We start from the raw sequence: 245,307 nt of genomic DNA on the forward strand, positions 1-245,307 counted from the left end.
AAACAGAGGTCCTGGTCTGTGTGGCCCCCGAGCCCACAAAGGCATCAGCTGGAGCCAGTCCTTTCTGGGGCCTGAGCTTCAGTCCCCAACACTGAGTCCTGACTCAGCCTCTACTCTTGATAGCACCTGCCACATCTCATTTTCACCATCTACTTTGGACATTCTAGAAATCTATGCATTTTTTCCTTTGGTTTTTAGGACACCTCACTGCATTTCTCTAAAAAACTGAAATGCACAAATATCTGATTAGGGCCTTTTTTAGTGTGTTTTAGCTCCTTTTCTATAATCGTCTCAACAGTTTCTCCCATGGCCTTGCCAAATTGCTGGGAATCTTCTCATTTTTCAATTAGGCTTAGAGAAGTTAAGTATCTTACTCAGGGAAATGCAGCAAGCAGGCTTGGACTGAACCCCTAGTCTGTCTGACTTCATAGTTCTCGCTCATTTCCCTGCACTTCTTGGTGTTCAAAGAACCTAAATGGGTCAGTCAATGAATCTATCAGCACGTATTTAGGAGAAAGCTGTTGGTTGAAAGCCAAGGTGCTATTTTATGATTCAGATTAGTTTGTTGTGCTTTTCCTAATCTCCTGGGTTGGACATTGACCTAATAAGTGATTAATATCACTTATGCTTCTCCATGACTGTTTTGTCCTGTAGGATCTCCTTTATCAGCAATAAAATATTTGTAGAACCCTTAGTCATCACGATGCCTTGCACCTGGGCTTTTCAAGCGGCATCAACTCCCTAGTACCAGTGCTTTAGAATTAGAAGATTTGCACAGAGGAAACTCCTTCCTCCCGAATCTGTTGTACTTTCATAAAAATGAGTGTGCAATATATTTCGCACACATTGAACAGAAAGGTAAGGTGATAAGGATGTCCCACATTATGCGAGAAAAGAGATCAGGAAGACAAAATAAATATGAAGCTGAGAGTTGATGACATACTTGAAAAAGAAATGCTTTGCTTTTTCATTTGCATTTGTTTTCTTTTTAATAAACCGATCTTCCCCCTTCATTTCATGTATTGTTAATGCTTTTCTTCAGTTATGATCGGCCCAGATCTCTCTACACCCGGTGAAATCTATCGGAGGCCAGTAGCTGTCCTCTGGATTGTGCCAACACCAATTGATTGGTGACAACTGCCTGAAACACAGTATCGAGAAACATTCTAAAGTTGAGTCCAAGCACAGCAGGTGAGTCCAAGCATGGCAGGAAAGAAGATCATGATCAATAGGCCAAGGGTGCCGGAAAAGAGATGTTCAGCCTGTGTTTCATCCGATATACAATATATTCTGGAGACCAAACTTGTAGTAGGATGGTGCAAAAGTAATGGCAAAAACCGTAATCACTTTTGCACCAACCTAATAGAACTGTAATAAGAATAGCTTAAATTGATTAAGGGCTGACTGTGTCCTTGGCACTATATTAAGCGTATTACATTGATTTTTTTCAGCATTTTATTAAGGATGCTTATGTATAATCACAACTTGTATACAGGATGAATTTTCAAGGTACATACACAAGTAATTTTTATTACTGGTAATATGTATGTTTACAATTATCTTCTGGTAATATTCTTTTTAAAGTTCTGGTGCTACTATAAAATTTACTTATAAATCAATTGATTCAAGTTTTAAAGACGATGCCTAAGTAAAATAACAACAGAAAGATATTTTATGAGGCAAACAAAGCTTTGTGTAAATCCCTCCCTTTAAGGGTGGTGGAGCCTGTGGCTTGATTCTAACCAACAGAATATGTCGAAGGTGATGAGATGTCACTTGGTGATTACGTGAGAATAGTCATCTGTTTTGATGAAGCAGGCGACTGTGTTGGGGAGGCTCTCGTGGCAAGAAACAGAGGGCAGCCTCTTTTTTTTTTTTTTTTTTTTTGAGACAGAGTCTGGCTCTATTACCCAGGCTGGAGTGCAGTGGCATGATCTTGGCTCACTGCAACCTCCGCCTCCCAGGTTCAAGAGATTCTCCTGCCTCAGCCTCCCAAGTAGCTGGGATTACAGGTGCTTGCCACCACACCCAGCTAATTTTTGTATTTTTAATAGAGATGGGGTTTCATTATGTTACCCAGACTGGTCTCCAACTCCTGACTTCAAATGATCTGCCCACCTTATAGAGAAACAATGTAGCTAGATCAGAAATATAGAAACAGAACAAAACAAGTATGCTTCTACTATATTCTTAATAAGATTTCCAACACTAATTCCATCTTTTTAAAAAAAAACTTAGAGCTTCCGGAAAAAGGAGCTGAGTCTGACTTTGGACAAACATTAAATCAATTTGCCAAATCTTTCCAAGGTTCACTGGCGAGTGACTTGGAAAAAAATTCATATTAAGACTTTAAGAGAGTAGAAATGCCGGAAGAGCTTAAAATAGTTAACTCATCAACTAACCTAGAATGAGTTTAGGATAAGCTATGCTAGCATACTTCTTGTTGGAAACAGAAAAAACAAAAAACTTAGAAAACAACTTCATTTGAAGAGAGAACAAGCCAACTGTAAAGGTCAATATCAAACTTCTTAAGTAATAAATGACTATGGCAGTTATTCAAATGATTTGGCAGATCCAATGAAATAACATTTCATCTCCAAATTTCTAAATGACTTTCATCAAGAGATCTTGGAATTGTTACAATGATCTAAATTGAACTGGGTAACTTGCCTTCTTTTCCTATTTTCAAAAGTTTTAGATTATCAGTACTGTAAAATTAGTTGTAAAACTCACCTATAAAAGTATACTGGTATGAACAAGACCGGCCACATCATTTGTGGGGCCAAGTACAAAATTAAAAGGAGAGTTTCTTATTAATATATACTATAATTAATTATATATACTATATTAATTAATATATACTATAATTAATTATATATACTATATGAATTAATATATACTATATTAATATTAATTGTTATCTCTTGTAATTAATATTGTTATCTCTTGTAATATATAGTATATATTAATTAATATATACTATATTAATATTAATTGTTATCTCTTGTAATTTCCACAGCAACCTTATCAATTATACTTATATACTTATCAATTATATACTTATATACTTATATACTATATATACTTATCAATTATAGTATATATTAATATATTATAGTTAATAATATATTACTCTATTTTAATAATATAATTAACATAGTTGATAATATAACATATATTATAATTTATATATGATAATATGACATGTTAACAATTTTAAGGCCAAGTGCGGTGGCTCACACTTCTAATCTCAGCGCTTTGAGAGGCCAAGGCTGGAGGATCACCTGAGCCCAGAATATTCCAGACCACCCTGGGCAACATGGCAAGAACTTATCTCTACAAAAACGTTTTTAAAAAATTAGCCAAGTGTGATGGTGCACACCTGTGGTCCCAGCTACTACAGCGACTGAGGTGGGAGGATCACTTGAGCCCAGGAGTTTGAGGCTACAGTGAGCTGTGATCTCTTACCTCAGGCACAGAGTGAGAACTTGTCTTAAAAAAAAAAAGAAAGAAAGAAAAAAGAGAGAGAGAGAGAGGGAGGGGAGAGAGAGAGAGAAAAAAAAAAGAGAAAAGGAAAAGAAGAAGAAGAAGAATTTTAAGATAGCAACAGCAAAGAATTAAACCCAGAGCAAGGTACTTCTAAGCACAGGGCCACCCTGTGACTGCCCGGCTCAGGTCCCCACCCATGGAGCCAGCTCTGGCACAGGCCTGTAGACATTTGACCACCACTTCAGTTCCTCCATGGTTACTGGTTTATTTAGATTTTCTTCTACTTTCTGTGTCAGTTTAAGTAATTTACCCTTTAGAAAATCGTCAATCTCATTTAGACTTATAAATTTATTGGCACATAGTTGCTAACTGTATTCACTTATGATTTTTAAAACATCTACTATAATTGTAGAAATTTTTGCTTTATTCTTAGGATTATTTTTATGCTCTCTGTATCTCAACAAAAGCCTGTTTTAGTTTTTTTCAAAGAACAAAAGTTTGGTTTTTCTTTTTCCATTTCATTAGTTGATGTTTTCATCTTTTTTTTTTATTTTTTTTTTTTACTTCTCTTTTTGTTTATTCTTCTTTTTAATTCTGGATTTCTATCACCTTAGAATTAAAAGTAGGGCTTGGATGACGAGTGCACCAAAATCTCACAAGTCACCATTAGTGGACTTACTCATGTAACAAAATACCACCTGTTCCCCAGAAACATATGGAAATAAAAAATAATCAATAAATAATAAATGAAAATATAAATAGGGCTTGGAATCTTTCTCTTTAAATATTACTAGTTTAAAAGACATATTTTTAGTTCCAAAATTATGGATGCAAATCATATGAATTAGGAAGAATCAAGAGCCTGGCAATGAGAAAAGATATTAACAGTTCCAACCACAGCTGTTCATAATAAGCTGTCTGCAACATGTTGCCACAGCTTCCAAATTCATACAGACCCATTCCAGGGGATAAGCGCCATTAACCTCACAATGGCTTGCACACATGAATATTGCTTAGGGGAAAAAATTTCCCTGTAAATATAAATGAAAAATAAATTTAAGAAAATAATAATCTTAAAAAGCTTGATGTGAATTATTGAATTCACAGCTGTGAGTGGTGAATGTCCAATAAAATTCAGTTACGAAAACAGGTGGCTAGCAATCGTTTGCTAATTTGATTTTTTAAATATTATATAAAAATATTTACCCTAACAGTACTGAGTTTTTTGGCAGTCTGCTAAATTTTTCACCCAGAACGAGTGCCTCGCTGGCTGTGCTGAGACACGTGAGCTGCACAGGCAGCTGGGAGTTCGCTGAGTTCCACCAAACACCACCTTGCAACTTAAATGATTCTAATCCCAACCTCAGCAAAATACCACAAGATCATAAATCACGGGCTTTGAGACTCATTCCCAAACCTTTAAATGGCAAAGATGTGAAACAGAAAAGCAGAGTGATTTGAGCTGAAAAAAAAAAAAAAAAAAAAAAAAACCTCACTCATGTAATCACAACATCTATTTCTTCAATGAACATTTGTAGAGCGTTTACCACCAGCCACTCATTGTGCTAAGCACATTACATTGTTATCTCTTGTAATTTCCACAGCAACCTTATCAAACAGGTACTCCTGTTATTCCCATGTTTTAAAAGTCAATACTTGGAGATGTTAGTTGACTAGAAAGTGGCAGATCTGGGCTTCAAAGTCAAGTCTTCCTTAGGCTATACTCTCAACAGGTACTCCATCAAATGGCTTGTGACTCTATTAACTAAGCAAGATACTTTATTCTGCAAGTCTTCATTTCTCTGCAAAATCTAAAAGCATATCCTTCACCATTCTTCTTGTACTCACTGGAATACAGGAAGAGAAAATGAAGCCATTTGGTGTAGATACAACATAAGGTACTTATATTAGTTTTCTGCTGCTACATAAGGAATTACTAATGACTTAATGACTTAAAGAATGTATCATATACAGTAGGGGTCACCAACCCCCAGGGCGCAGACCGGTACCAGTCTGTGGCCTATAAGGAACTAGCCACACAGCAGGAGATGAGCTGCAGACAAGTGAGCATCACCACCTGAGCTCCGCCTCCTGTCAGATCAGGGGCTGCATTAGATTCTCATAGAAGCGTGAACCCTATTGTGAACTTCACATGTGAGGGATCTAGGTTGTCACTCCTTATGAGAATCTAACTAATGCCTGATGATCCGAGGTGAGCAGTTGTATTCTAAAACCATCCCCCACCCCCCACCATTTGTGGAAAAATTGTCTCCCATGAAACGAGTCCCTGGTGCCAAAAAGGTTGGGGACCACTGGTCTACAACTTCTGAGGGCCAGGAATTTGGGTGTGGCTTAGCTGGCTAGTTCTGGCTGGGAATCTCTCATGAGGTTGCCATCTAGGTGTCTGCTTGAGCTGCTTTCATCTGAAAGCTCAACCGAGGCTGGAAAATGCCCTTGCAAGACGGCTCATTTAGGTGACAGACAAGTTGCTGACTGCTCTTTGGGAAGGCTTAGTTCCTCACCACGTGGACCTCTCCATGGGGCTGCTGGAGCTTACTCACAACACAGCTGACTTCCCCAGTGAGAGAGATGAAAGAAAGAGAAGCATTCCTCCAGATCAGGGTGTCTGAACCTCAGCACTAGTGTCATTTAGGGCCAGATAATATTTCATCATAGAGGAGCTGTCCTGTGCACTGTAGAATATTTCACAGAATCCCTGGACTCTACCTACCAGATTCCAATAGCGTCCTCTTTCAGATGTGACTACCGAAGATGTCACCAACCATTGTCAGATGTCCCCTGGGGGATGATGTCACCCTCAGTTAGAAACTACTATTCTATATTCTTCTCTCACTAAATTTTTTCTCTGCTGGGCTATGTTAAAGTATACTGCAAACTCCACTTACTGAAATGGGAATTTTAAAAGCATATATTCATTCCACAAATATTTATTGTCTCTTTGGAGACCTATATACACAACATAAAAAATGCCTACCCTGGCAGTCATGAACTTTCCAAGATATGTGGGAATGGGTTACTAATTGTTGGAGATTAAAATCTGCACTATGGGTTAGCAATGGAACAAAGAATTGGCTTGCTGGGCCAGATTATGAACGATGGGAGCAATTGGGTTCATTGTAACAAAAGAATGCAGTTTATAGAATGCATTCCATTTACCCAATTCAGAAGGAATTTTACCTGTCTTTGAAGCAAAGCTTAAGGAATGTATAAATTTCCATGCCAGTGTTGAAATTGCTTTGGGGATCGACTCATTACTAAAATATTTGCCTTGCAATTCAGACAGTTCCCATGGATCTCGTATCACCAGTCAGAATGGCAGTTGAGAAAAATGACTTGTGGTCATGATATTACTGCTCAGACCGTGTCGTTGGTAATTCAGTTTTAATAATGGCTTTGGGAAACACGTTTGCCTCAATAAGTTAATGTGTTTTATTTTTTATTAAACAACAAGGAATCTTTTGATTAATGGGGTGTGTGTGTTAGGGGAGAAAAAATAGGATCTTTCCTCTGCCCACCACTAGAGCAATTCATTTGAATACATTGATGGAAATTGTTCAAATTTCTAGCAGTTTCTGACAACTTAGAGAAAGTTAAAGTGTCAAGCTGCATAATAAGGGCTACACACTCATTATAGATGTTGACATACATTTTGAACACTGTGAGAGCTGGTGCTCACATGGTCTTGTTCTCAGCTACTTGGCTAGAAGTTAGCCTAACGCCCGGCACGTGGTAGATGCCCAAAAATCTTAGCTGAATAATGAATGTTCTTTAAAAGTCCATTCATCTCATTTCCTAGAAGACGCACAAGAAATGAAATTCTGGAATAGATTTTATATCCTGTTTCTTACCCTCCACCATGTTCCAAATAATCTCTTCACACCTTTTGCTATAAATACCTGAATCATCAGCTCATTCTTTGACTGTGAGAATTGATTAGATTTTTGTGCTGTGATTGAACTTCGATGCCTCTGCTGAGCTGGCCCAGCGCTTGACTCACACAGCTCATGGAAGGATGAATGGTGAGCCTGCCAAATTTTACCAAGCTCAAGGGGAATTTTTTATTACAGGTCTACGCATCTGGCATCCTAGTTATGCATGACCAGGGCTCAGCAAGACCGCCAAGTTCACTGTTCCTCCAACCTAAGCCAGTTGTATGCTTGACCTCTCAGGAGTGTTAAGAGTGTCACCAAACTTTATGAAACACTTCAAGGAGTAGCTGTGCTCTGTATTAATAATAAAAGAAGTAATAGCAAAGGGAGTCATTGATAATATATACTGAGAATTTTTTTGCTACCCATTATGGCTAAGTTTTTTATAAGCAGCATCTCACTTTCATCTTCACATTAATCAAAGCTGTGAGGTATGATTATCTCCATTTTTCAGATGAGGAGACAGAGGCTTAGAGAGGTTAAGAAACATGGCCGGACGCAGTGGCTCATGCCTGTAATCCCAGCACTTTGGGAGGCCAAGGCGGGCAGATCATGAGGTCAGGAGATTGAGACCATCCTGGCTAACACGGTGAAACCCCATCTCTACCAAAAATACAAAAAATTATCCGGGCGTGGTGGTGGGTGCCTGTAGTCCCAGCTACTCAGGAGACTGAGGCAGGAGAATGGTGTGAACCCGGGAGGCAGAGGTTGTGGTGAACCGAGATCACGCCACTGCACTCCAGCTTGGGTGACAGAGCTAGACTCCGTCTCGGGAAAAAAAAAAAAAAAAAGAAATGTGTCACAGGTCACAGAGGTAATAAGAGGCAGATCTGGTCTTTGAACCCATTATTCTTTTTGACTCTGGAGCACGGGCTTACAACTATAATGATTTATGTCCCTAAATGAGTATCTGAAAACAAACAAATAAACAAACAGCAAAATAGCAGACATCAGGTAAGTTTGAGTTCAAAGTTCAAAGGTATGGAAAAACAAGCTGTCTTGATTTACTAATACAAGCAATCCTCATTTTAAATAGTACTGCATTAACTAAAACCCCTGCATACAGGAACCACTCTCTCACTTAGCACAGCTCCATGGCGCTGTGGTCTCAGTGTTGGTGTTCCCCCAGAATTCATATGTTGGAACCTAATACCCACCTAATACCCAATATGTTGGAACCAAATTCATATGTTGGAACCTAATACCCAACCTATTGATAGTGTTAATAGATGGGACTTTCGGGAAGTGATTCAGCCATGAGTCCTAACCCCTCATGAATGGGATTAGTGCCCTTATGGAAGGAAGCTCAAGGAGGCTCCCTTGCCCCCGTCACCGTGTGAGGGCATCTTTGAAGCAGGGAACAAGCTCTCACCAGACCCTGGATTTGTTGGTGCCTTGATCTTGGACTTCCCAGAGTCCTAAGCTATAAACAATAAATCTTGGTTATTTACAAATGACCTAATCTAAGATATTTTGTTACAGCCGCACAAACGAACTAAGACGCATGGTGAAGGGGTCAGATGTCAGTCACCACACAGCTGTTCACAGTGCGTTCCCATCTGCATGGCTCTCAGGTATGCACAAAGCAAGAACCATGTATACGAAACAGGGAAAAACCCGGGTGCAGTCCACCCAGGGGTATCTTCATTATCTCACCACCGAGTGGAAGGGGTGGTATAACCAGCTAACAAAAAGTTCTCACATCTGAGATGGTTTGGCTCTCTGGAAGCTGATTCTGGTTTTGATTAGATTTCTCCTTTTAACTTCTATTATTTGCAGAAAATACCCTAAAAATAATTGTACCCAAGGATATGTCTACCTACAACCAACTCAGTGATTCATCCCATTATATTTTGTACATGGTTCTTATGTTTCCAGAGAGCCACAGTACGTCACTGCAAAATAATTGACTATTATTTTGAAGACACACACACACATACACATACATACACACTCAACTTTGTGTATTCACTTGCTGACTTATTTTTCATAGAAGTATGATTTTCCCTACTCTAATATTTGTTTTGTAACTTTGATTCCATGCACTTCCTCCCACAGTTATCTACTAGGAATATAAGGACTAGCAGCTACCAGTTTATTATAATAGTAGTCACATTACCTAAGTCAGAGGTCAAAAAACTACCAGCTCAATTTGTACTGCACCCATATTTGTTTTGACTTTCATAGTATTCCCTTTACATAAAGCACATGTCTCCAGTTTATCGCAGGCCCCTAAACTGCAGACATTTTTTTGTTACTCTGAGCCTACTTGATTGTCTTTCTTGCCCACATCTGTAGAGATTTGATTTTGCAAACAAGGCTTAATCAAGCATCATTAAGAAGTAAGTTTGTTGAACAAATCCCAAAATATTAACCAAGGAAAAACATTAAAGAGGAAGAGAATTTTAAAAAAAAGAAGAAGAAGAAGTCAAAAGTGCAGAGGAAAAGTAAGATATTTTCTTTCTTTACTCCGCAAAAGTGCAGAGGAAAAGTAAGATATTCCTTCTTTCTTTACTAAAACATTTATGAAATATTTTAGCCATGTGGCATAAATAATATACAGAAAGGCAAGCTACTTTCTGTCATAGGCATGGGTAAATTTTTGGAGCCCCTCTTTTATGTTAGCTTATTTGAAAAATCACAGTATCTTAGAAACTCAGGTTAAAACAATGCAGGGATGGATTAATCTAGTTATTCCTTTTTGCAATTAGCCCTAAAATTTCAGCTCCATTTTATTTTGAAAATTAACCACCCAAATTATGGGTGGTTCTGATCTTTATAATGATATTCATAACAATTTTAAGGATTACATTGAGTCCTCTCCTTTTTGAAGGTCTTTGAATCAATCTGTTTTTCTAATATTAATCTGAAAATGAAGCAAAAATTAAGATGGAAGTGGAATGTGAAGAAAAAGAAAGAAAAAAGTGAAAATGGATAAGAAGGAAGAGAATGAAAATGGAAGGGAAAGAAGGAAAAACACAGAGTTAACACATTAACTGACTAAGAAATATTTGCTCAGCACTTACTATGTGCTGTATACTACACTAGGAGCTAAGGAAGGGTTTATCAGTAAACAAAGTCGTGGCTCTCATGAAGTTTATACTTTAAAGGGGTAAAATAAAAAAATATATATAAAATGTTCCTAGCCATGATAAGCGTTATGAAGAAATAGAAAGTGGGTAAGGAAATAGAGAATATTGGTGGACAGGGATTGCTATTTTGGCTAGAGTGGGCAGAAAAGTCCTCTCTGACAAGGAGACATTTGGGCAGAATCCTGGATGAAATGAGGGAGCAAACCATGTGGATACCTAGAAGGGCATTCCTGATTAAAGGAACAGCGAATGCAAAGGCCATGAGGCAGAAAGCACAGTTGGCATGATAAAAAAAAAAAAAAGAGCCAGGGTGCTCGTGTGGCCGGAGTGGAGGGAATAAAGGAATAAGTGGTAGAGGATTCTGTCAGAGGTGGCCAAGAATGCACTCACGGGGAGCTTTGAAGGCCAACAAAATGAGCTGGCATTTTACGCTTATCAAGAAGGGAAGCTCTTGGTGGGTTTTGAGTTACGTGTTCTGGTTGCTGGGTCCAGAATGCACTAGAGGTGGGCAAGAATAGAGATAGGGAAACTAACTGGGGGGTGATTATAATAGTCCAGGCAAAGGTGAATCAAGGCTTGCTCCAGATTGATAATGATGAAGATGGTGATAGATGCTTGAATTTGGGATGTATTGGGGAAGTAGAGCAAAGAGGATTCATTGATACTTGTATGTGAGACATAAGAAAAAGAGACAGAAAATCAAGGATGATGCCAAGGGTTTAGCTTAAGCAACCGGGATCATGAATTTGCCATTTTCTGAGATGGGAAAGACAAGAAAAGAACTAGAATGTGCATGAAGGATCATCACGAGGTCAGTTCAGGGCATAAAATATTGAGAAGTCTAACAGGCTTTTGAGTAGAGAGGAATAATTAACATAATATACAAGCCTGGCATTAAAGAAAGAGGTCAGGAATTGTTAGTGTATGTAGATATGGATGGTATACAGCCCCAAGGCTGGGTGACATCACTCAGGGCATGAAGCATCTAGAGACGCGTTTCAGAGACTAAACCCTGAGAAGCAATGGCCAGTGAGATGGGAGATGAAGCAAAAGAGAGTGCTGTCCTCAAATTAAGTGAAGAAAAGCGTTCAAAAAGGAAGGAGTGATCTACTGTGTCAAATGACACAGTTGACAGGTCAAGTAAGACAAGACTTGAGAGCTGCCCATTGAATTTGGTAATACATAGAGTGCTTTTGGCCATAACCAAAGAGATGTTGATGGCATGGTAGGTTAAAGACTTATTGAAGTGAGCTTCCAAAAAAGCAAAGGGGAAGGAGTAGAGCCATAGAGTAAAGACAATTCTTTTGAGTCCTGTAAATAAAATAAGTGGGATCAGCAAGTTTTTTGTTTGTTTGATTGGTTGGTTAGCTTTTATGACGGGGGTTATTACAGTCTGCTTCTATATGATGGGAAAGATCAATAGAAAAGGAAAATAGATAACGCAGGGGGAAAGAGAGTACAGTTGCTGAAAGATCCATTTGGCTGGTGGAAGGGAATGGGATTCAGCATACAAATGGACAAATTAGTCTAAGGTTTTGGGTTAAATTTTGTCCCCCACCTACCCTCCCCATTACAAAAAATGTTGAGGTCTTAACCTCCATTCCCACAGAATGTGACCTGATCTAGAAATAGAGTCTTTACAGATGTAATCAAGTTAAAAGGAGGTCATTGTGGTATGTCCTAATCCAATACAATCAGTGTCCTTATAAAAGGAGAAATCTGGACACCGGGACAGACACACATAGAGGGAAGACTATGGGATGAGCACAGGGAGAAGGTGGCCATCTGCAAGACAGTTAATGCCCTAAGCCACCGAAAACCAGAAAAAAGACCTGAACAGATCCTGCCCTAGCGTGTGTAGAGGGAGTATAGCCTTGCTGACACCTTGATTTTAGACTCGTAGCCTCCAGAACTGGGATACAGTACATTTATGTGATCTAAGCCATCCAGTTTGTGGTATTTAGTTGTGGCAGCCCCATGAAAGTAATTGATATGATTTGGCTGTGTCCCCACCCAAATCTCATCTTAAATTGTAACTCCCACAATTCCTCCACGTTGTGGGAGGAAACCAGTGGGAAGTAATTGAATTATGGGGGCAGGTCTTTCTCGTGCTGTTCTTGCAATAGTGAATAAGTCTCATGAGATCTGATGGTTTTAAAAACAGGAGTTTCCCTGCAGAAGCTCTCTCTCTTTGCGTGCTGCCATCCACGTAAGATGTGACTTGCTCCTCATTGCCTTCCGCCATGATTGTGAGACCTCCCCAACCATGTGGAACTGTAACTCCATTAAACCTCTTTTTCTTCCCAGTCTCAGGTATGTCTTAATCAGCAGTGTGAAAATGGACTAATACACTAAAACACATATAGAAACAAAAGCTGACCATCTGTAGTGACAGGTGAGAAGGTAGAGTACATGGGTATAGCTGGGTGGGCAATTCATTGGTGGAAGTATGTAGAATTGTTCTTCTGATAGCTTCTATTTTATCAGAAGCAAGGACTTTGGCCACAATGAAGAATGAAACCAGATATAAAAGAGATGAAGATATGGAAAAGAATAAATTGGCTAGGGGCATGTAGAAGGAGAGTCAGACAGCACGAAGATTTCATTTGATGTTTGTGATCATGAACTTAAAATGAGTTCACTCAGCATGTTGGTATGCTTTTCAATGGGTGAGATGTTAGCGCAATGCTTTAGATTTCTCAGGGCTGAGGTTTTGCCAGATTTGAACAAAGGAGGTGATAGGGTGTGTTAGCAAGCCTCTGAGACACCCTGCCATGGTCCTTATCTTCTGGTATTCATGCCCTTGTGTGATCTTCTCCTCTCCCACACTGAGTATGGATGGCCTTTATGACTGATTAGATATTATGAAGACAATGATATATGACTTCCAAAACTAGATCCCTAAAAGACATAGTGACTTTCACCTTCCATTTTCTTGGCTCACTGTCTCTGGGCAAAGTCATCCACCATACCATGAGGACACTTAAGAAGTCCTATAGGAAGACCCACATGACAAGGAACTAAGGATCCCTGCCAACAACCAGGACTAACTCTCCAGGCATGTGAGTGAGTAAACCTGGAAGTGAACCCCCCAGCCCCAGTATGATCTTTAGATAACTATACTCCTGGCTAATGCTTCACTGCAACCTCATAAGATACCTACAGGCAGAACCACCCAACTAAGCCAGGCTGGTTTCTTGATCTACAAATGCTGTGTGAGATAACAAATTCTTATTTTAAACTGCTAAATTTTTTGTTTAATTTGTTACATAGCAATAGATAACTAATACCAAAGGACAGGATATCTTCAAGGGAATGATTTTAATGGTAAACCGTGGATAAGGAGGGAAGAGAGGAAGCATAGGGAGTGAAAAAACAGTTGGGTGGATTATGATTGAACAAGATCCCAACTTCTCGCCATGGCCCACATAACCAGCTCCCATTGCTCTCTGACATAGTCCCCTACCCTCCACCCTCTTTCTCATGGAGCAGAGCCACACAGATTCTGTTGATGTTATTGTTGTTTCTTTAATACACCAAGCCCTTCCCTGCCTGAGGACTTCTTCCAATTGTGAGTCCTTTACCCAGAACACTCTTCCTCTAGATCATTCCATTGCTGACTCCTTCTTATTCTTTAGATCTCAGGATAAAATGACATACTCAGAGAGAACCACCTCATATAATGTGGCCATCACTCAACTCCCCCAAATTATGTTACACCATCACCCATTTTTAGCCCCTTCATCCCCTTCATATCTCATAGCACTGTCTAAAATTATTTTATTAGTTTGTTCATTTGTCTACTTATCTAGCTCCTCAACAATAATAGAATAGAACAGGGACCTCATTTATTTTGCTTACTTTTGTGTTTTCAGGCATCTCAAATAGTGCCTTCATCATAGAAGGATCATCACAAACAGTGACATGTGTGAGTGGACAAATAAGAAGCAAATACAATAACTTGAATCTGCTTTACACAACAGCATACAGTACTGACAAGGAAATGCCAGTTAAACTGTAACTGAGCACAGTGAGAGAGCAGCCTCGAGTGGCTGAACAAAAGACACCTTTAACCTTGGAGGATTCCAAACTGCCATTCATGACTCAGCTCTGGGAAGGAAGACAAACACAGCTAAACCAGATCCTGGCTTCTGGATAGAAATGTCACTTTAGCCACAGTAACAAGTATTCCGATATGACAGGAAGGAGGTGGGAAGAAATCCTGGATGTGACCAACTCTCTATCCCCATACTTTATCCAATCCTATTTAGGGAGCTTCGGAAGCACCCACTTTAGTTTATTAGGACTTCTTCAGCTCTCTGCATATGGCCATAAGGTGAAGTCAGTGTTATTTGCGCAGCTATTCCTCCAGTTTTGTGAAGCTTCAAAGAAAATTCCACTGAAACATGAGTGATCTCATATTCATTCGCTGCCATGCATTGCTTTATGTTCCATCCTAATTGGGCACTCTGAATCCAACATTAACACATTATTGGCAATTAAACCCACAGCAGCCTTGCCCCAATTAGGAATGTATAAGCTTTTGACACACCGCATGAGGCATGTTTAACCGTTAAAGAAAAACCCAGGAACAGTTGGCTATTATGCTCAGCTGCATGTTGCTCCATGACTGCAATTGGGCAACTCTAGACTTCAAAGGATGTGAAACCCCACTCCATCTCTTCGTGAATCACTATCCTTTCAGAGTAGATCCCAGCACACTGCAGAACCACTAAGACACATGTTTTATGTCTCAACCAGGGAAACAAATTCCCATGTTGAAAATGAAACCATTTTCCCTCTTCCTGATGGAAGGTATGAGATCTTGTTTTGAAAACTGTTGCAGAGCAATCACAAAATCATCATCATATTTGGGAACCGGGATGATTCATAACCAGTCATTCTTAATCAGTGGCAGATTTAAGTAGCTCACAGTCAATTGTATAACAATTGGAAAGGCTTCATTTCATCCAACCTGAAACACAGCTGTCAGGATGGGTCCCAAGAGTCACTTGAGTGGTGAAAGCAACACCTAGCATTGAACACTAGGCATAAATGTGCAAATGATGGTTAAAGGAAGTGAAGAAATACACTATTTATAATGTTTATCATTTTTTTCTCTTACTGTATGTTGTAAGTAGTAAACATTTACCGAAAAGAACCCTACCAAAAATCTTGTTTTCTTTTGATAAAAGACCAGTGCTCCTATCCTGAAGAGGAAGTCCTGAGCAATTTTTCAAGTTTCAAAATTAAATCTGTCCTACCTGAATCTGACTGTTATTCACTGAAAAATAAAAAAGGACAGAAAAGAGCTCTCCATGATTCCAGTGGAAGTTTAGGGCCCTTATTAGGCTGTGAAAGGCTTCAAGAATCAGAGAGATACTGAGCAGAAGAGAAAGAAGAAGAGAGAAGACAAAGAAGAGAAAAACAGGAGACAGGAAAATGAGGAGAAGGAGAAGTGCTGAGCAGGAGAATAAAAGACAGGCCAAGCAGAAGCAAACCAAAGCCAGAGGAGTTCCTTTGCTGGCTGCGGGTGGATTCACTGACTCTGAGAGACCATGTGGCTCTGCCTGGGATCGAGGCTCTTGAGAAAGAATGCCCTAGGTGGAGGGGCCTGCCCGGGGTCACATCAGCCCGTCCATCTGTTTGTCGTCCCAACTAGATCTGTCTCTGCCCTCCTCTAGCCCCGAAAGGCTGCCTTCCACATGGGCATCACTGGGCTCCAGCTCCTTCGCCAGTGCCTACATTCAGGCTCAGCCAATGGAAGCAGCCACCAGCTGTATATCACAGGCTGGGAAGTGAGAGAGATCAGAGCACTGCTTCTATTGCCTCTCTGGCCACATGTCTCACACTGGCTTCCTTCCTCTAGGCTACAGCTCTTCCCAAAGGTCCCCCTCCACTGCCTCAGTTTCATTTAGCATCTGCAAAGATCATTTCATCTTCTTGGCCCTTCAGGCTAAGCTTTCCTTATGACTTCCCATGGTGGTTAGTCTTGGGTGTCTCATCCTCCCTTGCTAGTTTTCTTAACCTACCCATGCCTTTAGAAATAGTAACTATTAAAAAAATCTCTGGTTATCCTCAAGGATCTAGAACCAGAAATACCATTTGGCCCAGCAATCCCATTACTGGGTATATACCTAAAGGATTATAAATCATTCTAGTACAAAGACACATGCACACGTATGTTCATCGCAGCACTATTCACAATAGCAAAAACCTGGAAACAACCCAAATGCCCATCAATGATAGACTGGATAAAGGAAATGTGTTACATATACACCATGGAATACTATGCAGTCATAAAAAAGGATGAGTTCATGTCCTTTGCAGGGACATGGATGAAACTAGAAACCATCATTCTCAGCACATGAAAACAGGAACAGAAAACCAAACGCCGCATGTTCTCACTCATAAGTGGGGGTTGAACAATGAGAACACATGGACACAGAGAGGGAAACATCACACGCTGCGGCCTGTCGGCGGGGTGGGGGGCGAGGGGAGGGAGAGCATTAGGAGAAATACCTCATGTAGATGGCAGGTTGATGAGTGCTGCAACCACCATGCACGTGTATACCTATGTAACAAACCTGCATGTTCTGCACATGTATCCCAGAACTTAAAGTATAACAAAAAAAAAAAAAAAAAAACAGAAAGAAAAAAAGTCTCTGGTCAAACATCTGAATGGAATTCTGTTTTCTGCTGGGACTCTGAGCAGTACAGGAAGCAAGGGCCTACCATCTGGTGCCCTCCTGGTAGCAGCTGCTCCAACTTTGGCAGATGTGGGGAACTTGAGACTTTCCACTCACCATCACCATCATCATCATCACCCTGATCCAGATGTGGAAGGTATGTGTGGGTCTCTTCTAGGGAGGCTTGTGGGCTTGTTTATTTTTACTTGGCACGGCCTCTCCTCTTTCCAAATATCTTGGACCTCTCTGGTCTAAGAAGAAAAGGGAGAGAATTTGTTTTTCTTTTAGCACAAATAAATATACAAGAAAATGTGTATCTGGTAGACATGGTAAGTGTCTCCCAATAGCCACTGCCCACTCCCTTTTTTCTTCTTACCAGTGGAATCCTAACTTCAGGTATCAGGTTCTCATAGTAAGCACAGACCATCCGCATCCTTAGAGTTCGTGTCTTGCTTAAAGCCTTGGCCATCCCTGATAATTTTTTTTTTTTTTTTTTTTTTGAGACAGAGTCTCGCTCTGTCTCCCAGGCTGGACTGCAGTGGCCGGATCTCAGCTCACTGCAAGCTCCGCCTCCCGGGTTTATGCCATTCTCCTGCCTCAGCCTCCTGAGTAGCTGGGACTACAGGCGCCCGCCACTTCGCCCGGCTAGATTTTTTTATTTTTTAGTAGAGACGGGGTTTCACCGTGTTAGCCAGGATGGTCTCGATCTCCTGACCTCGTGATCCACCCGTCTCGGCCTCCCAACGTGCTGGGATTACAGGCTTGAGGCACCGCGCCCGGCCTAATTTTATTCCTCTTCATTCAGTTGGAGGCATATGAGTTGATTCTTGCCAATGAATTATGAGGGAAAGTGTTCTTGGGGCTCCGGGGTTCTCCTGGTTTTTAAAAAGAAGACACCAAGTGACCTTCTGGCCTCAATGATATCAAAATGGGAAAAGAGGATGGAACTTTCCTGAATCTTTAGTGATGTTGTTTTGCTGCTAAATTAACCATCCTCAGGGCCATCCTTCCTCTGCATTTCTAATTCTATAGGATGATAAATCTCCTTTTGGTGTAAGTCATTATGAGTCAATTTAGTAGTTATTATAGCTCAATTCATTCTGACACAGAGGTTCTCATTAGATGGTGCACTGAAGCCAGGTGTTACTAGTCACATCACAGTTTTCACATTAAAATAAAGATATAAACTGTGCATAATGCTGCATTTGGGTTAAAAAAGATCATAGTGGACACTGTTCTATGCTGGCAGACCCATGCTGGCAGACCCTCTGGGTTACTAAATTCTTTCAATCTCCCTGCCTTCTGTTGGCACAATGTATACAGGGCATACACTACTTACTCTTAACCTGTCATGTAAGTGGCAGTGCTCTTGCCTGTGATTGTTTTAGGAAGGAGTAGGAAACTGTATCCTACCCCAATATGATGTGTGAGGAGGACTTCTAAGGAGCAGAGAGTAAAAGGAGGTTTGCCAGGGACTACAGGGAGAGGAAAACAGGGAGCTATTATTGAGTAGGAATAAAGTTTCAGTTATGCAAGATGAGTTCCAGAGAGCTGCCACTCTTCAACATAGTATCCATAGACAACAATGTATTGTACACTTAAAAATCTGTTAAAATCTAGACTGGGTAAAGAAAATGTGGTACGTATACACCATGGAATACTATGCAGCCATGAAAAAGAGCAAGATCCTGTCTTTTGCAGACACATGGGTGGAGCTGGAGGCTATTATCCTTAGCAAACTAACACAGGAACAGAAAACCAAATACTGCATGTTTTCACTTATAAGTGGGAGCTAAATGATGAGAACTCATGGATACAAAGAGGGGAACAACAGACACTGGGGCCTACCTGAGGGTGGAGGGTGGGAGGAGAGAGAGGATCAGGAAAAATAACTAATGGGTACTAAGCTTAATACCTGGGTGACTAAATAGTCTGTGAAATTAATCCCCCATGATGTGAGTTTACCTGTATAGCAAACCTGCATATGTACCCCGAACCTAAAATAAAAGTTAAAAAAATTGTTGAAATAATAGATCTGATGTTAAATGTGCTTACTACAATAAAATCAAGATAAATTAGAGAGAGAAATACCTCAAGCAAAATTAAATAATTTAAAAATAGGTAGGAAAAATTAGGCAAAGGGAAACATTAAGATAGAGAAGAAGAACTATAAGAACAACAGTAAAGGCAGTTTCTTTTATGAAGCATAGACTATGTGCCATACACTCTTAAACAGCTGTGTGCTAACAAGGAACGCTCCGTCGGTTATCTTGGATTTTCCTGATGGTCTCCCCTGGAGGTGGGGATTGTTATCCCATCTTTCAGATAAGAAAACTGAGACTCTGAGTTGTATAACTCAAGGTTACAAAATAAATAAACATAACATATGTATAAATACTTTGAAAAATGTAATTGAAGTTCTCTTTCCTGGACTTTGAACTTGCAATTCCTTCTCTCTGGGGTGTTCTCTCCTATCAGAAATGCCTGTCTCTCCCACCCCCTCTTTACCTGTCCCTCTCCTACTTGCCCCTCCGATCTCCCCTTAGCTGTCACTCCCTCCCTGAGGCCTCCCTGAGGCTCCGTTAAGGCTGGGTAAGGCCTCCTTCTTTAGCATTTATCTTTCTGCATTTTCCTGTGTGCTCATCTGTGCCCTCACCACCACTAGACGAAGGGCTTCTGTAGAACAGCAGCCTTGTCTGTTATAATTTCTCCCATAACCCTAGTCCTTTGCACAGGTCATGTTTCAGAAAGATCTTCCAAGTAAATGAAAAAATGCATCTGCTTATGACAACCAGGGAGAATACATCCTGTCATATACTTCAACATGAACTCATTACCCTCTGGGAAAAAAAAAAAAAAAAAAGGAATGAATGCCTATTACCCATAGAGACAAATAAATGATGTCATCATTACACACTAATTCCAAGCTAGCAAGCTGGTTCCTCTTTTAAAAAAAGACAAAGCATTCGACCAGACAACAGAACTGTAAGCCTTAATGCAATCTCTACAAATGACCTCTAAGAAGAAAGAATAATTTTTATAAAACAAAAAACACTTAAAAATAAAGCAAAGCAGTCAAATAGGCCCCAAATCTAAAGGTGTGAACCCCACGAAGCCTAAGCGAAATCTCAGACCCTTTCTCTGAATCTCCTACACAAACCCACATACTAACCCATTCCTCAAGCCAAGAAAGAAGAAACCTAGAAACAGAAACCAAAAGATGGCGTTGAACTCCCCTGCTGTTTCCCGACCTGCAGGACAGTCGAACCGGCCCTGGAAGGGGGAGTGGGAATGGAGGAGACAAGAAAACACAAGAAATGGAGACAAGACAAACAGCCTGATCAAGTCTCGTGTATTGAGTGTAGGGTCATGCCTTATATAGGCTGGCAGGGGAAGAGGTTGGGCCAGGGCGGTGACGGGGGCCGGGTCTTCTCAAATTACAATCGCGCATGCGCCGTGGGTTTGTACTTTTCCCGGGCGCGGGATCGCGCCTGCGCCCTGGGCTGCATATCTTCCTGGGCGGGAAAATGTTTGCGCGCGCGCGGGAAAGGTTGGCGCGCGCGGGAACAGTTTTGGCGCGCGCGGGAGAAACTTAGGCGCGCGCGGGAAAAGCTTTGGGCGCGCGCGGGAAGGGTTTGTAAATAAAGAACCCGGGAATGTGCCCTCTTGTCTCCACTTTGCGGAGATCAAGCAACAGAGGTCGGCTAATTCCAGGCCTCATGGCTCCGGACACTGCTGAGGACTTTATTACCAAAGCACATAAACCAAAGGGCTTCAACAATACTACTGAGCTATTTTCTCCCACGCGTTTGATTTGTAGCTCAGTTGCAAACCTCCTGAAATCAATTATGGCCCAGGAATCACCATTCCCAATAAAGGTTGTGATAAAATTACTAGGGACTTTGTGTCCAGATGGGGAACAAAAGAAAGTAAGTCAAAATGAGGAAAACAATGTCCTCCTGTGAATGAGGCCAAAATTCCTTCTTAGCATTTTATCACAAGACGTATTACCTACTTTCCCATCAACCACACCCTCCACTGATACTGCATTTGAGCTCTGGGATGCACAGCATCACGCATTTGGGAATAGTTTATTTTTCCATGCTGGTAATTTTGAGGAAGACAATTAAAAAAAAAAAAATTAAAAAAAAATCCAACTGGCCGACAGTAACTGGTGGAGAAAACAGAGGAGAAATTTGATGGGAAATAAAGTAACTACTTGGATAAACAATTCCATACAAACCAAATACTATGCCTCACTGGGTAGAAGACTTTTATGTGTCAGACAGAGTACCATCAAAAGGCTTCAAAAGGTTCTGACTTGACAATAATAATATTTCTCTTGAAAAGGGCTAATAAGCTACTGCTACACACAGGAATCTTTGAGGCCGATGTCCCAAAGCTAGTATCGTCTGCAGTGACCTGAGAGATTGTTAGATAATGTCATAGTGTCTGGCGCTATTTCTTAAATGTGGATTGGGATAATTAACTACTGAATATTGTGGGGAACGTCTTGATACACCTCAAGTAAGGAACAAGCTGCGCGCACAGCCAACTCCTCCAAGGAAACCCATATAAGGGCAACATTCCTGGCCTCGAGAACATCAAAATTTCTTTGCCGTCTCCTCTCTGTCCACCTGGGCCAACTCTGTAATATTCTGTATGGGGTGAGGAGTTCATTCCTGACCTAAAGATGATCAGCTCTTGAGATGAAATGTGCCAGACGGACATCCCTGCATTACCTCATCCTCCTTATCTACCAGCTTTGCAAACCCCAAGGGATGATGTAGCCCTTGGTGAAATGCACCCCAGAGCACGACCTCCACGACCTTTCCCAGGCTGCTTTCCGTTACGGACCACTTTAAACACATGTTTTTCTTTTATTTTTTTCCCTGAGTGTTCTTCTTCAACCTTCAGACACATATTGGCAACCATTAAAACACACTCATCAATACTTTTTGGGGGCAGAGAAATCAGAAGGTGCCAGTTTAAACTCAAGTCTCTTCCTTCACGTCCTTTCCTCAATTGTTATCATCTTTCCAAAGTTCCATGCTGCTAAAGACATGACCAAGATACGGTTTCGCATTTAAAAAAATAAAATGTGGGCCAGGCATGGTGGCTCACACCTGTAATCCCAACAGTTTGGGAGGCCAAAGAGGGCAAATCACCTGAGGTCAGTAGTTCGAGACCAGCCTGACCAACATGGAGAAACCCCATCTTTACTAAAAATACAAAATTAGCCAGGCATGGTGGCGCATGCCTGTAATCCCAGCTACTTGGGAGGCTGAGGCAGGATAATTGCTTGCAGTGAGCCAAGATCGTGCCATTGCACTCCAGCCTGGGCAACAAGAGCAAAACTCCATCTCAAAGTAAATTAAAATTAAATTAAATTAAATTAAATTAAATTAAATTAAATTAAAATGTGACTTGCTTCCTCAAACTAAAGATGTGCAGGTCACAGATAGTTAAAGCCTAGCTTGACACATCTTACCAGCAATTTAAAAAAATTATACACACACACACACTCCTTTTCCTTGATCCAAATGTCTGCGCTATTTATTAAGAAGAAAATAACGGGCCGGGAGGCGGAGCTTGCAGTGAGTGGAGATCGCACCACTGCACTCCAGCCTGGGCGACACAGCAAGACTCCGTCTCAAAAAAAAAAAAAGAAGAAGAAGAAAATAACCAAAATTATTATAAATACATATATACATTTTAACTCCAAAAATATGAAGAGTGTAATGCATTACGAATAATTAGAATCATCAAGTCCACATGGATCTAAACAGTATAATATGTTCAGAAAACTGGTAAATGCATGTAAAGGAAGTGTAACCATCCACTGAAGTAGGTACTTTCATTATCCACCTTTTACAGATGAGGAAACCAAAACAGAGGCAGAAGTAACCTACCCAAAGATACACAGTAGGTAAGTGGCAGAGCTAGGGCTCAGACCCCAGCAGTTGGGCTCCGAAGCCACATGTGTAATGACTACATTATAATGCTTTACTCCAGACAAGTGGTAAATAAAAGGATTTGTTGAGCACCTACTATGTGCTGTGCACTGTGCTTGTTGTGGGGAATGTAATATGGGACAGAAAAGTAGACACAGTTCCGGCCTCAGGAGAATCCTAGTCTTCCAACATTACCCAACCAGGAGTCCTACAAAGAGCTGTCAGTGGGGTTTTTGTTCCAATTAGGAATGAAAGTCTTTGCTCTTTTTCTTTGAAACAAGATCTTGCTCTGTTGCCCAGGCTGGAGTGCAACAGCACAATTACAGCTCACTGTAGCCTCAACCTCCTGGGCTCAAGAGATCCTCCTGCCACAGCCTCCTAAGGTAGCTGGGACTACAGGTGCACTCCACCATACCCTGCTAATTTTTAAATTTTGTGTAGAGATGGGGTCTCACTATGTTGCCCATGCTGGCCTTGAACTCCTGGGCTCAAGCAATCCTCCCACCTCAGCCTCAAGTGCAGGGATTACAGGCAGGAGCTACCACACTGGCTCTTTGCTTTTTAGGGCTGCTCATACAGAGACCCATGAATGGAATGCCCTCCTTTGAGGATGACATTTTAAGGAGTATCTCATTGGCCCTAATTTGCACACTATTTGAAGTACACGCTCCTCTCAGTTCAAAATTGCTCTTTCGGGATCTCAGTGCACACATAGGACCTCCTCTCCCTTTCTCCTGCGGTGCTTAGAAAACGAAAGCTACATTTCTCCTTTCAACAGCCCCAAACGGTACAGTATCCACTTAACCAGTTACAGGATGGAACCACCTCAGCGTATCAAGTCGATACCTCAAGTAGATAAACTCTGAAAACCTTGGGAGTGATTAGCCTTAGAAGAATGTCAAGAATAAATTCATTTATTGATGAGGCCATAAAAATTATATACTCCATTAAAGGTTATTCATTTCTACAATGTTAGGACTATTTAATTCAGGATCAGAATTTCACAGGGCCTACAAAAACAGTTAAGACCTGGCTGGGTGGGGTGGCTCATGTCTGTAATCCTAGCACTTTGGGAGGCCGAGGTGGGCGGATCACTTGAGATCAGGAGTTCGAAACCAGCCTGGCCAACATGGTGAAACTCCATCTCTAATAAAAATACAAAAAAATTAGCTGAGAGGGCACCTGTAATACTAGCTACTTGGGAGACTGAGGCAGGAGAATTGCCTGACCCCAGGAGGCAGAGGTTGCTGTGAACCGAGATCGTACCACTGCACTCCAGCCTGGGCAACAGAGCGAGACTCCGTTTCAAAAAAAAAAATGGTTCAGACCTGAAAACAAAATATTTCTAATGTGTGAAAAGGAAATATCAATATCACACATAATAGATGTTTAATAAAGTATCTAAAAAGCAGAAAACTATGTCCATAATCAACTGTATACATATACATATGTGTATATGTATGTGTGTGTGTGTAAATATGATTTTATGTGGGATGTGGTTGAAATCAAATCTATTACAGTATGTAGCAGAACATTCAGATATAAGAGCAACATGAGTTTGAAGAAAAGAAATTTGTGAAGAATAGTGAGAAAGTCTAAAATTTAACTGTACCTTGGATTAGGCTTCCAAAGAGCAACCCAAAGCAATTATTTTAACTTTCCTGCTCTTGGAATTTTTAAATGTTTCTTTTAATTAATTGTCTGAAGTGAGGGGCCCATTTTGCAGAGTAGTGTTCCCTTGAATTCATGCCCCAGGTATTTACTGAGTGCCTACACTGGTGAATGATGGTCACATTCCTCGTCAAGGCTTACGCCTCATCAACATCTTCAAAGCCCTGCTGGCTCTGCTCTGGCACCAGGAGGCAGAGACAAAATCAACAGTGTCTCCTTACTTGACTGTCTTTGGCAAGAGGCAACATGACTTTGCCTTCCCCAGGGAGGAATGTTGCCTGCGCCCAAGAACGAATCCAGCCGGGTGAACCTGCTCACCTCTCAGTGCCCTCCCTCTGGTCTGAGTGATTCAGAGGGAGACCTGCCACGTTAGTGCTCCTGACTGGGTTTGGTGAGCCTGAGAAACAGGCAGCTTCCCTTTGATGTGTCCAGACACAGCGATGATTCAGAGCTCCCTCTCCGGAGTGCCCGTGAGGAGTGCTGGAACTGTCAGGAGGAAGAACCCTGCCTTCGTGAGGTCCCTGCTGAGCAAAGCAGGCCCCAGGCTGGACATCAGTCGTCTCTAGCTACTCCCTCTCTTCCCCTGAAGGAACCAGATGATGAATCACCCGCTGGAAAGATCCAGTTCTTTCCTTCCTAATAAACAAAATACAACTTTCAAGCTTCATTGAAAAAGTAACCAGGCCTAGTGCCCTCTAACAACACCTGTTTACCTATTTATTTTGCCATGGCTCAGAAAACATGCATGGTGTTCTGAGGAGGATTAAAGTGGTTTTCACACGTAACTCACCTCCCCAGGTTCCTTTAGACGTTTTCTAGAGTAGAGGACCTGAGCCTGGGGAGTAAGGGAGGCAGAGAAGGTCTATGCATCCCTGAAAGGCCGTCAAAGCATGCATGAACGTTCGTCAGGGCAGGGTTTTTAGCTGGGGATTCAAAGATCTGCTAGCTCTCCAGACTAACTGAGCTCAAAGTCTTGAATTTGTGTGCAGGGCCAGGCAATGTTCTATACATTCATTTAATCCTCCTAACCAAGTTACAAATTGACACTACTATTTCCACATCCCCGTCTTACCAACTCCACAGTAAGCTACCAATAACTGTGGCATAGCCAGGAGTCTGACCCAGGCATGCTGGCTCTAGTATTCATGCACCCAACCACTGTACTGCTTAAATAAAACACAGATAAAGTGACTTACTTATCTACATTTTAGTTGTACCTAGTCTGAGTGAGAAGTTAGGAAGAAAAAGTAGCTTCGACCAAGAAGAAATGCAGAATTACCTGGGCTGTTTGTTGATCAATCCACTAGGACATTTGGCAAATTTTCCCGTGCTTACTATCTCATGTCTTGGAGATGTGTATGTATACGTGTGTGTAGGGATGTGTGTGTGTGTGTGTGTATAATTTGTGACCCAAATTTTAATAGGTGAAAAATCAGTTAGATTCTGATCCTCGATTATTTTGTTATAATTTAGTTTCCTATTCCAAATAATTTTAAACATGATAACTGTTTTAGTAATTTTGGGGAAGACAATGTCTGTTCAAGGACTTTTTTGATTAGCATTTTAAAGTAAACATGTTTGTTCACTAAATAGGGAAACCCACTGTCCAGAGAACTGGCTTTGTCTTAAATGATAGTCTTCACCAGAAACAAGTTCTTGAGTTTGCGAGTCATCTCTGACTCGTTCTTCAGGTTTGCATTAAAATTCGGGAGAAAAGGCTTATAATCAAGCTGGGTGTTTTGCTGCTGTTTTTCTTGTTGTTTTGCATTAAAGATGCTCAAAATGAATTGAGAAATAAAATCAGCTGTGCATAAAACATGGGCTTAGCCTCCTGGTCAGTGTCATGAGCAGAGGCAGAAACGGTTCCCTAAGTCCGCCACTGGAACCATTTCTGGGAAAGGAGTAGTACTTGGGCATTCAAGACTTACCATATTGTATTTTTGCAATTCTATTTTTGGGGCTCTGCTGAGCAAAAAGAAAAAAGAAAAAAAAAAAAGAAAAAAAGTCCTGCAGCTCATGAACCTGGACTCTGAACATCCTCTCTTTAGTTTACTATAAAGAGAAAATTCTTTAATGAAAAACAGTGAACAGTGCTGGGATGAAAGTTTAAGGTCTTTTAGTTAATAGCTTTCCTGTGGTTCCTGAATTTCTGGCTGAACAAGCACAAACTGGTGAATAATGAAGGCAACCAAAGTAAAATACAGGAAACCGAAGTAAAATATTAAAATATTGACTTTACTGAAGGTCCTTCTTGAGGGTGAAGAGTTAAGAAAATGATCGCACTAAGGGTTCCTTACTTAAGTAAACACTTGACAGGAAGTGAGGTGAGAACTACTTTGTCAGAAAATGTGTGGGACGCTGGAAGATTCTTTTTTTTTTTTTTTTTTTATACTTTAAGTTCTAGGGTACATGTGCATAACGTGCAGGTTTGTTACATATGTATACTTATGCCATGTTGGTGTGCTGCACCCATCAACTCGTCTGCACCCATCAATTCATCATTTATATCATGTATAACTCCCCACTGCAATCCCTCCCTCCTCCCCCCTCCCCATGATAGGCCCCAGTGTGTGATGTTCCCCTTCCCGAGTCCAAGTGAACTCATTGTTCAGTTCCTACCTATGAGTGAGAACATGTGGTCTTTGGTTTTCTGTTCTTGTGATAGTTTGCTAAGAATGACGGTTTCCAGCTGCATCCATGTCCCTACAAAGGACGCAAACTCATCCTTTTTTATGGCTGCATAGTATTCCATGGTGTATATGTGCCACATTTTCTTAATCCAGTCTGTCACAGATGGACATTTGGGTTGATTCCAAGTCTTTGCTATTGTGAATAGTGCCGCAATAAACATACGTGTGCATGTGTCTTTGTAGTAGAATAATTTATAATCCTTTGGGTATATACCCAGTAGTGGGATGGCTGGGTCATATGGTACATTTAGCTCTAGATCCTTGAGGAATTGCCATACTGTTTTCCATAATAGATTCAATGCCATCCCCATCAAGCTACCAATGAGTTTCTTCACAGAATTGGAAAAAACTGCTTTAAAGTTCATATGGAACCAAAAAAGAGCCCGCATTGCCAAGACAATCCTAAGTCAAAAGGACAAAGCTGGAGGCGTCACGCTACCTGACTTCAAACTATACCACAAGGCTACAGTAACCAAAACAGCATGGTACTGGTACCAAAACAGAGATATAGACCAATGGAACAGAACAGAGTCCTCAGAAATAATACCACACATCTACAGCCATCTGATCTTTGACAAACCTGAGAGAAACAAGAAATGGGGAAAGGATTCCCTATTTAATAAATGGTGCTGGGAAAGTTGGCTAGCCATAAGTAGAAAGCTGAAACTGGATCCTTTCCTTACCCCTTATACGAAGATTAATTCAAGATGGATTAGAGACTTAAATGTTAGACCTAATACCATAAAAACCCTAGAAGAAAATCTAGGTAGTACCATTCAGGACATAGGCATGGGCAAGGACTTCATGTCTAAAACACCAAAAGCAACGGCAGCAAAAGCCAAAATTGACAAATGGGATCTAATTAAACTAAAGAGCTTCTGCACAGCAAAAGAAACTACCATCAGAGTGAACAGGCAACCTACAGAATGGGAGAACATTTTTGCAACCTACTCATCTGACAAAGGGCTAATATCCAGAATCTACAAAGAACTCAAACAAATATACAAGAAAAAAACAAACAACCCCATCAAAAAGTGGGGAAAGGATATGAACAGACATTTCTCAAAAGAAGACATTCATACAGCCAACAGACACATGAAAAAATGCTCATCATCACTCGCCATCAGAGAAATGCAAATCAAAACCACAATGAGATACCATCTCACACCAGTTAGAATGGCAATCATTAAGAAGTCAGGAAACAACAGGTGTTGGAGAGGATGTGGAGAAATAGGAACACTTTTACACTGTTGGTGGGATTGTAAACTAGTTCAACCATTATGGAAGATTCTTTAATGCAAGTCACAGACTGGCAGGTTCCCAGCCAAATGTGGACCTCACATGTGCTTTTTTGGCTTGCATGATGTGCTTTAAACTTTTTAATTTGTTGACAACTTTTAGAAAGTGAGGGATTGCATTCTCTAAGTTGATATTTTTCTCTTGCCTCCAAAAGTTAGATCTGTTGCCAGCCGGGTGCAGTGGCTCATACCTGTAATTCCAGCATTTTGGGAGGCCGAGGTGGGTGGATCACCTGAGGTCCGGAGTTCAAGACCAGCCTGGCTAACATGGTGAAACCCCGTCTCTACTAAAAATACAAAAATTAGCTGGGTGTGGTGGTGCACACTTGTATTCTCAGCTACTTAGGAGGCTGAGGCAGGAAAACCGTTTGAACCTACGAGATGAAGATAGAAGTAGCCAAGATAACATCAGTGTACTACAGCCTGGGCGTCAGAGTGAGACTCTATCTCAAAAAAAAAAAAAAAGGTTAGATCTGTCTATGGTGGGCCCACTTTCTGCTAAGAACAGCTGGCTACAGCTGAGTAACAAAGCCCCCCTTTAAGCAGGCCAGACCCTGGCTGGTTTGCCTGTTTCCACCATTCTGTAGAACCTCCCACCTGGTCTATCTCACTCAAGCAAAGACCTGGCTTTACTTCATACGCATTTAGAATTTTCACAAGTGCTGTGGCCATGGACCACTCATTTCTTCACTGCAGGCCTTATTTTATTTACTTCAAAAAAAATTTTTTTAAGTTGAAAACTAAAGATCTCTTTAGTTCTGTTCAGCTGTAAAATTCTCTAAGAGAAGCACTTTCCTACCCTTATGAAAAATCTCATTGGAAAAGGTGGAAAAAGAAGCTAACATTATTTTCCTCATGATTTCTGGGCCTAGAAATTTCTCTAGAGTACTATGATTTGCATGTCTGAAATTTTTGTTCTTTTATTTCATCCTCTTTTATTCTTTTCCATTAAAAAAAAAAAACAGTCTGTTCCTTGCTCCATCCCTCACACATCTTTGTCCTTCCTGGTGACATCTTCAGTTTCCAGACTGACATTGCCAGTCACAATGTCCAGGACGCAGCTGATTAAAAAATTCTTATTTTCTTATACGAGCTATATCACTAAATTAATATTCCAACCTGATCTGTAAGAACATAGCCGCTGTTGGACTGCAGATATGTCTACAGATGCCACCAGGGCACCTAAAAGACAGGAAGACACTGTCTAGACACTCGCCTTCTGTTCAGAGCAGGCCGTGAACTGGTGACCACCTGGGCCTTGTCCAGTTTACAGGCATGTATCATTCGGCCCATTTTGTATTTTCAAAATAGGAATCTATTACTAAGATTAAAAACATAAACGAGACATTTCACAAACAATCCAGATTCCTAACTACTATTTAAAATGGGAGATGTGTCTGACATGGGCCACATCCCCAGATGGCAAGAATTAGCCAAGCAGCTTCCCCTTGAGATGGGTCTGAGCTCTCCAGTCTGTCACAGGCCCCACCTGGCTCGTTTGCCCATATATACCATTTTTCTAGCTCCAGAAAGCACTGGAATCTGATCTGCAAGTTCCTGTTTGGGTTTGAAATGCCACTGTACTTAAACAATGAGATGCAAATCTAATTCACATTCAATACCCACATCCTGGTGGAAAAAGTGCATTCTAGTACTATTCCCATTTTACAGGTGATAAAATGAGATTTAGAGAAATGAAATCTGTTGCCCAAGGTACAGGCCTAGCAACTAGACCAGCCAAGACATACCTGACCCCAAAGCCCATTTCCTTTACCAAATGTGGTGCTTTGTCCTTCTTCTCCGTCTCTTCCTCCCTTTTTTGTTACTTTTTTACTTCCTTCCTGCCTGCCTGCCTCTTTCCTTCCTTCCCTCCCCCCTCTTCTCTTCTCTTCTTTTCTCCCTTCCCTTCCCTTCTCTTCCCCTCCCCTCCCCTTCCCTCCCCTCTTCTTTTTCTTTCTTTCTTTCCTTCCTTTCCTTCCTTCCTTCCCTCCCTCCCTCTTTTTCTTTCTTTCTTTCTTTCTTTCTTTCTTTCTTTCTTTCTTTCTTTCTTTCTTTCTTTCTCTCTGTCTCTCTTTCTCTTTCTTTCGTATAGTGCTTGTAGAAACCGAATTGACTGAAAAGAATGTTTAGATTTGAACTCTTGGCTTCTTCTCTAAAATTGGAACATTTGCCAGTTTGTCAATACGAAGCCCTCATTCTCTGACCTCCCTCCACTTCTTAGTAGTGGGCTGGAGCTGAACAACTGCTGTCCCCAGAGCACGGGCACAGCTTCCCAGGCTGCTGAAACTCCCATCATTTTCACACCTGACTCTCTTCAATCCCTCATGCTCCTGACAGCACCCACTGCCGCCAAGGTTGACTTCTCCATTAGGAATAGTGTTGGGCCCCAGGACACTTTTAGGGGTCCACAAAAATGTTTTTATTTCAATTTATTTTAAAATCAGAAGGAAAAAGAAATATAATAATGGTAATGAATATGTCATAATGAATCCAACCTGTATTTTTCTTTATGCCAATGCGGTCATTACATATAATTTCTTATTTGTTTTAATTGGAGGAAGTTTCAACTGATGGAGTATATCAATTACTTTTCACATCGAGGTTAAGAACACAGACCCTAGAGCCAGACTGCCTGAGTTGGAAACCAGGCTCTGCATCCCCAACCAATGTGACCTTGGATAAGTCACTTAATCTCCTCATCTATAAAATGAGGATAAAGTAATCGTCTCCTTTTAAACTTGTTCAAGGATTAGATGAGTTCATATACATGTAAAGCACTTAGAAGAGTAAACGTGACATACATGTTTAATCTTGTTAGCTACATTTTTATGGAATGAATGATTGTGTTACCACCTCCCCTACAATGTACATGTTGAAGCCCCAACCCTCAACGTGGTGGTATTTGAAGATGTGGCTGTTAGGAGGTAATTAGGGTTAGATGAAATTGTTAGGGTGAGGTCCTCATGATGACATTAGTGCCCTGGTAAGAAAGGACACTATGTTCCCTTTTGCTCGCTTGCTCTCTCTCTCCCTGCCACATAGCAAGAAGACAGTCATCTGCCAGCCAGGAAGTTATCCCTCACCAGCCCCCAACCATGCTGGTATCCTGGTCTCACATTTCCAGTTTCCAGAATGGTGATAAAAATAAATGCCAATTGTTTCAGCCGCCCAATGGGCAGTATCTTGTTATGGCAACCCTAGCTAAGACACATGTCCAAACACAAAATAAGTTTTCTTCAGCTGTTAACATTTGATGACAACTGCCTGACACCTTTCTAACTCAGGGCTTTTCAACCTTGGCACTATAATATTATGGATCAGATTTTTGCTATTGTTGTGGGAGGCTGTCCTATGCATTGTGGAGTGTTTATCAGCCTCCCTGAACCCTATCCACTAGATGACGGTAGCATTTCTCAATGTGACACCAAAAAGGTCTCCAAACACTGACACACATCTTTTGCTGGGGCTGGGGGTGGAACTGTCCTTGTGGAGAAGCACTGAGCTAATGCATGTCAGTCCTGAACCATGCAGCCTCAGCAATCAACAGAGCTCAGTGCCTCCAGCATCTACTTACCTTTCACTCGCCAGGAGTCCAAAGAGGAAATTCACTCTGTACATTAGATTGTGTTTTGGGTTCCCACCTATTGGCAACAAGCGTCTTCACTGATATATATTTGTTGCGACGTCTGTGGAGAAGCTTCCTGACTTTTTATACTGTCATTCTTCATTATTAAAAGCAAGTTTTCATTAAGGTCTTGCTTTAGAATTACACAAGGGTCAGGTTTTATGTTTTCCCCTTGAGAAGCCCCTCCGAATTCCCACAGTCAACAGAGTAACAGAACTGAGAGGATCGGGAAGATGAGTCAGAGTCCCCCGCCACCCATCCTTCCTCCCACCATCACTTGCAACACAAAGAGATCGTCCTAGTCCTTCTTTCCTTCCTTTTCCAGCTATATTGTGGTGTGATTGACAAATAGGAATATTGAAGGTGTGCCCCATGCTGTTTTAACATATGTCTGTGTCGAGAATGATTACCACAATCAATCTAATTCACACACTCATCACCTCACATAGTTACCCATGTGTCGGGGGTGGGGGGGGGGCTTTCAAATGTGTCCTAAAAGATGATACCCAATAGCAATGCAGGCACTCAAACCCCAGGCTGCCCTGTGTGTATCAAACCCTTGAGTGAGAGAAGCAGTAGTCCCAGAGGAAGTGGGCTGATCCATTCATTCAACCCTCAGGAGATACTCTTAGAAAAAATAACCTCTATAAAAATTAGCCAACCGTGGTGGTGCGCACCTGTAATCCCAGCTACTCAGGAGGCTGAGGCAGGAGAATGGCTTGAACCCAGGAGGCAGAGGTTGCAGTGAGCCGAGATCAGGCGACTGCACTCCAGCCTGGGCAACAGAGCAAGACTCTGTCTTAAAAAATAAATAAATAAATAACCTAGAGGCAGTAGGTAGAGTGGTTAGGAGCTCAGCTCCCCAGTCAGAGAGATGAACATGACACCTACTACCAATCTTCCAGTGGCTTCTCCGTAAAATGGGAATGGTGTCATCCTTACCCAGAGGAATGGTTGTATGAGTTAAAGACAATTAGGCATGCAATGCCCTTTGCTCAGATCTTTGAATTTGGTTCATTATCATGATAAGAACAGCAATATTAATAAACGATATTTACTGAGCACTTTCTATGCACTAGACTCTGCTAACTGCTTTGCCTACATGCTGGCATTTAACTGCCCCATGGTAACTGTTATTACCAGACTCATTTTATGTGGGTCAGAAACTGAGATTCAGAAATGTTAAGTCATTTTCTCCAGGTCACACAGCAATTAAGTGTTGGAGCCAGGATTTGAATCTAGTGTTTGCCATCCTAACCACTCTATTTATTTACTTAATGTTCATGAAAACTTTATCAAGTGAATACTATTAGTGGGCCCCATTTTACAGATGAGGAAACTGAGGCACAGAAAAGTTATTTAACAGGTCACCCAGGTCAAAGTCAGGCATCCGTTGTCTGCTGCGCTGGGCCCCAGATGCTGTGCCGAGTCCTTGGTGTACAGTCCTATTTGACCTTTGCAAACATGGAGACAGTGATTATCACCCACATTCTAAATCAGGACATCAAGACTTGAAGATGCACCATCAATTGCTCCTGGTTCCACAGCATAATTGAGATTCAAATCCAGCTTTGGCTGGTCACAGAGCTTGTGCCTTAGCTGTTACAAAACCCAGGGGCCTCCCCGCCCTGTTCCAGCGGTCAGGATCTCAAGCAGCCACTTCTCTCATTGTATTGTATTATTGTATTGTGTTGTGTTGTATTGTATTGTATTGTACTGTATTTTTGAGACAGAGTCTTGCTCTGTCACTCAGGCTGGAGTGTAGTGGTGCCATCTTGGCTCCCTGCAACCTCTCCCTCCCCAGTTCAAGTGATTCTCCTGCCTCAGCCTCCCGAGTAGCTGGGATTACAGGCATGTGCCACCACAAATGGCTAATTTTTGTATTTTTAGCAGAGACAGGGTTTCACCATGTTGGCTGGGCCGGTCTCCAACTTCTAGACTCAAGCAATTCTTCCCAAACTTTCATCTCCCAAAGTGCTGGGATTACAGGCTTGAGCCACCACGCCCGGCCTCTCCTTCTTTCATGTCTCCTTCCCCCATATATCCAAAAACTTAAGGTCTTTTAGGTCTAGCCTCAAACTAGGAGTAAACTTTAATCTCAGGAACTCAGTTAAAGGTCACAGCTCTCAAGCAGGGGAACTGCGTGTGTGTGGTGGGCGGGGGCGGGGTCTGCCAATGATTGCCAGGTGAATTTCATCACCTCCACGACTCACTGCAAAGTCATTTCGTACACATATTGCAAAATCGAACCCAGACATTTCTTATATCCCTCTTAGGCAAACAATTTAAACAATTAAAAAAAAAAAAAAACTTGCTTTCTTACCAAACATCTATAAAACTCGAAGAAAAAAATACCCATTTGAAAACAATTCCGTATGTTTAGGTGAGAACCACTGGTATTAGAATAGCTGAGTTGCTCAGTTATTTTGATAAACGTGCCTTTAAAATTAATATTCTTACTTACCACTTGCAATAGCAAAGCCCGAGAAGCTCCAAGGTTGAGAAATACTTAAATCCAGTCTAATCCTCAGAATTTGTTCAGGGAAGCAGAATGAGGATGAGTGAGTTTGAAGGGGTTTTTTTGAGATTAGATTGTGTATGACTGTGGGAGCCGTTCCTGAAGTCAGCAGAACCGGCTGTCGAGAAGATGGGCTTGAAGTAGGAAGGCTAAAGAACAGCATGAAACCTCTGTGATACACTGCAGCTGGGGCTTTTCTCGTGGTCTCTGATCTCAACCATGCACGTGACCTGCATGAGCAGTGGAGCCTCCTCACCACGCAGTTACACATCTGCCTGGACCAAGATTTGAAGACCGGAAGGAGTTGGTCAGCAGGGGCTTCAGGAGCCAGGAACGGAGCCACTGCCCAGCACCAAGGAGATGAGCCTGCTGACCCCCACAGCCTGCAGCAGCTGCGAACATGTTGGTTCCCTGCTGACCTCCAGAGGCTTCAAACTGCCTGCTCCTCACTTCCCTCTTTTAAGTCACGTGCACATTTCTCTTGCTGGCAACTCCCAGCAGGGGATATAGAAGAACACAAATTCCGGGAAATGTAGTCCCACTTTAGCTAAATTGGCATGGTGCAAATTCTCCCTCAGGAGATGGGTTTCCGTACTTGAACATTAATAATAATAGAAGCTAATGGATTGCATCATTCATTCAACCATCCATCCATTTATTTGTTGAGCATCCCTTATTGGGCATTGGAGAGGCACAGGTGAACAGAACAGGGTCACGGTTCCCATGGAGCTCCCTTCGTTTTTCTTCCAGATACTGGGTTTTCTGCTTTGAGATTCAAATGAGGCTTTGGCTGACCACAGAAATTGCGCCCTTCTCTGAGACAGAGCCTGCTGGCCTCTCCCTGGTGCGGTGTTCTGGATCTCAAGAGGCCACTTCTCTCCCTCTCCCAGGTCTCTTTTTCCCATACATCCCCACACTTAGGATTTGAAATGGAATTAGATGCCTGACTTTGACCTTGGACCCAATCTTTCCCACCTCATCAATTTCTCTACAAAGTGGCCAAGCTGACACTTTTAAAACATGCATGATGCCTCTCCCTGCTCTCAATGCGCAGTGGTTTCCCAAACTCCATATAAATATAAAAGCCAATGTCATTACCATTGAAAAAGGTCTGAAAAGCCTCCAGGGTCTGGCCCTGGCCCCACCTTGGTTCCCCCACTCCAACCCACTCTCCACTCCCCACTCCAACCACTCTCCACTCCTCACTCCACCCACTCCTCACTCCAGCCCACTCCCCACTCCAGCCCACTCCTCTCTCCAGCCCACTCTTCACTCCCCACTCCTGCCCACTCCTCACTCCAGCCCACTCTTCACTCCCCACTCCTGCCCACTCTTCACTCCAGCCCACTACCCACTCCCTACTCCTGCCCACTCTCCACTCCCCACTCCTGCCCACTCCCCACTCCTGCCCACTCCCCACTCCAGCCCACTCCTCACTCCAGCCCACTCTTCACTCCCCACTCCTGCCCACTCCTCACTCCAACCCACTCTCCACTCCCCACTCCTGCCCACTCCTCACTCCAGCCCACTCTCCACTCCCCACTCCTGCCCACTCCTCACTCCAGCCCACTCTCCACTCCCCACTCCTGCCCACTCCTCACTCCAGCCCACTCTCCACTCCCCACTCCTGCCCACTCCTCACTCCAGCCCACTCTCCACTCCCCACTCCTGCCCACTCCTCACTCCAGCCCACTCTCCACACCAGTCCAGCCTCTTGCTTTTCCTTCACTGCACTAAGAGCTGCTGCCCCCAACTCTGTGCCCACCAGGTGCCTCTGCCTGCAGCACTCTCCCACAAGAGTCTCACAGGGCTTATCCTTGCTTGCTTGCTTTCTCCACTCAACGGTAATTTCCTGAACGAGGTTTTCTCTGTCCCCTCTGTAGAATCTTTTAGGACATTCCTACTCAAAGCACTCAGCACTACTTGACTTGCTATATATTTGTTTGTTATCCTTGGTACCCCCTATTGCAATGGGTACCCCAGGAGGGCAAAAACTTGGTTTTATGGATGGCAACTTTTCCCTACCTAACCCTGTCAAATGCCTTTGCATTATTTCCTTCACAGCACTTATCATAATCTGGAATTGACTCACGTATTCTGATCATTTACATTTACATGTTTACTGCCTGTCTCTCCTCACTAGAACACAGGCTCTTGGAGATGGGAGAAGTTACCTGACCGATTCATCGTGTGTCCTAAGGCAGAGCTGGCAGAGACCCGCCCTCTTAGAAAGGAGTAAAGAAGGGCGTTCCCAGAGAAAGACATACTCTAAGGCAACCCTTGTACCCAAGGAAACAATCACGGCAATAAACTTATTCCTGGGACTTGCGTCTTGAAAGTTGCAAAGCCCCACCTAACCAAGCAACCAAAATACATATTGCCAATAAAGGGACTCACTGACACTGTGCACGCCAGAATATGATGCCCCAAGAACACAACACTATTCCGGTAGTTTTTCTGTCCAAATATTTAACCTGAATCTAATCAGGAGGAAGGAACCAGAAAAACAAACACAAACGGGCATCATCCTACGGAATGGCTGGCCTGCGCTCTTCAGAATTGTCAGTACCGGAAAAAACAAAAGAGGGCTAAGACACCATTCTAGAATAAAGAAGACTGAAGAGAACTAACACCATATGTGACCCTGGATCCTAGATCAGATAAGTAACTCCTTAAAATAGCATTTTGGGAGCAATTGAGCAAATTAGAATATGGACTCTACTGATGATAGCATTGTAGCAATGTTAAATGTTTTCAATGTGATCAGTGCATGTGCTTATGTAAGAGAATACCCTTGCCCTTAGAAGATACATGCTGAAGTTTTTAGGAGTAAATGGGCATAATACCTGCATTTATTCTCAAATGATTTAGCAGAAAAAATTATGTATATATTATATCATTACATATTACGTAGATTACATAATACACAGTACCTGCTATAAAGAGAGAAAGTCAATGTGGCAAAATGATAACAATTCGAAGGGGTCTAGGTGAAAAGTAAAAAGGTATTTATATTGTTATTCTGCTAACTTTCTATAGTTTGAAATTTTTAAATAAAAAGTTGAATTTTCTTTTCTCAAAGCATTATGCTATCTAGAAAACACTAAGAGCGTTTGTTTTAAAATGAGATGCATGACGCCTGAGTCCCAAGCTAGAACCAGGGCTCACCTACCAACAGGAATAGATGGGTGGGTGTGAATGAGACTGGGGGCCAGAGGAGGCACAAACCCTCACAAGCACCGCCTCAGAGAGGAGGGGCCGTCATGGGAGAAGCCCATGCAGGAATAAAGCAAACCACTGGATAAACAGTAAATCCTTTAGGTGAATTCATAATCTTGCTACTTCCCCAACTCTTATGCAGCTTTGAAAATAGACTGCAGGTAACAGGGAAACCCAGCTACACAGGAGGGTTATAATGAATTTCTAAACACAAGGGCCTGGTGCCTAAAAACATCGATTCAGTTCACTCAGTGGATTTCCATAGCCACTTGCACAAGGTCTAAATTTCTCAGTCAGGTGGCAACCTGTCCCCTTTACTTTCTGTTCCAGGTTACAGCCTACTACTTCCATCTCATAGTGTAGGCCCCCACATCACACTAAACCTCTTCCAGTCCCTCCAAAGCAGCTGTCCTCTTGTACCTCTGTCTAGAACAATACTCCCCAAACTGTCCTTGGGGAAGAACCAGCATTGGGACTTTTTGCTGTACTTAACTTCCAATACATTCTGTACATAAATGTGATCTTGATACAGGACAAGGGTGTGGTTTGTGTCACATGTGATGCCCTCATGAATTTAATATCACCCAACCAGGTCTACATCAAGTTCGACAGTATAGATGCGTCCACTGATGAATCCACTCATCACATGCTAGGGTGTCATTACAATGTCAAATTGCCACATGCAGTTTAAACACTGAAATTCTGTTTCTGAAACATTAAGAGTGTTTGTTTTAAAATGAGATGCGTGAGGCCTGAGTCCCAAGCTACAGCCAGGGCTCACCTACCAACAGGAATAGACGGGTGGGTGTGAATGAGACTTGGGGCCAGAGGAGACACAAACCCTCACAAGCACAGCAAAGCACAGCCTTAGAGAGGAAGGCTGTCCTCTGTAGACCCTGTAGAGACGAGGTTTGACCATGCTGGCCAGGCTGGTCTTGAACTTCTGACCTCAGGTGATCTGCCCACCTCAGCATCCCAAAGTGCTGGGATTACAGGTGTGAGCCACCGCAGCCGGCCCACCTTTCTTTACTTACCTTTAGTCCAGTACTTCTCAGAGTGAGGTCTACAGATCTGTGTCCCTGGAGCCTAGAGAACAGTGTTTTGCGTTCTTTTTTTTTTTTTTTTTTTTTTTTTTGATGATTGCTATCCCAACAGGTGTGAGGTGGATACCTCCTGGGTTTGATTTGAATTTCCCTGATGATTAGTGATGAATACCTTTCCACATACCTGTTGGCCATTTGCATGTCTTCTTTGGAGAAATATTTATTAGAGTATTAGCTCATCTCTTAATCAGGTAATTCTTTTTTGGTATAAAGTTGTAGAAGTTATATATTTGGAAATTAACTCTTACTGGATACGTAATTTGCAAATATTTTCTCCCATTCTGTAGGTTGCCTTTCACTCTATTATTCTTTCCTTTACTGTGCAGAAGATTTTTAGTTTGATGGAGTCCCACTTGTCTAATTTTGCTTCGTAATAAAATGCAGCAATCCCACTTATGAGTATTTATCCAAAAGAATTAAATTCAGGATCTTGAAGAGGTATGTGCGCTACTGTGTTCACAGCAACGTTATTCACAATTGCCAAGATGTGGAAACAACCTGAATATCCATCAAAGGATACATGGATAAAGTAAAGGTGATATATATATATATATATATATATATACCACTGTATGTGCTTACAGGTATAATTATATTCCATATACATACACACATACAATGGAATATAATTCAACCTTTAAAAAGAAGGAAATCCTGAAATACGTCATAACATGAATAAACCTTGAGAACATGATGTCAAGTGAAACAAGCCAGTTACAGAAGGACAAACACTGCATGTTTCCACTTATAGGATGTAGCTGAACAGTCAACCTCATAGCAATGAAGAATGAAATGGAGGTTAACAGGGTTTGGAAGGAGGAGGAAATGGGAACTGTTAACCAACAAATATAAAATGTCAGTTATGCAAGTTGAGTAAGTCCTAGAGACCCATGTACAACATTGTGCCATAGAAAACAACACTATACTGTACACTTACAAGTCTGTTAAGAGGGTAGATCTGGGCGGGGCACGGTGGCTCACGCCTGTAATCCCAGCACTTTGGGGGGCCAAGGCGGGAGGATCACACGGTCAGGAGATTGAGACCATCCTGGCTAACACGGTGAAACCCCGTCTCTACTAAAAATACAAAACAATTAGCTGGGCTTGGTGGCGGGCGCCTGTAGTCCCAGCTACTCGGGAGACTGAGGCAGGAGAATGGCGTGAACCTGGCAGGCGGAGCTTGCAGTGAACCGAGATCGTGCCACTGCACTCCAGCCTGGGCAACAGAGCAAGACTCCATCTCAAAAAAAAAACAAAAAAAAGAGGGTAGATCTCATATTACATGTTCTTATCAAAATAAAATAGAATAAAATAAAATAAACCAACCCAACATGAACCCATCTGTGAGGAAGGATTGTTTTATGTCTCCACCTGGCTTTTTGGAAATGTAAGTTCTTTAAGGAATGCAAAAGCCCTCCCTGTCAAGTCATTTCATTCTTTAATTGTCATGGTTAGACATTTCATGGTGTGCTGAGTTGAGAATTTATAAGACATTATATACAAAGTTACATACTTCAGATTTAATGCATCTATTTCATGACACGCTTTGTGTTATTCACATATACACGCACCTGCCCAGAGTCACCCTGCTGGATTTGCACCCGTTGACACTGATCTCATCTATGAACTGGATGCCTCACCCGCCCTCCTGGTCTGCCCTGGTTGAAGTCACACTTTAACCGGAAGGTCACAAACTCCCCAGTCTCTCTGAACCTTCCCTCAATAGGTCAGTCATAGCTCCGCCGGCACCGGACTTAAATTTCCTCTTTAAGTCCTATCTATGCTGTTGATTACTTGAGCAAGCAGCAGAAACACTGATAAACAGCAGGGAGGGATGCTGTTTTGTTCTCGCCAACCATCTCACCTCCTGGCCCTTCTCAACCCTCTGCGGGCCAGGGAGTGTGAATGAGTTGGCCGTCATGAGGGCTCGTGGAGTTTACACAGACCAAGTGGAAGTCTTATTAAATAATTAACTCAACTCGGGCCCCAGCTTGCACCGTTTGACCTCTCATCTGAACCCAGCAGAAAACAAGGTCTAACACTTGGAACTGGAATCCCTAAGTCCAAAACCTCTTACAGAAAGTTTGTAGCAGAAAAAATTGTTGTCACCCCAAAAGGTACACTTAGACGTAAGGTGCTAAGTGTGCTGAAACTATGAAAGGTACAGTTAGACATAAGGTGCTAAGTGTGCTGAAACTATGAAACAGGTGAAGACAAAAAGAGGAGAGAAGGCAACACAAGTCATGACATGGGATTTCTTTATAATTATGAAACATTTCAAGCATACAAAAGCAGCCACCATCCAGCTTTGTCAAATCTTGACATTGGTCATTCATGCCTCGACACTTTCAGAACAAATCACATCCCAGATGCAGTTGAATTGCACAGCCTTCTTTTCAGCAAACCCGTCTTCATTCCTCCTTATCCAGTAACAACAGCCACCCTGAATTCAAGAATCTGGTATTCATTATTTCAAGCTTGTATGATATTCTTGCAATAGATGAATATATTCGTGATCAGTTTGTGATATTGTTTGTAGATTTTACTCTGCATATATTTTCCTATAATTTCCTTTTAATTCAACATTTTACTTTTATGATATTACCTTGCCAATACTTAGAGCTGTAATTCATTTATTTTATCTAGTTGCTGAAACTTTGGTTTCTTTCCATTTTTCATTATCTCAAATCCTTCTGCCACAAACATTCCTGCCCAAGTCTCCTTGCATACATGTGTGAGTTCCTCCAGAATATTAATTACTAGGTCACAGGCATGCACAGCCTCCTCCTTATTAGATCTTGCCAAATTATTCTCTCTCCGTGGTTTTTGCAACTTTAAATGCCCACCAGTACTCTATAAGAGTTCCCGCTGCGGTACAATTCAGTATGATTTCATTCCAAATCTTTGGTTCACACGAAGTTCTTAATGAACAGCTTTATTTCACTGGGGAAAGAAAAACAGAAAAGCTATAGGTATTAACTTATGACTACATAATCTACGTACTTTAAAAAGGCATAACACAGTGAATTAATAGCTTAACATTTATACCTATCCCATATATACACAATTGCATTTATATTTTATGTGAAAAGCACTTACCTCTGAGATAGAATAACAGCTTCCTAACACACATGTCAATATAGTAATAATAACAATAATTTTAAAATAATAGCTAGCAGATTTTGAGTATTGACTCTCTGCAGGCAACACTGCATTCCATAAATATAATAGCTTGTTTAATCCTCACAACAACCTTGTTATTTAGAAACTATTATTATTATTATTCATTATTATTCCAACTTTGTAGAAGAGCTAATAAAGCTTAAAGCAAATAAGCCAGTTGGCCAGAGCCACATGGCCAGGAATGGATGAAGGCAGGATTTGGACCATCCTCCTCTAAGCTGTGTAACTTCAGAAAATCTGCTTTGTCTGCCTGTTTCCTCGCCTGGCTAATGGAGGAAATAGGACCTGTCTCACAGGGATGAAACTGAGGCTATAATGTAAGAAGAGCAGTTAGAATAGCAACAGCACATGGTAAGCACTTTAATAATTTTTCAGTTTAGTAATTCCATCATTTAAAAATAATTTAAATAAAGATAATATTAAGATGAAAAGCAAAAATTGGAGACCTTTGCTATCACAACTGTTTCATGCTAAAGGCTTCAAATATTTCTGGCTGCCATCTTGTCTCAACGTTTCCTAAACAGTGCAAGACCGTGCTTGCTTTGCGGTTGGCTTGTAACTGGCTTCACTAGTGACTCAGAACACCATGATCACTTTGCCCTTGATTCAAAATTAAATGCAATCCTTTCAAATCCAGAGACAAATGATCCAACTGAATATGTATACCCAGTTCAAAGGCAAGAGAAATAACTGAACAACTGCGTATGTCTCCAGAGGTAACAGGTAAGTAGAATTTGCCTTATCAAAAATCCTAATTCAAAACTAGTAAAATGTTGTTACTGTCCTCTAAAGAACCAGCCATTCTACATTACCTAGATATTAGAATCATAGAATTTCAGGTCAAGGGGAGCTTTCGGGATGATGGAAATAAAATGTTTCTAATGCATCTTTCAAATTAGATTGGCAAACTGTCTACCATGCCCATTCCAGGAGAGCTAGCACATACATTGGCACATTAAAGGCTCTGAGAAGTCTGAGGATAAAAACAATATTCTGTTTAATTTGTTTTGCAATTGTTTCCCTAATTGGATCACAGCATGCTTTAATTATTAATCCCCTACACCCATCGTTTGGAACCAATACCCCGCAGACCTCACCTTATCTTAAAAAGCCTAATTTTAACACATTAGCAGACTGAGGCCCAGAGGCCAGTGGGAAGATGGTGAGCAGAGTTCTTGGGTACAGAGTTTAGTACTTTCTTCATCATCCCACACATTTCCCTTTCTGGAAGATAGCAGCTACCCACCCCCACTGCTCCCCTGCCCAAAAAAATCAGGTCATATTTGTTACACAGCTCAGCATCCATGGTTAGAGTCGATTGCTTTTTCCTCTTCTCTGTTACACCAGTGAAGATATTATAGCCATGAATACCTGCTAAGCACTGTACTTAAATCATTCATTTGATTCTTACAATCTGGTGGATATTATCCCCATTTTATACATGAGCTAACTGAACACTAACATAAAAACCAGCAGAGGCCGGGCGCGGTGGCTCAAGCCTGTAATCCCAGCACTTTGGGAGGTCGAGACGGGTGGATCACGAGGTCAGGAGATGGAGACCATCCTGGCTAACACAGTGAAACCCCGTCTCTACTAAAAAATACAAAAAACTAGCCGGGTGAGGTGGCGGGTGCCTGTAGTCCCAGCTACTCGGGAGGCTGAGGCAGGAGAATGGCCTAAACCCGGGAGGCGGAGCTTGCAGTGAGCTGAGATCCAGCCACTGCACTCCAGCCCGGGCGACAGAGCGAGACTCCGTCTCAAAAAATAAATAAATAAATAAAAAATAAAAACCAGCAGAGCTGGCAACTGTCTCTTCCAAAACCAGCTCCTTCTGTGTATGGCAGCAAACTGACTTAGCCTGCTGATTAGGGAGGATCAGGACGGCTTATGATAGCGCTCTACAAAAATCAAAAAACTTTACAATTGCTTGTTAGTTATTTTGCCAAGCAAAAAGAATATCATCTCAATGTATAGGTGTGACACATGTCCAGAAACAGTAACTCAATTCCAAAGCTTGACAAAAGTTAAAGGCAAGCTTAGCTCTTGCTAAGAAATACCACTTTTCCAGCATGACAGGGACTATGTAAGCCATTTTATTACCACCTTCTGGGCCAGTTCTTAGCATTACATAATGATTTGATGTGCAACCATTATGTTCCAACTTGAGTTTGGTGTTAGTCTATATTCGTACCCTGGTACCACCATGTCCTAGCTGTGGGATGTTGGATGAGCTATAACACCTCCAAGACTCAGTTTTCTCATCTGCAAAAAGAGCACTTGGCACAATGCTTGGCACATAACTGGCCTTCATTAAATGGTAGTTGTTTCTCCTTTGATGCACCTGGTGATCCTTGCTTCATCGTATTATCCATTTGGTTTTGTTCTCAGTGCCCCTGCCAGCATTCCCCCCCAAGCAGCTGGGCAGTCACAATGAGAATGCTTTTCCATCATTATCAATCTAGACCAGTTACAGGCTGGAGCAATTCGCCTTCTATGCCCTGGTGACCACAGTGACCTGGAGAAAATGATTGCTCGAATATCCTCAGTGACCTTGCTTGGGAATGTGTCACATTCCCCACTGGAACACATGCATTATGCGGAAATCCTAGCAATGAACCTGCAGGAGGAAAACAGACTGTCAACTACTGTCCAAAGGTCGAAAGAAAGCTCAGCGGTTGTCAGGTGCTGATCCTGTTTCTTTGGGAGTCTGGCACAGAAAGATAAATCTCATTTTTCATGATCATGAATGCTCCATGTTCTCATTCATATGTGGAAGCTAAAAAAACAAAACAAAACAAAACAAAACAAAAAAAATGACTTCATAAAAACAGAGGACAATAATCTTTACCAGAGGCAGGGAACAGTGGGTAGAGTAGCGGCAGGAGGGAAAACCAAGGTGGGTAAACAGCTAGATAGGAGGCACAAGGTCTAGTGTTCTATAGCAGTATAGGGTGACTGTCATTAACAATTTACTGTATCTTTTCAAATCACTGGAAGAGTGGACTCTGAATGTTCCCAGCGCAGAGAAATAACTCCTTGAGATGATGGATATGCTATTATCCTGATTTGATCATTATAGATTGTATACATTCATCAAAATATAAAACTCTAGCCTATAAATATGTACGATTATTGCGTCATTTTAAAAAATAATAAAAAAGAGAAAGTAAACGTCACATTGTGAATGGTCTCATGAAAGCCACATGGCAAGGAACTGTGGGCGCCCCCTAGCGGTGGAAAGTGGTCCCTGGCAGACAGTGAGCCGATAAAGGAGATTCTCTGTTCTGTTGCTGCAAGGAAATGAATTCTGCCAACAACCAGTGGACTGGAAGGGACACTGAAACTCAGATCAGAGTGCAGTCCAGCCAGAGTGGATTTCAGCCTGGACACCTTGAGCAGAAAACTCAGTTAACCCATACTCAGACTCCTGACCCACAAAAACTGCGGGATTATAAATGTGTGTTGTTTTAAAGCCGCCATGTTTGTTGTAATTTGTTACACAGCAATTTACATCTAATGCAAGAGCTATTAGGTTAATTCCCTAACCAAATTCCCCTGGTTTTAAGAATACACACTTAATAAATTCATTCTGAAAAAGTTCATCCATTCCTACCCTTCACTGGCAATATTAAAAGGCCTAGGCCTTGTAAAGAATGAACAAAATCTATTTCATGATTCTCATTGCTGCTGCTCCACTCAACCGAGTGTTTTCCAAATTGCTTTCCCTGGAAAACTAGTTCTGCCAGAAAGCCACATGTCTTTTGAAAATTCTAATGCTCAACAAACATTTTTTTTAAATCAAAGGTAGGTTCAACAAAAGTAAGTCTGTTGATTCCAGGATTCCCAGGGCCTTTTATATGCTGCTATGTTCCATGTGAATTTCAAAGAGGAATAGAAAATACACAGTTTTTCACAAGCAGAGAGCAGCCAGGAAGGTACTGACCATTCTTGAAAAAGATGACACAGTTTTATGAAGCACAGTTTTGCAGGTGTGTCTGCATTCCAGCACAACCTGATTTTGTGCAAGAAACTTGATTTGCCCCACTGACATCAAGTAAAGGAACCTGCCTGTAGGTAAGACTCCATTAGGAGCTAGAATACAAAGCTGGATGCAGGGAACTCAGTCAAGGGAGAAAGACAGACATGAAGAGGCCGCTTTGACTCAGCATGGGAAATGCTACCATGTGGGGTGGGGCAAGTCCCATATGTGTGACTGCAGGGGACAGTCAAGCAAGACCTTACCTTATCTGCCCCACCCCCTTCCACCCTGCTGACCTCACCCACTGCATTTTTTTTTTCTCACCCCACTCACTGGTCATCTTGCTCTTTCTGGAACTTACCAAGCCTGCTCACTCTCAGATCTTTGCACTCTTCACTGCCTTCTCCTGGAAGATTCTTCCTCTAAATATTCATATCATTTGTTTTCTCAGTTCATCGTGACCTCCACACAAATGTCACCTCATCAAGGAGGTCTTCCCAGACCACCCCATTCAGTTCCAGATCCACACCTTCTTTCCTGCAGGGCGTTCTTACCCTGTAAGCTTCAGTATTTCCCCTGTACAATGGGGTGATTGGTATGGTTTGGGGATTAAATGATATGAGGTATGGGAATAGGGCTTGACATACAAAAGCCCCCTTTCCTCTACATATGCCTTTCCTTCACTCTGCACTTTGATCATATTCTTTCTTAAGCAAAATGACTCGATAAGCTGGGAAAGAGGAGTCCTGATTAACACCAAACCCTCTTCCTCTCCATTTCATCCTTGGCAAGTTCAATGAAAGTAACTGGTTTGAACAAGCTTTAAAAGAGGAATGAGGCCAGGCACAGTGGCTCATGCCTATAATCCCAGCACTTTGGGAAGCCAAGGCGAGAGGATCACTTAAGGTCAGGAGTTCGAGACCAGCCTGTTCAACATGGTAAAACCCCATTTCTACTAAAAATACAAAAATTAGCCGGGCATGGTGGTGCGTGCCTGTAGTCCCAGCTATTGGGGAGGCTGAGACACGAAAATTCCTTGAATCCAGGAGACAGAGTTTTCAGTGAGCCGAGATTGTGCCACTGTACTCCAGCCTGGGGGACAAAGCAAGACTCCATCTCAGGAAATAAATGAACAAACAAACAAACAAACAAAAGAGGAATGAGATCAGTGATTCAGGGCTAAAGCTTTTTTGACTTTCAGAGCCACTAACAGGGTCAGTGCTGTGCAGCTCAATCAGAATGCACGCGTTGACTCTCTGTCAGTGCCTCTGACTATTAGAGAAATAGGCGCTTGGGATTGAGAGGACAGAGGCAGATGAAGCGGAGTCATGTGCCACATACCATTTCCAAGGACAGACCACATCTACGACTGTGGTCCCATAAGATTATACTGGAATCAAAATATTCTTATTGCCTTGTGTTTACCATACCATAATTTTTATCATTATTTTAAAGTGTACTCCTTCTATCTATAAAACAAAATTTTTTTAACTGGCAAACAGCCTCAGGCAGATCCTTCAGGAGGTATCCAGAGGAAGGCATAGTTATCATGGGAGATGACAGCTCCATGCGTGGTATGGCCGCTGAAGACTTCCAGTGGGAGCAGATGTGAAAGTAGAAGACAATGCGATATTGATGGTCCTGACCCTGTGTAGGACTAGGCTAATGTGTGTGTGTGTCTTCATTTTTAATGAAAAGTCTTAAAAAGTAAAACAACAAAAATTTAATAGAAAAAAGCTTGTATGATAAATATGTAAAGAAAAAATATTTCATACAGCTAGGCAATGTGTTTGTGTTTTAAGTGTTATTGACAGTAGTTCTCTTTGCATTCCCCTTGTGACCAAATGTGGCTGCAAAGTCCAAGAAGTGCATCTTCTCAAAAGCATCCCAAGCATGTAGGAAGGAGAAGAACCTTCTTCCTATGACAGTCAGGGAAGAAAATGTTTCCAGAAGCATCCGGCAGACTTTCCCATATGTCTCATTGGCCAGATTGGGCCACCAGCTCACCCCTTGACCAATGAACAGGATGTCTTCCTTTTGCCCCCCAAATTCATATTCTGCTCTTTAATACCCTATGTAGACTGGTAAAGCCTACCTGTAAATATTTTAGGGTTCCTGTATACCTGGATGGTCTCAGCCAATGGGGGGTGCCAGCTCAAGGTCTCAGGGAGAGAAGACAGTGATGGGGAGAGGGGAAGGAGTCCCTTGACTTCCCCCTGGCTTGACCTCAGGCTGGCTGAGGACTTTGACGTAAGGTCACTGCTCCTATCAAGGACTCCCCCGACTTGACTCTCTCCTAAATTATCCTCTCTTGCTCCCTTAGGTCTAGAGTTGAAGGGATCCTTCTCACGGGGAAGGCAGCTGCTCAGCTGTTGTCTGTGGTTGCTTCACTCTTCCTTGCATTACCACACATTCACATCCCTATAAATAGCCTATTTTCAGGAAGCGTTCCTTAAATCACCTTATTTTGACTGTGCCGTCCGTTGTTTCTTGGGTCCCTGATTTGCCACTACCTATCATTGCAAAGCAGAATCGCAAGTTAGACGAATCACGAAGTAGAATCGCAATTTCATTCTCCTGGGGCAAGGGAAAGGGCCTACTGTTTCCCGGAACAGTGCTTGTTACTCACCTGAAACTTGGACCCCCATCTGAGTCTGTTACCAAGAAGAATTTGAACCCGTGGCTTGAGTAGGCAATAAACAATTTCCGCCACCATCTACAGCCATGGTTCTCTAGCTGTCATGTGTGTCAAAATCTTCTGGAAGCCTTGTTAAAGTTTCTAATGCAGAAGGTCTGGAGCGAGTCTGAGAATCTGTATTTCTAACAAGTTCCAAAGTGATGCTGCTGCTGGCGACGGACTGCACTTTGAGAACCGCTGACACATACTTTAGACTCTAAGTCATCCTGGTGAGACTGAGTTATGGGAATAAACTATCCACAGATGAAAAGAGCCAGAAGACAGGTAAGTAGAAAAAGAACAACAGACGACACGGGGAGAGGAGGATGTGGAGACAGCAAAGATCTCAACTGGATTTCTCGGTGCTGCTCAAGGCCACCCTCTGTGCGAAGTTCCCAACTCAAAGTGTCCTTCCCTGCTCTTGGCACTCAGGTGGCGGCACAGGTGTCTCACACCGTATGTTACCTGGCTGTCTCTAGTAGGCTTCAAGTAAGCTTTCTTTCTTTTTCTTTTTCTTTTTTTTTTTTTTTTAGACAGGGTCTCACTCTGTCCCAGGCTGGAGTGCAGTGGCACGATCTCCACTCACTGCAACCTCTGCCTTTCAGGCTCAAATGATCCTCCCACCTCATCCTCCTCAGTAGCTGGGACTACAGGCACATGACTCTATGCTGGGTCAATCTCTGTATTTTTTGTAGAGACAAAGTTACGCCATGTTGCCCAACCTGATCTTAAACTTCTGGGCTCAAATGATCTGCCCGCCTCTGCCTCCCAAAGTGCTGGGATTACAGGTAAGCAAATTTTCTCAGGCTGGGAAATAGAAGAGTCTTCTCTACTTTTCTACCTGAGCAGCCGGCACTGCGAGGGGTATGTACAATTGTCACTGAGAAAGTGAGCAGTGGAGATGGCAAAGGGGAAGAGAGAGGAGAATGAGAAAGGAAGAGAAGGAAAGAAAAAGAGAAAGAGATCATGCAGGAGAATCTCCAGGATTTGGTGACAATGCAAATTTCGATCCAGCCTGTTTGGGGTGCGGCCAGAGACCCTGCATTCTAGCATTCCCCCACAATGATGTGGAACCGCTGGTCCCTGGCCTGCACTGAGGTAGTGACACTCGCCAAACACCCTCTCTTTACCTGCTCACATTTGCAGACAATACTAAGACCTCTGGCACAGTGGCTCTGTAACGCAAGCGCACCAGAACCACTGGAGAGTTCTTGAAGACACAGATGACTGGGTTCATCCTTAGAGTTTCCAATTTCATCCTGGGGGTGGGACCAGATAGACTGCATTTCTGACAAGTCCCCCCAGGTGACGCAAATGATGCTGACATTTTGAGAACTGGTATACTAAACGGCAGGACCTTTTTCTTGCTATTTCTATAGCATTAAGTGACAGATACAGCCTCTATTGATTCCAGATGTTAATGGTTTTGGATGTTGATAAAAAAGAAAGCTATTTTTTTTTCCTCCCACAAAACCCCAGGCAAGAGGAACACCAGGCCCTGACCATCTAAAATATAATCCAACTTCACCACCTGCTGGTTACTTCAAGAAGTACATATAGTGGCTGAACATCCTGTTTGAAAACACCTCATTGCAAATTAATCTTGGCAAACATAGTGCGATGCTAGACACAAACCACCACTATTTTCATCTTCATTCCTCTAAAAAATAAATATGATTTGGGTAGTTACAAAATCAGTCCCCTGATTCACGGATAACTAACATTTGATAATATTTCCAATGTGCCAGACGTCAGCCCTTCAACAATTGATGTACATGAACTCTATGGGAAACTGAAGTGCAGAGAATTTAAGTAACTTGCTTAAAGCCACACAGAAGGAAGTGGTGGTGGCTGGGTGTGGTGGCTTGCGCCTGTAATCCTAGCACTTTGGGAGGCCGAAGCAGGCAGATCACGAGGTCAGGAGTTCGAGGCCAGCCTGGCCAACATGGTGAAACCCCATCTCTACTAAAAATACAAAAAAAAAAAAAAAATTACCTGGGCATGGTGGTGGGCGCTGTAATCCTAGCTACTTGGGAGGCTGAAGCAAGAGAATTGCTTGAGCCCGGGAGTCGGAGGTTGCAGTGAGCCGAGATCTGCACTCCAGTTTGGGTGACAGAGCAGGACTCTATCTCAAAAAGAAAGAAAAAAGAAAAAAGGAAAAGAAGGAAGGAAAGAAAGGAAAGGAAGGAAGGAAGGAAGGAAGGAAGGAAGGAAGGAAGGAAGGAAGGAGGAAGGAAGGAAGGGAGGGAGGGAGGGAGGGAGGGAGGGAGGGAGGGGGGAAGGGAGGGAGGGAGGGAGGGGGGAAGGGAGGGAGGGAAAGAAGTGGTGGAGACAAAAGTTAAACCAGTTATTCTTCACCCAGAGTCCTACTCTAAATCCCCAGGCTAGGCTACTCCCTCCCAAAATAGCTAGGGGGAATATCCACTTAATAATTTTTGAATTAATTAGCTCATTCCTCCCAGAAACATAGCACTGGAATATACTTTAGATGCAAACTTGTCCACAGATTTATTTTATAAAGAAAAAATCCGGGGTACAGAGAGGTGAAGTGACTTGTCCAAGGCCACACAGCAAGGTGACGACAGAACAGCAAAGTCACCCAGGCTCCTTTGAACACACCACACTTTCAGCAAAATTTCCTAAGGGTTTGCAGGGCTCCAGTACTGGGCTGTGCCCTGTGGCAAAAGGAGAACTGGGAATGTGCCCCTGCCCCTGGACAATTAGAGGTTCTGATAATATTTGGGAGACTATGACTCTGGAAACAATGAGTTCACTCATTGAAAAAATATAAAGGGTCCTTCACATTTTCTTTCTTTTTTTTTTTTTTTGAGACGGAGTCTCGCTCTGTCACCCAGGCTGGACTGCAGTGGCCGGATCTCAGCTCACTGCAAGCTCCGCCTCCCGGGTTTATGCCATTCTCCTGCCTCAGCCTCCTGAGTAGCTGGGACTACAGGCGCCCGCCACCTCGCCCGGCTAGTTTTTGCATTTTTTAGTAGAGAGCGGGGTTTCACCAGGTTAGCCAGGATGGTCTCGATCTCCTGACCTTGTGATCCGCCCATCTCGGCCTCCCAAAGTGCTGGGATTACAGGCTTGAGCCACAGCGCCCGGCTTTTTTTTTTTTTTTTTTTTTTTTTTTTTTTTAAGACAAGGTTTCACTCTTGTTGCCCAGGCTGGAGTGCAGTGGCGTAATCTCAGCTCACTGCAACCTCTACCTCCTGGATTCAAGCAATTCTCCTGCCTCAGCCTCCTGAGTAACTGAGATTACAGGTGCTCATCACCATGCCTGGCTAATTTTTTGTATTTTTATAGAGACGGGGTTTCACCATGTTGGCTAGGCTGGTCTCGAACTCCTGACCTCAGATGATCCACCCACCTCGGCCTCCCAAAGTGCTGGGGTTACAGGCGTGAGCCACCGCGCCCGGCCTTCACACTATCTATTCCACCATTTTAAAAATATTTTCTAGTAATTCGAATAAGCTATTAAGATTTTTGACATGTACTGCCTGGATTATTATTTACTCAATATTTTTTCTGTAAGCCATTCATTTTGTTTTTATTAGTTCTTGCCCTAAAGTAATAATATTTGTCCATTGAAGCGTATGACATTACTTGATACATTTGTTGTTTGATTCATTCATTTAAATACATGGAATGCATTTGTATAATGCCTAAAAGCGTCTGGTTCTCCAAAAGTGACGTCCCCCCAACTTTGGGGAAAAGTGACTAGGCCTTCAGTTGCCCTACAACCTGTCTTCCTATCCTGGCAATGATGTCTGCAGGTTATATGAAGTGAGGAAGTGATAGTAATCCCACTTTTCAGATGGCACAACTGAGCTTACTAAATTTATGCCTAGTGTTCCATTATTGGAACGCTAAGCGTGTAGAAATTATTTATATCCTGCTGCTCAAGGTCATCATCGAGGTCTGATTTTTCAAAGTTAAAAAATTGCAACCTCAGGCATAAATGGGTTAACCTCATTGAACCCCTGCTTTGCTATCTGAAAAGTGGGGTTAATATCACTTCCTATCTGATACACTTATTATTGGGATTGAACAAAATAATCCCGCATCAATATTTGCCAAGATGCAGTACGCCAGGCAAGAATCCCATGAGAGCCTGCTATTATAGTGAGCTATTAGGATAACTCCTATGAAGCATTACATTGTATCTTTTTAAAATAAAAGACCATGAAGCTCAAGGCTGGTCACAAATGTGGCACTTCATGATTTCCTTTGACAATGTCAGCCTTTCTTCAGAAGATGGGATTTTGTTACCCATTTCACAGCTAGACACACTGAGGCTTACTGGAACATCATCATAGTCCACTCCCTAAGGTGTTTGAGTAGCTCTACAGGAATGTGGCATTTTCAAATCTAATTATTGTAGGAGATTTTCATCCTAATTTATTACCTAAATATGTGGGTGAGATTTATGCTGTTATGCATGTGAATTTTTTTTCCTATATCAGGAAACAAACAAGCCATGAATTCTTAATGCTGCTTCCTAAGAAGGAAATGGACTCTACCCAATCGACGATGGCCTCCTTCATCATTCATGAAGGGCAGTCCTCTTTTCCCAAGAATAGATTGTTCATGTGGAGAAAACACTTAGAATTCAGAAATTCTTCCATTTATGCAGGAGGAGGAAATTGAATTTGACTGTATTCTTTGGCTTTTCTATACCATAGATATGAACATAAGGCAGCCCCCTGATTTCACGGAGGACTCAGTGACCCAGAGAGTTGAAATAATTATACACAAACAGAAAAACAGGAATTATTAAAGCAGATTCAGATTCAAGCTACAAAGTCGACTCAATGGGAGGATTGTTCTTCTCTCCTCGAGGGAAGGTTGAGTGAAAGTGGATGGTACCAGACAAAATCAGAAAAGTGCACTTCATTTTTTTCCTCCCCACAGCCGGTTCTGCGGCGGCATCACATACTTGGGAGCCAGCTGGGGGAAGAGGAAAACAGTGCTGCTATTGAAAGGACACTGGTTTGCACACATGCTTGCTTTAATAATATGCCTTGTGTTTCTGCTTGTACATATTATTTAATCTTCCCTGGTTATAAATGTCCCAGCAAATGAGCTAGTTTGCTTTGCAGGCTCAGCCCCCACTAAAACAGAAAGAAGTAAGCGCCTGATTAGGCTCTGCCCTATGGGGATTCTTAACCCTGGGTGCACTCTGAGATCGGATGGGTAGACTTTAAAAAATGCAAAGTACCTACCGTTCTTTTGTAACTCCTTTTCTGTTTCTATATGATTTAAAAGTTAGATTCATGAAACGATAATTATACATCATTGTTAATGGGCACACATGTACAAAGATATAATCTGTGACAATAACAACAGGGAGGGGAGTGAATAGAGATGTGTAGGAGCTGACTGTTTTTATACTATTGAAATGAAGTTGGTATTATTCACTAGGGTTTGATAAGGACAAGAAGTTAATTGCAATCCCCAAGACAACCCCTAAGACAATAAGGAAAACATATACCAAAAAGAAAATGAAAATGATATACTACAAAAAAAATCAACTAAATACAAAAATGAGGAACAAAAAGCATACAAGATATACAGAAAACAAAGAGCTAAGTGGCTGAAGTAAGTTCTTCCTTGTCAGTAATTACTTTCAATGTAAATAAATTAAAAGCATAGATTAGCAGAATGGATTTTTTAAAATAGTTCAATATGTTGAGACTCACTTTACTTTTATTGATTTATTTATTTATTTATCAAGACGGAGTCTCGCTCTGTCACCCGGACTGGAGTGCAATGGCGCGATCTCGGCTCACTGCATCCTCCACCTCCTGGGTTTAAGCAATTCTCCCGCCTCAGCCTCCCGAGTAGCTAGAATTACAGGTGCCTGTCACCACGCCTGGCTAACTTTTGTAATTTTTTTTTTTCAGTAGATACTGGGTTTCGCCGTGTTGGTTAGAATGTTCTTGAACTCCTGACCTCCAGTGATCTGCCTGCCTCAGCCTCCCAAAGTGCTGGGATTACAGGTGTGAACCACTGCGCCTGGCCGAGACTCACTTTAGATCTAAAAATATAAATAAGTTGGATAAAAAAATACAAAGTACTCCTGAGCAGGCCCCAGTCCAGGTCTATGCAATTTTCATCCTCAGGACAGTGGCTCCAATGACTCCAACATGCAGCCAGCATTGAGAACCACTGAGCTAGAGGCAGGTGGGTGGGCTTGATGGTCGTTGTAAAGTAATCGGGGAACTAGCTGGGTGTGAAGCACCCATCCTCAGAGGAGCACCGTGAGAGGCAGCAGGGCATCATGGTCAGTGCTTGGACATCAGAGAAGCTATTGGTTCGATACCAGCTCTTACTCTGACGGGCTGAGCTTCTTCACATCTGTCTGTAATCTCCTCCAACTCTTTCCTCTTCTATAAATGGGGAATAACAACAGCTCAATTGAATAGTGATTCATAAAAGCCATATTGTGGCTCACAATAAATTATGTTTTAAATGGACCAGAATAGAATACAGTAGCATAGAATTGAATAGAATGTGTCACATGGAGTAAATATAAGCAACTTTTTCAGATGTGTGTGTGTGTTTCTATAAACAGAGTTCTCAGCAAAAGTGATTGTCCTAATTGTAACTTTTCCAAAAAGTTTGAAAGCCTCTATTCTAGCCTGAAGAGTTATGGTGAGGATTCAATGAGACAATGCTATGGTGCATGTCACAGATGAAGAACTAAATAGGATGGATAGAGATAGATAGATAGATAGATAGATAGATAGATAGATAGATACAGAGACATAGATAGACAGATAGATATAGACATAGATAGACATAGATACATACAGACACAGATGATGGAAATAGATGGTAGACAGATAATCTGTAGCATAATATGTCTAATTCAGCATACAGGGGAGAGAGACATCTGGATGACACTGTGACTGCCTCAGCTATGGTACCATTAGCAGCAGAATTGAAAAGGCTGCACTCCAAAGAGAATGTGATTTTCAAAGGGACTTGGGCCTTCAATTAGTACCTTAATTTAGTGGACAGGAATCTGCTCCCCAATATTGAGACTCAAATGGCACCACATCTCTTCTTTTTTCTCTATCAAATGAGTTTAGCTCCAAGATGTTACCAACTCAATTTCTCAGAATTTCCATCTTCATCTTGGTTGTGGAGTCTCTGCTTTTTCTATAATCGTACAATATCAGAAAATACTAATATTATAATAGCTATTATTGAGTAGGTTTAGTATTTTAGGCACTGAGCTAAGCACTTTAAACATATTCTATTGTTAATCGTATCTATGAGATAGACACAGTTTTGACCCCATTTTAGTTGGTTTGTTTCTGTTTTGTTTTCTTGAGACAGGGTCTTGCTCTGTGCCCAGCCTGGAGTGCAGCAGCTCACTGCAACCCCTGCCTCCTGGGCTCAAAGGATCCTCCCACCTCAGCCTCCTGAGTAGCTGAGACAACAGGTGCGCACCATCACGCCCAGCTAAGTTTTGTATTTTTTGGTAGAGACAGAGTTTCGCCGTGTTGCCCAGGTTGGTCTTGAGCTTCTGGGCTCAAGGGATCCACCCCTCTCAGCCTCCCAAAGTGCTAGGATCACAGGTGTGAGCCACCATGCCCAACCACAGTCCCTATTTTTACAAATAAGAAAACTGAGGGTTCAGAGTCCCCAGGGAGTCACTATACGGTTACAGTCGCTGTTTCTGCCCATTATCTCCACTCCTGACTGGCTCTTGCACCGTCTGCTGAACTCTGATGCTGCAAGTTGGCTCAGAGATGCTCTTCACGGATGACCTTTCCCCTGACCGTAGAATGAGAGTCAGAGACTCATATTGCTGCCCCCAGAACCTCTGCACTCAGAAGCCAGATGTCACTACCATCCCATAGCTGCCCCCACCAGGAAGACTGAGGGCAAAGGTGGTGCTGGTACCTGGTACCCACAGAAAACAGCAATTCCCCAAAAGGAGTGTTGTCCTTTTCTTGGTACTAGGCATTGCCATTTGTCTACCAGGTTGGAGTCACTTCCCCTTTCTCAATCACCAGCCCATTTCCCTCCCTGACCCTCTATGCACCTCTGTCTCCCAAGAAAAGCCTGAATGTTGTCTTCTAAATGTTCAGAAAACGCTGTCTTTGATCTTGAGACAAAAAAGCTATGTCTCAGGGAAGGGCAAATGGTGAGCACAGATAGCTTGATGAATTTCTTGAGGTATCTCTCATGGCTTCAAAACTCCTGCATTAAAGGCGTGTATCTCAATACATGTGTTTGCCATGGTAACAAATACATTGCAGCAGACACTGCTGGTTCCCCCATTTCTTTGCAAATAGACCCTGTTTATTTTTCCAGACAGTGATGGATCCATCCCTAGGGGGATAAGCCACACTTGCTTCAAGCCCATTTGTAGCTTGCGGCAACGTGTTAAAATGTGCCAGTGATTTGTCTGCAGGTGGGCAATTAACCCAATTGGCTCAGGTGTGGCCAATGAGGAAAGGACAAGTCTATGAGAGTTTCTTAGAAACGTTTTCCTACATCAGAGAGAGCCATGCAAGGAAGAAGACCTTTCCCTTCCCGTTCTGGACCCTGCCATGCCGGGATGGGACATTTAAATTAGTGACAACCGCGAGATTATGAGCCCAGGGACAAAAGCCAGTGCTCTGAAGATAATTCAATGGAAAGACAGGAAGACGTTCTTTCCTGATGACATTATTAAACCACTGTATGACCTTTGGGCTGCTGAACTGTGGACTTCTTAAGAAATAACTAAGTGCAAGATGGCCGAATAGGAACAGCTCCAGTCTCCAACTCCCAGCGCGAGCGACACAGAAGACCGGTGATTTCTGCATTTTTGACTGAGGTACTGGGGTCATCTCACTAGGGAGTGCTGGACAATCGGTGCTGGTCAGCTGCTGCAGCCTGACCAGCGAGAGCTGAAGCAGGGCGAGGCATCGCCTCACCTGGAAGCGCAAGGGGGAAGGGGATCCGTTTTCCTAGCCAGGGGAACTGAGACACACAACACCTGGAAAATCGGGTAACTCCCACCCCAATACTGCGCTGTAAGCATACAGGCACACCAGGAGAATATACCCCACACCTGGCCGGGAGGGTCCCACGCCCACGAAGCCTCCCTCACTGCTAACACAGCAGTCTGCCGCGATCTATCGGCAAGGCAGCAGCGAGGCTGGGGGAGGGGCGCCCGCCATTGCTGAGGCTTAAGTAGGTAAACAAAGCCGCTGGGAAGCTCGAACTGGGTGGAGCTCACAGCAGCTCAAGGAAGCCTGCCTGTCTCTGTAGTCTCCACCTCTGGGGACAGCGCACAGCTGAAGACCAACAGGGGAAGTAGCGGGAACCGGTGCAGACGCCAACGACTCTGTCTGACAGCTTTGGGGAGAGCCGTGGATCTCCCAACGCGGAGGTTGAGATCTGAGAACGGACAGACTGCCTGCTCAGGTGTGTCCCTGACCCCTGAGTAGCCTAGCTGGGAGAAATCCCCCACTAGGGGCAGTCTGACACCCCACACCTCACAGGGTGGAGTACACCCCTGAGAGGAAACTTCCAAAGGAAGAATCAGACAGGTACACTCGCTGTTCAGCAATATTCTATCTTCGGCAACCTCTGCTGCTGATACCCAGGCAAACAGGGTCTGGAGTGGACCTCAAGCAATCTCCAACAGACCAACAGACAGTCCTTCTGACTGTCAGAAGGAAAACTATCAAACAGGAAGGACACCTATACCAAAACCCCATCAGTACATCACCACCATCAAAGACCAGAGACAGATAAAACCACAAAGATGGGGAAGAAGCAGGGCAGAAAAGCTGGAAATTCAAAAAATAAGAGCGCATCTCCCCCTGCAAAGGAGCGCAGCCCATCGCCAGCAATGGATCAAAGCTGGTCAGAGAATGACTTGGACGAGAGGAGAGAAGAAGGCTTCAGTCCATCAAACTTATCAGAGCTAAAGGAGGAATTACATACCCAGCGCAAAGAAACTAAAAATCTTGAAAAAAGAGTGGAAGAATTGACAGCTAGACTCATTAATGCAGAGAAGATCATAAACGAAATGACAGAGATGAAAACCATGACACGAGAAATACGTGACAAATGCACAAGCTTCAGTAACCGACTCGATCAACTGGAAGAAAGAGTATCAGCGATTGAGGATCAAATGAATGAAATGAAGCGAGAAGAGAAACCAAAAGAAAAAAGAAGAAAAAGAAATGAGCAAAGCCTGCAAGAAGTATGGGATTACGTAAAAAGACCAAATCTACGTCTGATTGGGGTTCCTGAAAGTGAGGGGGAAAATGGAACCAAGTTGGAAAACACTCTTCAGGATATCATCCAGGAGAACTTCCCCAACCTAGTAGGGCAGGCCAACATTCAAATTCAGGAAATACAGAGAACGCCACAAAGATACTCCTCCAGAAGAGCAACTCCAAGACACATAATTGCCAGATTCACCAAAGTTGAAATGAAGGAAAAAATCTTAAGGGCAGCCAGAGAGAAAGGTCGGGTTACCCACAAAGGGAAGCCCATCAGACTAACAGCAGATCTCTCGGCAGAAACTCTACAAGCCAGAAGAGAGTGGGGGCCAATATTCAACGTTCTTAAAGAAAAGAATTTTAAACCCAGAATTTCATATCCAGCCAAACTAAGTTTCATCAGTGAAGGAGAAATAAAATCCTTTACAAATAAGCAAATGCTTAGAGATTTTGTCACCACCAGGCCTGCCTTACAAGAGACCCTGAAGGAAGCCCTAAACATGGAAAGGAACAACTGGTACCAGCCATCGCAAAAACATGCCAAAATGTAAAGACCATCGAGGCTAGGAAGAAACTGCATCAACTAACGAGCAAAATAACCAGTTAATATCATAATGGCAGGATCAAGTTCACACATAACAATATTAACCTTAAATGTTAATGGACTAAATGCTCCAATTAAAAGACACAGACTGGCAAACTGGATAAAGAGTCAAGACCCATCAGTCTGCTGTATTCAGGAGACCCATCTCACATGCAGAGACATACATAGGCTCAAAATAAAGGGATGGAGGAAGATCTACCAAGCAAATGGAGAACACAAAAAAGCAGGGGTTGCAATCCTTGTCTCTGATAAAACAGACTTTAAACCATCAAAGATCAAAAGAGACAAAGAAGGCCATTACATAATGGTAAAGGGATCAATTCAACAGGAAGAGCTAACTCTCCTAAATATATATGCACCCAATACAGGAGCACCCAGATTCATAAAGCAAGTCCTTAGAGACTTACAAAGAGACTTAGACTCCCATACAATAATAATGGGAGACTTCAACACTCCGCTGTCAACATTAGACAGATCAACGAGACAGAAAGTTAACAAGGATATCCAGGAATTGAACTCATCTCTGCACCAAGCGGACCTAATAGACATCTATAGAACTCTCCACCCCAAATCAACAGAATATACATTCTTCTCAGCACCACATGGCACTTATTCCAAAATTGACCACATAATTGGAAGTAAAGCACTCCTCAGCAAATGTAAAAGAACAGAAATTATAACAAACTGTCTCTCAGACCACAGTGCAATCAAACTAGAACTCAGGACTAAGAAACTCAATCAAAACCGCTCAACTACATGGAAACTGAACAACCTGCTCCTGAATGACTACTGGGTACATAACGAAATGAAAGCGGAAATAAAGATGTTCTTTGAAACCAATGAGAACAAAGATACAACATACCAGAATCTCTGGGACACATTTAAAGCAGTGTGTAGAGGGAAATTTATAGCACTAAATGCCCACAAGAGAAAGCAGGAAAGATCTAAAATTGACACTCTAACATCACAATTAAAAGAACTAGAGAGGCAAGAGCAAACACATTCAAAAGCTAGCAGAAGGCAAGAAATAACTAAGATCAGAGCAGAACTGAAGGAGATAGAGACACAAAAAAACCTCCAAAAAATCAATGAATCCAGGAGTTGGTTTTTTGAAAAGATCAACAAAATTGACAGACCGCTAGCAAGGCTAATAAAGAAGAAAAGAGAGAGGAATCAAATAGATGCAATAAAAAATGATAAAGGGGATATCACCACTGACCCCACAGAAATACAAACTACCATCAGAGAATACTATAAACGCCTCTACGCAAACCAACTAGAAAATCTAGAAGAAATGGATAATTTCCTGGACACTTACACTCTCCCAAGGCTAAACCAGGAAGAAGTTGAATCCCTGAATAGACCAATAGCAGGCTCTGAAATTGAGGCAACAATTAATAGCCTACCCACCAAAAAAAGTCCAGGACCAGATGGATTCACAGCTGAATTCTACCAGAGGTACAAGGAGGAGCTGGTACCATTCCTTCTGAAACTATTCCAATCAATAGAAAAAGAGGGAATCCTCCCTAACTCATTTTATGAGGCCAACATCATCCTGATACCAAAGCCTGGCAGAGACACAACAAAAAAAGAGAATTTTAGACCAATATCCCTGATGAACATTGATGCAAAAATTCTCAATAAAATACTGGCAAACCGGATTCAGCAGCACATCAAAAAGCTTATCCACCATGATCAAGTGGGCTTCATCCCTGGGATGCAAGGCTGGTTCAACATTCGCAAATCAATAAACGTAATCCAGCATATAAACAGAACCAAAGACAAGAACCACATGATTGTCTCAATAGATGCAGAAAAGGCTTTTGACAAAATTCAACAGCCCTTCATGCTAAAAACGCTCAATAAATTCGGTATTGATGGAACGTACCTCAAAATCATAAGAGCTATTTATGACAAACCCACAGCTAATATCATACTGAATGGGCAAAAACTGGAAAAATTCCCTTTGAAAACTGGCACAAGACAGGGATGCCCTCTCTCACCACTCCTATTCAACATAGTGTTGGAAGTTCTGGCTAGGGCAATCAGGCAAGAGAAAGAAATCAAGGGTATCCAGTTAGGAAAAGAAGAAGTCAAATTGTCCCTGTTTGCAGATGACATGATTGTATATTTAGAAAACCCCATTGTCTCAGCCCAAAATCTCCTTAAGCTGATAAGCAACTTCAGCAAAGTCTCAGGATACAAAATTAATGTGCAAAAATCACAAGCATTCTTATACACCAGTAACAGACAAGCAGAGAGCCAAATCAGGAATGAACTTCCATTCACAATTGCTTCAAAGAGAATAAAATACCTAGGAATCCAGCTTACAAGGGATGTAAAGGACCTCTTCAAGGAGAACTACAAACCACTGCTCAGTGAAATCAAAGAGGACACAAACAAATGGAAGAACATACCATGCTCATGGATAGGAAGAATCAATATCGTGAAAATGGCCATACTCCCCAAGGTTATTTATAGATTCAATGCCATCCCCATCAAGCTACCAATGAGTTTCTTCACAGAATTGGAAAAAACGGCTTTAAAGTTCATATGGAACCAAAAAAGAGCCCGCATTGCCAAGACAATCCTAAGTCAAAAGGACAAAGCTGGAGGCGTCACGCTACCTGACTTCAAACTATACTACAAGGCTACAGTAACCAAAACAGCATGGTACTGGTACCAAAACAGAGATATAGACCAATGGAACAGAACAGAGTCCTCAGAAATAATACCGCACATCTACAGCCATCTGATCTTTGACAAACCTGAGAGAAACAAGAAATGGGGAAAGGATTCCCTATTTAATAAATGGTGCTGGGAAAATTGGCTAGCCATAAGTAGAAAGCTGAAACTGGATCCTTTCCTTACCCCTTATACGAAGATTAATTCAAGATGGATTAGAGACTTAAATGTTAGACCTAATACCATAAAAACCCTAGAAGAAAATCTAGGTAATACCATTCAGGACATAGGCATGGGCAAGGACTTCATGTCTAAAACACCAAAAGCAACGGCAGCAAAAGCCAAAATTGACAAATGGGATCTAATTAAACTAAAGAGCTTTTGCACAGCAAAAGAAACTACCATCAGAGTGAACAGGCAACCTACAGAATGGGAGAAAATTTTTGCAACCTACTCATCTGACAAAGGGCTAATATCCAGAATCTACAAAGAACTCAAACAAATATACAAGAAAAAAACAAACAACCCCATCAAAAAGTGGGGAAAGGATATGAACAGACATTTCTCAAAAGAAGATATTCATACAGCCAACAGACACATGAAAAAATGCTCATCATCACTCGCCATCAGAGAAATGCAAATCAAAACCACAATGAGATACCATCTCACACCAGTTAGAATGGCAATCATTAAGAAGTCAGGAAACAACAGGTGTTGGAGAGGATGTGGAGAAATAGGAACACTTTTACACTGTTGGTGGGATTGTAAACTAGTTCAACCATTATGGAAAACAGTATGGCAATTCCTCAAGGATCTAGAACTAGATGTACCATATGACCCAGCCATCCCACTACTGGGTATATACCCAAAGGATTATAAATTATTCTACTACAAAGACACATGCACACGTATGTTTATTGCGGCACTATTCACAATAGCAAAGACTTGGAATCAACCCAAATGTCCATCTGTGACAGACTGGATTAAGAAAATGTGGCACATATACACCATGGAATACTACGCAGCCATAAAAAAGGACGAGTTTGCGTCCTTTGTAGGGACATGGATGCAGCTGGAAACCATCATTCTTAGCAAACTATCACAAGAACAGAAAACCAAACACCGCATGTTCTCACTCATAGGTGGGAACTGAACAATGAGATCACTTGGACTCGGGAAGGGGAACATCACGCACTGGGGCCTATCATGGGGAGGGGGGAGAGGGGAGGAGGGAGGGATTGCATTGGGGAGTTATACATGATATAAATGATGAATTGATGGGTGCTGACGAGTTGATGGGTGCAGCACACCAACATGGCATAAGTATACATATGTAACAAACCTGCACGTAATGCACATGTACCCTAGAACTTAAAGTATAATAAAAAAAAAAAAAAAAAAAAAAAAAAAAAAAGAAATAACTAAGTGAACTTATGGTCTAAACCATTGTTTGTTGGGCATTCTGCTACTTGCAGCCAAAGGTATTCCCTACAGATACACAAATCTTTCAGGCAAAGAAAAGAAATAAGGATTAGAAGAAAAAAAATGGAACAAACAATGAGGCCATCGTGCGTGACCTAGCAGTGTCCTGCTCTTTTCTGCTTTCAATTATTTGCTTTATCAAATCTGATCTTCAACAAGCTTAGTCCTCTGTTACACCAAACCCCTATTGACTCCAATAGGGTTGGCTCCAGATTCAAGAGGCTGAAGAAGAGACCCAGAACCAGCAATTGAGACATGGGGTTTTACTGGGGGCTTACGTACCAGGGAGAGTTCAGTGGCAGCAGACCGGACATGAGAACCATGTGACCCAGTGGTGGTGGGCTGAGCAGAAGAACTGCAATAGCTTGCAAAAGACAAGCAGTTTGTGTAGCATTTTCATGTAGCACCTTCCCCCTAACAACCTTCACCTGGCAGTCATTCAACCCAACACTCAGGGCCTCAATCCCTTCTGTGGTCCATGTTCCATGGGATGGCCCAGGGCTCAGATGTTCTTCATAGACAAGGAACAAATCTCTAGGCTGGCCACTTCCATATCCCCTATCTCAGAACACACATTGAGGTTCATCTGCCATACAGGGTCATTCTAAAGGTATGCTTAAGTTATTGCTATCAGGTGTGTTCACCATATCCCCATCCAGACATCCTTTGGGTCTAAAGAGCTTGAATAATATGTTATTACCTATAAATGCAAAATCTTTGGATCCTTTTATGCCTCCAGCAATACTTTTCAAAAAACTTTTCAGATTATTTTACAAGCATTCGCTGTCTGCTTAGAATATTCCAGAGCAATTCCAGGACATTGAAGGGACCAAGATGCATGAGAGATGTTCCCCGTCCTCAGGGCCTTACTGTCTAGAGGAGAGGCATGCACGGAAAAAAATTGTTTCAAAGGTAACACGGCAAGTGAGAAAAATTGCACATGAGCAGAGAGGAGGGACATTCATACTCAAAGCCTTCTCAGTTTCCTCGGGGAATCTTCAGTATACCTCAGGTATAAAGCACAAATGGTCAGATGTAAAGGGCATGTCCCATTCTTGGTAATATTAAAAGGTCAATGAAGAAAGTTTCCAGGGTGTCCCTGGAGCACAAGAGGGAAAGAAGAACAAGCAAAGTCTTTGGATGAAAGGAAAGAGATGTGGAAAATTCCAGAAGATAAGCAAGGCTTGGGTTCCTCTTCTCCATTTCAGCAATTGACCACAGAGAAGAAGCTTCTGTCACCCTTGAAAAATTCCCCAAAGGGAAGACTGTTAAAAGCCTGTCTACAAGCTTGAATTGGGAGCAAGGGAATGACATAGGACTATCAACCATAGATTATAAATAGAATCGTTCTAGATTCTTATGATTCCCCCCACTGAACAATTGCCTTGCTCACAAATACTTTGCAATTCTTTTATAATGGTTGGCCTTTGCTGATTTTATTTTCCCACAGAATGTAACTGAATTTTCACAGAAGCAACAACTCTCTTTATTTTTATCCTTACAGTTTACTGAATGAGGTGTGACTTATTTCAATTGCCATTAGCAAGTACTACAGGCATAAGCAAGCATGGGATCAAACACAACTGAGTTACTAGGCCTTAAAGTCAACAGGCGGACAAAGAGGACCCAAGACCATGGAATAGGCAACTCCCATTCACTGTCAGGGCTGTGAGCATCCTCGGGATGGAGTGGAGGAAAAGTCGATCCAGTAAACCTGTAAAGTAGAGGTGAATAATACGATCTATTTTCCTTCGGTCAATCATTCCGCTCTCTGGGCTTCACAATGTATTTCCTCACAGAAGATAGTGTTTTTTAGATTGCAATACAGCATGACATGCTGCTATTTCTGAAAATTTGCCCAACTTTAACTGGTACTTTGAATTGCTAGCTCAACAGTTGATCAATCCGACTGATCTTAACAGGACTAGCTTCTCCAGTGCCTCTGAATCCACATAGCTCATTGCCCTCACCTCCCCTGCTGTGCTGCTTCTGTGTGGCCCTCCTGGTCCACTTCCCACCCATCTCTGCTCTCTGCTTCCCAAGGCCAACATGTATGGATGATGGCAACACACAATTGATGTAGTGCTGTGTCCTTGGGCTTCTGGTTGGGTTTGGCTACTGGGGATCCCAGGTAGGAAATTATAGGAAGGGAGGAGAGTGAGGTGACCTCAGATTGGCAGCATCCTTAGACAGAAAATTCCTGTTCTGTTCTTAAAGCAAATAGCGGGCCAGGCACGGTGGCTCACAACTGTAATCCCAGCACTTTGGGAGGCCATGGTGGATGGATCACGAGGTCAAGAGATCGAGACCATCCTGGCCAACATGGTGAAACCCCATCTCTACTAAAAATACAAAAATTAGCTGGGTGTGGTGGCACGCACCTGTGCTACTCGGAAGGCTGAGGCAGGAAAATGGTTTGAACCCAGGAAGCAGAGGTTGCAGTGAGCCGAGATCACGCCACTGTACTCCAGCCTGGTGACAGAGAGAGACTTCATCTCAAAAAAAAAAAAAAAAAAAAGTGGATAGCTCTATCCCTTGCTCTGTCTTTGGGGTCCACTGTTGCTACCCCTGGGTTCCAGGTTATCCTGTCCTGCTACGCCCCACTCGGAGCTTGGTAATTAATCTGTCAGGCAATGAATCTCACTAGAATTATCCTCATATTCAAGTGTGTCATCCGTATCATTTTGCCGCTTGCTGATACACTGGATGGCTCTCACGGATTTCATCTACTGACTTATAATTCCACAGTCATAGAAGCAGAAACTCATGGGGAAGGACCCAGTGCCTGAAGCACTTTCTTTTTAGTAATATATATTGTCGAGGATCCAGAGCCACCCTTCAGAAAACAAACTTGGTGGCCAGGGTGTGGGATTGTTTGAGAAGCTCCCTACAACACATGCTCTCCGAACAGCTGTTCTGTTCTTGGCTTTCAAATAGGGCAGTGTCCTTTTATGAACGTTTACACACCGTAACCCAGACAAGAAAAAAATATATGATTCCCAGGAAATCGACAGTCATAAATGTATCATCCTAGGGTGAGGTCCTAGCTTTCAAAAATCTTCTCTCTTCTTTTAGAAACCTAGAGTCGCGTTGAGAACGCGCTGATTAATAAGAGCAGTATACATTACAGCAAATTCATGCGCCAGGCATCGATGAAGCACTCATTGTGGGCCAGGCATGACGCTGAATACTTCTCATGTTCTGCCTTACATCATCTTCACCAAAGCCCTGAGAGCAGCCATTGCTGGTCGTCTCGACAGAAGAAGAATTTGGGACTGAAGGGAATGAAGTTACTCACTGTCAGTTTCACAGGCAGAAAATATCAAAGCCAGGATTCAAACCCAGGTCTGTCTGATTCCAGGGCTGCCAGGTGCATACCAAGAGTGGGGCAGGGGACAGGGGCTCAAATGTTGTCTTTGTCACGTAGTGCTTGGGTCACCTTGGGCAGGTCAGCAAACATTCAGGGCCCACGTTTATAAAATAAGGCCAATGGGACCTGTGGCCCAGGATTGTCAGGAGTAACCGAGGCCCCTTCTCCCGACCACAGGGATTCCTATCCCTGAGTGGATGCTGGAGGACATGCAGGAGAAGGGCAGGCAGCTGGGTTTCCCGGGGGACAGGGCTTCGCTTTCCTCTTGCAAATGTGATTTCATAATTCTTCATTCTGGCCAACTCAGACCTTAAGTTGAATAATAATGACATAGAAGCAAAAAACCACCATATATTTTGTGACAGCACCGTGCCAAGAGCGTGCTGTGCATTATCTCATTTAAAGCCCACACCATCCTAAGAGGAAGGAACTGTCATAGCCTCATTTTCACAGTGACTGGACTGTCAGAGAGGTTAATTAGCTTTCCCAAGGCTACACAGTGAGGAGGTGGCAGAGTTCACATCAGAACCTAAATCTACCTGGCTCCTGCACCTTTGCTCTGAACCCATTTATGCCCGAGGTTGCAATTTTTTGAAGTGAAAAATCAGACGTTGGCAATGACCTTGAGCAGTAGGATATAAATAACTCCCACATGCTTAGTGGTCCAATAATGGAACACTAGGCATAAATGGATTTCACTATTTTAGACCTCTTTCCTATTTTTAAATTCTATTTAACAAACACTTCTATGCTTACTGTATGCCAGAAACTGTTCTGAACACTTCAAACATTAACTTGTGTAAAAACTCCATGAGGTATGTATATTATTGTGCCTACTATTACAGGTGGAGAAAACTGAGGCCCAGAGACTCTAAGTAACTTGCCCAAAGTCACACAGCCTTTCCAATTCCAAGCACACCTTTTCTTAAGTTTACAAACTAACCCAATGTCAGGCACTACAGCATTTTAAGAGTGACAGGTTTGAATTGCCCACTGAATTACTATTCCAAATGATGAGTGCCAACATGCTATAAAGTTTTATCCTATGTAAAAATGCGAAGGAAACAGATATTGGTTTCCAATTTTTAGCCTCACCAGAAAAAGGCTGGGACGTACGATGACCCCATTGAGGATGCTGAGAAGATGCAAAAAGCAAACTGCACTGGTTTAACCTCAGACCTCCAAGAAAGCTTCCATAATATTTGCTGCAGGCAAAATAATTCTCCATTACAAGTCTGCCAGTAGGCAGCCTGGGCCAGGAGAAATGAACTGGAGAAAAGCCCAGTCTCTTGTTCAATAGGGGTATGGTGAATATGCTGTGTTGACGACTAAAGGTTAATTGCTCTGAGTAATACTGTGGCATTTAGGCCTTCTACCAAACAATCTGGGACAATATTGACCTAGATTCAGCCAACATCTGAATGCAAACACAAGTGAAAATCCAAGTCGTTAGGTAGGGAGAGCCCGGGCAAGCTTCTGAATTCAGGAAGCCCAATCAGGAATGAGACAATCCCTTCAGAACCCAAAATGTAGAGCTTATATATTCCAGCACTGTACCATTACAAACACTATGGATGCTCGCCCTTTGCACATGTGGCTCTCTGTGTTGAAATCAACTTTCTCCTCCCTGCCAGACCTCTGGCTTTCATCTGACCAATGCCACCTTTTTATTCAACTCTCAATTTATAAGATGTTTCTTTCAGAAAGTCTTACTCCCCGCCTTAGACTGAGATAGCATGTCTCATTCTTGGCCTCATATTCCCCCTTTATTTCCTGCTATTTGCACATTCTTTTCACTTTATACACACCTCTCTCCCTGTTAGTCTGTAGCCCAGATAGAAAATGTACTCTTTTTATCTTTGTATCCTTTTATAATCTTAGCACTTAATGCAGGGCCTGGCATGTGGTGTGTGCTTAATAAATGTTTGGAGAACAAAAAGAATGGATAGATGGATGGATGGATGGATGGATGGATGACTGGATGAATGGTAAAATAGATGGATGGATGATTGAATGGATATTGGATGCATGAATGGATAGATGAATGGATAAAATGATGGTAGGGTGGATGGATGGATGATTGGATGAATGGATAGATGGATGGGTAGATGGATGAATGGATGAAAAGATGGTAGGGTGGATGGATGGATGACTGGATGGATGGATGGATGGGTAAATGGATGGATGGGTGGATGGATGGATGGATGAATGGAGAGAGGAATGGATACTTCGAGAAAGGGATGGAAGGAGGGTGGAAAGATGGACCAGTGACTTGTTGGGTGAATGGTTAGTTTCATACCTGAATGGATGGGTTAGTAGGTAAGTGAATGAATGGCTGAGTGGATGGTGTAAGGGACAGATAGGTGAATGGCTGGATGCTTCTAGAAGGCAGCTGATAAAGGAGTGACAGGACCTTTCATCTTCTGTAATTCAAAGAAACCTAATCTTCTTCAGCTATAATTGGTCCATAAAATTCTATACATCTATCACTGGAGAAGGAGGCCCACACCACATTTTCCCTTACTCAGAATGAAAGTTGTTTTATTTCTGGACGCTTGCCCTCCTTCAAGATGGTGTAGTTACTAAGTAAATATATTTCCTCTGGATAAAAATTCAGTTCCATGTAAATCACATTTGTGATTGATTCTAAGAGTCTGGAACCATATCTCCCCTTGTTGCTAAGGAAAAAGTAGCACTTCTCTGGAGTTTTTTACTCATGTTCTCTGACAGGAGAATCATTTGTTTCTTAAGTTCTGGGAGCTTGAGCCTTGAGGGGTGAAATCAAATCAACTTTGGTGGTTGATCTGAAGGATAAATAACCTCCAGCTATTAGAAGTAACGTCCGAACTTCATTTGAATTTCAACTGTATCATTTACTAGTTGTGAAGTTTGGCTAAGTTTCTTAACTTCACTAAGTCTTATTTTCATCATCTGTAAAAGGGGAACTAGGATTTATTGAAATGTAGTATAAAAGAATGGTTCGAAAACTTGTGTCAGGATACAAGAAAAATAGCATGGTGTAGTAATTGCTCAATCAATGTGAGGCTGGTATAGTAGCTGGTTGGTGGAGTAACGCAAGTAGTAACAAAAATATTTTCAATGCAATTAATAAATGAATAACAGTACACGCAGATAGTGTTTCACAAGTTATGAAATGCTTACCAGTGGTGATAGAAAAGTTTGCACCGGGCAGGAAATGAACTTTAAACACTATTCAGTCACCAACTGAGAAGGTGAGGAAGTTATTCCCTTTGCCATTTTCTTTCAATTATCAACTAATGCTTCTGGTTGTATCAAAGAGAAAGCCTTAGTTTGATGCTAGAATTTCCTTTTGTTTTTTGTTTTGAGATGGAGTCTCGCCCCTGTCGCCCAGGCTGCAGTGCAGTGGCGCGATCTCAGCTCACCGCAACCTCCACCTCCCAGATTCAAGCGATTCTCCCGCCTCAGTCTCCCAGTTACAGGCGTGCACCACCAAGCCCGGCTAATTTTTTTGTATCTTTAGTAGAAATGAGGTTTCACCATGTTGGCCAGTCTGGTCTCGAACTCCTGACCTCGTGATCTGCCTGCCTTGGCCTCCCAAAGTGCTGGGATTACAGGCGTGAGTCACCGCGCCCAGCGATGCTAGAATTCCTTTAACATATATTTAACAGAGTGAGCTGGCCTTGGGTGTGGATCTCAGGCAGGCAACAGAGTCTAGCTAGAATGTAAGATCTTTCTTTACACTTTTTACAGGTTTATTTTTTAATGTTACATTTTATTTGGGGGACATAATACTAATTTTCCACTTACGGTAGTCATATTCAGTCTCTCTTTTAGATACTTTAAATGAAATCGTGAGTCGATTTGAAGAAAATATGTTTTCGTTTATATGGCATGAGGAATGAGAAAAAAAAGCTTCAGTGTATAACTAAAGATTGGGAAGTCCTGCAGTAGGAGAGAAGAAAACACAGACATGGCAAAATCGATCACGTTTACATCCACCTGTGAAAAACTTGTGGTTTTTTTTTTTTTTCTCAGTTTCTGTTTCAGTCCCTCAGAGCAGTGTATGTTATTGCTTCAAAGATGGCTTCTCATTTTCTCAGCTATAGTTCTCCAGAGAAGCGAGGATAACCCAGATGTCTAAACACTATGTGAAGTGAGCTGGAGAATCTCCTTCTCCCAGGGGAAAGACAAACGCTTAAGCTCAGCTTTAAACTTCTACCTCAGGCGCAACAGGAAAACCAACGGACACCACTTGGCAGCTTGGTTAGGGCTCACAAACTCAAGTGTCTGCAGGGGTCAGGAAGACTCAGGAAGTATGTTTGTTCAAAGTGGGAATTAATCATATATTTATATATATTTATGTATTTATTTAAACAGAGTCTCGCTTTGTTGCCTAGGCTGGAGTGCAATGGTGCAATCATGGCTTGCTGCAGCCTCGACCTTCTGGGTTCATGCAATCCTCCAGCCTCAGCCTCCCGAGTAGCTGGAACCACAGGCACATACCACCATGCCTGGCTAAATTTTTTTTTCAGTATCTGTAGAGATGGGGGTCTTCCTATGTTGTGCGATATATACCAGGGTATAAACTCTCCAGCTAAGAGCACAGTATGTATTGGATGAAAGAATTATACTTGTTTTCAACACAGACATACTTTGTATTTTAAGCATATGCAACTGTGTTTATATTAAATTTTAAAATTATGTTACATTAAATGCATCAAATATCTATGAAGTATATGTGACTTTTCATTTACAAGGATGCTTTTGCATTCTTATGAAGACATGGGATCTCCTATAGTGTTCTTTTTTCGTACTTTTTGTAGAAATAGTTCATGGTTCTTATAAATTTGCTTCAAGAAAAATGGCAGCACGAGGGTGAGGATAAATAGGCGATGGATGTGGGGCCAGCAGGGAGGGAGTGACGGAAACCAAGATAAACTAAGAAACAAGCGTCCCTTTGAAAAGGCTACCGATGCCTAGACCCAGCAATTGTGATGTGACAATATTGCCAAACCTTTTAATCGTTAAAGGAGAGATTCGAACTTTAAATGTATTTATTTATTTATTTATTTATTTATTTATTTAAGCTGGAGTCTCACTCTGTCGCCCAGGCTGGAGTGCAGTGGTGCAATCTCAGCTCACTGCAAGCTCCGCCTCCCGGGTTCACGCCATTCTCCTGCCTCAGCCTCCCGAGTAGCTGGGACTACAGGCGCCCACCACATCGCCCGGCTAGTTTTTTATATTTTTAGTAGAGACGGGGTTTCACCGTGTTAGCCAGGATGGTCTCGATCTCCTGACCTCGTGATCTGCCCACCTCAGCCTCCCAAAGTGCTGGGATTACAGGTGTGAGCCACTGCGCCTGGCCAGAACTTTAAATTTTTATATAAAGTTTCCTGGTTTTTAAGTGTTGGCAATTGGCTGGGTATGGTGGCTCATGCCTGTAATCCCAGCACTTCGGAAGGCATAAGTGGGAGACTCACTGGAGCCCAGGAGTTCAAGATCAGCCTGGGCAACATAGGGGGACCCCATCTCTACAAAAAAATGAAAAAAAAAAAAAAAATCCAGGTGTAGTGGTGCGCACATGCAGTCCCAGCTATCTGGAAGGCTGAAGTGGGAGGATGACTTGAGCCCAGGAGGTCCAGACTGCAGTGAGCCATGATGGTGTGGGTGACAGAGTGAGACTCTATCTTAAAAAAAAAAAAAAAGTTGGCAATTAATCCTCATTTGGAAAAAACACACTTCCCTCTAGCAACATCATAGAAGACTCATCACAAAGCTCTTGCCCCCGGCTCCTTCCTTTTATCTCTGACTTGGTGGAGTGGGGAAAACTGATCCGCAAGGAGGCTGAGTGCTAGAAGATGAAAGGAACTGGGTGTCAAGAATCAATGGCTTTGGCAGTTGACAAGAGATAAAGACATGTTCAATCAACATGAGACCACACTTTTAATGTCACAGACATGAAGGAAATGAAAATTACAACAGCAATCTTAATGAGACATCTTTCTAAAATTAAGCAAATACAAAATAATTTAACTGTTAACACCCAATTTTAACGTGGGTACAAAGAAACCATCCCTTTCGCACATTTGTTCATCCATTCATCCATCCATTCACCCATCCATGGAAGTGCCAAGTATAATTCTGAGTTATAGAGACCCAGCCTGGCCTCACAGAAGACCATCCAGTCGAACAGGAATTTGGCCATATGTATCAAATGCCTCTGAAACATGACTACCCTTTGATCCAATACTTTAACATCTGGAAAATGCTTCTAAGGGAACAGTCTAGGAAATCTGTCATGTTTATAATAGCAGAAAGTGTCAAACACTTAAATGCCCAATGTGGCCAGGGAGTTAATTCATCTAAGGTACTTAAAGCCCCCAACCCCTATTTTAAATTTATTTGTGACATCTATAATGGAAAAAAAAATTCCTGCTTTCAAGACAGTGTTTCAGAATGAGCAATATAAGTATGATATTGATATGGAAGGAAAGAAATACCAAAATAGGGTATTTCTTAGTGACGGGATTATAGATTATTATTTTAAACTTTATCCTCTGTGTGTTTTATAATAAATTTGCGATGAAAAAACAAAAAGCAGTTTTCAAATGTTTGTTCTCAGAACACTTTGCACTATTAAAATTATATAAGATCTCAAAGAATTTTTATGCGGGTGACTATTTACTACATTACAAATTAAAACAAAGAATTTTAAAAATTAGTATAATTTCATCTCAAAGAAATAAATCCCTTCCATTTTAACATAAACAACATTTTTATGAAAAATGATTTTTTTCTAAAAATTTTTCAACAGAACTATTTGTTTCGTTCCAAAACACAACAAGGCAAAAATAATGATAGTTTTACATTTTTGCAACTCTCTTTACTATCTGCCTGAATAGAAGACAGCTGGATTCTCGTATCTGCTTCTGCATTCACTCTGTTACCATATGTTGCTCTGGTTAAAGCATACAAAGCAACTCCAGCCTCTTGCACATCTGTAGCCGGAAAAGGGAGAAGTATTTGAACAGCCTTTTTGGGTAATTGCAGGCAGTTTCTACACCACCACCAAAACCTGGCAAGTGGTAGTTGCTCAAAGTTGGTTGCAGTGTGGAATCTGAAACCTACCATTGAACTTCTTTTTTGTTGTTTTGTTTTTTGGTTTTATTTTAAATGGAGTCTTGCTCAGTCACACAGGCTGGAGTGCAGTGGTGTGATCTCAACTCACTGCAACTTCCGCCTCCCAGGTTCAAGTAATTCTCCTGCCTCAGCCTCCTGAGTAGCTGAGATTACAGGCATAAGCCACCACATCTAGCTAATTTTTGTATTTTTAGTAGAAACGGGGTTTCACCATGTTGGCCAGGCTGGTCTCGAACTCCTGACCTCAGGTAATCTGCCCACCTTGGCCTCCCAAAGTGCTGGCATGGCGTGAGCCACCGCTCCTGGCCTGAACTTATTATCTGTGCCTGTGAGAGGGTGAGAGTGAAAAAGCTTAGTATTATGATGAAGACAGTTTGACCTCATAAATCCCCTGGAAGGTTCAGGGACGTTCAGGGATTCCTGGGCCACCCTTTGAGAATCACTGTCTCAAAGTATGTGTCACTCTCAGAGGCAGCCCTAGGACAACTGGAGTGATGGCTTCACTTTGCATATATTTGGATGACCTTTCAAATTGTTGACTTCATTTTTCCACTGCACATTTCAATTAAAAAAAATAAACTTTCCTGTGGCCATTGTCATAGATTGGTTGTGTGGGAAGCAGACTCTGAGATGGAGATTGGCCTATGGAGTTCATATTTCCTGCCTCCTATTCTATTTACCACGAGAAGAAAAAAACCCACAAGAAGTCACATGATACGGAAAAATTATTAGCTCTTCATAATACTATATATTCAATTCTATTTGAAGAAATATTTGCAGATGCTTCTGATTTAAAACAAGTTTCTGACGAAAGAGTTCCTGCCGTAGAATCCATGGACAACATTGTAATATCTATACAATTTCATTTTACCCTACATTTTTCATAATGATATCTTGAAACAAGGCAGAAAAATGGCAGAAAATATATTCCCTTCCTCATCCCCCTCCATGAATAGAGAGTTTACCAGGGACTCCTGTAACTCCCCCACCCCTGGCATTGGTGTTATCTCTCTGTGGATTCTGACTCAGCGTGGGGTTGGGTGAACTTCACCATGAAGCCAGTACTGGAGCCAGGCCTCACAAAATCAGATGTTAGATTAGGTAACTCTCACCCTATCTGAGCTCCAACCATTTAGTATGTCCCCAAATCTAGACTAGGACCCATGAGGTCGAGATCTCCTTCCTCTGTCATTTAGGAGCTCCTGGGGTCCCTTTCTTTCCAAACTCAGAACCGAGAGTGACTGGGATTCTATCTTCAAAAAGTGTTAGAAGCATGAAAGTGAGCCACCCCTAATAAAAAAATAAAAGTCTGGTAACAGCACTTTGGGAGGCTGAGGCGGGTGCATCACAAGATCAGGAGTTCGAGACCAGCCTGGCCAAGATGGTGAAACCCCATCTCTACTAAAAGTACAAAAATTAGCCTGGGGCAGTGGCAGGCGCCTGTAATCTCAGCTACTCGGGAGGCTGAGGCAGGAGAATTGCTTGAACCCGGGAGGTAGAGGTTGCGGTGAGCCAAGATTGCGCCACTACACTCTAGCCTGGATGACAGAGCAAGACTCCGTCTCAAACAAATTGAAAAAAAAAAAAGACCTGTTAAGACTGTTCTAAGTGTTTTGCATATATTAACTAATTTAACCCTCACAACAATGACACGTGGTAGATTCTATGGTGTTCCCCATTTTACAGAAAGATTAAGTCTGGCTACATGTTTACCTGGCTGTCCATGGTGGAAATCTCATAAACTGTTCTTCTCTCCCCTGAGCACACCTTATCAGTTCTGCTTCCAAATTATGTCTTTATCGTTTCCTCTGTTCCCCAATTCCTCTTTCTCTTACTTTCTTCTCCCCTCCTACCAGGGTCACACGTCATTGTAGTTGCCTGTTGACTTGACTGAATCCCTCTCTTTGAGGTCATGGACTGTGCCCAGTTACCTACTGAGCCCGACTAATAGTAGGTGCTCCAGGAACATCTATGGAATGAATTCACTGTAACTCAGTTGCCCATGGAGTAGACACTGTCGGTGGCCATCAGCTATTTCCCATTCCCAGTTGTCTGCTAAAAGATAAAACCCTGTTTTTCCTTCTTTGGCAATATGTTCACCCCCGGAGAGAAATCATATTTGTTTAAATTAGTGACCTTTAACCCCGACTTACACTTTAGGATTGCCTAAATTATTAAAACTACCTATCCTCCGGCTCCACCTTCAAAGATGAGGATTTAGATTTCTTAAAGCTCCCTGATTGATATTAACATACAGCCAAGTGCTGAAAACCATGAGTCTAAGCCTAAGGTAGCAAATGATGACCCATAGGCCAGATACAATTGCCACCTGTTTTTGTAAATGAAGTTTTATTGGAACATAGCTACACCCATTTGTTTATGCATGGTCTATGGATGTTATTGCTCTACAATGGCAGTGTTAAATAGTTGAAATGAAGATCGTATGTCCCACAAAACCTAAAATACTTATTATCTATTTCTACTTAAGTTTTATATATGGTGCAAGCTATTAGTCAAAGTTCTTTTTATTTTATTTTTCTTTTTTACAAATGGATGACCAGCTGCTCCACTACCTTGTGCTGAAAGACAATCCTTTCTCCATTGGGTTACCTTTGTAACGTGGTCAAAAAATAAATTGATGGTGTATGTGTAGGTCTGTTTCTCTCTATTCCAGGGACTGGCAACTATAGCTTTTGGACAAAACCTGGACCACTACCTGCTTGCTTGTTTGTGTGGGTTTTTTTTTTTAATTTAACATGTTTATTTTATTTTTAAAATAATGTTTAAACTATTTTAAAGATTACTACATATTAGAAAAAATAAAAATACAAAATTTGCATGCAAAAATTTCAAACTAGGTGAAAGAGTACACAGGAAAATTCTCCCTCCCATCCCCACCCAGTTCATCCAGTTCTCCTCCCTGTAAGCAGTCTCCTTGATGACTGTCTAAGTCGCTACAGGAATATAAGCTTTTAAAAACTTCTTATTCAACCATGATATCCACAAGCATTTTTTAAAACTGTGTGTGTTGAGAAACACATAACATTAAATTTACCATCTTAACCATTTAAATGTACAGCCCAGTAGTGTTAAGTACCTTCACATTGTTATACAACCATCACCACCATCCGTCTCTAGAATTCTTTCTTTCTTGCAAAACTGAAGCTCTATCCCCATTAAACAACTCCCCATTCTCCCCTCCCCCCAGCTCCTGGCAACCATCTTTCTACTTCCTGTCTCTATGAATCTGAATACTCGAGTTACCTCACATAAGTGGAATTATACGGTACTTGTCTTTTTGTGATTGATTGGTTTATGTCACTTAGAATAATGTTCCCAAGGTTAATCCGTGTTGTAGCATGTATCAGAATGGTCTTCCTTTTTAAGACTAAATAATATTCTGTTGTATGGAGAGGCCACATTTTGCTTCTCTCTCCATCTGTGATGAGCACTGGGTTGTTTCTACCTTTAGGCTATTGTGAATATTCCTTCTTTCAATTCTTTTGAGCGCATGCCCCGAAATGAAATTGCAAGGTCCTATGGTAATTCTAGTTTTAATTTTTGCGGGGAACCTCTATACTATTTTCCAGAGAGGCTGCACCATTTTATATGTCCCAGTAGTCCACAAGGGTTCCAGTATCTCCACATCCTCACCAACACTTTTCTGGTTGTGGTTGTGTGTGTGTTTTGGTTTTTTGCTAGTAGATAACCTTAGTGGGTAGGAGGTGATATACAGAATGTATTTTAATTACAAAAATTAAATCACGTTTACATATTTAAAACTTCAAACAACACCAAAGTTTATAAAATTGAAATAGAAAGTCCCCTCCCCGCTCTTCCCCACCTGATACACCCTCAGTCTCTCCCCAGATGGAAGCACTCTTAATAGTTAGGGATTTGGAACTTGTATTGTCATTCTTCTTCTTCTTTTTTTTTTTTTTTTTTTTTTGAGACAGAGGCTCACTCTGTTGGTCAGGCTAGAGTGCAGTGGCATTATCTCGGCTCACGGCAACCTCCGCCTCCCGGGCTCAAGCAATTCTCTTGCCTCAGCCTTCCAAGTAGCTGGGATTACAGGCGTGTGCCACCATGCCTGGCTAATTTGTATATTTTTAGTAGAGACAGGGTTTCACTATATTGGCCAGGCTGGTCTCGAACTCTTGACCTCAGGTAATCTGCCCGCCTCTGCTGGGATTACAGGTGTGAGCCACCGTGTAATACAGCCACCTGCCTGTATTGTTATTCTTGAGCTCAGAACACTCAGATTATGGTTGCACTCCTTCTACTCTTCCCTCCTTACACTCACTTCCATTGCCTACTTCCCTGACAAGAACCTTAGTAGGTAAATATTATTATCCCCATTTTGCAGCTGAAGAATTTGAGGCTCAGGGAGAAGTAGGTTACTTAAGGACACAAGGCAAAGCCAAGAATTCAAATTCAGGTGAGTGGGGCTGACTCCAAGTTCAATGTTCTTTCCACAGCTTTCTCTGCCTGGCTTCTGTCCAGACTCTTAGAGTTTAGTTGTTATGTCACCACCTGTGTTTTTTTCAATAAAGTTTTATTGAAACACAGCTGCATCCATTTAAACTTTTCCTTTGACTGCTTTCACACTACAATGGCAGAATTGTAGTGTGAAACAGAGACCATGTGGCCCACAAAGCCTAAAATATTTGCTATCTGGATCTTTCCAGAAAAAGTTTGTTGACTCCTAACCTAAGTCAATTACAGCAATCCTACTACCCTTTGCAGGGACTGGTTTGCAGATGGGAGTGGTGAGATCCAGTTCTGAAAAGTGAGGCATGAAGAGAAGTCGATTACTCTGTCTGAGGCCTTCTCAAAAGCTTTTTCTCCCAAAAGGAAAAAAAAAAAAATTCTATTTTTTCTTTCCTTTCCTTTCTTTTTTTTTTTTCAACATCATCTGGGAAGGAAAGGTCTTTTGTGTCTATCCCTGCTCCGTACAGCTGAAGTTAGGGGGAGACTGGTGTCTAGAGCTGAGGTGGTCTTCTTGATTTGATGAGATGAATACCTGAGTCTGGCAGAGGAGAAAATCAGGAAGAACCTGAGTTTCAACAACACCGTTGAGCAGCTGCACCAGCCCCGGAAGCACCTTCCTGTGGATTTCCTGTTAATGAAACTGGAAATGCTCTTTTGGTCTAAGCTGCTGTCCGTCACGTTTCCTGCTACTTGTGGCTAAATGCATCCTCTCTGGCCTGCCTGCCACCATTCCCTTCCCTCTATCCCATCCTCAGCAATGTCCCCAACTTAGGGATGCCAGATTTAGCAAATAACAAGTACAGCACACCCAGTTAAATTTGAATTTCAAGAGTATTTTGAATTTCAACAATAATGAATCATTGTTTTTGTATAAATATGTCCAGTATTGTACAGGAAACATACTTATACTATGCTTATGCGGTATTTGAGACATACTTAGAGTAAAAAAATTATTGTTGTATCCGAAATTCAAATGTAACTGGACTTCTTGTATTTTTTATTGTGATAGAATATAAGGAACATAAAATTTATCTTTTGAACTATTTTAAATATACATTTTAGTGATATTAGGCACATTCTAAATACTGTGCAACTATCACTACTACCCATTTCCAGAACTTTTTCATCTTCCCAAACTAAACTCTGTACCCATTAAACAATAAGTTCCCATTCCCCTTCTGTCAGCCCCTGACAACCAATTCTATTTTCTTTCTCTATGAATTTAACTCTTCTCATTTAAGTGGAATTATACAATATTCTTCTTTTTGTGTCTGACTCATTTCACTTAGCATAGTGTCTTCAGGGTTCATCCACGCTATAGCTGTGTCATAATTTCATTATTTTATCAAGCAACACTACTCCAAATTCCTCACAGTGTCAGTATATTTGGTGACCCTTCAGGATAAAGCCCAGACTCCTAGCATGATAACCAAGCTCTTTCCCTGGCCACATTCATAGCCTTATTCTCAATAAAAACAATGCTAAGTATTGCAATAATATCCTATAGTCCAGCCACTGGGCACCTGCTGATCCCAGAGTTTATGATGTATTTCCCTGCCTCTTTTCTCTCTCTCTGGAATTTCTGTCATCCACACTCCACGTCTCTTTTCCTTGCCAATTTTCAGCTTTCCAGAGGCAGTACACTCCCTACAAAGTGGCTACTCACCCATCCTTCTACCCCAGTGGTTCTCAACAGGGGAGGTTTTGCCCCCTAGGAGTCATTTGGCAATGTCCACAGACATCTTTTCTTATGGCAACTGGAGACGTGCTCCTGGTACCTACGGGTAGAGACCAGGGATGCTCCAAACACCCTACGATGCACAGGACAACCCCTACAGCACCGAAGATCCAGCCCCACTCGGTAGTAGTGCAGAAGTGGGGAGACCTTGCTCTGCCTCCACCACCACCCTTGGCTTCTTCCTTTCCATGTTACTTTTTTTATACTTCAATAATACTAATAGTGATGAAAAACAGCAGCTACCTTCTGCTTCTGTACATCACACGTTATGTACCAGGCTGTGTGCTAGACATTTCCCATACATTAAATGTCCCATCCCTATTTGGCAGTGAGAAAACAGTTCCCGGGAGTTTAAGGAATTTGCCCACATTCACATGTGGCATAGCTGAAGCAGAACTGAGATCTAAACCTAAGACTGATATGGCAGATACCATATTGTATTCAACATGCCATGAGCCTTTGAGGCAACATTGACGTTGTGCTGGCATTCAGGTAGGCACTTAGGCTACAAATAGAAATAAGACACAATTTTTGCAATAAAAGAAGGGTGCCCCGAGGTCAAGAGATCAGGACCATCTTGGCCAATATGGTGAAACCCCGTCTTTACGAAAAATACAAAAATTAGCTGGGTGTGGTGGTACATGCCTATAATCCCAGCTGCTAGGGAGGCTGAGGCAGGAGAATTGCTTGAACCCAGAAGGTAGAGGTCGCAGTGAGCCAAGATCACGCCACTGCACTCCAGCCTGGTGACAGAGCGAGACTCCATCTCAAAAAAAAGAGGAGTGCCCTACGTGGTGACAAAAATTAATCTCTCTGAATACATGGCTGCATCATGGTTGTACACATCTCTGTAGACTCAACGATAGCCAATTACAGTAATAACAGGTATTTCTGGTTGAACCCTTAGTGTTTGTCAGCATCTGGGCTTGGTGTTTTCATTCCTCATTCCATTTTATCTTCAAAACAATCCTCAGGAGAGATGTAATTGTGTCTATTTTAGAGTAAGGAGATTTTGCACAACTCGATTTTGCACATGCTTGATTTTGCAGAACACAGAAGTATGAGCCAGAGTTCAAACTGGGGTGTAATTCCAAGGCCCTGCTCTTAACCACTCTGCTCATCACTGGTCCACTCACAGAGGTCAGTAAACAGCATATCATGATAGAGAACATGGTTTGAATTAGGAGAAATGGCAGGTGTGGTCTTTGCTGATGACAGCAGTAAATCCCCACTCTATATCCAGGGGCAGGGATAGAGGTGAATACAAAACTGTGTTCTGTGTATTGTATGATATTCTCATACTTCAACAAGATTCGGAGGATTAGACTCTCTCCATGCACTACACAGGATGCATTCTCCATGAGAAAGCCTCCAATGTAGTTCTCAAAGTGTTGCGTAAGTTTTAAAATATGACCTAAAGAATCAGAGATTTCAAACAGAGAAACATTGCCAAGTAATCTGCATTCAATGCAGTTTGCATGCGGTTTCTAGATTATTTGTGAGTTTTGTTACGATTTTTTTATTTTCCTTTAATTATATTGATATGTTTATGCATGTGTGTGCATATATATTACATATGCATGTGTTAATTTAGTTGTTAAGAGTGCAGGTCCTGAGGTCAGATGCTATGTGTTTAAATCCCAACCCTATCCTTAGTGACTGTGTCATTTTATTAAGCATACTGTGTGTCAGGCACTGTGCTAAATATTTTCTGTGAATTATCTCATTTAATTCCCACACCAGCTCTCTAACTTGGGTGCTGCCAATAGAACCATTTTTAGATCATAAAACCAAAGCACAGAAAGCAGCAAACACCTTCCCAGGTCACACAGCGAATCAACTGGGAAACCAAAATTCCTTCTCCTTACCAGACCCTGGGTTCCTAACCAAGACTGACCCTCAGTTCAGCCTTGAGAGATCTGCCCCCGGTGTTAGCCCATGGCTTAATCTAGCATAAGACATTGGTCTTCACTGAACCTGTTTCCTCCTCAAGCAAATAGATACTTCTTATGTCATAGGATTATAGTAAGGAGCATATCAGATAAAGCACAAGAAAATGATCTGAAAAATGCCAAGTGATGGGTGGCATACAAAAAGACAAAGGTGCATGTCAGATTTCCTGTCTCAGCTGGAGCAGGGTGGGCGTCCTGACTGGCAGGAGACCAGTTGCCACTGACATGTCATGGGTGCATGACCACACTGTAATGTCTGGGTCATACCTTCCTCTGGTTCGGTGATCAAAAACCCAGCGAACATGGCTTAGCATGAGTGAGAAGCCTGTGTGGAGGACAGGATATATGCAGGGAGGCAGGGGCAGGTCTCGAAAGGGTCCTGGGGAGATTTCCGTTTTCAGTTTTCCAGTGACTCTTTTCGATTCAATAACCAGCTCCATCCTGATTTTCAGAAAAGCAGTTTGATAACAGGAGATGACAGTCATGTGTGCTTGTCAATATTTGAAGAGGGGTGGAGATCGTAAAGAGAGAAGATTAAGAGGCAAACCAAGTCAGGGGTGTGATGGTGAGCACCACCAAAAGTCTGTGTAGCAAGGAGAAACTTTACTCTTAGTGAACTCCCTACTTTGTCGACACTGGGAAGTAAATTCTTCCACCAAGAAGTTTGCACTTTTGAAGACTTGTTGCTACCTCCACCCAGGATCCAGAGCTTGGTTTATTGCTCTGTGGTTCCCATCTTGAAAATCTTAACACAGCTGACCCTTGAACATCACGGGGATTAGGGGCGTCAATCCTGTGCGGTTGAAAATACAAGTATAACTTTTGACTTTGCAGAAACTTAACTACTCATAGACTACTGTTGACCAGAATCCTTACAAATAACATAAACATGTTTTCTATGTTGTATGTGTTACATTTGCATACTGTATTCTTATAATAAAGTAAGCTAGAGAAAAGAAAATGTTATTAAGAACGTTAAATTCTAAGAAATATCATAAGGAAGAGAAAATATATTTACTACTCATTAAGTAGATATGGATCATCATAAAGGTCTTCTTCCTTGTCATCTTCACATTGCATAAGCTGAGGAAGAGGAGGAAGAAGAGGGGTTGGTCCTGTTGTCTCAGGGGTGGCAGAAGAGGGAAAAAAGATCCATGTCTAAGTGGATTCATGCAGTTCAAACCCTTGTGGTTCAAGGGTCAGTTGTAGTGTTATCTTTGAACTTGGGTAGAGTTAAGTAAAATCTGATGAGACAATGAAGCATAGTCATGAGATACAAGCAATATACAAGTCAACTGTTCATTGCCGCCTGTTCACATATAACATCCATGATGCCCATAAGCAGAGAATGCCAGTGGGTTCATGACTGTTCAGCAAGCCTCAAAGCAAGTAAAACGCATGTGTGTGTTACAGCTGCAACTGAGTGTGTGGGGGCACTGACACCCCTGAGAGTCCATGCTTTCCACGCAAATCAGAAATTCTCTTCAATACAGACAAAAAGGCAGCACGTTCTAAGAAACACAAACAACAAAAGAATCCTATCCTAGCCTTTCTTACCCAGGTTACCTCCCTGTAAGGGCCAACCATGTGTGCTGAAAATGATAACATAGCAAGACAGAAATATAGGACAGCTTAGAGTTTCTTTTTCTTTTGGTTTTTCCTTATTCATCAATAAACTGAAGATAGACAGCATTGGTAGAATGGGTGAGTATCCAGAGGCAAAGTAAAAAAGGTTGAATGATGACGTCTGTGCAGCATTTACACTGTCTTAGTGAGAACAGACTGCATAGGCCCCATAACAAACCACCAAACACAAGTTGTGTGATTTTGCTGATTCTGTCCTCACGTTCATCGCATTTCAAACCAGCATGGCGTGATCTAAAGATGGATGGCAAAACTCATGCTGATCACTTACATTTTTATTTGTTCTTTCCTTAGAGTGACTTTGAATAATAAGTAAAATACATGACAAGTAGAGAAAGAGACCAGGAAGGAGAGAAAACAGCTCTATGTTTCATACCTTTAACGGTACCTTTCTCTGCTTTTAGAACAAAAGGCTCATCGTTTCTGTTTTGCACTGGGTTCAGCAAATTATGTAGCTGGTCCAGCCTTCATCACCACTTCTGACTACACCAGCTGATGCTTGGTGATGGTCTACAGTTGGCCAGACACGCTGCTGAATGCCCCACCTGAATGATTTTTCTTAATCTCCTTAATTGCTGATATCCCTAGACCTTATGTTTTTCTTCTGTAAAACAGGAGCAAAAGATCCTAATTTCACTGTGGACATAAATGAAATGGACGGATAAACAGAAAAGGCTTTGCAAAGACTAAGATGCCATCCAAATGGCAGTTACTGCCATGTATAATTTAGAAGGAGTAAGACGACAGGGAGTGTTAGCTCACACTTATAATCCCAGCACTTTGGGAGACTGAGGTGGGCAGATCACTTGAGGTCAGGAGTTCCAGACCAGCCTGGCCAACATGGAGAAACCCCACCTCTACCAAAAATGCAAAAATTAGCCAGGCAAGGTGGTGCACACCTGTAGTCCCAGCTACTTGGGAGGCTGAGGCAAGAGAATTGCTTGAACCCAGGAGGCAGAGGTTGCAGTAAGCTGAGATAGCACCACTGCACTCCAGTCCGGGTGACAGAGCAAGACTCCATCAAAAAAAACAAAAAGAACAAGTCCAATCAGCCAGGAGTTGCAGAGTACCTACTCTGTCATGGAGGGATTCTCATCCTCGTTTTGCAGGGTGCTAGGAGTTGGAGATACAAGAATAGATGCAAAATAATCACAAAGGAGCACACAGCCGAGGGGGCTGACAGAGACTTATGGAAGCACAGTAGCTTGCTCATAATCCCACAGCAGATCAGTAAGAATCAAGATCTGAGCCCTTGTTTGTCTCAACCCAAGGCCAGAGCCCAAGCTCCTGAGCCTCCAGGCTTGAGTCAGCACTTAGTGTGTGCATGGCAGCTGCTTAATAATTGGGTTTACTATATTCCAGATTGACATGTACAGTGCTGAGCTGGAATTGACTTCACAGCCCTAATTATGGTGTGCCTGGTTGTGTATTCAGCATTTATTTAAATAGTATTTTTTTTCTTCTTAAATGTTGATTTCTGAAAGAGGCCTTCCCCAGCTTCATTTCTCCCTCTTAGCTTCCTTGGCTTTTCTTTTGTAATAAGGATCACACCCTGTAATTCTATGTTTATATTTACAGGATTCTATGTTCAATGACACTGAGCGCAAGAAGGGTAGAGACCCAGCATCTTTTACTCACCTCTCTAAACTCAGGCTTACATATAGCCTGGTGCTCGACAAGTACTCGTGATGGGGTTAAGCTGAGTATATTGTTGAAAAGAACCACAATAATTATTGCTTTGCAATTCTCTTGAATGTCTTTTCCATTCAGAGCACCAAGTAGTGTAACTTATCATATTTCCTTTCTTGCACTGGCTGTTAGGAAGCTCAAAGTCATATCTGCAAACCCTTCATAGCAAGTCTATAAATCAACATGCACATTTATTTTCAATCCTGTTCTCATTTGATGTTCCAAATTTTGTTCTTCTATTTTCTTTTGCTACATGCTATTTCATGCTGTCATAATCTATTGTATATGTCCTTGTAAGACACTCTAAACTTGAATTAAATAAATTGCATAGTCTGTCGAATTTCTGGCCTGCAAAGAAAAAGCATGCCCTTTCCAACATCATGGTATGTCTCCAGAGCAGTAAACCACCCTGAGGTTACCTAATTTCTGGTATCCAAACCCCTTTGGGAGTAAGGTTTACATGACTAGGGGTAGTTGAGTGGATGAGAAGCCATTTCCTTCCAGTTAGGTGGTTAGGTGGTGGTGGAGGTGGCGTTCTGAAGTACATGAAGGTAAAAGGCAGACAGAACTGCAAAATCTCACAGAACGTGTTTTCCCTGCTCTGACTATGACCCACAGTTACTGGGGAAGGAAACTGCCTACCCAGGTCGACCCGGCAGCCTCAGTGGGTGAGGGGCACTGGGTAGAATACTTGGGGTGCCAGGGAGGCATGAATGCCAGAGGAGTCAGGTGCTCAGTTTTTATTGGAGTTGGGAGGGCAGCCCCACATCAGGAAGAGAACCTGTTTCTGCAGGACGGTCGGTGGAGAAGGGAGGACTCCACCCAGGCTTGTGTTTGCCCTGCTCTGTGTATTCAGCCAGCAGGCTCTGCACAAGGAAGCAAAGTGCAGGGAGCCGGGCTCCAGCAAGAGCTAGGCACTGGGCAGCACGCACTGGAGACCCAGGACCCTGTGCAGGAGCAGCTCCAGGTGACACCAGGGGACTGAAGACTCAGCAGGTAACTGCTTTCAAATCCTTTAGGCATGGCTGGAGAGTTTGCTGTTAGTGGTAGACGGTGTCATAGAGACCAGGGGTCAGAGAGGGTCAAGTTTGATCCCAGCTCTGCTTTCTGTTCACTGTGTGGCCTTGGATGTGTGTAAGTCTCAGTTTTGCTATCTGTGAAATGGACCCAAAGATGGCACTCATCTCAAAGTTCTTAGCTTTACAAGGAGCAAATGACAATGTGGTCGGTGTCAGGCGCATAGCCACATAAATAGCTCCTATTTGGTGGAACCATTGAGGGTCTTTTCAAGCACAGGACTTGGGGAGAAGTCAGTGGATGGAGGGATAGGCTGTGTGATTTGGGGATCCATCAGAGCAAGAATCCCCCATCGCTGAGTGGAATCTGAGCCTTCACCTTAGGCATTGCCTAAATAAGTAGGGAGATAGGAAAAAGGACTTGTGGACTGCCTTTTGTGAATCTTACTTCACGCTCAAGACCACCCTGTGAGACAGCTGCTGATTCAAATCCCGGCTGCAGGACCTCTGCTGTTCACATCTCCCTCTGAACCAGTTTCCTGCCCGGAAGAGTCATTGCGATTAGAATGCGGGTGCGCTGGAGCCACACTGTCAGATGCCAGCCCCAGCTCCACCCTGGGCTGGCTGTGTGCCCTGGAGCAGGTCCCCTCAGCCCTCTGGGCCTCAGTTTCCTCATCTGTGAAATGAACCTAATAACAGTGCTGAGATCAAAGGGCTGAGAGGACTACTGCACGTAAATACCTATGCAGTTAGTAACTCTTAGCTGTGGTTCTTGTTTTTGCTGTTACCATCGTCTCCATTTTACAACTAGGAACATGAGGCTGGGTGAAGAGGGACCTGGACCTGGTTCCAAGGTCTCATGGAAAGGACGCTGTGAAACTGAAATCCAATCGGGCCTGGGATGAGGGTGCAGCCAGTGAGACTCTCACCTTGGGCCCAAAATTTAAGGGATGCCCAAAAACTCTGTCATGGAGATAAATGGTATGTTAACACAACTTTTTTTTTTTTTTTTTTTTTTTCTTTTTTGAGACGGAGTCTTGCTCTGTCACCCAGGCTGGAGTGCAGTGGCGCCATCTCCGCTCACTGCAAGCTCCGCCGTCTCCTGGGTTCACGTCATTCTCCTGCCTCAGCCTCCCTAGAAGCTGGGACTACAGGCGCCTGCCACCATGCCCGGCTAATTTTTTTGTGTGTTTCCAGTAGAGACGGGGTTTCACCGTGTTGGCCAGGATGGTCTCGATCTCCTGACCTCGTGATCCACCCCCCTCGGCCTCCCAAAGTGCTGGGATTACAGGCGTGAGCCACTGCACCCGGCCCACACAACATTTTTAAAAGTCAGAATTAGTGGCAAGACACCCATGACGAACAAACTATGAACATGTTAGGGAAAGATAAGATCAGGAACAGCGTTAATTTTGATTTTCATAGATTTCATGTTAAAATACTATTCATCTCCATGACTGAGCTTTTTGGCGTCCCTTACATTGCTCCCCGCAAATCCAGGGTCTGATCCACCTCAACCTTGTGGGGATCCTGAGCCGATGACAGCGGCTTCAGGTCCTGGGTGTATATACTCAGGGTCTGCAGAGGGTGCTTGCTCCTAAATAAAGACAACAGACAGGGTGGGGCGTGCTAAAGTAGCTTTTCATTTAAGCGAGGGTGGGGGAACAAACCAATGTCCCAAATCAGAGAAGATTCTTTTTTTCCAAAGAGTTCTGGAACCCAGAAGGGTTTTGATTTTAGGAAAAAGGCATGGACTTTGGGAAAAGCAATGGGCCCGTTAAAGCCCATGGGTTCTGCCTGCTTTACCATGACAAGAGATGCGGAGGGAGAGGAACTGAAAAAGGCTTCGTGTTGGGGGCGGGGGGACCTTTGCACCATGCAGGCCTATCTGTCCTGCTCGAGTATTAGATGTGAGTTGATTGTCTCTGTGTCTGCAGCTTCTCTTCAAGCCAAGTGCCCTGCCATGAAGCAGTTCAGGATTTAAGTGCCTGAGTCACATGGACCCAGGTTCAAACCCCAGGTGTGCCTCTCTGTAGCTTTCTGACTGCTACTCTTGGGCAGGTAGGACTAGTAAGGTGCCTACCCTCGTGGAGGTGACATTCGTGAGATGAGGGGATGCATTGCTCAGCCGTGGTTTCTTTGTATGTGCAATCAGGGAATAATGGGATTCTGCAAGGGAAAAGGAGACAATGTGTGTGAAGTGCCCGGCACCAGGGTCAGGGCAAGGGTGAAGCCAGTGAGCACCTGGGAGATAAAATGCAGGGAGGTGCTCACTCTCTGCTGCCGATTCTGCACCGGAGATGGTTGCCTTCCTGCATTTTGTGCCCTGCTATGCTCACCCTGGTACTGCCTGGCACATAGTAAGCCTCCAATTAACATTACCTGCGATTCTCATGCATTTTTAAATGTTTGGTGCAATAATAAGACTATGAGAGTGAGCTCTAAGATTTTTAGGATTACCACCCATTTGTGCAAACATAATTACGTACTCCAAGAGCAAAACCTCAATCACCAAGCAGCCCTAAAACACCCAAGGTGATTTTGATAAAGGCACCCCTGACCCCGGACCCACAAAGTCCCATACCAGGAATCAGGGCTTGAGCAGTACAGTGAGGACTGGATTTCAGTTGCCTGTGTCCCCTTGTGCAGGAGGCAACCTGTAGCACTGTACATGGCACTCCTGATAATAGCTACCATGTTCCTAGCACCGTGCGGGCACACACAAGGAGCTACAGGACTGTGGGGCAGGCAAAGCGGATCTGTTCTTTCCTCCTGCAAGGTCTTTACTGACCTTGGGGGCAGAAGGCTGGTTCTGCTGGGTGTGCCAGCCTCACCATGTCGGCATCACCCTCAGCTGAGCGATGAGGAGGGTCCCTGGGTTACCTACATTCCATTGCATTGATCGAAGGTGTTGCTTGTTTACTTGGTGACTAATTCTGTCACCATTCCACCCTTCAAAGCCACTCCCCCTTCCATTTAACAGTCATCTAGCTGCCTGCTGGCGATGACATTTCAGAAGTGCTTTCTCCAGGCCAGCTTTCATGGGGTTTGGCATTTGGCCTGTTTCCAGGAGGAGGGCCTATTGTTAATCTGTAACTACAAGGAGGCGACATGGAACATCTATCACTGCATAGAAGAGGAGGGATTTGAGGGCAGCTTCCGTGAGGCCAATTCACTCACGGATCAGAACACAGCGCTAACTCAATTATAACAATAATAAGATAAATTAATAACATTAGCAATAACTAACATTTACTTACCTGAGTACTGCCAAGCCCTGGTGCTATATCCTGACAGTGATTATCAATGACTCTTCAATTATTCAATCCTCACTTTGTTTTATTTATTTATTTATTGAGACAGAGTCTTGTTCTGTCGCTCAGGCTGGAATGCAGTGGTGCGATCTCAGTTCACTGCAACCTCCACCTCCCGGTTTCAAGCGATTCTCCTGCCTCAGTCTCCTGAATAGCCGGGATTACAGGCATTATGCCTCCACATCTGGCTAATTTTTGTATTTTTAGCAGAGACAGGGTTGCGCCATGTTGGCCAGGATGGTCTCGAACTCCTGACCTCAAGTGATCCACCCACCTCAGCCTCCCAAAGTGCTGGGATTACAGACATGAGCCACAGCGCCCGGCCTAATCCTCACTTTAGATTGTACCATATATATTTCTTGCCTAGTTATAATTTTCTCGTTTCAAGAATGAATATACAGGAAATATTTTATATTCCATGTTCTATTGTATTACATATAAATAGTTCATAAAATTATAACATCACTTATACAGCAGAAGAGATAGTATAAAGTATAGAAAGTAGAAAGTTAAAGAGTCTAAACTCTCGACTTGAGTTTGCGAGGTTTAAGTCCTGATTCTCCCACTTACTAGAAGATGATCTGTATTAGTCAGCTTGGGCTGCGGTAACCAAAATACCATAGACTAGGTGGCTTAAACAACAGTCATTTGTTTTCTCATAGTTCTGGAGGCTGGAAGTCCAAGATCAAGGTTCTGGCTGATGCATTCTTGGTGAGACCACTCTTCCTGGCTAGCCAACAGCTGCCTTCTTGCTGTGTCCTCACACCGTTGAGAGAGAGAGAAAGTGGTCTTTGACGTCTCTTTTTATAATGACACTAATTCTATGAGATCAAGGTCCACCCTTCTGATTTCATTTAGCCTTGGTTCCTTAGAGGCCATATTTCCAAGTGCAGTCATAGTGCACGTTAGGGCTTCAACACGAATCCAACACGAATCCATTGCATGATCTTAAGTGAGGAGCTTAAGTACCCTGCACTCAGGTTCTGCATCTGTAAAATGGGGACAATAAAAATACCTGCCTCATAGGGTTCTGATGAGGATGTAGAGAGTTAACATGGAGACGCGTTCAGAGCAATGCCTGGCATAAGGTAGGCACTACAGAAATGTTAGGTATTATTACTGCTAATGTATTGCGCATTTTATTTACTGCTTATCCTAACAGCTTATCTCTATTCCTCAACTGCTGTGCACCAGCCACCCACTTATACAACACATGGGCCACACCCTTCTAATCTTCACAGGAGCTCCATGCAAGGAATCTATTATGGTCCTTCCTCCCACGCCTCACTCCTCAGACAAGGAGCCCGGGCTTACGCACACGGCCAGTATGAGCCAGAGGGGAGCCCACGCAGAGGGCTTGCGCTATTTCACCACCACGGATGAATTTGCTCACGTGCTTTTCAGAAATGCAGATCCCTAGGTGACACCTGGCTATCAACATGAGGAGAAAATCCCCAAGTCGGGGTGCTAGACCAGGGTCTCTCAATATCAGCACAAGCGACCCTCAGCAAAGCAGGCAATTCTTCACTGGGGGAAGGGGGCAGTCCTGGGCATTGCAGGGCATGTAGCACCATCCCCAGCCTCTACCCACCCGATGCCAGTGCACACCCCCCAAAGCTGAACCGTGACAATCAAAACTGCATGCGGGCATTTCCAAATGCCCCTTGGGGGCAGAAATCGCTCCTGGCTCCAGAAGCACTGTGCTCCACTTACTGTCAGGGAGAAACAAAGAACAGTATATTTCCAAAGAGAAAGCGTTTAGCAAAGCAATGTAAGTCATCAAGGAATAGGACAAGATCCAAAATATGAAATATAGATATACAGAGTCCTGGAAAATTGGGACCAAAATAAAATACCCTAGACATTGTAAATATGATATCTATATCTATATTTATATCTATAGTGTGTGTGTGAGACAGATAAATTAGATGATAGATAGATAGATAGATAGATAGATAGATAGATAGATAGATACTTATCATAAAGTTGAAATACTGTCAGTCGAACCATGATGAGTTGAGTTTGGGACATGTATATCACTAACACCTACTAGGTACGTGCCCTGCCAGGCACTTTCCCATCACATTTACCCCTCCCCACGGTACCATGATGTATCAGGACATGCCTCAACCTCTGTGCTCCGGTTTCTCAGCAGACAACTGGGAAAATAAAAGTACCTAACCCAGAGGGTTGTTGGGAGGACCAAGAGAATCAAATATATGCAAATCAGAACTGCTCAGCACAGAGAAAACACTCCAAATGTGTTTATTATTGTCACCATTATGAATACTGTCATTTTCCACCAGAAAGATACGTTCAGAGGGGTCAAGTGCTTTGCCCAAAGCCCCACGATGGTGGGATTTTACGGAGGCCTGTCTCACTGCAGAGCTCTTGTTCTCAAGAGGAGAGAGGGGAGCCCCAGAGATGCAGGAGGGCGTGACCGCTCAACTCGGGCAGCCTCTGCGGGGCATGCGGGCTTGCTTCTGAACAACCAGCTGGAAAGCCTGCCCCGCCCGCCAGTTCTGAAGAAAGGGAAGCTGGAGGCCCAGGACAGTTCTCTTGATTTGCAAGCTGACAAAACAGTGCGCCGGCAAAGCAGTGCCCCTAGAAAGGTTGTGAGTGTATTGAGTGTATTCAGATGCCTGGGTGATGGTGGTCTGTGGATCCCGAAGCCTGAGCCATTCCTCAGTCTGAGAATCCCTGGGCTTGGTTGTCTAGGTCAGGGTAGGCAGCAGCCAGGAGAGTTCTGACCCCAGAAGACACTCATTCTCTCACCCCAGAAATATCCAAAGCAGGGGCTCTCAGCCATGGAAACCACCTAGAGATCTTGAAAGTACTTCGATGCCCGGCCCCACGCCAGAGAATCTGCTGTCCTCGGTCTGGCTGGGGCCTGGGCATGGAGATCTCAGAACTCTGCGGGAGGTTCTCACGTGCAGCCCCGTCTGGGGACTCTGGGGATGGGCCCCCAGGACACAGGCAGGAGGCAGGAAAGTGGAGGGGCTTTCTCATCTGATCCCCCACAATCAACCCCCAGTGGCAAAGTGCCAAACCCTCAAACACAAGTCTAATTTCAAAAGCAACACCCCTCCACCCACCAGAGCTTAGTATGCTTAGTGTCAAATAAGGTCATAAAGACAAAACACTCATATAATCAGTTCATGAAAGAAAGGGCATTTTAACACCCCATTCAAACTTTTTCTTTTTCAAAAATGAAAGCTAACTCTTTCACGTGTATGTTTATCATGAAAAACTCGATCTGATTTATTTTTCTCTGTTTGAGAAATGGGAGAAAACTATTACAGACAAAAACTACTCTCTGAACTGCCTTGAGCCTCAGTTTTCCCATCTATTAAACGGGGATTTTAAAAAAAAATCTCCACGTAAGTCATTCTGGTTTGCCCAGGGTTTTCCAGTTTTAACATAAAGAGTCCCGTGTCCTAGAACATCCTCATTCCTGGAAAAGCCTTGAAGATGGTTTTACCATCACAGTATTTTTCATTCTGTGAGAATCACTGAGGCATTTGCTAAAAATACAAATTCCAGGGCCCCAACTTGACTTTTTGGTGAGAGGATCACGGGAATCAGAAATGTTGCCGGATTCCTCAGTAGAGTCTCACTACCAGGCACCTGTGGGAGACACGGGCTTCAAAGAGCAAAGATCATATCGGGGAGAGTCCTATTCATGCTAACACTTGCGCAATGCTCGTTATGTGCCGGGCCCTGTTCAGGGCACTTTGCTTCTATTCACTGGTTTGATTCTCATACCAGCCCCTTGAGATAGAGGCTATCATTATCCCGATTTTTACAGATGAGGAAACTGAGGCCCAGCGAGGCTCAGTCATGCTCAGAGATTCCAAACTGCAGAGCCCACATTCCTATCCCATGTGCTACACTGGCGTCTACACAGAGCTTCAGCGCTGGGCTGGCACGCGGCAAGCTCTTCACACAAGTCATATATGGTATCATTATTGCGAGTTCCAGGACTTTTGGGGCACTGAAGGAGTTGCCATCTTCTTGCCAACTGTTAACAGAAGACTTCATTGCAAAACATCAAAATGCTTCTTTCAGTCTTCCCGGTTGCTTGGACCTAGTCCTGTAGTCTGAATAAATTCATTTCTGCTAATATTGACGTCAGCCAACAGATGGCAGTAACCTTTTGCTTTTGTCCCACCCAGATAAATCCTGTTCCTTAAAAGGTTGACGGACAGGCAGGAGCAATTTAGCAACACATGCATTATAACTGCTGGTGGAAAGTGACAATATCTGAATCCAGGTTATCACTGAAAACGACATGCCGTTAGATTTTCCTTCTTTCAGTCCCCTTCACCTTGAAGTGGCCGAGAGGCTACTTAGGATGTGCAATGATCAGAATAATGTAACCCCAACTCTGTGAGAAGAAAAAGCTTCTCTCCTACTTCCATACACCATGCATCTTCCAGCTCCAAGATTTTGCATAACCTCAAGCGTTGATTCAAGGTAGCTCTGTTAGGATTGAATTTACATTAAATAGGAAGAGCTTTAAAATAAAGCTTGTAAACCTACTGTTAAAATAATTTTAAAACTTGTTAAAAGCTGAATTTAGATAGATACTTTGTGTATATATATTCTCTCATGTGCATTTATGAACGCGTTTGTGTGTATCCTTGACCAAGACATTTAACCTGCATGCCTCAGTTTCCACACCAGCGAAATTGAAATAATAACAATACTTCCGCCTTGTTGAATTGCTGCAAAGAGCAAATTAGTTTTACTGCAAATAAAGCTCCTAGAACAGTTTCTCAACAGATGGTAAGCACTCACCAAATGTTGTTATTGTTGTTACTCTATCATTTCTACGATTTTTTAGAGTTGTCATTGTTTTTATACATAGTAGGTTCAAATCCTGGTAAACTTTCTGTAAAGAGCCAGATAGTAAATATTTTAGGTTTTGCAGGCCATAGGTCTCTGTTGCAAGTACTCAGCCCCGTCATTATAGCATGAAAGCCATCACAGACAATATATAAGTAAAAGGGCATGGCTATCTTCCAACAAAACTTTATTTATGGATGCTGAGATTTGACTTTCATATAATTTTCATGTGTCACATTCTATGATTCTTCTGATTTTTTTTCCAACCATTTATAAATTTAAAACTCGTTTTTAGCTCACTGGTCTACTAAAACAGGCAGTGAGCTGAATCTGGCCTCCGCTGTTCTTTGCCAACCCTGGTCTTGAGGATTCAATGTTATTGTCCCATTAACAGACAGAAGCGATGATCTGAGGCAAGTGTGTGAGTCATGGATTTTTATAAATAGAAAATAGTACAAAACAACAAGTGTCCTATATGTTTTAGCAGTGCTCAGCTTTATCCTGTGGTATGATCAGAAGACATACAAAATCCCCAGATTTGGTTACGTATTAAATTTCTGCAAGAGAACACATGGTGAGATCCACGACCCTTTGTCTGGCCTCCTCAATATCCAATTGCTCAATGCATCTACCACCAGGGAGTATAAACTCACACCAAAGGCGAGAGATCCACAAGAATCCTGGTGACTCATTGGCTCCTTTCAGCCAGAAATCAAAAGTCCTAATTTTTATTCCAAGAGCCACTGGAGCAGATAAGCCAGAAGCTAGGTGTTTGGAGATGGGCTACATTGGAATTCTGTGTGCAAAAGAACTTTAGGTGGCAAGACAGCAGGCCTTTGGAGTGGCTGCAAGGGTTCTTGTGTGGGGATCGGCTATATTAGGAGTCAGTTCCTCACTGGATGTTTGCCCTTGGTGAGTCTTGGAGGCTCCATTCCTCCTTTTTAAGGAAAGCTAGTAATATGCAGAACTATGCTCCGGTGGTCAGGAGCACAGCCAGACTGTGTTTGAAACTTGCTCATTAACTGGGTGACCTCTGGAAAATAATTTAACCCCCTTGAGTTTCGGCTTCCTCATATGAAGAATGAAATCATGATGCCTCTATCTCACGGGAACGCTATAGGACTACATGAGACAATACAGGTGAAGCACTCAGAAATTAGAGCTTGGAATTGAGAACATGCTAAGTAATGATTTCCTGTTATCATCATCATTATAACAAAGCTCTTCAGAGGTTTGGTGATGATGTGGTCATGTACCTAGGTCTGTGCCTCGTATGTGAGAGATGTTATCAATGGTTATTCCCTCCATTGACTAATAATAATTGAGCTCCCAATAAATGCAAACACACTGCTAAGATTAGGAGATACAAAATTGGGTGAACGTAGACACTGCCTTTGACCTCAGGGTGCTTACCATTTCTTTTGGAAGGGAGACATAAATACTCAACTTTGCCCTTCACCTATGGGACAATAACCACATTAATGGTCATTTCAGAACCATCCTACCCAGCATTGCCACAGCCTGCCATCTCCCATATGATCCCATCTCACATGATGTTATTAATTACTTTTATTCGACGGGGTGCAGTGGCTCACGCCTGTAATCCCAGCACTTTGGGAGGCCAAGGCGGGTGGATCACATGAGGCCAGGCATTCGAGACCAGCCTGGCCAACATGGTGAAACCCCGTCTCTACTAAAAATACAAAAAAAAACATAGCCGGGTGTTGTGCCACACACCTGTTATCCCAGCTACTCAGGAGGCTGAGGCAGGAGAATCTTTTAAACCCAGGAGGCGGAGGTTGCAGTGAGCTGAGATTGAACCACTGCACTCCAGCCTGGGTGACAGAGAGAGACTCCATCTCAAAAAAAAAATTACTTTTATTCACAACTTAGAACCCTATGCATTTTTGTTTAATAGGCACATATGTTTTGCTTAACATGAGCTAGACATTGTTCTAACCAGGTCACAAGCATTAACTCATTGGGTCCTTATAGCAGTCTTATGAGGCACAGAGAGGCTAATTAACTCTCCCAAGGACACACAGCCACAAGGGGCAGAGAGAGGATTCATGCCCAGGCAGTCTTGCTCTAGAGTCTGTGCCCATAACCACTGTGCCATGCTGCCTTGAACTATCAGAAATGACCTCATTTGTGGATTTATTGTTCATATGTTAACTCTCTCCCCGTGTACCATATTTCAGCTCCATGAAGTCAGAGGGCCTTGCCTGTTTAATTCACAGCTGTAACCCTAGTGCCTGGCACAGCAATAGGTGCAGAGCTGTGCTCAATAGACACAGTCATATGCTGCATAATGATAGCTTAGTCAATGATGGACCACATACACTTAGTGGTGGCATGAGATTATAATATTAAGTATTTACTGTACTTCTTCTGTTTTGATATGTTTCCGTACAAAAATACTTCCCAGTGTGTCACAGTTTCCCCAAGTGTTCAATGCAGTCACATGCTGTGCAGGTTAGTGGCCTAGGAACAATAGGCCATACCATACATCCTAGGTGTGTAGTAGGCCATACCATACAGCCTAGGTGTGTAGTAGGCCATACCATACAGCCTAGGTGTGTAGTAGGCCATACCATACAGCCTAGGTGTGTAGTAGGCCATACCATACAGCCTAGGTGTGTAGTAGGCCATACCATACAGCCTAGGTGTGTAGTAGGCCATACCATACAGCCTAGGTGTGTAGTAGGCTATACCATACAGCCTAGGTGTGTAGTAGGCTATACCATCTATGATGCTCACACAACCATGAAATCGTCTAACGACGCATATCTCAGAACATTTCCTCCCCCTTGAGTGACACATGACCATATGTGTTAAATCAATGAAAGCGTGAAGATATACCCAAGTAAGTATATAATTACAAACCCTGCTAAATGCTATGAAAAAAAAAAAGGCAGTAGTGTAAAAGCTTTTAATAGGGGAATTAATTTAGTCTGAGAATCAGAAAAAGCTAAAAATTATTATTTCAATTACCCTCATTCTAAAATCTTAATAGCTGTGACTAGCTAAGAGAGAAAAAAATGCTATCTACACTGAATACACTTTTCATAATGATAAATATTTTTCCCTATCAGTGAAATGCAACTGAAAATTATGACTGCATTTAACTTTAATTCTTTTGAATAGATGAGTACAAAATCTCATTTCTATTCCCCAAAATAAATATAAGCAATGATATAGATGAGCTGTGTCTCTACGCAATATCTTATCTTGAATTGTAATCCTCATAATCCCCACGTCAAGGGTGGGACCAGGTGGAGATCATTGGATCACTGGGGCAGTTTCCTCCATGCTGTTCTCGTGATACTGAGTGAGTCTCACGAGATCTGATGGTTTTATAAGCATCTGGCATTTCCCCAGCTCGCACTCATTCTCCTGGTACCCTGTGAAGAGGTGCCCTCTGCCATGATTGTAAGTTTCCTGAGGCCTCCCCAGCCATGCGGAACCATGAGTCAATTCAACCTCTTTTCTTTATAAATTACCCAGTCTCGGGTATTTCTTCACAGCAGTGTGAGAACGGACTAATACAAGCAATTCGTTCTGATCTCAGCTGATGATAATACAGCCATGGGCAACTTGCCAGGCCTCTGCACCTTAGTATCGCATGTAGCTTCGTTTGGTTTTGATTTCTTTCTCTCTTCCTCTCTTTCTCTCCATTATAGGAGCAATGGGTAACCAAATGAGCAGTTCCCCAAAGAGTTGAAGACCAAGAGAATGAACCAGAAGCAGAGATTTACAAGGTAGTGTAGTAACCATGAAAGGGGCATCAGCAGGAAAAAAAAAAAAAAAAAATGAACTTCCTGTATTTGACAAGTGTGTTGACTAAAAAGTCCTGGCTGCTGATTGATTGTGTCTGTGTGTGCAAGACAGTGGAATGAGGATAACCTAAAAGGTTTCAGAATCAGCATATTAAATTTGTGCTCCACCCCTGACTTGACAAGTGCCCATTTGAGCCTGGGGTCCCCTCCGTGCGAGGGGTCAGAGCTTCCTGTGAGGGTGGGATCCCCTGAGCTGAGGCACCATTGTGTGCTCTCATAATAACTGGAGTCCACTCTTGGAGTGAGTTATTTTGGTTCTCCGAGGTGTGATAGAAAGCTGGGGAGCTTCTAGAAACACAGCCTTTAAGTTTAATTTTTGTGAGACATCCTTGTATCTTCGAGGTTCTTCCTTGAGTTCTTCTGATTTTGCCCCCCAAGATTTGTGTCACAATGTCACGTGGTCTGTTTCAGGACAACGCGTCTGCTCAGAACGGGGTTCCGGTGGTGATGTCGACCCACACAGTTCAGCACTTCGAGGAAGGTCAGTGGGAAGGGCACTCTGGGAAGGGCAGCTATCCTCTCATGGGGAAAGAGGGTCTGCAGATGCTGTTTATGGTGAAAAAAAAAAAAAAATGAGAGGGTTGAAGCCGCAGGTTCACTTTGAAAACACTTGCATTTGTTCCTTGGGCTACCATGCATGGGTGGCTTAAACAACAGAAATGTATTGTCTCACAGTGCTGAAGGCCAAAAGTTCAAAATAAAGTTCTCAGCAGAAGTGGTTCCTTCTGAGGATCATCAGGGAGAACGTGTTCCATGCCACTCTTATCGGCTTGTGGATGGCCATCTTCTCCCTGCATCTTCATGCCATCTTCCCTCTATGCACGTCTACATTTCCCCTTCATCATATGAAAACAGTCATGCTGGATTCCGGCCCACTCTAATAACCTCACCTTAACTTGATCATCTGCAAAGATTCTGTTTCCAACTAAGGTCACATTCACAGGGGGTTAGGACTTCAGCAACTTTGGGGGCGATATGATTCAGCCATAACAATGGATCTCTTCTGAGTATGTGTGACAGCTGGGGGAGACTGAGGAGTTACAGCAGATAAGACAAAAGCAATAGAGTGAAAACATGAAGATTGGCAGACCTAGGTTGCAATCCCTGCCCTGCAGATTACTGGCTGTGTGACCTGGAACAAGACATCTGCTTTTCTCAGCCTCAGTTTTCTCATCTGTAAAATGAGGATAAAAGTACCTACCTCAGAGAATTGCTATGAGGATTAAAGGAGGTTGTTTATTAAACATTTAACATGGTCCCCAGCAATATTTCATATATTCCTTTCCCCAAAATGTGCACAGCCTCTGCCATTATCAGCACTTACGAATTCCTCCGAAACTGGTAAATTATACAAGACAACAGAATTTTGTCCACATGAGGGCAGTGTTAAAACTGAGGCATACATTTACCTATTTGAGTTTATCCTGGAGTATAAGACTATATATTCAATGCTTTCAGGGTGGTCAGGTTCTACTATGTGACAGATACATATAAATTATATAAGAAGAGGTAGTACAGCCCAGTAGTTGAGGGTAAGAACTCTGCAATCAGACTGCTGGCTTTGCCACCTACTAGCTGTGTGACCTTGAGCAAGTTACATAACCTCTCTGAACCTCTGGCTCCTCATCCATACAGCAGAAATAATAACAGTACCTATAGCATAAGCATCTGATATAAGAAAAGCACATACTACAGTGCCTGACAGATAATAAGTGTTTCTATCATTATCATATTATGGTTATGGGTGTTTTGATTCACATATAAGATTCTGGGCTTCAGTTTCCTTTCCTGAGTAATGAAGGAGGTATATTACAGCATTGGTTCCAAAGGTTTTAGAATTTCTTGGGGAATGTATTAAAATTTCCATGGCCTAGTCTCATCCCATAGCTGCTATTCAGAACACCCTAAGCTTGGGGACTGAGAATCTGAACTATTAGGGGCTCTGTAGAAGGTTCTTTTTTAAAAAATTTCATAGCTTTAGGGTAAAAGTGGTTTTTGGTTACATGGATGTGATTATACAGTGGCAAAGTCTGGGCTTTTAATGTACCTGTTACCCAAGTAGTGTACATTGTACCCAATAGGCAATTTTCAACCCTCATTCCACTCCCACCCTCCCGTCTTTGGAGTCTCCAATGTCCATTATACTACCCTATGACCCTGTATACACATAGCTTAGCTCCCACTTATAAGTGAGAACATGCAGCATTTTGGTTTCTGTTCTTAAGTTGCTTCACTTAGAATAATGGCCTCCAGTTCCATCCAAGTTGCTTCAAAAGACATTATTTTGTTATTTTTATGGCTGAGTAGTATTCCATGGTGTGTGTGTGTATGTATTATATATAATATATAATTATATATGTAATATATATAATTTATATATAATTTTTATATAATTATATATAATATATAATTTTTATGTAATTATGTATATTTTATATATATATATAAAATCAACACATCCCTCACCATACATAGCTACTTTTTTGTTTTTGTTGTAGGGTGTGCTGAGGACCCTTACAACATACTCTTAGCAAATTTCAAGTAAGCAAAACAGTATTATTAACTTATATTTACCATGCAACTTATTCATCTTATAAGTGAAAGTATGTACCCTTTGACCAAAATTTTCTCTGGACCTCAGCCCCTGGTAATCACCATTTTACTCTCTGCTTCTAAGAATTCAACTTTTTTAGATTCCACATGTGAGATCATATAGTATTTGCCTTTCTGTGTCTAGCTCCTTTCACTTATCATAAAGTCCTCCAGGTTCATCAATGTCGTTGCAAATGCCAATATTTCCTTCTTTTGTATGATTGAATATTCCATTGTGTGTGTGCATATTTATACACATGTATATGTGTGTGTCCATATATATATTTTATTTATCCATTCATCCACTGATGAACACATAGGTCGTTCCCATATCTTGGCTATTGTGAATAATGCTGCAATGAACTTGGGACTACAGCTACCCTGCTTTCATTTTTTTAGATATATACCCAGAGGTGGATTGCTGAATCATATGGTAGTTGATATGGTTTTGCTCTGTGTCCCCATCCAAATCTCATTTTTAATTGCACTCCCATAATTCCTATGTGTTGTGGGAGAGACCCAGTGGGAGATAATTTGAATCATGGGGGAGTTTCCCCCATACTGTTCTCATGGTAGTGAATAAATCTCATGAGATCTGATGGTTTTATCAGGGGCTTCCACTTTTGCATCTTCCTTATTTTCTCTTGCCTCTGCCATGTAAGAAGTGCCTTTTGGCCGGGCGCGGTGGCTCAAGCCTGTAATCCCAGCACTTTGGGAGGCCGAGACGGGCGGATCACGAGGTCAGGAGATCGAGACCATCCTGGCTAACACGGTGAAACTCCGTCTCTACTAAAAAAATACAAAAAAACTAGCAGGGCGATGTGGCGGGCGCCTGTAGTCCCAGTTACTCGGGAGGCTGAGGCAGGAGAATGACGTAAAGCCGGGAGGCGGAGCTTGCAGTGAGCCGAGATCGCGCGCCACTTCACTCCAGCCTGGGCGACAGAGCGAGACGCCGTCTCAAAAAAAAAAAAAAAAAAAAAAAAAAAAAAAAAAAAAAAGTGCCTTTCACCTCCCGCCATGATTCTGAGGCCTCCCCAGTCATGTGGATCTGTAAGTCCAATTCAATCTGTTTTTCTTCCCAGTTTCGGATATGTCTTTATCAGCAGTGTGAAAACAAACTAATATAGTAGTTTTATGTTTTAACTTTCTTAGGAACTTCCATACTGTTTCCCATAATGACTATGCCAGTTTACATTCTCATTTTGGCCCAATTTTTAATCTGGTTGTTTTCAATTATCCTCTTATATTTAATACGGAGTGCAAGGGCAGGGAATGAATAGGGAAATATTGTTGGGATTGAGAAAGCCTGTCTCTCTATCCTTCTCTCTATCCTCTGTCTCACTCTCTCTTTTCTTTCCTCTCTCACCTGTAATATATTATGTTTTATATATGTATATATATGCATGTGTATTAACATATATGAGATATACATATGCATAGGTATAGCTCATATATGTGTATATCTCACATATGTATGTGCACATATTTGAGATATATTATATGTATGCATATTTCATATATACGTATGTATATCACAAAGATGTTCGCGAAAGGAGGGAAACAGGCAAGAGAAACCTAGGACAAGTCTGAAATAGCAGTTGCTGTGTGAACACCTGCACATGACAAGGGAAAAGAAACACACATTTACAAGTCATGGGTTATTTGTACCTCGCCCTCATACCTGGCAGTCTTGCTTTCAACATCCTCAGCTACTACTCGAGAATTTGTAAAGAGTCCCAGTTAATCCCGAGGTAGCAATTTTGCCTGTTATTCATTTACATCTTCAACCTGTGCAACTTGCTTTAGCGTGATTACCCCTTTTAAGCTTATTGTCGTCCTCATGCTGTTTTCCTAAGATTATTAGCTAAGTTATAATTTTCAGTGCAGTTTTAAGGGGTATAAAAGTGGAATTCAGAGTGGCCTTTTTTTGTCTTTCAGAGAGAATTCTTTGACCATGTCTTTTGATGCACATTTCTATTGATCTCTGTTGGTGTATATATATGTATATAGATACAGAAAAGTCATTGGAAAAATATGTAAATAGAAATCTAGATGACTGGTTGGTTTCTTTTTATCTATACTTTTCCTATTTAAAAAAATTACAATTAAAACAGTTCATTGGTGATACAGTTTGGCTATGTCCCCACCCAAATCTCATCTTCAACTGTAGCTCCCATAATCCCCACGTGTCATGGGAGGGACCCAGTGGGAGGTAATTGAATCATAGGGGTGTGTTTTTCCCATGCTGTTCTCATGATAGTGAATAAGTCTCACGAGATTTGATGGTTTTATAAACGGGAGTTCCTCTGCATATGCTCCCTTGCCTGCTGCCATGTAAGACATCCCTTTGCTCTTCCTTTGTCATCTGCCATGATTGTGAGGTCTCCCCAGCCATGTGGAGCTGTGAGTCCATTAAACCTCTTTCCTTTATAAATTACCCAGTCTTGGGTATGTCTTTATTAATAGCATGAGAACAGACTAATACAATTGGCATCCAATAATATTTCCTATGAAGGCTTATTTAGAAGCAGCAATGGTACCGTGGCTAACCAAACAGCCAAAGAGGCTGGGATGCTACATTTGAATCATGGCTCCAATAAGTGAGCTTGGGCAGGTTTCTGAGCTTCTTTGTTCTGTCATCTGTAAAATGGGAATTATAATAATGGTAAGAGCAAGCTTCTAAGTTGTTGTATGGTTTAAATAAGTTGATACTCCTGAAACTCTCAGAACAGTGTCCGGCATGTGGTAAATACATAAGGAAAGTTATTCTGTCTTAGATTTAATGTCAATTGACTTAAAGACTGCCATTGCTGTTTGAAGTTAACTGTATTATTTCTGCTTAACATATCTTTTGGAACTTTAAAATCAAAAGTTAAAACTAGTCTTTCCTATATCCCTTGTGCTTTGTAAGTCTTTTATTTGTCTTTAGATACAATGTGAGAGATAACAGTCAGGGAAAATACCTCTTTTAAACTAAAATATGAAATTACATTCTGTATCCTCCTGGAAAGAAATGTATCATGTAGAGTGCTTTTTCTTAGTAAGAGCAAGCCATCATGGGAATTTGATATCAAATAAACATTAAGTAATACAATCCATGTGGATTAGAGATCTTTCTTGAAAGCTTGGGATTATTATTCATCTTAAGTAATGATATATTGAAAAATCAAGCCGGGCGCGGTGGCTCAAGCCTGTAATCCCAGCACTTTGGGAGGCCCAGGCGGGTGGATCACGAGGTCAGGAGATCGAGACCATCCTGGCTAACACGGTGAAACCCCGTCTCTACTAAAAAATACAAAAAAACTAGCCAGGTGAGGTGGCGGGCACCTGTAGTCCTAGCTACTCGGGAGGCTGAGGCAGGAGAATGGCGTAAACCCGGGAGGCAGAGCTTGCAGTGAGCCGAGATCTGGCCACTGCACTCCAGCCTGGGCAACAGAGTGAGACTCCGTCTCAAAAAAAAAAAAGAAAAGAAAAATCAAAATGTCTCATTTTTTGCTTATGTTCTATTTCTAGTTTAACTCACCAATTTTAGATGTTATTTGAGTGTCCCATTTTGGAGTAGGTTGCTAATGATGTTAAAGCAGCATACCATGTGATTTACCTGCAATGCCACTAAGACCAGCACATTTGCTTGCAAACTTTGGGTGAGAGGCTTATGTGCTTGTTCTGCCAAAATACAGTTGTTTAAATTAGTATCCTCAATTTGTCTCTATCCTTTTCAAATAGTTATTTTATTTGAATCCAAAAATATCTGGAGAATTATTTATATTAGAGCAAAATATCTATCATTAGAAGAACGGTTAATCCAATTAGGTTATATCCATACAATGGTCTTGTGATCTGTTTGTGCTGCTATAACAAAATACCATAGACCGGGTAATTTATAAAGAGTAGAAATTTATTTCTCTTAGTTCTAGAGGCTGGGAAGTCCAAGATCAAAGCACCAGCAGGTTCAGTGTCTGGTGAGGGCCCTGTTCTATACTTCCAATATGGCACCTTGTTGCTGTGCCCATCAGAGCGGAGGAATACTGTGTCCTCATATGGCAGAAGCGACAGAAGGGCATGAAAGGGACTAGCTAGTTCCCTCAAGTCCTTTTATAAAGTCTATAATTCCATTTATGTGGTCTTTACCCTTTAAACTTAATCACCTCCTTAAGGTCCCACCTCTTAATATGATCACATGATAATTAAGTTTCAACATACGAATTTTGGGGGACACATTCAGGCCATAGCAGATGGTATACTCCTTAGCAATAAATAAGAAGGAACTACTGATCAATGCAACAGCATGGATGAATCTCAAAATTATTATACTAAGAAAAAGAAGCCAGACACAAAAGGCAACATACTATATGATTCCGTGTATATAACATTCTAGAAAGGGCACAAATGTAGTGATAGAAAGTAGATCAGTGGTTGCCAGGGACTGGGGCTGGTTGAGGCAGTCACCGCAGAGGGACATCAGGAAACTTTGGAATGATGGAGAAGCTTTATATCTTCATCATGATGGAGGTTATATGACTGCATATTTTGTCAAAATTGTGCTATTAAAGTTGGTGGATTTTATTGTATGTAAATTATACTTCAATCAGATAAGTCTGATTTTTGTAAATGCTGTTAAGGTACAATGAAGTTTTTAAAAAATCAGCATAGTTGGCCAGGCACAGTGGCTCAGGCCTGTAATCCCAGCACTTTGGGAGGCCGAGATGGGTGGATCACCTGAGGTTGGGAGTTCGAGACCAGCCTGGTCAACATGGTGAAACCCCATCTCTACTAAAAATGCAAAAATTAGCTGGGCATGGTGACACACGTCTGTAATCCCAGATACTCAGGGGGCTGAGGAAGGAGAATCTCTCTTGAACCTGGGGAGGCGGATGTTGCAGTGAGCTGAGATCGTGCCACTACACTCCAGAGTAAAAGACAGAGAGAGAATCCATCTCAACAACAACAACAAAAAAAAAATCAGCATAGTCAAAAGCAGCTCACGGCCGGGCGCGGTGGCTCAAGCCTGTAATCCCAGAACTTTGGGAGGCCGAGAGGGGCGGATCACGAGGTCAGGAGATCGAGACCATCCTGGCTAACACGGTGAAACCCCGTCTCTACTAAAAACTACAAAAAACTAGCCGGGCGACTTGGTGGCGCCTGTAGTCCCAGCTACCCGGGAGGCTGAGACAGGAGAATGGCGTGAACCCGGGAGGTGGAGCTTGCAGTGAGCTGAGATCCGGCCACAGCACTCCAGCCTGGGTGACAGAGCGAGACTCCATCTCAAAAAAAAAAAAAAAAAAAGCAGCTCACATCAACTAAAGAAAAAAAAATAAATTCAATAAAGAATGGGGGAAAAGATCATTTGCTATGTTAAAAGGGTGTCTTCTGCTCAACCAGTTCCTTTACTTCCTCTGAATTCATCACTGCGGGCAGGAGGAGTCTGCACAAAAGAAAATAATGTGATGGGGAGATGTTTTGTGAAGAGATGACATCTCTTAGCTATTTTGTCAGCCCATTCCTCCCATATACTGCCCAGGAGAGGGAGACCTCAGGAGACTGTCACCTGGTACCTCTTGACCTCCCCCCATTATGTGTGGTATGTGAATTTATTGCATCTCATTGAATCAGACAACTTCAAGTAGGACCACACCTCGCAGTTGAGCACATCACCTTCCTGTGGCGTGCAGAGATCCCCTGTTTTGTTCACATGCAAACTTCGGTGGATTGTGAAGGAGAAGCTCAATCTCCCATGTCTCAGAGATCAGGCAGTTAGAAAGGACAGAACATTTAGTCCCACACACCACTGTCAGGCCAGACCAAATTAATCATCCTAGAAAGAGAATACTCTGTTCCATTTAGGGAAACATTACCACGGAGGTGCCACAACCCCTATTAATATGCAACAATCACTTTCCCACCAGTAAGAAAGGAGAATGACGGCTGCCCCTTACCTTTTTCACTCAAAAGCTAAAAAGAGAGGAGAAAGCCTAAGCCTAGAGATTCTGGGAAGGAAATACCTTAAAAGGCTTTTTACTGCCTGAAGAACATAGTTGTTTTCTATTTGTTTTTTTTGCAAAAGACCCCCCTGAAGAGATAGATGGCTAGTATTAGCAGAAAACCAAGCTCTGTGAGAGCACAGCTAATGCTGCTGTGATATAATTAACATTTCGTTCTTCAATAACAAAAACATAGTTTTTAAAGGCACATATGTTTTCAAGGGGGACCCCAGAGTCATCTTCTCACTCAAGCAGAGCTGAGGTGTTGGGGAGGGATGCAAGGGCAGGCAGAGTGTGGACGGCCAGGGCAAAGAAGGCAAGTGGGCAAGTGGGGATGACACGCTGGCCTCACAGGTGACATCCAGGACTTGACGAGGTAATGCATTAAGAGCTAAGTGAATCCCATTCATGAAATTGTAATATCACTGACATGTATCTGTGTATGTACTGTATCTGTGCTCTGTACATAAAAGGAATCAGTTTTGTTCATCCTCCCCCACAGAACCAATTTTCGCCCCCTCGGGATTAATACCATCCCCACTGAGACTGCATACACTAGGGAGTGCAACTTATGCGATTTCTTCATATATGAGACCACAGAGTATCATAGCTAAGAGTCCAGCACACGGCACGGTGCCCCTCCTCCCATCAAATGCTCACATCTAATCTTCAGCACCTATGAGTATGTGACCTTACATGGCAAAAGGACTTTGCAGATGTGACTAAGGAATGTGAGATGATGATATCCTGGATTATCCAGGTGGACTCAATGTGATCATAAGGGTCTTCATAAGAGGGAGGCAGAAGGGTTGGAGTAGGAAAAGGTGTGATTATGGGGGCAGATGTCACAGACAGAGACAGACTTAAAGATGCTACACTGCTGGCCTGGAAGCTGGAGGATGCAGCCACAAGCCAATATAGGTGACCTCTGGATACTAGAGAAGAAAAGGAAATAGATTCTCCCCTACAGCCTCTAGACACTGTAGAAGAGTAATATATTTGTGCTGGGGCATTTGGGGTAATTTGTTACAGCAATCAGAAATGGAACCATATCCTCTCAAGCATAGGACTCTAACAGACCCAGGCATAGGTTTTGGCTCTGCCACTCACTAGCTGTACAACCTTGGCAAGGAAGTTGTATTCTGAGTGTCATCTGTAAAATTGGAATAATAGTACAGACTTTGTAGGGGAGCTCTAAAAACAGCAGCTAGCACAAGATAAATGTGCTGAAATAAAGGATTCTGGGCAAAACCAAAAGTAGAGGCTATTGGGGTGGGTGCAGTGGTTCAAGCCTAAAATCCCAGCACTTTGGGAGGCTGAGGTGGGAGGATTGCTTGAGTCCGAGAGTTTGAATTCAGCCTGGGCAACAGAGAGACCCCATCTCTATTTTAAAAAAAAAAAAGTAGAGGCTATTCTCATACTTATTCTTTACCATTGGCTTTCCCTGATACATCATCTGACCAGATTTCCCACCTGCATGTTATTTTTGCCTAAAACTTCATAGATCTTTGAAGAAATAAAAATGCTGATTTTTGCCCTTCTTTGATTCCTTTCTAGCAAATTTGTGACATTAGTTCTCAGACCTCACTGCTGATGTATATCAGAGACTAAGACATGCCTTCTCTGCCAGGACACATCATTTTCCAGAAACAGAAGGAATGTTTGACCTGGATGAGAGGTTTCTAAAATTAGTATCTTCCTTTTTGCTCCTAGTCATTGTTCCTAAAAAGAATGGACTAATTTTGCTTTTAAAAAAAAAAAAAAAAAAAAAGATGTTAAGTGGAATCATTTTATTGGATTGAAAATTCTAACTTGAGCAAAGTGCTCCTGCCAATAACGTAATGAGTGAGAAGAGAAGCATTTGCCAATATCAATGCCTGGGCAAAGTGCAATGGGAGACCCAGTGCCAAAAAGCATAGCTCCCTGATGTAGTGAAAAACACAGGCAACAGCACTTGTCTGGAAGGGAGCAAATACATGTGTTCTCCTAGTATCCACTATTTCCCTCCAATTGGTCTTAATTTTATCTGTTTCTAAACTCAAGTAAAAGTCCCTGAGAGCAGGGCGCTTGCCGTCCTTTTTTGTTATGAGGGTCCCAGAGCTCAGCACAAGGCCTGAGATACACTAAAGACTTAGAAATGGTTGATGAATGAACAGTGCCATATTAAGGCAGTGGAAGCAGATGAACAAAATAATAAGGCCGAAGGGCAAGTTCCCAGACTCTGCTGCACTCAGCTTCAAGGAATGCAACCCTGGCTAAGTAAATATCACTTTTAATTCGAGCAAGAAGTCTGGAGGTGGCAGTTCTAAATTTGGTGCAGCAGTCTGACAGCCTCATCAAAACACCAAGTACATGAGCCAATTGTGTCACTCCTGCTCACAAGATGGCTGTCACAGAACCAAACATCACATCCCTACATCATGGGATCCAAAAGCAGGAGGGGAAAGGCCAAACTTTGCCACCATTTTTTTTTCTCCTTGTATTATGAGAGGAAGGAGGATCTTTCCGCGAAGCCTCTGCCCCCATGTAGACATCCTCTTATTGGCCAGAACTATATCACATGGCCCATACCAGCTACATGGGATGCAGGGAATCAAGCATCTCTCTGAGATGCAAGCGAATAATAATAAAAATACATGATTGGGGCTGGAGAGGATTGGCTATTGGGCAGGCCACAAGCAGTGTCTGCCAGAGGTGATTCCAAAGAATTATTAGAATTGAGCAAAGGAATGTAGTTCATATCCTTACTCTGGCCTTTCAAAAGACGTTAAGGAGATCTAACTCACGTCCTAAACACCACTTTTCTCTCTCCTCCTACCACATTGGTAGGTGTCTATCACTCAAGAGGCTCCCTATCCTCAACTCTCCACCGTGAATCTCTGCAAGACACCCCATCCTCATGAGGCAGGGGAATAGGGTCTGGAGGCAGGGAAGCTAAGCACTTCCTAGAACTACATCAAGCAGAAAACCCTCAACTTTCTATGCCCAACTATGGGCGTAACTCCACTTCAGCTGTGGCAGGAAATATCCTCTTCATTTGCGTAGTGTGTACATCAAGTAAATAACTTTGTAACTTTATTTCATCCTCTTCAATTACGTAGAGCATACACCAAGTAACCAATGGGAAACTGCTAGAGGGTATTTAAACTCCAGAAAATTCTGTAACCAGCACTCTTAAGCCACTTGCTCGAACCTGCTCCCACTCTGTGGAGTGTACTTTCATTTCTATAAATCTGTGCTTTCATTGCTTTGTTTGTGCATTTTGTCCAATTTTTTTTGTTCAAAACACCAAGAACCTGGACGACTCTCCACTGATAACACTCACAGGCGCTCTCCTTTCTTCTTTCCCTCCATTGCGCTGTTATCACCACTCAGTCTAAAGTAATAACAGAGAGTTCTGAACACCGGCTCTCCCAGATGGCCCAACAGCTCCTTGTGCCTCTGTCTTCCTTGGGAGTGAGCAAGAGCTCTGGGGAAATCTCATCCTTCCCAAACTCAGTGCTTTTTCTCACCAAAAAGCCTAGTGGAGAATTCCTGTTAGATAAAATTATCTTCCCTATTGCATTATTGTGGTTGATAGTCTCCAAAGATGCACACACACACAACCCACCACCCAATAACCCATGCTTCCTGGTATTCACACCGCTGTGTAGTTCCCTCTGGGCTGGTCCTATATAACCATCAGTATGTAGTAGAAGGGATGACACAGGACTTTCAAGAAGCCTTTTAAGAAGACTTGGAGCTTCTGCCTTGTCTCTTGCAACACTAGCTCTGGGAAAGGCTAGACACAATGTCAGAAGTTCTACCCTGAGATTGCCACGCTGTGAGATAGCCCAAGCTTGTCACATGAAGAAGCCATGAGGCAAGAGAGAGGTGCCCAGCCAGTCCCCAAATATTCCAGCCATCCCAGTCCAGGAACCAGACCTGTGGGTAAAGAAAACATCACGGGCATTTCAGCTAATAGATGCCATATGAGGAAGGACCATAGAAACCAGCCCATAGCCGAAACTAAAGTTCCAGACATATGTCCCTGTGTGAGCCATCCTAGCCATCTTCATCCTTTCAAGGCACGCCAGCTGTGGCTCCAGACATCATAGAGCAAAGATAAGCTGATTCTATCGTCTCTGCCTGAATTCTTTTTTTTTTTTTTTTCTTTTTTTTTTTGAGACAGAATCTCACTCTGTCACCCTGGCTGGAGTACAGTGGCACGATCTTGGCTTGCTGCAACCTCCATCTCCCAGATTCAAGTGATTCTCCTGCCTCAGTCTCTCGAGTAGCTGGAATTACAAGCACGTGCCACCATGCCTGGCTAATTTTTGTATTTTTAGTAGAGACAGGTTTTCACCATGTTGGCCAGGCTGCTCTGGAACTACTTAACTTCAGGTGATCTGCCCACCTCAGCCTCCCAAAGTGCTGGAATTATAGGTGTGAGCCACTGCACCTGGTGTCTGCCTGAATTCTTTTTGTTTGTTTGTTTTGTTTTGTTTTTTGTTTTTTTGAGATGGAGTCTCACACTGTCCACTGGGCTGGAGTGCAGTGGCATGATCTTGGCTCACTGCAACTTCCACCTACTGGCTTCAAGCAATTCTCCTGCCTCAGCCTCCCAAGTAGCTGGGATTACAGGCACCCGCCACCACGCCCAGCTAATTTTTTGTATTTTTAGTAGAGACAGGGTTCCACTATGTTGACCAGGCTGGTCTCAAACTCCTGACCTCGTGATCCGCCCGCCCCAGTCTCCCAAAGTGCTAGGATTACAGGCATGAGCCACCATGCCTGGCCCTGAATTCTTAATGCATGGAATCATGAGCTAATAAAATGGTGGTTAAGTCATTCATTTTGGGGATGCTTGTTACACAGCCATAGATAACTGAAATAACTATTAGTATGCATTTTAATTCTTTGTATTTTATTTTTACATGCATATATACTTACATAAATACTAATTAACATATATGAATAAATGCAATAATATTTTCTGTTATTGTTGTTTTGGTGAAACCTTTCTTTTTCTTTTCCTTATTGGCTCCTTCCTCATCTCACATCTTCCCTACCCCCTCCAAGGACACCCAAGCTAACAACCTAATATTTCTTCTTTCATATTTTTCTCTTTGTTCTATACTTTGTAAAAGACAAATCTGAGACACAATAAAATTTCAAAGAGTTTATCTGAATAGAGGCAAACTCATTAATTTGAGAAAACAAAACCAAAAGGATTTAGTGTTTTGATGACAAAGCGTCACATGCAAGAATGTAGGGAAAATGCAGAAGTATAATATAACATTTTTTTGATTTGTTACAATTACACAGTTGCCTTGTTTGATCATCTCATTGGAAAGTGCCCAGTTATATAATTTTAAATTTGTTGACTGTTTCTGATTGGTTGAGCTCAAGTTCTGTTTTTCTTTAGCATAGGCATTTACAAGAAACAGTTCGAGTTGTTTTGCTTAGGTTTGCAAATCAAGCAAGGTTTAGGTCACTTATGTGGTCTAATAGGCTTTGTCCGCTCAAGGATTCTTCAGGTCTGGTCTTTATTTTAATTTACTTTAACAATCCCCATACAGACATTTCCCAGCACGTCCATTAATAGTGTTATTTTTTCATTGTAATAATCTTCCCCATCTCACTTAACAATATGTGGAAATCCCTCCAGATTCAACTGGTATAACTTTAGTTCATTTTTTTTAAAGCTACAATGTACTTCAAGGTATAGACATACTATAATTCATTCAGCCATTATGCTAATGTTGGGCATTCAGTTTTTTTCTTATTTTTCTCTGACAATTTTTACCTGGGCGTAAATTTTTTTTGTTTTGTTTGTTTGTTTGTTTTTTGTTTTAAATGAGGTCTTGCTCTGTCACCCAGCTGGAGTGCAGTGGCACGATCATGGCTCACTGTAGCCTTGACCTCCAGGGCTCGAGGAATCCTCTTGCCTCAGCTTCCTGTGTAACTGGGATCATAGGCATACACCACCACGCCTGGTTAATTTTTTAATTTTTTTGTAAATTATTTTCTGTAAATTATTTTTTTGTTATCCAGGCTGGTCTCAAACTCCTGGGCTCAAGTGACCCTCCCTCTTTGGCCTCCCACATTGCTGGGATTAGAGGCATGAGTCACAGCACTCTGCTGGCATAAGTATTTTTAAACTCCTAATGTTTATCCAATATTGAAAGTCATTTGGAATACGCTTAGAAAATGTCTTTTTTTCTTTTTCCTTTTTTTTTTTTTTTTTTTGAGACAGAGTCTCCTTCTGCCTCCCAAGCTGGAGTGCAGTGGCGCAATCTCAGCTCACTGCAACCTCCACCTCCCGGGTTCAAGCGATTCTCATGCCTCAGCCTCCCTAGTAGCTGAGATTACAGGCGCGCACCACCGCGTCTGGCTAATTTTTGTATTTTTAGTAGAGATAGGGTTTCACTATGTTGGCCAGGCTGGTCTCAAACTCGTGACCTCAGGTCATCTGCCAACACTGGCCTCCCAAAGTGCTGGGATTATAGGCATGAGCCACCGCATAAGCCACCGCACCCAGCCGGAAAATTTCTTATTCACATTTTTCAGAAATAAAACATTGACATTTCTGTTTTAAATTTTTAAGGATTTTTTTGTACTTACCATGACTGATACTCTGGACACAATTTACTGTTTCATGGCTCATACAGTCTGATTTTATTAACTGCCATGCAACTTGCTGCTTGAGTAACACGCAACTTTCTCTTTGCCTCTTTGGACCGAGAAGAAAACTGAGGCAGCACACTTGGGCTCGAAAGGTGAAAACATTGGCAACGTTTCAGGATCACTTGTCTCTGTCTTGGAGAATAGACCAAGAGAGATAGGAGAGACCAAGAGACAACATGGAAAAAAAAAACATGAAGAGAGAAACAGCATTGGCAAATAACAGCTGCACTCAGTTCTCTTCCTCAAGGTGCATTTTAACCAGATCTTGAAATCGAATAAACACACCTACAATTCTAATCCTAGAGTGGACATTTTTTTAAAAATCTGCTTTTCGTATCTTTTTACCACACCAAAAAGAACTTACCAACAATTTTCACTTAACAAAAATAAAAATAATCAGCGAGACCAAAGAAATGGTAAGGTGCCCTCCAAGTTTCTGGAAGCTTATCAATGAAAGCACATACTGTATCAGTGGGTAGGGATCTGTTGCATGCAAAGCGTACCTCAAAGAGCAAATGTTTCTGGGAACAAGAACTGAAAAATGTAAGCAGAGCCTGCCTCCATGTGTGGGTAAAATAGCAGCACCCAATAGCAGTGATTCTCGGAGTTGTCCCTGGGCCAGCAGCATCACATCACCTGGGAACCTGCTAGATGTGCAGTTTCTGCAACTGGAGCCTAGACCTCCTAGGTCAGAAACACCCCGTCCCCTGGGGGTGGGGCCCAGCTATCTGTTCCCACAACCCCTCCCGGGTATTCTTGCGCTGGCTCAAGTCTGAGGACCATGTAAGAACTGGCTCAAGGCTCTGAGTGAAATGGAGTTTGCAGGGAACTGGAAAGTCTCCTTGTTTATGGGGCTCCATGCAGCTTCGAGGATGGCTGCCCTGGGAAACCCTTAGCCAATACTAAGATATTTCTCTGACAGCCTGATTTGAGGACTTTCAAATGAAATTTCCCAATTCAAAAAAATATAAACACTGTGTTGGCCAAACAATCAGCAGACCTCATAGTTGGCAACCTCCGATAGTGTGAAGTTTATTTTTTTCCCTACTTCAAATCCTTCATAAAAGATGGCTATAAAAAAATCATCATCATCATCATCATCATCATCATCATCAAGCTATCATAGCTTCAAGCAATGAAACATTGAAATCCTGTAACCGATTTCAGCTGTGCTTGCAGATTTCTGGGCTCACCAGTCACCCCGCCCATCACAATGTGCTTCCCATGTGTATTTTCCACAGAGAGGGACAGTGGTAGGATGTTGCCAGTGGCTGGTCCTCTTTGCAGCTTTCTGTCACGTAGTCTTAAGCCAGTAAGTTGGCTACGTGGTTAATTCATGAGTCCTCTTAAAAATTCCTTCTGAGAGTTACATCAACTCCAGGTGATGTAAAAGGAAAAGCTGGATTTTCTGAATTTGCCAAGCAGAGGCTCAGACTCTGCAATATGGAGATGTCCCCAAGGCCATGAGACTCGCTCAGCAAGCAGGGCCCACCCTGCCTATCAACCCCTCCAGTCAAAGCTGATGCTCATTAGTGAGAAGCTGCCTCGCTGCTGGGCCAGCCCCAGGCAAATCAGGAAATAGGTCAAACGTTCAGTCCGCTTTGAATCCCACTTCTCGTAGTTCCCTGCTTTCGTTTTTTCTTTTCATTATTTCTTCATTTCTTAATGGCACGGATGGGGTAGATGCATATACATAGTAAACATTCTGAGTGACATACATAATAAGATAAGGCAGAGAAAAAATCCCCGCCCTAACTCTGATGGCTCCCCAAACCCCATCCCAAATTTCCTTCCTTAGAGGTAAATACTCTACAGTTTCTTGTATCCAGAGGTATCCCAAGCATGTCTATTTATAAATTCTCTCCTCAACCTCTTGACACCATTTTTTAAAAATGGAAACATACTGTATATGCTTTTGGATACAGTTTTGTTTTTTTCTTACTAAAATTCCTTGGGGAATTTTAATGCCTGAGGAGTATTTTATTGTAGGGACATGTGATTATTTATTTTTTTTAAACTTTTATTTAGGTTCAGAGTACATGTGCAGGTTTGTTATATAGGTAAACTTGCGTCATGGGGGTTTGTTGTACAGATTATTATATCACCCAGGTACTAAGCCTAGTACCCAATAGTTATTTTTTCTGATCGACTTCCTCCTCCACCCTCAAGTAGGCTCTGTGTCGGTCGTTCCCCTCTTTGTGTCCTGTGTGTCCTCAAGGACACATGATAATTTATTGAACTGGGTTTCTACCAGTAAGTGTTTAGGTCATTTCCAGTTTTTTGCTACCACTACAGTAGTCCAGCAAATAGTTTCATACGTAAGCCTTTTTACCCCTATGCAATTATATTTCTAGGATAACATTCTAGAAGTGGAAGTTAGACTCACAGTGTTTGTGACATTTTAAGTATTAATAGATATTACTGAGCTATTCCCCAAAGAGGTAGCCAAACTACACTCCCACCGATGATCTATACGGCAGCTCTTTTTTTTTTTTTTTTTTTTTTTTTTTTTTTTTTTTTTTTTTTGAGACAGAGTCTCACTCTGTTGCCTGGGTTAGAGTGCAGTGGCGTAATCTCGGCTCACTGCAACCTCCGCCTCCCAGGTTCAAGTGATTCTCCTGCCACAGCCTCCCAAGTAGCTGGGATTACAGGCACCCACCACTACGCCCAGCTAATTTTTTGATTTTTTGTTGTTTTGCTTTTTAATAGAGACGGGGTTTCACCATGTTGGCCAGGCTGGTCTTGAACTCCTGACCTTGTGATTTGCCCCCCTCGGCCTCCCAAAATGCTGGGATTATAGGCATAAGCCACCGCACCCGGCCGCAGCTGCTCTTTTTTTGTGCTCTTTCCATTGGGGTCATCAAATGTCTCCTTTTTAACCAATTTGGCAGGGGGAAAGCCAAGTGTCATAATTTTATTGTGCTTTTATGTTACTACTTATGAAGCCAAACATCTTTTCTTCTGCTGAAAAGCTGGCTGCATGTCTTTTCCTGTGAACTCTTCACTCCTATTTGTTGTCTATTTCCTACCACCACCCCTTGGTGCCGTGTTGCTGTTTATTTATCTAATTCTTCTTTTTACAAATGGAGGTACAATTCACCTACCATAAAATTCACCTTTTAGGGTGACAATTCAGTGATTTTAAGGATATTTGCACCATGTGTGTAACCACGTCTCATTCTAGAACATCGTCATCACTCCAAAAGAAAACTCCCTATCCTTTAGAGCTTAGTTTTTTCCCTATTCCCAACCACTGGCAACCACTAATCTGTTTTCTGCCTCGATGGATTTGCCTATTCTAGACACTTTATATAAGTGGAATCATACAATGTTTTGCTTTTTGTGTCTGGCATGTTTCACTTAGCATCATGCTTCCAAGTATAAAGCATGATATAACATGGATCAGTGCTTTGTTTCTTCTTATGGCTGATTGATACTCTATTGTATGCAAATGCTAGATTTCCTTTTTCCAATTGATGGATATTTGGGTTGTTTCCACTTTTCAGCTATTATGAAAATGCTGCTATAGACATTTGTGTACAAGTTTTTGTGTGGACATATGTTTTCATTTTCTTGCTTACCTAGGAATGGAATTGCTGGGTCTTAGGGTAACTCCATGTTTAACTTTTCCAGGAACTGTTAAACTGCTTTCCAAAGCAGCTGCACCATGTCACGTTCCCGCCAGCAATGCTTGAGCGTTCCGATGTTTCCACATCTTCCCTAACGCTGGTTATTGTCCGTCTGATTATGGCCATCCTCGTGGGTGTGAAGACGGACCAGGCTGTGGCTTCGACTGCACTTCCCTAATGAGATGACGCTAGGCATCTTTTGACGAGTTCCTTGGCCATTTGTATATCTGCTCCGAAGAAAGCAGTATTGTCCTGATTTGGCTACTTTGCTGCACCCTGAGCCTCTTGTCTGTATTTCCTGTGTAATTTTTCCAGAATCTCAAAGTAATAATAGTCACCCTTTGGCAATCTTCTGTGTCCTGAACTCAACCTGCCCCTCAACCCCATCTCCACAGCTGACCCGTGGTGTCCTAACAACGGAAGCCACTGATGGAATAATAGACCACATCCCCTGGTAAGCTGCTTACCACTTAAAAGGTTATGCTAGAATTTCTTGGCAAAGACATTCTGGCTTTTTAATGTACAGATGAAAAGCACGAAATGCAATCATTCAGTGAAAGTTTCAAATCTAACATCTTCCTCCAAGCCATAAGATACCAGGGTACATGGTATCTGCCACATGTACCCTGACTTTAAGACCTTTAAAACAACAAATGCATTTGCACAACATAGAAAGCCACAGCTGTTTGAAGTGTGATTTGACTCTTGCAGCATGACCATTAAAGGGTCATTTTTGCATCAGTTTTTGAGGTTTTCATGAAGTTTTGAGTTTTCCCAAAGGCCTAACATAGTCCTTTGATATTCTAATGCAACTGTCTTTTGAAGAACTTACTGTGTTGTGTCGTCCACTTTTCCGTGTTCGGTGATCTGTTTTAACTTTGCCAGATGCTTGTCCAACCACAGTTGCATATTGATTTGTGTGTAACACTTCTACATCTGTGCCTCTATTCTATAGAAGTATAGCACCAGTTTAGGATTTTTGAACATGAAAGTTTATTCCAGCCGTAGTGGAAATGGAAAAAACGATGTGGAAACTACCAGGATATTCATTGATTAGGCAATGGTTTGAATATCTTTTGGTATATCCATACTAAGGAATATTATGCACCTGTTTTAGAAGATAAGATGGATTTGGAGCTATTGACTACGAGGACCAAGTATAATGTACAAAAGTAATCAGAAAATATGTCTAATGTGATCAATTTCTATAAAAACAACAATGACAGATACAGTCCCTGTATATGTGTATCTGGGATGCTTACACGTGCTTGCGTGAGTATAAACAAAGTTCAATATGCTACATCACATTGCAGATGTTATTTATCTGGCAATGAGGGTGGAGGATAGAGACAGGAAAAACAAAGGGTTCAGAGAGATTAATTATTTTGGTTGTAAAAACAGATTAAATGTACATTATTATCAGATTTACAAAAAAAAAAAGCAAAAGACCAAATGAAACATCTGATGTGTCTTTAAATGAAAATATTGGCTCGTGTTGGAGCAAAGGCTGGTTTTGCATTTGAATGAACTTTGCGTATTCCAGAGTTTGTAGCACAGGAATGACAGGAAACACATGACCAAAGAGAAGAGTGGAAATGGTGAGTGTCACCGTCAGTCTTGCCCCACAGTATCCCATCATCACTGCCGCTTTGAGAGGATGCTTTCTGAAGAGCACGGGGGTAGCAGTACCTTTGCCTGCATTCCACTGGAATCCAGCATTTCTATAACTAAATATCCAGGCATGTTGTATAAAGCTGATAGTTAAGAATTCTACCACGATGTTCCAAAATCCCATCCTTTTATTTATGCTAGAATTTCTTGGCAAAGACATTCTGGCTTTTTAACGTACAGATGAAAAGCACGAAATGCGATCATTCAGTGAAAGTTTCAAATCTAACATCTTCCTCCAAGCCATAAGATACCAGGGTACATGGTATCTGCCACATGTACCCTGACTTTAAGACCTTTAAAACAACAAATGCATTTGCACAACATAGAAAGCCACAGCTGTTTGAAGTGTGATTTGACTCTTGCAGCACGACCATTAAAGGGTCATTTTTGCATCAGTTTTTGAGGTTTTCATGAAGTTTTGAGTTTTCCCAAAGGCTTAACATAGTCCTTTGATATTCTAATGCAACTGTCTTTTGAAGAACTTACTGTGTTGTGTCGTCCACTTTTCCGTGTTCGGTGATCTGTTTTAACTCTGCCAGATGCTTGTCCAACCACAGTCATGTGTGTGATCTGAGCAGCTCACCAGTGTTACAAGACTCTATAAAACCCCTGCATCTTTTGCAAGATTTGCAATTTCCGTTTGCAATCAGTGTGTGTATGTCCACTTTATCCTGAATCCTGACAGATTGGGATATTGATGCATAGGATGGTGTTGCTTGCATAGGAAGAGATGATTGGGTGGTGAATAATGTTCATACATGGACACTTTGTAAATAAAATTGTAATGTCAGTTTCTGCTTTCCTCTGTAAGCTGAAGGCTTGGAGGATTTGGATAATGTATTGTCAGAAAAAATGAATTCCATCCAGCACAACATCAGTCTCTTCTCGGAGACTCAGTTTCCTGAGCTGTTCACTGGCATGCCCTACTACAGTTACAATCATGGTCCTTTGCGGAGTGTTTTCTAGGCTGTGCCTCAAGCTCTGTGCTTGCTGCTTCGCCCATGTTACCTGACTTAATCCTATTGTCTAGCACTATGGGAGACACTGGAATGCAGCTGTAAGCAGAGAAGACTAAGTCCAGGTCCACCTGGGGCTTCAGGTAGTGGAGAGGAAACAAGTGAAGAAGAAATTAATGGGATTATTTCAGAGAATGATGAATCCTCTGTGGAGTCTAGAGAATAAACGGTGTGAGCAGGAGGGGTTACTTCAGATGGAGGAGTCAGGGAAGGCCTGACATGACCTAAGCTTGAATGATAAGAAGGTAACCATAGGAAGATCTTAGTGAAAATATTTCCAGCTTGAAGGAATAACTAGTGGTGAGAGCTGCAGGTGGACATGCTGGTATGTTGAGAGGTGTGAGGAGAAACATAGCACAAGCTGGAGTTCTGGAGGGTGTGGCCTATGGTAGAGAGTTTGGATTTTGTTTTAATTTTGTGAGGCCCTTCTTTGGATGATTTTATGCAGATGAATGACATAACCTAATTTTTATTTAAAACCCAAAATATATAGATATCAATGTTTCCCAGATGTGAGAAAACAGGGTTTTTTTTCCCCCTCTTGTGCATAATTTTTTCTTGGGTATCCACTAGTTCTATTAACTAAACTTTGTCTACTTTGTTCATCTTCCCTTCCTTCTGTTTCTTCTCTCTTCTGTTCTTGCTTTGGATACCACATGTTGTTGGGAGTTTGAACTTTGGAATCAGGCAAACGTGGGTTCAAATACTAAATCCACCAGTCATTAGCTGGACAAGGTTAGAAAACTGACTTGAGTTTTCAGAGCCTCAGTTTCCCGACCTGTAAAATGGGAGTGATGATAGTACCTAACTTGTAGATTTGCTGTTATACTTAAATAAAATGTTTCTTGTTATAGACATTTATCCAAATAAATAAATAAAATGTTATACATAAATACAATGCCTCTTGTTACATACATTTATCATAATGCTGGGAAACAATCCATGAGTGTTAGCTATTGTTTTTACAGCTTGATATCATTAGGCTTGGTGTCCCATCCAAATCTCATCTTGAATTTAATCCCCATAATCCCCACGTGTCAAGGGAGAGACCAGGTAGAGGTGATAGGATCATGGGGGCAGTTTCCTCCATGCTGTTCTCATGAAAGTAAGTGAGTTCTCACAAGAGCCGATGGTTTCATAAGGAACTCCTCCCCCTTCATTTGGCACTTCTTCTTGCTGACTTGTGAAGAAAGTTCCTTGCTCCCCCTTTGACTTCCACCATGATTGTAAGTTTCCTGAGGCCTCCCCAGCCATGCTGAACTGTGAGTCAATTAAACCTCTTTCCTTTATACATTACCCAGTCTTGGGCAGTTCTTTATAGCAGGATGGAAACAGACTAATACACAGCTGTAGCAAGTGAAAGTTTTAGCTTTGGCACATGAAAAAAAAGATAATTCTTCCTCAGAAGTTTTGAATATTGTAATACAAACGTGTGTATGCATGTATGTTTAAATATATAACTAGAACTCTGATGAAGCAGCTTGTTTTGACTAGAATATTTGGTACTTTGAAAATGATAAACATTTCTGAAACTTGCTTGGCCCGGATACTTATGCTTCTTATGATAAATTGATTTATATCACTACTGTTTTTAAAAGTCTTCCTAGAAAAATCAAGTTTGTAAATTAAACTATTGGAATAATTCCTTTCCTTATGGCTTACATTTAAAAACACAAAATAGTAATTATATTAGTAATATATTAGTATAACAAAAATGACTACTGTTTACCAAAAACCTATCATCTACCAGTCCGCAGTAAGCACTGTCTGGGCAATATTTCATTTAATCCTCAGAATTACCCTCTGAAGAAGGCACTGTTATTTTCATGCCCATTTGTAAGAAAACTGAGGCACAGAGACAGGAAACAACTTTCCCGGGTTATCCATTTAAAGAGTGAGCAGTTAAGAGCCAAAGCCAGGTTCCTCTGATCCACAATCCAAGTTCTTAACAATTACATGAAGATGGCACTGGAAGTAAGTTTTTAATCACATATACAGATAAAATGACTGTCTTTAAAAAAACATGCAGCACAAAATATTTTTCTACACTTAAGAAAATCAAAAATTTCAACTCTACCTTCTAAATATTTTGGAGCTGCTATTGTCATTCTTACTTGATTTCTTTTTAATTTTCCTTAAATTCTTTGATGTTTTTAAAAATGAAAAGTAACATCTCTTTGGTATGTCATCTTTTTGCATTTTTTTAACTTTTAAGTTCAGGGGTACACGGGCAGTTTTGTTATATAGGTAAATTTGTGTCATGGGGGTTTGTTATACAGATTATTTCATCACCCAGGTATCAAGCCTGGGTGATGAAATAGGTATTATTAATACCTGGGTGATGAAATAATATCTATTAGTTATTTTTCCTGATCCTCTCCCTCCTCCCACCTGCCACCCTCTGATAGACCCCAGTGTGTGTTTTCCCCCGTGTGGCCATGTGTTCTCATCATTTAGCTCCCATTTATAAGTGAGAACATGCAGTATTTGATTTTCTTTTTCTGCATTACTTTGCTAAGGATAATGGCCTCCAGCTCCATTCATGTTCCTGCAAAGGACATGATCTTGTTCTTTTTTATGGTTGCATAGTATTCTGTGGTGTACATGTACCACATTTTCTTTATCCAGGCTACCATTGGTGGGTATTTAGGTTGATTCCATGTCTTTGCTATTGTGAATAGTGAATAGTGCTGCAATGAACATATGCATGCATGTATCTTTATAAAAGAATGATTTCTATTTTTTGGGTTTGTACCCAGTAATGGAATTGCTGGGTGGAATGCTATTTCTATCTTTAGGTCTTTGAGGAATTGCCACACTGTCTTCCACAATGGTTGAACTAATTTACATTCCCACCAACAGTGTATAAGCATTCTTTTCTTTCCACTACCTCACAAGCATCTTATTTTTTGACTTTTTAATAGTATCATTCTGACTGGTATTAGATGGTATCTCATTGTGGTTTTTGATTTGCATTTCTCTGATGATTAGTAATATTGAGCTTTTTTTCACATGCTTGTTGATTACCTGTATACCTTCTTTTAAAAAATGTCTGTTCATGTCCTTTGCCCACTTTTTTATAGGGTTGTTTAGTTTTCCCTTGTAAATTTGTTTAAGTTACTTACAGATGCTGGATATTAGACCTTTATCAGATGCCTAGTTTGTAAACATTTTCTTCCATTCTGTAGGTTGCCTGTATAGTCGGTTGATAGTTTCTTTTGCTGTGCAGAAGCTCTTTCATTTAATTGGGTCCCATTTGCCAATAATTGCTTTTGTTGCAATCGTTTTTGATGTCTTTGTCATGAAATCTTTGTCCACGCCTATGTCCTCAATGGTATTGTCCAGGTTGTCTTCCAGGGTTTTTATAGTTCTGGGTTTTACAGTCAAGTCTTTAATTCATCTTGAGTTGATTTTTGTATATGTTGTAAGAAAGGGGTCCAGTTTTAATCTTCTGTGTACGGCTAGCCAGTTATCCCAGCGCTTTTTATTGAATAGGAAATCTTTTCCCCATTGCATGTTTTTGTCAGGTTTGTTGAAGATTAGATAGTTGTAGGTGTGTGGTCTTATGTCTGGGTTCTCTTCCTCAATTTTAGGGCTCATTATTGGTCTGTTCAGGGATTCAATTTCTTCCTGGTACAGTCTTGGAAGGGTGTATATGTCCAGAAATTTATCCATTTCTTCTAGATTTTCTAGTTTATGTGCGTAGAGATAATCATGTAGTTTTTGTCTTTAGTTCTGTTTATGTGATGAATCACATTTATTGATTTGCATATGTTAAACCAACCTTGCATCCCAAGGATGAAGCCTACTTGATTATGGTGGATAAGCTTTTTGGTGTGCTGCTGGATTCAGTTTGCCAGTATTTTGTTGAGGATTTTTGCACTGAAGTTCATCAAGGATATTGGCCTGAAGCTTTTGTTTTTGTATCTCTGCCAGGTTTTGATATCAGGATGATGCTGGCCTCATCAAATGAGTTAGGAAGGTCTCCCTCCTACTCAATTTTTTGGAATAATTTCAGTACGAATTGTACCAGCTCTTCTTTGTACAACTGGTAGAATTTACCTGTGACTCCATCTGGTACTGGATTTTTTATGGTTGGTAGTCTATTCCAGACACCTGGATGTAAGGAATTTATTCTTTTTCAAAGCAACATATTGGCACTTTAAAATAAAAAAGGCTGTCCATGGAAAGTATTTTGTGTTTTTCAAAGACTTTTTCTCTGACTATAACACTCTTACTTACCACTAACTCCTTTGTTTTCCAGCCAGTGGGTAAGGAAAAGAGGAATTAAAAGGAAGGAAATAAGTTGGTGCTCTTGGCATTTTGAAAAGCCCTTCCCTGTTTTGAATCTTAGCATTTCCCTTTTTGTCAACCATTCTCTCTTCCCCTGGCATGGACCATTCCCACAATTCATTTATATTCACTCTGACACTTCAGCCTTACTTGCTAACTTTATACCCTGATGCATCCACCTATCACTTACTTCTTCTCCCTCTTTTTTTCTTCTTGATTATAGTGTTTGCCATCATTATGAATTCCTGAATCACAGAAAAAAAGGTTAAGAAGAGCTAGAAGATCAATGTGCTGGCAGGGTGATTTCCTTCAGGTTCAGGTTTACGAGAAACCCCTAACATTCATCCCTGGGCTTGCCCCAGACAATTCCTTCCCTGTCCCTCAATGCTTAATCCAGCTCACTCTTCCCCCTTTTTTGTTTGTTCTTTAGTCTAGACACTGCGAGACACTAGAGTTTGGCAAAAATAATTGCTAATGGAGGCACGTGTGTGTGTGTGTGTGTGTGTATTTCTCACTACATATTAATGAGCAATATGAATAGATCAAAGAAATCTCAATTCTTCCCTTTCTTTTTCTGTCTTCCCGCAAACAGATATTGAAAAGTGTCTGACTACAGATGTATCAAGCAAAATGCAACGTTGTCAAAGGCATGTGAGAAACCTGAAAAGATATCACAGTATCTGTCAATTACGAAGCACCTATTATGGAAAAGGCATTGTGCCAGATCCTTTGCATGACTTTTCTTCTTTAAGCATTACAACAGCCTTGCAGGAGACTATCCATATTCCCATTTTACAAATGAAGAGATTCAAAGATTTTTGGTGATTTACCCATTATCACACAGCCTATCAGTGGAGAATTTTCATCTTTAACTGGGATCCCAACATTCTTGGTGTTCTTTTTTTCCTGAATTTTACACTCATTTATAATAGGGTCCTAGAAAAGAAGGACCCTTTTATAGTTAATTTAGGTCAAGGCAGAGGTCAAAGGAGAAAGGGTGGATGTTGGAAACAGTGCCCTTCCCTGGAAGGGTTGGAGCCTATACCCACAGACACAGTCTTGGCCAGATAACCCTACACCTTTAATTCCACACTAGCCTGATGTCTAATTTGCCTTCTTGTGTAGACATCTGCTCTTCCAGCCTTTCAAAGAGAAACCTTCTGAGTACTGTATTTTTAAAATCTTCCCATATTCTTAACAGTCTATGCTAATACAAGTCCTTGGTAAGACAGAGAGAGCATGAACTTAGAAGTCAGATTTCTGCCTGAAGCCAGACTCTGCTGCTTACTAGCTTACTGGGCAGCCAGGGGAGGGTGTACTAACCTCTCTTACTGTCAGTTTTCTCACTCATGAATAATGATAATAACTAATGTTTGTGATATTTATTAAGCACTTAATATATTCCAGACGCTGTTGTACTTGCTTTAAGACTATTAACTCATGTAATCTTTGTACAAAATTACGAGGTAGATTCATTATCTGTCTCCATTTACCAGAAAGTTGAGGCACAGAAAGTTAGATAACCCGGATTCAAACAGACATTTCGGCTCAGTGCTTCTCAAATGTGATTTTGTCCTCCAGGGGACATTTAGCAATGCCTAGAGATATTTTTGGTTGTCATGATTGGGACATGGCATCTAGTGGGCAGAGGCCAGGGACGCTGCTAATCAGCCTGTGATGCACAGGACGAACCTCCATAACAAAGAATAATCTGGTTTCAAATGTGAGTAGCGGTGAGGTTGAGAAACCTTGTTCTAGCTCCAGAACCCAAGCTCCTAACTGCTGTACTGCCTCCCGGTTGACATCGTGACAATATGCTGCTCACAGAGTTCTTACAAAGATAAAAGAAGATTAATTAACATTGAATGTCACTCATTCCACACCTGGCAGCTAGTGACTTTCCATTAAGTAGCTTTCCCTCCTCACCAACCTTGCCTTCTCCTCTCCCAAGAAAAGCAGGGTCCAAGGAGATCTGGAGAGCTAATTTCTACCTTTCAGAATGACCAGCGAACAACACAGTTCCAGTTTGCAGAATGGCTTTTGTATAAAAAATGTCTGGAGTCCGTTATTAGTGCCTGAATTTCCCAGCTTGGCTGAATAACCGCTGTTTATGTTTACGTTACAGTCGACTTGGGAATAAGTGTCAAGACGGATAATGTGGCCACTTCTTCCCCCGAGACAATGGAGATAAGTGCTGTTGCGGATGCCAACGGAAAGAATCTTGGGAAAGAGGCCAAACCCGAGGCACCAGCTGCTAAATCTCGTTTTTTCTTGATGCTCTCTCGGCCTGTACCAGGACGTACCGGAGACCAAGCCACAGATTCATCCCTTGGATCAGTGAAGCTTGATGTCAGCTCCAATAAAGCTCCAGCAAACAAAGACCCAAGTGAGAGCTGGACACTTCCGGTGGCAGCTGGACCGGGGCAGGACACAGATAAAACCCCAGGGCACGCCCCGGCCCAAGACAAGGTCCTCTCTGCTGCCGGGGAACCCACACTTCTCCCACCTGAGGCAGGGGGAGCAGGAGGAGAAGCTCCCTCCAAGCCCAAGGACTCCAGCTTTTTTGACAAATTCTTCAAGCTGGACAAGGGACAGGAAAACGTGCCAGGTGACAGCCAGCAGGAAGCCAAGAGGGCAGAGCATCACGACAAGGTGGACGAGGTTCCTGGATTATCAAGGCAGTCCGATGATGTCCCTGCAGGGAAGGTAAGTGTGCCAAGGTGTATCCACTTGGTTCTGAACACATGCTGGGGGGCACTGATGGGATAAGACCACCGCACATGTGCAGTCAGTCACCCTGGGCCTAGGCAAGGTAGCAAGCTGTTGACCCCTCTAGAACAAATAGCACATTGTAGCAGAGTGTCACCCTGATGTTTCTCTGGGTAGAAACATCTGTATGAAGAACAATAACAGCTGTGGCATCTGTTTTATGTAAAAGAAAAGAGGAGGTGAGTTACATGCAGATGAATTTATCCATCCATTTTTCAAAGGCGGAAGTAGACAGGTTGCATTTACGATCAATAGATTCTGGACGGAAAGGCATTAGTGGAATAAAAATGGTTCCTAAAAGATACTACCTAGTCTCCGTAGTTCCTTGACATGCAGACTTTTGTTGGAACACGTTTCCTTTCTTACTCTTAATGGCCTGAATTGATATTAACTATCTTTTGCACTATGGTATGTGTTTGAATAAAGAGATTTTACAGCTCTGGGCAGACTCTTTACTAATTCTTTTCCAACAAAGAGGAGTATAATACCTTTGTAAAAATTAGGGGGATTTTTTGTTTGTTTGTTTTGGGGGTTTTGTTTGTTTGTTTGTTTGTTTTGGTTTTCAAAGAAGGTATCCTGAATCAGTCACTTTTTTTCCTGAGCAAACAAAGGCAAGCTCTTTTTGACACTAAAAAAGCATTTGCTTTTAACCTTGAGAGAGCTTGTTTGTATTCAAGGCAGGAAAAGAACTCCTTAAAACAAGAAGGAAGTAAAATTTGATACATTATAGGTTTAGGGCGTGCATTTCCTTGGTTAACAGACTTTTAAAATAACACTATTTTTCAAAACTTGGGAATAAAGTTAAGTGCCACTAGCAGACTTTAGAGCCAGGAAAAAATTGGATGAGCTCCAAATATATTTGTCTTAATAACAATGTAACTTTGCACTTCCCAAGTGCTAATAATTATGCTTGCTGTCATTTATTGAAAATGTTCAATGTGCCAGGCTCTACTCTAAGCACTGTATGCAAATTATTTTCCTTAATGAAAATGAGTATCATGTTAATCTGTGGTTTTAATGCATCCAGGGTGCTATGAAGAATTACATTATGAAGACTGGGCACCGCTGAACACTCTGGAGAGTTAAAATTGGGAAAAGATAGTCGGGATCATGTGTTTTAGGCTCTTACTGTCAGCATTCTTGTGGTTTCTATACATTTTGACTCAGAGCTTATTTCCAACATTTCTTTCAGAGTTTAAAAATTTTCCCTTCGAACATGCACTTTCCAGTTCGAAAAGCCAGTTGAATAGCTTGCCATATAATTTAAAGTGAGTCTCCAAATGCATCCAGGCATCTGCTCCTTACTGAGTGTGACACTGTGCCAGGCACAGGTGAGGCACAGGGACCACAGTGGAGAGCGAGACACAGAGTCTCCGCCCTGGTGGAGTTCACTGTTCAGTGAGAGAAGTGAATAAATAAACCTGCAATTGCAATGCAAGATGCCAAGTGCTGTGCTGGGGGAGCAGAGAGTGGGGGAAATGCCAGATGCCAGGAGAATTGGGCTCTGTGGCCCAGGGAACATTCCATCAAATGCATGAACCGGGACCTGAAAGTTACGTGTACGGAGGCGGTAAACCGGTCGTCAGTATTCCTGCATAAGGGAAAAACTGCTTATTACTTGTGCCTGAGTGGGGAAACCATTCTCATTATTGGTCATAGACTTCTAAAGCCATTTGAGGTTGTGATTTTTTAACAGTCATGTGTTTCTTTTGCTTGGGCATCCAAAGCCTATCCATTGGCTGAGTTAGGAGAAGATTGAGCTATTTATGGAAAGACAATGAAGGAATGTGTTTTACTCATCTTTGGACAGGTGTCCAGTGACTCATCCAAATCCGCATCTTAATTAAGCAAACCAGTTCAGCATAGGATAGCCAGCCCTCCAATGTACTCCGCCATAAAACCTCAACACACTCAATCTATTTCTAGTCTAAGAAAAGCGAGGAAAAGTTTTGGAGTTGTGATTTATTAACTCAGCTTTCTTTATTGAAAAAGAACTCTTAGGGACAGAACCTCAATTTGAGTGGAATGTGTTCCAAAATGAGATTTGAGTCAGAAAATGGGAGCTTGTGTTGGGAATATGGCAGGTATCTAATATAGCAAAGCCCTTGTGTAATATTTTCAAGTTATAATGATCTCTCAGAAGACCCAAGAATTGTAACTGTCTTCCTTTCTGAATAAGTGAATTCACTCCCTCAGATTCACCAATGAAGTCTGAATCTGATTTTGTTACATTACAAATTTCCATTTTTTTCAGTGATATTGAAATTTGAAACACTAAGTGCCCACTTTGTACTATGTACATATGAAACAGAGAAGTTATGAAATAGCCATTTCTCCCTCAGCCTGTGAACTTGTGGATATCCAGATGCATATGCCTGCAAAGATTTTTAACAACAACAACAAAACAGCCTTCTGATTGTCAAGGTTTCTTATCTGACTCCCGGCTGCATAGCTCTGTATTTAGGGGGGGAAAAAGCAATTGTTCTATAAATGTAATGAGACAATCCAACCCTCAGAAAGTAACATGAATAAAACTTCTCAATCAGTGGCTTTCTTGGTGGGAGTACCACATTGTGCATGGATGGACATCAGTGTATTGATTCAGAATTCTTAGGGTGAATTATGCCTTGGGCTCAGCCCCGTCCACTGCCCCCTCCAGGAGCCAGCCCTTCCCCCCACTTTTATGGCTTGCTTTCTGCTGGATTGGAATTCCAACCACAAACCCACAGAGCTGTGAATTAGGAGAAAGATGCCACCATTTCATCCTGGGGAAAACACACAAATCTTCTGTGTTTTCAGAATGACAATCTTATTTTTGTGCCTTATAAAACTACATTCAGGGCATAGCATAATTAAAACAAGGCAAGAATTCATGAACAAATGAAGCATTTACTACATAGGCCAAAGAAAAGATAAATTATATGCCTGAAAGGTTTCACTGAGCTGTGATTCACACAAACCAATGTGTTGGCAAGGATGAGGTTTTTTTTCCTCTCCCCACAACAACTGAACCAGGGCTGTAAGATATGCATTTAAAAGATTCATCACATACAAAAAATAATCACATAATGCAAACTTGACTTTTATTGGTTAAAAATAAAACCCACCAAATTTCTGTTATCAACACAGTACTTCCAGAGTTGTATTTGTGTTGAGTGGGGGTGTGGGGTGCATAAAGTATTGCCATGCAGAGTTTCATAAGATTGAAGAATATCTTTTTTCTTTTAAAAATGTAATTAAATCCTGCAGTCGTTACTTTAGCACCAGCCTTGTGCAAGGCATTTGAAAAATAAATCATGTTTCTAGACTTTCAAGGAGTGTATAATCTAGTAAGAGACATAATATTTTAAGAGATATTGTGATAAGTGCATCAGTCCTCAGATTGGCTCAGGCTACTAATAATAAGAACAGTATCCTGTGCTTTCACTTCTCTTCTTTTCTCTCTTGAACACACTCCATTCAGGCTCTTGTCACAGCCACCATGATGTGGCAAATTCCCCACCATCACCCTGGTTGCCAAATCCTATAGATCTCTGTCTTTGTCCTAGTAGATCTGACCTGCAAGTTGAATCTGACACAGTGAGTGGGTGGGCCACACCTTACTGCTTGAAACAACATCCTTCCACCTCCCTACCTTCTTTTCCTTCATCTCCTTTGCTGGATCTCACCCGCTAAATGTTGAACTTCTCCAGGGTTCACTTCTTGGATATCTCTAACTACGCTTATTTCCTTGAAGGTTTCCCTCAGTCCCAAGGGTTTAAATACTGCTATGGGTTGACAAGTTCCAAATTTACATCTCTAGCCTGGATCCATCCCTAAAGTCCAGACATGAGTCTCAGCTTCCCCCGCTTCCACGTGTCTGCTTGAATTTCTACATCCCCGCTTGGCTGCTCACTGAGTATCTAAACTCTAATATGTCCAAAGTGGAACTCTTCATTCATCACCTAACAACGATAAAAACAAAATGCCCACCGGTTTAATTCACAGGGTTGTCCCTCTCAGGGCATGACAACTTCATCCTGCCTCTACTGTTTAGTGGTAGAATTGGAATTAAAGAACCAAGGTCTCCAGAGTCCTTTTCTACATGGTATTTAGTGTGAATTAAACATAAGCATCATAGTCAGGTAGCCTAGGTTTCCTTCTCTACCTCTGTCACCCACTGGCTGTTTGACCTTGGGCGAGCTACTTCACCTCCTGAGCCTCAGTTTTCTCATCCGTAAAATGGGGATAATAATAGTATCTAGCACATTTTCACATTGTTCATGCTTTTAGAGATTAAATGAGATAGGCCATATAAAGTACTTAGCACAAATTGCATTTTGAAAAAAAAAAAAAAGAGTAATTAGCTATTACCAGTATTATGGGTTTTCTCCCTGTCTACTACCTCATATTTTATTTTTATATTTTGCCTTTCCCTTCCGTAGTCCTCAACCCAAAATCACAGAGATAGCACAGTTGACTCTAATTTAAGAGTTGTATAACCAAAGGCACAAGTCCTAACTTGGGTGAGAAGGGTATAAAAGTTGTAAAATTATTTTTGAAACAATAGAAATGTTAGTGTCCATGCCCATAAGCCTCAGTTTCTTTGTCTGACATTTAAGGCTCTCCACAATCTTTCCTCCGCCTATTTTCCAACTGCATTTTCCACCCTTCCCTTAAATTTCTCTAGTCAATATGGCCAACACCTGACCTGTGCAAAAGCCATTTTCTCCGCCTTTGTCTCTTTCTCTCTCTGTTTATCAAACATTGACTTGATATTCAGCGCCAGGTTCTCCATGAAGCTAACCAGATATCTCCACTCTTGGATGATTTCGGACAGCATGAATCCCTCTCACATTTTACGTCAAATTCTGTGATTAAATCATTTTGAAGAAATCAGCTCATTAAGCCATCAAACCTGACTAGGGAATTCCTGTATTTTCACCATTTTACAGACAAAGAAGTCAACAGTTCAGAGAAACCAAATCACTCCTGACGCACAGCTAAAAATTGGCACAGCCAAAATTGTTCGTCTCCAAAGCCCATAGTCTTAGATAGTCAACGTTTCTATTTTTGTCAATTATTTGAAACTTGTTCAATGAAGTTGCAACTTGAAGCAATGAAATTCAAAGATATTAGCACATGCAAAGTTGTAAATACCTTAAATCCCAAGTGAAAAATAAAAACAAAAAGAATTACCCAATTTCAACATTAGAAGGCCAAGTGAATTATTAATTGTTTTTTATTTTGTGTTGTTTCTGCCTTATGTCCACAAGGCCATGTCTTTTCAACTGGTAAACAGAACTAGTCACCCAAAAGACTTTGTCAGTGCAAAGGGAAAATCCATCTGACATTATGCAAGTTTTGGAGTAAACAAGGTCCTCAGCTATACCACTGGGATTTTGATGCATTTAGCAGTAAGAAATGCTTAATATGAGATGTTTACAGTGGCAGAGATGATGTGGAAGTGTTAGGAGCCTGGGCGACCTGGGTATGAGTCCAGACTCTACCACTTAATAGCTGTGTGGTTGCGCTAAATGACAATAATTGCCCCGTTTTTAAGTAATTCATTATTTCTAGGCTGTGTAGTAAGCATTTTGCATACATTTTCTGCTTTTATTCTTTTTTTTTTTTTTTTTTTTTTTTTTTTTTTTTTTGAGATGGAGTCTCGCTCTGTCGCCCAGGCTGGAGTGCAGTGGCGCAGTCTCGGCTCACTGCAAGCTCCGCCTCCTGGGTTCACGCCCTTCTCCTGCCTAAGCTACCCATGTAGCTGGGACTACAGGCGCCCGCCACCGCACCCAGCTAATTTTTTGTACTTTTAGTAAAGACGGGGTTTCACCGTGTTAGCCAGGATGGTCTTGATTTCCTGACCCCGTGATCTGCCTACCTTAGCCTCCCAAAGTGCTGGGATTACAGGCGTGAGCCACCGCGCCCGGCTGCTTTTATTCTTAAAACAACCCAACAAAGTAGGTATTTCTATTGCCATTGAACAGAGGAGAGAACTTGGGGAGAACTTAAACTCCCTGTGTAAGGTCACAAAGCTAATTAGTGGCAGAAGTGGAACAAAGATCCATCTGTCACCTAAGCCTGTTATCCTCAATCATTTCAAAACCTGTGTTTTCATCCACAAAAGGACGTTACTACCTGCCCTAGGGATTTTTGTAAAGTTAGAAGATAATATAGGCCATCAGTAGCAGTAATGCTAAATAAAACGGTGTATTTTCTAAATTGTTAGAAACTTAGAAATGAATAATTATGAAATAGATCAAATGGCTTTTCAGAGTGATGGAGTTTGAATAGTGTATCATTTAGGGGTTGGTAATATATCATTTTTACTTTGGCTTCAGGAAACACACACACACACAACACCCAATTAATAGTGGTTTACTTAACAAGGAGAATGTACTATTTCTTTTTTTTTTTTTTTTTTTTTTTTTTTGAGACGGAGTCTTGCTCTGTCTCCCGGGCTGGAGTGCAGTGGCCGGATCTCAGCTCACTGCAAGCTCCGCCTCCCGGGTTCACGCCATTCTCCTGCCTCAGCCTCCGGAGTAGCTGGGACTACAGGCGCCGCCACCTCGCCTGGCTAGTTTTTGTATTTTTAGTAGAGACGGGGTTTCACCGTGTTAGCCAGGATGGTCTCGATCTCCTGACCTTGTGATCCGCCCGTCTCGGCCTCCCAAAGTGCTGGGATTACAGGCGTGAGCCACCGCGCCCGGCCGAGAATGTACTATTTCTTGCATGTAGTAAGAACCCTAGAGGTGGGGGAGTTCAGGTTGCTTCAACATCTTCGCAGCCCCCACTAAACCACCTCAGTCTTGCTCTGCTGGTATCCTCCATTATTGCTTAGTCCCTAGGCTTAGTCCCTTGTGGTTTTAACATGATTCCAAGTATGCAGAAATACCACTCTTTATTGTGCTTCATAGATGCTGCATTTTTATAAATTAAAGGTTTGTGACAATCCTGCATCAAGCAAGTCTATCAGCACCATTTTTTCCAACGGCCTGTGTTCACTTTGTGTCAGCATTTTTTAGAAATAAAGTTTTTATTTTAATTTTTATTTTTCAGTTCTGGGGTACACATGCAGGACGTACAGGAGCCCCTAGGTGACCTGCATGTATACCCCAGAATTTAAAATAAATGTGTGCTGTGGTGGTTTGCTGCACCTATCAACTCACCACCTAGGAATTAAGCCCAGCATGCGTTAGCTATTTATCCTGATGCTGTCCCTCCCATAACCCCCTGACAGGCCCCAGTGTGTGTTGTTCCCTTCCTGTGTCCATCTGTTCTCATTGTTCAGCTCCTACTTATAAGTGAGAACATGTGGTGTTTGGTTTTCTGTTCCTGCGTTAGTTTGCCAAGGATAATGACTTTCAGCTCCATCCACATCCCTGCAAAGGACATGATTTTGTTCCTTTTTATGGATGCATAGTATTCCATTGCAGCATTATTCACAATAGCAAAGACATGGAATCAAGCCAAATGCCCATCAACAATAGACTGGATAAAGAAAATGTGGTACATATACACCATGAAATAAGGCATTTTTAAATTAAAGTATGTACATTGTCTTTTTTAGACATAATGCTATTGCACACTTAATAGACTCCCAGATAGTGGAGAACTTTTATGTGCACCGGGAAACTGAAAAATGTGTGTAACTCTATTGTGGTAGTCACTCTATTGCAGTGACCTGGAATTGGACCTGTAATATTTTCGATGTGTGTGTCATAATGTCCTATAAATAAGAAAGGAGCTTCCTAAAATTTATCCTTAGATCCCTTTGGTAAAATTGAGTCACGTGTCTGTGTTGAAGTGCAAATAGCTATTAGCTAGCATTTTCAGATTTTTCTGTAGAAAAGAAGGTTCTTCCAGCAAAGATAACATGCCACAGATAGAAACCAGATTGATCTTCTCTACCTAACATTGTCTGGAAATCATTAAGTGAATGGAGCAAGTAGAAGCTGCTACAGTATCCACCTATGGTAATTCATCTGAGTGTATTCATTACATTAGTTTTGTAATTTAACTGTGTCCCCATAGTAAGAACTAGACTTTACAACTTGAGCTGATATACATGCGCATACGTGAAACAGAGAATGCATGAAGTGATACTATTCCTGCAGCCAGTAACCCCTGCAGGGATTTTGTATTCTTTTCTATTCTGTTTGATTTGTTTACTGCTGGTTTTGACCCACTAAATTATTTTCAAATCGACTAATGATCACAGTCTGAAATTTGGAGAACGCTGTTCTGCTGTCTGACCGCTTTGACACATTGAGATAGTTATCTTAAGGTACATGGCCGTTTTTTATGCAACTGAGTATTCCCAATGCCTGGCATAATGACTGGCACATGTTGGCATCCAATAATGTGTGTTAAATGAACCTGACAAGAATAAGGGTGGTACACGTCATGTGTCAACTTTGCAAAGAGTGTTAGGATGTATTATTGCAATGTCATTATCTGGTCTGCCTAAACAACTTGAAATAGTCGTTTCAAAATATATACGGTGTACATGATTTCACTTCGACTTTACAATCATAGTACAATAGATTTGTACTATTTACTTGATATTTTACATTTGGTCTTTAACATATCATGGCGTTAATCAGTGGAAATATCTAGTAAATTGTTTTTTGCAATTAATATGTAAAATAAATTTTGAGTTATCATTCCCTCTGGTATCGTCCCATCCGATTCGCTCCCTCAAAAGTTATAACGGCTATAACTTATCAAGTTTACTAAGTCACGAAGAGGTCAAGTAACTTGTGCAAAATCATAGTGCTAGAAAGTGGCAGAGTGGAAATTGGTCACCATTGTCCACACACGTAACCACTGTGCCTGTAGGTCCAAAGAGATAGAACACTTTAAAACTTTTGAAACACCTTGTATCTTTCAAAATTTCTAAAACTAGTTGTATTAGTCAGGGTTCTCCAAAGGGACAGAACTAACAGGATAGAGGTATATATTAAAGGGAGTTTATTAAGGAGAATTGTCTCACATTATCACAAGGTGAAATCACACTGTAGGCTGTCTGCAAGCTGAGGAGGTAGGGAGCCAGTAGCGGCTGAAGTCCAAAAGCCTCGGAAGTAGGCAGGCGGACAGTGCAGCCGTCAGTCTGTGGCCAAAGGCCCGAGAGTCCCTGGCAAACCACTGGTGTAAGTCTAAGAGTCCAAAGGCCAAAGAACCTGGAGTCTAATGTCCAAGAGCAGGAAGCATCCAGCACAGGAGAAAGATGAAGACTGGAAGACTCAGCAGACCAGCTTAGCCCACCTTCTTCCATCTACTTTGTTCTAGCCATGCTGCCAGCCGATTGGAAGGTGCCCACCCACATCAAGGGTGGGTCTTATTCTCCCAGTCCGCTGACTCAAATGTTAATCTCCTCTGGCAACACCCTCATAGACACACCCAGAAACAATACTTTACTAGCCCTCTAGGCGTCCTTCAATCCAATCAAGTTAACACCTAATGTTAACCAGCACGCTAGTACTTCCCAAGTTGGTCTGTGGAACATTAGTCCAATAAGATGGGCCTATAAATAGGGCTCCGCTATGGAATAATTTCAGAAACTCTATTTGCTTTATAGTCTACTACCGAAGATTCACAATGGACCTCAGCCTTCTAAAGGCTCTGAGAAGTCCTGCATCCAGCATGCCTGTTTCACTTTGTTTAACCAAGTGTTTCTCAAACTTCATCATCCATGTAACTGTTGGGCCTCTAACAAGGTGGCTCAGTTTTCCAAGGAACGGTTCTTCTAGAGAATGTTGAGCTAGGCATTTAGACCAGAAGTTGTATGATGTTGGCTGTGGGTTTGAAGAAGTAAAATAAAATAAAAAACATAAATCAGAAGTTGGAAACTAGCCACCTGTAGAATGCCTCTAGCCACAGATACGTCTTACTTGGCCTACATAGTGTTTTAAATAATATTTTAATTCATTAATTATATTTTTGGATTGACAAAGTTGACGATATTTTAAAGCAATGATATGTCAATTCTATATTTCCGACTTCCCCACAATGAGTAGTTTTGCCCTATATTTGCAGACAGAATGTGAGTTGTGACTGTTCCTTAAGATGGGGCACCCACTCTCCAGTTTACCAAATGATTCCCAACAGCACAGCCATGTAGGTTGTCCTTCGTCATAACTCTTGCATTGGTATTTTTCTTGGGTACAGTTGAGAATCAAGTAAATACACCCATCATGGACCACTTTACTTCCTTCATCCTTCATAGCACTTATAATTTGAAGCTACTTAGATGACCATCTGTCATTCCAGCCTGAGAGTCAATCAGGCAGCCAGTGTTAGGCAATATATAAAAGGGGTGGATACTTTCATTTATTCATGCAACAAGTATGAGTGTTTTCTTTGTGCCAGGAATGATTTCAGGTTCCACAGCAGGTAGAACAGTGTACTTCATGGGAGCTTTCCTTCTAGTGGAGAGACCAGCAATTTTAAAAAGAAAGAAAATTAACAAGCAAACACTTCCAGAGTTTAGAAAGAACTCTGAGTGAAATAAACAGAGTTTGGAGATAGAAAGTGGCGAGAAGAGTGAAAATTACAACTGGATGAGGAACAGAAACAGAGAAGTGTTTAAATAGTCAGTGAATAGGACGTGCCTTTTTCCTTCTTTCTTTGCACAGGCCAAACAATTCTTAGAAAGTCTGCAGCCTAATTCTGGCGCATTCAAAACTGTTTTCTCGCTTTGGGGAAGTGTTTGTTAAACAGATGACGAATGTGCTCTAGGCTGTGGATTATGAGCTTTTTGTATTTCAAGGCAGGTTTTCTGGTGTGGTTTTTTGTTTGTTTGTTTTTTGTTTTTTGTTTGTTTGTTTCCATAACATTGGGTACTTTTCCTTTAGTAAATGTGAAATGCTGTTACCAGTCTGGAAGGTTGTGCGTGTTAGGAACTAATCATGGAACAGAAGAATCTTCCAGAAATCCCTTTTGCCCAATGTGGCTTACCCTGGAAATCACTCTTCACGCACTCTGCCTGCAGCAGTATTTTTCCATTTTAAATCATACATATTGTCCAGGCGTGGTGGCTCACACCTATAATCCCAGCACTTTGGGAGGCTGAGGCAGGAGGATCGCTTGAGACCAGGAATTCAAGACCAGCCTGGCCAACATAGTGAAACTCCATCTCTACTAAAAATACAAAAATTAGCCAGGCATGGTGGTACACGCCTATAATCTCAGCTACTCAGCAAGCTGAGACATGAGAATCACTTGAACCTGGGAGATGGAGGTTGCAGTGAGCCGAGATCGCACCACTGCGCTCCAGCCTGGGCAACAGAGCAAGACTCCATCTCAAAAAAATAAGAAAAAGAAATCACACATAAGTGGACTCTACCTAAGAGTGTGCCAACTCGTGTGTCCTTAGGAATATCCCCAAAGCAAAACCTACTGCCCAAAGGGAAACAAGAGAAGAACATTTTATTGCTTAATTCTCTACCCACATTTTACTTGCCATTGGAAATCATGTTGACAAATTCACTTACCCCTCAAGCAGAGGAGTTGCTGAGGGAGAAAACAGAAAATGCACACTAGCTTTATATGGGAAGCAAGTGGGTGTTGCTTTCTTAGACAGATTTCTTTCCACCCTCCACCTATATCAGCAGCAGACAATGGTTTATTTAATCTTACAAATGTAACATCTCCACATCAGTTAATAACTATGGATTAATGATGATGTACCATGCTAAGGCCCTGGGCTAGACTTCTGCTGCCGCCATGTGAGATGAGCCTTAAATATCCTGAGGTTATGTCCACAGGGTAGTAAAACAGGTAGTGATGTTCTGATTTACAGTAAAGAGTATCACACTGGATAATTGGTCCAACCTAGCTTGGTTCAATTAGTATAAGCAGCTAAAATTAACATTGCCTCTCTCTTCCCCAAAAGAGGAAGAAAAATGGCTAAGTGGAACATTTTTATATCTGTGTTATCCAGACTAAATTCCCATCTCAGAAAAGATGCCAGAGGACAATGGAAATCTAGATTTCTTGGTTTTATATTTTCATGTTATTTTATTTCCCTCTGAGGTCTTAGACAATTTCTTGATCAACTACCTGGACCACTAAGAAGCTTCTTTCCACCGTGGCACTTTGGCATATGCAATTTTAAAGTCTTCAAACACACATCAAACACACATGCTTTCTGAATGAGCAAATCTGCATTTAATAATTTATTGATTGATAGATCAGTAGGGTGACTATAGTTTATTGTACATTTCAAACTAGCTAAAATAGAATAAGTCGAATGCTTTTAGCATAAAGAGAAGACAAATATTTGAAGTGATGAATATCCCAAGTACAGTAATTTGATCTTTACAAATTATATGAATGTATTAAAGTATCACATGTACCCCAAAATTATGTACATCTATTATGCATCAATAAAAAATGTTTAAAAAAGAATGTATTGAAAACATGATCAATATTTTATTCATGGGGCTTTAAAATTTTTCCAGTATTGTCTATAAGAAAAAAAGCTGAAATGAACCAATAGGTCTTTTATATTGATTGTGGTACACCCTTACACTAGACACCATAAACAAGGGTGACATAAAAATAGAATTGGTCAGGTGAAGAAAGCCATAATATAATGTTAAATGAGAAAAGCAGATTTCAAAATAGCATACAGAAGAATCTCCTTTGGGTAAAAATGATCTCTGCCTGCTTGTGCCATAGATCTGTCATCCCCCCCCAAAGAGGAGCGTGGAATAAATAATTGCAAATTGTTGACAGCAGTTGACTTTCAGTAATAGAATAATTGATGCATTTTGTTTTACTCTTTGTTCATCTGTATTTTCTCTTTTTTGTAAAAGGAGCACTGTAGTGAACCACCAATCTAAGTAAAAGTAAGAAAATATCACTATCTAAGTGATTTCTTGATTTCTCCCCTAGGCTGCATTAAGAGGCTGAGGATTCCTGAGCTGTGTTAGTTAGAAATTGCCACAGGCTGCTAGCAACAGTTCAGCAAGAGGTTATTTTCGTCTAACAGTAATTTCCAAACTATGCCACCCAGAGCTTATGTGACAATTCGTTGTTCAGAAAGAATGACAACTTTTTACATATACTTATAGCTAATGTGTAATAATCTCCAGTAGGAAATCAGAAAGAGAAATTTTGTCCTAAGTGGGCAGATTTGAAGCCCTTTCATAACTGGATTTCCTATGGTCGTGCCGCCTGTGTTCTTTCCCTGTTTCTGCCATGGGCTTGAAAGATGTGAATGCATTATTTAAAAACTGCTCAATGAATTTTTATTAGTTGATATAAATTGGGTAGGAGTAGTGGAAAAAATAAAAGTACAGAATTACCTACATTAATATATATTTATATACAGTGTAAGTATAATGTATATACCTACATTTATATATATACACACACACACACACACACACACACACACACACACACAGTGACTTTGAGCACTGTAGTAACACAAACTTAAAAAAAAAAAAAAAAGTTTGGGCATCTTGGCTCACGCCTGTAATCCCAATACTTTGGGAGGCCAAGGTGGGTGGATCACCTGAGGTCAGGAGTTTGAGACCAGCCTGGCCAACATGGTGAAACCCCGTCTCTGCTAAAAATACAAAAATTAGCCGGGCATGGTGACACATGCTGTAATCCCAGCTACTCAGGAGGCTGAAGCAGGAGAATCACTTGAACCTGGGAGGCTGAGGTTGCGGTGAGATGAGATTGCACCATTGCACTCCAGCCTGGGCAACATCTCAAAAAAAAAAAAAAAAAATCAGTCTGCTTAGGAAATTCTGAGATTCTGCAAAATATTTTTAGTATTGGTCTTTACATTCCTTCCTGCTTGCATATTAATTTGCTTTCCTTTCTAGGCAAACTGGGGGACAAGTTCTATCTTCAAAAATTAACCAAACCCTATTTTTCTTCCTGAATCTGACAATGGCTACATGCAGGTGAGAGTGTTTCCAGAAGAAGAAAAATGACTCCATGACTGTCCAGAGACCATTGTTGCCCAGCAAATCGAACTCTCTGTGCTCGTGTGATGTTCTCTGGGGAGAGGAAGCAGAGCCTTCCCTTTTATCCCAGGCAGCATGGTGCTCAAATTGCTAACAGATGGAAAGGAGTGGAGTCATGATTTTCTGTACTGTTAAATATTTTTCAGACAAATTTTTTTGTGTTCACCTGTAATTTCGGTACTGATTTGCAGTATTAAGACTCGGAGTAAAATCAGTGCTGCCCAGTGAGGAAATCTAGATGGGGCAGAGGCATCACAAATCATTCCAGACAAGGCTTTTTAAGCCTTACCTTATATTTTCACTTTCACAGTGTGGATCTTGCTTAAAGGAGTCAGAAGTCCAGCTGACAATACACAGTTGAAAGAAAGTGTCAGAAGTTCCATATGGGCCTTATTATAGACAATCAAATTATGATAAGGCGGCATTATTCTTCAACATGACAAATTGTAATCACTTTAGTAGTGTTCCTGTCTGTTTGCTCTTTGAAGCCAACAAAAAAGAAAATATATATAAACTTCTCACACAGAGATGAAAAACAAGCTAACACCACAGACACCTGTTTGCTTAAAGACAGTTTCCAGGTATTTCCTGGAGAATGTTTCTGTTTCCATATAATGTTGTTTGCTGAGAATGATTTGGAGGCCTGATGAGAATGGAGCAGCACCTACAAATGACACGTTTAAAGCACAGGCCACACACTGGTGGCCCGAAGGCTGGACTCTCATCCCAACTGGGCTTAGTTTGGCCCTTTTGAAGTTTCTAAATTTTTTTAGTTATTCATGCATATTTTGCTTTAGTCTTCATTTTAAAATGTAACATGTTCACTCTGTTCAAAACAAAAAAATTATAAAATGCCACCCAGTAGATAATTACTGTTTGTATTTTTTAATGTATCTTTCTAGGGTTTCTTTGAGCACGTAGAAGCAATAAAAAGTGTATCTTTCTAGGGTTTCTTTGAGCATATATAAGAAATAAAACATAAATTCTTATTCTGTCTTTTTTACACAAACAGTAACATAATATGCACTCCGTTCTATGCTACTCTTGTTTTCAGTTAACAATACTTTCTGTATCTGTAGGGAGCTTCCTCACTTGTAACGCCTGCAGAGTATTCTGTCGAATGGTTGTACCATGAGTTCTTTAACCAGGACCCCATTAATGCCCTTTGGCTGGCTTCCAGACTTTCGCTATTAACCTCACTGCAATGAATAACCTTGTACATTTGCTATTTCACACGTGTGAGTTTAGGTTTATCCTCTACATCAACTCTTAGGGATGGAAATACTGGGTAAAAGAATATATTCTTTTTTACAGTTTTGGTACATAATACCACATTGCCCTCCATCAGGACTGAATTAGTTTATACTTGTAATAGCAACACATGACTGCCTTCTTAACACAAGCTTGGCCAATAAATGTTTTTGTAAACATTTGGATTTTTTACTTTTCTTTCTTTTCATGACTTCTGGATTTCTAGTCATACACACAAAAGCCTTCTCAATCCAAAATGAAAAGATGTTTTCCATGTTTCCTTGTAGTATTTTTAATCTATTTGGACTTTATTCTGGCAGAGGGTTGAGTTGTGACACCAAGTTAATTTTTTTCCAGATGGCTGCTCTGTTTTTCCTACATCTTTTATTTAAAAGTTCTTCACTTCAATAGACTTTAGGTATCATCTTTAGCATACATGAAATTCCTCTATGTATTTGGAATTTTACCACCTTGTTATCATCAGCCATACAATATATGTATGTAAGCCTGATGCTAACATATGTTGTATGGCTGATGGTTACAAAGTAGAAAAATAAACAGCAGAGAAAAGGAATAAAGTGGCAGGAACTTAAAATAGGAAAGGCCTTGGTGAGAAGACAATATTTGAGTAAACATCTGAAGGAAAGGAGCTAGAATCAGTGCAGCATGGCGCTGAAAAGCCTTTGGCCTCTGAAATCAGCTGGGCCTGGGGTCAAATCCCAACTCTACTTTATGACCTTAGGCAAGTTATTTATTCTTTCTGTGCATTAATTTATTCATCTGTATAATTGGAATTACAAATAGTGCATACTTCATGGAATCATTGTAATAATTAAACGGGATCTTTTTAACAAACTTAGCGCTTGGCCTAACACATAAAGGCTGATCATTTTTATTGTTATCATGGACACTTTTTTTCTCATTACACACTCCTTAAATAATTCATGGCTGCAAAATATTCCATCACATTGTTACAGGTGAATTTCACATGTTAAAACCACGTGCTAATTTATTTAACTGCAGATCCCAAAAGTTCAACTTTTTAAGTGGTTCTTCATTGTTACTCTTCCAGAACTATCCTATAAAGCTTTTTTTTTTTTTTTTAACTTGGAAATTATTGTGGATTCACATGTAAGAAATAGAACAGTTATCCCTTTATCCAGTATCACTGAACGGTAACATCTTCAGACCTATAGTGCACTATCACAACCAGGATATTGACAATGATGCAATCAAATAGAGAACATTTTCATCCCCACGAGGATACTGCATACTGACTGTTACAGGCGCATCCACTTCTCTCTCACCCCCATCCCTTTCTTAACTCCTGGCAACCACTAGTCTGTTCTCTATTCCTGTAGCTTTATTATTTCAAGACTCCTATCTAAATAGTATCACACAGTGGGTACCGTTTTTTAGATAGAATTTTTTCCCCTTCAGCGTAAATCCCTGGAAATTAATCCAAATCATTGTCTTGGTAGATATTGGTCCTTTTCTTCCTTTTTGACTGTCAAGTAGTATCCCCTGCTGTGGATGTACCAGTTTGATGTTTGGTTGTTCCAACTTTGAGGCTATTGTGAATAACTTTGCTATCAACATTAATGTAAGGCCGGGCGCAGTGGCTCAAGCTTGTAATCCCAGCACTTTGGGAGGCCGAGACGGGCGGATCACGAGGTCAGGAGATCGAGACCATCCTGGCTAACACGGTGAAACCCCGTCTCTACTAAAAATACAAAAAACTAGCCGGGCGAGGTGGCGGGCGCCTGTAGTCCCAGCTACTCGGGAGGCTGAGGCAGGAGAATGGCGTGAACCCGGGAGGCGGAGCTTGCAGTGAGCTGAGATCCGGCCACTGCACTCCAGCCTGGGCGACAGAGCGAAACTCCGTCTCAAAAAAAAAAAACAACAACAAAAAATTAATGTATAGGTTTTTGTGTGAATATAATTATTCATTTCTCTAGGAGAAATGACCAGAAGTGCAATCACTATAGTTGCATGTTTTATTTATTTATTTATTGAGATTGGATCTTGCTCTGTTGCCCAGGCAAGTACAGTGGTGCCATCTTGGCTCAACAACCCAGGCTCAAGTGATCCTCCCGTCTCAGCCCCCAGAGTAGCTGGGATTACAGACACTTGCCACCATGCCCTGCCTGCATGTTTAATTATTTAAGAAACTGTCAAACTGTTTTCTATTCTGCCTGTATCGCTTTACATTTCTACCAGCAATGTAAAGTGATTACATTGTAAAGTGAGTAATCGAGTTTCTTGCATCCTTCCCGGCATTTAATAGTCACTATTTTTTTTTGCTTTTATCACCTTGATGGGTGCATAGTGATATCTCATTATGGTTTTAATTTGCATTTTTCTAATAGTTAATGAGATTGAACATCTTTCATGTGCTTATTTGCCATCTGTATATCCTCTGCAATGAAATGCCCCCTCACGTCTTTTGCCCATTTTCTAATTGGATTGTTTTATTTGTTTTTAATGTTGAGTTTGAGTTTTTTTCTCTTAAATGTATTCTAAATACTAGTCTCTCATCAGATATGTGGTTTGCAAATATTTTCTTCCACTCTCTGGTTTCCTTTTTCATCTTTTTAACGTGATCTTTTACGGGGCAAAATATTTTAATTTTGATGAATTCCAATTTATTATATTTTCTTTTTATGGATTTTGCTTTTGGTCTTTGGTCTTTTATGGATTTTTTAACCACAGGTCTCAGAAATTTTGTCTTTTTTTTTTTCCTAAAAGTTTTATATTTGACATTTTATGTTTAAGTCCATGATCTATTTTGAGATAACTTTTATATAAGATCTGAGACTCAGGCCGGGCGCGGTGGCTCAAGCCTGTAATCCCAGCACTTTGGGAGGCCGAGACGGGCGGATCACGAGGTCAGGAGATCGAGACCATCCTGGCTAACACAGTGAAACCCCGTCTCTACTAAAAAATACAAAAAACTAGCCGGGCGAGGAGGCAGGCGCTTGTAGTCCCAGCTACTTGGGAGGCTGAGGCAGGAGAATGGGGTAAACCCGGGAGACGGAGCTTGCAGGAGCTGAGATCCTTGGAACTGCACTCCAAGCCTGGGCAACCGAGCCAGACTCCGTCTCAAAAAAAAAAAAAAAAGATCTGAGACTTAAATTGAGGTTCTTTTTTTTCCTCTATAGATGTCAAATTGCTCTAGCACAATTTGTTGAAAAGACTATCTTTATTGTATAGAATTGCTTTTACACCTTTGTCAAAAGTCATTTGGGCATGCTTGTGTGGGTCTTTTCTGGCTTCTGTATTCTGTTTGTTCTATATGTCTATGTCTCCACCAATACCATACCACCTTGCTTACTGTAGCTATATAACAAGGCTTGTGATCAGATAGACTGATTCATCAATTTATTTTTTTAAAATTTAGTTATTCTAATTCCTTTGTCTTTCCATATAAATGTTAGAATAACCTCGTCTGTCTCTACAAAATGTCTTGCTACAAGTGCTAGAATTTTGACAGGAATTGCGTTAAACCTGTATATCAATTTGGGGCAGATTGACATCTTTACTATGTGAGTCTTCCAATCCATGAACATTGTATGTCTCTCCATTTATTTAGGTCTCCTATGATTTCTTTCATTAGCATTATATAGCTTTCAGCATACAAGTTTTGCACCTGTATTGTTAGATGTAAATCTTAGTGTTTCATTTTTATATGATTATTATGGTATTGTATCTTTAATTTCAGTGCCCATGGGTTCATTCCTAGTATATAGAAATCTAGATCATTTTGCATGTTTATCTTGTATTCTTCAGCCTTGCTGAACTCAGTTATTAATTCTAGGTGTTATTCTGCTGATTCCTTAGGATTTTCTAATTTTGAAAATAATGAAATTGTCTAATTTTGCCATCTTCTAATGGGGACAGTTTTATTTTTTCCTTTTCAGTGTGTATTCCCTATAATTATTTTCTTGCCTTAATGTATTTCCTAGAACTTCCACTACTATGTAGAATACAAATAATGAGAGCTGACTCCTTGCCTTGCTCCTAATCTTAGGAGAAATGCATTCAGTCTTTCAGATTAAGGATAATGTTAGTTCTCAAATTTTACTTTGTTTTGTATTTATTTTTATTTTATTTTGTAGTCTTTATCAAGCTGAGGAAGCACCCTCTGTTACTGTCTTCTTTAGAGTTTTTATCATGAATGGAGGATTGAATTTTGTTGAATACTTTTTCTCCATTCACTGTTGTGATCATATGACCTTTCTTCTTTAGTCTGTCACTATTGTGGAGAACATCAATTAATTTTCAAATATTAATCAAGCTTGCAAACCTATAGGAAATCCCATTTGGTTATGATGTATACTTCTTTTCACATATTGCTGAAATCTACCTGCTAATATTTTGTTAAGAATGTTTGCATTTATACTCATGAGGTATATTGATCTGTAGGGTATTTTTCCTTTTTTTGGGTGCCGTCTTTATCATTTCTGGTATCAAGTTTTTGGTAACTAGCTTTATAAAATAAATTAGTAAGCATTACCTCTTCTGTTTTCTAGAAGAGTTCATGTAGAATTGGTGTAATTCTTCTTTAAACATTTTGTAGAATTCTCCAGTGAAATCTTCTGGGCCTGAAGACTTCTTTCCTGGAAGTTTCTAAATTATGAATTCAATTTTCTTAATAGTTATATGGAAATTTAAATCATTTATATTATGTTGGGTCAGTTATAACAGTTTGTGTTTTTTGAGCAAATGTTCCATTTTGCCTGTTATCAAATTTATATGGGTAGCATTGGTTATAGCATTCTCCTATCCAGTTTCATACCTGATGCTGGTCATTTGTATCCTGACTCTCTTGCTCTCTCTTGTTGTCTGTTGTCTCTACTAATAGAGATTTTTGCTGCTGCTTCTCTCTGTCTCTGCCATTATGCTGTTCATTTCACTCCCTGGGCTTTTTGTTTTCATTATTATACCTTTCAATTCTAAAATTTCCATTTTAGTTATTTTTATATCTTCTATTTCTTTGCTAGGGCTTTCTAGTTTTTCATTTGTTTCAAGCATTGTTACAATTGTTAATGGAAGCATTTTGTTGTGGCTACTTTAAAATCTTTGTCAGAGGCCGGGCACAGTGGCTCACACCTGTAATCCCAGCACTTTGGGAGGCCAAGGCAGGCAGATCACTTGAGTTTAGGAATTCGAGACCAGCCTGGCCAACATAGTGAAACACCCATCTCTACTAAAAACGCAAAAATTAGCTGGGCGTGCTGGTGTACACCTGTTATACCAGTTGTTCAGGAGGCTGAGGCAGGAGAGTCACTTGAATCTGGGAGGTGGAGACTGCCGTGAGCCAAGATTGTGGCACTACACTCCAGCCTGGGTGACAGAGCAAGACTCTGCCTCAAAAAAAAAAAAAAAAAAAGTATTTGTCAGATAATTTTAGCATCTCTGTCATCTCATCTCCATGTTGACATCTATTGATTGCCTTGTTTTTCTTATGTTTGAGGCCTTCTTACTTCTTGGTATGACAAGTTATCTTCAATTGAAATCTGGCCATTTTCGTATTATGGGACTGCATCTTGCTTAAACTTTCTATTTTAGCTGGCTGTCCCTGACACCATTCCAGCAATACTGGTGCTGCTACCTCATTACTGTCAGGTGGAGGCAAACATCCAGGTTCTCACCAGCCTCCATTGTGGGGGGAGGGGGTGCACTGGGTGGAGGCGGGAGTTCGTTCTGCTCACATGACCTCCACTGATACCACAGTGGAGGTCTCATTACCACTGGCTGACGCTAACTCCACTGGGTCTCTTCTCACACGACCCCAGTGTGGAGAGGGAGGAACACCTCATTACTGCTGGGTGGGTTTGGAAGTCCAGGTTCCCCATGTGGTCCCCACAGACACAATGGTAGAGAGGGCTTATTACCAACTGGTGAGGATGAGAATCCTAGCTCCCTACTTAGCCTCATAGATGCCATCTTTGCAGGGGGTATTGGGATAGCCTATTACAGTCTTGTGAAGGTGAAAGTCTAGGCTCCCCACTTGGTTTTCTCTGGCATGGGAGATGGTGAGACCTCAGAATGTCTTGTGGTATTTGGCTGGAGTAGTATGGTCATTGTCTAAAAGTTTTCTATCTTGCTAGATTGCCCTTTCCTGGTCCTTTAGTCAGAGAGAGTAGGCTTTCGGGAAGGATTTGTGTATGTGTCAGAGCCTACAGGTGCTTCCAGGTTGCTAACATCTTCAACTTCAAGTCTGGGGTACATGAGGCAAAAAGAAAACCCAAGGAATTTACCATCATGTTGTTCCTCGGGTCCTCAGCTGGTCTGCCTTCTCTTCTCCACCTTTCAGAGTCCTTTTATGTATGTTTTCTATATAATGTCCAGGGTTCTTCATTGTCCTTGGTGAGAGGAACAGAAGAAAGTGTGTGTGCCCCATCTTCCCAGAAGCAGAAGTCTTATGTTCTTTTTTAATGTCAACCTAAGAAGAAAACAAATTTCAAAGTAAGGGCTTTGAATTTCACCTGGAAAGGACATAAAACTCTTACTCAGGAAGAGGCACAGGCAAACCTTCTCCTTGCCCTGGGACAGCAGATCTTGCTCTTCCACAGCTGCTGTCTGTCCAAGGCAGGAGGCATTACTGCAGTTGGGAAATCAGGGAAGCAGAGAGGCTAAAGATGTCAATGCAGAAAGGCCGGGGACTCCTGTGTTGCTGGAGTTCTTTTGAACCGTGTCCGCTCCAGTAGGGTTCTTTCTCCATGTTACAGAAGTACTCACAGCTTTCTTCCTCATTCAGAGGGCATCCATTGTGGCAGATGCTGATGGCCACCTAGATCCATGGGAAGATCCTGATGGCCACCTAGATCCATGGGGTCCACTTGATATTTTAGTAATTCCTATTCCCTTCAGCTGACATCACTATATTCCATTTTGTTTTTGAGAAAGTTCAATAGATATTCCCTGTGTGTCTAGCCCTGGAACCACAAAAAAGAATCATTGCCTTGCAGCCCTTTAGGAAACCCAATCCAGGCAGGAGCTGGGGGCAACCTAGACATAGCCCCTTTTATTTTCTGTGATGAGCACTGGGGAGCATGTGGGCTGTGAGACCGGAGTAGCTCAGACCAGTGGACCCAGGCTGGGGGTCAGAAGAGCTGCCTCCTCGCCTCCACGCCAACTGCAGAGAACCTTGCCTACTGTCTAAGTAGCCAGCAGCCCATCACCTCACCCTCCATGGCCTTGCCTTTTTCTTTTCTCCTTAGCAGCCCTCACCACCTGAGTCATCTGTGAGATATATTAGTTTATCTGTATTTTTGTCCACTTGGTTTTTTCCCGTGTGAGAATTTCAGCTCCCCAAGGACAGAGGCTATGTCAGTCTCATTCACAGCTGTACCCTCACTGCCTCCATCAGTGGGAAGCACACAGTAGATATTTGATGAAAAACTTCTCTCCTAATCCTTCATGACACCATAGGCAGATCCCCAAACTTGCTGTGATTCAAAAGTCCTGTTTGATCCAACTTTTTTTTTTTTTTTTTGAGATGGAGTCTCACTCTGTCGCCCAGGCTGTAGTGCAGTGGTGCGATCTTGGCTCTCTGCAACCTCCAGCTCTTGGGTTCAAATGATTCTCCTATCTCAGCCTCCCAGTAGCTGGGATTACAGGCAAGCACCACCACACCTAGCTAATTTTTGTATTTTTAATAGAGGCGGAGTTTCGCCATGTTGGCCAGGCTGGTCTCAAAGCCCTGACCCCACGTGATCTGCCTGCCTTGGTCTCCCAAAGTGCTAGGATTTACAGGCATGAGCCACCATGCCCAGCCCAATCCAACTTTAAAACTTTAATCTCACATTCGTTATAACATTCATCCCATTCCTGCTAGAATCAAGCTCTGCCTTGACCCATGGCCTGAGGTCCTTGCAGTCTGGAAGAAGGGGTACTTGCTTTTTTTCCTCTCCTCTCCCCCAACTCATGTGTGTGAGTTTAGGGAGGAGGAGTTAAGGGAAAAGGGCTCTAGGTTTTTTGCATTGCAGGTGCCATTGTTCTCTCCGACTCTGACTCTCTGCATTTTCTCTGTTGTGGGCATCCACATGATGTCTCTCTTAAGGGAATAGGTGGGGACTTCTCCACTTCCAGACTTGGTGATAGAACCCTCGGCTGCTTCTGCTGCTGTTGAGCCCCTTTGCCCTGCGCCCACCCTCCTGGTGAGATGAAGTGAGGCTGCCAGAGCCCAAACACCTTCCATGGCACCTATTCCTTAAATGTCACTCAACACTTCCTCAGTCTGACTTCAAATTATTGTTATAACCATCTTGCTTTTCATAACCCCCATACCTCTGCTGAACTGGATAACCTGCCCCCAAACCCTCCCCAAACCCATCCCCACCTCATCTTTTTCCGCATTTCTCACATGCCTTCCTCCATATCCGCTTGACAGAAATTTCTCCATCACCACCCCGCATTCCTCCCTGTTTCTGCGAGTCTACTTGCAACCTATGCTCCGTGGCCTTGGGCAAATGCTGCTTCATCTTCGAGTCTCCCTCTCCCTTCTAGTTCAGTCACTCTTGACCTTGGTGCACACTGGAATCACCTGGGGAGGTCTAAAAATATTGACATCTGAGCCTCACCTCCAAAAAGACTAATGTAATTGGTTGGGGTGGAATTTGGGTATTGGCATTTGTTTAAAAAGCTGCTCAGGTGATTCTAAAATCCAGCCATGCTGAGACCCAGTGGGCTGATGAAATTAACTTGTCTTTTTTTTTCTTGAGACAGGGACTTGCTCTGTCACCCAGGCTGGAGTTCAATGGCACAATCATAGCTCACTGCAGCCTTGACCTCCCTGGCTCAAGCAATTCTCCTGCCTCAGCCTCCCAAGTAGCTAGGACCACAGGTGCATACCACCACGCCTGGCTAATTTCTGTTTTGTTTTGTTCTGTTTTGTTTTGTTTTTGTTTTGTTTCGTAGAGACAAGATCTCACTATGTTGCCCAGGCTGGTCTTGAACTCCTGTGTTCAAGCAGTCCTCCTGCATTGACCTCCCAAATTGCTAGGATTACAGATGTGAGCCACTATGCTTAGCCTCACTTGTCTTTTTATCAGAGTACTTGTCCCTATCTACTGACCTTTATCCACCAAAAGGCTCCAAGCATCTAGGAGAAAGGACAGTGTCAGATTCATTTTTGTAAATCTCACAGCTCACCACAGTGCTCAGTAATTAAATTAAACACAATAATAATAGCTAACCATTACTGGATGCTTCCTGTGTGCTGCATATTCTCCTAAGTCCTTTATATGGATTATCCCATTTACTCCCTCAACAACCCTAAAAGGCAGGTGCTACTCATCACCCCAGTTTTATAAATGAGCAAATTGTAACCTAGAGTTAGGGAAAGTGCAGTACTGCAGAGCTGAAGATGACAGAGCAGGGACTGGACCTGGGCAGCTGGCCTCTGCACAGCTTGTATGTAGTCACACTGAGGGTTAGGATTTGGGGAGACACAAATTTTCAGTCCACAATGCACAGTGAAAGAATAACTTCAGAGCCCATGCTAATGCTGTGTGGCCTCTGCACAGCTTGTATGTACTGAGTGAGGATGAATTCATGAATGGCACTCCTGGGCAACACCTTACTTAGGCCTGTGGGGAATTTCTCAGTCTAGATTTATGTCTTGTGCCACTTTCATAATGACTCATCTTCCAGACACCTGTTCAGTTATTCATGTAATAGCTTTATTTAAAGTTTTACTTTATACTGAACTTCACCTAAGCAAAAATATCCATAATATCAAAAGGTTGATGCTAGACTTATTTTTCTAGTGCACAATTCTTAGTTCAGGCCGCTATCAAAGTACTGTAGACTGGATGGCTTATAAACAACAGAAATTGATTTCTCACAGTTTTGGAGGCTATGAGTCTGAAACCAAGGTGCCAGCATGGTTGGGTTCTGGTGAGGACCCTCTTCTGGGTTGCCGACGGCCAACTTCTCATGCATCCTGGAGTGATGGAAAGAGGACTAGAACACTCACTGGGGTCTCTTTTATAAGAGCACTAATCCTATTCATGAGGGCTGCACCCCCATGACCTAGTCACCTCCCCAAGGCCCCTACCTCCTAATACCATCACATCAGAAGTTAGGATTTCAACACATGAATTTTGGGGAGACACAAACTTTCAGTCCACAATACACATTAAAAGAATAACTATGTGTGTGTGCACATACCACCTAAAAAAAATCGCTTCCCCCATACATATATCAACCCTCATCTGCTATAAACAGAATTTGCAGCCATCCTTCTAAATCAACCAGCTTAACCACTTGGATCCCAATTATACCTCGGAGTTAGTTTTTAAAAGTTCAACTCATATTAGAACCTGTTTTTTAAAAGCACATCTCTTCCAAAGCAAAACACTTTTCTCCTGGAATTAACAAAGAAAACCTAACAAGACTGTTAAGGCCATGGCTTTTATTTGCTTTTAGTTTTATGAAGCTTCAGGTGTTTATGAGGCATTTCACAGGAAGTATGCTTCCATTTAGAAAGAGTCCTGGGGCTGAATGAAGCCCTTGTAGAATACGTGTAGTATTGTTACTTTTAAAATACTCACCAAAATGTGTTTCTTGTATTTTTGTAGCCATTTCACAGAAGCCCCATTTTTAACGCAAATTATTCCAACCCGGCCTTTGGTGTTAGGCTGGTCTAAGTGCGTAATCTAAGTGCCAACTGAGTGGTGAGAACAGTGGTATAGAAATTCAGAGAAGGGGACAGATTCCATGGGTGGCATGACCCAGAAAAACGTCAGTGGGAGAAGGTAGACTTGATTCCAATCATGAAGAATGGATTTGAAGAGGGAAGACAGAAGCTGGAGTAGAGACCACAGTGTACAAAGGCATAGGGAAAAGAATTTGCTCCATATCCTTTCATCCTTTAACAAATGTTTCTCATGTATACTCTGTGTCAGGGACTTTGCAAATTGTATGGCGTTCTTATTGCTTTTTTTTTTTTTTCTTTTTTTTTTTTTTTTTTTTTGGTCTGTTTGGCTAACATTTATTGGACACTTCTATACAAGGCATTATGCTAAGGAATTTAGATGCATTATTTCTTATGGAAACTCACAACAAATTATACCAGGCAAGGTTTATTATTAATCCTGTGTTCCATGGGAAGACCGTGTCTCAGAGAGGCTAAGACCCCAGCTGGGGTTCCTCAACCTGTGAGTGGAGCTGGGAGGTGAATATGGAGTCTTTGTCAGGCACTGGGACTTTTATCAACCACTTGATCCTGTTGTGAATGAGACACACACAGTGCCTGTTCTCAGATGCCCAGTTGAGCAGGTGATACTGGCAGTTAATCAATTATGATTCAGTATGATGGGTACTGATGAGAGGGGAATTATGAAAACAAATAGCATTAAGAGATAAAGAGCTGAAATTCTTGTTTGCAAAATTACTCAGTTGAATACCAGTCTGTGGGAAAGAAAGAGAAATCACTGACATTCATTCTTCCCTTCATTTATTCATTTATAAATAATGTTCATAATCGTTATCACAAATTAATATAAAAAGATCTGCTATACCCCTAGAACAAGATTTATTATTAATTGTAGGTGACAAAGTTCATATTTCAAATACGCTTATTAATTTCAAACTTAGGGAGCTCACTTCTTTTCGGACCTGATTTGATCCTCATTGCTGTTCACATGCTAATGTAGCTCAAGATTCATGAATCACCGAAAATGACCTCACCTGTAGCCAGCTACAGGGAAGTCAACACTGTCTACTATTAAGAGAGTAGAAGCCTTCAACTAAGGGAGAGTTACAGGAACTGGCCTTGCCCTCTTGCCTAGACATGAAAACCTGGACAAAAAACACCAAACAATAATTTTTAAGACTGTTTTAAGATATCAGGCAACAAGGATAGGTGTTCTCTGAGAGACAGGACATAAGAGATGATCTCTATGTCTGCTCCTACCTGCTGCCTTGAGAGAGTTTCCAGCCCACAGCCTAGGGGGCAGGAACTGAGGCAGAGTCCAGCAGGCTGCTTGAGCACACGGTGGCCAGAGTTCCTAGACAAAGGATCAGAGGAGAGAGACAGAATGTAGAGCAAACTCCAAGGGTCTGTCAAAGGTCCTCACAGAGTATGCACAGAGTATGAGGCAGAGAGCTGACCAACATGTTCATATGAGGAAACTAGCAAAGACTGGAGGGGGGAAAAAAACCACACCAGAAAGGCATTTACACAGGGCCAGAGAGAGTGCCTTCTCTCACCAGCCAGACTGGAAAACCTCATTATTAATAAGGCACTGGGTAGAGTAGTCACAGGGTCTTTCCTCATTGGTGAGAAAAGATGAGCTTCCTAGACTAGAAACGATTCTGGTCCTGCCTAATGTAACTGCCAATGGGTTATTTTTGCCCGCTGCCCAGACAGCACCAATTTATCAAGAAAGGGAAATGGCAATAGAGAGAGTTTAATACACTTAGAGCCAACTAAATGTGAGATTAGAGTTTTACTTTTACTCAAATCAGCCTCCCCCCGGAATTCAGAGCCTAGAGTTTTTTAAAGTCAGTTTGGCGGGCAGAGAGCTAAGGCATGGAGAATGCTGATTAGTTGATTGGGGGCAGAATCACAGGACATCAGACATGTCCTGTTGTACCGAGTCAGTTCCTGGGTGGGGGCCGCAAGTCCAGATGAGCTAGACCAAAATGCAGGGTCTGAAGAATATCTCAAATACCAATCTTAGGTTAAAGCAGTAATGTTTTCCGTATGACAATTGGGGAGGTTAAGAATCTTGTGACCTCTGGCTGTATGACTCCTGAGCCATAATTTCTAATGTTGTGTCTAATTTGCTAGTTTTACGAAGGTGGACTGGTCCTCAAGAAAAAAGGGGGTTTGTTTGGGGAAGGGACTGTTATCATCTTTGTTTCAAAATTAAACTATAAGTAAATTCCTCCCAAAGTTAGTATGGCCTACCCCCAGGAATGAACAAGGGCAGCTTGGAAGTTAAAGGCAAGATGGTGTTGGTTAGGTCAGATCTCTTTCACAGTCACAATTTTTTCACTCATAATTTTTGCAAAGTCAGTTTCACGAACAAATCTTAAAAGCCAGAACTAAGAGGATCAAACTGATTTTAAGTATTTTAACTACCTCCAAAAACACAGTTCAAAAATATTTATAGGAACAAATAAATACCCAGCCACCCAAACAGGTAAGATTCACAATGTCTGACATGCAAACAAAAATTACCAGGGAAGCAGAGAAGCAGGAAAATGTAACTCATGATGTGAAGAGAAATCAATCAAAACCTACCCAGAACTGATACAGGTGTTAGAATTGGCGAAAAATAAAAAGAAATAAAAAGAATTAGCATAAATGTGTCTCATATGTTTGGAAAGTTAAGTAGAGACATAGAAGATATATTTTTTAAATCCAAATCAAATTTCTAGAGATAAAAACTACAGTGTGTGAGGTAAAAAAATACACTGGATGACATTAACAATGGATTAGACAATGCAGTAAATAAAATTTGTGAGTTTAAATACACAGCAATAGAAACTATCCAAAATGAATCATGGGGCAGCGGGTGAAAAGGAAGAGGGGCTTTTTTAAAAAGAAGAAAGAAAGGAACATCAGTGAGCTACAGGATAACCCCAAGTAGGCTAGCAGGCAAGTAATTGGAGTCCATGAAAGGAGAGAAAAAGAAGAAAAGATATTTGAAGACATATGGCTAAAAATTGATGATTGATAGTCTTACTTGGATTGAATCATTTGTTCATCCATTCATTAGTAATTATTGAGACTGTACCATGTGCACAAGTGTAGGTGCTGAGGAAACATAAGGGAGAAAAAGAACCTTCTTTGGTTTATATTCCAGTGAGGGGAGAGGAACAAAACACAAAATGAGTGAGAGTTTTAATATAATTCTCAGTCTTGCCACTGAGAGCCAGATAATTCTTTACCCTGTGCATTGCAGGAATTTTAGCAGCATGCCTGGCATCTATCCTCTAGATACCAGTAGTCGCTCACCCACCCACTACTCGTGACAATCAAAAAAAAATGTCTCCAGACATTACCAAATGTCCCTGGGGAGAAGAGGAGCCAGTAATATATTAGAAGTGAAACATACTAGGAAAAAAATAAAGCAATTAGCAGCATCAGATATGCTGGGATATATTATAGCAACTTAAAGTAGAGTGGTAAAGAAAGACCTCGATAAAAACATGGCCATTGGCCTGGGCGCCCAGCCCAATGGCCTGTAATTACATGCCTGTAATCATAGCACTTTGGGAGGGCGAGGTGGGTGGATTACCTGAGGTCAGGAGTTCGAGACCAGCCTGGCCAACATGGTGAAACCCCATCTCTACTAAAAATACAAAAATTAGACAGGCATGATGGCACACACTGTAATCCCAGCTACTCGAGAGGCAGAGGCAGGAGAATTGCTTGAGCCGGGGAGACGGAGGTTGCAGTGGGCCGAGATCGCACCACTGCACTCCAGCCTGGGTGACAGAGTGAGACTGTCTAAAAAAAAAAAAAAAAAGTGACAATTGAAAAAAACTTGAAGGAAGTAAGGTTGCATGCTCCTGGCAGGCAGAAACTCAACCCAGATGCAAAGGCCCTGAGGCAAGAGCCTACCTGACGTGTTCAAAGAAGAGTAAGCAGGTCACTGGGGTTACAAAAGAGTGACCCAGGGGGAAAATAAAACAAAAAAAAGGGCCAGAAAAGCAACGAGAATGGAATGGAAGAGGGGTACTTCTCCAGGAATAAGCAGGAGGGTCCTGTTATCACAAGGAGTAAGGAATGCTGCTTAGGCAAAAACAAGTTAATGCTTACACTTGCCAACCGTGTGGCCTTGGACATGAAGTTTAAACCTCTTTGGGCCTCAGTTTTCTCATCTGTAAGATACCTTGCACAATCTTGGCAAAGATTAGATAAGACAGATTTGTGAAGGCGCCTCATAACTGTAAAGCTATACAAGCATAAACAAGCATTGTTTAAGACATAAGGATGACATGGTTTAAACAAGTTGCAAGTGCGGTACTTTTTGGGAGAGTTAAGTTATGAAGGATTTTTATGGGTGGAATTTATGGATTTAGTCTATATTTATATACACTCCCTATGAGGATCTTCGTTCTCCACCACATGGATTTAATTTATATGATGTCACATTTTACTGCACATACTATATAAGTTTAGCAAAGTTAACACTCATAGCCAAATAATCTATAGCATTTTAAGATGTTCCTTTCTGACAGGTCTGAGTTATAATCCCCAGATTGGCCTCTCTCAAGCTGTGTGACCTTAGACAAGTAACCTAAACTCTCTGAGCCTCATTTCATGGTTTGAAACTGTTAATTGTAATATTTGTCTCAGAAGATTGTTGTAAAGATTAAGTGACATATGTTTAATACATTTATTTGTACAGTGGTTTGCATGCTGTAAATGTAAAATATTTGACATATTGACATTATATATTATTCTATAATAAATAATGATATATTAAGATTAAGTGACCTTGTTCAAATTATACTAACTTAGGAAAGAGAAAGCACTGGTGTACATGTAGTGCTTAATAAATAGTTGATGTAATTTGCACATTTGTCCCCACCTAAATCTCATGTTCAATTGCAATCCCCTATGCTGGAGGTTTGGCCTGGTAAAATACCACAGGGGTGGATCCATCATAAATGGCTTGGGCCATCTCCTTGGTGGTAAGTGAGCTCTTGCTCTGAGTTCACATGCGATCCAGTCATTTGAAAGTTTATGGCACCGCCCCCTCCACTCTTTCTCTCTTGCTCCTGCTCTGACCATGTGCTGTGCCTGCTCCCACTTCTCCTTCTGCCATGATTGTAAGCTTCCTGAGGCCTCCCAGAAGCCAAGCAGATGCCAGCCCCATGCTTTCTGTAAAGGCTGAAGAACTGTGAGCCAATTCTACCTCTTTTCTTTATAAATTACCCAGAATCTTTATGGCAATGCAAAAACGGCCTAGTACAATCATCCATTAAAATGAGTCGAATTGTATCTCAGTGGTTGAGATGGTCAACCCATATCAGTTTATACTGCTGGTCCAGACCCTGCCAACCCCAGAGGAGAAAGTATAAGTCCAGGAGTCTAAATGCGGTGCTACCACATCCCACTCTACACTACTGGGAGAAGTGGTCAAAATAGAAATATCGCGTCTTCTGTGGGCTTCTGCCAGCTCACACACTGGGAATGGTTAGAAATTGCTTTTCGGGAAACAGAAGTGTCTCCTTCCATTCTCCTGTAAGTAAAGGAACTGGCGGCATGGGGGCAGGGAGATGGTGTGGAGAAGGCGGAACCCACCGCCCTGGGATGAAAGGAAGGATTACATGGGGATGAAAGGGAGAGCGAAGAGTAAAGAGGACGCTCAACCAGCAGGTGAGAGTCAAGTCCGCCCCCTTCACTCCACCCATCTCCAGACCAAACTCCCCACTGCCAGGCCACGACCACATGCAGCGACCTGCCTGGCCTGGACACGTTTTAGGTCTCACCTGTCACCACCACCGGTGCACCAGATAGCTTCTCAGACCCACCGAGAAGTTAGTAACCCACCGAGTTACTAACTGCAGGACCTCTCTACTGAAATCTTCTTAATTTTTGCAAGAATATTAATCAAGTTTATATAATTTGCATACCTCTTGACCCAAAAATTTCACTTTTGATAATTTACCCAAAGAAAATATAGACACACATGAGTATTTAAAAATAAAAGTGTGAGATGTCTACTTTACTACTGCTTATAATACTCTAGATGTACAACTATACACACTGTGAATGTCAATCAATAAGGATATTAGACAATAAACAATGTTATAACCAAGCTATGGAATAAATGTCACCTGAGTCGTAAAGAATGATGCAGGTTTAGCTGTGTTGCAATGGGAAGTTTCACGTGAGAATTTATGCTGGTACAGATAGCGCTATTCTATGTTTGTAAAATTTTCATAAATGATGCATATTTATTGAATGCCTTCTGTGAGCCTCGCTGTCCTTGGTACTTGAGAAAAGCACTGAGTGAAGTAGATATTATCCCTGTCTTTGTCGAGTTTATAGTCTAATGGGAATATAAGAAAAAGCACAAATACTGAGAAGTAAACAGAACTGCTGATACAGCAAAGATTTTTAAAAGGGCAAGGGACTCTGGTGGAGATGATGGTGGTGGGAGGACAGCCTTAGATGAAGGTTTAGGGATGATCTCTCCAAAGAGATGACACTTATGACCTTAAGGATGGATGGAAATCACCTATGGGCAGACAGAGGAGCAGAATGTTTCAGACAGAGAGCCGGAAGTTTGGAAATAGCCTGTGGTATGTTTGAAAAACTCAAAGAAAGCGAGCCAGAAAATGGAGTGAAGGAGCACATGGCACAGAGAGAACAGAGACCAAGGCAGGGGCAGGCCATGTTAGACACTGGAGATCCTGCATCAGAGTTTGGGTTGACTCCAAGAGCTGTCAGAAGCTACTGGAGCATGGTAAGGAGTGGGAAGATGGGATCAGTTGAGTAAAGAATGTATTGGGAGGGTGAGGAGCCCAAGCAGAGACAGGGCCGGGGCTGTTGCAGTCATAAGGTGGAGAGGTGGTAGCTTCCTGTCCTAGGGCCCTGAGAGTGGAGATGGTGAAAGGAAGACAGATTCAGAACGCATCCTACCCTCCTGAGAGAGGTCGGGGAGAAAATTATTTCCCCTGTCACACCCCTCGCACCAATGAACCTCAGATCTCAAAAGCAACGGAGTTATTTCAAAACACCAGTACTTTTTCTTTTTTCTTTTTTTTTTTAAGTTGATATCACTCGCCTCTGTGGAAATTGTGGGAAACCAAGTAACACCATCTCTGGGGATAATGTACACATCATTAGATAAAGAGACTACAGAGATGGAAAATATCAATACCTTACACAACTTCTTTGCAGAATTGGAAGAAAAGGGCTTTTGTTTGAAATGCAACGTGCACTGCTGTGTTTGTTACCCTTTGGCTCCAAACAATGTCCCTCCGACCAACAGCAAATGCTGAATATGTTAGAAAGAGGGGGAGGGAAGGAAGAGTGACTCTTATAATCTCATGATTGTTCTGTACAGCCGTGGGCAGAAGAAGTATGACTGGAATTAGTGGGTAAGAGAGAAAGGGGTGTGAAGCAAAAGCATGACTTTGAGAGTTCACATTCAGCAAGTGGCAACTGTGAAAACTGTTTTGCTCCTAGGACATAGTTGACGGCAAGGAAAAAGAAGGACAAGAAGTTGGAACTGTGAATTGTTCTGTCCCTGGGGACCCAGAAGGACTGGAGACTGCAAAGGGTGACTCCCAGACAGCAGCTATAGCAGAGAATAATAATTCCATCATGAGTTTCTTTAAAACTCTGGTAAGCAGTTTTCTCCTCTTTTCCCCTCAACTCTATTGCTCAAAAGTTTTGTTAATTCTAAGAATGCACATTTGAATGTTCCTGTACTGAATGGATTATCATGGTGCAGTTGGAGCACAGGAGGGAACAGGGACAAGATGTGCTTCAGAAGGAAGCTGTGTTACATCAGGCTTTTAGCGAGAGAGCCCCTGAAATTGGGAACCATGGTATAAGCAGTGGATGCCTAAATCTTGTAACATGGGCTGTGTTGCAATGGAATTCTATTGCGATTGAATGTCTTATGGTCCTTGATCATAAAAATAATTGAAAAAATATCTCCCTGTGTTATAGACCTCTCAAAGCAGTTTTGCCACTCAAATGGCAAATAAAATACTGTAGAAATCACTCAAAAAAAAAAAATCTGAATGAATGAATGCATAGTGAAGCAGACCGTCCCAAATGTGTTTGGGCATTTCCAAATATCAAGACTAACCTCAAAAGAAAAGACAATGAATGTCAACAGAATGTGCCACAAACACCAGAGGGTTGCACATGTGTTTGGAGCAATGGTAGAATTCATGGAAAGTCTGTGGTCTTCCAGGAGACAGTTTTGAGTGTGGTCAAACTCTTGGTAAATGTATAAGATCAGATGTATCTCATTATAAGATATTAATTTTGTTAACTTTTGTATTACCCGGCAGTCCTGAGATTTCTATTGAACTAAAAGTACTTCTTATTTTGTTCTTGACCTGTATGGTGAACTGGACCACCCTAAAGAATTATTTATCTATGAAATGAAAATCACTCTAAAGAGCAATGACTTCTAATATTTGGCTTTCTCAAACTTTTAAGGTCTCACCTAACAAAGCTGAAACAAAAAAGGACCCAGAAGACACGGTAGGTGGTTTGAAGTGTGTATGTATATGTTTGAGTTTGCACATAGAACTGGATTTGAATTTGTGTCTGCTTGCTTGTTTTTTGAATATGTATGTGTGTGTGTGTGTATCATATTATATCTAAATATATAACTAGCAATTTAATAGTGCTGTTAGATTGTCTTTAAAATATTTTATTTATGTTAATGGTAGTTTAATTAAAATTTTACTGGAAAGTGTGAAAGATGTGCCAACTCTGGCTAAATAATATCACAATACCAATTTCTTATATAGCATAAGAACAGAGTATTAGTAATTATATCATCATCTTAGTCTTTTTAGTTGTGTGTAAAGGGACCCAGGGAATATAGTAAAAAACAGTCCATCTAAAGTAGAAGAAAGCTTTTCAGTAGGACATGGACTCTAAAAAAATAAAGTAGAAGAAAGTTGCTATATTTTTGTTTTTTTTTTAATATGTTATTTTTCAATGTAATTTGAAAAATAAATAAATCTTTACTGCAAAGGCAGCAGTTTGGTGAAATAAAATAGTTTCCATGGGACACTTGCCAAATGAATGGCCATGCAGAGGCATTAGGACGCACTACAGAGCCTACATTCTTCACTGTCATACAAGAAATTCAGCCAAGTCCCCTCAAAATAAATTTGGTTTGAAATAACATCTTCCTAGAGATGTTCTCCCTTTACACTTGACAAGGCCCGTTACCTCTAGTGGAATACACGGTTTAAGTTTCATGGGAACCATGAGGGAAGTTTAACTTGGTGACAGATAAGTGTCTTGGGTCCTTCTTCTGATATTGGAAAGTGCTTTGAAAAACAGTGGGATCAGATACATGGCCTGGTTTGCCCCCTACATCTGCTACCCATATGTGAAGGAGTTGGCTGTGAAAAGAGGATCCTAGATTTTGTCTCAAAAGACCTGCGTTTCAGCTCCAGTTCTGCTACTTGATAGTGGTACAGTCTTAATCTATCTGAACCCAAGTTTCCATGTCTATAAAACTGGGACAAAAAAATTCTTTCTCCTGGACCCCAGCATTGAAAGAAGGCATGGCAGTGCCTTGCAAACTATAGAGCTCTGATTAAATGTAGCGATCTATTTCCATGAGCCCAGCCAAGACCGGTTGGATGACATGACTACATTTGTATTATATTTATTGGTTCCTCGAGAATTTTCTTTTTCTATTGAAAAAAAAATATGTATCTGAAGCATCTACATGCATTTTCCTATAAAATTATTCATTTGCTATGAGGTCATAGGGTCAAGGTCAATGAATGGTTGGGGCAAAATGTATTTCTTTTGGTTCTATGTCTTGCATTGTTTGAAGCCACATAGCGTAAAAGGATCTGAACAGTGGGGTATGGGGGGAGTGTGTGTGTGGCTTCCTAAGTGACCTGATGCACTCATTCTCTTTAGCTGGTCATGCACCAAGACTCCTCCCTGACCCAGAATGTGGTCAAAGCTGAACGTACCTAGCTGATAAAATCTCACCATCCTGCCCAGGAAGCCGTGGGGTCACGTTTGTGGAGCTGGGTCTCAAAAGAGGGTTTTGTGAATGTAGGTTGTCCATGATACCCACAAACAGATGTGCTTTCTACAAACCTGGTTCTCATACCTTGCAATTTTGGTATCTTTTCTACTGAAGTTCTTAGATTCATGCTTTTGAAGTCTGTGTCATTTTCAGCCCACTACCTTCCCTATACAAAAGGCCCTGACATTTGTAACTTGAGTCAACAATCTTGAGTGGTTGTAGCTAGGCTATTTTGGTTTCAATCTCCCTCTACTTTGCCTCAGTGGATTGGTTCACAGTACACATTTTCTTTGCCTGGGGGATCTACCCAACTAGAATTGAAATTTTTGCAGGTGATATTGCTTCCATAAAGTTTCTAAAAGTGAATCAAAGGGGATCGATTTGAGACTAAAAGACGTTCCGTAGCAGTATTTGCTTTGACGCCAGGATGAAAAATAAATATTTTGTCTGCAGGTATTTTTTACTTTACCATGTAGCAATAGCATGTAGATATCTACAACTATCAAGTAGAGACTGCATTATCTTGTCCTGTTATGTGTCTTCAGCAAATGGAGATACAGAGTTTTGTTTTGTTCTGTCTTGCTTTGAGGTTATGTTCATTTGGGTCATTTAAATAGGTCAGTGTTGAAAATCATTGTGTATCTAAAATTGACTGTGAATATGGAAGTTTAAAAAAGATAAACATTTACACGGTGTTTTGTGGTTAGGAAAGGGGATGATGTACCAACAGCTAATTGTCACAGTGTATTAATGCACTTTAAAACAACAGAAAAGAAAAAGAATTTTGTTCAAAAACAAAGCTCTGAGGTTGTGACTGCTGTTGCCCCAAAGGCATCGAAAGCAGAAAGTGTCTGTGATGGACAAGCTGGTCAGAAGACATCTGAGATCCAGGCTAGAGGCGCCAAGAAAAAGCACCTGGATAGCCCCAGGCTAGGACTTGCCTTTAGAAAATTCTTTAGGCATAAGGTCTGTATCTTGTTAAAGTAGGAGGAAAAACAAGAACTCTGGTCTTCACAAGACATGTGCCATCCTAAGCCCACCCAGCTCCTCTCCAGTAAAAACAGAGCCTTGGGTGGTGAGGATCATTAAAAGAGAATTAAAGATGATATGAATTAAACTTCAGTGATTTTTAAGTAGTCAAACATTTCAAACAGATGTCTTCCTAGTGTGGACCAGGGTTCTGGAACTATTCTTCTAACCCAGTATTTCCCAAATGTCAATCACTTGTATACCACCTTCACCATTTTTGTTAGATGTACTATTATTTGATATTTTTACATTGAAATTGACCTATTTTCTATTTAAATCTATCTTTAAAAGAAACCTTATGTCATATATAGAAAATCAGAATAATTTTTCGTAAAAGGAAAGTAAGCATTAATATGGCTAATTAAAAAGACGTTACATTCTAGCTACCTCATTTGTGTTAAGCTCTGAATCTGATGCTCTTTCTAGCTTTATTAAAAGGTGATTAATTGGCCAATGTTAGAAAAATGTTAAAGACGTACCATCACCAGACTGAGACTTTCTCCAGAATGTGACTATAAGGATTAAATGAGAGTTGAAAAAAGAGAAGTATTTTCACTATTTGAATACTATTTAATATCATATTTCTGCACAATCTATAATATTCTCTGATCCACCAATGGTATGCTTCCTACATTTTGGGAAATACTCTTCTAATCTCAAGTAACAATGTTATCTTTCTGTGGTCTGTTTCATCTATTTCCAGTATTAACTAAGCTTACACTGAACCCAAATAAAAGTCCAGGCAGAAAAAAGCAATGAATGAAGTCAGAGCACGTTTTAACTCCATGTCCTTGGGAAGCTGCACAACACTGAAGTCAGTTTGGGAAGTATTACGCTTCCAGTGTCTAAGAAGATGCCAGTGTTTGTCTGAAACCATCAGTTTAAAGGATCCCTGAATTGGGTTAGCATGTGTGAAAATTTGTTTAAAATATCAGCTATTTTCCACCAAGTCGAATGCATGCATTAAAAAAAATCCCTACCTGGATGTCACACAGTCCCAGGATTGTATATGCAAATAAGCACTCCATAGAAAGTTCTCACAGCTGAATATGTATTTGCATAAGCAGACTATGTTATGAAGCCACGTTTCAATTTCCATACAGGAGAATTTTGTTCTGTAAAGAGAAAAGAATGGGGAGTGATAAATCTTGCAAGGGGGGAAGAGAGATTAAAATGTGCTCCAACATCACATGGGAAATAACTTAGTAACTGCTGGTGAAACATGTCATAGATCTCATATGAAAGAATAGTTTGACTCCCACTTGGAGCTTTTGTAAGTAACAGGCCTTGAAAGTTTAAGAAGTATATGACATTTCCCCAGATCTGCATTTCGTGATGACATTCACTTCACGCACTACAGAATTTTACATCTGCAGTCTCTCTTGCCACCCATAAAGGGACCACCCAAATTCAATGTTATCATTCCTAGGGCTTCCAAAAACCGTTGGCCTCCCGTCTTGTCACTGAGATAGACAGGGAAAAGACAGGATTCTGGAATAGTGGGAAGATGTAGGGGGAACAGCCTTCTGGGATTCTGTCACAGACACAAGGACCTCAGGGTTTTGCCTTGAGTGGCATTCAGTGTATTTTTTTATGTAAGTGTAAATCCAAGTAAGGGACACCTCCCAAATGTTCTCAATTCTTATTTTCGCAGCGGTTTGTTAGAGCTCATTGCCTTTTACCTCTGCACCTGAGACAGTTTCTTTTTCTCTTTTGATTATTTCTGTTGTCTCTAAAGATAGGAAAATAGAGCCTTTAAATAGCCAGATTCTCTCAGTGACGTTATCATGATTTTAGGCGGTGTGATACTCTCCATTTCCCCATGGGTTTGTCACCTGGAACAGAAAACGGGAAATTCAAGCAAATTAAAGGATAAAACCATTTTGCTATTAAAAAAAAAAAAATTACCAATTCTGGTTAATCCTGGGTGTTTATTTCTCTACATCTCTATGATCCTTCTTATAAAAAGAATTTTCTCAGTTCAAAAAGTGGGGAAGTCTGAAATCAGTAAATGAAATACATTTAGTGTCAGCTTTTGCTGAATTGGAACCATTTTTCTTGGCCTCATGGCATGTGACGTCTCAGAATCAAACTTTTTCATGCGGCCGCCACTGTTTGGTGACAACTTCACACACAAAACAGAGTATTGCTTTAGAATACTTTTGCCATGCCCCAAAATACTCCCCTTCCTCCTCAGGTTTTCCCCATGCCTACCCTTTCTGTAAGGCAGCTGAAGTATTAGTAAGCAGCATGCATGATTCATAAGCTCTGCCATTCATTCATTGTTTTTAGTTCTTGGTGTAGTGTTTACTAACATCTCCTCTCTCCCACACCCAATGTGAAAACAAGATGAAAATGTATTAAGAAGGTAAGGTCATTTGACATACAATCTCCAAACTGAATCCACTAGAATTTCATAGGTAGGGCCACCAGGTAAAACATAGAGGACTCAGTTAAATTCAAATTGTTGATAAACAAGGAATAACTTTTTAATTTAAATATAAGTATGTCCCAGGCAATGTTTGGGATATACTTATGCTAGAAAATTATTCTTGCTGATCTGAAATTAATATTTAATGGAGTATTTTATATTCTTATTCTCATGTGCTAAATCTGGCAACCCTACTCATGAGATTGCCTCTGAAAACACAATTAAAATTGTTGTAGTCTCCTCTGTAATGCAAACAAAGAATATCCAGTTGGTTGATGCTGGCAGAACTCCATCTGGGAGACTTCTTTGGGAAGGGAGGAGAGTGGTGGGCAGGAATGAAAAGACTAATGGTGTTCTGACTGGTACTCTACAACCCAGTGAGGAAGGGGTGGGTGGCTGGAAATATGTCATGGCAGGATCTTGTGTGGGTGTCTCTCTCTGGTCCCTGTCATAGACTGTAATTATTAATTGAATGATTGATTGTCTGTTTCGTGCCAGAAGGTAGGCCTGATGGAAATTAGGGATATAATCATGGCCAAGACTTTCTTGGTCTCGGGATATGATGATGACCAAGACTCTAGCAGAAGAGATACATATTCAACAAACAACTACACAAATAAATTAGAATTATATTATTACTATAACTATAGTACGGTCGTGCCCCTGTAATGTTTTTTCAGGGGTTTCTGGATATCCTCCCAATGCAAAGAGAAAACAAATTGGTCATTTCCCTATGAAACTGGATTAGATGTGTTTCCCAATCTTTATCTCAGTGTCATCCCCCACCGTGATGCTTTTTTAGACTATTTTTTACCCTAATCACCCTTCTCTCCACGAAATTTTTAATATAACGAATATTCTTTATACCTGTTAATGCACTGTAGTTCTTTAGGGGAGCCACAGACCATGTTAATATCTAATTTGGCATAACCCTTCTCCCAAGAAAAAAGGCAATTATTATTTTTTGTTGTATATTGCCCTTGTTGAGACTGGTGGTATAGATTTCCTTCCCTATGTAATTCGTGCATTACTGCTAGTCAGCATGAATATTATATAGTACTATAAGTGTTTTATCATCCATAGGACATACAATTACATATTTATTAACAGTTCTATCTAGGACATGCTTACAAGCAAGGACCTTACTGGAATAATCTAACTGTAATACATACTACCTAAACATCCAAATTTCATAGCACAGCCCACCAGGATACCAACTAACACGAGAGTTCCATTAGCGTACATAGTACATTATATTCTGATGGGTGGAATAGCCCAGGGAGCAGGAAACCTTGATTCACTGGAAACAGTGTAGTATGGAGTCACTATTAATGCTTGGGTTTGGGGATTAGACTCCCTGGATTCAACTGTCAGCTCTGCCCCCTCATTAGTATAACCGTGGGCAAGTTACTTAGCCACCAAGCAACTAAATTTCCCTGTCTGTGAAACTGACATAAAAATTAGTGTCTTCCTATAAGTTGTAGCATTTGATAGTACCATTAGAAAGTTATAGTTAACAGTAATTTATTGGATATTTCAAAATAGCTAGAGGAGAAGAATTGTAAGTTTCCAACACAAAGAAAGGATAAAAAGTTTGAGGTGATGGAAATTCCAGTTACCCTGGTTTAATCATTGCACTTTGTATACAGGTACCAAAATATCACATGTCACCCCCAAAAATATGTACAACTATGATTCATCAATTTTAAAATAGAAAAAGTAACAGTTCCTTCCTCATAGGACTTTTGTCAGGACATTCAGGTGCTTAAAACAGTGTCTGTCACTGTTACCTTTTATTCTTGTCATCAAATAAAAGTTTAAAGTTGGAAATTATGTCTTCAAGATGCAACGATGGTCCAGGGAGACTAGGCAGAGAGAGAAAGGGTGGTGGCTGAGTGGTGAAAACGGCCAAGTATGCAATGCATTAAGTAAACTGGAGCTGTCGCAGGGAACAGGGAAATTCTGGTACTCCAGGACCTGGAAGCCTTGTTTTTTGTAACCTCTATGTGACTCTGGGTAAGTGGGCTAAATGCACATCAAAGGGAACCCTTGAGCCAGAAAAATAACACAGCATTTAGAAAAGGTACAAAGCCAAGCCACAGAAGTTACACCAACATAGCATGGGGCCACGAAGCCTCCCTTCTAATGACTTTGGCAGGATTGATTATTGGCTTAAAGCAACCAGAGCCCTTTCTTAGAGATGGGGATGAGGTCAGCCCCAACCCCCGGATTCTTGGTCTAAAATGGACCACTGGGCATATGGAGATTCTCCCAGGAAAACAGAAGGAGAGATTGTTGTTGGAGAAGTAGCCACGCTTGGCCACTCTTTGCTCCAATACTTGCTGAAGGACCGTAGGGCAGTTGTTCCCTGTGCATGGAAAACTCTCTTCTTCCCTTCTCTGCTTAATTTTCAGTCACCTTTCAGATCAAAGCACAACCATCTGTTCTCAGTAAAGCCTTCCCTGATTTTCATGAGTGGATCAAACTCTTTGATTTAGCTTTTTATGGGATTGAGAAGAATAACCTCAAATCCCCTCCCCACTCAGTAGCACGTATTACAGTTGAAATTTTACATTTGTTTGTGGAATTATTTACTGTCATCCTCTCCCTGAAGACGTGTAACCCCAGCACTTAGAATATATCATGGCTCATCCCAGCACTTTGGGAGGCCGAGACGGGCGGATCACGAGGTCAGGAGATCGAGACCATGCTGGCTAACACGGTGAAACCCCGTCTCTGCTAAAAACTACAAAGCCGGGCGAGGTGGCGGTGCCTGTAGTCCCAGCTACCCGGGAGGCTGAGGCAGGAGAATGGGGTAAACCCGGGAGGCGGAGCTTGCAGTGAGCTGAGATCCGGCCACAGCACTGCAGCCTGGGTGACAGAGCGAGACTCCGTCTCAAAAAAAAAAAAAAAAGAATATATCATGGCTCAGAGAAGACACTCAAAGTGGCTTTTAAATGAATTAATGAATAATACTTTCTCTTATTTTCTAAAATAGAAAACAAGCTACTTAGCATGTGTGTGTTAGGAGGAGGGGTACTTACCCTTTAACCAGTCCCCTTTAATTTAATTACTGTGTAGAGCTAAAACAGCACCAGGTGCTCAAGACCATTTGGGACATTTGTAATGCAGAATTTTATGAGCTCAGCCATTTTGACTAAAATGTTAAATTCCAACATTTTGCCATTTTGTATACTTTTAAATGGAACTGGAGCTATTCTAGTATCAACTATCACAAAATTCATTTCCAGACGTTAGTTCTTTATCTTAACTTGAACTTAGAATCTGCTCAATGGATGACTCCTTCTTAGTATTAAAAAATTCAGCAAAGAAGATGTTGTGTCTTGCATCAAATAGTAAAGTTCATGTTATTTGCAAACATCCTTTGGAGAAGCAATGCGCTGCCTTAGAAGAGCTCTAGACAGGAGCCAGAAGTTCAGACTTGAGGCCAGGTTGTGCCCTTGTTCAGCATTGGGCAGATCATTGGCCTCAGTTTCCCCATCCATGAAAATTCATGCATTGGACCAGATGGGCTTTAAGACTCTTTCCAGGTTCAAAAAATACTATCAAACTTTCTGAATTTGTCCATATTCTATTTTTCTTTTTTTTTTTTTTGAGATGGTGTCTTATTCTGTTGCCTAGGCTGGGGTACAGTGGCACGATCATGGCTCACTGCAGCCTCCTAGGCTCAAGCAATCCTCCTGCCTCAGCCTCCAAGTAGCTGGGACCACAGGTGCAAGCCACCATGCCCAGCTCATTTTTTATTATTTGTAGAGATAGGGTTTCACCATGTTGTCCAGGCTGGTCTTGAACTCCTGACCTCAAGAAATCCTCCCACATCGGCCTCCCAAAGTGCTGGGATTACAAGTGTTGGGCCACCACACCTGGCCCATACCCCATTTTTATTGCAATATATTTTTTCTTTTAGTCAGAAAATTTAGTCAAGGATATTACATCCCTGGGAATTTAAAGGGATTGAGTCACAAGTATCCGGAGCAAAAGAAATCATAAAATGAAGATGTTTAGGATTAAGAGGTTAGGTCAGGTGAACCTAATGTTAAAATTATGAGTACCAATATTCACTCATGTCAAGATAGATTCTGACTATAATTCTCCCAACTCTTGCTTCATCTCATGACTCAGTGGGTGGCAGAGCATAGAAATTAATACCCCCTTGCTGAAGAAATCAGGTGTCCTGGAATTGGACTTCAGGGCAGCTGCTCAGAGAGACAGAAGGAGAGAAGGGAGACAAGGACAGAGGGAGAGAAAGACAGAGGGATGGAGGGGGAGGAAGGGAAGAAGGGAAGGAAGAGAGAGGAAGAGAGGAAATAAAGACCGAATGGATAACATTTGAAGAAGTTTTAATTGTGGAGTGTAGGGGCTGCGCCTAAAAGTGAAGAAATAGGGTTTGTGGACACTCTTCCAATTCAAAACTCTTTCACCAAGTTCCAGTCTAGTTGTCTTTTACTAACTTTATAGCCTAACTCAGTCGTCCCCAAAGTAGAATGTGGAGAAAAATTTCAGAAGTTCTATATTTATCTTAACTCTTCTTTAATTTCTAATTTTGATTAGTAAAATGATAAATGTTTATAATATATACATAAATAAGTATGCATGTATTGAAGGTGGAAATTCAAAATGTTTTTACTGATGGGAACTTGATTGAAACCATTTGGAGACCAGTGGCCTAAATCAGAACTCCATATTCTAACAGCAAAGGGCCTCTTACCACCACCTTGATTCCTAATGAGTTACTTACATAAACATAATTAATAATGCTTCTATGTTTATTTTTTGAAAGAAAAAATCTTAACTTTTTCCAAGATTTTAACACAAGTCCACATTCACAGTAAAAAATTTTTAAATACAGAAAAATATAAAGGAGAAAATTATGTATATGTATATGTATATAACCTCAGCCCATGTTTATTAAAAAGAGATTTTCCATTTTTAAAATTTTGAGACCATTTTGAATGTTTTCCTTTCATTTTTTTAACTCTTTAGGGTGCTGAAAAGTCACCCACCACTTCAACTGACCTTAAGTCAGACAAAGCCAACTTTACATCCCAGGAGACCCAAGGGGCAGTCAAGAATCCCAAAGGATGTAACCCATCAGGGCACACACAGTCCACGACAACCCCTGAAACTGCGAAGGAAGGCATCAAGGAGAAATCAGGCCCCACCTCTCTGCCTCTGGGCAAACTGTTTTGGAAAAAGGTAAGTCTAATTTTCAAGCTTTAGAGAGTCATCAGGGTGGGGATGACTCAAGAAATTCTTTCTTTTGGGCTAACTGTTGTACTCAACAATGTATGGAAGGTGTTTTTTCTTCTTCTTCAAAATGTCTCGACTTGCCATTGAGTTAAAGCCTTCTAATGTGTTCCCAGGAAGAATGAAATGCCTGTCATGTTATAAACATGTGTTTCATGGGAAAGAAGAGGAAATGAGCAAGTAGAATTTTTCATTCTTTGAGTGACTTCATTTCATGACAGAGGGTTGTGGTATTTCATGATTTCATTTTCATTCTGAAATGGTTTAAAACTCTGGCTTCAGCTGGGCACAGTGGCTCACCCCTGTAATTCCAGCACTTTGGGAGGCCAAGGCGGGCGGATCACCAGGTCGGGAGATCGAGACCATCCTGGTTAACCCAGTGAAACCCCGTCTCTACTAAAAATACAAAAAATTAGCCGGGCGTGGTGGCGGGCGCCTGTAGTCCCAGCTACTCGGGAGGCTGAGGCAGGAGAATGGGGTGAACCCGGGAGGCGGAGGTTGCAGTGAACCGAGATCATGCCGCTGCACTCCAGCCTGGGCGACACAGCGAGACTCCGTCTCAAAAAAAAAAAAAAAAAACCCTGGCTTCTTCCTGGTCTCTTTGAGCACTCTTACTCTGGCAAGATGAACCGCCTGGGGCTCTCTGTCTTCACTCCTCCCCAGTCAGGCAGAATCATTCATTATCAGCCACTAGGTCTCCACTCTCCTTTTAGAAACTTAGGGGGTATCCATCAGTTCACCACTAGGGTAGGCACACACTGTGCTCTATGACAGGAAAAGTCAAACCACTGTCTGATTTTTTTCCCGTCTGAGGTCTGAGTGGTGCAAGGACAGGGGGATTAGGGCTGAGTTATTCTAGATCTATTCCTTAATTATTGCTGAGCAAGCCCCAGCTGCTACACATGTGCAGAGCTTTTGTCTGTTTTAAATTGGGCCAAAAGATGAGCAAGAAGTTGGAGATGAGGGTGTGGGTGGAATTCGTAGAGTTGGAAAAATCTAACTTCAGAATTTCATCAAAACATCTGTTGGACTTGGCACACCACGCAAAGCAGATGATGAATGCAGATGTCACTGTGGTGTCAGCTTTACTCTCTCGTCCAGAATCCAGCTGGATGCAGGGCCTGTTCCCTGTTTGCTTCCTGTCATACAAAAACCTTCCTTCTAGGTTCTTCCCAGAACACAATCTTCAATATTTCATAAAAACTTTGGATGATGTCAGCTGACACATTCTGTTGTAATCCTTTTTCTTCATCACCCACCATTACTTATCTGAAAATATCTTTTACCAGCAATATAATAGAAGAAGAAACAATTTCCAAGTGAGTTATATGTGTATATTGGAGACAAGAGAGAAGACTTAAGTGGCCCATATTTGAATAATTTTAGTTAAATAATTATCACGTATTCATATGCATATGCAAGGTGTCTTAGGAAAAATAGAGTTAGCACATTAAATCTGAGATTAATGTATGTTTTGCTCAAGGTTAAATAAGCATATGTTGTTTAAAAAGGAATCTAATAAAAAGGATAGTGTTATATCAATAATCGTTCTGATAGTAGAAAAATAATGGTAAATTTGGGTCCTCCAAGATGCAGACACCAAGACAGAATTGACATGCAAGAGATTTATTGGAGGAAGATGTCTGTGAAGAAGTAGGAGTGGCAGGGCTAGGTACAGAGAGCCTTTAGACTACAGAGCATTCTGACCATCTAGGAAGAAAGAGAGAGAAGGAAGGAGGAGTGGGTGGAGAAAGCCTCAAACTGAGGGTGGTTCTAAGAAAGTCCTGACCAAGCCAATGGAGAATTGCAGAGTACAGATTGCCTGTTCTGGGAGGCCCACACTGGACCGGAATGAATGGCTCAGTCAGTACTCCTGTCGTGCCCAGTCATTGGTAAGAGCCCCCAGGGAGAGGAGCGGATACTAAAGCCATGACAGGTGGGGCTGTCCTTCTTGCAGGAATCTGAACAGCACATATCCATGGCTGCTACAGATGATACGATATGGCAAAAACCACACAGGTGGTGTGCCAGTGGCTGAAGTTTGAGGAACACTGATGTAAGAGCTAAAACTTTGAAATCAGACAGATCTGATTTTGAGACTCAGTTCGTCTCTATGAGCTTTCGTTTCCAAACTTGTAAGATGCAAATGATAACAGTACCTATGTCATACAAATGAAGTCAGGATTAAGTGAAATAATGATGGTAAAACCTCCAACACTGGACCTAGTTCAAAAGTGCCCACTGAACAGTGTTACCTATCATATATTTCCTCTGTGCTCAGGAGGGTTGAAGAACTAACCGTGCCGACCTGTTTATCTTTCTGTACTGTCGAGTTGGAGAAAGCTGCTAAACTATTCCCTCAAGTGCTTATTTAATGTTTGGAATCTACAAGAGATACAATGGTTCTTCTTTGAAGTTCAAGCTATTCCTTTGAAAAACAATGTCAGGACAACTTGACATTCATCTCCCTAATGATAGAACTTCATTATTTCAGTCTCACTGTCTTTTGCGCCACTATTTAGCTTTATTTATTTAGTATATCATTAAAAATATGAAGTTAAAAGAAATCAAAAACCAAATCCCCTGTGTCTCTCCTTCTTGCGCCCAATCAGAAGAAAAGGCTCTACAAGCAAGTTTTACTTATTCAACAATATTTTAATTACTTCATTTGTGCTAAGTTGTTTTGTGCTAAATAGTTTGTGCTAAATACTAGGCCTTGAAAAAGCAGCAGTAAACAAATGTCTGCCCTTTCCTAGCTTATATTCTTGTAAGAAAGCGTATATTCTAGTAGAAAACAAAATGAGTACCTTTGTTTTCTTTAAATTACAAAGACTATGATTATAAAATCACCCTTATAAATTTTTGAAGAGTTTTGAAAAATGCAAAGGGAAATTCTAGGAAATTCTTACATTTTCTTATATTTTCACTGATAACTAACCTAACCTCTCTTTCTTCTCTCATTTTTAGTTGAAAAGCTTTCAAACATATTGATTTTCAAGTTTATAAGCCTGTAGTTATGGACAGCAGAAACAAATTTTTCCCAAAACAGGCTATGGATATAAATGTATAAGTTGTTTTGATTGATAGTCTTTATTGCTAGAGTAGTTATTATTATAAAATTTAAAAAAATACCTTAAGGAAACCAATTTCAAATTATGTTGTATTTTCCAAAAACACGTTTAAAATGCAGTTAACTGGAGTAAATATGCCCTTTATTGTTCTGAGTAAACTGGGTTCTCACTTGCTCTGTGATACAAATACAGGTTAAATGTGAGATCCAGGCGTGGCTCAAAGAACTGACTCAAGGAGGATGCTATAATACATCCGTCATAAGTTATTTACAGTATTTGAGTTTCTTTTCCTCATTTGTTGAATAAGAGGATTGGGATACATAATGTTGATAATTCTTGTGTATGGCAAGGCTTACATAACAGAATCAGAAAGGTTGAATTGTGTATCCCTGGACAAATTGCTTGACCACTCAAAGACCCTCCTTTCTAATCTGTAAAATAAGGACTATGTTTTTCTCACAGTATTATTATAAGAAACCAATAATTGTACATATAAAGCACCTAATATATAGTATGTGCTCAGTGAACGATGTCCTCATTTCTCCAAGTATGAACAATCAGTGGTCATGACTAAATGCGCACGTGTGGCTTCTGGTGTTAACACCACCCTAAGTACAAAACAAGTATAAAATTCATTTGCTATCGTCAAAAGATTTGAAATCCATTTGGAGGACCATGATGCACACACACACACATGCGCACATGAATTTGTAATTAATAATGGATATATTTGGAATATCTTCAAAATAGCCCTTTTCTGCTTTCCTTTGGGGGAGACAAAAAGTGGAGTGGGAAAAGAATGTGCACTCTGAAGCCACAGAGACAGTATCAAATCTCAGTTCTGACAGTGACTGTTTGAATTTTAGTGGAGCACTTAAACTCTTGAGCCTCAGTTTCTTCAGTTATAAAATTGGCCAATGATATCTATCTTTCATGTTTATTGGGAGGATTGAGTAAAAAAGAAAGGAAGGAAGGAAGGAAGGAAGGAAGGAAGGAAGGAAGGAAGGAAGGAAGGAAGGAAGGAAGGAAGGAAGGAAGGAAGGAAGGGAAGAACACCAAATGACTGATATTCAGTGAATTATAACCCCATTCTGAAACAATGAAATTTGCTATTTAGTGTTACTCTCTGGAGTACAGGTAACAAATGTTATGGTTGTTTAGAAAAGGGAGCAATCAGTGTACGTCAAAATAGACTTAAGAACTTCAAAAATGTATCTGAATCATTTGGGTGATTTGTTTCAAACACAGATTTTAACACCTTCCCATGGGGATTCTGGTTGAGAAAGTCTGGGCATATGTCTGGACAATTATGGAAGCACTTGAAAGATGGGCTGACCAATCTGGGCTTAATAGAAAATGTCTTAGGGCTACTGTGAGCTTAATGAACTCAGAAGAGCTGTCACATGATCAAAATGCTTTTAGAAGACTCACTAGGAACAGGGCAAATGCTGGCTTAAGTGTTACCATATGAAAGTCTTTTAAAGAAACCTTAAGAATTGAATTTGCTCTTTAAAGGAGAGGAAACTCTGTTACTCTAGTTTCTACGGATAAGTTATCTGCTGTTTAGCTCCCCTATTCTTAGCAATATAAATGTCCATACAGGATCCTGTAGATTTTAGACTAGATTTTTTTATTGTCACTGTTAATGAGGCTGGACCTCAGCTGTGGATCATCCACCACAACGTACTCATTGGCAGTAGAAAATAATGAATTGAAAAATGATACTCCTGGTTCCCTAGCTCACAGGCTTCCTGTTATATAGAGAACATACAGAAAGAAGGGAGAAGTTGCCTTCATTTGTCTTTACGTATGAGCATGGAAACGACGCCCAATACAAATACAGGTTAAATGTGAGATCCAGGCTTGGCTCAAAGAGCTGACTCAAAGAGATGCTATAATACATCAGTCAGCCTTCAAGGAGAGTAGAGACACACCTCAAGCCCCAAAGGCAGGTGTGATGTTCGAGTAAGAGCAAAGGTTTAATAGATGTTCCAGTAGAGACCTAGAAAATAAAGGACATTGGTTTCCATTTTGAATACTAGCTTGGAATACACCATAAAGCACTGAACCCACTGCCTGACAATAATAGCCTAAGAGTGGCCCTATAATGTGGGTTGTCATCATTATTATCTTTATTAGCATTACTATTTTTCTCAGCTCTGTGCAATTGCATCTAATGCATGCTACTAAGCTGGAGGAATGCAAGCCAACAAAGAATATTTATTAAGAAACAAAACATATTTCAAGGAGCTGTCTTTGGAAAGGCCTCTGGAGTCTGGCCTCGGCCCTGTTTATTCAAAATTTTTATCAGTTAACTTGGACAATGACCAAGTTAAAAGAACATTTATCAAGTTTACAAGCTGGGTGGGTTCACTAATGCAGTCCAAAATATAAACAATATGAATCTCAAAATAATGGCACAATGGGCTGAAGTTAGTATGACCTAGAATATTTGGTTTTCAAAGATCAACATGCCACTATGTTATGGTACTTGGGCCATCAAGATTTTAACTGAGACCCACATTGTCCCCTACTCCTTTCCAACTTTGGAACCTAATATAACCTATTAGTTAGCAGTAAAATGTCTGTTTATAAGGGGTTCAGTAGCAAACATACAACTAGCCCAAGCCGACTTAAGAACATTTCAAAAGCAACACAGAATTACTCAAGAAAAGTCCTAAATAGGTCTAGTAGATCTAGCCAATGTCACTTCTTCCCAGCATTTATAAAAATCGCTACTGTTAATTGAAAATATACCATGTGCAGGTACCGTGCTAAGTGCTTTACATAAACAAAATAAATATCAGCAATTTTCATAGAATGCTGAGCATAAATGAATCCATGCCCACACAAATCCCATCCAGATAGTTCCAGGGATCCAAGATAGGTGATCATGAATCAGCCTGGGCTGAATTTGTACCTGATTCCTTAGTGTATGGTGCTCTAGACTTGGGTTCTGAGCAGATTTTCTTTTACATGTATCAAACACTAAAAGGGGGATCAGAACCTGTCCTCTCATTATCCATTTTTGAATTCTTATATTAACTGGATATTTCGACAACTGCTAACAGAAGGCTACACTTGTAGGCCAGTGTGCAAATGTACAAGAATAGTTCAAAATTATTTAGAACGGCTCTCAGAAACAATCTGAGAAGCATTTAATCATTTACATAGTGCATGTATCTCCTATTTTCATTCTGCCCCAATTCTCCTGGTGACATTAAGAATCTCTTCTTGGCCGGGTGTGGTGGCTCACGCCTGTAATCCCAGCATTTTGAGAGGCCGAGGTGGGCAGATCACAAGGTAAGCAGATCAAGACCATCCTGGCTAACACGGGGAAACCCCGTTTCTACAAATTTAATACAAAAAGTTAGCCGAGCATGGTGGCGGGCGCCTGTAGTCCCAGCTACTTGGGAGGCTGAGGCAGGAGAATGGCGTGAACCTGGGAGGCAGGGCTTGCAGTGAGCCAAGATTGTGCCACTGTACTCCAGCCTGGGTGACAGAGCAAGACTCCGCCTCAGAAAAAAAAAAAAAAAGAAGTCTCTTCTTGATATTCACAGGCATTTATTACTGTACAAACACCTGCTGATCTCTTTTTTAAAGAAAGACTTAAAAACAATTAGAACTTAATGCGTGTTTTTTATTTATTGTACTTTTTAATACATACTACTACTTACAGCAAGGATGTTGATATGACATTTACTGTAATGATAAGGCATTTCTTTTAAAATATATTTAACTTTAAAAAGTAAAATACATTTAAGTAAAAAATATTTAAGTAAAAAGAGGGTCAGTTTAAGTAAAAAGAGGGTCAGTTTAAAGAAAAACATCAATTAAATAGAGGTGGTACATGGACAGGTCAAGAATTAGAACATGGTATGAAAATCATTGAAGTCTGAGAGATGCTCAACTGAATTCGTTCCCAAAATTAGTGCTTTGCCAAATAGCCTGACTTTAAAAATATAAAATAGCAATTCCTTTTGAAACAGACAATATTTATAATGCCAGATTTAAAACATCAGAAAGATGTGGAGGTCTGAAACCATAATGAAGATTTTAAAAATCTGTTCAGAAGCAGCCACTTCTATTCCTCACTATCACCTACATTGGTAATGGAATCTATACCAAGTTCCCAGTTGCTTCTGAAATATAGTGAGCAGTGAACAGCCAGAAACTTTCTAGACACGGGCAATCAAAGATAAAAACTAGTCTTGTTGCAATAAACTGGGACAGGAAAAAGGGTATGAAAACCTAAAAGTACTGTCCTTAAATAATGGAAGAGTTTTCTTGGTCTAATATAAACAGTATATTGATTCCTGAAACTTTTGTGGGCTGACCTTAGGTCTGGCTTTAAAGATACCATTTGGTTCATTACCTGTACATAGTATTAACTAGTGTCTGACTAACCTCAGAGAAAAGGGGTGCAGTTTCAAGGAAGTATCTGATTTGGTTTGGCTGTGTCCCCACCCAAATCTCATCTCAAATTGTAATCCCCATAATCCCCAGGTGTCAAAGGAGGGACCTGATAGGAGGTGATTGGATCATGGGGGAAGCTTCCCCCATGCTGTTCTCTTGATAGCGAGTGAATTTTCACAAGATCTGATGGCTTAATAAGGGGCTCTTCTCCCTTCACTCTCTCTTGCCTGCCGCCATGTAAGATGTGCCTGTTTCCCCTTCCACCATGATTGTAAGTTTCCTGAGTCCTCCCCAGCCATGTGGAACTGTGAATCCATTAAACCTCTTTCCTTTATAAATTACCCAGTCTCAGGTAGTATCTTTATAGCAGTGTAAAAACAGATTAATACAGTAACACTACTGCTAATTTCTTCTGAACACACTACAATTTCCTGATAATCAGAAGCTTCCGGAAATTCAACAATCTCTTTTAGGAACATTTTTGTGCCCAGAGAAACTTCACTATGGGAAGAGGATAACTAGAAATAAATTATGCAATCTGAAGATCTCATCTAGAGAGACAATAAGTCTGTATGTGAAGAAAGAAGTTCACACAATTGCTGAAAAAATGTGTTTCTGACCCTTGAAGTCATCATAGCAGGGGAAAATTTGGTTTTTAGATGTAAAATAAATGCATTAGAACCATTTCTACCACTTTCTAGTTCTAGTTTAACTGGAACAAGTGGCTTCACCTCTGTGAACCTCTATTTCTTACTCTGTAAGTGATCACAATACTTACCATTTTGGGGTGCTTTAAGTGAGATAATATATAACGCAAGATGCCTAGTGCAGAAGATATATTTGTAAATATCACTTCCTGTCTTCCCCTCCCCTGGATGTCTTAAAGAAAAAAAATAGGACTTAGTAACAAAATGGATATAGACAGAGTTCTTAACTTGTAATCCAAGAGGAGAGACACAGAAGGTCTATGAATCCTGAAATTATTTGCAAAGTATATTGCTTACGTGCATTTCTCTGGGAGGAGAGTCCAGATCTATGAAATGAGTCTCAAAGTGGTCTGTGACATCCACACGCATCCGTCCAGAAGTTTAAGAACCACCAAAAGAAAGATGCAAAAATGAACTCCAAAGTTGGCTGATAGAATAATTGTGACTTTGAACTTTGACAGAATCGGGATAACTCCTATCCCACTTGGGACAGGACTGCATATGCCAGAATTACTCCAGGGAGTAAAATGGTGTTTGAATGTAGATATGTAGGACTGCAGCAATCTAGCCTTCCACAGATATGTTTTAGTCAAATTGAACTTTGACTTGATGAACTTGGCCTAGACTGAGGCCTGATGAAAGCAGCGGCCCCTGCTGCTGGCCCCTGCGCTATGGTGAGGATAGGGCTTGGACCTTGCTTACTGTATTATAAAGCCTGCTTGCTCAAAAGGTCCACTGAATGAGTTTCTCTGGACTTATTACCAGAATTTTCGTGAGCAGCTTCTTTGTTTTTACCTAACAGTGACTCTGTATTGAATGATTAATTGCATTTCTCTCTTTTCATCAGCTACTAGAAAATATAAAGACAAGTATGTTGCTTACCTATAGCAGTTAGTATTTTCTGTGACAACACTTCTGCTTGCTCCATTTGTATCATGGCTGCATCCGTGTTTTAATTTTCTCTTGGTTGAATTTTAAAATACGTAACTATATATATACATATATATACATATATACTGTTTTCATTTTTGTAAGTCTCCTTCAAGTCCTTTTTAGAATGAGGTGTACATAGGCAATTCACTGTCCCCAAATGCACCACAAGACTGTGAGCCCAACTAACCCTTTGCTTTTATGTAACAATTTTGTTTTTGTAACCTTTTAACTCTCACTTTTGTTTTTATCTTCCTTTAGTCAGTTAAAGAGGACTCAGTCCCCACAGGTGCAGAGGAGAATGTAAGTTACACATTGCACGGCAGAATCATTCCATTCTCATCTTCCGCCAAGTTGGACAATTGGGCATTTTCAGCTCTGGGATCCTGTGTTCTTGCATGCTGCCAGTGTGATTTGTTTGTTGGAGACTCTTTCACCCCATATGTGATTAGGGACGCATGGAGGATAACATTGGATAAATTTTTGTAACTCTCATTGAATCAGTGCAAAATAAATGCAAAATCAGGGCACGAATTTTTTTTTTTTTTTTTTTTTGAGACGGAGTCTCGCTCTGTCGCCCAGGCTGGAGTGCAGTGGCCGGATCTCAGCTCACTGCAAGCTCCGCCTCCTGGGTTCACGCCATTCTCCTGCCTCAGCCTCCCGAGTAGCTGGGACTACAGGCGCCCGCCAGGTCGCCCGGCTAGCTTTTTGTATTTTTAGTAGAGACGGGGTTTCACCATGTTAGCCAGGATGGTCTCGATCTCCTGACCTCGTGATCCGCCCGTCTCGGCCTCCCAAAGTGCTGGGATTACAGGCTTGAGCCACCGCGCCCGGCCACGAATTTTTATAATTGTTATCAATAGGGGCTGAAAGAGTCTACTACACATAAGAATAGCTTTGTGCTTCCTTGAGGGATAATGATGCTCCGCCTGCTGCTTCATTCCACCTTGACTGCTTGTTCACTCTTATTTCCATAGTAATCCAGTTTCTTACTAATTTTGGGCAGTACCCAGGACAGGGAGTTGCATCAGGCATGAGAATATCTTGCAGCAATAGATGCTGAGAATGTCAGTCTCAGGTTAAGACAGCTGACTCCACAGGTCTACCTCTGAGATAGAGACGTTGAGCCTCACTGTTTTCCTGGCTTTTAATCTTCTAGAGGAATCGTCAAAATTTTCAAGACAGTACATTCATCCCTGAAAGGGATGGTGCTATATAAAGCACCACAAAAACGTAGCTCCCAGGGAGATTAATAAATTGACCTCATGAGTTTCAGACCCAAAACAACAGCTGTCTGCCCTGAAAGAAGTACAGTCTTTGGGAAATTTTTGTAAGTAGGGATAAGTGAATTCACAGCTCCTTAAGATAGAAACCGGACATTATTGTTTTGCCAAAGCAAAACTGTTCTGGGTGTCCCTTATTTACTTGCCATAAATAGGGAGTGTGTTTTTATTTTTATTTAGTTTTGGGAACTGAACAGATGTTGAACATCCACACACATTCCTGAAATGTTGTCTGTGATGTGGAATAAAAATTAGAATGGCTATGTTATGATTTTTGTTGGAAGAAAAATCTTGAAATTGTGTCCAGAGTTGGTTCCTTCCAGTGGGTTCTTGGTCTCGCTGACTTCAAGAAAGAAGCTGCAGACCTTCACAGCAAGTGTTACAGCTCTTAAAGGTGGCACAGACCCAAAGAGTGAGCAGCAGCAAGATTTATTGTGAAGAGCGAAAGAACAAAGCTTCCACAGCATGGAAGGGGACCCAAGTGGGTTGTTGCTACTGGCTGGGGTGGCCAGCTTTTACTCCCTTATTTGACCCCACCCACATCCTGCTGACTGGTCCATTTTACAGACCACTGATTGGTCCATTTTACAGAGTGCTGACTGGTGCATTTACAAACCTTTAGCTAGACACAGAACACTGATTGGTGCATTTTTACAGAGTGCTGGTTAGTGCATTTACAATCCTTTAGCTAGACACAGAGCACTGATTGGTGCATCTTTACAGAGTGCTGATTAGTGCATTTACAATCCTTTTGCTAGACAGAGTGCTGATTGGTGCATTTACAATCCTTTAACTAGACACAGAGCGCTGATTGGTGCATTTTTACAGAGAGCTGATTGGTGCATTTACAATCCTCTAGCAAGACAGAAAAGTTCTCCAAGTCCCCACTTGACCTGGGAAGTCTAGCTGCCTTCACCTCTCAAAATCTGTTTGTTGGTTTTGCTGCCTTTCCTTCCTTCCTTCCTTCCTTCCTTCTTTTCTTTCTTGAGCCAATCTTAGTAGCTCAGCAAAGCTAAGGTCTCTCATCATTCCAGAAAGTTCTCATGAATTACTATTTTATAGAAAGTCAAAGTTTCTATTCCAGCAACCTACAAGAAGGAACTCCACAAGACTTCTTGCCACGAACTTTAAGTTTAAAAGCTGCCCGTAAAATCTGTAGCATCTGTTGGCTTTGAGGTTCTGACTTTTCTAAAGAAAAACTTTTTGGATATTTGTGTGCAGTTGCTCGTTTAGGGAACCCTGTGTTTCCCGCAGCTCAGATGCTAAAATGCAGAGCTGATCTCTAACAGGCAAACAGAAGATATTCCATTTTCTAGTGTGAAATTTTAAATAGAAATATAAACAGGAATTAAAAGTTAAATTTTTGACACCAAACAATAACACAAAAACTGATGATAAGGACATAAAATGAGGCAAAATATTTGTTAAATAAAATAAAGAAGCATTATAAAAATTGCCTTAAATGACTTAACACTACAAGTGACATTTTGATTTTTAAGGCTCAATATTTCATCCTCTTTTTTTTGTTTGTGTGTTTGTTTGTTTGTTTTCTTGAGACAGAATTTTGCTCTTTTCACCCAGGCTGGAGTACAGTGGTGCAATCTCAGCTCACTGCAACCTCTGGCCCCCCAGGTTTGAGTGATTCTCCTGCCTCAGCCTCCCAAGTAGCTGGGATTACAGGCAGGTGCCACCACACCTGGCTAATTTTTGTATTTTTAGTAGACACAGGGTTTCACCATCTTGGCCAGGCTGGTCTCAAACTCCTGATCTCAAGTGATCCGCTCACCTTGGCCTCCCAAAGTGCTGGGATTACAGACGTCAGCCACCGCTCCCAGCATCAGTATTTCATCTTTTGACAGCCTATCACTTGGAGGGAATGAGGATGATGGTTGTGACGTTGATCCCATCATCTTCAGGCCATACCACCTTGTGAGCCTCAGTTTACTCCTCTGTTAAATGGTGATAATAATATCACCTACACTTTAGGGTTCTTGTGAAAATTAAATGAGATAATATCTATAACGTGCTTACGTCAGTGCCTGAAATGTAGGAGGAACTCAATAATTTTAGGGATCAGCAAACTATAGCTCATGGGCCAAATACAGCCCACAAGCTAAAAATGATGTTTACATTCTAGAATGGTTGATAAAAATTAAAAGAAGAATATTTTATGATGTGAATTCAAAATTCAAATTCAGTGTCCAGAAATAAAGTTTTATTAGAACACAGTCATGCTCATTCCTTTACATATCATCTATGGCTGCTTTACTGCTAGGTAGCAGAGTTGAGTAGTTTCAACAGAGACACTGATTGGCAGGGCCTTTGCAGGAAAAGTTTGCCACCTTCTGCAGTAATTGTTAGCAAATTAGCAAACAGGAGACAACATGGTAAGTGAGCATGTCCCAGTAATCAGTGATTTTATTTCCTAGTGAAAATATACAGCTCACAGCTGACTCCGTGTCCATGTGGATTGAAGGAATATCTAAAACAGAGTTAGATTTAATTTCCACCTCCCAAATAAGAGAGAAGGCATTAGTCAAAACAACATATTGTACTCTACACCTTCACAACAGGACAATTGGATGTGATTAACCATATTATAAGAGTGCTTTAAATAGCGACTTCTGGCTAAAATATAACCATATTATAAGAGTGCTTTAAATAGCAACTTCTGGTTGAATTTATTCTTTAAAATTTCTCCCACCTACAACTTTCTGGAACTAATCTATCAACTGATGCAAGGCCCACTTGTATTTAAAAAAAAAAAAAGAGTGATGTCAACATTTCTCAAACTTTTTCACAGAAAGAAAAATAAGGATTTTTGAAGCCTATGGAAGTTTAGTGCTTTTCCTAGAATGTGCTTCTGGTCCTATCAGAAATAAATCTTTTTTTTTTTTTTTTTTTTTTTTTTTTTTTTTTTTTTTTTTTGAGGCGGAGTCTCGCTCTGTCGCCCGGACTGGAGTGCAGTGGCCGGATCTCAGCTCACTGCAAGCTCCGCCTCCTGGGTTCACGCGATTCTCCTGCCTCAGCCTCCCGAGTAGCTGGGACTACAGGCGCCCGCCACCTCGCCCGGCTAGTTTTTGTATTTTTAGTAGAGACGGGGTTTCACCATGTTAGCCAGGATGGTCTCGATCTCCTGACCTCGTGATCCGCCCGTCTCAGCCTCCCAAAGTGCTGGGATTACAGGCTTGAGCCACCGCGCCCGCCCTAATAAATCTTTTTTAACTCTTGAAATGATAGAATCTATCAGTTACAGTAAAAAAAAAAAAAAAAAAAAAAAAAAAAACCATGTTTTGCTCATTGGTTAATTGAGTTAATGTTCTAATGAAAAAAAAAAATTATTTCCTTCCAATAACCTGCAAGACCATGGAAACAGGTACTTCTGTTGCTTATCCCTCTTAATAAGTAACCTCTCAGTTGCAAGTGAAAGAAAACCCAATTCAACCTGGATTAAAAGAAAGTGGCGTTTACTGGCTCTCATCACTAGAAAGTTAAATTGGTTTCAAATAAAGTTTAATTCAGGGCTCTCCCTGGGTTCAGCCTTCTTGGCCTGGCTACGTTTTCAGCTTTCCAACATCACATCACTCAGTCCAAAGTAAATGAGCTATTTGTCAAGTAGCAACCCTACATGTCCTGGAAATTTGTTCTGTTTCACTGACTGAAATGCATTCACATGCTGTATTTGTCAGCTTTTGCCAGGTTATGTTGCAGTAACAACCAAGTCCCAAATTTCAGTGCTTCTCAATAGCAAAGAAGTTTTTTTTTTTCTTTCCTCACTCATGCTACAAGCCAGCTAGCAGTTGGCTTTGGCTAACTCATTCGGCCTCTTAAGGCTGAGGTCAGTAGGGAAGCAACAGTCCCGTCAATAAGGACATGCAGTTCTTGTTGCAGAGAGAAAATAGTGGCATGGGTGAATCATGCAATGGATCCTAAAGCTTCTGCTCAGGCATGGTATATGTCATATCTACCCATGTGCCATTCACTAAAGCAAGTCACACATCAATGAGTAATGTTATTCTCTAACAATAATTAGAGAAATAATGCAATTTGCCGCATGCTGTCATTTCTAAACCAACACAGTCAAGGAGCTTGATCATGTTGATTGGTTTAGATCTTTTCAGTTGGCTTCATTCAAACTACATAGTCTTGAAGTTAGGAAAGATTGCTCTCCCAAGGCAAAATTACAATGTGTAAGCAGATGAGAGAGAATAGTTACTGAGTAGAAAAAAAAAAATCTGTAGGAGGTCTTTGTAATCAATCACATTAAAAATCCAATCAAAATAATCTTTAAAATATTCTAAAATAAAAACCTTTAATGTTAATATGATGTTGTGCATGAAGTTTAGATGGAGGAAATCTATTTTGCCATGAATCAGTTTCCAAAAGCCACAGCTCTAGTAAAAACTGTATAACCAAATTTCAAGAGTAAGTTTAGTGTAAAATTTGAGGCAGAAAGGGAGACTCTTCACTGAAATGTGTATTGTCAATATTAGATGTACCAGCCATCTTCATGCTATGTCTACCATATCCTCTACAGAAATCAAGCAGGGGGGATTTAATTCTAAAATGTAGCACACATCTGACTTTAATTATGTCCATTCATGATTTCCAAAATTAAAATGTGCAGATGCAGTCATATATTCTAAATAGGAAACAACTTTTTCCAAAGCCCTGGCCTGGGAGAAATTTGGAAAATTATCCAAATAAAAATTGAATTATTATGTCTGTATATGCAAATCAGATCTTTACTTAACCAAGATTGTTCTGGATTTCCACACTGGATGTCAGTGGATTTTCCTTGGCTACTAAAAGCCAACTTCTTGGCCTGACTTCAAAGGTGGTGGAAGTCTCCAGAAGTACTATATTTTTTTACCTGCTGAAATAGTTGTGTTCTGGAGAATGGACTTGTGGCCTAGGATTTATGGGTTGATACCTCTCAACATTTGCAAAGGCTCAGCAAGGGAACCACTGGCATCTAAATAGAATTGATTTACAAAGTTATTGCCATACAATCTGATCATTTTATTCTTGAGTAATTTTTCCTCCAGGTCTTTGCACACAAAGAAAGAACTCATTGCCTCAAAGACAGAATACTTCTGAACCCAAACTCCATTCCTTATCTACTCAAGAGCTATTTTCTATTTCTCTACTCTTCTACCCTTAGTTTTAGGCAAAGTTGCCAACTTTATATCCACAAAGTATTTGATCATGATTAGTCTAAGTTAGTAATCTCATTTTCTTCACTAATAAGTGGCCTGGGGGTAAGTGGCTTCACTCTGACCTGTGAAATTTAGGTACCCTGAGGTAGGAGATCAAAATACAGATGTTTATTTTTTGCAAGTCTTTGGCTGTGACCTTCCTTCCTTCTCAGAACATTGGATTGAGGATGTGATATCTGGAATTGTGGCAGCTATTTTATAACCATGAGGTAACAAATAAAATGATGAAAATCTAGCATGCCAAGAATAGTGGAGCCAAGAACAGAAAGGGTCAAAGTTCTTAGAGATATTGTGGAGCCACCGAAGCAACCCCAGAACTTCTTGTTCCATGTTTTCATTGGTTAAGCCACTATTAGATACGTTCAGTTGCCACAGAAAATGCCATCCTCATTGTAATGCCTATTTATCGGTGATGAGACTTTGGCCAAGTCATTCAATTATTTGCTCTTTATCTATAGAATAGGGATAATGTTATATTTCCTAAGCTGTCGAACTACTTCTTGATGCCATTTATAAAAAAATATTAAACACCCTGTACAACACCAGGCATAGTAAGAAGTAGCTATAAATATAATCATCTCTAAATAATGGATATGTGCATGGTGCATGATCCAGATAATTCATGCTCATGGAGTAAATGGCTCTAACATTAACACAAATAACAACCACTAGCATTAACTGAGCACATGATGCTAAGAACTTGACATGTATTGCCTGATTTAATATGCAGACAACTTTCTGACGTGTGTACGATCCCCACCGATAACAGAGAAGACGAAAGCACAGAGCTGTTGAGCACTGAGCTTAGATTAGCACACCCATAAGGGGTACAGATGTGATTTAGAGCCCAACAAGTTGTTCTGGAGCCTGTCCTCTATGACCACGAGTTAGACTGCCTACATTTCAGCCTCACCTGAAGAAGCTTGTGGCTCACACTTATTTTTCGGAAATGCAGTTGAATTACATCAGTTCAAAATGTGGAAATCCATGTCCACGCTCTATTGCCATTCTCAGTCTCTGATATGGCTCCAGTCTCCACCTCGTTTCCTAAAGATAGATTGGGGTCCCAAACCAGCAGCCCTGCAGCAGACCGTTCCTCACAAATAGGTTTTGTTTGGCCAATCCAGCATTTTTAATCGTTTCATGTCTTTAGATGGGACAGTCTGACTTTACTTTGTCATCATCCCTATCACTCCTTTTTGTCTTATGTCTGGTCAATCAGTGCTGATATTCTCTGCATGCCTCCTGAGCACTTTTGAGTTTATAACCCCCCAACTTCCATTTTTGTTTACAGAAAAGAAAATACTAGAAATTGTGTCAATAGCTTAAGAAAATTAATTTAGCTTAAGAAATGTGATTTAGTTGCCAAATGTTGGGGTGTTCTGCATGCTGATTTGTTGATGGGCAACTCCCTGAATCAAATGACAATACAGAGACTAAGGGTTCTTCTCAATTTGGAAAATTCGGGTCATTTGCAAACCAATGGTTTGTTCTATATGATGGGAAAGAAAATAGTTTCTCAGCAGACCATATTTTTGGAAATAACTGAGTCCCCTTCCTCTACCCCCTGACACCAAGAAAAGACTCCGAGAAAGGCGGGAGTCTGGCTCAGCAAAGACAAGTGGGAAGACACCTGTGACTCTATGGCACTTTCCAGGGAGCAGCAGATAAAAACCATGCAGTTTAAAGGGCCAGATAGTGAATATTTCAGGCTTCATAGGCTGTTTGTGGTCTCCATCCCACACATTTTATCTTTTAAAATATTTCTTCCAACGCTTTAAATGCGTAAAATCCATCAGGCATGGTCGCGTGTGCTGATAGTCTCAGCTACGTAGGAGGCCAAGGTGGGAGGATCACTTGAGCCCAGGAGTTGAAAGCCAGCCTGGGCAACGTATCGTGTCTTCATTTCTTAAATAAATAAAATTAAAAGGTAAAGACCATCCTTAGCCCAGGAGCCATACAGAAGCAGTCACTGAGCTAGATTTGGTAGTATTTTGCCAGCCCCTGCCTCAGGAAACAAAGGAAATCGTAAAAGCCTCTCCTGGCCAATTCGCTCAGTCCTGTTGCAGGGAGCAACACAAATGCAGAAACTGTCCCAGATGTGACTGGGGCCCTGTACAAATGGAGTAAGGCACTGCAAAAGAACACAAGTTGAGAGCAGAGTATGGTAGATGGGCCCTTCCATCCAAGCCGCCACAGACACTCAGAGGCAGAGAACATCGAGCTCACTAGGTACCATGGCCAGGGCCGTGAACAACTTAGTCATCATTTTCTTGCCAAGTTCATTTTTCTTCTGAAAGCATAAACTTCAATTAAGTGAAATTGCAAGTGACTGTTCTGGAGAAAAATTAGATGTCACTTAATGAGGAAGTGGATTAAACTGAGTGGTTTTTACACTCTCCTTTCTACAAAGAGGACAGTTTCTTCACAGTTGCAGGGGAACTGGAAAGAGAACTGGAAGCTGTCATGGTGACCGTCTCTAAGGTTGGACTCTTAAGAAAATGATTATTCCTGGTTTCTACATAGGCCAAGTGTAATTCACCTCAGTGGCAGATTAAAGAGGTGGGTTTACTAGAATAGAATGGGTATTGGGCATGCTCCAAAGGACAGTCCCCAAAAAGAACCTCCTATCTCTTCTTCCCGTTGGGGAAGGGATTTTGCCACTACCATGTCCATGTGGCAGCTGCTTGGAAATTGGTGCATTGTACAACATAAGCATTACTTCTCCAAGAGGTGCCTGTGTAGAAATGGTCATAGATTCAAAACTGTAGCTATTATGTGGACAGGGGGGCAACAAGAACCCCACTTTGTAAAACGTGTTTTGGGGGAATGTTTTGTTTTTCATTTTCTTATTACCTGGCAAAATAATCCAGGTGGTGTGTGAATCACCAGTAGAGATTATAAAGTCCAAGGAAGTAGAATCAGCCTTACAAACAGTGGACCTCAACGAAGGAGATGCTACACCTGAACCCACAGAAGTGAAACTCAAAAGAGAAGAAAGCAAACCAAGAACCTCTCTGATGACGTTTCTCAGACAAATGGTAAGCCCCTTACTTCCAGTATAGGAAACCTAAAGTACCTAGAGTGGCTTCTGGGAACAATGGGCTCATGTCACAGGTAGTAGGAGATACAATTGTAGATAGTATGTATGGAATATGATTGGACTATGAATTGTGTAGTGAGAAAATTCCCTGTTTTCCTTCTGATTCAATCATACAGAAAGTCTCTTTTATTGCTAATATTCTTTAACCCTTTAATGCCTGCTAACTCTTTTTAACAAAAAAAGAGCTACCCTTGGGTTCGAGTTTTTTTTTAATTTCAATAGTTGCGGACATACAAGTGGTTTGGGGTGACGTGGATTAGCTCTTTAGTGGTGATTTCTGAGACTTCAGTGCACCTGTCACCCGAGCAGTGTGCACTATAGCCAGTATGCAGTCTTTTATCCCTCACCCCTCTCCCAACCTTCTCCCCTGACTCCCCAAAGTCCATTATATCATATTCATGCCTTTGTATCCTCATAGCTTAGCCCCCACTTATGAGTGACAACATACAGTATTTGGTTTTCCATTCCTGAGTTACTTCACTTAGAATAATGGCCTCCAGCTCCATCCAAGTTGCTGCAAAAGACATTATTTCATTCCTTTTTCTGGCTCAGTAGTATTCCATGGTGTACATACGCCGCATTTTCTTTATCCACTCATTGGTTGATAGGCACTTAGGTTGGTTCCATATCTTTGCAATTGTGAATTGTGCTGCTATAAACATGTGTACGCAGGTGTCTTTTTCAGATAATGACTTATTTTCCTTTGGGTAGATACCCAGTAGTGGGATTGCTGGATCGAATAGTGGATATACTTTTAGTTTTTTAAGGAATCTCCACACTGTTTCCCACAGTGGTTGTGCTAGTTCACATTCCCACCAACACTGTAAAAGTGTTCCTTTTCACCACATCTACACCAACATCTATTTTTTTTTTTTTCAGCTTTTTAACTGTGGTTGGGTCCAAATTTTGACATACAATAGCATCTAACTAGAAGTTACTATTATTCCTTACTCTTACTTATTTTTAAAGTTTCCTTCTGTTGGTGGTCAATGATACTGCTTTTCTCATTATGGTAATGATATGAGGTTTTCTTTGAAATACATTTGTTTACATAAAGAATATCAGGTTGTTTAAGGATTATATATTAAATAGTCCAAGTTATATAAAGATGTGGCAGAAATTCTGAAGGTGACATGTGAGTGACACAAATTTGGACAAAACTAGCTTACAGATAAATTAAATACGGAAATGACAACATAATATTCCAATAGTGAAATATGTAACTTAGTTGATGAATTAGCCATGCTTTTAATTTGTGTAGAATAGAAAGAATGTGATAGATACATTTTACTGTTTATAACAAGCCATGCACATTAAATGTCTAAACAGCCAGGAGCTTAAATAATAGAATGCAACAAAACCTAAATCAGTTGGAGAACAAAAAACAAAAAATGCATGTAAAAGGTCATTAGTTTAATTCTCTTTTAATGAAAAACAAGAATTTCATTATAGTGTGCCTTTATTTTCAGGAGTATTTGGAGTTTAATCCCTTGAGAAAGCAACTCTCTAATTTCACAGGCTCAACCTGTTAAGGAATTCTTTCTAGCCCACAAAACAAAACAAAACTCTTGCCAATGCGAACTGAGGCATATTAGAAATAATTGTGTTAGAAATTGTTGACAGGAATCATTTTCTTTTCTTGTTATATTCTCATGGAGTAAAAAGTGTAGAATCAGTTGTGGGCGGCCCATATGGCCAAAACCCCATCTATCTCGTTGGCCATTTGATCTGCAGTTTGGCAGTGAAAATGGAGATTAAGACCTGAGATTTTTTTAAACCAATTTTTACGTGATGCCAGGAAAGAAAAGAACATTTGGTCTGTTTCTGGCAACTCATCTAACTTACAAATGGGATCCCCAAATAACTCATCATAATATTGACAGCGATCAGCTTTTCCATTTCTGGATGGAATTGAGAGATACCGAAAAAATATATATATATATATATATCACAAATAGAATGAAGGTCTCTTCCAAGTAACCAATATGAAGCTCCTTCATTTAAAACAGGGAAAAGGACAACAAACTCCAAAGAAAGCGTGAGAAAAAAGAAAAAAAGAAAAAACATGGCCGGGCGCGGTGGCTCAAGCCTGTAATCCCAGCACTTTGGGAGGCCGAGACGGGCGGATCACGAGGTCAGGAGATCGAGACCATCCTGGCTAACACGGTGAAACCCCGTCTCTACTAAAAATTACAAAAAACTAGCCGGGCGAGGTGGCGGGCGCCTGTAGTCCCAGCTACCCGGGAGGCTGAGGCAGGAGAATGGCGGGAACCCGGGAGGCGGAGCTTGCAGTGAGCTGAGATCCGGCCACTGCACTCCAGCCTGGGCGACAGAGCGAGACTCCATCTCAAAAAAAAAAAAAGAAAAAGAAAAAACAAAAAAGACCTTTAAACCATTCACAGCATCCATCTAAAACAAATTGTTAAATTCTAATGAGGTCTTATATTGCTTAAATGTATCCCCCAGAGCTATCTTTTAGATGCTGTTTGGGAAAATTTTGGGGGAGTAGAAAATATGTAAGTCTAAATTCTGAGGGAAACAAATTGAGAAGAAAAGCGTCCTTTGGAATCAATTCGCCATAGGATAGGGATGAAAGTAGGTGAGGACACTCTTTTCCCCAGCAATCCCCAATGGATTCTTAGAATTGGGTCTCATGATGTCCATTGTTCTTATTACCAGTTGCCCACGAAAAGGCCTGGGAACATGAACATTATCTTTGCAAAGTTTAAATACTGATTGGTGGAATTTCCTTTAAAATTCCAGGTATTCTAAGTATTATTTTTTTTTTGTTTTGCTTTCATTACAACACTATATATTATATTGTGATTAATTCAAATAAACAGATGATGAGTTTTCCAGCTTACTAAAATCCCTACCACTCCCTATTGTCACACCCAGTCTAGCTCACTCATTTATGTTACCGGCTCTTTCCCTGTGGGTATTTGGGTTTGCAACCCCTGATAGAGAACCATCTCATTCTTTAGAACAACTTATTTGAATCATAATGTCTGGATTTATCATACTCAGATTAACCATTGCTCAATGGATGGACATTTGGTATGTTTTCAACTTTTTGCATTTCATTCATTCACTTATTCAACAACTAATTATTGAGTGTTCATTATATTCAGGCACAAGAAATACAACAGTGAGCGTAAACAGGTGTGGTCTGTTTCCCCGTGGAGAAGAAAATAGACATTTATTTTTAACTCTATCCTCATATTCAGTGAGCACACACCAAGTGTCTTACCCACGTTTTCTCAATTGCTTCGCAAGCCTGTATGAAGATCCTTATACACCTACTTTTATGCACATGTGTTAATGTCCCCATTGGGGAGATTTCTGGAAGTTGACTCTAGCAATTATTTTTAGGAAATACTTTTTGGTAACATGTCCATGGCTTCCAAACTGATTCAAAGTCTTTGGATTTATGCAGGAAAGAAAAAACCTGCCCACAGCTTGAAAATAGAGACAACATCTGGCCCATCACTAAGGGTTTTTTGAGGTTGCGGGGGTGGGGGGGGTTGAGCCGAATAAACCTTTCAAACAAATTTTGGATATTGTTAGCAAAATATCGGTTTGTTTAAATAATTGTCTTAATGGAAGATAAAACTCAATAGAAAAACCTATGCTTTGTATTCAGTTTCACCATTCACCAAATCATTGATTTTCTACTTTCTATCCTTCGCATTTCTCCCCCACTTTTTTTTTTTTTTTTTTCTTTTTGAAACAGTCTTGCTTTGTCACCCAGGCTGGAGTGCGGTGGCACCATCTCTGCTCACTGCAACCTCTGCCTCCCGAGTTCAAGCGAGTCTCATGTCTCAGCCTCCCGAGTAGCTGGGATTCCAAGTGTATGCCAACACACCTTTAATTTTGTGTTTTTAATAGAGACAGGGTTTCACCATATTGGCCAGGCTGGTCTCAAACTCCTGACCTCAGGTGATCCACCCACCTTGGGCTTCCAAAGTGCTAGGATTACAGGCATGAACCACGGCGCCCAGCTGGAGATCTTTTTCTTTCTATAAATTTACTGCTCATAAAAATAAAAACAGAAAAAAAATCAGTTTTAAAATAACTATATTTTAGGGAAAGGAAAACAGAATCATATAAGTCCTAACAGGGTGTTCAACACATAGAGATGTAGCACTTCACAAAAATTCTGCGGGCTCCTGCAGGATTTTAAATAATTGTGAGGAATATCTAAGACATCCGTCATGCCCTAAATAGGAAAAGATTCTTATACATATTAATTCAGCTGTATGTCAAGAAATTGAATATTTGAAGTGCTGGTGTATTTTTATAAAGTGAGGGGGTAGAATATTGCATTCATGTGTCCACAAAGCAGGTAGGCAGATGAAACCAGAAAGGTGGTAGATAGAAATATCTAGATACAGAATTATACTTCGTCAATATTAATAACACCTTACACATGAGCACACTTTCCTCCTCCAAACTATTTTCACCTACATTATTTCATTTACTCCTCCTCATATCTTTGTTTGGACCATTAGATTTGTAAGAAAATCTTTGTTGGAATAATGTTCTCAGGCTTAGAGAAATACTATGAGTTTTAATAATGGGTAAATTAAAAGTCCAAATGAGGAGGCAGTCATAAAATCAGAGAGTTTTTTTTTTTAATTAATTACATTCAATCCAATAAGTCTAACAAAACCTGTTGAAATGTACTATTGGAGGTGGAAATAGGGTGGTCTGTGATGGTAGTTACAAAACAGAAAACCAAAAGTCTTCGATCTGAAATTCTTCCCTGAGCATTAAAACATTAATACAGATTTGCTCTTTAAGGAAAGATTTCTGAAGGAGGCATTAATTTGGTCAATTCCTGTTCCTACCAATGACTTGCATTCCTTTCTACCCTAAAAGGGTCTCTGTAGTCATTCAGTACTTTTCAGTTATTGGTAGTAATAACAATGAGCGCTACCGTTTATTTACTGTGTGCTAGGCACTTTGCACGCAGTATCTCATTTATTAATAGAGAACTCTAGGAAACAAGCGCTCTCTCTGCCCCATGATGGACATGAGAATACAGAGACTCGTGAGTACTTATGGGATTTTTCCACGGTCCCAGAGCTGGTAAGCGGGAGAGCCAGAATTCCAACTCAGTTTTTTTGTTTTGTTGTCATTTTGTTATTCTAAAGCTCACCCTTTGACTCATGTGTAATTGCTGCTTCCTGTGCTTCTGCAGCTGGTATTCTCAGAAAGGATATGAAGGTAGAACAACCACATGCTCCATTTTTGTGATTTCTTTAGTAGTGTGTTCTACGGAAATACCATTTTGATGCATTGAGCTGTTGCACTTACCTAAAACGACAATAAGACAAAGGAGAAGAGGATTAATATATGGCTTACTTAAAGCTTGCACATAGATTTTCTAAATATATTTGTCGCTAAAACAAAATTTACCATGGCTGGGGAGTTTTCCTGACTAGTCCAATTCCATTTCAAGTGAGCATCTTGGTAAAATACTAGGCTCAGATCCATTACCTTTGTCGATCCTAGAAATTTCCAGTAGATGCCGTTCCTTGGATTTGTTTTCTGGTAAACAGTATTGCAGATATACTCACCATATATTAAATTTTCAACTGAATTCTTTTTCTTTAAAATGTCAATAGTGTTTGAATTATATTGCCATCAAAATACATTAACATTCCTTTCAAAGAAAAGTGAACTGACCACCAAACATTTTTGCTAGATTTTTGAATAGCTAAGTGATACACATTGGAGATGGTTCAAACATTCCTCAGAGTATCAAGCTATAGGAATGCATGACACGATGAAAGAAATAAAAAATGATTTCATTAATATACAAGGCGTGGATGCCACAAGTAGCTTCCATCTCAACACTGCAGGCTGAAAGCCCTGAGATGCTTCACCTTTGACTCTCATGAATAAAAATTAACTCCATGAAGAAAGTTGCTCAATATCACACTGGAAAATCTCTGAAATTACTTCATAGTCTTTAAACTGTTCTTCAAAGTATTAAATAGTCTCTGGAAGAATTTTAGTCTCTTTAAACAGTAACTTTGCTATTTTTGACAGCTGGAAAAAATAAGCCTCTATGTTTATGGTTCCTTTGAATACAGAGTTCAACATGAATTATTCTGATTTGTCTCTGCAAAGAAAAAGAAGGATAGAAGAAAAGGAGGGAAGTGAGGGAGAGAGGACAGGAGGAAGGAAGGAAAGGAAGGAAGGAAGGAAGGAAGGAAGGAAGGAAGGAAGGAAGGAAGGAAGGAAGGAAGGAAGGAAAGAAGGAAGGAAGGAAACAGTTGTTATTAATAATAACTGCTGCTACAGAAGTGACTTCAGATGGACTTAATAAGATTCTAAGTCTAAACCCAAACTTCGGTCACCTTTGCATACATGCAGCTTTATATGCCTCAAAATGAGCAATAAAGAAAAATCACTGAAAAATTTGAGATTCTCTCTCTTCTTATTTTTTCTTTTTAAGAAGTTGAACTTCATTGCAGTAATCTCCCTGATAGCCTGGAGGTCTGTTTTCATGATGTCAGCTGAGATCAGCTGCTGTCAACACAGCCTTCTGATTCAATCCCAATTCTTCTCCAAGGGCTCTCAAAGAAATGGGGGGGAAGGAAAGCAAATTGAAACCTTAAATTGGCAGAGTCCCTAATGAAGGCCAAATTGAAACAACTAATGGGAAGTTTAGAATTCCTCTCTCCTAGGGGCGAGTGAGAGAACTTTATTCTCTAGAAAGTGGTGGAGTGGTCATGCATGACTCTTCATGTCCATTTGGTTTTTGCCTAAAAAACCATTTTGTGCATTTGTTTTTTTGCTGCTCAACATTCCCCAGAGGTTGACAGATGTGATCCAAAGCCATAGTGTAAAGGCCACTTGGGAATGCGCTTGAGTAGGAAGGGCTGTTACGACACAGCCTGAATTTGGAGGCTGAGTTAAATCCCTATGTGTCCAAAGCTTTGGGTGTGATGGGAAGGCTGACAGAGCTGGTTGTGATGAGGGAAGAAATAACCAAGAGTTCATTTCTTTTTCTAAGCCTTCTCAAGCAAGACTGGCCTTTGTAGAACAATGCACAAGACACGGAGGAAGGAAAAGCCCACTTTCCATGTAGATAGATCTAAATTTTGTGGAGAGGACAGTCTGATGTTTGTTTGCCATTGGGTTGAAAATCTCAGTGAAACACCCAACAATGATGTTCCTCAGTACACGGAACTTCCAGACACCGCCTCTTTCACACTAAGCAGTATGTTAAAAAGAGTACAGGCCTTCTGAAATCCCAGTGCTTTGGGAGGCCAAGGCTGGAGGATCACTTAAGCCCAGGAGCTTGAGGCCAGCCTGGGCAACATAGTGACACTCCATCTCTGCAAAAATTTTTTTAAAAAATAGCTGGGCCAGGCACAGTGGCTCATGCCTGTAATCCTAACACTTTGGGAGGCCGAGGCAAGTGGATCACTTGAGGTCAGGAGTTTGAGATGAGCCTGGCCAACATGGTGAAACCCTGTCTCTACTAAAAGTACAAAAATTAGCCAGGCATGGTGGCAGGTGCCTGCAGTCCCAACTACTCAGGAGGCTGAAGCAGGAGAATTACTTGAACCCGGGAGACAGAGGCTGCAGTGAGCCAAGATCATGCCACTGCACTCCAGCTTGAGCAACAGAGTGAGACTCTCTCAAAAAAAAAAAAAAATAGCTGGACATGGTGGTGTACACCTGTAGTCCTATCTATCTGGGAGGCTGAGGCTGAGGCAGGAGGACTGCTTGACCATGGAGGTTGAGGCTGCTGTTAATGGTGATTATGCCCCTGTACTTCAGCCTGAGTGAATTATTTTGTCTCTTAAAAATAACAATAATAGCAAAAATAAAGAAAAGCACAGTTGACTCCTGATGAGGGAACATCCCATAAACATCCACATTTGAGTTTGGCCATCCTCCATCTTATCCAAGCTTTTGTCATTTTGTTTAACATTCAGCAATTTCATACAGTGAATGCTCAGTAAATGTTTATTGATTGAGTGGTGCCTCCTGCCTTCTAGGGGCAGTATCAGGAGGTGGTTTAGAGTCTGGAATATAGTCATTGCCTGCTGTCCAATACTGGCACTCAAACCTGCTAGTTCCATGGTGGTGCTAGCATCTTTGAGCTTCCATTTCCTTGTCTGAAAAATAAAGTAATTCCTCATCTTAAGGTTCTGACATCATGAATAAATGAAATAATGCAAGTTATTATCTCATTTAGCACAATGCCCAGCACTTACTAAGCACTCCACTAAAAATTGTCCTTCATAAATAATAGTTTGTATTATCTCTAATGTGAACACCATAGCTCAGATGACAAAGATACATAATATTAATCAGTCAAAAAGTATTCGAGTGCCTTCAATGGACAGTCAAGGCCATAAATAACAGTGGAATCTGGAGTCTTCCTCTTTGCCCCACATTGCTGCAACCCTGCTCTCTACATTCCTCCCATAGCTGGGAAGAGGAGACATTAAGCAGTGATCAAATATGTGGGAATTAGACCTGAGTCAATGTTGTTGATAAGAATTGAGCATTTTATTACCAGATTTTTAAGGTATCAAGCACTAAGCATAGGATATTACTAAATGCACGGTTAAAACCACAGACCCCAGCATGAGTCTGAAGTTGTACATGGCCAACTTGCTGAGCGCAGTGGTGCTCAAGTTCAAACAATCCTTAGCGCCACCTGAAGAGCTTATTAAAATGCAGATCGTTGAGCCTCCACCCCTGAAAGCTTCTGATTCATTAAGATCCAGAGTGGGTCTCCAGATTTTGCCTTTCTAGCAAGTTCCCAAGTGATGCTGAAGCTGCTGGTCCTGGAATCACACTTCTAGAACCATTAGCTTAGAGTGTGGAGTTTAAGGAGTCAAGGCCAACCCCATTTATCCCTGTCACTGATGTTGCTGGCTATAGGGGGTGCTAAAGGGTAGAAAATGAAATACTCAGCAAAACTCTATCAAGAAGAGAAAAGAAAAAAAAAAAAAAAAACAATAAAACACCCACAGCCTAAATATTCCCAATGGAAGGCTATTCATGAGTCAATTGTTCATTCAGTCTTCATTTAATATGTTCAACTATCTCCTGCTTCCAACATTAATTGGAACCATCATCATTTATCTCAGAATTGCCTAATTTCAGGATTTAGTACTTTTGTTGTTATTTTTGGAGGCCAACACTTGAATTTAATTAGATATGGTTACAAATTGCATGGAAATCTGTATCTGATAAGTAACATGTTTCCAGTTGGTCTTCCAGTTGTCTTAATCCCAAACCTCAATGATAAATGACTGAGATCATCCATTTCAGAACCTTCTTGCATTCTCCATGTCACTGTACTTGTGGTGGCTGAAGGCCATTGTCTGTTTGTTATTTTAGTCAGTGAAAGGGGATGGAGGGATCACCCACTCAGAAGAAATAAATGGGAAAGACTCCAGCTGCCAAGTAAGTGACCTTGAACTCAGTTTGGTGGTGGGATTAGCTGGTGTATTCTCACTTCCCTTCACAGTGTACTTTTCAATAACATTCTCAGCCACGGCCGACTCATTTAACATCTCAGGATTAAGCACCTACTGTATACCAAGAACGAGATTGGGATCTGCAGACACAAGCGTGAACAAACTACAGTTCCTCAGCTTTATCCTATCAAAAAGTTTTCACACATGCGTTTCCCTCTTTTCTGCATTAAAAATCTCTTCTCACCCTTCACTTTTTGCCATAAATGTCAACTCCTCAAAAAGACCTCCCATATCTGCCTCTCATAACTACACCTTGTTCTTTTATTTCATAGCATCATCACAAATTGTGATAATTCATTTATCTCCCCTGCCCCTTCTCATGTCTGCCTGGAATGTCTGTGGAGCAAGAAGTCTCCTTCTTTTATTTCTCTATCACCTTGCATGGTGTTTGGCAAGTACTAGAATCTATGTCTTGAAGAGAATAAAGACATGGAGTGGGGGGGGGGTCACACAGTTTGCTTTCATTACTTCCTTTATTCTAAAGAAATATAGCTATGACATGTTTGTAACTACATATGTTCCTTTTTTTAAATGGGATCATGCAACTGTACTCTTTTTTTAATTTAAAAATACACCTCCACAAAAAAATGGCATCAAATATTCTTCTAGTAGTTTTGACAATATAGAGAAGTGGCTACAAGAATGAGTGGTAGACTCAAACTATCTGGTTCAAATCCTGGCTCAGCCTTTTTTTTTTTTTTTTTTTTTTTTCCTGTGTGACTTAGGCAAATTACCAAATCTGTCAGTGCCTCAGCTTCCTCGTCTATACAAAGGAGCTATGAAAAGTACTTCCTCATAGGGTTGTCATACTTAGATGAATCAATACATGTAAAACATAACATTTCTGGTACAGAGGACTCAGTACGTGTTAGCTGCTGTGTTAGTCAGCATGGGCTGCCATAACAAAATGCCATAGGTGGTTGCTTTAAAAGCAGAAATTTATTTTGTTGCAGTTCTTGTGGATGGAAAAGATAGGATTAAGGAGTAAGCAAATCAGCAGGGTTTGGTTCCTGGTGAGGACTGTGTTCCTGGCTTGTAAACAGCCACCTTCTTGCTTGTGTGTCCTTACATGGCAGAGAGAGAAAGAGAATAAGCTCACCAATGTCTCTTCTTATAAGGACACTAATCCTATTGGGGCAGGGCTCCACCCTATGCCTTTGTTTAACCTTAATTACTTCCTATTCCAAATATAATCACATTGGGAGTTAGGGATTCAACATATGCATTGGGGTGGGGGGCACAATTCTACTGTTAACAGAGTCTATTTGTTACTATTACTATTACGCAGCTGGTAGGGAATTTCCATCTATAATGTTGCCCATGTCACACTCACGAATGGGCAGCAATGACTGTAAATAGGTTATAGAATTTTTATTTCCATAATCATTGGTTTATCCTACATTTTTAAAACAGGAAATATATTGCCTTTTACTATACTAATTTTGTTTCTTAAGTTATGACTATAGCTGGCCCCCAAACTAAGTCCTTGGACAACTTTGGAACCAAAATTCCCAAAGATTATTACCTAAAAACAGGATAAAATTATTTTATTCACAAAGAAGAGCTTCAATATGATGGTATATTTTGTCTGGAATTTTACAGTGAAGGAATTATGCCAATAACCTTGGTGATTCTAAAATTGGAATGACATCGTACAAATCCAAATAAGCTGGAAACATCATTCTATTTATACCTACCTAGGAGTGTTTTTCAGAATCCATTTGGGAATTTTATTTTCCAGAGCCTTGGATTCAGACTTGAGAACACTGGTGTGTCCTTTCCATTTTTAGCTAATGTAATTCTCACAGCACCATAAGGTGTCATTTCTTTTATTGCTCCCATAGAGATGAGGAAACTAAGAGGTCAGATTATCCTTGGTCACACAGCAAGGATATGGTGGAATTAGAAACAAACCAGGTCCTTCTGACTCCAGGCACTGAGCTCTTAGCCACTCACTGCATCTTAAAATCTTCTACACAACAAAAACAGTTAACAAGGCATTTGAACTGGGATCTCTGGTTTCTGGCCTTTCTGAAGAGCGTGGTGGTGAGACTTTCTGTTTCATTCTAAGGAGAGTATCTGCTCTGGGCTGTCTATTGTACTTGGACATCCATCTCTTAGCATTTGCTGCAACTCTGACCGTTGGGCTCTGCCAGAAGTATTCAAGACATATATGCAGAAGAGCTTTTCAAGGTACACTGGATGCCTGTTGCTTCTTTCTGCAAGGACTTCTGCCCTCTGAAGAGGACTGGTGGAGGCCTTCTGGACTGGGGAGTCTCTGCCGTTTGTCTTCCCGCTTATTTCTGAGGGGGGTGCATGATTCACTGGAGTGAAAGGAAAGCTCTCCTTCAGTTGATGTCTTCTCCATCAAAGCTGCTACCTTGTTATAGAACTTTTTACCTGGGGACAGTACGTAACTTCATGAATCATGCTTATACACACGTATCCAGTGGGTCAAGTGTGTTTGACAGTTGCCACCATCAGGGCTTTAAAACTTTTGAAGTCAATATTTAAAAGTTGACATATTTTGCATTTTTAAAAATTTAACTTCAAGGTTCTCTTGAAAAACAGAAGCTCTGACTATACTGGAGCTGCAAGCCTATGTGGTATCTCTTGGCTGGATCGGAACAACTGTTGCCCTTTGGACAGGGCATATAACACTCAGTCTCCCCTGCTCTAAATTTTCTCCCCAACATCAAAGCCAGCCTTGCTTGAACTGATGCTTTCCTTACACTGGAGAAATATTTTTTTTGGATGTTTGTTGCTTTTGCAGCCGGAAAAATAAGATATTCACATGGTTATTCTTACCCCAGCCTGCATTTACTAGATTTTTGGATTTTACAGCCTCATCTCATCAAATTATTGGAAACGTGGGATTGTAAACCTTTCATTTTGATAAAAAAAGGATATACGTTCAAAACTAATAAAACAATCATCTCTTTTACCACCATTTCATGAAGCAAAAGGACAATTTCACACCAAAAATTAGGGTAGATGTAATCATGAAGAAAAGAATGGGCATCCCCAAGAAAACACTCACATGTGGTTGCAAGTGGGAGGAGCCCCCTCAAAGCTGGCTTAAGCATAGAAAGTCTTCAGGAACAGCTAGATCTAGGAGGCACACATGATACCATCAATGCCTGGTCTTTCTCTCTCTGTCTCTCTCCATCTCTCAGCTGTGCTTTTCTCTGTGTTGGCTTCCTTTTCGGGAAGATTTTCCCTAGAAATATTGGTGGTTCTGGAAGCTCCAGTCTTACAACTTCACAGCTTCAAATCTAAGAGAAAGGGAACCAGCCTCTCTCTTATTTCAGCAAAGCTGTGAGAATAGCTCCAGTGTTATCTGCATTTGCCTATGCTGAGCCAATCACAGCAGGCCAATCACATACAGTGTTCTGATTGGTCAGGCCTAAGTCACACGGTCTTGTCTGGAGGTGGAAGTAGTTTGCCTGGACCACATGGAGTAGATGAGGAAGAAGGGTGTTTCCCCAAGAAAAAGCCAAGTTCTGGTACCAGAATAAGGGACAAAGAGTGCTTTCTGGGATAACATAGAATGTATTAATGAATTATTAGATAACTAAATAAATGTCCCCACCATGACTTCATAAATGTAATTTTTTTTTTTTACTTTCATTTCACCTAGGATTCATGAAAATGTAGATACTGCCCACCATTTGAACATCTCTGTTTTAACATATTTATTCCCTTGCTGTTGAGAGTTGTCTTGCAGCCACTAAAAATGTACTTTGTTTGAAATTGCTGTAGACATCAGACTCCACAGAAAAGACTATCACACCGCCAGAGCCAGAACCAACAGGAGCACCCCAGAAGGGCAAAGAGGGCTCCTCGAAGGACAAGAAGTCAGCAGTCGAGATGAACAAACAGAAGAGCAACAAGCAGGAAGCCAAAGAACCAGCCCAGTGCACAGAGCAGGCCACGGTGGACACGAACTCACTGCAGAATGGGGACAAGTTCCAAAAGAGACCTGAGAAGCGGCAGCAGTCCCTTGGGGGCTTCTTTAAAGGCCTGGTAGGTGGATTTTTTTTTTTTTTTTTTTTTTTTTTTCCTCTTCTTTCTGGGCTCTCTCCTTCCCCGAGACCATCTGCCCCAGTCAGTTTTTCAAATTTCACATGTGGCTCTTCACACTGGGATCCCGGGTCTATCACTTACAGTTTTGTTTTTTTTGTTTTTTTTTTTTTTTTTTTTGAGACGGAGTCTCACTGTGTCGCCCAGGCTGGAGTGCAGTGGCGCGATCTTGGCTTACTGCAAGCTCCGCCTCCTGGGTTCCTGCCATTCTCCCGCCTCAGCCTCCGAGTAGCTGGGACTACAGGTGCCCGCCACCACGCCCGGCTAGTTTTTCGTATTTTTAGTAGAGACGGGGTTTCACCGTGTTAGCCAGGAGGGTCTCGATCTCCTGACCTCATGATCCACCCGCCTCGGCCTCCCAAAGTGCTGGGATTACAGGCTTGAGCCACCGCGCCTGGTCACTTACAATTTTTGAACTGCTATGTGACTTCCAGCAGGTTCAATCCTTCTCCGCTTTACAAACTAAGACCTTAAGCAAGTTATTGCCTCTCTGAACTAGATTTTTTTATCTGTGCATAAATAATGGTGCCTAAGTCATAGAGTTCGTGAAACAGTTAGGTGAGATAATGCATCTAGTCACCTAGCACAGTGCCTGAGACCTAGGGAGCAATCATGTAGAAGTAATCACCATCATCACCATCAACATCATCATTGGTTTTATTCAGTGTCTTGTGCATAGTAGATGCTCTGGGTAATATTTGTTTAATGAATGAATGGAGAATTAATGCATTATTGGCTTATTTTATTTACATTATATTATACCAATTAGAAGTGTTAAAAAAAACTTAGACAAATCAAGTTTAAACACACTTTATGTTGTGAGCAAAGAACAATTCATGAATTGGGCAGCACTCAAAACCCAAAGAGGTTCAGAGAGCACTGCCCAGTGGCATGAGCAGTAAGCTTTGATAGGCCAAACATGGAAGCAAAGTAGAAAATGTATCTGATTGGGTACAATGAGGCATTTGCTTTATTTGGTCACAATGTGATGAGGTGTCTGCCTTATTTGGGAATGGTCTAATCAATTGGTTGCCTGTAATTGGCTGAAGTTCAGCTATTTGTGATTGGCTGCAACCTGGCTATTTATTACAAAAAAAAAAAAAAGTATCCTCATAAGGTAGGTTTTGGTTTGTTTACTTACTGAGTGTGGTTGCAGTTTGTTACATAGACACTCAGAGTAAGGAGACTGCCTCAGGCTAAAGGCCTGCTTATTTAATTTAACAGGGGTATAAATGTACAATTGTGTTACTCCATGGACTATAGAATCAATGGCTGCTAGATGCAGAGGAAATTTTTTTACTGATTGCAATTTTAGGCAGACTGGTGAGGAGGTATTTTAGATTTGCTTATTTTACTCTCCTTTACAAAATGGAAGCCTATCTTCACCACTGGACTCCGTGAGGGTAGGGGCGCCACCTTTCAGGTTCAAGACTGTATCTCAAGCACTTGAAATAGGACTGCATAAACAGCAGGTGCTTGACAAACAAAGGAGTGAATGGATGAGATTAAAATAATAGATACCAAAATATGATGTATAAACTTGGAATACATTACTTGAAATTGTTACGCTTCGATAAAACATTGTACTCCACTTTAAGCACACTTGCAATTTCTACTTGCATGTTTAAAAAATACCCACTTTGTGAATGCAGACACTGAAACTGGGTATCCATTAATCATTTAATTTACGTATGGAAGCCACTAAAATTTCTTCCCTTCCTTCCTTCCTTTTTTCCCTTCTTCCTTCTTTCATTTTTCTTCCAAAAATATTTATTAAGCATTGAATCTAAAGCACATTCACACGCATAGCTTCTCTCTCCTATTCCACAAGATGTAATAGTTCTTTATTAGCTGCTGCTTTCTGGGTGTAGTGCAGTCTTCAAACTAATCATGTAGTCCTTGCAGTGGTTTCATTGATGTGAGGAATATAGATGTTGATGTACAGCAAGAATGCCAGTTCGTAGCCCTGAGAGAGACTTCACCCACCTGGGTGAGACTCTATTGGATTTGCCAACACAAGTCTTCTCAAAATGTACTGTGCACACGAATCACCCAGGGATCTATTAACACGCATTCTGATTGAGTAGTTCTGGGATCCAACCTGGGATGCCACAAAGCTCCTGATTGATGCTACAAAAGCTGCTGATCCAGGGACCACACTTTGAGTAGCAAGTTGCTAAAGGACCAGAAAAGAAGGTGTTGGGGAAAGCATTTGGGTTTAAGTTTACTTTTTTTTTTTTTTTTTGAGATGGAGTTTCGCTCTTGTTGCCCAGGCTGGAGTGCAATGGTGCAATCTCGACTCACCACAACCTCCACCTCTCAGGTTCAAGCGATTCTCTTCCTTCAGTCTCCCGAGTAGCTGGGACTACAAGCATGTGCCACTATGCCTGGCTACTTTTGTATTTTTAGTTCAGACAGGGTTTCTCCATGTTGGTCAGGCTGGTCTCAAACTCCTAACCTCGAGTGATCTGCTCACCTTGGCCTCCCAAAGTGCTGAGATTACAGGCATGAGCCAGAGCGCCTGGCCTTAGTTTACACTTTTTTAACCCATGATTTATTCATTCATTTAAAATGAACACCACCCGCAGAATGATTTACATTGTGGCTTCTAATTATTTTAATAGAAGCCAGCCTCTACAATAAGTACGAAGGCTGAAAAAGAAAGATGGTATGGAAAAGTTCAGATGATTTCTAATAATCTGGTCATTCATTTAACAAATATCTGTAGAATATTTAGAATCCTGGCACTGAGCTAGACCAGGGGTATTAGAAATGCAATCCTTGTTTTTGTAAATAAAGTTTTATTGGAACATTGCCATGTTCATTCATTTACATGTTGTCTGTAGCTGCTTTCACACAAAAACATGAGGGTTGACTAGTTGGACTGACTAGTCAACTAGACTGCATGGCTTATACGACTTAAAATATTTGCCATCTGGCCCTTTGCAGAAAACATGGGCCAAGCCTCGAACTAGGCGCTGGAGGTATATTCAGCAAACAAAGGGGATGGAGTCCCTGACATCACGGGTTCATATTCTAAGGGGAAGCATGGAGCTAAAAAGTATTAATAGATAAGTTAAAAAAACAATGTTAAACTTATTAAAACTACAAAGTTAAAGTTACAAAATTAAAGGCAAAATTTGCCAACAAAATTGTAGGTCTGGGAGATCACTGAGGGAAATAAACAAGGTCCTGCCATAGAGTTTACCTAAGTATGGATGGGAGGTGTGTGCTACTTTTGCCTGAGTGTGTGTGGGGGGCGGGGTGTGCTACTTTTAATTGGTGGATCCCAAAATTGTCTCTGAGGGGATATGTCTGAGATGAGACAGGAAGGGTTAAAGGTGCCAGACAGGAAGAGAGCAAGGCTCATTCTTCCAGGAGGAGGGGACAGCCCTGGCAGAGGCGCGGGGGCGGGAATGAGCTTAGTGAGCTTAGTACATTTCGGAAGAGACAAGGCCCTGGTTGCTGCGGGTGGAGAGGTAGGATGGGGGAAGAATGGTGGAAGTAAGATTGGAGCCGTGGGCCGGGACCTGCTCACGCAGGCTGTACAGGCTGTGCACGGAATGGGGACATAATCCTATCTGAGCAGGGAAGCTACTCACAGATATTAAGTAAGAAGTCTTGGCCCCTGTTGATAGCATTCAAAGATTTTATTTTGCTGCTGTGCTGGAGAATGGCTGTTGAAGGTCATTAGGAGCTGGTTAATACAGATCATGTTTCCTGGGAGAGCTGATGGAGATTGGCCTGGTGATTCCTGAGGAAGAGACAAGAAGTGGACAGGTTTGAGACACTAATTACAGTTCTAGACACCGAGTCCCTCTCTGGGACCACACTCCTTTACAGACCTCATCTCTTTAGGATGGCAGCATCCCTTCAGGGTGGGACTGCTTCTGCCACACCTCCCAGACACATAAGCCAGGCCCCCAAGAAGCTGTGTCTTTTCCTGAACATTCCACAGGTTCTCAGAGACAGAGTCAGCATTCAGCTCAGGTCCCCTAGACCCCAAGTCCTGCACTGTCCCAGTGTCACAAGGCCTTCAGCAATGATGGAGGATGGAGGGGGGCTGCCCTGCCACTTTCCAAAGACCAAGCCTCAAAGACTTTCAAGCTGCACACATGCCCCAGGGTTGCCCGACTGCCTTCCTGGGAGGGGAACGCTGGCAGCCAAGTCTGTCACCACCGACAGAACTATAGTGGTGCCTGTCACCCACAGGAAATGAGACACACTGCAGGCCGATCCCTGCATGACCTTTGTGTCACAGTGACGTCCTCGTTAGTCAGGTCCTTTTTTCCTGCTTCTCCATCATGCTTCTAACTGAGAGCAACCCACCTGGTTTTCAAAAACCTGAAAAGAACTGGAGGGAAGCCCTTGGAATTCACAAAGTCCAACTGTTTGCAAACATTTTCCTTTCTTTCTGAGCAAAGGGACTTTTTTTGTTTACAAAAGAAAATGTCACAAAACCTCTGTGTGTGTGTGTGTGTGTGTGTGTACAGATATATGCATATACGCACACACAGACACATATGATAAAAGTGAAACTATTCTGATTGGTGGAAGACTGGGTTTCTCCCTTCCCCTAAGCACCACTTCTTTGATGGCCCCATTCCCAGACTTCCCCTTTCCCATTTTCTTGGGCCCCTGAACTGCTAGATTCTGTGCAGTGCAATCTGCAGGCAGATTTAGCAGATGAACAGATGGAGGTTTGAAAGGGTAGACATCTGTCCACACTGGTGTGGGCTAAACCGAGGCTTGTGACAATCAGCGCAGTCGCTCCAAGGAGCCTGAGACCAAGGGTTGGAAAGAGCGGGCAGTGAACAGGAGAGAGTCGGGGACAGCAGGTGAGCTGAGGGCCAGATTCCAAGTCAAAGTGGCCAGGCCATTACTGCATGACCTAGTCCTAGGTCATCTTGGAGCCTCAGTTTCTGCATCTGTAAAATAGGGTGAATAATAATCACTGTCCACCTCACTGGGCTGGAGATAGAACAGGTAAGAGAATGGGTCTGGTTTGGCCTTGTGAACTGTGAAGTGTAGTCCTGGTATACAAGGCAGGAAAAGGGTTGCATTTATGTCTCTGACCTCCAATGTGGAGTCTCAGTGAGGCTAGAAGGGCACGTGTATGAGGTCAGTGAGTCAGGTGTGGTCTGTGGCAACCTGAAGGGCTGGTGCCCACCTAAAGGGGGTGCCTTTCCTCAGCACCAGCCACATGTTACCTTGGGGAACTGCAGACCCATTGTGGCAGGACCTGTCCATTTATTCAAGAGAAAATAACAAAAGTGGGGAATTTTTATGAGAAAATACCTAATTTTTAAATGCCAGCATCTACTTTTTAAAAATAAATGAAGAAAATGCTTGTACAAGTTCATCTATATGCAAAGTTCAGGCCCATGGCAGCCACTTGGCCATCTGAGTTTGCTGTTTAGCCCATCAAGCCCCAAGGTCAAGCTCATGGAACCTAAAGGATGGAAACCTCAGGGAAGTAAGCTTTCATAGAGGTGAGTTGACTGGGCAGGGTGGAGCCTGTGTGAACCAGAACCCACGGCAAGGCATGCTGGGCAGAGGCAGGATGGATGGGTGCCACCCATGGCCAGCCTGAGACCAGGCTCTAGACACTTGCAAGAAGCTTGTTCCTGGACTTAAACCCAGCTCTCATCTAGTGGCTGCATGAGCTTGGACCTGTCACCTTGCTGAGTTTCAGATACCGGATTAATGAAGTGAATGGTGCTGACATCACATGGTTAGCATGAAGACGAAATGCAGTCATGTACAATGCCCTAAGAGCAATGCTTGTGAGGTTTAATTAGTCAGGAAAGGCTATTTTGTGAGTATTACTTAGTTAGCCCCTGCCCTGGGTTGTAAAGGTGCAGAGATGATGAGTCAGGCACCGCTGTGCCATGGGGAGTCCCAGCACCCCACTTACTGGCCGGGACTTGGCCAAAGTAGCTTAGGCTCTCTGGGCTTCAGCAGCCTCTTCTGTGGCCTCAGAGCATCAGTGGTATCAACCTCGTGGGCTGCAGTGAGGACCAGGTGGAATAGGGGCAGTCTAAGACTCACACACGGGGCAGCAGGCTCTCAGCGGCAAGGGGCCAGCCAGAGGTCATGAAACCAGAAAGGGATGGAGCATCCCCAAATCCACAGCTGACTCCTGAGCCCAAGCTTTGAGTATGTTGTGGTGTCCTGGTCATCTCTTAATGCCTCAAAACTATTAATAACACAGTGTGTTGTGTGCAGTACGTGCTCCATATATGTTGTTGAATGAATTAGTGAATTCAACTATGACCACTAAAAATAATCACAACTCTTTTATCACACTTACTGTGTGACAAAGACTGTTCAAAGTACATTGCATATACTAACATTTAATCTTCAAAACTACCCTGTGAATTCCCCTTTTATCAATGGTAAAATTAAGGCTTAAGTAGAGGGTTAAGCAATTTGATCAAAGTCACCCAGCTAGGAAGTGACAGGTCTGGTGTTCAAAGCCCAGCAATCTGATTCCATGGTAAATTACATGAAATTACACTACACTATGTAGTATATACAATGTACTATACTATGCTAGATTATACAGGGCACTACACAATCTATGTACTATATATATATACTGTATATGTGCCCTAAGTACATCATATATACTAAACTACACTCTATTTATTATGCTATAATACACTCTATATACTATATTTCATACTATACGATACCATGTATATTCTACTGCATTATACTACATGATGCTATGTACATATATTAGACCATACATACTTTATGATAGTATATTATACTTCTCTTTCCTATACTATATACTATACTGTTCTGTATATATCATACTATATTATACATTATGCTATGCTATACTATATTTACTATACTATACAGTGTGCTAAACTATACTGTGCTATAGTTACCATACTTGACTATACTATATACGTATACTATATATACTATAAAATATACACTACTCTATATTATACTATTCTATATTACCTTATACTACAGTATACTGTCTATATATACTATGCTACAAATACATTATACTACTCTATACTATATATATACTGTAATGTACAATATATACAATCTTATACTGTACTACCCTATACTGCCTTATAGCATAAAAGGAGATCCACAGTTGATCCATGCAGCAATGTGGGCAAATCTCAAATCCACTATGCTACATGAAAGAAGCTAGTCTGAAGGGCTGTATATGCTCTAGGATCCCATGACATGACATCCTGGCAAAGGCAGGACTCTAGGGTTGAGAACAGATCGGTGCTTTCCAGGGTCTGCGTTGGGGAGGGGTTGACCACAGAAGGCACAAGAAGGATCTGGGAGGGGACAGAACCATGTGACATGTCAATTTGGGTGGTGGTTTTAGGTAGCTATTTGTGTTGGTCTATCCTCATAGAACCAAATACAGAAAAGGTTAACTTTAATTTTTGTAAGTTTTACTTGACAGAAACGGTAAAATAATAATAATAATAGTACCCAAGCCAGGCATAGTGGCTTACACCTGTAACTCCAACACTTTGGGAGACCAAGGTAGGAGGATCGCATGAGCCCAGGAGTTCAAGATCAGCCTGGACAACAAATTGAGACCCCATCTCTACAAAAAATTCAAATATTAGCTGGGTGTGGTGGTGTGCACCCGTAGTCCGAGCTACTGGGGAGGCTGACGTGAGGGGATCATTTGAGCCTAGGACGTCAAGGCTACAGTGAGCCACAATCCCACCACTGTACTTCAGCCTAGGCAACCGAGTGAGACTTTGTCTCAAAAAAGTAAAATAAAATAATAGTATCTGTCTGACAACATTCCTTCACCCACATTCAGTCAGTAGCTTGGGTACTATTATTATTATTATTTTACCGTTTCTGTTAAGGTTAAGGTTAGGTACCAAGTGCTAGGAACCTGCAAGGCACCGAGATACGCAGAATCTATGCAACTTCCAATATGGTGTAGAAGACAGATGTTAGACAAATAAATTAGATAATAAAATCATTTCAGAGAGTGGTATGTTCCGAGAGAAAATAAAACAGGGTGATGAACCTAGATGGTAACTGGGGAGGGGGAGCTAAAGTGAGGTAGAATTGGTTGGGGTAGTAAGTGCATTATAAGTATGAACTCACTTTATCTTGGGAACAACCCTCTGAGGTAAGTTTGCCATTTCCATTTTAAAGATAAAAAAACCAAAGCCCAAAGATGATAAGTAATTTGTCCAAGTTTTCACAAAGCTAGAAAGTCATGTAACTGGGTATCAAACCCGGGCATCTGATTGGAGACCATACTCTTATCCAGCACTGAGGAATGAGACACAGTAATTTAGCACAGCACCTAGCACAGAGTAAGTGCTACATAAATGGCCATTGTTGCTGTTGACATTACAGATCTTCAATAGGCTGCCACGTCTTTCTGTTTTTCTCCAGGGACCAAAGCGGATGTTGGATGCTCAAGTGCAAACAGACCCAGTATCCATCGGACCAGTTGGCAAATCCAAGTAAACAAATCAGCACAGTTCCCACCAGGTTCTCCTGCCACCAAGATGTGTTCTCCTTACTCCATCTCCTCCTCAAACACGTTCCATGTATATATTCTTCTGATAGCCAGCAAATGAAATTCTGCCTAGAAATTAAGCCCGAGCTGTTGTACATTGAGGTGTATTATTTACGTCTCTGGTCCAGTCTTTTCTGGCAAATCACTGTAAAGATGGTTTAGCAGGTCACCTAGTTGGGTCGGAAGAGTTGATGATCACCAAGCGGGAAAGGGAGGGAGTAGAGGAATGTGTTCGGGTTAAGTGATGAAAATGGCAGTGGTGGCCGGGTGTGGTGGCTCTCGCCTGTAATCCCAGCACTTTGGGAGGCCAAGGCGGGTGGATCACCTGAGGTCAGGAGTTCAAGACTAGCCTGGCCAACATTGTGAAACCCATCTCTACTAAAAATACAAAAATTAGCCAGTCATCATGGCACGCACCTGTAGTCCCAGCTACTCGGGAGCCTGAGGCACGAGAATCGCTTGTACCCAGGAGGTGGAGGTTAGAGTGAGTGGAAGCTGCACTATTGCACTCCACCCTGGGCGACAGAGCAAGATTCTGTCAAAAGAAAGGCAGTGGCAAGTAAGTTGTGGAAGAGAAATGATGCTAGAAGGAATCAAGCGTTGTAGTAAACGTGTGCTCGTCCTCTAAGCTTGAAGAGGGGAGATGAAAATCCATTTGTTGTAAATTCACATCTCAAGGAGGGAGAACCCGGGCTGTGTTGGACGGTTGCCAATTTCCTAGAATGGAATGTGTGGGGTATAGAAAAAGGAATGAATAAGCGTTGTTTTTCAAATAGGGTCCTTGTAAGTTATTGATGAGAGGGAAAAGATTGACTGGGGAGGGCTTAAAATGATTTGGGAAAACAATTGCTTTTGAGGCTCAGTGACAAGGGCAAAGATTACAACTTAAAAAAAAAAAAAAAAAAAAAAAACAAATAAAGGAAGTTGCACAGTTATTTTGCAACACAAGGGGGCGGTAAGGTCCCCATTTTTATCCTGTATTCTGTATCCCTAACAAAGATTTGGTCTCTGCTATCTTACATTATTAATGTTTCTCAGATGGCTGAGGGGCTCGCTTCATCTGTTCCGTCTGACACTTATCTCAAGTGTGTCTGTCATTCCTAATGTTCTCAGGATGTGCTTTGATAAAACCCTCCCCATAACCTCAGTTAATAAAAATTCACAGAAGATTATTCAAATACCTGAGTTGTTTTTAATACCTGTACAAAGGAGTAAATAGGACCCTGAGTCTATTAAAATGTAATTCAAAGTAGCATATGATTGACTGACAGTCGTGTAAACTGTATCTTTCTTTTTCTGATTTAATAAAAAATACATTTACTTCTAAAGTATCTTTTAATTTCCAACTTCCAAAGCAGTCCCACTCTATATCTGAGATGGCTCTAACTTCTACAGTATAAAATCCATACTCTTCCTCCATTATCTTCTTTGGAAGATAACTCTCTCCCAGATCCTCCCGGATTTCCTTGTATATGGGCGCACACACACACAAATGTGTGCACCTGTATGTCTGCATGTACACACACATGCATGTATAGAATAGTGCTGTCTTAGGCCAGGTTGCCTGGAGCAGAATCTGAGATGGGGATTGGGACACATAGGATATACTGGGAGTGGGCTCCCAGGGAAAGCGAGTAAGAGGAAAAAAAAGAGGGCAAGAAAGGAGTTGGGCAAGGGTTGGTTTCAGCTGGAGCATGAATTGCACCACCCAGATAGTCTGACCTTGAGGCAAGGGAGCCGGCCTTTGAACCCCCTGAGGTGAACTGTGGGCTGTCCTGGGAGGTGGAGGGATGGAGAAGCTGGGATGCCTAAGTAACTGGAGGATGAGTGCATTGGCAGTGTCCACTACAGATACACATATATATGTTCAGATATATATTTATACCCATATTTGCATATATATGTACACATTCATGTGTATAAATATATATCATTCAGGAATAGATCCATGCACTCACACAGTCATATTTACATACATGCAAATAAATACATGTAACTAACACAGATCCACACACACACATTGGCTCACACAAATCTATGCAATTCATCACACATTGATTGGAGATAAACACTGAATATACTCTCCTGATGCGGACCTCAACTATAAGGACAAGTTTGATGCTTAGGCAAATCACACCACGGCTTTGGCAAATAGGCATTTGGAAAATGTGTTCAACAAAATACGGTATCCCTCAAAACCCAGGTGTAAGTGAGGAGGGGCTCCTGTGCTGCTGGGGCCTGTTAGCTCCCAGCTTGGACAGGCCGAATTCATGTTTCAAATAAAGACCAGAGGTCTTTTCCTTGCAGCTGGGTTAGCTTTTCCAAACCTCCTGACCATACCTCGAGATTACTCACACCTGTGCCTCACCCAGTTGAGAACTATCTCCTGCTGCTTAGTATCAGAATGCTTAACTTGACACGAAGCAGGAAAATAGCACTTGGGGAAGCCCTTGATGGGAGGCCCATCACTGCCATCATCAGAGCACGGGTGATTCAAGGAAACCAGGCAGCTGCTATTCCTTTGTCTCCAAACACCGCGGGAATTGCCTGCTGCAACCTTTGGTGAGCTCCTGAGCTGCAGTCCATTGAGGAAGGCGATAGTATCATTTGCAAGTTTCACCTCGCTGGGTACAGGGGCTTATTGCCTAGATAAGAAATGCCCCTAGGCAGGAGGGAGAGAAACAGACTGAGTAGCCCAGGCCAGTTACTTCGCTAGTTACTAAGGCAGATGGAGCCCTCCCAAGCCCCCCACTCAAACAAAACAAAACAAAATAAACAAACAAAAAAATGCTCTTTGCTGAGAATCTCTCCGCAAAGCATGCCAACAGTTTTTATAACTGGTTTCCTATGCTCCTGGGCCAAAAAAGAGAATAATCTTTTAGTGAAATTGCTTTTAAAAAAAAAAAAAAAAGAAAGGCCAGAGAGAAGTAAAGCACATGACTTATTGGGAGAACTCTCGATTCACTTATAGCTTAAGAAACAATACTCCATTTTTGTGTTTGTGTGTGTGTTGTTGTGTTGAGTTGAGATCCCATTCCCAATGCATTTACAATAAATACTAATGCCCACCCCTTATGCTGAACTAGAGTGACAAAGAGTAGAAACTCACCGGTAAACCCAAGAAAGCCTTTAGGACACAGATTCCCAGAAATGCCACTCAGAACAAGCAGTGGGGAAAATAAGCAAAGCAAAGTGGCACACAGGAAAACATTATTAAAAGAGAAAGAATGAAGACCTGGGGGAGGGAGCAAAAATGCCTTTATTATCATTATCATTTATTTACTTATTATTTATTTTTAGGTACACAGGGAAGTGTGTCTTCTCCCATGTCAAGAAGTGGCCTTTCCAGGAATGGAGCTATTGAGCTGAAATGGCTGCCACTGCACGCACACACACACACACACACACACACACACACACACACACACACCTCCCTTCCAGTTCCAGCTGACGGTGACTTTTTGACTGGTAACCATAAAAGAATTCATTCAAAAGGGCAGTTGTTCCCAGCAGCCACTGAGGTCCTTCCTGCATTCGTCGTCTTGGAGAAGGAGGCACATACCAAAATAGAAGCCAAAATGGGAAGGAAAAGAGAAAGAAAGTGAAATTCCTGTGTTTTTGTTGTATGTATCCCCTTGCTTTTTAGACAGATTATCAGGGGTTTAAACACACACTCTCTCCCTTCCCTCCTCCCACTTCACACACACTAGATTGTTCTTGTTTGTTTGCAAACAGTCCAGAAGCACTGGGGTCTCATCAAATTAGATTCTAAGTGTCTTAAAGAATTAGATTTCAAGAAACCAACAATCTGTGTCCTTCCCTTCTCGAAGTGCCTGGAAGCGTGCAGATTTCTCCCACCTGAATCGGGCAATGTTAGTTCCTATGTCAGAGAATCCCAAGTAGATTCTTATACCTTAAAAAAAATAAAATCAGCTACACTACCTACCTTACAGGGAAGGAAAAAGAAATGATTCCAATGATTAACTAACCCAAGATACAAACACAGGGAAACTAGGGAATGTGCTTCGCAGCAACGTAAGACTATAGGGGTTGGTTTTAACCATCCTTTGAATGTCCCTCTTTAAGCCCTTTTAAAAGGCAATTTTGCACGATAAGTAGAATTAGGCTTCTCTGTGGTCAAGATTTTGTTCACTCTATCAGTGCAAATTAAGTGGCACTGGCCCACTGGAAATTATAGTCTCCATTAGGAAGAAAAGAAATTACTTACCGAGCAGCAAATTCTCTAAATTTGTAATTCAGATCTTTAGCGCAGAATGCCGGTCAGGATCCAGCCCTTTGCATAAATTGGTTTTCTGGGGAGTTTAACCCCTTAGCCTCTGTTGCCCTTTTCTTGAACGGTATTCACACAACCCTCTCCATCTCCTGGCCCTTTAACTGGCCCGGGTAGAAGTTGCAGTCCACAATTTCACAGAAGTAAGGATAATACATTATCACACATTACCGTTTATAAAGTGCTCTGGGTACAATCTGTAATTTAAAGCTGTATTTCCCTCACTGAACTTAAGTGCTTCCTTTGTTACATTTCATTACCGGGGACTGGCATGCACCTGTATAGATTCTTTTTTTTTTTTTTTTCGTTTTTTGTTTTGTTTTGTTTTTCCAAATGAGCACTTCTTGACAAAATGGCCCCCAGCTGCACTTCTGCTATGACAGCCATGGAAGGGCTGGTTCCTTACGTGAGCTACTCTCCCAGAAGCATGCTTTTGTCAAAATACAGCCACATGGGGGAGCTGCAGGACCTGGGGTTCTACGGTGCCTAGCCCTTTTTCCCTGATTGCCTAATCAGGAAACTGGGCCAAAGCAGCCTGACAGTGTATTTGTTGATTAACTTCTAGAAAGCAGTCAAGTTTAATGAGGAGAACTAGAACGAGAAAGCTGAACTGGGCAAGTCAGGTGTCTTCTACGATTCTCAGTCCTCCAAACGAAGATAAGGTTGGTTGGTTTGTGTTTCCATCCTTATCTGCTCCATCTTGGAAGAAGCTCAAGGAAGATTGTGTGATTGCAAAACGTTTAAGTTGGTGTCATTGCAGTGCATTTAAATAATCCTTACTGGCCCATCCTGCTCCACAAAGCAGCCTTACCTCTCATCTTCTCCACTCCCAAATAGGGAGCAAGTGACTTAAACTCTTGAGTGTCCTCCCTCAACAATGGGCTAATAATAGAGCCTACTCTGTCAGCATGCAGTGAGATGGTGCATACCAAACATTTATTGCAGTGGCTGGCACATTGTAAGCACTTAGGAAAGGCAAGCTATTCTATCATGGGGAACTTTTAGCACCAAGTAACAGAAAACCCCGACTTGAATGGGCAGATAATGATAACAATAAGGGTATTTATCATTTCATATAATAGGTGTTGTATAACATCTTTGGCTTTGATTCTCTGAGACTCTGTTCCAGCTAACAATGATAATGAGGAAATGTATCTTTTCATATAACTGGTGTTAAGTTTCACAGCCTGGCTCTGGTTCTCTGACACTCCATTCTGCCATGTTCCATGGGTTGACTTCATCCTAAAACTGTGCTGAATGATGGCTGCAGTTCCAGGCAAGGGGATATGGGAATACCATAATCAGTTTCAATGAATCATTTTGGTGAAATCATTGTTGAGAAGGCAATACAATGATGCAGTAGACAGTAAAGCCATTATTGATATCAGTGGTTGGAAGGCTCACCATTCCCCAAACTAACTATGCCCCTTCAATTCGCACTCAGGGGGTTTGTGTAATGACGGTCCCCACCTTCCAAAGCAGGGCCGCTAGACTGTGAACTTATCACATCTGGACCTTCTTGTCTTGCTCATTCGTTGTTCTATTGTCGGTGTCTAGCACAATGCCTGGACATGGTAGATACTCAACAAATATTGGTTGAATGGATAAATTGATAAACAAATACCCTCTGGCCACACCCATTGTGGATCGCCTTATCCTCTAGTGTGAATTTGTTTTAACTCCGGATACCTGATCACCCTAACCAGACATCTACCCTTCCCAGGCAACCAGCCCAATGGTTCTAAAAGTACAGTCCCAGGACCAAGCAGCCTCAGCACCTGAAAACATATTAGGAATGCAAACTCTCAAGCCCCGCTCCATACCTGCAGAATCAAAAACTCCTGGGGTGGGACCCAGTAACCTGTGTTTTAGCAACCCCTCAGGTGGTTCCAATGAAGGAGAAAATTTGAAAACCACTGGTCCAGGTAGAGCTACCACTTCACTGAGCATCAGCAGCGTGTTTGGTCCAAAGACTGGCCCTGAAGATGCATAAAGAATAAAAGCTAGCACTGAACCTCACTACATGCCAGGTATTGTGTGTCACATGACTTAACCTTGTTCACTGCTTATTTCACAGATGAGGAAACTAAGGCTCAGAGAGAAAAAATGACTTTGCCCAAGAGCACACATGGCACAGCCAAGGTTGAAATCCAACCTAAGTACATAAAGGCTTGCTTTCGTGTCTGTGGGAGAGACAGGCAGGCAAAAAAACAATAGTAATACGATGTAAGAGAAGAAAATGCAGGATGTCGTGGGACTCAGGGGAAGGCACTGGCGCAAGACCACAGGGGGTGGAGGTTGGCCACTTTGGGGAGGTGACAGTTGAGTTAACTCACACAAAGTGAATAAGCGTTGGACAAAGGGCTCCCAGAAGAGCAGCAAGTGCAAGAGCCCAGGGTCTACGGAGAGAATGGCAGGTAGCTTAGCACGGCTGAAGTGAGACTGGGGAGAACGGATCAGAGGATGGAAGCTGGGGAGGTGGCACAGATGGATCTCAAGGACTTGGAGTAAAGAGTCCATAGTAACGAGTTTAAATTGTCCCTGAAGGGCAATGGGGAACCATGGAAGATATTTGAACTGGAGGGTGACACAGTCAGATTTATATTTTGGCTGCAGGTAGGATCTAATACAAAAGCAATTCAACTAATATTCACTGAGTGACCTGAGCTATCTGGGAGATATTTATTATAATGTGTTAAACTTCTTCGAAGATTGTAAGAAAGAGATAAAACCTCTAAATGGTTTTGACCCTTAAAAGGACACGTAAATGGTTATTTCTAAGTGTCATAAACATGGACTTGGGATTTGACCTCATCATTCACCTAGATGATTCACACCCGTGATCCCAGGCCGTGAAGTCTTGAGCAAATTACTTCTTCTCAGAGCCTTGGTTTGTTCCTCTGCGGAATGGGAATGCTAACAGCACTTATCTCAGAAAGTTGCTGAGAATAAAGGAGACCATGCATTTAGAGCGTGTAGGCACCGTGTCTAGAAGGTCATGAGTGCTCACTTAGCTTATCAATGAGGATGCAGATGACCTCGACCTGAGATAGAACAGATGTGTTCTCTTTCACGGACCGAAGGCCACCCAGCCTTTGGGACCTCCTTAAACTTTGCCCCAGTTTCTCCTCATCCTCATAAGCAGTTGACCGGCTGGCTTATCTAGATAAAGGAAAGGAGGGAGGAGAGAAAGCCAAGAAAATGTTCATTTTCCCTGCTGTTCACCCCATTCTGAAGTAAGGCAGAATTTCTGGAGAGGGGGCTTGGGTCCACCCTTGGCTGTCCTTGGTTGTATGGTTGCATCTACTTATAATGGTGGCCAAGTCACCATGGCAGTAGGTGCTGTGGCTGCCCTGCCCCATCGTCTTCAGCCACCCAAGTTTACCCGCAGCACTGACAGCTTCCCACCCCAAAACTCCTCGTTCTTTGCTTTTCCTCTTGGTGGCTTTCTTCAGGGGCTGTAGGAGCTTGTTTAGCCCAGCTGCATGGCATTTTGAAAATACCTGAAATTTCATGCCCCGAAGGACAACTCTCAATCAATGAAAGATGGGAGAGGGCAGGTAAATATCTCAGCTGCCCCATCTCTCAGTGGGACAATGTTGAGGGGTCGTCTTCATGTTCTCTCAAGGGTCCTCAGCAAGACCAAGCCACCCCCCGTCACCCACAGCAGTAACATACTCATGAGCACGCGCCCCTCCCCACCCCTCCCCGTTTGTGCTTCCTGGGATCACTTCCCAAATAAACTACTTGCACCCAAGTTTTTGTCTTAGGGTCTGTGTCTTAGGTTAAAAACTTCTGGCCGGGCGTGGTGGCTCAAGCCTGTAATCCCAGCACTTTGGGACGCCAAGACGGGCGGATCACGAGGTCAGGAGATCGAGACCATCCTGGCTAACACAGTGAAAGCCCGTCTCTACTAAAAAAAATACAAAAAACTAGCTGGGCGAGGTGGCGGGTGCCTGTAGTCCCAGCTACTCGGGAAGCTGAGGCAGGAGAATGGCGTAAACCCGGGTGGCGGAGCTTGCAGTGAGCTGAGATCCGGCCACTGCACTCCAGCCTGGGCGACAGAGCGAGACTCGTCTCCAAAAAAAAAAAAAAAAAAAAAAAAATGGATCACCTGAAGTCAGGAGTTCTAGACCAGCCTGGCCAACATAGTAAAACCCTATCTCTACTAAAAATACAAAAGTTAGCTGGGCGTGGCCGGGCGCGGTGGCTCACGCCTGTAATCCCAGCACTTCCGGGAGGCCGAGGTGGGCGGATCACCTGAGGTCAGGAGTTTGAGACCAGCCTGACCAACATGGAGAAACCCCATCTCTACTAAAATTAGCTGGGCGTGGTAGCGGGTGTCTGTAATCCCAGCTACTAGGGAGGCTGTGGCAGGAGAATCGCTTGAACCGGGGAGGGGAGGTTGCGGTGAGCCGAGATCGCACCATTGCACTCCAGCCTGGGCAACAAGAGCGAAACTCGGTCTCAAAAAAAAAAAAAAATTAGCCAGGCGTGGTGGCAGGCGCCTATAATCCCAGCTACTCAGGGGCGCTGAGGCAGTAGAATTGCTTGAACCTGGGAGGCAGAGGTTGCAGTGAACCCAGACTGCGCTATCACACTCCAGCCTCGGGGACAAGAGCGAGACTTCGTTTCAAAAACAAAAAAAAACTGTGTCTTAGGGTTTTCTCGGGAACATCTATCCCATGACAAGGAGCTGAACAGAAGGACATTAATATGGGCGCTAGTTTTAAAGGTGCTGGAAGAGTTGAAAAGACAAGCATGGGGCCGTGAGGCCCACCCAGGGATTAGAAATAGAAATAGGCTACAAACAGAACTGCCACTGGAGACAGCCAAAGGGAAGAGGTGATGCTACTGGAGCCGGGGAACCTGGGCACCCTGTGGGAAGTAGAACCCCATGTGGATGGGGGTGAGGCTGCTTGAGAGTAGCTGGAACCAGATGGAAGCGTCTGCAAGCAGTACCTTTTCGTTGTTTGGAGGGAGGAGGCAGGAAAAATATGTGTCAGTGCTGCCCATTGGCTGAACCTAACCAGAAGCCAGTTGGTAAAGGAACCTGGGAAATGCAGTTTGAAGAGAAACTTGGAAAAATGATCTAAGAGTAAACAGACAAATACCTAGCACAGTTGGTGGCTTTAAGAGGAGGAAAAAGGGAAGGAAAGGGGAGGGGAAGGGAGGGGAGGGAAGGGAGGGGAGGGGAGGGAAGGGGCAACCTTGATTAGGGTCCCACCCCCTTCCCTGGCTCTAAATAAATGAACATGTATGCTACAGTCATGCTGACATCCTTCTCTCCTCCTTTATCTTCAGAAGAGAGCAGTAGCTATGAACACAGGCTCTGGGTCCAAACGGCCTTGGTTGGAATCCCAGTGGTGTTACTTGCTAGCCACATGGCTTTGAGCAAGTTCCTTAATTTTTTCGAGCTTCACTTTCACATCCAAAAAGTGGAGACACTAGCAGAATCCACCTCACTGAGTTGCTGTGGGCATTTAATGATGTATTCCATGCAAAGCACAACATTCGTGTCTAATAAATGTTCATGCTTATGGAGACATACTGTTCTTTGAGTGTCAATCAGCTTTTTCAAGTTCCTGCTAAAACATGTTTCTTCTCCTCTTTATCACTCACACCTCCAACTTCAATGTCTAGAATCTACCCCTTGTCGCTACTTCACTGTCTTTAAAAAAATAAATAAATAAATCTTTCTATTTTCATAGAGGTTCTGTGAGAACTGAGGAGAGACAGACTTTCTCCTCCCCTCTGGGCGCGTAACACTCTCTCCGCATCGCCTGCCCCCTCCCTATCTTTGCTGGCCAGTTGTTCACAAGTAGCTTAACAGTTTTGAGAATACAAAAACAGGAAACTATGCCCCAGCCCTAAGACTGAAAAACTCATGTGCAAATCCTTCAGTGGACAGATTTCTTCAGCTTTCAAAAACTAAGGCCTTGAAAAATCAGGTCCCATGGCCAAGATCTCTGGATTTGCTTAATCATTTCCTTTGCAAATTTATAACCTCTTTAACCATGAAGAGAGATGGTGAGAAAGGGGGAGGCGGGAGTTGAAAATGTTTTAAGTCAACCACAAGACAGGACAGGAAACTCTGGGGGGGCGGGGGGTGCATTTCTCTTTAATCCCTCTGTGGCAGAGAGGCCTAAGATAGCAGCTCTGGAAAACTGTTTATTGTCCCAGAAATGACCGTTCTGGGATATTGTTTTGCTGTTGATATTGACCCAGAGGAAAATGTGGTAGCCTTCTTTGTTCAGTGGCTTAATAGGGAATAGAAGAGCAGGGAGGGCTCTGAGACACCCCGGTCTGACCCTTTGCTTGACTCATGCAACAGACATTTATTGAGTGGCTGCCCTGCCCTCCAATGGATAGATAGGCCTGAGACGGCCTCCCAAAGAGGTAAAATTAACTTCCTTGCTTTTTTAATGCCATTTGAAAAGTTAAAGAATCTACTGGGGGTTGTCTACTAGAAGAATCTAAAATAGGTAATCCAAAGCTGTTTTATTATTAAAATTCCTGGAAGACAAAAAGAAGGGTTTTTTTTTTTTTGTTTTTTGTTTTTTGTTTTTACCCTTCCTTCTCACTTGCTGAGTTTTTCTTGGCTAATCAGAGTTATGTCCTTTTTCTAACCTTTAAGGTAAGTTCCTGTCTTTAGCAGTGGTTTTTATTTGAAGCCAGGGCCCAACCCACTTATGGTGATCCAGCAAATGAAACGGAATGGAACAGAATGGAAGAGAAAAGAATACAGTAGAAATCTCATGGTGCCTCACGGGCAATATGGGCAACATTTATTAGTGGAAGATTTGTTTTGATCGCTAATGTATGTGTATAGACTCAAAATGTATTTCTTATTATGATTTGTCATAAGAAAAGTGTAAAAGCCTCTGATCTTTAATATAGTTCGGCGGCTAAAAGTGTGGGATCTAGAGTCCACTAGCATGAGTTTGAATGTCAGCCTGTCCCTCTGACTGGCTGTTTGATGGACAGGCTGATTATCCTCTCTGGACTCACTTACTTAAGGGAAATACAACACAATAGAGACATAAAATGAATATTGGATATCACAGTGTCTGAATTTCTGGGGTCATTTATCTTCAGAAAATGCCGTCCTGCCCCCTGTGTCTGTCCTTTGGCCCAGCATTCTGCCGATTGTCTAGGGTCTACTCACCTTAGGTAAAGCTACTTCCTCTATCTTAACCTCTCTCGATTTGATCTCCCTTCATTCCCTCTACCTCCACCTGCTGTCTCTAACATCATCTGTGGAAAACCAAAGCCATTTAATATGTAAAATTTCTCTTGGGAAAAATGGCTACATAGTTGCAGACTGTCTTACCTACCGAGTACAAATATAAAAGCTAGACAAAAACCTTAAAGGCATCCTAAAAGAGAGATACAGCACTCCACTTCAATTGAAAGCAACAATAAGACTGACAGTTGACTTTTCAGCAGAACTAATGAAAGTCCTAGGACAAACTCCTTAAAAAAAAGGTAAGATGGAAAAGAAAAAGAAAAGAAGAAAGAAAAAAAAAGGGGGGGTTGAAAAAAACCCTGGCAACCTGTAGTTCTACACCTAGTAAGAAATAGCTATCAAAATTGAAGATAACTATGTTTTCAGATAAACAAAAACTAAGTTACTAAATTACCAGCAGATCCTTACTAAAAGAAATACTAAAAGATACCCTTTAAGAAAAAAGTAAAATGATCTCAGATGGAAGAATAAAAACATAGGAAAGAATTAAAAGCAACAGAAGGATAAATGTGTCAGTAAATCTAAACGAATACCAACTATGTTAAAAGATCATAATAATGTCTTCTGGGATTTAAAATATATATAGAAGAAGGCCAGGTGTGGTGGCTCACACCTGTAATTCCAGCACTTTGGGAGGCCAAAGTGGGTGGATCACTTCAGGTCAGGAGTTTAAGACCAGCCTAGCCAACACAGTGAAACCCCATCTCTACTAAAAATACAAAAATTAGCCGAGCATGGTGGCACACTAGTAGTCCCAGCTACTCGGGAGGCTGAGGCAGGAGAATCACTTGAACCCAGGAGGCAGAGGTTGCAGCAAGCCAAGACTGTGCCACTACACTCCAGCCTGAGCAACAGAGCAAGACTCCATCTCAAAAAGAAATAAAATATAAAATAAAATACAATATATGTAGAGTTAAAATACATGGTAGCAATAACACAAAAGATAGTCAAGAAAAAAAAGGTACTAAACATGTTCCAAATTCTTTTATTGCCTGAGAGCTAGCAAATATACTAATTTTATTAGATCCTGATAAGTCAGGAATTATAATTGTAATCTATAAGGTAATAAAAAAATAGAAAAAAACAAGCTAATAGGAGAAGCACAATGATTGAAAAAAGACCTCATTAATTTAAAAGGTCAGAAAGGAGAAAATGGGGAACTTGTAAAAGTTGAGACTAATTAAAACAATAATATATTAATATTCTGATAGTACTATACTAATAATTACGTGTAAATAGACTAAATATTCCAATTAAAAGACAGATAGATTGTATGCTAAATAAAAAACAAAAACCCAAATATAATCTTCTTACAAGAGATAAGACCTAAATATAAGCACACAGAAAAGATGAAAATAAAGATAGAAACAGATATTTCATGAACATACTAATCGAAAGAAAGTTAGTGTAGCTATTTTAGTATCAGATGGAATACACTTTAAGAAAAGAGGCAACATAAAAGATAAAGAGGATTATCTTACAATAACGAAAAGAGTCAATCCTACCAGAAAAAGCAATTCTAAATCTATAGTAGCTACTAGAATAGCTTCAATATACATAAAGCAGAAACTGCCAGATCTAAAAGGAGATATAAATCCACAATTATAGAGGTAGGCTTTAACCTATTTCTATCAGCAACTGATAAACAAAAAGATAATAAGTCAGTAAGAATGGAGAAATTTTGACCAGCACTATTTACACACTTGGCCTAACTGACATTTGTAGAACAAATCAACCAGTAACTGCCCAATGCATCTTCTTTTTCTAAGTGCACATGGAACATTTAACAAAAAGTTGTCACATGCTGGACTACGGAGTAGGTCTCAACAAACTTCAGATGCTGAAAGTACACAATATGTTCTCTGACTACAGTGGAATTAGCTAGAAATCAATAAGGATAAGAAAATGTCTAAGTAATTGGAAATTAGGCAAAACAATTCAAATAGCTCATGATTTAAGAGAAATCACAGTAGAAATTAGAAAATATTTATTTGACATATCAAAATGTAGCATTCAGCTAAAGCTGTGCTTATAGGGAAATGTTTATCTTTAAACACACATATTAGATAACAAGAGAGGAAGAAAATAAATGACCTAAGCACACACTTTAGAAACTTAGAAAAGTAAAAGAAATCAAACCTAGAAAAATTAGAAACAGGAAGATAGTAAAGATAAGAGAAGACAGTTATGAAAAGAAAACAAATGTATAACAAAACATCTCTTTGCAGAGATACAACACCTCTTATTGTTAGATTAACTACCATTCATTTGTTCATCCATCTTTGCATTCATTCATTCATTCAATAAATATTTACTGAGAATCTATGCTGTGGATCAGGCACTGTTCTAATTTCTTAGAATAAAGAAGTGAACAAAACAAAGTTCTTCCCTTCAAAGAGCTTATATTTTGGTATAGGAAACAGGCAGTAAACAAACCACTAGTGATAAGATGTCAAAAAGTGGAATATGCTATTAGTAAATGAAAAAGCAGAGTAATACAGAGTAATACAGAGTAAAGGCCACGTGAATTTAGTTGGGTTGATCAGGGAAAGGCTCTTTTAAGATGACATTTGACCAGAGAGTTCCATAGAATGGGAAGTGAATCATGCAAATATGAGGAAGAAAAGCATTCCAGACAAAGGGTACTGCACAAGTACTGCACAACCTTAGGGCTTGAAGAGGTACTGCACAAGCCCTAAGGTGAATGCACATTTGACACATTGAAAAGAGCTTGTGTGCTCTTGGATAATGTTGGACAGGCTGTCAGAAACCAGAAAGGCCTCGTAACCATGATGGTAAGACCTGGATTGTAGCCTGAACATGATAGGAAGATGCTAGAACATTTTCGGCAGGGAAGGGACAGAATCTGATCATTCATAAGACATATTTTTCCATTTCTCCTCCAGGAGGTTAATTCATCACTTTCCTCCCTGACAGCCTTTAAATTCTGTAATTCAATTTCTATTAGCATGATTTTCCAAGGAAAAAGCAAACCTTCTCCATAAATAAATCCTCCTGCCCTCCTGCCAGGAGAGAGAGGGCTTCAAGCAGCTTTTCTAAGAGAGATTTTTTTCACCCCATGATAGTTGGATGTTAGGAAAGTCACGGAGACAGAACAAGTCATCAACATCACTGAGGTCTGTCTGAGGTTGGTTGAACAGGTGTATGTGGAAACCCTTCACCCCACCAGGAAGGACATGTGACTATGAGGAGGGAGTAAAAATATGATGAAACTGTTAGTGGACTTTCTGTTCTGAGCTCAGGAAACATTTCCACCACGCAAGCAAGTAGAAATGTAAATGCCACCTCAGAGAAGTGTTTCAAGTCAAAGATATGGATGCAGTAGCCTTCCAAAGACAGTGATCATTTCAGCACAATTTTCAAATGCAGCCTCCCCAGTACAGCCTATAATCGTGTTTCTTCGGGGAAGAGGCAACGCATTCTGCTAAAACTTGAATTTGTTTCCAAGATTTAAATACCAGAAAAATGCATATGCAAATTCAGATTTCCATGTTCTCTTGAAATATTGGAAGTTGGAGGATCATGGACAAAATCTAGGACACCAAATGACCCTCCCCCTCTGCTGGGGCTTAGTCTCACTTTTACACAATCCCCACAGAACTCTTCTTACCTGCTCAGCCCCGAGCTCTCTGCAGATATGCTCTCTAGTTTAAGAAATGAGGTTGATGAATTGAGGAAGAGAAAGCACATTTCTCAAAGCATTTCCCAGAGGACCACCAATCCTATAAGGTATTCTAAGGGATCTAAAGCTTCACAATCTGGTAGGCAGAATTCTAAAGTGGTCCCCAAGATTGTCCCCTCCTTGACCTGGTGTACATGGCATCCATAATCCCCTAACCTGGAACATTGGCTGGACCTTTGAATTGATGAGCTATCACTACTATGATTAAGTTAGATGACAAAGGCAAAAGAATGTTGTATCTAAGGTCCCCAGTCAGTTGACTTTGATTTAATCGAGAGGAAGATTATCCTGGGTAGGCCTGGTTTCATCAGGTGATCCCGTAAAAGGAACTAGGGAAGCAGCAGCAGACGTTGTCCCATGGCCTTGTATGGAACACAATGCAAACCTCCACGCTGTGGAGAGAACAACATAGCAGCCAACTAGGAGCTCTAGGAGCTGAGTTCCTCAGTCCTGCAACTGCCAGGAACTGAATTCTGTCAAAAGCTGGTGAGTTCAGAAGAGGACTCAGGCCTCAAATGAGATTACAACTCTGACCAATATGTTGATTTCAGCCTAGTGAGACTCAAAGCGAAGGACCCAGCTAACTTATACCCAGAGTCTCAAACTGTTAGATAGTAAATGGGTATTGTTTTAAGTGGCTAACTCTGCGGTGATTTGCCACATAATGATAGAAAATTAACACACCTGTGTCCGTTCAACAAGCATTTAATGAGTGAACCTACTACATGTTAGGTGCTGTTCTAGAAACTGAAGATGCACAGAGAGCAAGACAGACAAAGTTCTTGCTCTCCTGGAGCTTACAGTCTAGTAGGAAAGTCAGATAATAAACAGGAAAAACAAAGCCCAGGCACGGTGGCTCACGCCTGTAATCCCATACTTTGGGAGACCAAGGTGGGGAGATTGCTTGAGCTCAGGAGTTTGAAACCAGCCTGGCCAACATGGCAAAACCCCATCTCTACTAAAGATACAAAAAAAGGCCCTGCATGGTGGCTTACGCCTGTAATCCCAGTACTTTGGGAGGCCGACGTGGGCAGATCACCTGAGGTTGGGAGTTCAAGACCAGCCTGGCCAACATGGAGAAACCCCATCTCTATTAAAAATACAAAATTAGCCAGGCTTGGTTGGTAATCCCAGCTACTTGGGAGGCTGAGGCAGGAGAATTGCTTGAAACCAGGAGGCGGAGGTTGCGGTGAGCTGAGATCCCACCATTGCACTCCAGCCTGTGCAACAAGACCAAAAACTCTGTCTAAAAAAAAAAAAAAAAAAAAAAAATCCAAAACAATTAGCTGGGCGTGGTGGTGCGTGCCTTTAGTCCCAGCTGCTCAGGAGGCTGAGATGGTAGGATTGCTTGAGATTGGGAGGCAGAGGATTGCTTGAGACTGGGAGGCAGAGGTTGCAGGGAGCTGAGATGGCACCACTACACTCCAGCCTGGGCGACAGAGCAGGGTCACATGTTTGACCTTCAGTGGTCACACGTTTTTGGGTGTTTTGTTTTGTCTAACAGAAAACGAAAAACGTGTGACCACTGAAGACTACGGAGGACAGAATATAACTTTGTCATGCACACTCCTGAAGGTTATATTAATAGATTCTGGGTTACTGACTCTAAGTAGCAGAAACCAATGAGCAAAGGTAATTCAAGAGGTTACATAAGCAAAAATAATAGTAATGAATAGGAAAAAAGAGATACAGTTTTATTAATGTTGATAAATGCTACATATCCCGAAATACTAAGTCAGGGAAAGGGGACGGGATGTGATGGATAGCCAGCGACAGCTTCTCTGACGAGGTTACATGGAGCATGAACCTGAAGGACAAAGGGAGCAAGCCCTGGAGGAATCTGAGACAACAGCATGGTTTGAAAACACCCACTGTTGTCTTTCTCTTGAGGAACCCCAGGACACGTGCGGATATTAAAGGCTCTGAGAATCCCTGCAGTAAATAACCAGTTGCAAGTTGCTGAGTCCAGTACCCCTGAACTTATTAAAACCTGTGATTCCACAAATTAGTCATCCTCTTCACAGACTTTGTAAAATATTGAATCAGCGGCCGGGCACAGTGGCTCACGCCTGTAATCCCAGCACTTTGGGAGGCCGAGGCAGGTGGATTACCTGAGGTCAGGCATTCAAAACCAGCCTGGCCAACATGGCAAAACCCCATCTCTACTAAAAATACAAAAATCTAGCCGGGCGTGGTGGTGCACGCCTGTAGTTCCAGCTACTCAGGAGGCTGAGGCAGGAGAATCACTTGAACCCAGGAGGGCAGGTTACAGTGAACCGAGATCGCTGCACTCCAGCCTAGGTGACAGAGTGAGACTCCATTTCAAATATACATATATATGATCAGGAGCCAAATCCTTGGGAAGCACCTATTTTAGATGTGAAGGAAAAAAGCAGATAGAAATTGGTCCAGAGAAAGAGGTGAGCTTCCAGTGTGCCCTCCACACAGCGGCCAGAATGAGTCTTTTAAAATTTAAGTCAGATCAGCTCCAAGCCTTCCAATGGAAGAAACGGGGAGAGGAGTTTGGAGGCTGTTGCTGTCACCCAGCTCAGCGATGACTGGAATTTGACCGAGGTGCTGCTGCAGAATGGTGAAGAGTGATCAGATTCTGGATCTATTTGGAAGATGGAGAGGGTGGGGTTTGCTGTTGCCCTGGATGAGGGTAGGAGACAAAGGCAGGAGCCCCAGGTTGATGACGAAGGACTCAGGGCTCTGAATCAGGAGTGGCTGATTTATGCTGCGTAGTTAGCATTTTGGAAAGGTAGGGGTGTGTGTACGATGCAGTCAGACGGTAGTCAGGAGCATTTACATACATGAGTCAACCTGGGAGTGAACTTGTGTCCAACTGAACATGAAGCAATTATTCAAAGTTGGTTTCCGGAATATTCCCAGGGTGAAATAACTTCCTGTGTTTATCACTGCCTTCTCAGTTTAAGTGTTTGCTTGTCTAGTGAACTGAGTTAGCCTTGTCTGCTGAAACTTGGAGTGGTGGGCATGCAGGAAAAATTCTGTGAAAATTTCAGGAAACTGACAGACACTTCTGAAAGAAAAGAAAGTGAACAACATTATCCCTGGCCTTTTTTTTTTTTTTTTTTTTTTTTTTTTTGAGACAGACTCTCGCTCTGTCACCCAGGCTGGAGTGCAGTGGCGTAATCTTGGCTCACTGCAAGCTCCGCCTCCCGGGTTCACACCATTCTCCTGCCTCAGCCTCCTGATAGCTGGGACTACAGGTGCCTGCCACGACTCCCGGTTAATTTTTCGTATTTTTAGTGGAGACAGGGTTTCACAGTGTTAGCCAGGATGGTCTCGATCTCCTGACCTCATGATCCACCCGCCTTGGCCTCCCAAAGTGCTGGGATTACAGGTGTGAGCCACCAGCCCAGCCTCCTGGCCTCTTTTATGAGAGGGGAATTGATTGATTGATTCAGTGCCTGATCGAGTATTGCCTGTGAGTAAATATTTAGGGGAGTGATAAGTAAGAAAAGCACAGAACACCCCAGTGTAATGGAAGGGAGCCATTCCAAAGGCCAGATGTCGAGAAAATACTATGGGAGCTGCCACGTGCATAATTGAGTTGCAGATCCTTGTGTGATATGCTTGAAGTCTTGGTTAAGAACGTGGAATCTACAACTCAACTCCCCCACTGAGCTAAGTGCGAGAGCTTGTTCAAGCTGAGACACTGAGCTAGAACATCTTGTCTCAGTTTCTTCACTATAAAACAGGGGTGGTGCTACTATGATAATAATGGTGTTGTTCTATGGTGATAATACCATCATCATAGAAGGAAATCAGATACAGACACACACTGCTCAGAGCAGTGCCTGGCATCAAGCTAGCACAAAATCAGCATCTGTGATTTTTATTATGATGCTGTTTCAGACATGTATTTTTTCTGTATTATGAAACCACAACGTATTTTTAAATGTTAGAGGAGAGAATGGAAAAGCAACCATCATAATCCCATTCCCCTGGCACAATCTTGATTTTACACAGTCCCTGCAAATATTTTTTACATAGATCATTTCATACCTACGAAAGTAGCTTGCATATAATAGGCAGTCAATAAAATGCTTGCTGGCTGACTCCTCAGTTCAGTGCAAACTATTTCGTTTTATGCTTTGTGTACCTAAAATTATATCAGATATATTTTGCTTTGGTTTCTTTTTCCTCATAAACAACACAATTACAATTGTATGGCTACAAGATATCTCATGGTGTCAATGTAACAAGCCTTGAATAAGTCATTTTTCTTTTGCTGTACTATTATACATGGAATCACTACAAACCACACTATTTTAGATAACACCACATTGAACCATTTTGTACACAGTGTTTTGCCTTTTTTCCAAAATTTCTTAAGACAACTGTGGAATTTGGAAATAAATACTCTCAGCTAAACTTTTAAGTTATCTGTAAGGGATCCTAAAAAAGTTAAACCAAAATAAGATTCTTTTTATAAGATCAGGTTGTAATAAAATGAATTTCACAAGATGACAGTCACATGAATGAAATAGTGACCTCATTCTCATTTTGAAAAGCTGCTTTCCCCTCGTCCAAAAAAGTTGTATTAGAAACAGTTCCTGCAATACTCTAGTGATCTTTTATCTGAGATTAATAAAAGATATGAGTATTTTGATGTATGCATTAACAAAAGAACAATAAATTCAACTTTAGTAGGTGTAAGTAAGGAAAGATCTCAACAGATGTGGTTAACTCTAAGTCTGGCTTTAGAAAGCCACAGTGAGTCGGGCACGGTGGCTCACGACTGTAATCCCATCACTTTGGGAGGCCAAGGCGAGTGGATCACCTGAGATCAGAAGTTCAAGACCAGCCTGGCCAACATGGCGAAACCCTGTTTCTACTAAAAATACAAAAATTAGCCAGGCGTGATGCCAGGCACCTGTAATCCCAGTTGCTCAGGAGGCTGAGGCAGAATTGCTTGAACCCAGGAGGTAGCGGTTGAGGTGGGCCAAGATCATGCCACTGCACTCCAGCCTGGGCAACAGAGAGAGACTCCATCTCAAAAAAAAAAAGAGAGAGAGAGAGAATCTTTCTCCTTAAACTCTCTTTTCTTGTTTTTTTTTTTTTTGTTTTTTTGAGACGGAGTCTCGCTCTGTCGCCCAGGCTGGAGTGCAGTGGCCGGATCTCAGCTCACTGCAAGCTCCGCCTCCCGGGTTTACGCCATTCTCCTGCCTCAGCCTCCCAAGTAGCTGGGACTACAGGCGCCCGCCAACTCGCCCGGCTAGTTTTTTGTATTTTTTAGTAGAGACGGGGTTTCGCCGTGTTAGCTAGGTTGGTCTCGATCTCCTGACCTTGCGATCCACCCGTCTCGGCCTCCCAAAGTGCTGGGATTACAGGCTTGAGCCACCGCGCCCGGCCAACTCTCTTTTCTTTATCCTTTTTTATTATTTATGTATGTATTTATTTATTTATTTTAAGAGACAAGGCCTTGGTCTGCCACCCAGACTGGTGTGCAGTGGCTCAGTCACAGCTCACTGCAACCTCAAACTCCTGAGCTCAAGAGATCCTTCTGCCTCAGCCTGCTAAGTAGTTGAGACCTCAGGCACATGCCACCATGCCCAGCCATCTTTTAATTTTTTTGTAGAGACTGTTTTGAGCTATGTTGCTCAGGCTGGTCTTGAACTCCTGGCCTCAAGGAGTCTTCCCATCTTGCCCTCCTAAAGTTCTGGGATCACAGGCAAGAGCCACCACAGCCAGCCATGTCCTTTCTTATTTTATCACCTGAATTATGGCCATAAGTCAGGATGAAAAGAAAACAAAATTAGAGAACCTGAGAATGAAATCATTGATTCAGTAACTGTTCCATGTTCTACTCTATGGATATATTCCATTTAATCTTCAGAGGAACACAGTGAGGTGGGGTTCTTCATCTCCTTTCTACACATGAGAAAACTGAGGTGTAAAGAGGTTATAGAATTTGCCAGAAGCCAAAGAGCTGTTAAGCAAAAAAGCAAAGATTCCAAATGGGAGTGTGTGATTCCCAGTTTGCAGACTGAATCACGAGGCTGCATCGCCTCCGGCCATGTTGGGGAAAGCAGCGGGGGTCAGTATGAGGGAGGCAGGCAGAGTCCTTCTCTCTGAATGTTCAGGTCAGCATGAGGAGACAGGGGCCACATCTTTGTTGTTAGCTTGTGTCTACAGCTCCCTAGAGTTCTGTGTTTCTCTTACAAAGTTAAGAACACACAACACCCGCTTGAGTTAGGAGCAGGAAAGAGTTGACTTTTGTTACCCAGTCTTGGGGAGGTTGATGGTTCTAGGTCCTTTTAACTGTGTGGAGGCCTGACATTTGATATTTGGGGAAAAGGTGGGAGAAAAAAGACTCCAAAATCCAAGCTCAGACCGCTTAGGGCCTGCCTGCCCGATTGCTTGCCAAACAGGAACCCTTCCTTGGCTGTCTTCCCTCCTAAATGATATTCAAACTACAGTTTTAAAAACAGTTCCTTTGGGGAATTATAAAAGCAATCATGTTTTTGATGGAAAATTGTTGTGTCAACAGAAATGCATGAAAAATAAAATCACCAATTTCCCCATCACCCAGAAAGAACCACTGTTAACATTTTAACTACTTTTCCTTCTTTTTTTCCTTTATGCGTAAATACTATTTTGTAAGCACTCAACTGCATAAAAAGTTTTGTAGCATGCACTTTTAAAATTAAACATTGTATTATCAGCATTTTCCCATGTTTTATAATTTTTCTAAAACTTGGAAAACATGATTTTTAATAACTACCTAATAGTCTACTCTATAGATTATTACAACATTTAATAATTTCTCTGTTGGTGGACATTCCTTTGTATCCTATTTCAAGCAACATTTCCCCCATACAAATGTTTAGCCTTTATACAGAGATTATAGTTTGATTCCACCATTCAAACTATTTTTATTTCACACCAACTTCCTTCTAGGCTTTTCTGTATCAGAAGAGTTGGGATGTAAATTACAGGAGTGATCTCAGCTCAGAAACAATTTCCATTGCTGTACCGTAGCAGCAACGCCCTCTGAGGAGAAGCCAGCATGCCCTTTTAGTAAGCTTTTGGGTCACTCCAGTTAAAAGCAAACCAACACAGAAGTTTCCCTTGACTCTCTTCACCCACCCTGTTTCTCTTCCCCTTAATTTCAATTTCTGCCTCTTTACCTCCCATTTACTTCTCAGAATGTTGTAATCTATTTTCCACTCCCATAACTGCTGAAACAGCCCTTGCAAAACACTAAATTCATTGTGCTATGCTTTAATTTCTAATTGCACAAGTGATACACGACAGCACTTTCTTAGTTAAAATGATAATTAACAACTTAAAGATAAAAGTAAATATTAAATTCACTTTTTTTACTTTTTTACTTTTTAATTTTTTTTTTTTTTTTTTTTTTTTTTTTTTTTTTTTTTGAGATGGAGTCATGCTCTGTTGCCCAGACTGGAGTGCAATAGCACGATCTTGGCTCACTGCAACCTCTGCCTCTTGGGTTCAAGCAATTCTCCTGCCTCAGCCTCCCGAGTAGCTGGGATTACAGGTGCCTGCCACCATGCCCAGCTAATTTTTGTATTTTTAGTAGAGATGGGGTTTTACCATGTTGGCCAGGCTGGTCTCTTGGCCAGGGTGGTCTTGAACTCTTGATGGACGTTTAGATTGTTTCTAGTTCTTCACTGAAACAAACAATAATACAACAAAGGATACCCTTTACCCTTCTTCTCGTGCACCCGTGAGAATCTCATTTCTCTAGGGCAGATACAGAGAATTGCACCTGCAGGCTGATCCAGTGCACACTTTTCCTTTTAACATTAATAGGCTCCAACAACCTCCCCACCACCACCACAACGCAGCACATTCACATGAACAACCCATTTCAACCCCGTGCTACTCGGCTCTTCAGTAGCCTCGTACAGCAGGTTCCCCACTTCTAACTTTTATTCCACTTTGCCTTCCTGTTGCTTTCCCTCTCTCGCAGCCCAAACTTCTAAATCTCCTTTGCAGTTTTCCCCTTTTCTGTCTGTCCTGAAATGTGATTGTTGCCTAGAATTCTCCTTGCTGTGCCTGAATGATCTCGTATATTCCTATGACTGGCACAACCAGTTCCCTCACAGGTCACAGACTCAAATACTTACGGAAGGCAGGTGGGGCAAAGAAATACTGAGGAATCCAGGTACCTCCCCCAATACCCAAGCCCCCACCCCACCTCCCAGCTCCAGCTGTTGTTACTTTATTGGAATCTATGCCGAATACTCTCAGATTTCTTTTTCTCCAAAAGGAGGTGGAAATCAGACTTTAAACATAAGTGCTCGCATTTTCTTAAGAATTGAAAATCAATTCAAAAGAAATTTTAATTCCTTGCATTCAACAAAACACCCCTGTGGAGCAGGTTCAGCTGCCAAGATCCCAGATGGTGACTTTGATCTCAAACACAATCACTCCCCTCCTCAAATCCTCCCTTTCCTAACACCCACCTGTGCCTTATCCAATCAGACACCAGTCCCATGATTCCACCTGAGAAATCATTCCAGAATTCAGCCCACCCTTCTGTCCTTCCTGTCACTTCCTTAATTCCAACTCTCAACAAATCAAATCCTGACTGTGACCAGAACATCCTAACTGGCTTTCCTGCCATTAGGTGATGCCTACCCTACCTGCCTTGTGCTACCCTCTGCTCCATTCAAAAGCATTCTTGCCATGGCTGCTGGAGAGAACCTCATGTCAGAAGAGGCAGGGAGGGGAGAAGGAAGAGGTGGAGGCGGAGAGAGGAGGATAAAGGGAAAGCATCCATGTCTTCCCTGCTCAGAGAGCCTTGCTAGTGCCATGTTGCCCATCAAACAGTTGCTAACTGTGGCCACCTTTGTTCAGCACTTGACCCAACATTATAAAATTTGATCCAACATTATGAAGTCAGATTTCATGTAAGTATTTAGCTATTGGGCTTTTCCTGATAAATCTAACTTGCCCTAGCCGCGATGGCTCACACCTATAATCCCAGCACTTTGGGAGGCCAAGGCAGGCGGATCACCTGAGGTCAGGAGTTCAAGACCAGCCTGGCCAATATGGTGAAACCCCGTCTCTACTAAAAATACAAAAATTAGCCGGGCATGATGGCAGATACCTGTAATCCCAGCTACTCAGGAGGCTGAGGCAGGACAGTAGCTTGAACCTGGGTGGCGGAGGTTGCAGTGAGCTGAGATCTTGCCACTGCACACCAGCCTGAGTAACAAGATCGAGATTCTGTATCCAAAAAAAAAAAATCTAACTGGCTTTTAGCAGGGGGTCTTTAGTCTCCCATGGAATCAGTCTTCTAGAGCCAGGTAGTGACCATTGCTTTGGGGAGTCACGTGCTTTATAGCCCTGCGGTTTTTCTACTTTCTCTATTTCTGTACCTGGCCAGCCTCATGCACAGATGTTACTGCCTGGCCCTGAAGGAGCTTCCAACTACCGAACCACAGGCCGAAATTCAATCTGTTAATGTGCCCACAAGAGCCTGGGTGATCAGCCCCTATGCCCCGCCACAGTCTCTACTCCCGGCCCTTCCCTTCATCCCCATCCTTTCTTCCACCACTAATAACAATTGACTCACAAAGAAAGTGTTTCAGACCTGAACCTAACTACCACTCAAATGCCATGGTTGTTTTCGTTACTTAAATCAAGGCAGACAAACTCCGTTCAGAGAGGTCTTCCCTTTGGCTCAATAAATCTCTCTTCAAATCGCTAATGAAGTTGAACTTGCTCTAGACACTGCATTTCAGGTTTACGAAACTACTACTGAAGCTCTTCATTTAGTTCTCAGGAGTGTACTACTGAGCACAGATGCTAATAGAGGGAGACTGAGTTGCTGACAGACAAAGACACACCTAATTTATTTAAAACCCCCAGGAGAAGTGTAGTGAAGTTCACCCAGTAAGAATGAGGTTCACATTCTTAGAGCACACACACACACACACACACACACACACACACACCCCTTAACTGTCTCCTCGATATATATAATTATTATACATAATGATTATTTTGCTCCATGGTAATTAGTTACAAATAAAAGTTGCTCCTATAAACTACTGAGTTAGGATGATTTTTGTAAAACTAGATACAAATTTCCGTGTTTTAAAGATTCTTTGAAATGTTAAAGTCTACTTTACTTTAGACTTATGTTGCTTACACCAATTGGGTCTCCCTTTTTTTTTTTTTTTTTTTTTTGAGACAGAGTCTCGCTCTGTTGCCTGGACTGGACTGGACTGCAGTGGCGTGATCTCAGCTCACTGCAACCTCTGCCTCCCGGGTTCAAGCGATTCTCCCCCTCCCACAGCCTCCCGAGTAGCTGGGATTACAGGCACATGCCCAGCTAATTTTTGTAGTTACAGTAGAGATGGGGTTTCACCATGTTGGCCAGGCTGATCTTGAACTCCTGACCTCAGGAGATCCGCCTGCCTCAGCCTCCCAAAGTGCTGGTATTACAGGAGTGAGCCACTGCGCCCGGCTGAGTCTCCTTCTTAGTATGAATAACATGATTTCAACTTGGTAGGGGTGAGCGATGAAAACTACATTTCCCAGCTTCCTTTGCAACTAGGAGGACCATTTAACAGACCTCTGGCCAATGAGATGTCAGAATCATTGATTGGGGCTTCCCCAAAAGTTCCTTACAGGTGGAGGTGGGGTAGCCTGCAGGAGTGCAGACTTCAGTGATTCCTTCTGCCCTTCTGCCTGGAAGACGATGTGACTGACTATCTGCTACCTGGAAGACTACGTGACGATCAGGGAAGGGTCAAAAAATCTGGCCTTAATATCCACACCACATCAACTACTACTTTCCGTGTTTTAAAGATTCTTTGAAATGGTAAAGTCTATTTGATGCTTACCCCTAATTGAGCCTAACTGAGTCTCCCTAACTGAGTCTCCCTTCTTTATTTCTTTTTTTTTTCTTTCTTTTTGAGACAGAGTCTCGCTCTGTCGCCCAGGCTGGAGTGCAATGGCGCGATCTCGGCTCACTACAACCTCCGCCTCCTGAGTTCAAGCGATTCTCCCACTTCAGCCTCCCGAGTAGCTGGGATTACAGGCACATGCCTGGCTAATTTTTGTATTTTTAGTAAAGAGGGGGTAGAGTAGAGGTAGGCAGCTACCTAGCTCCAGGTAGTTACCTCTGGATTATACCTCTGCCTCTAGCTATCTACCTCTAGATTATGCAGTAAATGAGAAACATAAATCTTACCTAAGCGGCTGGTATCTGGGTTTTCCATTATAGGCAGGTAGACTATATTCTGTTCAAAGTAGTTTTGAACAACTGAAGAAAATGAACATATTTTCCCGCTGGCTAGCCCACTCAAAATCATGGGAAGGTACTAATTAAGAAACAGCTGTAAATAATAATATTTTATTCATATTATCTCAAAATTCTTAATGTGCCATTTTACCATTTTCTGCCTTTTGATCCACATACAATCCAACATGAAATTTATCAACTACACATGTAAAAACAGTGATGTGGAGAAACGCACCATCTGCAAAATTTCAACCCAAAGTTTTATTTCCATTTTGGCCTAAAGCAAGATGTTCCTTGTGGGGGTGGGAGGACCTTCCATTTCCCACCTTACTCTGCCTGACTCAACCCAAATGCATCCCATTGGCATTCTGGATTTTTCTATAATCTCCTTTCCTTAATAAATTCAAGATTGCTCCACAAATCACCAACCGCTTATAATAGCATTACTGTTTCTGGGCTAAATCAGGGATGCAGCACTGGCCAGTAGCTATGTCTATGGATTATCTGAATAATTGCTTCAATTCCCCACTTGTTTCTGAGTGAGTGTAGGCCTGACCCCCGGGCATGGCTGAACATTACTCATAGTCAAACCGAGAGTTTCAACGCTAAATGTGACAATGTGTGCTATATCTGTTTTCTCTCTAGCAGATTATTCAAATACCATCTAGTTGAAGTCAAGCTGTCCCAAAGCCCACTGAATCTTTGCCCCAAAGGTCCCTGTAGGAGCCCTTGAAGAGCTTCCTTTGCTATATTGTAATCTCTTTCTCAGTGAATATGTGATGATTGGATGCTTTCAGCCCAATTCTTTTCTCCTGCCTCATGTCCCCTAGAGATCCCAATGGCTCCTTATAAAAGCCATGTGTGTCTTATCTCTTCCCATGCAGTCGCTAAAACCAGAAAGCAGTCTGGAAAACATTTCCCCCAACTGTACTGTTTTTCATCATTTCTTTCTGACACCCTCAGATAACTTGTTAGCATATTGTCTTTCTCTATTCAGTGCTGCCCTCACCGGGTGTTTGGAGGCTTAATGACATCACCCAGGAATTGGTAATTAGAAACAAAAATGCCTCTTTCAAAATCTATTAACACTGGGAGAGGGAAGAAAAAAAAACTTTTTAAGTTGCTGGTACAACCCCAGATGAATGAGGCCTCTTCTGACCGGGCAGAAACATTGCCAGCTTTCAGGACGCTCCCAAGAAAGCACTGAAAACAAGTCACAAGTAACCTTTCCGGCTGCTGGTGCCAGTGCCACACGCAAGGGCTGACACCAGGACCTGGGATTGGCCTTGGACATTTTATGGGAAATGACACTCCTCTCTTGACTTTCCCTGGGAGAAGTTGTGTTTCTCGAAGCTCCTGTAAGTCTCCAAGAAGTGTTGTGAATTTCTATCTCTGTAGACACTAAGCCCAGTGGCTTTTGATTACTGAGTTTTTATTCATTCAATAAATTGTCTGGAGGTCCTCTCCCAACGAGCCTATTCCTGGGGTCTTAGCTGCTGTCAGTGGGGGTCATGGTGTGTTCCTGTGAATAATAAGACCAGAGCTCTACTGTCTGATAGCCACTAGACACATGTGACTATTTAAATGTTAATTCAGAATAACAAAAATTAAATGAAGTTAAAAATTCGTTCCCTCACAGTCACGTAGCTGCATTTCAAGAGCCCAGTAGCCACATGTGGGTCATGGTTACCATATAGGACAGGACAGGCCGGGCGCGGTGGCTCACGCCTGTAATCCCAGGGAGGCCGAGGCAGGTGGGTCACCTGAAGTCAGGAGTTCGAGACCTTCCTGGCCAACACGGCGAAACACTCTCTCTACTAAAAATACAAAAATTAGCCAGCCATGGTGGCGGGTGCCTGTAATCCCAGCTACTCGTGCCACTGCACTCCAGCCTGGGTGACAGAGAAAGACTCTGTCTCAAAAATAAATAAATAAAATGGATAGGACAGGAGAGATGCAAAACATTCATATCATCCTAGACAGCTCTCTCTGAGCAGTGCTGGACTAGGTAGTCGGATTTGCCTGGGACACTCCTGGACTATACCTGCTGTCTTGGCAGCATCATCAACAGCACCCTGTTTCACTCTCAAAAGTGTCCTGGTAATTCGGCTACCCTCTCTACCCCACTGAGCCACGCTCTTTGCTAGGACTTCCCTGAAACCCAAAACCCTTTGTCTTGACGAATAAGTTGGCAGTGTCCAGCAATCTCCCTCCTTTTTTTTTCTCCCCCCCCCCCCCCCATTCCATCTCACCTATCAAAAGCAACAATTTTAGGAACAGGAAAGAAAAAAAAATCCAAGTGAAGAAGTTGTCATTTCTTCCCAATCAAATGATTTCCTTGTCAGCGGTTTCGGTTTTGTTTTGTATTTCCCTTTGCCTAAAGCAGCTCCGATGGGCGCCCTTTGCCCTGAATCATGCCCACAGATCACACAGGAAGGAGGCCGTCCCGGCTTCTCTTGAGCCCTCCCGACCGCCCTCCCTACTCCCAGCCTCCCCTTCCCGTCTTGCCCAGCAGAGGGCATCTGAGTTTAATATTCTCAATAAAGAACATGTACACAATCACTTAGGATTTTTTTCTTTCTTTCTTCCAGTGATACTTTTTCTTTGTGAGCAGCAATTGAGGTGCCAGATAATATAGGTCACCTGAAGGACAAGCCGTCAGAATCGGAGATCAGAGCCGCTCAGGCCGGCCGCCAGCTCGTTAGGGAACCGCACACTCAGCTCCCACCCAGCTCGGGACGCCCAGCGGGAGCCTCCCTTGCAAACACCAGCAGACACCATTTTGCAGAACTCTTTAAGAAGCGCGGGTTAAATGTGTTAGGTACAACGCATGCAGCCAAGATGGGCATGGAAAGCGAGAGGGCTGGCCCGGGGAGAAGTAAACCTCCTGAGGTTGGGATTGCTCTTGCTGGGGGCTTTGTAAACAGCCTTGCATCTCACACCTCTGCCAGGCAACAAAATGGTGGTGGCTATAAAAAATAAATAAATAAATAAACAACGCGGGGGTGGGGGGAAGGTGGCACCAGGTAGGTACCAGAGATGGACTTTTATACAATTTTCTTGGGCTGCCGGTTACCAACAGTTATTCTCTCTCTTTTTCTTTCTTCCTTTCTTTCTCTGTCTCTTTCTCCACCCCCTCCCCCCTCTCTCTCTCCCTCCTCCCTCCCTCTCTCTTATTCTCCTTGCTATATTCTCTGCAGTAATCTTCCCCCTTCTACTGAAGGGGGCGAAAGACCCAGCTGATTTGACTCCAGCTCCTCCTCCTCAGCCTTGCAAATTCCTTATTAAGCATACTTTCTGATTTGTTTCTATGTATCTTAAGGGATGAGGTGCTGAGGCAAGTTACGAGTTTGGGTTACCTTGTTTGCCTGTTTTGGTGCATTGAACATATTTACGAGATGAAAAAGCTCCTTTCTAAGTGGGTGTTAACTGCTGTAAGATTCCCAGAAAACGTGTTGAAGGGACATCTAAACGGAGAATGTGCAGTATTACTCCATTGCACCTTTTAGAATAAAACAAGCAATGTGGCTACTCTGTTGGGCTCTGATGGCAGTGTGGCAGTGAGCGATTTGTGTGACTGCGGCACATTCGTTTTCCTTTTCTATTATAATCTCACCTTTCTTAAGGAATAAATGAGACCGTACAGCAAAGAGCTAAGCAAAGTTGCATGACACAGCTTCGGTAAATGGCAGCTATCACTGTTTTATTATGTCTTTGCTTCAAGCTCTCTCCCTGGGCCTGGAGCTTAGCTTCTGCACACAAATGCTTGATGGAGAGAACTCTGTGTTATCCGAACCTAGAAATTCTACAGCAGAGGTTTGGCTCCACCTCACCATTGATTTCCTTTCTGTGATTTTGTAAGTCATCACTTTGTGATGCAATTTCTCTGTATGAAACAAATGAATATTTTTTTACCACCCCTTCTGAGACTGCTGATAAAACACACTCGACAAATGTTTACGGCACCCTTGTGAGGCACTAAGGAATGAGGAGAAATCCACACCTAACCACCACCACCACGCATCCCAGTGCGCTCAGGGCAGGGCCAGTTTTTGCTGAAGTATTAAAAGGCCCTCCTTTCATTCCCCCAAGTGTCTTTGATTGGCTGGTTAGTTATAAGGTCACCCTATAGAAAACATAACACCAGGCCTGGAGAAGGTCAGAGTCAGGGTGAGAGAAAAGACTGGGAGGAGGAGGTGGGCACTGGAGACCAGATAGCCAGAGAGACAACAGATAGATACATAGACAGACAGGTCATAGAGATACATAGAGAGATAAGAAAGATGATAGATAAGACACATAGATGATAGATAGATAGATAGATAGATAGATAGATAGATAGATGATAGATAGATGATAGATAGATAGATAGATAGATAGATAGATAGATAGATAGATGATAGATACATACAATATATAGAGATGAGTAGATAAAGATAGGTACAGTCAGGAATGGTGGCTCATGCCTGTAGTCCCAGCACTTTGGCAGTCCGAGGCAGGAGGATCACTTGAGTCCAGAGTTTGAGACCAGCCTGGGCAACATAATGGGACCCAGTCTCTATTAAATAAATTTTTTAAAAGACAGATAAGTAATAGATACACAAATAGATGACAGACACATAGATACATAATACATACATAGATCATAGATTGATGGAAAATAGAGGATGGATAGATGGTAGATACATACATATAGATGGATAGATAAAGATAGATAAGTAATAGAAACAGATAATAGATACATAGATACATACATCAATAGATAACGGATAGATGGATAGAAAGATGGCTGGATGGATGGACAGATAAATAGATACATGGAGATTAAGAGAAGGAGAAATGAAGCTAAATGAAGCTTCAATTAGCTGAGAAACTGAATGACCATGGGGAAATGTGTCATCTTTCTGAGTCGCTGCTGTTTCATGGGGAAAGCAGGGACCATTGAGTCAGGCCTGCTTCCAGGGTGTGTAGCTGATGAAATGACAGGTACCTGAATACCTGGCACAGGACCTGTCAACATGCAGCTAAGGCATAGCAAAGAAAGGGTTTGCCTTCTCAAGAACCAAAGAGGAAACCTCAAAAGAAAAACATCATAATACATAAAGTTATGTGTCATTTCCAAAAATATAATTATATCTTGTGTTTTATTTTATATATATATATATATATATATATATATGGTTTTGTTTGTTTGTTTGTTTTGAGACAGAGTCTCTCTCTGTTGCCCATGCTGGAGTGCAGTGGTGCGATCTCGGCTCACTGCAAGCTCCGCCTCCCAGTTTCATGCCGTATTGGTGCTCCGTGAATACTTGTTAATGGGATGATGGGCGGATCTCGGGGTCCTGTGCTGCTCTGTGATTCCTCCACTCTGCCTGACTCTCTTCTATCTATTATCTTTCTTATTTTCATTCTTTTCCATTTCTTCTTATTCTCCACTTGGCAATTGCCACTTCCATCTT

General features: G+C 41.6%; 1 protein-coding gene across 6 annotated transcripts; it reads left to right on the forward strand.

Annotated features, from left to right (window-relative positions):
* The first annotated feature begins 86,835 nt into the window (after window positions 1-86,835).
* On the forward strand, window positions 86,836-214,682 carry BCAS1 (breast carcinoma amplified sequence 1). Of its 6 annotated transcripts, XM_030915405.1 has the most exons (13): window positions 87,007-87,154; window positions 99,020-99,097; window positions 99,587-99,656; window positions 127,152-127,732; window positions 161,189-161,347; window positions 162,179-162,223; window positions 164,580-164,714; window positions 172,213-172,425; window positions 181,862-181,903; window positions 190,976-191,143; window positions 200,584-200,649; window positions 204,486-204,749; window positions 213,225-214,531. In XM_030915405.1, exons 3-13 carry the CDS (start codon window positions 99,623-99,625, stop codon window positions 213,297-213,299), a joined length of 1,782 nt encoding a protein of 593 aa, XP_030771265.1. In that variant the 5' UTR covers window positions 87,007-87,154; window positions 99,020-99,097; window positions 99,587-99,622; the 3' UTR covers window positions 213,300-214,531. The 6 variants fall into 6 exon arrangements, with proteins under 6 accessions (XP_010361661.2, XP_010361662.2, XP_030771265.1 ...); XM_010363359.2 differs by lacking the exon at window positions 164,580-164,714 and having other exon boundaries at window positions 86,836-87,154; window positions 213,225-214,682; XM_030915407.1 differs by lacking the exons at window positions 164,580-164,714; window positions 200,584-200,649.
* Window positions 214,683-245,307: the final 30,625 nt, after the last annotated feature.

Source organism: Rhinopithecus roxellana, chromosome 13, assembly GCF_007565055.1.
Source record: "Rhinopithecus roxellana isolate Shanxi Qingling chromosome 13, ASM756505v1, whole genome shotgun sequence".
Classification (NCBI taxonomy): Eukaryota; Metazoa; Chordata; class Mammalia; order Primates; family Cercopithecidae; genus Rhinopithecus; species Rhinopithecus roxellana.

What these genes read in the sequence shown, in the direction of transcription:
- BCAS1 (XM_030915405.1), top strand. Translation starts at nt 99,623, where the DNA reads ATGTCGACCCACACAGTTCAGCACTTCGAGGAAG. An exon ending in TGAGTTTCTTTAAAACTCTG is followed by an intron (nt 161,348 to 162,178) that starts GTAAGCAGTTTT and finishes CAAACTTTTAAG; the next exon opens with GTCTCACCTAACAAAGCTGA. An exon ending in GGGGCTTCTTTAAAGGCCTG is followed by an intron (nt 204,750 to 213,224) that starts GTAGGTGGATTT and finishes GTTTTTCTCCAG; the next exon opens with GGACCAAAGCGGATGTTGGA.